The sequence below is a fragment of the Doryrhamphus excisus genome, linkage group LG12 (assembly GCF_037039965.1).
Source record: "Doryrhamphus excisus strain RoL-2023G ecotype Guam linkage group LG12, RoL_Dexc_Guam_v1.1, whole genome shotgun sequence".
NCBI classification, from domain to species: Eukaryota; Metazoa; Chordata; class Actinopteri; order Syngnathiformes; family Syngnathidae; genus Doryrhamphus; species Doryrhamphus excisus.
This window is the reverse complement of record NC_136368.1, coordinates 8,375,758-8,650,000: the sequence shown is the minus strand read 5'-3', so window position 1 is coordinate 8,650,000 and position 274,243 is coordinate 8,375,758. Positions and strand designations below refer to the sequence as shown.

Below are 274,243 nucleotides of genomic sequence, written 5' to 3'. Positions count from 1 at the left end.
CTTATTTCCTTTTATTCCTTCCAACCTTCTCTTTTACTGTCTGACATAAAAGTCCCCTGAATTTGTTTCCAAGAAAAGTGTCTCGCTCTTCGGTGACTCAGGTCTGTCTGTGATTATATTCTTGTGTTTCTCCATTTGTGTTGTGTCGCTCTCTCTCCTCCTGTGTTCCCTGCTCATACCCTGACGCCTCCTGAGCTGGGCGGAGCTACTGGGACCCTGCAGCTGTTTCCAATTAGTTCCCTTCTTATCCTCCTCACCTGCAGCCAGCCAGTGCTGGATTATTCTCTATGGTGGAGTCTTCATGCCATGTGCTTTATCGCTCATCTACCTTTTCTCTTCCACCAACCGCAGCTTGTTTCGCTACTCCTTGCCATCCGGCCGACCTGTACTCCCGCAGCCTGTCCACAGCTCATGTGGTATAACCCTCTATGTGTTTTCGTCCATGGTGCCACCTTTTGTTTGCACTGTCGCCCTGAGTTCCTGTTTCTGTCCACATTTTAGTGTTTTTATTAAATCATTTTGAACCGCTTGAACTGTCCCTGTGTCTACATCCTGGGATCCATTCACACTGCTCAACTGAGCATGACAAAAAGTTGCCAGCTTTCATGAATCAACGTCTATTTGTCACCTACAACTTTAGTACAGCTGAATTTCATCATATGTTTTATGGCCAATGATTGGACTAAAATGTAGTTACAGCTCAGTCGTTAGGAGAAGATGTGGGGCACTTTTTCACTATTCCCAGTTCTTTAGTTTGGGAAGAAGGGAGATTGACAGTATTTCTGCTAAGATACACATTAATGTCACGCTGACTTGCTGTTACAATCTGCTCAAGGCTAAAGCCCTTGTCCCCAAAACAAGTGCTCGAAATACTTCTCACCTGATTCACATAGCCTCGGGTGTCTGGGCATGTGACTCTTCCCTTCACTGTCTCTGTCCCTCACAGGAGGAGTGGCATTCACAGAGTAAGCCCTAACGTAACGGTAATGGTAGTGGTTTAATTTCATTTGAACATGCATCAGGTTACAATTGAGTGCATCACATAATCAGTTCACAGTTCCACATGTCCAAAAGGAGTAGGAAGAAGCAAAGCTTATTAAATCCTACCCCTCCATCTGGTACTTTTACAATCAGTAACTGTTACATTTGTTCACTTCCTGCCGTTCTGATATAATTTAAATGTTTTATTTTTTTATTTTGTACTTTTATTATTACCATTATTATTTTTTTCACATGCCGAAGTAGGAGGTGATATGACCATCCAATGACATAATGGGTACCATAGTAACTGTTAATATAGTGATATATATTATATTCACAGCCTTTGCTTAATACTTTGTTGATCCACCTTTGGCAGCAATTACAGCCTCAAGTCTTTTTGAATATGATCCCACAAGTTTAGCACACCTATCTTTAGGCAGTTTTGCCCATTCTTCTTTGCAATAAGTCTCAAGCTCCATCAGGTTGGATGGCAGACGTCTGTGCACAGCCATTTTCAGATCTCTCCAGAGATGTTCGATCAGATTCAAGTCTGGACTCTGGCTGGGCCACTCCAGGACATTCACGGAGTGGTTCTGAAGCCAATCTTTTGAGATCTTGGCTGTGTGCTAATGTCTACTGTCTATATGGTCAAGGTACATGACCAGTCTACTGAGGTCAAGAGCGCTCTGGAGCAGGTTTTCATCCAGGATATCTCTATATATTGCTGCATTCATTTTCCTTCTATCCTGACTAGTCTGCCAGTTCCTGCTGCTGAATAACATCCCCACAGCATGATGCTGCCACCACCATGCTTCACTGTAGGGATGGTATTGGCCTGGTGATGAGCAGTGCCTGGTTTCCTCCAAACATGGCGCCTGGCATTCACACCAAAGAGTTCAATCTTTGTCTCATCAGACCAGAGAATTTTGTTTCTCATGGTCTGAGAGTCATTCAGGTGCTTTTTGGCAAATTCCAGACGGGCTGCCATGTTCCTTTTACTAAGGAGTGGCTTTCGTCTGGCCACTCTACCATACAGGCCTGATTGGTGGATTGCTGCAGAGATGGTTGTCCTTCTGGAAGGCTCTCCTCTCTCCACAGAGGAACGCTGGAGCTCTGACAGAGTGACCATCAGGGCCTTGGTCACCTCCCTGACTAAGGCCCTTCTTCCCCGATCGCTCAGTTTAGAAGGCCGGCCAGCTCTAGGAAGAGTCCTGGTGGTTCCAAACGTCTTCCATTTACGAATAATGGAGGCCACTGTACTCATTGGGACCTTCAAAGCAGCAGAAATGTTTCTGTATCCTTCCCCAGATTTGTGCCTCAAGACAATCCTGTCTCGCAGGTCTACAGACAGTTCTTTTGACTTCATGCTTGGTGTTTGTGCTCTGACATGCACAGTCAACTGTGGGACCTTATATAGACAGTTATTATATTTCCAAATCATGTCATGTCATGTCATGTTGTTTTTTCACATTGTCATAATGGAGTATTTTGTGTAGAATTTTGAGGTAAGAAATTAATTTAATTCAGTTTGGAATGAGGCTGTAACATGACAAAATGTAGAAAAAGTGAAGCGCTGTGAATACTTTCCGGATGCACTGTATGTGTTTCAAATTTAGTTCCTCCCTGAGATCATATTTCTCCTCTCTTGTAGAGAAGTATTGGATGACATTTTTAGGTAATTGGTTATTTTTAGCCTTATGCATTATTTTAGCTGTCTGAAGCTTAACTATATCAGCAAGTTTAAGTATTTGTGATTTTAGAAATAAGGAGTATGTTCTCTGTAGGCGGCATTATGAATTATCCTTACTGACCTTTTTTGGTACATTTAGCCAGTGAAGATTGCTTTTATAGTTATTAGCCCATATTTCCACACAATAAGTTCATTTGCTCAGGTATCTACTCTGGCTTCCCGTTGCTCAGAGAATATACTTTAATACAGCTCTGCTTGTGTAAGTCTTTTCCTGATCTTCTGCCAAAGTACGTACATATCTGAAATGTTAGCGCCACATGATCCACCTCGGGCTCTGAGAAGCTCAGGGAGTGGTCTCCTGTGGGTTTCCAGAATCCAGCCCAAACACGGTGAGGCTGCGTATGACCAATTTTGTGCTGCCAAAATATGGAGAAGTCTTCCAGAAAATGTGACCAAAAATGGACCATTAGGTTTATCAGACATTCACCTGGAAGAAGTCACAGGAAGTTACCCTTCTACTTTATGGGTCATTGCTTGTGGCCAGAAATCATTTTACTTTAACGTCACACAATGCAATGCTCCTTACTTCCTTCTTACTGTAACTCATTGGCTCAAAATACAAGACGTTTCTGAAAATAATTCTTGCATATTTTTTCCTGTTTATGTCAGCAGAGAGAAGAAGGTAGAATAAATTGAGAGAAAAGGCAGTGAAAGAGCAGCACATCATAACAATCATGCAGAAACAAACCATCCCAGAGAGGTGTCCAGACCACCTGTGTCCGCCTGTACAATGACATGTCATCAAAACAGGAAATAGCCAATATCTTTTCAATATGCAACACTGTTATTATTTTCCCCTTTTTTCCAGTTAGTGTGCCAATATTATGACTGTTGTACTGGTGTGTGTGCATGTGTTGATGGGAAAGCAGTATGATTGATGTCATCTGTGGTTTTATTGATCCACAGTTGAGCTCATAGGCTTTGCGTTACCTTGAAAATTCATGATTGAAATCATGATTTGTTGGGCATATTTTCAAATCATCTCATGGTTTAGTGGTTGGATATCTGCCCTACACCACAAAGCAATAGGAAGTTCAAAATATATATAAAATACACGGAATAAGCATAAATTCAGAATTATTTTGGCTATATGGATGGATGAATTATCACAGACTGGTATAATATCTCCGGTCTTTGTGCAGGGGTGTAAAATGGCAATGGGCTATGAGTCACTGGGTTTTTCAATGCTGCAGGTTACAACGCCCTTCTGACAAAGGACTTCTTCCAGAGGAATAACCTCACTCTTTTGGAATTAAGAACATGTGGGACGTTTACAAAAATGGACATCAGTTCCAGACACTCAAAATATTTTGTGTCTCACTCCTGTTTCTTCTTGCACGTCTGCCACTGGTCTTAAAATTTTGATCAGGAGATTACAGCCATGGCCAAAAGCATGCTAATATTTTTGGCCATGACAGTACAGACCCCCTTAACGTCGATAGCTTATAAAAGTATTGGCAAGTCATTTGTTGTAGTTGGAAACAACTTTTTATGTCTCTGCTGAGCATGACTTTTTTTCCCAAATCCTCTGCTTCCAATGCGTTTTTTTGGCTGCCTCCCGTGAACTGCATGTTTGAGGTCTCTCCAAAGTGTCTTGATGTTGACGTCAGGAGACTAGGACTTGTGATGGTAGTTGTACCAGTATTATCTGGTAACATTCACATTTCCATCAATTTGACCAGGTTGCCTGTGCTGCTGTAGCTCACACATCTCCAAAACATTACAGATCCACCAAATGTAGCGTTTATGGTTGTGCTCATAAAGTTAAATAGCTTCCTGGTTGCTTTTTGTAAGCAGGCTTTGTGCCACTGGCCTTCTGGCAACTTGACCATGCAGTCCGTTTTTGTCCAAGTGCCTGCTTATTGTGCATATTTCCTCCAGAGAGTCCTGTATGTCAGTTATTTTATTTTATTTTTTTTGTTTAAAAAAAAACAAAGAAAAAGAAGGAGGCTGCATGGCGGTGAGGTGGTTAGCGCGCAGGCCTCACAGCTGGGAGAACCGAGTTCGATTCCACCCTCTGCAATCTCTGTGTGGAGTTTGCATGTTCTCCTCGTGCATGCGCGGGTTTTCTCCGGGTACTCCGGTTTCCTCTCCCATTCCAAAAACATGCTAGGTTAATTGGCCACTCCAAATTGTCCATAGGTATGAATGTGAGTGTGAATGGTTGTTTGTCTATATGTGCCCTGTGATTGGCTGGCCACCAGTCCAAGGTGCAACCCGCCTCTCGCCCCAAGACAGCTGGGATAGGCTCCAGCACCCCTGCAACCCTTGTGAGGATAAGCGTAAAAAATGAATGAATGAAAACAATAAAGAACTCTCCCAATGCTAATGTATGAGTGTATAATATGTCTTATCCTCTCTTATTTATACTATACTGAGTATTACTAGTGTAAAGGTGAATATGGGGATGTTATTTCAAGTCTAGAGGGCTCTAATAATGTTAAATACTGTATTTAGAAGGCGTACATGCTCTAATATTTAATTTATGAATTAGGAATCCCACTTTGTGGAAATTCATGTATCACTGTCCGGTCTGGAGTCAATTAACCGCAAAACATGAGGGATTACTACAATGGTGTCTGTGATGAACATATGGTGTCAGGATGTGGACCACTGGTTCACAATTAGGGTCCCAACAAGTGCTGAGGCTAAAATGAATGCATATTTTGTTGTTATCCTGACAGATGATCATACATCACGGTGGTATTTACTGTGTGAGCGACACAAATGCTTGGCTTTTGTGTGTGGCTGTAATTCATGCACGTACATCTACAGTATAGACAGATTACACTTGCCTATGATCCAGATGTTCACATGAACTATAAAATAGCACAGAGGAACTGGGAATCATGATGCAATACCTCAATAAATCTTTCATTTATGTAAAATAAAGGACGCTTTTAAGGTACATTTCTTATGCATGGTTGTCAATTCACTCCATAATGCACTTTTGTGTTCAATCTATGTATGCACTTACCATGATTCAGGCAAATATGAAGACGATCCAATATTTTCATGCATGCCGCTTCTCTATTATTTGTACTTGAAAGTAAGCTACATTACAGTGTATTGTATATTTACAGTGACTCATCTGAAAAGGCTCTTTCGTGTGCATTGAAAATGTTAAGGTGGTTGTACGGAGTAAATAATTGGTAGATTTAGTACTACTACTCAAATGATTCTAACACCAAGACTGAAGAGACCACTGGTATGCAACGGGACGACCCTACTGGGGCTGCATGGAACCTGTGTTGTGTTTGCGAACATGCTGTCTCTCTGAGGGTTTCATGGGACCCAGACAGCCTGATTGCTGATCTGCAGCACCTGGGAGGACTCCCAGGAAATATAAGGGCTCCACCTCTGGCAGCTCTCACTTCTCTCTTGGGCTCTTGGCTGCACTATACTGGTTTTGTTGGGCTGTTGGGTTAATTAATTCTGTTATGTTAAAAATAAATCATGTAAAGGCTAATTGAGTTAGTGTCCTCGACTGTCTTTACCACAACCCATGAGCCAGATTGTGACAGTAACAACTACAGATGAGCAGGTTCACCACTATCTGTATCTGTTCACCCATCTAAATTATCTGTACGCGAATTGGGTGGGCAATACCCGGAAATGGCCTTCATCAGTACATTATTTTAAGTCTAAAATCAACATGGATTGATCAGAAGTTGCTATTTATCATTCACTTATATGTTCAATGTGTATGTGTGTAAGTGATATGATACTTTTTAGTATCAACTCTTCTCCACCTTCTCCAGTTTTTTCGTAGTTACGTTATGCTTTTTTGGTTTATTTTTCCAGTTTTATTTTGTATTTTGTTTATACAATGTGCCGTTCACAGGCGCTTAATAAATGCGGTTCACAAATGGCCCATGGACCGCAATTTGGACATCCCTGGTTTACCTATTTCACAGGGAGGGGGAGTGTTAACAAATGTGTGTCCCTGTTGTGTTTTTGTAGCACTATCACTAAGCAACCCATGTGACAAGCAAAGGCCGTGGGCAGGCTTCCACAATGGTGCGCACACACTGGGCTGAGGTGCACTCCGGCGGGAAGCTTCTCGCGAGGATTACACAGTAAATGCACGTCGAAAGAAACACTTCATTGAAACACTTCACTTTTAATGCATGCCACATGGGAATTCGGAGCAGTGTTATGATGCGTGAAAATGAAGGTTCCTCCATCAAAGGGCAATGTCATGTCTGCGTGCTCCACCCAATCTCACGGAAGATATCATTGCAAGTGCAACCTCAACGAATCTCAGCTTAGGCCGCACAGATTAAAGCAACTTGTCTATCCATGTTCAATGGTTGCAACAGAGTTTTACCAGATGGAAGACAGATTGGGAATCAATCAAGACAAGCAAATCCTGACTAACAGGATAGACAAAAAGATAAGAAACGACCCAAGACTACCACCTTACAGCTCTGGTAGAGAGATATTCTGAGTTCTGGGAAACAGGACACAAGGTTCCTGAAGTGTCTTCATATCTCGACCCCTCCTAGCAACCAGGAAAAACTCAACAAAACCATTCTGATGGCCTCTCAAGAAGCAGTTGAAGAACACAAGGTTCTTGAGGCATCTGATAGCTTCACTCCCTCAACAGTCAAGAGGAACCGGAGCCAAGAGATTAAAAAGATTCCAGGGGATACTTGTTTTCTTAGGCCTTGGGACAAAGTGAGATGAAGTGGTACACCAAAGGTCTGACAGCTCTGACAGAAATGTTTCTTTTCCCAAACCAAGATGACAAAGCCCTGAGAGATATGTGCAGCTTCATGCAAGTTTCACAATACCAGACTGGCAAGGAAGACCGAATGAAATCACATTCTCCAACAGCAGTGACAAAACCCACGGAACTGTCCTGCACCTTAAATGGAACACAAACCAAGTGTAGGACAATTTCAAAAAGACAGTTTAACACCACTAGATCATTGGCTATTCAAACTGTTCAGGTTGACTTTTTCAAAATTTCCAACATATTTTCCAAGAATAATAAAAGAAGAATAACAGAATATGCCCTGATGAAACTCAAGGGCAAAATGGATTTACATTTTTCTCCTCTAGAAGAAATTGCCCAAATGGTCAAACCATCAGTGGAGGAACGATGTAAGACTCCGGAAAACTCTGTCCATTCCAAATGCAACCTTCAATGGTTTGCAGTCGACCAAGATTAAGATACTGACATGATAATGCGTGGGGTCAAAGCCTGTACATTTGACAAAGACCCAATTGCAGCACAAATGAATCGTTCAGCTGCCGAAAGATTCAAATCACTGAACAGTTCGTTAAAATTGTAGTCGAGCACAAGAACCAACATCGGAGAATCCAAATTTGCTCCTGTTTCCAAAAACGCTCAGCACATCCACCGTTGAGATGATAACGGATCTTACAGCATCAGCCATTCCTCTGGATTGCAGCAAACGAGGTGACCAGAGTACAAATACAAAAAAAAGCCCATACTAATTTGGAAATAAAGTTTTGATTTGGCAAGAAATACATTTCTACTTATGGTAACGGACTTGGCACATGAGAGACCTACTGATGCAAGGATGCCAAGCCAGGAAGCGCCAACAGTATGTGACTTCCCGAGGACATGATAAGCTCATGGGAATAGTTGAAGTGTGAATTTGCTAAAGCGTTCTCCACGATCTTCTCCTCCATTTCAAGTGCAGACAAAAGAACTTGCCACATGATAGTAAAGATTTTTTTTCTTGCCCTATTTAGTTTTATATAACCGGCGGACGAGTGGTTAGCGCAGGACACAGCTAGGAGTTCAATTCCACCCTCGGCCATCTCTGTGTGGAGTTTGCATGTTCTCCCCGTGCATGCGTGGGTTTTCTCCGGGTACTCCGGTTTCCTCCCACATTCCAAAAACATGCTAGGTTAATTGGCCACTCCAAATTGTCCATAGGTATGAATGTGAGTGTGAATGGTTGTTTGTCTATATGTGCCCTGTGATTGGCTGGCCACCAGTCCAGGGTGGACCCCGCCTCTCGCTCCAAGACAGCAAGAGCATTTTGTATCTTTGGACAAGCATGATTTTGATATTATTGTATCCAAACAAATGCAGTATTTCCCAACATTTATTGAGCCAAGGCACATATTTTCTCATGGTACCAAACAGTACATACTATTTAATGTCTTGTAGGTTAAATATGTAGCTATATATCAAATTGGGACCCTGAATTTGATTTGAGGATTTGCCAAAAATGCGCCCCTTGTGGATAATGGCCCCTGCGTAAAAGGGTATTTAATTGCCCTGCCTGTATATGTAGCTTAACAATGGTAATGGTTTAATTTACTTTAAACATGCATACAAGTTACATCGTAAAATAAGGCAGTATAACAATTTTTGAGTGCATTGTTTGAGTTCTTTACTCGATCTGTTCAATTCCATAACATGACACATTGTGTTAGACTAAGATGGCCATTTAAATATGTCTTGTATTGGACCCTTACCCCCCTATAATTTGAGATGCATTTTCTATTTGTGATACAGTATAAAGTAGATCACATTGGCTGGGTACGAAATTCCAGAGCAAAATATGTGAACTTCCTGCTCATGACCTCATGATATCTACAGTGTTTCTGTAGGACGCCACATGATGTCCCCATTAAACATAACAATGATTTAACCCTGAACAAGGCACCTAAGGTGGTCGTAGAACATACAAACACACACTTGAATAAGAATGCCTGGCCCCCACTCATCATCCTGGCACATGATAATGTGGTAAATATTACAGTGCAGCCTCACACCACATCCAGTATACGGGGCTGCAGAGGGTAGCTCCACACTGCAGTATAGTTTAGTGAGCCTCCATGCATACAGACGACCTGTTTAAAGTGATCATTGCATTGCCACTGGCTCTAATGCAACACCAGGGGAGGTGGGGAATGGATGTATGGAGGTGCAAGAGGAGGCGGGAGGAATGGGATCAAGAGAGAAATGAGATACGTAGACCCCAAGCACAGGTGAATAGATCATCTGGCTATGTTTATGGTCTAACCCCAAAATATAATGCCTCCTTCTCATATGAGAGCTCGAGCGGGATTAAGGCAAATGAGAGGGCATGAGGTAGAGAGACTAAACAAAGACCCTGCTTGGAGCGTCGAGAAAGACAGCCGGTTAAGTGTGAGAGCGTGTCACACAAGTGTTTGAATTTAAGAGGAGAATTAACAAATGGAGAGAATAATTCACCCAGAGGAATGCAGGACAGGGTGTGGCCATGTACAGCCCAGAAAGAGAGAGATGCTTGGGTGATAAAGACTAATGAAAAAGTGCACGAGTGGGAGGTATCTGACTGGATGGATTGCCGGTGTGAGTAATAATATGTCGTTGGGGGGGAGGGTTGGTGGGAGGGAATGAAAGTATGGCTGATGCAGGGTGATGTATGATAGTGGCTGTGGGTGGAAGGATGGTGCAGAAAGCCAGATGAGAGCCAGGAGAAGAAAGTCATGGCAACAAATGAGGAAAGGACTACTGAGGCAGGAGCACCCTCCCACCCGAATGATGACTTTATCAAATATCACATCATGAAATGTCAAATATCAACACTTAACATCAAAACAAACACAAACCAACAAGAGTATGTTGTACAGGATATTCCACTGGCAACTGCAGATCTCCATTGTCACCTGCATTACTGATACTTCATTCTTTCAGTACCACACACAAGATGAAAAATTCATTCATTCATTTTCTACCGCTTTTTTTTCCTCACGAGGGTCGCGGGGGGTGCTGGAGCCTATCCCAGCTGTCTTCGGGCGAGAGTCGGGGTACACCCTGGACTGATCGCCAGCCAATCACAGGGCACATATAGACAAACAACCATTCACACTCACATTCATACCTATGGGCAATTTGGAGTCGCCAATTAACCTAGCATGTTTTTGGAATGTGGGAGGAAACCGGAGTAACCGGAGAAAACCCACACGTGCACGGGGAGAACATGCAAACTCCACACAGAGATGCCCGAGGGTGGAATTGAACCCTGGTCTCCTAGCTGTGAGGTCTGCGCACTAACCACTAGACCGCCGTGCCGCCCACAAGATGAAAAATAACTTAATCAAAAAAATGACTGCCCATTATGTCTTAAATGGCTTATTTTCTTTTATGTCTGCTAAATTGGGTAATACGAGTGCAATGGTGACGTAAGGGGTGTTATTTCATAATAACTTCTAATAATGTTACAAACCATATGTCGAAGGTTGTAAACCTATGCTTTAACTACTAAAATATTAGATTTTTAAATAAGGAATCGAACTTTGTGGTTGGGTCAGTTCTGGAAACGATTAACCATGATAAATGAGGAATTACTGTACTGTGTACAAATATTTTTTTTTCTCATAAACACATTATAATGGGACTGTCAGTGCAGGTTGTTGTTACAACCTGATGGTATTGTAACTCTGCTTCTTAACACTTTTTATTTTGAAAAACGTAAATTTGTGTCCATTCACACAAAGGGAATTTTTAAAAATACATCTTCATCGGCTGTCGTGCACATTTTTGATAATCATAAGCCTGAATAGGCTACCACAAAAGCTACCAAAAAATCCCCCTGCCCCCCAAATTCCCCCCCATCCAAATTAGATGATGACGTCTACCCCCTCCCTCGCAACCTAACGCTACATATCGATTACAAGGACGGGCGACTGGAGAGCACAACAAACTAGAAGCGGTTCCCATAACCAGTTCAAAGTTTCTCAGGTGGATGTGGTGACAAAAATCGTCCAGGTCATCGAGCAATAACAAATAAAATCAAACGCAAAGACCTTCCATTAGTTTTTTAGTCACGCACTGCAGTTCTTTACCACCTGAATAATGGCAAATAAAGAAAAGGGAGAGTCTGGTGAGGCAGGGATTGATGCCGCCTGTCCAATGTTTCCCAGAGCTGTCATTCAGTTCTTCTTGCAGAATTTTAAATCAGTTTATCATCTCAATGGGCTTCATTAGCTGCGAAGGTCTCTTCAATCCCAGTGTGATCATCCATCCTAAATACGTGGCACAAGGATCATTTTGCTTCGGTATCTCTCTCCATCTGTGGACTTTATGGCTCAAGTGCTGTCCATGTATCCCATGTACCATCATCGTTAAAAGCACATCAAAGTACCAAGTATCTACATAGTTGCCACTTGCAGTCATAAACGGCATTACCTGCATATTCCTTCCAAAAAGCGATTTAATGATTAAATCAGTCCCTGAGACATATTACATCCCTGTGCTTTGCTTCTTTATTAACAGGAATTCTATGATATCCGATGGTAATAATCCACCCAGTCTTTATTATCACAGTACCCAGCCATGCGCTACAGAGCTTAGCCTGATTTGTAAACTATCCTATGGCATTGTTGGGCAATGGTCCAATATCCAGCTAATGAAGACTGGCTTGGATTTCACAAAATTCAATTGTGGTGATGAACTGTAAATGGCCTTTTATTACTTTGCTTTGCCTTCATAAAGCAGTGGCCCTTTCCTGTGGAGCATGTGGAGCATCCTGTGGACATTTGCTGACTTTCCCTAACTGCAGTACTAGATAGATATCAGGATAGAAGGGGAGAGGGAGGCTCTTCTCATCCGCCGCAGGAAGTGTGCTGTGCCTTCTTTGCCAGAGAGGAGGCGTGGAGTGACCAGCCCAGGTTGTCTGTGATGTGCACCCCCAAGTACTTGGTTGTGCTCACAACTTCTACGGCTGTGTGATGCAGAGTGGAGTGCGGCTGGGTCTGGATCTCCTGAAGTCGACGATGATCTCTTTTGTTTTGTAAACATTCAGGACCAGGTTGTTCGCCTTGCACCAATCCACGAGGTGTTTCACTCATCTGTCCCGGATTCTGCCATTAGCCTGGATGGGCTCACAATATTCACGTCCGACAGGAGCCATGCGCTCATGGGCAAAACCCGGTGGGGGGGTGTTTGCATCTACACTGATAACAGCTGGTGTAACAACACTGCTCTGGTCTCCAGTCACTGCTGTGTGGACGAGATTTCACCAGCGTCACCATTGTTGCTGTCTACATTCCACCTGATACCAACTGTAAGCAAGCCCTGAATGTACTCTACCTTGCCATCAGTGACATGCAAGCCACACACCCGGACAGCGTGTTTATTGTTGCTGGAGACTTTATCCAGGCCAACATGAAGACGGTGCTTCCAAATTTTTACCAGCATATGGATTTTGCTACCAGAGGGGAGAGTACATTGGACTTGGTTTACACAAACATCAAGAAAGCATTCAAAGCAGTCCCCCGCCCACACCTTGGCTTCTCAGACCATCTCTCTGTTATGCTCATTCCTGCATACCAATCCCTGCTCACCAGAAGAAAGCCTGCTGTGAAGAAGGTGAGGGTGTGGCAAGGGTGTGTGAGGGAGGGAGCTATGTCTGCACTGCAAGACTGCTTTGAGTGCACCGAATGGGACATGTTCAGAGAGGCTGCAACAGACAACTAGCAGACCAACGTGGGAGAGTATGCTGCATCTGTAACAGGCTACATACAATGGTGCATGGAGGAGGTTACAGTCACCAAGATGATCGTCACACGGGCCAACCAGAAACCTTGGATGACTAAGGAGGTGCGTGAAAGACTAAGGGAACGCAATGTTGCTTTTAAATCTGGTGATGTGATGGCACTCAGATCAGCAAGGGCAAACCTGAACCGTGCCAACAGAGTAGCAAAGCGTGCCCACAGTCAGACAATCCAAAGCCTCTTCCAGGACCCATGCAACACCAGACAACTGTGGCAGGGCATCCAGTCTGTCACTGGCTACAAAGCCACACCTGCACCCTGCCAGAATGACATCAGCTTCCTCAATAAGCTGAATAACTTCTTTGGAAAGTTCGAGCCTCTGAACAACAACCCTACGAGGAAGGCTACCCCCACCCTGATGAAGAGGCAGTCAAGTTGGATGCCACTGCAGTGTGGAGAGTCCTGAGGAAGGTCAACGTGCGGAAAGCTGCAGGCCCCGACGCCATTCCATCACGGGTGATCAAGGAATGTGCAGACCAGCTGGCCAACGTGCTCACAGACATCTTCAACACCTCACTGGCCCAGGCTGTTGTCCCCTTGTGTTTCTTGACTTTCGGCCTATTGCACTCACATCCACCATCATGAAATGCTTCAAGAGGGTGGTTAAGGACCATATCACCTCCATACTCCCCCCACTCGACCCATTCCAATTCGCATACCAGCCAAACCGCTCCACTGAGGACACCATCTCCACTGCTCTCCACCTGAGCCTAGAGCATCTGGAGAAGAGAAACACTCTAACCCTAACGTACAGAGGCTGTTCCCGGACTTCAGCTCAGCATTCAACACGATCGTCCCCCAGGACCTGTATGCAAATTGGAGCCGCTGGGCCTCAGGACCTCCCTGTGCAACTGGCTGCTTGACTTCCTCACAAATAGAACCCAGTATGTCAGAGTGGGCAACAACACATCCAGTGTCTCCCTGAACACCGGCTCACCCCAGGGATGTGTTCTCGGCCCCCTCTTGTTTACCCCGATGACCCATGACTGTCGCCCCAGATACAGCAGCAACCACATCCTGAAGTACGCGGACGACACAACAGTTGTGGGCCTCATTCAGGACAACAACGAACTGGCTTACAGGGAGGAAGTGAAACACCTCGTGGACTGGTGCAAGGCGAACAACCTGGTCCTGGTTGTGAGCGCAACCAAGTACTTGGGGGTGCACATCACAGACAACCTCGGCTGGTCACTCCACGCCTCCTCTCTGGCAAAGAAGGCACAGCAGCGGCTGCACTTCCTGCGGCGGATGAGAAGAGCCTCCCTCTCCCCTCCTATCCTTACCACTTTCTACAGAGGGACCATCGAGAGCCTGCTGACCAGCTGCATCTCCGTCTGGTCTGGGAATTGCAAGGCCTCGGACTGGATGTTACTGCAGAGAGTGGTGAGGACAGCAGAGAAGATCATTGGGACCCTGCTCCCCCCCATTAAGGACATCGAAAACAGCTGCTGCGTATCAAGAGCCCATCGGATCTACTCTGACCCCACACACCCCCAGCATGGACTGTTTTCTTGCCTGGCGTCGGGGAGAATGCTCTGCAGCATCCACTGTAGAACAACCAGGTTTAGAGACAGCTACTTCAGCCTTTCTATCTATGAGCACACGTTTTGATTGATCAGTCCATGGGATGGTTTCAAACGTTCGATGACAGCCTGTCCTCTCCGATGAACACACTTGTGCCATCCACTCATGTATTTTTGGTGCGGCGTTTAAAAGGCAGTGAGAGCGAGTGTGTGGGAGGATTCCCACGACAGTGTCGCTTGTGCCAACTGTCTGTCAGCAAACAGCTGCCTCACGCGCCGTCCGCGGTTTACCTGTAACTCAGGTGGTAACGCTGTCGTAGCCATTGAAAGGCAAAACCTTCTCACTGTGAGGCAACAATTCTAATAACCACTCAACCACTGTGCTACTCACATCCTCTTTAAAATGGTTTTACATCCTGATTTTTCACCCGCATTAAAAACATTTTTAAAATATCAATGTCATATTTCTTTCTCAGAAAATAGGCCTTTTTCAGAAAAAAACATATAATTCACCCTCTTCATGGGTAATGATAGATAGTAAAGCAAAAAAGTGTTATTTTTGAAAGGTGGAAATATGTGAATAAAACATGTTAGCATGCGGGTGTAAATGTGAGCAGTGGTACAGCCTTTACACTTCCACCCCAGTCCTGTAGGTGGAGCAACACAAAATTGGCTGGTTCTGAATTATCATCACTATGTTTGCAACAAAGTAAGTCAACAAGCTAAATAGTCAACAAGAATTGCTTTAAAAGCACGTGCCTGTGGCACATTGTAGGAATAAAATAAACAAAAAAGTAAAAATAAAATAGTTTAAAAGGCTTAACACAACAAGAAAGCTGAAATGTTGACACTAAAAATTAATAATAATACAAAACCCAATTTCTGAGCGTACAGCATCCCTTGTTTATCGTGGTTAATTGGTTCCACACCTGACCGTGATAAGCCAATATGTAAGGATTCAATGTTAATAAATAACAATATTTTAATAGTCAAAACATAGAAAACCTGTGTACATACACAGTTTTAGACATTACCAGAGCCCACTAGACATGAAATAACACCCCTATAGTCACCTTTAGGCTGATAATGTTCATTGTTGAAGACGGCTGTTACCCTCAAATCTTCCACAAAGGGAGGAGAACTTTTGGGATCGTCGCCACCATTCCTGTGACCCTGAAGGAGATAAGCGGTGTGGAAAATAACTGATGTTTAATTGGGTGTCCCATAAGGGATTCATTGTAGACAGGGGCCCATCTCATCTTCCCCTTTGTCGTTCTGTCAGGCTGTAAATGAAACAAACCTTTGTGGTCAAAGGATGCCTCCACATCTGCTCATTTGGTTTAGATCAAATAATGGAGCTAAAAAAAGTGTTGGTTTGCATTGTTGGTTTGCACGTTCCTTGTTTAGATTGTTGGAAGTGACCAAAACTCACTTCTTCCCAAAGTGGAAACGGAAGAAGCAGCAGAGAAGAAGCTGTAAACTCTGATTCCAGAAAAGAGCTGCAAGAAAACCTTGGTTGGAACCAGAGAACCATTGCTGTCAAATCATCACCAAAGAGGTGATGGTGTTGCAGCGCGTCAGCGTGTTGTGAGTTGGATGAAGACAAAGAAGAGGAGGAGGAGAAGAAGAGGATGTGGTGACGAAGGCGCTGTCGCTGCTCACCTAAGTAATGAGCACCAAGTACAAGTGAAAGCAAAAACCAAGGAGATGCAGGAAGCTGCTTTCACACTGCACACGACACGTCCATGTTACCATCTGAGCGCCATCTTCAAAGACTCTCCCTGTTTGGTGTGGCTTCTCTTAAAAACTCAACACCGTGCGAGTTTGCGTTGTGGCTTTCACGATGCAGACGTCAAGATGACGGCGGACCAAAATGCAGCATGATAGCATTGCACGTCACCTTGAACAGGAAGCAGTTCCATGTCTACATGGTGGTAAATTGAAAATGTACGAAGGCTGTGTTTCCCAGCCTGTATTGGAAGCGAGGTAGATATATTACATTCGAAAAATAGCACCACAAACAAAGTGTTTAGTGATACACAGCTTAATTAGGTCCCTGCCATCTAGTGGCAGTCAGGTTAGGTCACTGGAATAGAGAGATGGACACAGATACATTATTTGTGGGAAACAAATACTTTCCAATGAACTGAAATTGGATATGTTTCCATGATGCAATGGTTGGGAATCACTGAAACAAAACCAAGTATTTTCATTGGCTCTCATGAAAGTGAAAGTTAAGCTTGTGTACAAATGCGAACAATGCATCTATTATGTTTCCATCAGCCATGTAATCGGTCATAGCTGTTTCAATTCTGATTTTGCTCTGTGTGTGTCAAAAAGGTATGAGAAACTATAACACCAAAAGCTAATAGACTGAATCTAAAAGTAATAATAATATAATAATATCCTCCATAATTACAGCTTCCGGCTCAAGAAAATCAATGAACTCATTTATTTTTATCACGGATGCTGGTCACTGTCACAAGTGAGCACGAGCCTATCTCAACTGACCTTCAGAGTCTCCATTTAATGGAACATGCAGGTTATCCAGTAAACCAAACCTACATCCAAGCAGCTGGAGCCTGCTTGGTTTTTGAGATGCCGTGTTTTCTTTATCCATATCAATCATGCCTTTCCAGCTTCTTTCCCTCTGTGCCTCACTTGTTCTTCCATATCTCTTGCTTCGTTTCCCTCCTGTTTCATGTGTTGTTGTTGTATTTCGAGTTTAGCGCCAATGCAAAGCATCACGTTGGATGGCTCGTATGCGATTGGTCATCAACGTTCCAGGTCCACATTGGACGGTTTCTGAGTCCAGTTCTCAGGCAGTGGGCCACCAGTTTGTGATCCCTGAACTAAACCATCAGAAATTTCAATCTGTAATTTTCTTTGAATAAATTCAGAGTGGCTGCACGGCAGACGAGTGGTTAGCACACAGGCCTTACAGGTAGGAGACCTGAGTTCGATTCCACCCTCAGCCATCTCTGTGTGGAGTTTGCATGTTCTCCCCATGCATCTCAACTCTCCTGCCTTTGACTGCAGTTGTCTGCCTCAGCATGTTGAGGTCTACAGAGGTACATCAGACAGCATAAACAGGTGGCTCATCAGATTCTTAACAGTGCAGGGGGGTGAGGCAACTAAACACTGAAACCACAGCTGAAGATGTTTTGCGATGCTGAGCTGAGATACAAACCTCAGGCATGTGGTTTGGCGGGGGCGGGTTTCTGGAGTCTGTTTACTTTGCAGTACGCTTTAGTCCTCTTTGTCATTGTTTTAACCAAACAATCCTTTATCTTTATATTACTGAATTTTGGGAATTTTCAGGAAGACCAGAGTCTGATTCTCCACTCGGGGGTCTGTGTGTAGAGTTTGCATTTTCTCCCTGTGCATGCGTGAGTTTTCCCCGGGGACTCCGGCTTTCCAAAATTGGCCACTCCAAACTGTCCATAGGTATGAATGTGGGTGGGAATGGTTATTTGTCCAGGGTGGACCCCGCCTCTCACCCAAAGACAGCTGGGATAGACCCAGCATACCCCTGCTTGATAAGCGCCATAGAAAATAAATGGATGGGTTATGATGATCCCACCTGGAAGCCCCAAACTCTCAACCCTGTCCCATACCATACCAAAGTCTAGAACGTCTCCTGAAAACAAAACCTGGTGCAACTAAGTAGACCTTTGAGAGAAACACAATGCTGTTCAGACCTTTGCACGACGCAAATCATCCTCAAATAACACAATTTCCTGCTATTTATGATCATCTTGTGGTGGAAATGACACAATCAGACATTCTTGAATTTGTTTCACCTTCTGTTTTTATGTCCTTCTGATTTATTAACATGACATCTGTATAATTTTGTAAAAATAAAATATCATTTTACTTCCATAGTCTCTGTGGGGGGTTTATGTTTCCACGCAAACAACAACAGCAAAAGCTATTGGGCCAGCATTTATCAGCACTGTATGCGTCATAGAAGCCTGCAGTTGAGCAAAACTAAGCAAAATATTTAGTAGAGGAAACCGTGGTGACAAAGGTAATCAAGCTGAGGCCATCTTATGAGTTGCTACACATATTTATAAGAAATAACAACAATACAGTAACAATGGACCAGCATGTCCAAGAGCAACCAGATCATACCAAAATGTCCAAAACGGCCATTAGAAAGGCGTGTTGCTCTTTGCTTTTACCAACGAACAGTCACCCTAGTTCTTTACTGACAATGCCTCAAGTGCTTGCAGACTCTTGATAAAGACATTCCTTCAGGAAACGGCAAGTTTGATTTCCTACATTGTATCATGTCGTCTTAACTCGTCAACTTCTGTGCGCTGAGGTACAGTCGCGGTTGTTTTTTTCTTTTTGCTTTATGTCAAAATTTTATGTCAAAATTAAGTCTCGCTTTGCATACATACATTTACCAGTTACTGTACAATACGACACAAGCTGAAACTCAACTCTGAATCCCCAGTGTCACTTCCTGTCCACATGTCCGCAACACATTTATTGTCTTAGGTCTTAAATTGACTATTTTCTATTATTATGTATACTATGGGCAATATGTGTGTAAAGGTGACTATAGGGTTGCTATTTCCTGTCTAGAGGGCGCTAATATCATGGTCGAGTGTGGAACATTCAATCTGAAATGGCCAAATATATCAGACGATTTTAACTGATTTTTCAAGGCACACAGATTATTGTGTTCTATGACTACATAATCATGGCACTTACCTAAAGAAAGATCAGACATTCATCAGAAAAAAAGTGTGGCTCTCCTGTTTTCTGTTCTTAATCAGCAGTAGAACATAATGAAGTTTGTGGAAGGTATCAGTTGCCAACAAAAAAGAGAGAAAAATGTTTTACTTTGGTGACAGATATGTGTGGTGTCAAATATCTAAGCAACTGTACCACAAACAATATAAAAAAGGGTTGTTTTACATCAAAATAACACATTTAATTCACATTTAGAACTAAACTGCGTGTTGTCAATGTCCCTAATTTCCTCCTTGCTGTTGAATATGTTAATACATGCAAATGATCCATTACCAAATGTACCTCTGCTACCTTGTGGCCATTGTTATGGCTTAAAACGGCTTTAAAATCAGTTAACCACAATAAACGAGGGATGACTACATTTCTCTGCGTTTTGGTTGGAACGGATCAATGGCGCCATAACCAAAATTCCAGTAGTGCGATTAATGAACTACCCTTCACTTGAAAACAGTAATGCTGTTTGCTTCCCAACAGACTACTCTAGACTACTCCATCAAGCAATTCAAACAACTTGCTGTCTGTTGCTCTGCTCTGTAAGAGTTGCTCAACTCCTCCTTTTCCTCTCTGACAAGACGAGCAGTCAGACGCAGTGAAATCATCAAAGAAGAAGACAAATCCAGAAATGCTGTTTGGCTGCTGGATGGCTCAGCTGCTGCTGCTGCCAGCTAGTCTGGCTCAAAGCGGAGATGGCGACACTGACTCGGGTGAGACCAAGAACCTGAAAAACCAAACACCCTTATCTGTTTTTTTATTTTATTTTTACAAGATTCATGTTCATTATTCTTGCCATTGGCTGTAATGCTATCTATTGCAATCACTACCTGGTTTGCTTTTTTAAAAGTCTTATTTTAAGTGTTGTTTTGTTCATGTATTGCCTTGATGTGGTACTTTGTTTTTGGATAAGTTTCCGAGTCCAGAATCAGCTGCATCTCTCACATCAGCACAACAGCAAGCAGTTTAACCTGCAAACTAATTGGCAGCAGAAACGAGGATGACGAAGAAGACGATGACGGTGTGAAGTCGATGACTTTGTGGTGAATGTTTTTGTATTTTCTATTTTAGAGTTTAGTCCAGCACTCATTAAGCCAGGGGTTTCCAAAGGGCCATTTGCAGGTTGTTTTTTATTGGCTCACAGCACATTCTAAAAGTAGAATTTAACAAGAAAACCTTAACAATGAACCAACATTTTTATAAGAATAAAGTCAAAATTAAATAAAGTATAAAGTATAGCATGAATGTACCATAAATTTATGACAGTAACATTATATTATGAGGGAAAATTATGATGATGTAGCCTTTTATTCATCACTTATACAGAAGTACAAGCGAAATAGTGCAATCATCCGTCCATACATATACAACATACTATGCAGTGAGACAAGGGGTGACAGGACGGATGATTGGGCGATGAAGGGAGGGAGAAGGGAGACAACACTAGGAGAGGGGAGCGAAAAAAACAACAACAACTCCAAACTAGACTCTTAAATGAAGGAGTACAGTGTGGGACTGTTAAAGAAAAAACCTCGGCATACAAATTGGCATACAAGTAAAAACATTGTTCACACACATAGACACAAGACCAGCACCACAAAGGGACAATAGCCAATACGAGCAGCGGCCACTTAAGGCACAAGCCGTGGTCCCCGTCATGCCCGCACCGGGGGAGTGTAGTGGCAAAGGCGTTGGATGGGTTCCCCCGAACCTGAGCTTCTCGTCGAGAAGATCGTGTCAATTGCGTGGAGAGAACAGTTGATCAATTCCATGATTTAGGTTTTTGGAGAGCAGTACAGAGAGAAAGTTGAGAAAGTATAAGATGATACCAGACAAGACATAAGAAGCAAGCAAAGCAGGGAAGATAAGGGATAGGGAGGAGAGAAGAAAGATGCGACTGCCTTCATTGAGAGCCAAAGAGAAAGATTTTAGTGGCAAATAGGTGAACTGTTGAAGAAAAAAGAAAAACAATTTTAAAGTCATAATTTGAGAAACAAAAAAAACCATCACATTTTTGAAAAATGTTTATAATATGGCAATGAATTCCAAATATTATGAGAATAAAGTCATCATATTACAAGAAGAAAATTTACAAGAAATAGTTCAAAGCAAAACAAGGGAAATAAAATCACAATATTAGAGAAAAAAAGTTGTAATTTTGACGATAATATGAGTACCACTGACTTTAAATATTAAAGAAAAAAGGAACATTATGAGAAATTAAACAAAATACATTTTGGAAAATCAAGTTGGGGGAAAAAGCTATGATATTATCAGAATAAAGTCATAATATTACTACAAAGCTTTCACACCAAAATCCCAAAGCTGAGATGCTGTTTGGATGCCCCTAATTTAGTCGTAGTATTTGTGCCGACATTTGGTTCCTATCAACATGATGACATATTTTCCTTCTTCATGTCCTTGATTTCTTCTTCTTTACCAGTTTCAAAAACCTGCACACGAACAGATGTTCAACAGTACCCAGAGACTCCATCACCTTGACTGATTTGAATGCTCTGGCGAATCTCAACTTGACCATCCACCTGAGAAGCGGTGGCACCGTCACAAAAGCCATCCAGATGAAGAAAATCGGTAACTCTTTCACCATTTTTAGAAGGGTCAGCAGGATATCAGCACGGAAGAACTTAACACACAGAAAATTACAACATGACTTTTAGCTGTCCTAAAAACACACCACATTTGCATAGTCAGTAAATGTGAAAATAGGTCTGGCAACTGAACTCAAACATCTTGCAAACTTGGACGCACATCTCCTTGTTTCACTAAACCCCATAAATCAACACACAAGTACTGTAGTTTCACAGGTAACTACAGGGTCAGGAAAAATGATCTGACACATTTGTAGGTTAAATAAAAGGCAAATACAGTAAAGAAAGAAAAAAGTGTTTGTATTTTCGAAAGGTACATATAATGCCATTGTGTTTCATTATGTTTTAAAAATGAAATCAGTTCTGGCGGTGCGAGGTCGGCCGGTTGATTTTGGTTTTGGTTTAAAAACTTTTTGGTTTCTTGACTTTATTTGCCTTTTATTTAACCTACAAATGTGTCAGATCAGTTTGCCTGACCCTGTACTAGATTATTGTGCAATCCATGCATCAAAATAGACTTTCAGGTTGTCATGTGTTTGTTGTAATACATAACTACCAAACACTATGAACTAATACATCAATAACATGAGTGAAGGATTTCTATTTATAATCATGACTTTTCCTTAACCTGAAGTAGAACTATTTCAGAGTATTTTACACTTACCAGTCTGTTTTTGAAGGTGACCAATCTTCATCGCCACGTTGTCAGGCTTAAGCCCATGTTCTACAAGTTCTGCTCCAAAACTATTGATGCATCATTCAAACCTTTGCTCTAATCACTGTAAACATCCTCCATCTCCTACACCGCTATGTTTGACATCTCTTGTGGAAACGAGACCGAGCAACGAGAGCTAGCTCATCATGGGTTGTGACATGATGTATAAATTTTCATATTTTAACATTTTAATGTGTGTTTTCCAGATGAAGGTGCCTTACTGTGTAACTAAGTATCGCGAGATTGGTGTTGGGTGTGTGATCCAAGACATTTTTAATAAGATTCAACATACCAATGGGTAAAATACAACAATTTCTACTATAAACTGAGACATTGTACCAATTTTTGCAAACATTTTCAGGGAAAACTAAAGCCTACAAAAACTAGAACGTTGGAAAGCCGGGGTTTGACTGCCCTTCCCATCGTAAAAGACTCAATAAGCTGATAAAGACTTAGCACTTGTTCTTGTTCTAAGTTGATTTGCATGTCCTGATTCCATTCTGTCCCTGCAGTTAAACCTCGAAGTCCCGAGGTGTGGAAGGTGACTGTCAACCACGAGTCAAACCAGGCTGTGTTTCACATTCGGATTCCGTACCAGAAGGACTACCTGACAGTTCAAAATCAGCTCTTTCAGCTGGTCATCTGGACCTCCGACAAAACGACGGTAACAATCCATCAGAGTTGGAGTGTCCACGTTCACCCTGAGATGAAAGAATGCCAAACTCTTTTCCTGCAGATTGAAAATGTGTCATCATCAGAAATTATGGCTGTCAACATGGAGCATCTTCTTAAAAACTCCCAGTACCACGTCAAAGTGCGAGCAATACCACTTCGTTATCTGAAGGGTAGCTGGAGCGAGTGGAGCTACCCCTTTAATTTCTCCATTCCCGATGGTGAGAAAAGCTTGTTTTGGTTTTCATTTGCATACAAGACAGTAACTATCTTTTTCAATCCTCAACTTGACAAAAGTCCATCCAGAAAGAGATGATAGAGAAGAAATGATGAAAAGACTGATTGTGTGTCTCATCCCGTTGGCCGTGCTAACATTGGGTTTTGTTTTCTTCTGGAAAAAGTAGGTGAATTCTCTTTTCTGGCTTCTGGTGTGTAAAAGTGCAATTTAAAAATGAACAAATGTCATCTTTCCACAGAATCTTCCCATACTTATGGCCCAACATTCTACATCCTAAACCTACACTGGTGCAAAACTGTCAAACCAATAAAGTGAGTTCTATTTTGGAGCAAGATCATTTGGTTTATTTCACATGCAGCTCAAAAGTAAATACTTTTTTGTTTTCAGAGTTCTCTTCTACTCAACTTAAAACCTGACGAGTTCAGTGCTCTTAAAATCTACCCACCGGTGGAAAAAGACGAACAAGAACCAGTTATGCAAATCTGTCCTTCAGCCAATAATCCCTGTTCCAACCAAAGTTCTTACGACAGCGCCAACACTGAAGAACTGGAGCTTTCCATTCAGCTCAACAGCAGCTGCTCCGATGGAGCCTCCAGCTTGCAGAGCTCCAGATCGTTGCTGGTGGAGGATGCCGCGCCTGATCAAGAATGTAGCAGTGGAGGTTCAACGCATTACGTCGTTGGAGCGAATCAAAAAGAGGAGGATTACGTCACCATGTCCAATTTCTACCAAATAAAGTAGGATGCACATTCACATTCCACCATTGTTTTTAAGGTTTAGCTGTATTCATTTTGACTCAGGTATCCATCTTCCTCAGACAGGAAATCCCATATTATGGCAATTTTACACTTCATTTTCACTGCCCAAGTAAATTTTTTTGGCAATAATTCAGGACACCGGACATACTGAGCTAGAGTAGAGCCCAATGTCAACACTCGAACAAAGATGATCATTATAGGCAGAAAAAACGATACTGATATAACTCGAGCAATTTTATGTCGATGTCGGACAATAATATCGGACATCCCTAATGTTTATTGCCTATATAAATCCAGTGGTCCATATCCGATATCACTGTTGACTGTTCACATTGACTGAACAAGTAACTCAAACCACGAGCGCACACCAAAAGCACCGGCAGGCGACTACACCCTAGTGCATAAACAGGTTACAACACCAGATGTCCTCAGCATTACGCCAATGGATGCCCATTGTCCATGCAGCTTCGTGCCTTGGCTTTAGTGTTGTTGTTTGGTAGACACGTTGCTCAGTCATTGATTTCATTGGCCATACATTGGCCCGTTTGTCAGGTCTGCTTACACAGTCATCACATCGGGAGATACTGCCGCCATGTCCACACAAATACGGATAGTTTTGCCTCTTGTCCACAGGTTTCTTTTTCTTCTTATTTCAGGTTTTTGGCTTCGGTTTGTGTGTGTACAGGTAAAACTGAGCTTTGAACCTTGGAAAATCAGATGCAGGTCACATATGAGAAATGGTCCGAAGTGTGAAGATAACCTTATCGTGATATCGTAATATGGCAACGGACACGGAACACACTGAATGGACAGACTGCTAGACGGAGGAGAACTGTCCCAGACAACTTTATATGGAACTTGGATCATCATGTTACAGACATGGGACATGCAAGTATGCAATGTATGATGAAGATTCTGATTTGCAAACAGCACTGACAGTATGTACTTTAACCAAGATGTTAACCATATACGTACAGTGCATCCGGAAAGTATTCACAGCGCTTCACTTTTTCCACATTTTGTCATGTTACAGCCTCATTCCAAATTGTATTAATTTAATCTCTTACCTCAAAATTCTACACAAAATACTCCATTATGACAATGTGAAAAAAGGTTTTTTTTGACATGTTTTGAATTTATTAAAAATAGAAAACAAAAAAATCACATTTACATAAGTATTCACAGCCTTTGCCATGAAGCTCAAAATTGAGCTCAGGTGCATCTTTTTTCCACTGATCATCCTTGAGATCTTTCTACAGCTTAATTGGAGTCCACCTGCAGTAAATTCAGTTGATTGGACATGATTTGGAAATATAATAACTGTCTATATAAGGTCCCACAGTTGACTGTGCATGTCAACAAACACAAACACAAAGCACAAACACCAAGCATGAAGTCAAAAGAACTGTCTGTAGACCTGCGAGACAGGATTGTCTTGAGGCACAAATCTGGGGAAGGATACAGAAAAATTTCTGCTGCTTTGAAGGTCCCAATGAGCACAGTGGCCTCCATTATTCGTAAATGGAAGACGTTTGGAACCACCAGGACTCTTCCTAGAGCTGGCTGGCCTTCTAAACTGAGCGATCGGGGAAGAAGGGCCTTAGTCAGGGAGGTGACCAAGGCCCCGATGGTCACTCTGTCAGAGCTCCAGCGTTCCTCTGTGGAGAGAGGAGAGCCTTCCAGAAGGACAACCATCTCTGCAGCAATCCACCAATCAGGCCTGTATGGTAGAGTGGCCAGACAAAAGCCATCAGACCAGAGAATTTTGTTTCTCATGGTCTGAGAGTCATTCAGGTGCTTTTTGGCAAATTCCAGACGGGCTGCCATGTTCCTTTTACTACGGAGTGGCTTTCGTCTGGTCACTCTACCATACAGGCCTGATTTGGAATGAGGCTGTAACATGACAAAATGTGGAAAAAGTGAAGCGCTGTGAATACTTTCCGGATGCACTGTATATCAAGGCATGTCTATTCAACCTGAGTTTACCATCATCAGAGAGCATTCTGTGTCCCCGGTACAGAGAAGATATCAAATAGCTCAGTAAATAACCTTTAAAAGGGGCCTTCAAGACACACACACTCATGGTCCATGGACCATCTTGTGGGAAAAGCCGATCTTCAAAAATATGGGACGCTGCTTGCATGCTAAATGACAGCTCTGAATTTCACAACCGAGCGACCCCACAAAAAAAATTCCCACACAAAACATGGCCCCCTTCTTATAGAAGCATCCTGTCTTGGATGCTTGGATCCAAATTCCGCACATTTGTGCTATTATCCACATATCATGCTAACATGACCATAGTAGCATCTTTTGGCCATTCTCATTTCATATCATTTTCATTTCATTCTTTTTCTGAATGTTTATTTTTTTTATTCTTGGGGCATTCACACGCAATGTCCCGACGTAGCAATCTAATTCTTAAAATAGAATTTAAAATTGTGTGATCATTGACTACTTCTCTGATATCAAAAGAAGCAGGAAGAAAGACTAAAGAGAAACAACAAATTAATTAAAAAGACATTCATGATGTTTCCTGGGCGCCATGTCACTGAGTTAACATCCAATGTGTCACGATATTGACGAACAGAGGTGTTATAATGCCGGACCAAGCCAACTGTGGTTGATCTTTCAGGGCTTCTGATTGGCCCAAACATTTTACTGTCCAGTATGCTAGTATGGGCAGACTATGTCAGTTTTTGAAAAGATGTGTGTTGGTGTGGACATAGCCTGTATCATTCATTTCTAACCTGTTGTGTTCATGCAGGTTTAGTTGAAGGACCAATCCTGATGCAAAACCTTCCACAGGTACTCCATGTTTCATTTGTCAGTGTGGTTCAATGGGTTTGACCAAGTGGAATAGCTTAGTACCCCCGGCTGGTTCGTAGGATCATTTTCTTTGATTCTTTTTTCACGCACTTGCTACTTGAGCACTTTTTGTTTGATTGGAGTTTTTGTGGTTGGACAAATGATCTACGTATGACGTAAGGCAGCGGGAGGCCGTTTCACACGTGCCGAATGTTTCTGGTCCTCTTACTGTCATTTATGTAAGAGGATGTGGTCTTATGGGACAGGATGTTTGGCGTCAGAAAAAAGTGCAACTTAAATCATGTTTCATACAGCAATAAAACATGCCCAAGTTATGTTATCGTACATTTTTGCTGCTGATACCTTGAACTTGTGTTATTTAGTAAATGTGGAAAGTTGAAATAAAGATGCTTATACTAAAAATATCTCTGTATTTTTTGTTTCATGTGTAAATATGCATGTTCTTGAATTTGGGGAAATTGATTATTTGTTTATATTTCTGAAAAAAAGACCTTGTTAGAAGTTGGATTACATTTCTTTTGTATCACTTTGAGCAAGAAAAGAAAATTGAAGTTTATAACTAACGTGGCAGTTCAACGTGGCCAACTTAGTAAACTGTGTAATTACATCCAGAAAATATACTATAACTATATATATATCCATTTAAATGTGTGTGTCATCCATCCTTCCATCCACTTTCTATGCTTAAAAAAATGTATCCCCAAAAATAAAAAAAAGTATTATCTCATGGGTATTAAGAAAAAAACAAAGAATATGGTGGAGCACTTTGACATTTTTAAATATTTTTTTAATCTAGTAGATAGTTTATCTAGTATCTAGTAGTCTTAAAAACATTATATGTAGAAAAAAAGCATGATTCCAATTGGATTCATTCCAAAAACATGCTAGGTTAATTGGCCACTCCAAATTGTCCATAGGTATGAATGTGGGTGTGAATGGTTGTTTGTCTATATGTGCCCTGTGATTGGCTGGCCACCAGTCCAGGGTGCACCCCGCCTCTCGCCCCAAGACAGCTGGGATAGGCTCCAGCTCAGCCGTGACACAGGATAAATGGTAGAAAATGAATGAAGCATGCGTAGTCGAGCTCCAACAGTAAGATACTGTTTTCCTTTTTCTTTTGTGACACATGAGCTGTAAAGTGGAGGAATTGTTTGTGGTTCCTTTGAGTCTTGTAAAGCTGTGACTTCCTTGTTTGCTACACAGGATACACAGGGCAACACGACCTCCACCTAAAAGGTCACGTTTTTTTATATTAGCCTCACAAATCATTTGGATGGCAAGCAAGCAAGAGCAATAACTTGTTGGCACAGTAAATACGATTTATTTGAACAAAGCAAGGCCATGCTACAAGGGAAATGGAGGACGTGCTTGTCACACCTCCACTGTGTTTTTTTTTAGTATTGTCACCATACAACTTGTTCTCCTTTCATACACCGCCCTGTTTTCCATGACTCCTCAATCTTTACCCATCCATCTTCGGCCACTTCTTTCTTCCCCTTTCCTTCCTTCCTTCCTTCCATGTCCCCTCTCCCATCAGCCGACAGTGGCTATTATTAAAAGCTATGTCACTCATGGCTGTTATTGATGCCCTTTCATTACTCATTATGCTTGAGTGCTTGCATTAGTGCTGACTGGCCATAAACTGGCTGACACGACACACATGGATGACTTTGAGCAGCGCACACACATCACACATTCAAATGCAAATCAACCATTCCCGCTGTAGTGCAAGAGAGCAGAAAGGATTTTAAAGGGATTTATAGGATGGATACTAGGATGGATCCTAAACTGTCAGCCAGACCTTTGACTCATCGCAAGATGGATCGGTGGATTTGGGTTTGATTCTAACAATGCTTGCAACAATGACTTGTTGCACTGCACAGGAATACATGTCTGATATTGTTTGTGTTGTAATAATAACACAACACAATGCATTTTAATGCATTTTCTCATATTTACTCAACAGCATATTTTGGTCATTTTTTGGTCTCACTAACATGAATTCTCAATGGAGAATTTTCTGTACCGCTTATCCGGGGTGCACTCTGGACTGGTGGCCAGCCAATCACAGGGCACATATAGACAAACAACCATTCACACTCACATTCATACCTATGGACAATTTGGAGTGGCCAATTAACCTAACATGTTTTTGGAATGAATCCAATTGGAATTGAATCCAGCCACCAAGGAATTTCTTCATCAAGGCAAGGCTTCATTCATCCATCCACTTTTTACACTATATTACTTCCCCTCATGCGGGTAAGCTGGAGCCTATCCCAGCTGACTTTGGGTGAAACACCCTGGACCGGCCCAGTCTTTAATGATGGTGTGACTCTGTGAGTGCTAACTTAGTGCACTTGAAGTAACTTTTTACTCATGTTGACTCAAACCATGGCGTTACACTGATTTATAGGTCATATACTACGCTGTCAACTCTTGTACTGCTCTCTCACCGCCTGTGAGAAAACAGTAAAAGTGTGTAGAAAGTTATATGACAGATGCTTTTCATGAGCCTGGGGCTGATGTATCAAACCCCTCTCTCTCTCACACACACACACACACACACACACACACACAACCACTACCTGGCATATGGAACTATGGTAATGGTAATGGTAATAGTTTTATTTCTGTCACAAGCGGGCTTCACCCCCTCGTGACAGCTCTCTTAGTTTCCCTCTTTCCTTCTGTTCCAGTTTCCATGCCCTTATTTTGGTATCCACTTCCTTTGTTGTTCTCTTCCGTTTTCCTTACCCCTGCTCTTTTCACACACCTGCTTCTAATTTCATTATCCCTATTTAGTTCAGGTGCGTGCTCTTTCTGTTGTGGTTTCATTGTGCATAGTCTTTGCTTTGTAGCGGTTGTTGTGTTTTCCTGCTGCTGCCATTTTCTGCATTAAACTACCTTTTATTTGCACTTTTGGTCCGGCTCTCTGCATCCTGGGGTCGTATCGCAACACCGCCAAGCGCAACCGTGACAGAATGAAACCACCAAACGACGACCTCGCGGAGAGCGACTTTTGGACCTGACAGATCCTGAAGGCGATGGAAGCGGAGTGCACAAGATTCACTCCGGAGGAACTGGAGGACATGGTGTGGGGGCCGGATGGCACGCTCGTACCCATGGCGTGGGTTTATCCGGGCCCCGTGGACGACACACCGGCCTGGCCGCAACAACGACGTACGTCTCGGCCGCCTCCAGCCAGGGCTCCACGGCGTCGAAAGGTGAAGCCGCTCATTTCCTCCTCGCCATGCCAAGCCAGGGCGCAACCCTCAGCTTACGCCGACACTGAGTGCTGGCCCATCTCGCAGCTGCCGATGACTCCCACGTCACGACTGCCCGCCGAGCCCCAGCTGCCCACCTCTTCGGAATCCCTGTTGCCTCCCATGCAACACGAAGAGGACCGCGGCGCACGTTGCCCTCCTGTGCCCAAGCCACGCAGCCTCAAGGGTTCCTAAAAACCCCGGCTCCCGTGCCAAGCTGCGTGACGGCCCAAATTCCTCCTGTGCCCAAGCCACGCAGCCTCAAGGGTTCCCAAACCCCGGCTCCCGTGCCAAGCTGCGTGTCGGCCCAGATTCCTCCTGTGCCCAAACCGCGCAGCCTCAAGGGTTCCCAAACCCTGGCTCCCGTGCCCAGCTGCGTGACGGCCCAGATTCCTCCTGTGCCCAAACCGCGCAGCCTCAAGGGTTCCCAAACCCTGGCTCCCGTGCCCAGCTGTGTGACGGCCCAGATTCCTCCTGTGCCCAAACCGCGCAGCCCCAAGGGTTCCCAAACCCCGGCTCCTGTGCCAAGCAGCGTGACAGCCCGGATTCCTCCTGTGCCCAAACCCCGCCTGAGGTCCCTTGTAGACCTGGTCCAGGCAGCTGAACAGGCGGAACTAAAGACCCTCCTCCAGGTCCCCCTCCTCCCTTCCTCGGTTCCACGTCCAGCGGCATACGGCGTCTGGAATCCGCCTTCGGAAGGGAGGGCTAGTACGACCAGCAGTGCGTCGGAGGACGCACATCACTCCCTGTCCGAGGAGTGTGGGGATGATGCCCTCAGCTGGTCGCCTGAGGAGGAACAGCCCGCCGGACCGCCAGCGCAACCGGTTCTGCCAGCTGACCGGGATGTGCTGTCCGGTAGGTTCTCTCTCGTCCAAGACTCACTTTGCTGTACCTCTGCTCCACAGTCCAGCCAAGACCGTGGGTCAGTTCCTCGTGTTCTGGTGCCCGCTATTCCATGGCGGGACGCCACGCCGCCTCCTCCGGCGCCACCTCTTCCACGGTGGGACGCCACGCCGCCTCCGCCTCCTCCGGCGCCACCTCTTCCACGGCGGGACGCCCCGCCTCCGCCTCCTCCGGCGCCACCTCTTCCACGGCGGGACGCCCCGCCTCCGCCTCCTCCGGCGCCACCTCTTCCACGGCGGGACGCCCCGCCTCCGCCTCCTCCGGCGCCACCTCTTCCACGGCGGGATGACGCCCCGCCTCCGCCTCCTCTGGCGCCACCTCTTCCACGGCGGGCGGGCCTCCCCTGCCAGGCCCACCGTCCTGGCCGGCCCCCAGAGGGGTCCACCCATGGCTTCTGCTGGGCCTGCCGTCATGGCCGTCCTCCAGAGGAGCCCGGTTCCTTTCGGGCTGCTCACCCGGCAGGCCGCCCTCCTGCGTGGCCCTGCCACCCTGGCCGACCTCCGGAGAGGTCCGGCCAGCAACCCACCTCCGGTCCCCCCGCCTCCCATCCCTCTTTGCCTGTGGAACTTTTGGGACGTCTGGGATCTGTCCTTGAGGGGGGGGGGGTACTGTCACGAGCGGGCTTCACCCCCTCGTGACAGCTCTCTTAGTTTCCCTCTTTCCTTCTGTTTCAGTTTCCATGCCCTTATTTTGGTATCCACTTCCTTTGTTGTTCTCTTCCGTTTTCCTTACCCCTGCTCTTTTCACACACCTGCTTCTAATTTCATTATCTCTATTTAGTTCAGGTGCGTGCTCTTTCTGTTGTGGTTTCATTGTGCATAGTCTTTGCTTTGTAGCGGTCGTTGTGTTTTCCTGCTGCTGCCATTTTCTGCATTAAACTACCTTTTATTTGCACTTTTGGTCCGGCTCTCTGCATCCTGGGGTCGTATCGCAACACCGCCAAGCGCAACCGTGACAATTTCATTTGAACATACATCAGATTACAATTGAGTGCATCACATAATCCGTTCACAGTTCCACATGTCCAAAAGGAGTAGGAAGAAGCAAAGCTTATTAAATCCTACCCCTCCATCTGGTACTTTTACAATCAGTAACTGTTACATTTGTTCACTTCCTGCTTTCTTAATATAGTTTAAGTTTTTTTTTTTAATCACGTACAGAAGTAAGAGGTGATATGACCATACAATGACATAATGGGTACCATAGTAACATAGTCCTAGCATGTAAGTGTTTCAAATTTAGTTCTTCCCTGAGATCATATTTCTCTTCTCTTGTAGAGAAGTATTGGATGACATTTTTAGGTAATTGGTTGTTTTTAGCCTTATGCATTATTTTAGCTGTTTGAAGATGAACTATATCAGCAAGTTGAAGTATTTGTGATTTTAGAAATAAGGAGTTAGTATGTTCTCTGTAGGCGGCATTATGAATTATCCTTACTGACCTTTTTGCAGTACATTTAGCCAGTGAAGATTGCTTTTATAGTTATTACCCCATATTTCCACACAATAAGTAAGATATGGTAGAACCAGAGAACAATAAAGAGTGTGGAGTGATTTCTGATTGAGAACAAATTTTGCTTTGTTCAATACTGAAATATTTCTGGCCACCTTATGTTGTATATTTGTAATATGAGGTTTCCAGCTCATATTTTCATCTATTGTGATCCCCAGAAATGTATTTTTGTTCACCCTTTCAATGTCCACACCGTCTATTTGTATTTGCTGGTGCGTGTCCTTTCTGCTGTTACCAAACAGCATGATTTTAGTTTTACTTAGGTTCAAGGACAATCTATTATCATCAAACCATCTTTTTAGTGTGACCATTTCTTTGTCAAGTGTTGCGATTTGGCACTTTGTTGGGTGGTCTCTGAAAGCACCGTAGTTGCTGTGAGACGCCAAAATGAAACTTCCAAGTAGCTTCGATACCATTACTTGTCCAGTTCCATCTCATCATTGATCATCATCCATTATTATTCATTTGGAGAATATCAACGTCAGGCTAACAGTTTGTGGGGGAGGAGCGAGACGGGTGTCAAAAATGGACATTTTTATGGGCGTATCAATGACTTGCAATTTGTTGGCATTTCCTGGTGGTCCTGCAACATAAGTAGTATGGATCTACAATATCTACAAGTATGGATCTACAATATTGATTGTCTTTCTCAAGTGACAAAATGACTGCAAAGAGTCTGGTATGTTTGTTTGGTCCAAGCAGCCCCGTTTGGATGTTAAACTACTACTACTAGTGCCACCGCAGAGTTGTTGTACTGCAGACGAATTGCGTTGTGAAGAATTCGCTTTGGAACTCCAGCCGCATCCAAACGCTACCTTGTCTCCTTGAATGATTGCAGCGAACGCACTCTGGCTTCACCCATCATGCATCTTTACGGCCGCTTTGGGGAAGATGTAGACGTAGACAACCGATGCTCTGTTTGTTTGCAAGCACAATACGGTGCACAAGTGTACAACATGGCGTCAAAGAAATATGTATGTGCGTGTCAGGAGAGGCTTGGCCAGGTAATTAACCAGCTGTGCTAACGATCATGGTGTTTTACAGCACCATACTACGCTCTTACTGCCTTTGTTGTCACTGTAATTTAGTACTCTCCTCCATAAAGTACAGAGTGCTTTTTTGGACCATTGCGCTCGCCTTTCTCATAAACACCCACCTTCAACACGCAAAATGCAAATCTTTCTTTTACACGGACACGCATTACCGCTCTTTTATGGCGTGTGTGTGGTTTTATGGCGGGTGTCTGCTGGTCTGCCCTGGGAGTAATCAGAAGTCATAGATGTGGATGATCATCAAGTGTGGTGAGCAATGAGATTGCGGAGGCCATGATGGAGGGTCTCCATTGTGCACCCCCTCTGCTTATACGCTCCATCCATACATAGAAAATAATGTTCTTTATCTTTCATTCACAAATTCCAAGTCCAACCGGATTTCCAGCTGAACCACATAAAATCATAACAGATTTGGCATAACTCTTATGTGATGGTACAGCTTTTTATGGCTCGTAATCATCTCCCATGTTCTTATACTGTCTTCTGGATGTGATATTTATCAATCTTTTTATCTATACCCATGTTCACAGTTACAGTAGACGGTGCATCAAAACTTTTATATCATGTCCATATTGTGATATCATATGATTGCCCCTGACACTACAGTATTAATATTGCTGCTGTCCAATGTCACACACTTTAAAACAAAAAATTAGATTAAAAACAAAAATCAAATGGACAGGGTTTTTGTCTATTATAACTACATATAACCAACTATTGTAGAACGTGGACTTTGCAAAGTAGAATTAATTTTGTATGAATGGAACATTTTCATATCTAGTAGTGTGGCATCGATATATGTTTTCTAACTATATTAAAGTAATGTAGATATGAAATAACACCACTACAGTCACCTCTACATTTGTATTACCCAATATCCATCCATTTTCCAAACCGCTTATCCTCACGAGGTTTGCAGGCATGCTGGAGCCTATCTGGACGGCACTAAGCATTTGTCTGCTAAAACGCTTAGGGCAGTGTTTCTCAGAGGGTCAACTCATTGGACAACCATGCCACTTAACATGAGGACATTTAGCTTGTTAGCTTCCTTTGTTGTGAGTAAATAATAGTAATTAAAGAATGAGGAAGAGGGTTATTGGAGCTGGAAGTAATCAGCGTGTTAAGACCATCATTTTTATTACACATAGAGAATGTATTCTGAGTAATACCAATCCAAACCACAAGTTTTATCTTTTAAAGTAAGCCCTTTCTCAGCCTTCTCGGCCATGCTTTCTTGCACTCCTGAAAGGATTCTTTGGGATCCTCCGCAGTCCTGTCCTCAAAGCCAGGAACTGTCAGCCGCTCAGGGCCATGTGTGCAAGTGTGTTGTCATGGTGAAGCAGCCACGACTTGTCCTGCCACTGCGCAAACACAGCAAGATTTCTTGGTCTTGATCTTATTTGATCGTCCTGGCCCAGTGGTAAGAACTGGCAGTGGATGAGATACGATGCCCATTATATCGAATAATGAAACACAAAGCAAAGTTTGGGCTCACTTCCTGTTCTGTGCTCTTATTTTGGAGTTGCTTCCTGCTCAGTGTAATGTGCAGCTGATTGATGCTGTGTGTGGCAGCTGGCTCCAATGTACAATTAGTGGTGTTCTTAAGCTCCGTGTATTGGTGAGGGTGTCGCCGGTTCATTGTTGGGTATCGTTCATGGTTGCGGTCATGTAGACCTGACTTACCTGTTTTATGGCTTTTCCACAGTACCTTTTGTTGCCATTTGCCAACTCATATGCCCTAAGTACCGGCACCTGCCTGTGCTTCATGAAAGATTATTTACTGCGCGCTTCTTTCTTTGCATACTGGGTATGAAACCAACAACCATCTGTGACAACTTGTGACACTTTGTATTGAAAGCTGACTAATCACAGCATTTACTGTCTGTCTTTCGCAATGGCAGGTTCAAGCAGAAAGCCAGATGAAAATCGAAATGTAGAAAAACAAGCAGGAAATAATATAAATCCCAAGAATCCTTTCCAGACACCCATAAATATGAATACATTAATACATGCAGAAAACAATGCAAAAAAATGATGAATGACAATTCCATGACCAATGGAATTTATGGTCGGTGCAGACTTCCCATCCATCCTGGAGATATTGAATTCCACAGTGTTTCTTCTCTTCTTTGTCAAAGGGCTGGCATTCACAGCCTTCTTTGGCCCCGTGGCGTGTTATTTAGCAGTCAACCACAATAAGAAATGTGCAGCTGCTGAGTCAGCAATGCAAAGGCTGCTTTGTTTGGGCAGTCCATTTTGCAGTACAGAGCAAAAGGACTGCAGTATTGTACAAAAATTCATTCATTTGTTCCAAACCTTACAGCAATAAGTACATTTAAATAGGGTAAATAGGGTTTTAACCATTATTAGAGAACTGTAGACATGAAGTAACACCCCTATAGTCACATTGCGTAACTTACGCGCAGGTTACGGGACCTCTGAAAGAACAGAAACGATGGCCACCTCTCAGCATGACGAGCTACCGAGCTAACCAGTCATCCTCCAAATTATTTATTCTACGCTTGGGTTTGAAACACAGTGGGGAAGTAGTACGGAAGTAAGAAGCCAAAATGGTGCCGCAAGGAATGGGAGGGGCACTTTTTTTGGAGTACTATAAATTTGTGTATGTTGGCAGGTCTCATCAAGGTAACATCATTGACGCCTAGTGACCAGAATACTATATTTGACTTATCTTTCAATATTGTGTGACTAATGATAGCCCACGGTCAAATTCATTAAAGATTTTTTTTACGCGACGATAAAGGGACGACTGAATTAGAATTATTTCAAGTATTTTATATTGTTTGTTGCTTACTGAACAAACTATTGTGAGTAGCCTAATATTGACAATGGTATACATTAGCATAAGCATTAGCATTCAACAACAACCTGCACGAAGCATTAAGAACAGTGTGCTGACAAGGTCCTTAATATGTTGCGTCATATGGCGCTTGCTACACACATCCTGCTGTTGTCATGTATGTGACATCAACCTCAACCTGACATCCAATTCCACGTGTGCCAAAGATGACTAAAATTGGTATGTGCGGCTACTGTATGTGTACATACTCCACTCTCCGATGTGTATTTGTGCGTGGGGTCTTAATTAATCTCTGCCATTAATAATTTAATCATGGCTTTTTGTTTAATAAACAGTCTGGCAGTGATGTATTGCGGCTGGGTCAAGTAATTTGATTGGCGGTGGAAATGAGCTGGCTATGCATATAGCTTTCTCTCTCGCTCGCGCTCTCTCTCGCTCTCACTTACGGGCCCTGCCAAAGAAATTATGGCATTCAGGCCGCCAAGTGTGCACACACAACAGGGGGAGGGCAATTACGCTAAGATGCAATAATGATTAGTGATGGATGTAGAGAGTGGAGCTTCTTTCATAGCACATTTCAGCTAATGGAATAAATAGTGAAATAAAATAAAATAAAATAAAATAAATTATTTTATGAAGTACATTTCCATCACTGTCTCTTCAACTGTTATTCAGGGACCCAAAATGGAGTTGGGTGAGCTTTTTTCCTGATCTTTCTGAGTGCATTTAAGGAACCTGGGCACCGGGCCACCACACACAAGTTGAAGTGACTCATTCAGTCAACACTAGGTGGCAGTCTTGAATAGTCGCCATCACACAACACTTTATGATGCTTTTCTCCTCCCTGATCACACTTTTCCACCCTTCTACTCCTATTCAGCTGCCTTCATCTGATTCGCTCAGCATGATGAATGCAACATCTTTAGTATTATTAATGCGTTGCACTTTTCCAAGTGAATCATCCTAATTGCTCATGCCTCTAACACGTGTGTCCATGTTTTTTTTTTCCTACCGAAAGTCTGCATATTTACCAATCAAAGAATGCAATTAGATTTTAATAGATATTTTTAATAGATATTTTTTGTCATTGTGTAAAAAGGCTAGAAAAACATATTTAATGAGAAAAAGACCCTATATGTGTAGTGCAATTATACTAATAATACTAATAATACGGATTACGGCGTCGCCACAGTGGATCTTATACATGATAAGAATAAGAACATTACTTAAGGTCATAAGTCCAGTCCTGTGGTCTTTTCTTGCGCCCCCTCTGTGTTGAAAAGCTGCATGGCACGGAAGAGGAATGACATTCTTTAATTTTTTGGTTAAGCAGGACAGTGATAGTAATCACTAAAACTGCTCTTTTGTCATCAGATTAAAAAAAACCCCACCATAAATGGAACAATCGACAGTAAGTTTACAAGAATATAGTCAATATTAAAAGGAAATGTGGCCCTGAGAGGAAAAAGTTTGGACAAGTTTGGTAGTATTTTTATTTATTATTTTATTTCAACAATGTGCTTTAGACCACTAAAAATGCTGTCCTGGGTTATGTAACAAGTGGCCCGTGGTGGAGGTGGAATTATGGTATGGGCAAGGAACGCAGGTGTATTGACCATCACCTCATGTAGCAGCATGATATTATATTTTTGTTGTTTTCACTTTTGGTGTATTGCAGCTTGAGGCAAGATGGAAATAATGTTGGCATGACAACATGAACCTTAATGAGATACCTTTTAAAAATGTGTTTGTTTATTGAAGCTGGAATAATAAGAGAGAATTTGTTTACAATGATTTAATTTCATGAGATGGCAGTAGTGCATGGGAATATTTTCTGGAGCTTTGAAGGCCAAAGATAATCCATTCCAGTTCAGTGGTTGACCTCCGACTTGTTTGTATTTAGTATCATTGTTTCGAATAGGAAATAACTAAGAAGATATAAACCAAGGTTAAACTGTCAACATCAAAAATGTTACGGACTGTACAAGCAGCGCACCGGCAAAGTGACATTTTGACGTTTGAACTTCTGATTGGAGTTTGCATGTTCTGTGTGTGTTTCTATGGTTTTCCTTTCACAGTCCAAAAAGATGCATGTAACATTAATTGGACACCCAATTTCATTTAATTTTGTTTAAAAAGAAAATATATATTTATATAAAACATATCCCAAGTTTAATTATAAAATATTAGCAAGATTGAACTTTTGTTTGAAAGTCAAGACTGTTGTTGATAATGCCACAAAGTTTTAAGAAAATAGTTTTATCCAGTAAAGCAGATGTCCTTCTAGGTACTACGCTGCCCTACTGCACGGGGCAATTCCATTCTCGTCTTGATGTATGGTTTCTATAACAGTTTGCTTGAAAGATTACAGAAAGCCTTTTTAGTAATGATCTCATTCATCATCCAATAACAATGACAAACAGAAGCAAACACTATTTCTTTTTATATTCTTACAAACTGAATTCAAATAAGAGTTCCAGATTTGTGGAGCCACAATTCAAAGTACAATAGAAAACAATGTGGTTGAATAAAGCCTATCATTCATCCTTCCTATTGCTGCATAATATAAAAGACAATGCATACACTAAATTATATGCAGTATATGTTTTTGAATACAAAAAGGAACACATTGCTCTAAGTTGACATAGGAAAGCTTTGCAGGAATAGTTGGCCTGCTGTCATCATTGACACGCCCCTGCAGCTGCTTGGATGCCAACTATATGTACCAAAGTTAGTGTTTTTTTTACGCATGGAAAGTTCAAATTGGTGAAAAGCAGGTTTAAATGGTTCAAATGTTTCTGTCACCATTTGCATCTATATCGGAAATATACCATTTTCACTGTATTTATAATTTATAATAAACTAAGTAACAGGACAGGGGAGTTTGCATGTTCTCCCGTGCATGCGCGGCTTTTCTCCGGGTACTCCGGTTTCCTCCCCATTCCAAAAAAATGCTAGTTTAATTGGCCACTCTAAATTGTCCATAAGTCAGTGAGTGAGTGTGGTGTCTTTCGTATGTTTTGCAAGTGTCAGGTTCGTATGCATGTTGTGCAACACACGTGCACTCCACATACATCATTAGTGCGGCCAATACATGTTCAAATATTTCAGACATCCTCATGCATGCTGAGATCTTACTCCTTCTTGGTCATCACAATTGCATTCTCCATGGACAAAAACAGGAAAAAAGGGGAACGCCAAAAACCCAAAAAATAGTGCCTCCCGTTGTGACCTAGGATTAAATAGGAAGTGCACTTTGTTGGGAAATTTTGCCCATCATTCACAATCCTTATGAAACATATGACAAACGACAAACCCTGGTTCACAGCCAAACTCAAACAGTTAAGGTTGGCGAAGGAAGAGGCCTTCAGGAGTGGGGACAAAGACAAATACAAAGACTCGAAGTACAAGTTTAGCAAGGTGGTGATAGAGGCTAAACAACTGTACTCTGAGAACACCAATTCTCACCCACCTCAGTGACGACTCTTACCATCCATTAGAGAGACGTCAACAAACTCTTCAGGAGACAGAACTCCCGGAAAGCAGCTGGACCGGACTCTGTGTCTCCGTCCGCCTTGAAGCACAGTTGTCTCCAGTGTTCACAGATATCTTCAACACCTCACTGGAGACATGCCACGTGCCTGCCTGCTTCAAGACCTCAACCATCATCCCTGTTCCCAAAAAGCCAAGGACCACAGGACTTAATGACTTCAGACCCGTCGCCCTGACCTCCGTGGTCATGAAGTCCTTTGAGCGCCTTGTGCTCTCACACCTGAAAGTCATCACTGACCCTCTCCTAGACCCCCTGCAGTTTGCCTACAGAGCCAACAGGTCTGTAGACGATGCAGTCAACTTGGCCCTCCACTTCATCCTCCAGCACCTGGACTCCGCAGGAACCTATGCTAGGATCCTGTTTGTGGATTTCAGCTCTGCCTTGAACACCATCCTCCCAACTCTGCTCCAGGAGAAGCTCTCCCAGCTGAGAGTGCCTGACTCCACCTGCTGGTGGATTACAGACTTCCTGTCTGACAGGAAACAGTGCATGAAGCTGGGGAAACACGTCTCAGATACAAAAACCATCAGCACCGGATCCTTCCAGGGCTGCGTTCTTTCTCCTATGCTCTTCTCCCTGTACACAAACAGTTGTACCTCCAGTCACCAGTCTGTCAAGCTCCTGAAGTTTGCAGACGACACCACCCTCATCGCACTCATCTCTGACGAGTCTGCCTACAGGTGGGAGAGCAATCTAGCAAGTGGAAAACCAGTTGCATGGTCGCAACACACAGCTCCAAATACTGTGAGCCACACTGAAGCCAAAACAAAGCATTTCCAGGGACAATAGCTGTAATTGATTTCTTTGCAGTTGTCACAAATGAAGTGACACATTCCTCCCTTGAGAAAATCGACTGGCTTGATGAATTAGACACAGTGGTGCACGTAACGTGTACTGTAATAAACTCACTGATGTACCCCCCAAAAGTATATTTACTGAAACCATTAGTGATTGGACATGTATGCAATTACGTTGGCGCATGTGTCTCGGCGTGTGTGAAAGACGCGCTGCGGGTGCCCATCCTTACGTTTAACAAAGAATGTGTGTGTGTCAAACCGAACTGTCGACGGGCTCATTAGATGGTGGTATCACAGCAGCGGGTACTGAGCAGGTCCAATGGCCCACTGCACAAGACTGAGCAGATGTTTCCCATGAAGGAACATGACAGGACAATATACAGTACACACACACACACACAAACACACATTGTGGTGCTAATGACCAAACTTGCAAAGCAAAACATTCAGTCTTGAATAATCATAACATTATGACCAATGTAATGATATCCAATGCCTTCACAATACAGTTTTTTGGTTAACATTGAAAATGAATGCCAAAATTTTGCCTCGGTTTGCATACACTTTCCAGTAAGTGTACAGCATCATGCCTCTTCTTGATTTACTAATACACTTTGCAACACACTGTCGCCCATCTACGATGTCATAAGTCAGTGACCTGTAAGTCTTTGCTAACACAGTTACACAACAAGTCTTAACCGAATGTTAATACAAAACACACTTTTATCGTTTAGTTTAACAATGATAGTTTTACCGGCATAAAACAATTCTAAATGCTTACACATGAAGAATGAGCATTTAAGGTGACGTTTTACCTACAGTATATGAGACAAAGGCTCTAATTTTGTGGCCCAACTCAAGGTGGCGCAAGGTGGCACACCCCACGCAGTGGTAATTTGGTCCAGCGCACCACTGTGCATAGCCAATAGCCAATGATAATTTGGTAGACTGGCTGCACTGAGAGGGGCGTGTCGGCGCACCTGAGGAGGTGCTTGGTACAGTGACAATTTTCTGAAAAAAAAAACCCACGGCAAAGGTGCCCTGACAGATCGCCAGCTCCGACCTGGTCTATTCTTGTTGCAGGCAAAGCGCAATTTACCTGCGCAATGGTAAATTGGCTGACAGGTGCACCATGCACACACATCACCAAAACCTCACAGGCAGGTTTTTCAGAGTGTCAACCAGAAACCGACATTTAATGTAACCATCTGAGCCAGCATGTCGATTTTTGTATGAATTATCCCATCACATCTGATGTCAGATGAACGATAATGAGAACTCACACTGACGGCAGCTGAAAGTACGATCAACCAGGGCCAGCTCTACTTGGTGGCGTGCCGCCCAAATCAACATTTGTCAACAAATCAACAAGTGAAAACTCCGCCAGAAAGGCCCCTCCCCTCAGTAACCATCCAATCAGTGTAATATACTATATTGTGTTCTATGGCTATATAACCATAGAACCATGGAAGAAATATTACACCCGTCTTTCATCAGAAAAAAAATGTATTTACCTTTTCCCGTTCTTTAGTAATCAGCAATAGAGTAGGTAAGGAAAAATTAAGCTTTCACTTTGACACAAATATATTTTGCTTTTGTGACTACACGTGTGTGTGCATGCATTAAAATGTCCCTAAATGCGGAACCTTCTACATGCTACACTCCTCCACGCATTCCCTCTTCCTCTTCCTGTCATGTGTTTCTTCCGTCCTTTCATGATCTCTGCCAAGCACTTGTCAAATATGTACTTCTGCCACCTAGTGGCCGTTTTTATGACATTAAAATCCATCTGAAGCCTACTCCATTGGTGGGGAGTTGCATCATCGCCTCCTTCCGTCAACTATGTACACATTTTAACAAATCAGACTGGACAATGATAATCCCTAGTCAAAGACAGACAAAGTCTCATACCTCCGTGCCTTCAGAATGTGTCAAACATGAGTCAGCATATATTTTTCTGTTTCGGTGGTGCCTTTCTACAGTCGTACATTGGCTGGTCTGCAGTTGCATTGGGAAAAAACACTTCCTTCACACATTTGAGATTGGCCTTTCATTGTGGCCAGCCTTAGGCACACCTGTGCAGCCATCAGCATATTGGCAGGCCACACCTGTGAGGTGGATTGATTATCTCGGTACAGATATAAACAGAATGGTGAACAATATTTGAGAGGACGACACCTTTTGTGTACATGGAAACTGTTTTGGATCTGGAGTTCAACAAGCTAAAGTGTTGTGTTGATATTTTGGTGGAGTGTATTTTTAGATCCATATAAAAACATAAGAAAGTACAAATGTCAGAGAAGAAAATCATAACTTGATTAAAATGCATGCATGCTGGGTCATGGTAAGAGCCACTTTGATTGGCTTAATTAGCTGATGAAGTAGGAAATTACACCTTCAGTGAAATCGTGTGATTTCTGGCCTTGAGGAGAATGACTTAATTAAGTATAATCACAAAGGAATAATTAGGCCAGGGTACCCATCTTATAGCTCCGAAACTACATCAGAAATACACTACAGTATTGTCTAATATGTACTGTCCTTGGTTGTCTTTAGTCTATATTATGATCTCACGCAAGGCATGACAGACGTACTTTTGGACAGGAAGACAAAATAACCAAGCCCTTATTTCTAACAGACCCTGATGACACATACTCCATGAATCTGTCTGGATCGTGGAGTTGAGAATAAAAGAGGATGTAGAAAGTGTCACACATCCAGGAAGGTAGTGGTGACAGCAGTGGAAAGAAACGGGTTATTGAGTCCGCCTTTCAGCTTGCACACACACACGTACATGGACAAACAATCCCTCTGTTGTCATGGGTACCAGCTGACTAAAATAACTTGTGTTCTTTATTCACCTGTACTACCCTTATCCTGCTCCTCTTTTGCTTTCTCGCTGTATTCTTTCTTTGGAACCACTTCATCATAAGCAAGAGCACCAGGCATTATTTAAACATGTAAATCATATGTACAATGACATTCTGTGCAGTCTACTTCTGCTGTGTTATGAATGGAATTACACCCTGTCTTTTGTTTAGAATTAATCAAATGCTGTCTCTGAGTGGTAAATGTGGGATGTTTGTTTTATCCAAAGTGGTTGTAATAATGAACTCATGGTTGGTACTGAAGTTGTGGTTCAAATTCAATTAGTTGTAGTTCATTGGTTCAGTGCTAACTACTAGTATGTGTCAATGTTATTAACACTGATGGAGAGCCTCTATGCTCTCATAAACTATAGCTATATATCACTTATAGAGGGAGTTATTAACAAATCCATACAGTATTTCCCCACTCTCATATACTGTACCGTATAATAATATAATACCAATATATTGTTATCATGTTTACATATATACAATTATAATATAGTAATGCAATAATCATGATATAATTATACTTAACAATAACAATATATTATCAACTATCAATCTCTTTGGGCTTTTCCCTTCAGGGGTCGCCACAGCAAACTAATCTTCTCCATCCAACCCTGTCTTCTGCATCTGTCTCTCTCATGTCCTCCTTCACTACATCCATAAACCTCCTCTTTGGTCTTCCTCTACGCCTCCTACCTGGCAGCATCCTTCTACCAATATATTCACTATCTCTCCTCTGGACATGTCCCAACCATCTCAGTCTGGCCTCTCTGACTTCATATCCAAGGCCTCTAACACGTAATGTCCCTCTGATGTACTCCTTCCTGATCCTATCCATCCTGGTCACTCCCAGTGAGAACCTCAGCATGCTCATTATTTATAATATTGACAAAAGTTGGTGTGATTTCTATGGCAATTATGTTTACGATGTATATATTTATAACATTTATTGTTCATCTAAATGTGATACGGTAAGTTTAGAAGGTAAATAATATCCCTAAATCATCTTAAGGTGTGTATAGTGTCACAAGTAATTGGACTAAACCTTTTGTTTCACAGAGGTTTTTGAGCAACTGGGAATCATCTTCACTCTTACTTTGAACACATGCAAATGTGCCTCACCCTAAAAACTGGGTTGCCTTTCTCTGACCACACACACATAGTACATGCACAATGCACAGGGCACAAGTGCAAACCACACAAAGAGCTCCCACTCAAAAAAGATCCCACACAGAGCACACACTGTGCCAGTCCACTTAACAAAACCACTCTCTTTCTGAAAATGGCTGATTTGAGCCCCTGCAGCCTGTAATCATCCAATCAGAGACAGGCCAATCTCCTCCCCACTGGGTCTATCAGAACCCTTCGCTCAGGTTCTACTGCTCCTGTGGTGATGACAAACGAAGTTGTGTTCAGAGCGTCCTGCCACTCATTGTGTGCCACATTCAAAGGGTTGTACCCTTGCACTTCATTTTTGCAGCTACAGTATTTGTCAGAGTGCATGGAAGGTTACGTGTGCCACCACTGCTTTTACCAGTTCATATTACTTCCCAAATGTATTAGCATCGTTATTTGTGATCATTTAAAAAGAGCCGTTGGACAGATCATGGAAATACACAAAATGCTCATGGCCAACTGAGACAAATCAATGCAAAGTCTCTTACAGGCTGAACCTCTACTCTTTTGATTGTTTCAGTACTTTTTGTACAACTTGCTGTTCTCTAACATGGACCTGAATGGCAAAATTCACAAAGGTATCGGGAATTTGTGGCTGTGTTACACGAATGACACAACTTTTTTTTATAATATCTCGTTGAAGTCATTTTCCCCATAAACAAGTCACTTCTGCTCAGTCACAAACAGACTACAAGGTCTGGTAATACCTTCAATAAATAGTTTAAATAAACAACTCCATCCACAGATGGAAAATCATAGAATGAGCAGGTTTACTTGTCATCACTTCCTAACATTGCATTACTAATATTTTCCTGGCTGTGAAAGTACTGTGAAACCTGGTGGAGTGTCCATTATGTCTCTGTCCAGGGTACAATGACATCTCAAGACAATGTGAAGTGCTGCCATTTGTCAGAAAGTTCATGGATGCTCCAACAGGACAATGAAGCAAAACACACACACAGAAACTCAAGAATGGCGAAGGGAGAAACATTTGGTTATCTTAAAGTGGCATTCAATGAACACTGTTTAAATCTGAAACATGCACTCTGGAGAAACCTGAAAGAGCCAGTATACTAAAAGGCTAAAATACCTGTCAGCAGGTACAGGTAATGTACCAATTCTTGGTGTCAAGAGCTATCAGTGCCCCTTTTCTGTGCTAAATGAAAGCAAAATCACCTGCAACCGGTGCTTGAAGGTGATGTAGTGCAAGTAACGTCTTATGAGAAATGCAACATCCCCAAGGAGACACACAGTGTCTTAAACATTATAGCTGACCTTAACACGCCAACAGCAGTGTTAAGTTTTCCAACATGGAAAACTTGCACATGCACACACAATGCAACACTTCCTCAATATCCACCAACGGTAAGCAAGGTGTACCCATGAACACCGGTATCGCCCGGAAAAGGGTCTGTGTATTCATTTTTCAGATATCTTTCTGTGTTGCCTTCTTGTGTTTTTTTTTTTTTTTGGTTACCAACAATTTTCAATACGTCTGATTAGGTCTGCGTGTATCCATCGTAGCTCAGGGTGATGGGACCGAGATAAATGGCCAACACGGAGGCCTGGTTAACACAAATGGAAATGAAAGTTTGTCTTCAAAAGGAGCAAAGTGCACTACGGTGGTCGAGGGTTCTGTCTTTTGTTGGAGCTCTTTTCGGCATGGCTTCATTTGGCGCCATGAGAACAGACACATCATGTGAAAGGGGCTAAGAGAAAAACAAGCGTGTGCTTTTAGAACTAGTGGGAATGAGAAGAAGGACAGGTGGAATTAGCTTTCTGTCTGTCTATGTGGTGCTGAAAGGGGACATAATTAGAGAAAAGCAATCTCCCTCCCGTAGCCATCTCTGCCTTTCTTTCTACAGGTACTTCCACTCAGCCCTCATCTCCATCACTTTCTGGCTTCCATCTCTGACATGTTTTTTTTCCATTTGAGTTTCTCCTTTTGATGCTCCATAATGGATACATTCAGAATATCCATCCTCCCTCATCCCCATCCTCCTCTTCTCTTCCATTATCCTCCTTTTGTCATCTGCTCTTTACCTCCTCCCCCTACAGCTCCTTCCTCCCTGCCCACTTTCTCACTTCCCACCTCTCTTTATCTCATTGCTCCGAGTGGGCCACCATGCTGTGCTCCTGGCCATCGATAATGGATCACGGCCTCAGTGGATGGCAGACCAGGATCCTTGGCCGTCCCATGTATGTGCATCAGGGGTTTGGCCTGCTCTTGCTATTATCTTTGCCTCCATAGGTGATCCTCACTTTTGTGCTCTCTCGCTATCCTCCCAGTTCATCATCAAAACCCTTCTATTTTCTTCCTTGCTGAATTGATCAAAGAGAAAAAAATACAACCTCACCTTCTGTCAGGTGCCTCAATCAGGGTTTCTCCTGTACTGATGGGATTTGATAATGAGGGGCATGACTTGGTCTATTTTATACTCTCTTTTCTGTCTTCTGTCATCCTCCTCTTCGTCTTATCTGCCTATCTTTATGATAATGGGGATCAGAGTGTCTCTCTTCCATTAAGGTGCAGGTTCATAAACCAAATCACAAATCAAACAAAAGTGCAGCGCTTGGGCATGAAGGACTCCGTATTCCACCGAGCAAGCCTCAGAGAGCCACTAACTAATGCCCGCTTGAAATTAGTGAGGGAAACGTCAAAATGGCATTTAAGAACAACTACATGGGGATCGCAAATAGCTCTAATAGGGCTGTTGGAGTCATTTGCACACATTGTGCATTAGCGGGTATAATAACCATGACTGTAACCATAAGTGCCCAAATGAGATGAAGTGCATATTCTTGTTATATGCAGGATTTTAGCCTGGTGGTTCACAGTGGTTCATGTTGCTGTCAATCTTGGAAGACTGAGATGACTTTTGATTGGTTATTTTTTCTTGTAGTTTGTTCCTTTTTCCAGTGGTTCCACTCTGCATATCCGTCTGCCGATGTGTGTTATAGGAACACATTATGGACGCTTACAAATACATTGTGACAATCAAAGAAAATATGGCGCCAGTTTTAATATCTCGGAGTCTCTGAGTCTTGTTCGTGAGCGAGAGAAGGTTGGACGGTGAAATTGAAAGGCGAATCGGTGCAGCGTCTGCAGTGATGCAGTCACTAAGCCTAACAGATGGTCATGAGATTTGGATAGGGACCGAAACAGATACAAGTGCTGGAATGTGTTTAATCTGGAGGGTGGCTGGACTCACCCTGAGGAGAGAATGAGGAGTTCAGTCATCCAGGAGAACCTCAGAACAGAGCCACTGCTCCATCACACTGAGAGAAAATAGTTGAGGTGGCTCTCTAGTTCGATTCAATCGAGTTTGAAATCCACCCTTGAGGCAGCCCAGAGGCAGACCTAGGACACACCGGAAGGATTATGTTTATTATGTAAGGCCTGAGAACACCCCAGTGTCCTCCTGGTGGAACTGAGGAAGTCTGGGCTTCCCTGACCGGGACTGCTCTCCACACGACCCACACACCGATAAGCAGAAGAAAAATATACACTGCATTGCGTACTAAAAAACATCTTCATAAACTATGTGCTTGATTTTAACTTTATTGTTAGCTAGCCAAAATATGAGCAAGAGGTACCATGGTACCTTCAAAAGGTACCATTGAGAGCCTGCTGACCAGTTGCATCTCCGTCTGGTCTGGGAGCTGCAAGGCCTCGGATTGGATGTTACTGCAGAGAGTGGTGAGGACAGCGGAGAAGATCATTGGGACCCTGCTCCCCCCCATTAAGGACATAGCAAACAGCCGCTGTGTATCAAGAGCCCATCGGATCTACTCTGACCCCACACACCCCCAGCATGGACTGTTTTCTCGCCTGGTGTCCGCTGTAGAACAACCAGGTTTAGAGACAGCTACTTCCCCCTGGCCATCAGACTGCTGAATGCCAAATAAGCCCCTCTACCTGCCCACACGCAAAACTTTAAATTATTATTATTTATTCTAAATTATTTAAATTATTTGTGCTATTTACTGTTTACGCTGTACATTGTTGTTCATATTTGATGTCATCTGTTTATTCTCCACATTATTATTATTATTATTATTATTTATTATTATACGGGAGCCAGGCAACGACATTTCGTTGGCAAGTTCACTGCTGTGTTGTTGTGCAGTGACAATAAAGGAAGTCTGTCCATCCATCCAGTCATCCTGCTTGTTGAGTATGAAGTGTCCATCATTTGACTGGACCACTACCCCCTTAATAGTATCAGTAATATACAAGCATAATTTTTGGGTGAATCCCCTCCACTCACAGTGCCAGGTTTTCACGACTGAAATGATGAATGTCAAACATACTTATTTGTTAATATATACACAGAGATAGAGCAAGGAACAACTGTCCCTGTCTCCTTCTGGCTGCGGTCTCCTTGCACTGTGAGGCGTTAAGATGTTTTTTGATTTTGGCAATTGACATATGTACCCTTGGTGGTACGCATGCCCCACTTTGGGAACCACTGCTGTAGTTAATCCATTTATTTGTCAGCTGAAGTATTTTTTACTGTACACCAAGCTCATCCAAGCCTTGAGACATTGAGTCTCAAGTCCACAAAGGGCCTTCCAATAAACAAATAAATTCACCTACTTTTCACCTTCACAAACCACAGTTCACGTTGGCTGGCATTTGGTCGGTGAATTATGCAAAACTGTTATGCAGAATGTCCGTCAAACATCATAATGCTGGATGAATCTGTCAACTAGACGCTCCGGTTCACACCAGCCAAAGGTGTGAACTGGGTGATTAACAGTACAATAGGCCTAGTGTGAGTACACACTATAATACAATGGAACCTAACTTGTCTGCTATCTCTTCCAGGTTCCTGTTAGCTCAGCGTAACCTCCATCCTATCAGGTTCGCTTCAGCCCTTGATCATGTTACCTGCATAATCAAGCAACAGTCTGTCTGTCATTTAAAAAACTAGCAATTACCTCAGATGCCATTATCCATCAAGAGTTCAAGTTGATGATAAATGAGTACTTCATTAATATAGAAATCATGATAATTATAAATTATCCATCCCCTATAAAATGATGTGCCCATGGTTAATTAGCCAGTGGACTGTACTATGCATAGTACGGAAATAATAAAGCAATTTTCATTGCCACAGTTCCCATCTGCCTGATGCAGATTCCTAATGTTTGAAGCACAAAGTACCATACAGCCAAAGTTGTTGAATTTTCCCATTTAAAAAAAATCAGACCTCACAAATCGCTCTGCGTTATCGTCTCATGTCACGCTCCCACCTCACCAGCGTTACGCACATTTGCTTCCCCGGTTTCACAGTGTTTACTGCTGAGATAGTGAAAGTACACATGTCTGACTACGAAACAAGTCATGACCACATTCCTTTTAGTCCAAAGTCAAAGGGATCAACCGGAATACACGGATGCCGAAGTTCGGTGACAAAAACAAGGTGCTCATGGGCGGCTAGTTCTTACCTGTGGTACTGGAACAGCAGAACTCTTCAAAAGGTCTCATCCTGGGCATATAGGAATGCAATCCTTCTTGCTAAAGAAGCTGCTTCAATGTTGCCTCTATGGTTCCCACATCATAGTCAATGGCGAGCAGCCAGTGCAGCTCTTGTGTTGCAGTGATGGCGATCCACGCATTTAAACACTGTGAAACACTTACACAACAATGGACAGGTGGGAGCACGACGGCAGAGGAAATAACACCAAGCAATTTGTGAGTGGGATTTTTTCTATTAGGCATTTTTGGGATGCAAATGTATTATGCTTTTGAAAAATCCATATTGTTTTGAGAAGCCAAACTGTTTACAGAATTGTCCGCAGCAACGAGCTGGAACTACTTTCCTCAGCACCCAAATCCTACCAGAACTGGGCTCAGGACACCAAGTGGGGAGTGAGTCGCTGTTGGCGGACTTCACTGCTTATGGGAGTGTCATACAACTTCATGGCAACAAATCTGAACTACTGTTAAAGGTATCATCTGAAATCTTCCTGTTTTCCGGCCCAGTCCAACTATTGTATTATTTCACCATTTACAATTTAGCCATGAATATGTGTATGAATCATTTCAAGCTGCCTAAAATACAATTACTATGCAGATGAATGCAACAGTGTCTCATGTTTTGTCTTGGGATGCATCTTAACATAATTTATCATGGTTACAATGATCATCTTGACAGCTGGAACATTTTGTTTAGGAGATGCCACACGTGTGCCTTGGAGGGCAAAAATAGGATTTCCCACCCCACAGAGTTGCAATGAATGAATAAATACAACATACAAATATATAAAAAAGATTTCTGGCATTTTCTAGCAAGAGTATTTTGTCTCTGTGTTTCTTGTCATTCTCTTGCTTTCTCGTCTCTGTCCTCCCCCTACTTTCTGTCCCCAGTGTTCACTGCCACCCTGAGTTTTCACAGGAATTTAAGCATGAATCTTTAATTAGCAACAGCTGTTGTTCTGGTGTGTATGTGTGTGTGTGTGTGTGTGTGTGTGATGCTAACTGGTCTTGCGGGCCCACTGTCACCTCAATCCCAGCATCACAAAACGAACAGCTTGGCAAAGATGTGCACATACACACACACTCACACAAACACAAAGTTTACCACCCAATTACATTTACATTCACTTATTAGCAGACATGACATGGCGTATACATGCACGCCCACGTGTGAATGCACATGACATTTGCATGTGTCATTCATCACACACACAGAAATGTGACTTTTTCAACATCCTTTGGCTGCTTCAGTTGTGTCCTCTTCTCTCTTTTGTCCTCAATTGCTCAGCTGTTAGTTGTGAATTATGTATTATTTCCTTATGGAGTGAGAAGAGTTAGCTCAAGGCTATCACTCTCCAGTAAACGGCCATTAGTCGTGTCTTTGCAGCATTTACGTTTTGATGACTGATCACGACCTGTTTGCAGGCATATACTGTAACTTCCATTTGGAGAGAATGCAGTGTAAAAAGTGAATGAACACATTGATTAACAATATCATCAGTGAGCTAAATATAGCTGGCCTTTATCTATTCTTACTAGCAATGTCTTCATTTTATGGTGATGCATGTGTCACAATGGTGCGTGAGAGCTTTGAGGTTCGACCCCAGGATTAGAGTAGGACCAAATGCAGGCAAAAGTATTTATTGCGTGCAAACAGCAGCAGCAAAAGGATAAGCAACTCAGAAAGGCAGACTGACAAACAATAATGATCCCACACGGGGAGAAGCACACATCTGAACTAAACACCATCAGAAATAAGGGACAGGTGTGGATGACTGGGGCAACGAAAGAAGACAGGGCAAAGTACGAAGTTCTATACAAAATAAGGGTGTCAAAAACGGAAACTAAAGCCCAGACAGGGAACACGGACTAACTGTCACGTGGGAACCCACACACGGCGTGACAGTACACCCCCCTCAAGGACGGATCCCAGACGTCCAAGACAGTTCCAAGTCAAAGAGGAATGGGTGGTGGGGGGACCGGAGGTGGGTCGCCGATGGGACCCTTCTGGGGGGCGGCCGGGGCGGCAGGCCACGCCTGCTCCAATGCTTTGAAGAACTGCCGGGTCCACTCGTCGAACTCCGTGAGATCTCCGTCGGGTTCGTCGAAACCGGCAGGGCAGGGGTGCTTCTGCACCTTGACTTGGCGTGGAGGGGAGGACGAGCGTGGCTTCGCCTTGTGTGTGGATGATTGGGGCAACGAAGGAAGACAGACCGTAGTGAAGTTAGTTTCACGTTGGACGTTGGATATTCGCCTCTGTAGAAATGGCGGTCGTTCCCCTCACTGTGCCAGGCTTCTCTCTCCTGCTGCAGGGAGCTCACACCGAAGTCCGGCCCTCTATGCTGCTTGTTCGGACTAAGGACCGTCAATAAATTTCCATTCATTTCTATTCCGGTGTGTCTCTAGAGCCCATCGGATCTGCTCTGACCCCACACACCCCCAACATGGACTGTTCTCTCGCCTGGCATCGGGGAGAAGGCTCTGCAGCATCCGCTGTAGGACGACCAGGTTCAGAGACAGCTACTTCCCCCTGGCCATCAGACTGCTCAATGCCAAATAGGCCCCCTTACTTACATTATTATTATTTATTTAAATTATTTAAATTATTTGGGCAATTTACTGTTCACGCTGCACTTTACATTATGTTGTTCATATTTGGTGTCTATTCTATCTATTTATTCTCCACATTATTATTATTATTATTATTATTTATTATTACTTATCTTCTTTTGTGTCTGTTATTATATGGGAGCCAGGCAACGACATTTCGTTGGCAATTTCACTACTGTGTTTTTGTGCAATTACAATAAAGGGAGTCTATTCCATTGAAGAGTGTTTTCTAAAAAATTAAAAATCACACCGGAAATTGATCCATAACCGTGTCAAATAATTAGTCATACCCTAAAAACATTTGGCACGCCCATTTTTAGAAGTTTTATTTTTTTGGGCTTCATATGACTTTTTAACATGAAAAAAATGAAAGATTTTGTATTATAGCATGCAGGTCATGCGACCTCGGCACTTCAAATCATTTTATATTAATATTATGATGCATACCTTATACTGTTGGTGAGCTATAACCGTACCATTAGCGCAGTTATAACAGATGGATTATTTGAGTGGTGTTCTCGCTGCAGTAAGGCTGATTTTATATAAATGTTTTACACAAATCATTATCAATAGCTTTCAGGTCATATGACCTTTGACCTCCAAACCACTTTCAATCAGTAGGAATTGTCTGCTAGTACCATACAAGCCTTTTTGCTTTTCTACTTAACTTTGCTAGGATTTTATGTGAATTTTTACACAAATCATTATCAATAGCGTCCAGGTCATGTGACCTCTGACCTGCAAACCACTTTGTATCAGTAGGACTTGTCTGTGAGTACCATACACACCTTTTTGCTTTGCTACTCAACTTTCCTAAGATTTTATATGATTTTTTTATATGAACTATTATCAATAGCTTCCAGGTCATGTGACCTTTGACCTGCAAACCACCTTGTATCAGTCGGACTTGTCTGCTAGTACCATACTCATCTTTTTGCTTTTCTACTTAACTTTCCCAATATTTTATGTGATATTTTTTATATGAACTGTTTCAATAGCTCCAGGTCATATGACCCTTGACCTCCAATGATTCAATCAGTACATTTGTCAATGACTTTTTATGCAGCATAGGACAGGTATAATAGCCAAACTGTACAGATGGAGTTGATAAATACTGCTTTTTAATACTCCAGCAATAGTTTGTGCAGAAAGTAATAACACAGTAACCCAAAGTTCAGCAGCTGGACAGGGCAGCGCAGGACATGAGATGGGGACAATGAAAACAATCCCACAAATGGTGTCCCTTTAGCAGTTACAGTTGTTTTGAGGATACAGGCTGTCGACCAGTCTGGTGGCCCTGGAGCAAATAGACCAGTGTCTTTTCCCTGAAGTCAGCGAGAACACCACTCAATTAATAACTGTGCTAATGGTACGGTTATAGCTCACCAACAGTACAAGGTATGCATCGTAATATTAATATGAAGTGATGTGAAGTGCCAAGGTCGCATGGCCTGCATGCTATAATACAAAATCTTTTATTTTTTTTATGTTAAAAAGTCATATGTGTCACGATCTGACCGTGTGGCGGAGAGGGTGGATCCCAAGATGCAGGACACAGCAAACTCAGGTAAGGTGACGAAGCACAAAAGAGGGGGCTCCGTGGAAGGGTGCACGCAGGCACAACACAAAATACAAGTAAGAACAGAGAGCAGTCTTAGAGGCTAGCGGGCTACCGGACGGGTAGGAGGGTGCGTGGCCGAGGCGTGATTAACGCTGGAGGGGCACAGGAGCAGGGCCGGAGCTAGTCTGTCACGTCCACAAAAGAATCTTCCAGCACCCTCCTGCTGGTTGATTGGCAGCAGCTGCGCCCATCAGGTAGCTCCGCCCAACTCAAAGGAGGTCCACATCTGCAGATACACACAGAGAGCAGTAAGAGTCCAAATAACAACATGAACCGGGCGTACCCCCAAACCGACACACAAGGTAACAGCACATGTCACTGCGCAGCGTGACAATATGAAGTCCAATAAAATATAAAACTTCTAAAAATGGACGTACCAAATGTTTTTAGGGTATGACTAATTATTTGACATGGTTATGGATCAATTTCTGGTGTGATTTTTTTTTTTTTAGCAAACTCTCTTCAATGGAATAGAAATGAATGGAAATTTATTGACGGTCCCTAGTCCGAACAAGCAACATAGAGGGTGGGACATCTGTGTGAGCTCCCCGCAGCAGAAGAGAGCAGCCCGGCACAGTGAGGAGAACGACCGCCGTTTCTATGGAGGCGAATATCCAACGTCCAACGTGAAACTAACTTCACTACGGTGGTGTGGTACGAAGTTCCACACAAAATAAGGGTATCAAAAATGGAAACTAAGACAGGGAAGCTCAGACAGGGAACACGGACTAACTGTCACGTGGGAACCCACACAGGGCGTGATAGCATGTTCATATTTTATTGACTTAAAAGCTCCTTTCTGGGTGAAATGTCACTCTCTTCGTATGTTATGCTAAGACTGGGCTCCAACTGGCCAACATGCAGTGCACCCATCACACACACACACACACACACACACACAATGTTGTTTCAATCATTTCTCATGATATGCAGCATCATATGGTCTGATGCTAATCTATATTTCATTATTTCATCTATATATCAATTTAGATTTTAAACTTAGACTGCTTAAGACAAACTTAAACTGAGCTTTTAAAAGCTCAGCTTACTTTGTGGTTGCGATTGTCTCATGATGCATTCATGGTGCATTATGTAACAAAGTAATTATCACATCATTACATAATTACTGCATTTTGTAATCATTTTGTTGAAAATTTCTTGAACTGATTTTCCAATACGTACTAAGTTACAAAGTTATATTACAAAGTACAAAATATTACAAAGTTACAAAACGTTTTTTACAAAATGCATTCAAGAAATTTGCTACAAAATGGCAGATTATTACAAAATGTGGCATTATTGTATAATGAGGTGAAAATCTATTATGTCATTATTATGTAATGTGGTTCAACAAGCATGTTATTACATAACATTTTTGATTTACAATTGATTATTAATATAATGATGATTATATAATGAGAAATACATATATATCTTTTTATACAGTGTGTCTCCCTGTTGAAATAAACCCACCATCAAATTAGTGGACTGTTCATGTTTTGTAACTTGCAAAATCAGCAGGGGATAAAATAATTATTTCCCCTGCCGCATATGGAAAAATAGTGATGGGAAAGTGGAAATTGTAAAATGTAAAAGTTGTGGTGAAAACAATCCCAGTATGAAAAAGACAAAAGAAATCATAATCATTAGCAAACCAGTAGGGCTCTGCAAGCAGAGACACAGCAAGGAAATGAAACGTTTTTTTTCATTTTTTTCATCCCAGTAATACATAACAGTACAAACAAAATGAGAACAGGTTCAAAACAAAAAGCGGAAAAAATAACCAAACACAAACAGACAAAAATTAGTACATTATAGTGATTTTCTATTATTATGTATCGTATGAAGTTAAAACCTAAAAAACAACATCAAACTGATTAATATAGACCCACATCCACCAGCACAAGCATGGAATTTCTTTTTCCGAAAAAAGATGATACATCGCTGTTTAATGTTTATGGGAACAGGCGGTGAACTAAGTTGAGGTTGTGCACATTAGCAGTCAATAAGGTCATCATATCTTACCTTTATGCATTCCTACATAGTATCAGCATTTGGGACCAAATTGTTATGGCCTGTGTTGTCTCTCCGCTGCCCCCTGTTTGCCATGTCATTGCCAATGCACCACTGCCTTGCAGAAGGGAGTTTCCTGAACACACCTCTGGCGAATCACTCACCTGCCTTCTTTGTATGGCAGCAGGAGGCATTCTTCGCCAGATTGTCCCTCATGCTTCTGAAGCCCTCCACTCAGCTCGGCTTCGTGTTTGCTCATACCCTGTACCTGCTCGCTGGCTTTTATGTCTGAATCGCATCGTAAGTCCCAGACTTATTCAGCTGTGTTCTTGTTTTTCTGTTAAAGTTACTTTTTTGCTGCCAGACATGTTAAGCAGAGTTTTTTGTTCTTGTGACTCGTGCATGTTTTCCTGCCTTTTTCTAGTAGTGATTTCTGGTTCTTGTTTTGGGTGTGCTGCTTAGCGCTTTTTTCTCTTTGGACTCTTAGAGTATATTCCTTGGTTGTATTTTTTTACCTTCTTTGAAGCCACAATTTGTAATAATGTTATAATATATCTTTTTACACTGATTGTGTCTCTGCATTTTGGATTCCACACCCCTTGTGACACAAATATGAGGATTAAAAAACAAAAACAAAAACAAAATGGTATAGGAATAAACTGCCCGGTGGACGAGTGGTTAGCGCGCAGGCCAAACAGCTAGGAGAGCTGGTTTCAATTCCCCGCTCTGGCATCTCTGTGGAATTTGCATGTGTGGGTTTTCTCTTCCTCCCCCGTTTTAAAAACATGCTGGTTTCATTGGCCACTCCAAATTGTCCATAGGTATGAATGTGGGTGGGAATGGTTGTTTGTCTATATGTGCCCTGGGATTCGCTGGCCACCAGTCCAGGGTGGACCAAAGACAAGCATGCCCGCGACCCTAGTGAGGATAAGTGGTATAAAACATGGATGGATGTGTTAAGCTTCAAATTGTGCAATACTGGACTTATGTGCAATAAGACTCATTCATCCAAGTGAAACTCAGGTACAATATTTGCAATACTACATTTTGTTTACTGAAATTCCACATTTGGTTACTGTATAGTTTATTGTTTTTGACTGCAATTCTACATTTTACTATATAGGTTATTGTTTTTGATGTACATATTTTTACACTTATTTTGAACAGCACCTGCCACTTTTATATTTATATTGTTATTCCTTGATTTATTTTTTATCCTTTTCCTTATTCTTATTTTTACTTTCTACAAAATGCACCGTGGAGTTGCACTCAAATTTCGTTGTATGCAATACAATGACAATAAAGGCGATTCTGATTCAGATTTTTCTGATTCTGATTACAGTGTTCATTATGCAACATTTGTTTGGGGGAAGAGATCCTGCCAATAACGGTTGTGGACAATATGGAGACATTGGCTATTGGTAAGAAAGCCAATATCGAGCAACGTTGAACTCGTTTATACAGTATTCAGTAATAATAAGGAGTTTCTCCCATGCCTAACATACTGTACACATCAAATACTTATCCTTAAAGGTGAAGTGCGTATATAGTATCTGCTATTGTTCATTTCCTATGCAACTCCATGGAAACAGTATTGATTGTTCATCCTGATGTCTTTAAAATGCAGTCCATGTCAGTAAAGTGGATGCCTAAAGGCCACATTGGGAGCCAAGAATAACAACAAATAAAGAACATTTTCTTTGTAATTATGATTGTTTATACTCTGGACTATATATATTTATGCAATGTTTTTTCCCTCCTTTTTATCCATCTCCGCATGTGTACCTTCCATTGAAATAAAATGACCCTGGGCTAATGAAGGGAAAGGCGGTGGAGAAAATGTGGAAAGCTTTGAAAAGGTCAGTGAGTGTGCGTGTGTTTATGTTGGTGCCTTCGCCGAAACACAGCCAGCGTTCTTACTTGAATGCCAAACAAAATAGTCTTTCTGTTGTCTTTTTCTCTATATTCAATACAATTTCTCCTTCTTTTTCTCCTCTCCTTTCTTTTAGCCTCGTGGTGCCCTGTGACCCGTTCAAACCTCGACTTACTGAGAATTCAATCTGAGTGCTATGATGTATTCCTCCAATATCATACCCTCCATTACAGGCTCAAATGTACACCAAACCCTTATTCTACACACACGCGAAAGCACACAGAAAGCAAACAAGAAGAAAACAGGACAGAGGCGTTACTTGACAAAAGCCAGTGTGGAGAGGGATGTGATTCTGAGTGGATTCTGGGCCACTATAGTCTCAGGCCAATCATCTATAATTCATTTTTCCACGGCATACAGTAATATCTCAACCTGGCTTCTATTTCATCAAAGTGAACAAAGAAATGGAATTTTATATGAGGGGACTATGAAAATATTGTTCCTAATAAATAAATCTGTGGCTTTTTATCCCAGCATACTGAGCTTTTGTCGAAGAGATATGAAGTTGAATATCTTGATACAGAAAGTATCAGAAGAAAAGTGAATCACCTCATCTCCCAATCATGACTGAATATGAAAATGTAGGCCACTTTGATAGTTCTACTAAAAGTGTATTTCTTATTTCATAAAAAGGCCAACAAAAAAAGTCACCAGGCGCAAATATCCCCCTCCCTCTTCAAACACTCATACTGGCTTGGATAAACATTTGCCATAAAAGTGACTGATATTGTATTAAACTGCATAATCCCTCCTCTTCAACCACCATTGTTAAATAGCGACAAAAGCTAACAAAGGAAACATCACACAATCATTCATTCATTCATTCATTTTTTACCGCTTATCCTCATGAGGGTCGGGGGTGCTGGAGCCTATCCCAGCTGTCTTGGGGCGAGAGGGGGGGTACACCCTAGACTGGTGGCCAGCCAATCACAGGGCACATATAGACAAACAACCATTCCCACCCACATTCATACCTATGGACAATTTGGAGTGGCCAATTAACCTAGCATGTTTTTGGAATGTGGGAGGAAACCAGAGTACCTGGAGAAATACCACGCATGCACGGGGGAACATGCAAACATGCCCGGAATTGACCTTGCATCTTGCCGAGCAGCCCACCATTACATTTTTGCAGACCAAATACGGTGAAATTTGAAATGTTGAAAATGAGCTGAACATTTTGATGTTGGTTTGGTTTCAGTTGGTGTTTTGTTTAGGGCTGGCTCTGGGGGTTCATCATGAAGGAATGATCATGATGATTGATGTTGAATCTTTGCAACTTTCATTCTTGTAGGAAGACTTTCTACAAGGTTTGCAGCGTTTCGATCCAGCCAGAAGATCATTGGTGGTGTCCATCATCCCTGACATTGGATATCAGAGATACCTGTTCCACACTGTCGGTATTGAGGTCCGGGCTGCCATGTTTTCCCACATTACAGCATGTCTTTATGGGTCTTGCTTTCTCTTTGGGTAAGGTTTCTGTCTAAAAGGTGCTGGAACTGTCCTTTAGGTGGCTTTCAGCCCAAGTGGAGAACTGTTAAGTGTTTACTGCGGGCATTTATCTAATGAATACAGCAACTTACACTCAAACAGGCAAACACCAAGATAGTTTCGACTGTGACATCTGCTCACTTCCTCCTGGATGTAGAAATCTGGCAACAAACACCCCACACAGTGTCGGTTGGAGGTCACAGTCTGATGAGGCCAGCAAAACCTCATCATTTGTTTGTTTGATAGTTTGGAAGTACATATCTTTGTGTTGTGTTTCATTATGTTCATCATAATAATCAACACATTCAAGGCATCAGTATCATTATGCCTGTATGTACTTTGTGTGGGATATCTTTCATGTTTTGACAAATGCAAACAGAAGTGCATCCAGAAGTGCATGACTGACTTTTCAGCGTATTAGACTTGAGCAAATGTGTTATACTACAAACGCAATGGGTCATTTGCATACAGGATGCGTGCAATGAATAGTCTTTTGTAGCTGCTGACTTAACGTACACAGCTCATGAGTTTGCAGACTTACAGTAGGTCGATAGGCAGAAATCCATACACTGTACCATATCGCTGTTATATTATTAGCAGCTTAAGGGTACCAACACATTGCATTCACTCAGATTCTTTGAACTGCTCAGGGATTAATCCAAAGAAAGCGCCTGTGTCAATCTCAGCTATTCTTCACAATGATAATGTTAAGATGAATAAAGCAGGCCAAGAAAATGATATGTTTAACATAACAAAAGGGGGCTTTTCACAGCATCTCATGCTCTGAAAACCCTTCATTTCATTCAGACAGCAGTCAGTAGTAGTGTAGTAGTCAGTCTCCTATGAGCTTGGCTTTTCTTTGCCTCGTTGGTAAAGCAGCTCTGGGTTTCTTTTCTATTTCTGAACCATCAAAGCATATTTTGTTTTTCCATCTTAACTACTCTTTGCTGGTTGTATTTCCCGCTTGTCCCCTTTTCTCTCAATGTGGCATGGTTGCTCATTTTTCACTACTCAAATAAGACCATTTTCAGGATTTGAGGATGATTTGTGTTAATTCAGTGTTGGTGTTAATTTAGAATGAGGAAATGAAAAAAATTGATTGTTATTTGAGAAACTGGCATAGATTAACATCAAACAGTATTGCGGTGTACAATATTTGTTGTATTTGTTGCATTTGTTGTACCAATGCTACATTTACAGTTTGGGTAGAACATCACTCATACTTATGCCAAGGCGGTTAAAATGTTAATAAGAAATTGTTTGTTTGTCTGTAGTACCACAGCAGGTATTGGAAGGCACTCCAGGGGGTAAAACAATTCAAATGTGTAAGTGGGGAAAATCGTGGATCTGGGACTGGAGGAAGGTGGAACCTTAGTCTGCTTTGGAGCGGGAACAGTAGTAGTACTTTGTCTACTTTAGAATGGGAACTGGAGAAGACTGTACAGTGCTCTGCCATGGAGCTTGAACAGGAGGTGACTGGACCTTGGCCTGCCTTGGAGCCCGAACAGGAGGCAACTGGGCCTCCACCTGGCATCAAGAAGGAGCTGGAGGCGTCTGGACCTCGGCCTTCCAGCAGAAGGTGATTGACCTTCTGACGAGCGTCCAGCAGGAGCAGAAACCGATTGGATCTCAATCTGGTGTCAGGCGCAGGAGGTGACTGGACCTCCAGCAGCTGAGGAGCCTGAACCCTGGGCAGCTATGGAACCCATACAAGTACCTGGGCTACTTGGGCGTCAGGAATCCTCACCTTCTATTTCACCTTTGTCCTTATTCTATGCCGCTTATCCTCACTAGGGTCTCTGGAGCTGGAGCCTATCCCAGCTGTCTTCGGGGAGAAGCAGGGTACACCCTGGACTGGTGGCTAGCCAATCACAGGGCACATATAGACAAACAACCATTCACACTCACATTCATAACTATGGACAATTTGGAGTCGCCAATTAACCTAGCATGCTTGGTTTTGTAATGTGGAGGAAACCCACCCACCCACGCACGGGGAGAACATACAAGCTCCACCCAGAAATGCCCAAGCAGAGATTTGAACCCAAGTTCTCTGGATCTCCTGACTGTGTGGCCAACATGCTAACCGCTTGCCTGTGCAACCCCATTGTTAAAGTCAATACCACAAGTAACAAAACAAAACTATACTATGTAGTGGTAGGTTACCGGGACATAATTCACCCCGGAACTATCGATAGGGAAGGTGTTGCCACCCGGAGGGGTAGGCGCGAGGGACGGGGGTTTTCTGCTTCCTGTTGTGGCTTTGATGTCTTTAATGCCTTTACGTAGCAAAAGAGTGCAAGTTAATGTTGGCAAGAAAAATAAAGTTTTCTCCCAAATTCGGCACTCCGCCTCAGACTCCTGTTCTTCGGCGCTTCAACTATACTATACTATACTACACTATATACTATTCTATACTATACTGTACTAGCTTTCTGCTGCTGTGCCCTCCCTACTGTTCCCGCTGTCTTGTTCCACGACAATCCAACATCCCTATGTCCTGTCTCTCCCCGCCATGCTGTGGACCGTCCTGGCTGTCCCGGTTCTCCACCTCTGTGTTCACGCTAACGTTACTAGTCCACGGCCGGCGGCCCTCACCCCTCCATCCCTCTCAACAGTTGGTGATTCAGTGCATTTCTACAACACAACTCTGAGTGGTCTCCTGGATGTCCATGCCCCTGTGAAGGACAGTCGAACAGGACAGAGAATACCAAAAGGCCTACTCCAAAGCTCTTAAGGATGCACGGTCGAAGTTATATTCCAGAATCATCAGTAACAGCCCCAATTGCTAACAGCTCTTTTCCACTATACACAATCTCCTTAAAGCACTTTGAGATTTCTATAATGTAAAGTGCAATATAAATAAAATGTATTATTATTATTATTATTATCATGTGTTGGTTGGGTGTTGAGAGTATAATTATTTTGAGGATGTTGGTTTTCCATTAAATTTTCATTCATAGAAGTTTACCATGAATTTACATGAGGTAATAGGTCGCGCTGGGCAGACGGAATGTAATTCCCATTTTTAGAATGCAAATGGTAACGAGTCTGACCTCTGACAAATGGACTGATCAATGATGTACAGAGAAAAGCAGAGAGCGACTGACCTGAGGAAAAAAAATAATCTCCTACTAAATTTCAGAAATGTTCATTTAACGAGTTTTCATGGGAGAAAAAGGAGTGATGTGAAAAAGATGAGATTGTTTCATGCATTGATAATATCCCATATTTTGTATTAGAGGGAGAAAGGACAAGGGGGAGAGAGCAACAGATTGACTAAGGGCTGGTATATATTAATTTCACAGACTCTCATTTACAGGCATTTTCAAAGTAAAGCAGGCGATTAAATTGCTTCATTCATTGAAAATGTCATTTTTTGTAAAAGAGAGAGGAAAGAAATAGAGGGCCTGAACCTTCTGGTCTTTTGGTCTGCAATTGCACTTATTTCATTTCAGTGTAAGGCTGCCTCCCAATTCATTGCTCTGTTCATCAGTTCACATTTACAAGGAAATAAAAATAAAAAAAATAAAAATATGGTAATGGTAATGGTTTTATTTCATTTAAACATGCATCAGATTACAATTGAGTGCATCACATAATCAGTTCACAGTTCCACATGTCCAAAAGTCGTAGGAAGAAGCAAAGCTTATTAAATCCTACCCCTCCATCTGGTACTTTTACAATCAGACACCGTTACATTTGTTCACTTCATGCTTTCCATAATACCGTTTAAGGTTGTTATTTTTTTTATTTTTTAATTTCTCGTCCCGTACTGAAGTACGAGGTGATATGATCATACAATGACATTATGTGTACCATAGTAACTGTCAGTATAGTGATATATATAGCACATCATGACTGGTTCAAGACTCTCATCCTTGTATTTAGCAAACATCAACTGCTTGTATTGTTTCTTGAATTCACTCATCGTTGTGCATTGTTTGTGTTACGTGTTCTTGGTCACGGACCACAGAATGCAGATGCAGGTTGGAGGAGTTGAACGTTCTTTAATAACAAAAGAAAAGAGGAACAAACTAAGGGCGCTGGTGGAAGAGGCACATCAGGATGATGAGGAAACAGGCTAGAGTCCACTGGCAAGGGGGGCAGGGACAGCTGGAGCGAGAGAGCTGGCAGCAAGGTCGTGACATGCAGGAACGTCGGGTAGAGTGCCAAAGAACCAGCAACTCCCAGCTGCCTCCAATCAGCCTAAGTAGCGGAGCGGTCTGATGGGGAACAGGTGCGTCCAGCTGTCCCGGCTCCAGGCGGGCGATAGACTGGAGAGAGAGAGAGAGAGAGAGAGCACCACAAGAGGCAACAGGTCATTGTCACAGTACCACCCCTCCCCCCCTTAACGAGCACCTCCTGGCCGCTTACCTGGCTCCTCAGGAAACCGGCGTTAAAAGTCGGTGAGGAGGCGTGGGTCGAGAATAAGGGACCTCGCGACCCACGAGCACTCCTCTGGGCCGTAACCCTCCCAGTCGACCAGATACTGGAAGCCCCTGCCCCTTCTTCTCAAGTCCAAAACTGCCTTGACTGTAAATGCAGGGTGACCGTCGACTAGCCTGGGTGGAGGGGAAGGCACCTCGGGGGAGCTGAGAGGGCTGAGGGTGACATTTAATGCAAGAAATGTGGAATACTGGGTTGCACTTGAGGGATTGTGGAAGGCGCAGCTTGACGGAGACCCAGCTGATGACCCTTGTGATGGGGTAAGGGCAATTTTCTTGAGTCCACGGCGAGAGGCAGGTCACGGGAGGACAGCCACACCTCTTGTCCCACCTGGTAGTGGGGGGCAGGTGTACGGTGGTGGTTGGCTACCTGTTGGTTCCGCTCAGATGTCCTTGCGGAGGCCCAGCGGAGGTGGGCAGCCACCGACGGGACTGTGGAATCTGGTTCCAAGGAGGGGAATGCTGGTGGCTGGAAGCCATAGGCAGCGTGGAATGGGGACAGGCCTGTGGCGGAACTGATCAGGGAGCATACTCAATCCAAGGAAGATTGGTGGCCCATGTGGTTGGCTGTTGATGGCAGACGCACCGGATGGCAGCCTCCAGGTCCTGGTTGGTCCGTTCCATCTGACCGTTACTCTGTGGGTGGTAGCCGGAAGTGAGGCAGGGGGTTTCCCCCAGGGACCTGCAAAAAGCCCTCAAAACTGCGGATGAGAACTGGGGACCTCTATCAGAAACCACCTCCAACGGAATGCCGTGAAGGCGGAAAACGTGGCGGACCAGGAGCTGAGCGGTCTCCAGGGCAGAGGGGAGCTTGGGGAGGGCAACGAAGTGGGCCATCCTTGTAAATCTGTTCACGATGGTGAGGAAGGTGGTCTTGCCACTTGAAGGGGGGAGACCAGTAACAAAATCCACATCTATGTGGATGGGATGGGATGGGCAGGGGGTGGAGGAGTCCAGCGGGGGCCTGGTGGGAGGCCTTGTTCCGGACGCAGACTGCACGCGGCCACAAACCTCTTGGCGTCTTCTCCGAGGGTGGGTCACCAAAAACATTGGCAAAGGAGGAAGATGGTGCGGTTGATACCGGGGTGGCATGCCATCTTGGAACTGTGGGCCCAGCATAACACGTCGGAGCGGCGTCTGTGAGTGACGAACAGGCGTTGATGTGGGCAAGCCTTGGGGGGTTGGATTGACTGGAGGCCTCCGTTAGGGATGATAGGTTCCGGGGTGGTCTGTTTGGTGGGGGCGGCATAAATGCGGGATAAGGCGTCCGACTTAGTGTTCTGGGATCCTGGGCGGAAGGTAATAATGAAGTTAAAACGGATGAAGAACAGGGCCCACCTGGTTTGGCAGGGGTTGAGTCTCTGAGCGGAGTGGAGATAGGCCAGGTTCTTTTGATCCGTGAGGACTGTAAATGGGAGTTCCGCCCTCTCCAACCAGTGCGTCCACTCCTGGAGGGCCAGGACGATGGCCAGGAGTTCCCTGTTGCCAATGTCCTAATTCCGTTCAGCTGGAGTCAGGCGTCAGGAAAAGAAGGCGCAGGGGTGCAGTCTCTGGTCGGTGGTGGACTGCTGGGAGAGGACGGCCCCCACACCTGTGTCAGAGGCATCAACCTCGACAAAGAAGGGGAGAGATGGGTTAGCGTGAACCAGGACGGGTGCCGAAGTGAAAAGAGCCTTAAGCGTTTTGAAAGCGGAGTCTGCTTCCGGGGTCCAAACGAATGGGATCTTGGAGGAGGTGAGTCTGTTAAGGGGCTCTGCGACTGAAGTTGCGGATGAAACGGCGGTAAAAATTGGAGAACCCTAGAAACCTTTGTAGGTGCTTGCGAGAGATTGGGACCGCCCAGTTAGTTATGGCCTTAGTCTTGGCAGGGTCAGCTTTTCCAGCTTTTTTTCAGTGGCCCTTATCCACGACAAACCCCAGGAACAGAGTGGGTGATGCATGAAAACAGCATTTGTCAGCCTTAACAAATAATTTGCTCTCCAGGAGACGTTGGAGAACCAGGCATACATGTTGGATGTGTCTTTCGAGGGAAGGGGAAAAGATGAAGATATCATCGAGGTATACAAAAAGGAAGCGGCCGAGCATATCGGGAAGGATGTCATTGACAGAGTATTGGAAGACGCCGGGGGCATTTGTGAGACCGAAGGGCATTACCAGGTACTCAAAGTGGCCGATATGTGTGTTAAACGCCGTCTTCCATTCATCACCGTCCCGGATGCGCACAAGGTGATAGGCATTGCGGAGGTCAAGCTTGGTGAAGAATTTAGCAGTGTGAAGGTGTGTAAAGGCGGAGTCCAGTAGGGGTAGGGGGTATTTATTTTTTATGGTAATTTGATTGAGGGCGCGATAGTCGATGCAGGGACGTAGCGATTTGTCTTTCCTTTCGACAAAAAAGAACCCCGCAGCAAGAGGTGAGGAGGAGGGTCGGTTAATGCCAGCGGAGAGAGAGGAGGAGATGTAGTCCTCAAGGGCTTTCATCTCGGGCTTAGAGAGGTTATATAGGCGGGATGAGGGTAAAGCAGCCCCCGGGAGGAGGTCAATGCTACAGTCATAAGACAGGGCTTTGTCCTTGCTAAAGGCGGCTCTAAGGTCGTGGTAAACGGAAGGTACTCCCGACAGATCGATAATCTCCGGTTGGGTAGGCAAAGAGGGTGAGGAGTGGCTGGCAGCGGAGCAGAACGAACTCCAATTGAGGACCATGGACCGTGGCCAATCAATGCAAGGGTTGTGTTTGAGGAGCCAGGTAAGACTGAGAACAACGGGTGCGGAGCCAGGGGGGATAATAAAGAAACTCAATGTTTTGCGGTGGTTGCCAGATAGTAGGAGGCTGAGCGGTTTGGACTAGTAATAAAAGCAGGCCAGGAGACGGCCATCAAGGGAGTGAACCTTCTTGGGCTCAGAGGGAGCCTAATCACGGGTGTAGCATAGCGTTTTACAAAGACCTCGTCCAAAAAATTGTCATCTGCGCCGGAGTCGTTGAGTGCATGAATGTCAACGTGATCACGGCATTGCTTCCCTTTTTTGAGGTGCCGGACGGTTTGGCAAAACCTCTTCGAGGCCGACCGAAAGTTGTGCTCCATGGCCTCACCGAATTCCGCCCACACCCGAGTTTTTGCCTTGACAACCGCCGAAGCCGCGAACCGTTTGGCCTGATGGTACCTGTCAGCTGCTTCTGGAGTCCCACAAGCCATCAATGCTCGATAGGACTCCTTCTTCAGCTTGACAGCGGCCCTGTCCACCATCGGGTTCGGGGCCTGCCGCCACGCCTCCGGTCGGCCACCTCACCAATGGAGGCACGGAATATAGCCCATTCGGACTCAATATCCCAGTCCTCCCCCGGGATGCAGGTGAAGCTCTGCCGGAGGTGAGAGTTGAAGACTTGACGAACGACGTTCCCAGCACACCCTCACTACTCGTTTGGGTCTACCAGGTCTGTCCAGCACATGCGGACGCAGGTTTGATGATACGACTACAAAGTCGATCATAGACCTGCGGCCTAGGGTGTCCTGGTGCACTTATGGACATCCCTATGTTTGAACATGGTGTTCGTTATGGACAAACTGTGGTTCGCACAGAAGTCCAGTAACATCACACCACACGGGTTCAGATCAGGGAGGCCGTTCCTCCCAATCACGCTCCTCCAGGTCACACTGTCATTGCCCACATGGGCGTTGAAGTCTCCCAGTAGAACGACAGACTCACCAGCTGGGGTGCTCTCCAGCACCCCCCTGATGGACTCCAAGAAGGCCGGGTACTCCGAACTGCCATTTGGTGCGTATGACGGGTGACGGCCCGACCACCAGGCGCTCGCCTGCGAGCCCCTCCCCCGGGCCTGGCTCCAGGGAGAGGCCCTGGTATCCCACATCCGGGCGAGGTACGGTTCCTCCTCTTGGTTTTATTCATATGGATCTTCTGAATCACTCTTGGTTTGTCCTGTCACCTCGGACCTGTTTGCCTTGGGAGACCCTACCAGGGGCATATAGCCCCAAACAACATAGCTCCTCTGATCACTTGGGCGCTCAAACCCCTCCACCACGATAAGGTAGTGATTCACGGATGGGGGAACTGAAACAACAACACAAATTTCATCTAATGAATGGAATGATGTTGATAATCCACACACCTTCTTCTGCTAATGGCCTGGTTGCAACCACGTGACCTAGAGGCCGTCCACGTCACTTCCGGTGTTTGGTTCATTTACTTCAATTGTGAAATTCAGTTTCAAATTCAAATTTCATGTTTAGTACAGGCACTGTTCAGGGCAGACGTCAGGCAACTTCGGGGCAGCTAAGGGGTCCTCATGTTAACTGTCAGTATTTTCAGCCCCAAACCGTGGTAAGGGGTGGCCTAATTTCGGCAGAGAAAGAAACATGGTTGCCTGCAACAAGAGCAAAGCACACACATGAGATCTTCGCACTTCCTGGTTCACAGGTCACGCTCAACCCGCCCCACATAGCGGGCCAAACACATGCCTGCAACACTACCCCCACTCTGGATGATGATTAGGCCCTTAACATCGCTCCAGGATACTTTAACAATTTCCCGCATGTATACATTTCCCACAGATATACGCAACAAGGTCCATAAGCTAGAATATCCATAGCTTATCAATAATAGGAGTGAAAATACATCTCTTTAACATACATGGTAGAGCATCTTCAAAGGAAGAAACCAACAATTCCAATACACTTTAAATGTCGTCACTTTACCACGCGCTTTTTTTTTTAACACAAGTGTGAACATCACTCTTTTGAACTCTTTTCCTCTGGGGGGGGCAGCCAGCCGCCTACACCCCTCCCCAGGCTACATCCTTCAGGTGGACCAGCGAACCCAGTCCCCAAGCGACCTGCGAGCCCGCTGGCCCCTTCGTGGTGGTGTGGGGGTCGTATAAGGCTGTTCGACTTGATGATCAAGGGGAGGGTGGGTCTCCATCTCTTCCGTACCAACTGAGGATCGGCTGCCATCCACCCCCGCCGGTGACGATGTTTCCGGGTCGGAGCTTAGGGCAGCCCCTCCTGCTGACGGCTCCCCACAGTCCCCGATGACGTGTCCCACAGGTTGAGGGGACCGTGCTCAGGAGCAGTGGCATTGGAGTCCGACAAGGCGGGCGACACCTCCACCAGCGACTAGGTGTCGGCGTCCTTATGAGTCCAGGTGTTGTCTAACAGTGTCCGTGAATAATAGGGCTTCAACTTGTCGTGATACACTACTTTGGCTTCTGACCTTGGACATTTCTTGATCCGGTAGACCATGTCGTCTAGCATGCCCACCACGAAGTATGGGCCCTCATACGAGGGTAAGAATTTGCGCACTTTATTCCTCACTCTCTTGGTCCCCTTTACCAGATGCCAAATCGCATCAGCGATTCTGTATTGGTTTTGGCAGATGTTCTTGTCGTACTGTCGTTTAGCTCGTTCGACAGATCTCCCAAGCGCTTCCCGAGCCAGCAAGTGGGCAAGTTCCAAGTGTCCCTGAGTTGCTCCACATACTCTGGAGGGGTGTTAATATCCTCGCTATCTGGGGGTAATCAGACAACCAAATCAATTGGTTCGGTTATTTCTCTTCCAAGGAGCATCATGTTTGGGGTGAGGCCTGTGGAACTGTGGCGGGTGCCCGCTGGCAGTCATTGTTCCAATGAAACCGTGCATACTTTTTGTGACCTAAGTGACCTAAGTAAGCCACCTCCCGCCGGAGAAGACAACATTTGGAGGGCTTCAGCTTAAGGTTAGCCTGGCTCAACCTGCTAAACAGCTAATGCAACCGTTCCAACATTTCAGGGCAGTCCATTGCCAGCACAATGATATCATCTAAGTAGACCAAACAGGAAATGTTGGAGGCGCATTACAGAGGCCGAATGGCATCACATTCCATTCAAAAAGCCCACTCCTAGTGCAAAAAGCCTCTGCTTTGCAGGCCCTCGGAGTCATCTCCACCTGCCAGTACCAAGATGTTAAATCACGGGTACTAAAGTACTTGGCCGTGGACAGGGTGTCTAGGGTGTCCTGAATGCGGGGTAAAGGATAGGCGTCTTTAATAGTGCATTCGTTCAAAGATCGATAGTCTATGCACATTCGCGCAGACCCATCTTTCTTTCTTACCATGACAATTTGTGTGGCGCAGCTGCTGTTACTGGGGTATGTGAGGTCAGCTGTCAGATTCTGGTACAATTGTTGGCCTGTTTTTCGTTGGACATTCTACGTGGGGGTTGTTTGACAGGGGGCCCTGGGATCAGTAGTATATCGTGTCGCACCAAATTAGTACAGCCTACGTCACCTGGCCCTACAGAAAACACGTCCCCATGTGTCTGCAACAAACGGGCTAACTCGACCCGGTCAGGCTCACACATGGTTGTGTAACGGAGTTAAAAATGCACTTTATTATTTATTTTCTAAATGCGTGAATTTATTATTATTTAGTAATTGTGTGAATTTTATCTCAATGAGTTATTTATTTTTCTTATCTTGTTTACTCTATTTTCATTGCTTTCTTTGTATATGTGTTTATTTTATCTTTTCACTTCTGCTCCTCCCGGGCTTCCGTAGTTGGCCCCAGCTCTGGTAGCACTTCCTCTCTTTGCCACACAACGTGGTTGGCATTGACGAGGGTAAGTTCAGTCAAAGAGCTGCAGACAAAATGTGTTGTTTAGTTTAAGATTTGGTTATCTGTGTTGTGTATATTGTTTTTATGTCGATGTATTTGTCATTTCAAGTGGTTTTATGTTATTTCGATCGTTGGTTTTAGTTAAAAGGGCTTCTTTTCATTTACATTTCTGGCGGGATTTGTGTTACATTAGGCCCGTCGTGGTTTTTGTTAAAATGTGTAATTTATGTCCCGTCTGTGTAGGGTGCAGAAGTGGAGGAAAAGGAAGTTTATTTTCATTCTTTCATCAGGTATGTGTTTTTCGTTTTTGTAATTATAATACTTTTTCGCGTGTCATTAATTGCTCCTTCCCCTTCTCTCCCCCGCTCCGTTACTGTGTTGGCCACTAGTCGGCAGTGTTATGAAACTGTAAATATAAAATCTGTGTTTTGTTTACAAATAAAACAAGTACTTCCCCTCTTTGCCACACAACGTGGTTGGCATTGACGAGGGGTGCAGAAGTGGAGGAAAAGGAAGTTTTTTTTTCATTCTTTCATCAGAAACCTGACAAAGGCCGTTACACTGGTGCCATGACCCTTTGGATTGCCAGATCAGCTTGATGCTCATCGCCGTGGATGCTGTGTTGCCGTCCTGAGCCTCATTACAAGTTTTCTGGTCAGGTTTTTGAAGGACTGATACAGAACCTGGTCCGCACACGCACTCAAGAAGTGGGATTCCTCTTCGATATATTGATATTGTACATGTTGCAAGCCACCTTACTTCTTTAATCACTTTGCTATTACGTGAATCCACAACGCAGGTACATTTGAGGGCTTGTGGCCACCAGTAATCTAACTATGGATAGGTTTGCTACTCCCACTTTACCTAAAGGTAGGGGTGTTTGGTTCCACAATAATGTTGACGGTGGGATTGTGGGACATTCGATGTTAATGTCTGACGGTTGTACAGACTCTGGGTTGGGTCAAGGGTCGAGCTGTACTCCTGTGGGTGGGATGTTTGCAGGGGGTCCCCAAACTTCCACTCCCCGCAGTGATGTTGGTACCATACATAAACTCACAGACATGGTGGGTCAGTTAGGTGCCCAGATAGGTGAGTCCATTGTTTCAAAGCTGATGTCAGCTGGTAAACTTGAATGGCGACTCAATGTGATGCTACCCGACATGAACCCCCTCATGTGACAGTACATGTTAAGTCTGACAAAGTGCTACCGACATTTAGGGGTGACAACAGTGACAAATACTCAGTCCAGGACTGGATTGACTTGACTAAGACTCACCTCAGAAAAGAAGAAATCCCTGTGTGTGAACATACAGAAGAAATCATGGGCCATTTAGTTGGCAAGGCCAGAGATGTTGTGAAGATTGCCTTGCGTAGTGATCCTACACTTGACGATTCACGAAAGTCTGCTCTGATATTTGATGTTCTTCTCCATTATTTCAGTGATGCTCCCTCATGTCTCCCCCTGGCTGACTTTTATGCCACTCTGCCTAAGCCAAAGGAGAACCCAGTCGACTACTGGATAAGGCTGAGCAAGGCAGCAGACCTTGCGCTTGACGGCTTGTGTAGGCAAGGGAAGCGGACTGAGAACATGGCTGATGAGGTGGCGCTCATGTTCGTCAAACACTGCCCGGACCCAGAGTTGTCCAGCACCTTGAAGTGTAGGCCAATTAATGAGTGGACCTCTCATGATGTCCAGGTGAGGGTGGATGATTATCAGAGAGAGTTGAGAGCAGGTGGCAGGACTGCCGATGCCTCACAGCTGAAGAGCCACCTCGCCATCATTAAACTGTGCTGAGTCTGAGCAGTTTCACACTCAGGGTCCCTTGTCCACCCCTCCTCGCAAGCCGTGCCACTCTCTGAATTCCCCACCTTTACCTTCCCATAACCAACTTGTGTGCCAGCCTCCTTACCCTCCTGCAACATCTGTCTCTGCTCAGAGTATTCCACAGCATGCTCAGTGTCAGGCCTCTGTACCAGCTGTGGCACAGAACCTTCAACAGTCAGAAGAGGACCTTCTCACTCGTATGGTCGACATGTTTCAAGTGATGATGGAGAAAATGCAAAAGCGTAACACGTTTAGTCAATTCCGAGGTGGGAGGTTCCAACGCACACCTCGTGACCGCCGTAGCAGGGAGGCTGCTTGTAAAGTGTGTAATGACTCAAGCCACACCACCATATCACATTGTATGTCTGAAAGACTGTGTTTTGCCTGCTACAGACCTGGCCACACCAAACTGACATGCCCTGCTAATGCTTCCTTGCAGTCTCAGGGAAACTAGCTGACCTGTATTTGGAGGGAGGTAGTACAGGTCACACCTCAGACTCCCAAATTGACAACATGTATGATGCTGAGACTGTTTACGCTTCAGTGAAAGACTCTGATAGTGATTCTGTTGTTGTTTACCAGAACATTCACAAAGTTGGCAGCAGCAGCAGTCTGTTTTACACTACTGCTGACATAGGTGGAAAGGTCAAAATGGGCGGGTTGCTGGACAGTGGTTCCATGGCCTGCAGCATCAGTGAGGCTGCCGAGATGAAGCTGAGAGAGGCTGGTGTGCTGTCTGATCTCAAACTCATTAATGTGAATGTGGTCCTCATTGGATGTGGCGGACTCCGAGTGAAACCAAAATGTGCTTTTGATGTCGAGATGGAGGTGTATGGTTGTAGGATGCTGGTCCCCACACTTGTTGTTCCAGGTCAACACGATGAGTTGATATTGGGGACCAATGTTATAAAGCACATCCTTCATGAGTCCAAACTTTGTCGGTCCTACTGGACAACAGTGTCAAGCCCCTGTCCATCTGGAGACCCAGAATCCGAACAATTCCTGTCCATGCTCTCTGGCTTGAGTCCTTGGAAGGGTGGAGGCATGCCTGATAGGGTTGGTACAGTTAGGTGTAACTCAGCCACCTGTCTTGAGCCGGGCCGTGAATACCTTATCTGGGGTAAACTTCCCAGAGACACTGCTCTCTCCCCAGGTAGCGCAGTCATGACGGAGCCCACGTCATGCCGGTCCTCCCAGAGGTGTTCTAGTGGCAAAGATTGTAACTACACTGTGGGGAGACAGATGGGTTCCGATTAAGCTCATCAATACATCAGAGAGGCCTGTCCTGTTGAGACGCAATGCAAAGTTGGCTGATGTTTACCCTGTTGTGGCACTGGAGGATATGGATGTTGCTGAACGCTCGGGGGTCTCCCTGAAAAGCTGCAGTCAGTTAGCCGCACCGTCTACTATAGGTGCAGCCTCTGCTAAAGACAAGCTTGGCTCGGTTGGGCTTAGTGGTCTTGACATAGAGTCGTGTGAAGTGTCTGAGAACTGTAAGAGGAAATTGTCTGACCTTGTTTTGCAGTATGAGGATGTCTTCTCACGCCACCATCTTGACTGTGGAGAAGCAAAGGGGTTTGTGCACCGTATACACCTATCAGACAACAGACCGTTCAGACTCCCATACAGACGGGTTCCCCCTGGCCAGTTCCAGAAACTACGGCAAGTGTTGAGTGAGATGGAGGAGAAGGAGATCATTAGAAAATCAACCAGTGAATATGCATCGCCTTTGGTGCTCGTATGGAAGAAGAATGGTGATTTAGGCATCGGTACAGACTTTCGCTGGCTGAACAAAAGAACTCTGAAGGATGCTCATCCCCTCCCTCACCAAGTGGATTGTTTGGCAGCACTGGGTGGGAACTGCCTGTTTAGCACTATGGATTTAACCTCGGGGTTCTACAACATGCCGCTTCATGAGGATGACAAGAAGTATTCGGCCTTCACGACTCCCATGGGCTTGTATGAATACAACCGCCTGCCACAGGGTCTCTGCAACAGTCCGGGAAGCTTCATGCGCATGATGACCAGCATTTTTGGAGACCAAAACTATCTAAGTCTTCTGTGCTACCTGGATGATCTGTTGGTGTTCGCGCCTGACGAAGAGACTGCTTTGCAGCGGCTAGAGATGGTCTTTGTGAGGCTTCGTGGCCATAACCTGAAGCTGGCTCCCAAAAAGTGCTTCTTCCTTAGGAAGTCTGTTAAATTTCTTGGCCACATTATTGATGAGAATGGTGTTTCAACAGACCCTGCTAAGATTGAGAATATCACGAACATGACAACTTTTGACCTCATGGAGCTTGATGCTGTTACCCCATCTCTGAAGTGGATAAGGTCCTTTTTGGGAATGGTGAATTACTATCAACACTTTGTGCCGAAGTACTCTGCCATTGCTAAGCCACTCTTTGCTCTCCTAAAGGTGAAAGGAAGAAAGGCAAGCTCGGAAATAACCGGTCGAGTAGAAAGTTGTGTAGATCCGATTGGGGTCCAGAGCAGAATCAAGCCTTTTGTGACTTGAAGGCCTCGCTGATTGGCAGTGTTGTTTTGGCTCATCCTGATTTCAACCGCCCCTTCATGCTGTCAACCGATGCATCCCTTGATGGCATCGGTGCTATGTTGTCTCAGGTACAGGAGGGCGAAGCACGTGCCAGGCCCATTGCTTTTGCCAGCAAGTCGTTGTCTCGGTCCCAAAAGAACTACCCTGCCCACCGCTTGGAGTTTCTGGCCCTGAAATGGTCAGTATGTGATAAGTTCAGCCACTGGCTGAAAGGCCATAAATTCACTGTCTGGACTGATAACAATCCGTTGACGCATATCCTGACGAAGCCAAAACTTGACTGTTGTGAACAACGCTGGGTGGCGAAGTTGGCAAGTTATGATTTTGACATCAAGTATGTCCCTGGCCAGCTTAACACCGTGGCCGATGCCTTGAGCCGTGTGCCTTTTGTCAGGGAGACTGTTGGTCATAGGCTGCTATCTGAACCTTATGCCAACCTCCTTACTGAAGTCAAAGACGTATCACATTCCAATGTCCAAAATGCCTTCCGGATGTCAAGTGGTCATGGGAGACCTTCTCCAGCGAGTGTCACTGCCCAATCTGTGCCCAGTCCACTGCATATGCATGTGCAATCTGTTGGATCGGCTGTGTTGCACTCGATCATGGAATGGGACGCAGGTCCAAGATCCCGTGCTGTTGAAGCGTTGCAGTATCTACCATAGCTAGTTCCACCTGGTCAAGACACCTTACCTACCTACACAGAAAAAGATCTCCGTGATAAGCAGTTGCAAGACAGAACTCTATCCCGTGTTCTGCACTATGTTGAGAGGCATAGGAGACCTTCTAGAAGGGAGAGATTTAAGGAACCTGCATCTGTTATCAAGTATGTGAAGCATTGGGACAAGCTGACTGTGAGCAATGGCGTGCTATATAGGATTTCAAGGGACCAGAAGACCAAGGCAAAAAGCGCTTCCAATATGTTGTCCCTGAATCTCTCAAGGATGAGGTCTTACAAGGAGTCCATGATGGAGCAGGACATCAAGCTCAGTTCAGGAGCCTCAGCTTGACAAGACAGAGATTTTTCTGGCTGAACCTCGACCGAGATGTGAGAGACTATGTTCGTCGTTGTCAGCGATGCATTGTCAGCAAGACTGTTGAACCTGAGGGAAGGGCCCCTCTGGAGTCCATAACATCAACAAGACCGCTTGAGCTGGTCTGCATTGACTTCTGATCAGCTGAAGACTCCAAGAACAGGTCTGTTGATGTCTTGGTGATAACGGACCATTTTACAAGGATGGCTCAAGCATTCCCATGTAAAGGCCAGACAGCTAAACAAGTAGCAAGAGTTCTCTGGGACAGGTATTTTTGCGTCTTTGGATTTCCTGAACGACTCCACAGTGACCAAGGTGCTAACTTTGAGAGTCAGCTGATAAGTGAGCTCCTCAGAGTCTCGGAAGTCAGAAAGACACATACCACTCCCTATCACCCGATGGGAAATGGTGTGGAAGTGTGAAACGATTCAATCGTACCTTGGGTGGTATGATTCGTGCTTTGTCCCCCGCCGAGAAAGTTGAATGGCCGCGCCGTTTGCAGACGTTGACATTCATGTACAACTGTACAGCCCACGAGACAACGGGCTACCCCCCCCTTCTACCTCATGTTTGGCCGTGTTCCTCGCTTACCTGTTGATGTGCTCTTCCGTTACGTCCTTCATGACTGTGCTGTGACCAGCTATGACAGATATGTGGCACAACTTGCCACCGATCTTAAGGAAGCAATGTTGATTGCTCAGGACCATGCTGTCAAAGAACAGAGGAGACATGCAGTGTTGTACAACAGGAATGTAAAGGGAGTCCACATTGATGTTGGTGACAGGGTGCTCCTGGCCAACAGGAAAGAAAGGGGCAAGAAGAAACTTGCTGATCGGTGGGAGTCAGTTGTATACACGGTGGTGGACAGGAACCCAGTTACGCACGTGTACAAGATCCAGAACACAATCTCTGGCCAAGACAGGGTGGTCCATAGGAACTTGCTGATGCTGGCAAACTTCCTTCCTGTGGAAGATGCGTGTGCACCGTCTGACGTTACCACATCCACTCCTGCTACAGTGGCCCCAAGCTCTGAGGCTCCATTTGACGTGTCCGTCTATGACTTGTGACTCTGCCCCGGTGACTGTTGACATTCCTGCTGACGTGAGGCAGCGTGACTTTGCTGTCAGTACCATGACTAGGACTGACCAGTCCCCCATTGCACCATGTACTAGTACGCGTTCTCAGGTCAGGTCTAAGTTTGGTTGCATCATTAGACCAGTTAACAGACTCATACAGACCATGTCTAGGCAGGACGTTGTCCAGGACAGGTTTAATGTAAAGGCCATCTGTAAGTCTGCGTTGCAGGCCTTAACGGATTGAGTTTTGTTTTCGTGATATCATCGTATGTATGGTTTTGGTATCCTGCCAAGTCATGGGCCTTCCTCGCACTACGTTTTTGGGGTTTTGTGGGGCGTGGATGGCACCCTATTGCCAGAAGCTGGATGGAGAGATGAGTGCTGCTCTCCTTCCACTTCATCCCTATGGGATACAGACTGTTGGCTTTCACGTTTGTGACCCCTGTGTAATTTGTTGAGTTGTTGAGTCGTGTCTCTGTGGTTGTATGCTGTGTAGCGGTGCTCATGTTTGGTAAAATTCAGTGGGGGTGGGTGTAACGGAGTTAAAAATGCACTTTATTATTTATTTTCTAAATGCGTGAATTTATTATTATTTAGTAATTGTGTGAATTTTATCTCAATGAGTTATTTCTTTTTCTTATCTTGTTTACTCTATTTTCATTGCTTTCTTTGTATATGTGTTTATTTTATCTTTTCACTTCTGCTCCTCCCGGGCTTTCGTAGTTGGCCCCAGCTCTGGTAGCACTTCCTCTCTTTGCCACACAACTTGGTTGGCATTGACGAGGGTAAGTTCAGTCAAAGAGCTGCAGACAAAATGTGTTGTTTAGTTTAAGATTTGGTTATCTGTGTTGTGTATATTGTTTTCATGTCGATGTATTTGTCATTTCAAGTGGTTTTATGTTATTTCGATCGTTGGTTTTAGTTAAAAGGGCTTCTTTTCATTTACATTTCTGGCGGGATTTGTGTTACATTAGGCCCGTCGTGGTTTTTGTTAAAATGTGTAATTTATGTCCCGTCTGTGTAGGGTGCAGAAGTGGAGGAAAAGGAAGTTTATTTTCATTCTTTCATCAGGTATGTGTTTTTCATTTTTGTAATCATAATTAGTCACATTAGTTGCTCCTTCCCCTTCTCTCCCCCGCTCCGTTACTGTGTTGGCCACTAGTCGGCAGTGTTATGAAACTGTAAATATAAAATCTGTGTTTTGTTTACAAATAAAACAAGTACTTCCTCTCTTTGCCACACAATGTGGTTGGCATTGACGAGGGGTGCAGAAGTGGAGGAAAAGGAAGTTTATTTTCATTTCATTTTCATCAGAAACCTGACAAAGGTCGTTACAGTTGCGCAACTCTCAGAGTACAAAGTTTGTAGATGACTCGGTACTCTGGGAGTGCTGGTGTTACCAGACTCGGTACGGGTTCTTGACTCCTCGGCCCTTGCCTCCTCTAATACCTCGGCCGGCTGAATGATTCCTGCCACCTTCCCTCTTCTTAAGGTGAGTGGCACATTACCTGGGTTAAAAACCCTCATAAGTACAGTAGCAGAGTGCTGCGACCGGATAACAACATGAGCTACCAAGACCCGGTGCTTCTCAACAAAACTTTTAGTCGGATTTAACATCACTTCTTCCTTGATGTCACGTCGGCAGCCCACTGCCACTGGCACCACATATTCGCAGCCGGGCTCTAATAGCGATGTGAGGGCTACTCTGGCAATATAGGTTTCGGTTGCGTGGCTTGGGTCGAAATGCGGCACCCTTTCACCGAAAACAACTGCCTCTCTATGACCATAGTCTAAATGGGCCTGCGCTTGTTGGAGGAAAGGATGGCCGAGTATAGCTTCGGTGCCATTGGAGGTGTCTGCCACGATAAAGTTTACATTTACCATTCTGCTTCCCACACCCACAGGCAAATCAGTCTCCCCTAAGAGACTACTCTGTGCGGTCAGCGTAAACAATGGACACCTTCTCGTAGATGTCGTCTCGGAGGCTGTGAAGCATTTCACCGGGCCCTCTGCGCCTCCGTCGATGCCCACAGCAGCTGCGTGTTGCGATCGCGGCCCTTAGGTGGCTGGTTGTAGCTCCACCTGGCTGACCGGGGATTCTTGTGGACAATAGCACCAGCCAGTTCAGTCAGGCTGAATCTCAGCTGAACCGCTTTGGTGTTAGTGGACCAGTGGTTGGCCTGGGCACAGCTCTCAAACTTGTGCAGGAAGTCTCTCCAAGATCCGGCGCCGTCAAAGTGGCCTGGTCGCCGAGAGGGTATTCTCTCCCGCGACTCATAAAGCTCGTCATCGCAACTGTCCTTGTAGCTACTGGCGTACAAGTGGGTCGGGACGTGGGTAGCAACTCTAGCCCCCCTGATATTTGGCTGGTTGGGCTCCCAATGGTAAGGCAGCTCACAGGAAGACGGGCCGGTGTGGCAATGTGGGGTAGAACGGCAGCGTCCTGCTCCAGCAATTTTAATGTAGTCACTTGGCTGGGGTGTAAGTGCTGCTTTGGGCAAGACTGGCGGGAAAAAAACGTCGGCGGAGGCAACACAGACTGGTTCATCTTCACAGCATTTTACAGTTCATGGGAGAGAAGGGGTTAACGCGAGCATCGGCGTTATTTATCATCCCAATTGTTGCAGGTGTAGACGCCCTGGCATTCCTACAGCGGCCAAAACTATTTCTACGAGTCTCCGCTTCACCTGTGATTGTACACGGTTGCTTTGCTGGCGTCAGGAAAGGGTTAACGGACGGTGGCGGGGTGAGCAATGTCGCCTCATACGCACGCACCACCGCGGCGGGCCACACCATCTTCGAAACCCACACATGTCGAGGCGCCGGCCAGTCCTCTCTCGTTCCCGAAGGTACCGACACATCCTTCGTCGGCGATATCCATGGCGTGCACGTCTGCACAAACATTCCCAATTAGGTCTGCCAGGAACGGGTTCGTGCTGGAGAAATCCTTGCGCCGATCACGTCCCTCGCCATTAGCGTTAGAGCTTTCGCCTTGTGTTGCCATCTCTGCTCCTCCGTGAACAATTCGTTCTTTGCTTGTTTGTTTTTTTTTTATATCCCGGACAAGCCCCAAGTGTTAACTGCCAGTATTTCCAGCCCCAAACCGTGGTAAGGGGTGACCTGACTTCGGCAGAGAAAGAAACACGGTTGCCTGCTGCTTCCAGTCAACTTTATTCTCTGACTACTTCGGCAACGAGAGCACAGCACACACACGAGATCCCTGCACTTCCTGGTTCACAGGTCATGCTCAACCCGCCCCACATAGCTGGCCAAACACATGCCTGCAACACTCAGGTAGGACCACAGCCTTGCCATTCAGCATTCGAAAGCTTGTCCTTGTAGTGTATATGTCTGTCTGCGTTAGTGATGAAGGTGAGTCAATGTGCTGTTAACTGTTTGCGATCGTATTTATATGCAAATGATGCGGAAAATGTCGCCCGTTGTTTTGTGTGCGTCTGTGTATTATGCTGACATTTGAAGTGCTAGCTAACCTGTTGGCGCCCTTTTCGTCATGAAGCCAAATAAAGTATGTGTGTTTATATTAGCACGTGCTCCTCTAAGCTTGTGACTTACTACATTTATGTTAATGTACATTAATTACAGAAACCAGACTCATTAAGACATTATATTCCTCACAAATTAACCTGTTGGATGGAAATCCGACTGTAAAGAAAGTCCATACAGTTCTGTTACTGCGTCTGCACTCACTCTCTGACCGGAGTTCTTGTCACGGTCGGTCTCGAGAGCTTTACGGTGCGACCCCAGGATGCAGAGAGTAGGACCAATAGCAGGTAAATAATGTTTATTGTGTGCAGAAATTGCAGCAGCAGAATAAAGCAACTCAGGTTGCAACTCAAATGATAATGATCCCACAAAGGGAGAAGCGCACACCTGAACTAAATAGAGAGGACAAATTAGGGACAGGTGTGGGTGGCAATGGCAACGAAGGTAGACGAGGCAAAACAGGAAGTCCAAAACAGAAACCAAAAGCCCAGACAGGGAACATAGACAAACTGTCACACAGGAACCCACACAGGGCGTGACAGTTCTGTTGTGGTAGAAGTGCTCCAGCGAACCCACCTAAAACACATCCAGTCAGCTCTCCCCCACATATGATGTTTTGCATAAAGACATAAAATAGTCAAACACAAGGCGATCAGATGGCAGTGTAAACTTTTCTGTGTTCTATATTATATTAAATCCGTCTGCATGAATACATTCTCGTATGGGTCCTTCTTTTGGCAGAGCTATTATTCCGTGGGGATGTCACATAGGAACATTCATTTGTTGTAAACAACATGATTTTGTCCCAGGTTCAAATATGACCGGTGCAGACTTTTTCCATCATACTACAAGTTATCATCATGTAATCTTGATGGTGTATTTATGATGTTTATTGAATAATTGGGCACTGAGACACTGAAGTGATTGGAGGAAATGACAAAGCTATACTTTTTTGTTATGAGTTAATTTCTAATTTTCATGATCATTTTAGTTCCAACAATATTGTGACGGTGGTTTTAATATGAATGTGTTTTCTTGGCGACTGCAAACTGGACCGTCTTCACACTCTGCTACACTCGATGAACACAACAGGTTCAGCAGACATCTTTCTTTGTGTTTTTTGGTTGTTTCCTGAACATTGTTTCCTTTATGATGGACTATCTTTTGACAAAATCCCTATTCAAAAGAAGAACATTGTATGTATGCCACATTTTCCCATACCTTTGGTTTTCGGTGAACATTTTGGAACAAATGAATAATGAAAACCCAGGTACCACTGTATACCTGAGTGGTTAAATGGTTGTCACACCATGAACTTGCCTGTTTGAATGTCATTCATTAATTTTCTACCGCTTATCCTCACAAGGGTCGCGGGGGTGCTGGAGCCTATCCCAGCCTATCCCAGCAGGGGAACACCCTGGACTGGTGGCCAGCCAATCACAGGGCAGATATAGACAAACAACCATTCACATTCACATTCATACCTGTGGACAATATGGAGTGGCCAATTAACCTAGCATGTTTTTGGAATGTGGGAGGAAACCGGAGTACCTGGAGAAAACGAATGTCAGGGCTGTTTTGAATAAATAAATACCAAACAATCTAAGTCGACAATGTGAATTGTGAAACATACAAATCATAACAAGATATTGAAATACCAATGGAATATTCATTGGTATTGCCCAATGAATTCTGTGTTTCACATTGAGTGATTGAGTGTAGGTTCAGTTATATTGTTAGAAAGTTAGAAATATTGGTAATAGTCACACTGGTGTACACCAACATATAAGAGGATTTAGTATTTCTTATTATATGTGCAGGAGTCAGAGGTGAATGCAAAGATCATAGTTTTAAAGCATGAAATGATTGACTACACACTTGCAAACACACATGAGGTCCTAAATCCATCAGGTTTCAGTAGCTGCTAAATAACTTCCCAGCTCGTTATACACACATAATTAGTTTTCAAAGTACCACTCTGTGAATAGTATCAATTATTTCCTTTCACTTCTGCATCCTCCTTGGAGTCAGGTGAATTTATTCACCTTTTCTCATATGACAGCGTGTTAATTGAGCCATTAGCTAGAGGTGTGAAAGAAAGACACAAAAAACCTCTTTGCTTGGGTTCACGTTATTGTACTGTAACTGTGCGCATCTGCTCCTTTTGCTACATTGTTGTTATTTCATCTGCATAACATGTGTTAATTAATGACAGACTCCTAATTAAATGTGCTCTTCTTTTTTAGAAAACAGCTGAATTGTGTGAGTAACAAAGCAAAGTGTTTTAAGCTTCCTGGTTTGAGGTAATGGTAAAAGGTAAAAAGGTACAGCAGAACCTTAGTTAGTGTCATGAATTTGTTCTTGTAGGTCCGATGATAACTAATAACCAAATGCATCAATCCCATAAGAAATTATGTAAATCGAATTAAACCATTCTGGAAAGCTGAAATTGTTAATACAAAACACTCCCCAAAATGACCCTGACCCAGCTGACCCTCGACTGGTCACCAGCAACCAAACACAGGCAAGCCCAGACATACTACCACGGAGAGAGCCACGGTTCTTTCCTGAATATTAACTGATTAATAGTCTGAAAGGGAAATCTCAAAAACGGTCATAAGCATGTGCTCAGGTGTAGACTGATTCGGATTGATGGTGCAGCCAACTTCATTTGTAAAACGTATCGCTATCAATGTTGTTGATACTGGCCCTGTATTTACCTGGTATCAGATCAATACCAAATCTAGCCGTATCGCACACCACTAAGGTTCATATTATTCATTTATCCATTAATTTTATATCTCTTATCCTCATGAGGGTCGCGGGCATGCTGGAGCCTATCCCAGCTGTCTTCGGGCGAGAGGCGGGGTCCACCCTGGACTGGTGGCCAGCCAATCACAGGGCACATATACGTAGACAAAAAAACCATTCCCACCCACATTCATACCGACAATTTGGAGTGGCCAATTAACCTTGCATGTTTTTGGAAAGGGGGAGGAAACCGGAGTACCCGGAGAAAACCCACGCATGCACGGTGAGAACATGCAAACTCCACACAGAGATGGCCGAGGGTGGAATTGAACACGGGTCTCCGAGCTGTGAGGCCTGTGTGCTAACCACTCGGCTCAGGGTCAGGCCCAGGTTCATATCAATATTTTCAAAAGATTTGATTAAACTGAAATTTGCTCTGTTCTGTTCCATTCACAGACCTCAATGGTTCATAGAAACTGTAAAAGAACACCACTCACATTCAGAATTACGTCAGTGTTTTAACTGACTTTACATTGAATTGTATTTAAGATGAAATATAATACACAGGATGTGACACTGGACGGTCATGGCGTAAAAAGCGCTTTAGTGTGCCTTAAAAGTGTTGCATGGGACTGGTGACAGGCTACTAATCTTTACACTGTGCTGTGGGACAGATGATCAGACTGTTAGTGTGTACGTGGCACTGGGGGTTCAGGAGTGTGATCAAATCTCCCTGCTGAGATGGTATCGATCTGTCTATTTCTGTAACTGACACATTTCCCCACACAGCACCAGGCCAGTCTGCAGGCTTTTGGAAAAATCTTTCAGGGACTTTTTGAAAGTGTGCTCTGGCATATTTTTCAATCTCGGTTGGGTTATTTTTAATTTGAAGTATGGAGCCATACCAAAAATGGGATCCTTGTCCAGGCACACTGTTTTTTCATTTTCAAACTTTGAGGTATTATAGCGTGAACCCCAAAGATTGTACATGTTGTACAACTACCTTGTTGCTGCTCATGCTCATTACCTGTTGTAAGTATGTATAAATGTTTGGGGTTTTTTTTTTATAAAGTGTCACCAAAATAAGTCACCAACCCCTTTTTGCATTTCACAGTTGAACTAAAGAACCCAGATGGTCTCTGCCGTGGTAAAAGGGCTTGACAAGACAACACAACTCATAACAACTCATCAAGTCCTGGCCCACCGTATTATTATCATTGCTCAAAAGTCGACATAGTTACAAAGCAATATATCAAATCCGCATCTGTTTTTTTTTGTTCATTAATCACTAAGTAGGCATCCAGCAGATTGTGTCTTTGTCTTCTTGTACAAATGTTTTTGTCAATGACAGCTGACTTTAAGCATCTATTGTAAGAGCAGTGCACTTACATAGTACACTTACCCATTCCATAGCACACTGCGGGAAATCTATCCATATATTTCCCATTTTGTGGTGGATTAACCATCCACAGCCTTGTCTTTAGAGTTACCCTCCATGTGTTCAAGCTCCATTGGTCAATCTTCTCCAGTCTCCCACTGCGCATAACATGCTCGTACTGATTTATTGCTCAAGGTCTTGATAGATCAGGCCCACAAAGCAGGGGAGCATTCTCATCCAATACACTTGCTAGATAACAGCTGACATTTGGGCTGTATCATGTGGAGAGGGAATGGCAAAGAGGGTATAAAGGATTGATCCTATACTGTAGTTTCACTGGGATTAGGGTTTGAAAGCGTAAGACAATACATTGTTTGTCTGGCCATTACCAAACATTTTTTTTTACATTTTATTCATAGATATCATCCCTTTTCACTGAAATCACTGTTTATGAACAATTATGTTTTTCTATACTGCAGAAAATGCAGCTTAGATCATGATGGTGCTCCCTCCGTGTGTAAAACATCTCCGGTGGATCTCCTTGTCTTGCCAGTAACTTTGAAAGCCATCATGACCGTCAAGGTTAAGTTTTCTCTCATCAGAAATAAAACTTACACCTTTCAATGTCCCATGGTTGGTGCTCTCCTGCAAATTCAAAGACTGCAATTTTGTGGCATTGAAAGTAATTAGGCCTTTGATTACGTTTATTCTTCCTCAAACCCTTCTGTCCCAGTGTGGTGTGATGGTGACTGGACTGCAAGCTTCATTTAGGCCATGTATGGACGGACAATGGGATCTCAGTGTTAAATGAATAACCTGTTCCTCACATAAAATAGAAGAAAAACACGAATATAGGAATATTTATAGGAATATAGGAATATTTTTCATATTTCTTTTCTTTCTCTCTATTTTCTGTGTGAGTGTCTTCCATTGAAACTTTCTTCAGTTCATTTAGAAACATGAAAATATTCATATCTTAAATATTATTCACATGCACTTCTCAATTTCTAATTTTAACAGAAGAAAGAGGGAAATTATGCATGTATGCATTCCTTGCCTCCTCCTCTGGGGTTCATTAGAAGCAATGGAATTCAATGACCCAGAAACTAAAGCTAGTCCAAATCAATTAATAGACGTACACTTGCATACATTTGAGCTGCTAATTACAAAGCCAATCTCCACCTCACAAGGAGGGGTACCTTTGATGAGTCAAATTGTGTATGATGTTATGCAAAAGATAACATTTTGGTTGGCTTCAATAGCATAATGTGCATTGCAAGTGGCTTGCACTGTCTATGATGAGGGGATTTTTAACGTTTGCATGACACACATTTTAACCTCATTACTTCGGTGGCCTCAATTTTAACTTTTACTTGCACATTAGAACTTGTTGACTGACGATGAACACGGGGCAGTGGACAATGGTGGTATTTTGTTTCAATATGTGGCTGATTTTTTATTAGCCCATGGTAAATATTAACTATGAGCTGCATGTCTCACAACATGAACTGGAAGGGCCACAATGAAAAATGCTCGGGGGACACTTTTTTTTTTGGACATTTAATAATTGCTGGCTCTTTTAGTAGTATGCCCAGTTTCCCCTGCATCCAGACGGTCTATAGTATTTGAATAGGCACCAGCCACCTCCTCCAGGTTCACCGGGAGGACACCAAGGCCTTCCCAGGCCAGCTGTGAGACATAATCCCTCCAGCATGTCCTGGACATGCCCGGAACACCTCAACATGGAGGAGTCCGGGAGGCATCTGGACGAGATGCCAAAGCCACCTCAACTGGCTCCTCTCGATGTGAAGGAGAAGCGTGTCTATCCTAAGCCCCTCCTGGATGACTGAACTCCTCACCCTATCTCTCAGAAAGCAACTCATTTCAGCCGCATGTCTCGTTTTTTTGGTCACTACACCAAGCTCATGTCCATAGGTGAGGGTTGGAACATAGATCGACCGGTAAATTTAGAGCTTTGCCTTCTGGCTCAGCTCTCTTTTCACTACGACGGACCGGTACAACGACTGCATTACTGCAGACTCTGCGCCGATCCACCTATCGACAGCACGCTCCCACCTTCCCTCACTCGTTGAACTCCTCCAGCTGGGGAAGGACTTCATTCCCAACCTGGAGGGAGCCCTCCACCCTTTTCCGACTGAGAACCATGGCCTCTGATAGGAGGTGCTGAATCTCATTCCACAAATTTCACACTCCAAACTGTCCCAGGATACGCTGAAGGTCACATTAATTGTGATATCTTTCTGATGGACCAAATCTTGTGTATCGGCTCTTGTGAATTGATCAATTCGGAGTGTCTCATGAAACCCGAGTGTTTTTCTTGTGTGGTACTATTGACTCTTGATTTAACCTTCCTCTCTTGTGTTAGCTTTCTGGAATCATCTCTTAGGTTAACGGGTCGGTTTTGATCCATGTATTAAATCAGCTATAAAATACAGTACAAACAATAAGTTACCATCTAATTTGCTTCTCATGTCTTGGTTACCCTCTTAAGCGTCCTCATCCATTAAAATGTTGGTTTTAATACTTTTGGTGTGGGCATGTAGGCCTTTTTTTGCCACTGTACCCCTCGATTTCAATTTCTAAAAATGGTAAAATGAACCTCAAAAGAATCATATTAATAAATTGAAGGTTCTTTTGTTACTTGGTTATTACTGAGAGCTATAGAACATATCTCTTAAATCAATTAGTTTTATTTATTTTCTCATTTTAGTATTAATCACTAAAGAAACATCTATGGTGTTTGGGTCAATTTTGATCCATATATATTAATGTCAAGAAAAGGTAGAAAAAGTTTTCAGCAACAGAACTTTAGTATAAACTGAAATCAAAAAGCAGAACAGGTCCAGATCTTGGTTCACTGTACTTCTGGCCATTCTTGCCATGATGCAAATTGTAAATGTGAAATCAGCCACTCAAATGAGTTAATTCACCTCACATGTCTGGACCATGTTTTTCTGCTGGTACACTGGAAAAGCGGTCAAAATGAGAATCCACTGAAGCTTACATGATGAGAAGAGGAGCTGGTTGTCATTGTGTTGGCTAATTGTACACTTATGCTTTCAGTTGTGGCTCAAACTATTGCTTTATAGTCATATTATTATAGCCGGGTCAAAACCGACCCTCAGAATACAGTGGTCATAATTTCAACCAAACCATTTTAAAATGTAGTAAAAATTATTTTTTTGGTTTTATTTTGTTGAAATAGAGTTTCCTTACAAAGTCAAAAAGCCTTGATGCAATAAACAAATGTGATTCTTTTTATGCATTAAAATGTAAAATGGGTTGGTGCCGACCTTAACACAAAAGGAGGGTTAATCAAATGAATGAGGGAGTAATTGTATTGTTTCGTTGATATTGTTGCACTGACCTACATGGTTGAAGTCATATGTTACTAAATTATCATTCATTGCATTACATATATGTTAAGCCATAGATGTGTTTCGCCATGACTGTATATCTGTGTACCGAAGATTTGCGGCATTTCATTAGCAATTGCACATGTTAACATTGTGCATTTACATTTATACTCTGTTTGCACTTATTGATGCACAAGTATAAATCATACATAATGTTCATAGGAGGGTGTGTTTTAAAAAATATATTTTTATTGCTTTTTGTTCATTTTATTCACGATTTTTCCCATTTCTTTATTACTTGGCTGCTGTAAGTGCAAAGTCATTCCCTACAAATGATCAATAAAGTATCACAAACAGGTTTGTTGATAAAATCCCTCTCTTATGTATATATTTCTTAAGTATCTGCCCAGTGTTTTATTCCAATTCTAATCACCAGCAAATTAAAGGCAAAATTGGAAAATCATTGCGTGAATCATTGCGGCAATACTGCCGCAGCATTTACTTAGTTTCGGGTCGATCCTCAAAAAATTGCAATATCGCCCAGCCTTAATTCCAGTCAACTATAGTGTGTCAAAATGGCGCTTGTGGCAATAGGTGTACTATCTCTTTAAGAAAGTAGCAGTACCCTGCTGTGGGAGCTTTGGTCAGGAACTGCCCAGGAGCGAACGTCTGAAGGAATCTCCAAACTTTTGCACTTATGTCTACATGGCTTTCCCTTTAGTTTTGCCACGTTTATAGTTCGACCAGCGTGAAAATAGCAACTCGGTTCAGTCGGCGATGATGTGGATGTTACCGGGGGCCTGGAGAAAGGAAACATGAGAGGGGTAAAAGTTGTGGAATGATGCCTGAGCGACTGCATCCCTCCCTCCAAACTTCAGCTAAGGTGGCTAAAGTACGCTAGCTAGGGAGTTTGGCTGCTAACTATGATGAGAGCACTGGAACAAGGCAAAATAAAACATTTCGTAACATGCCACCTGAACTGGTGAGCAGGGGAGCATTACAGTTATGTTTACGTGTTATTCCTATGAACGGAATGCTTGTCTTGTTAGCGCAGCTAGTTTTCAGTAACATTGCGAAGCTACTTTAGCTAAGTGACAACAGACGATTCTATCATAAAATGTTACAAATCAAACCTTGTCACAAGTACAACTTTATTTGTGTTGTCATTTGTGCTTCAGTTACAACTTCCTCCCACCAACTGTGTACATTTGGGTCCTTCTTTGTAGGCGATCACATTGGAGGCTATCACAAGTTGGAGGACCTCTACATATCTACATCCACTGCGACGCGGAGTTTTTGCCATCACCCAAAGCCAGGGGGGCTGTATCTCGGATGAAGAGCCCTACAATGAAAGTGACGGTGACTTTTGGGCAGACTGGTGTGGTTGTACCCTGCAAGGAGGGATGGACAGTGAGGGACCTCATCCAACAAGCCACACAGAGATACAGGAAACTGTTGGAACAGGTACCTTAACTACATTGTCCCTTCAAGTCATTTTGTACTGTAAAATGTAAAGCAGGCACACACTACTGATTGTTTTTATGTAGAACTTTCACATCAAAACCAACACTGTACAAACTACGCTTTGACAAAAACAAATCAAATATCATCAACTAACACACACCTTTTTAAAGTGATCAACCTGTGATACAGAGTTAGAATACAAGCACAGTTCTGTACCCCTAATGAAGTCTGTTTATTTTTTCAGCGTAATAAATTTTACTGCACATACTGTATGCTAGTTGTGCATTCACTCAAAAACATCACAACAGCCCTCTACAAATAACCACCAATTACACTATGTACAATGTCAATTTATGGAATAAAACGCTTGATTATCTATAAAATAAAACAAATTGAGCGTTTATTATATACTGAAATGTTTTATTTTTTCGGGGCTGCATGGCGAACGAGTGGTTAGCGCACAGCCCACACAGCTAGGAGACCCGAGTTCAATTCCATCCTCGGGCATCTCTGTGCAGAGTATGCATGTTCTCCCCCATTTCAAAAACATGCTAGGTTAATTGGCCACTCCAAATTGTCCATAGCTATGAATGTTGGTGGGAATGGTTGTTTGTCTATATGAGCCCTGTGATTGGCTGGCCACCAGTCCAGGGTGTACCCCGCCTCTCGCCTGAAGACAGCTGGGTTAGGCTCCAGCAGCCCGCGACCCTCGTGAGGGTAAGCGGTAGAAAATTAATTAATGAATGTTTTATTTTTTCTTGTGATTTCATTATTGTTCTTTAACCAAACAAAATAATGTATTCAATGTATTCAATCAACATTTTCATGAGAATACTTGATTACTAATATATTTGAGCCCTACTCTTAATGCATAACATAACCCTCCATTGCCTCCCACAGAATCCTACCATTCTGTGTTCATATAACACAAAGAACAATGAACAACTTTGTGTCTGTCTGTCTTGTGCACTTTACTCCCTGCGCTGTGTAAGCACTGTTCAGATGACGAGGTGTTCAAGCGCACCTTCATGTACCCCGAAGACAATTTGTGTTTCCCGGAGGTTACACTTACTCCAGATGCTATATTATTATTTCATATATTTGTATTTTTTTTAGCCTTTGTCAGTGTTAACAGACACAAATTACTTGTACTGCAGCAAGCCACAAAAGTCCAGAGTTGTGCATGGCACCAATTTTACAAATCCATCATGGCCCCACACATCAATAACCAGGGTCTAATTTATAATCCGGCAAAACCTCAAGACTTCAGAATTTGTACAATTATTGATACTTTGTCCTTATGAATATCTTAAATGGAGCCAAAGATTCCCACGTTCGAAAGACTGCCAAAGCTGCAGAGGTCCAGCTCTCTGTAATTGCTGTATGAAAAATGCAAAGCATATCTGATATGAGTTTTGCGATGGTCCAGACAGGTGATTGCATGACTTAAATTGTGTGTCTATGTAAAATGCAAATCTGCCCCTCTTGTCCTTTGACTGCTGTTGATTGGCTTAGCTTTTGGTAGGACAGCAATCCTGTTCTCCCCAGCAGACTGCCAAATCTTCTCAGTGACCTCTTAAATATTGGTTCTGGTATTTAAAGAGCACACCGGGATGATGGCTTTATCCCCCCTCACTTGAGAAGGAGATGCCCAAATTAGTAGTTTATTTTTTTTTGCTTTCCCCTTTGCGCCTCTTTTCATGTATTCATCAGTCCCTGCCTACTGCCCCCATGTGTTCTTCCATCCTTTTCTCTTTCCATATTGGATATTCTCTTCATTCTCTACATCAGACGTTCCCAAAGTGGGGTCCGGGGACCACCAGGGGTCCATGACTCATCAGGAGTTAAAAATATATATATTTTATTTTTATTTTGAAGAAGGGTATGACATATTGTTAAAAAGTACAAAACCATTAATAAGAAGCACAATGCCAGTAAAACAAACAGCCTGAGCCATTACTATTCCAATATCGGCTTATTGGCATGACACATTAAAAAACCTTTCAACCATATAGCATCACTCATATGTGCTTTATTATTTTAGTATGTTTATAATACTTTCAGTAAAATAAGCACCCCAGCAGCAGTAAAACAACATGAGTTATCCCGTATTGTCAACCACTAAAATACTGTATCTGATCCAGCGTCGCCTTGGCGAGGACAGAGCCACAATGAAAGTGTGGTCGTCGGTTGAACCTGACCCGCTAGTCTTCTAAATTACATGTGATGAAACTTAAAGCAGAATGTTTTTTCTCTTGTACCAAAGTCTTTCCACAGTAGCAGTCCCATTTTAGGTAGAGCATAACAGTTGTCAGAGCCAGGAGTGCTCCAGGTGTGTTTTCCTGCAGCTGTTATTCATGATGTGCCTGTCTGCTGGATTGATTAGATTTTTGAGTGTTGAAATAGATTTCATCCCGTCTGTGTGAATGATATGCCTTGTTATGTTTGCGGCAGTTCACACTCACTCCATTTGAACCTTATCCTGTGATTTTGGATAGTTCACAGTCTTACAGTTTTACAGTTTTACAGTCAGTGTTTCCTTCAGTCATATTCTGGGTATCTTTATTTTGGTCTCTCTGTTCATGTTGATTTGTGTTGCTGTGTGTGTGTGCGTGCTTTAGAATGTTTTTGTTTGTAAGCACTGCCCAGTCCTTTAATCCCTCCTGGTGCGATGCAAATCATATTTTTAAATAGTCGCAGAGACAGCTCGCTTGTTGTTTTTTTTCCCCCACGACGTGTGCTTCTGAGATTCATCTGACATCAGAGAATATTTTTTGCTTGATCGAAAATGTTTTTCCACACATTCTTCCTCTGGCAACATTTACTGTCTTATTAATCAGCTATGTTGGGAGTCAAATCAAACTGAACTAAAGATATGCAGTATACATTACAGCCATACTTCAGTTCTCCTTATTAATCCGTTGCAGACACCCACATTTAACATCACTTTTACCCTGATTGAAGACGTGATTTTTGCCAAAGGAGCATGTGGCAGCGAGATACACACAGACACCACCTTCAAGTTTTGCTATTTCTTGAATTCAGTAGTGTTGCTCACCTTTCTTCCATACTCACGTTCATACCTATGGACAATTTAGAGTCACCAATGAACCCAACATGTTTTTGGAATGGGGGAGGAAACTCGAGTACCCGGAGAAAACCCATGCATGCACAGGAGAACATGCAAAGTCCAACTGAGTGGACTGAGTGGGCAATATGGACCTTATGTACATCACGGTTTTTTTGGGATGTATCGCAATATACAATACAATATAATTGAAATTCAGAGTCTTGTATAAAAAGCCACAAAGCTTAAGCCATATAGTGAAATACACTTGTCTCATATTGTAAAGCACATTTATTTATTGGTAACAAACTGGCGAACTGTAATGCCTGTGCTCGTCATTAAGGAAGACGGAGTCACCCGTGCAATTCCAAGTCCATATGGAAGATATTTTTATGACTCTTATTTACACTTATTTAGACGGAAAACAGCACTTTTATTTTGAAGGCCGGCAGTATGTCCTCTGTGTGTTAAGAATGTCTGTCCGTGGAGTTGAGTACAACAATAAACCCGTCTTGACACATAACTTGCACATCGTCATTGGGCATTATAAAACTCTCTTTACATTAAAGCAGTGACGATTTGTTGGGAAAAACGCTAGCATGCTAAATGAAGCTAACCCCGCTAGCTTCAATTCATGCTCCGAGGTTCTGCCAGCCTTCAACAGTGTTTTAACCTTTTTTCACATAGAACCTCCTCCAAATCCAACAGTGTAAAATGTCAATTCTTGCAAATTTTAATCATTTTAACCTGTTTAGTTTGGGAGGAGGTGGTTTAGTGTTTAGAGTGAGTAAATACTTCCCCACACAAACATCTTATCTCCCAACGATGGGAGTACTTGATTCACCTTTTGTAGCAAAGTCCGGAGCATTTTCTTAGAATTGGAAGACTCCATACCGGTGTACATAAAAACATATAAACTGTATGTATAGATAACATAAATGTAGGACTAATATTTAAGCTGTAAGTGACAATGTACTGTAGATAGCAATATGGTGCTTAGCAGAGGTCTACACCTCTCAAAGTGCTTTTCAAGTTTTTCATATTTTAAGAAGCTTTTCATTGACTTAATTTTTTTTTAGGGACATCAACCAATCGTTAGTTATAGCTGATAAATGGACAGCAGTGGTCTGTAATATTTTACACAGTGCGGTGTCCTCTTCAGGATAGACGTGTCTTACTTCATTCAGAACGCTAACAGGACTGTGTGGGAGTTTGCCCTGGTCAACCATGTCTCTAGATTTGATGTGAGCACTCTTCAAGATGCATTTTTCTCAAAGTTTTAGCAGTGATTTAGCAAGAGCGCTATCACTTTCAAAGGTACCTAACTCAAGATACGTCAAATGGCTGAGGGACCAGTCATACTGGTACATCATGTTTTTGTTAGCACTGTTCATATGATAAAAAGCTCTTCTTCTCCAATAACTGTTTTGTGCCAATGTTTTCGTATTGAAATACATTTGAATGCTGAATCAATATGGATGAACTCAGTTTACCCTGATACTGTGGTTGTATAATGACAGTAAATGTGGTACCATCCAATCAGGTGTATACATATGTAAAGGATAAAATAATACATAAAATAAATAATAAAATAATATTTATATCCATATCCATTTCCATGTATTTATACAATGTGCTTGTTTAGTAAACACATACATGTGTTCCACTGTAATGAACTGGCATTAGCACAGTTGAAGTTGTGGTCGTACTGGCGTTGGTGATACATTCCTTGAGATGATTTATGCCTTGTATCTTCACCTGATACACCATGGCCTTCACGTGAGGGGAGATATGTGGGGATCTGATCTGCAACAGAAAAAATATTCATTCATTAATTTTCTACCACTTATCCTGACGAGGGTCACTGGGTTGCTGGAGCCTATCCCAGCTGTCTTCGGGCGAGAGGCGGAGTACACCCTGGACTGGTGGCCAGCCAATCGCAGGGCACATATAGACAAACAAACATTCCCACACCTATGGACAATTTGGAGTGGCCAATTAACCGAGCATGAATGAATGAATGTTTTGAGAAAACACACGCATGCACGGGAAGAACATGCAAACTCCACACAGAGATGGGATTGAACTCGGGTCTCCTGGTTGTGAGGTCTGCGTTGCGTGCTAACCACTTGACCGGCATGCAGCCTCAGAAAAAATATACATTTTCATTTGTATGGAAGCTTATGACCCACCATACCGGAAGTGGTACAGGGAAAGACTAGAGGAGGGAGGAGGACAGTTTGTTTTTTTGGACAGTTGGCAGGAAGTTATTTGCTTCTTGGCAATCTTCTTAATTAACTTCATTCGACAGATAACCTTGTGGTTGTATGCTATTGGAGGCTATTACATACACTCCTGATCAAAATGTTAAGACCAGTTGAAAATTTGCAAGAATTGACATTTTACACTGTTGGATTTGGAGGAGGTTCTATGTGAAAAAAGAAGAAATGGGAGTAGGACACCAAATTTTCGAGTGAGCAATGTATTGCAAATAATCTGAACTGTTCATCAGCTGATCAAAAGTTTAAGACCATAGCTTAAAAAAACAAATCGTAAGTAACGATCGACCGATACATCGGCTGTCCGATATATCGGGCCGATATTTGTGTTCTTTACTTGAATCGGTATTGGCCGATACGCGCACGGGGGTTCGCAGATGTATTTTTCCGCTGCATGATTCACAGACAGGCATCCGCCCGGCACCTTTGTGTTGCCGGAGGCCCCTGCAACACACGCAGTTGCGGTACCCTGCCCCCACTGGTGAATCATAACAAGGGCGCGTTTTCAACTTTCAATTAGCCTCTAACAGTTAAACTTAATTGAAATATTGCCACCTGCTTTGAAATAGGTAACATGAACGCCAAGTGCATGCGATATACATGCTTGAGGATATTGTGGCGCTCGAGGGTCTTTTACAGCAGATAACAATTTTTATTTCACAAGTAAAAGAATATTCTTGCTTTTTACACCCTACACAGCCCATCACATTTCACTGGGTGACCACTCGGCATAACAGTTTAAGTCATGGTGTGACAACAAGAAAACATCCCAAAAACATCACATACCAACGCAACAGATGAATAAACTCTCACAAGTTGAGCAGACCAACAATGAACAACTATGCAACTTTAACTACAAACTGCCGAACTATTTACATTGACGATGCCGCAAAACACGCTGGGAACCAGGAAGTGCTCCCAGTGACGCTACAATATTTTGTGGGTCTGAAAACCAGGAATGTTGCTGAATGCTTCATCTTTAAAAGTGCCTACCGTTGGAATTAGGGAGCTGTTGATGTAGTTGGAGGCTAATATGTACAGCTGTTACCAACACCGCTTTAATGTCAAACTTGGCAATTCAGTCCCATGGTGTTTGTAGGAGTTTCATTCAGCCAACGCCGGGCTGAGGTTAAATGCGTGTCGTGTTATGTTTGTGCACTCTCTCCGAGCAAGCACGCACACACTCACACACAGAAGGAATTGGAGCAGCCGTGTCTGCTTATGAGAGGTCTTTAGCGTGCACAACACAAACTTTAATGATGAGAGAAATGTTTTATATATCGTACTAAATTGTGTCAGTGTGATGTGTTGGTGTGTGTGTTGGGTGTCTCACTGCTGCGGAGCAGTCATCACATTGATGCCAGATAAACTTAAACTACGACAGAAATGTTTTGCCATCGGCTAAGGGTGATGGAAAAAAATCGGTATCGGCATCGGCCCCAAAAAAAAACATATTGGTCGATCCCTAATCATAAGTGTTCACAAAGAACCCAGTAATGAGTAACTGTGCCACTTTTGTTAATCACCTCAAATATTGTTCACCGCTGTTTGCCATTGTCTGTTGGCAATCTACCTGCCACTCGGTATCCTACTTGGCATTTTGTTGGATGGGCGGGGATGAGGTGGTGACGGGTCTGCGGGGGTGAGCTTTTTGCGTCAGGTGGGGTATCGCTTTACTTGTTGGCCCTGCTGTGTGGTGCTTGTCTCTCTGTCCTTCCTTGTCCCTCTGCTGTTGGCTCGCTATTTGTTTGACTTTCATTTCAGTAATATCACTGTGGCTGTTTAGTCCTCTCTGTTATGTTTTTTATAACCATCATAGACATTTGCTGATGTAGTCCTGTTTGTTGTTGTTCTATTGTTGTCATTGAAATTGTTGTTGTTCTTGTCCTTCTTTGTGTTGCACCCCCCCCAACCTTTTTATTTTTTCTTCTCCTCTATCCCTCTTGCTCCGGTACAGCAGTTCATAATTTGCATAACAACAAAACATCAAATAAAGCCAAATAATACTCCATATAACAGGGAAGTGTAGGTTACACTTTTCCCTGGCAGAGCAAATCTGTTTATCAGGGGCATTTATATGATTTATATCTACCCCAATGCTGGAGAGGACAAAAAATGGTTTGGGCATGTCTGATGCCAGTGTTTCCAGGAGGCTAGTGGGAATGTTGTGGTGAAGAGGGACAGAGAGGAGGAGGAGGAGGAAGTGTGAAAATGAAGGTGCATGTGAGAGTTGCCAGTCCAGTGAATGGGAATTTTACATTTCAGAAATACCCTGGCAGTACCATTGAGAAAAGTAGAGTCAAGTTTAGCCTACCGCAACGCAAAACACCCAGTTGCAATCTATTGATTTGCCACAATAATTTAATTATTTCATTTTACACAAAACCAAAGCAGTTTTATGTTTTGCATTTTGTACATTTTTGCACCTGACCTTAAAAGAGGGAATTACCAGTGCACAACCTTATAACATTCAGATCCATACCTGCTTTTAGGTTATATATGATTTTTATGTGTACTGGTGTATGTTTCTGTTAGTGTGCTGTCTCACTATGTTGTTAAACAAGAAGCTCTGTGCAGTCGACTGTCCAGTGTAGCCTCCATGTCATTAATCACAGACCTAACACAGCAGATGAAAGGAGTGAGGACGAGGACATCCAGGATGTACAGCAGCAGATATTCCAACTTCTGATGCTCCAAATTAGGGAGTGTAGTGTTTGTTTTTTTTAAACCCCCAACGGGGCCATTTATGTGTTTCCACTTGGGTCGGGGTGTCACAAAACACTCAAATAATGAGATGAGACGATACACAAGATTGGGTCTACAAGAACAAGGTGAGATTAGATTTTAAGATTTTTTTTTTTTTTTTTTTTAGATTACTGCTAAGAAAAATGCAAAAAATATATTACACTTCACTGCTTATTACTGTCGCTTTCAGTGGATCAGTGACCTGGCATTTACATATGTGTTCCATAGTGTGAAAGGCTTTTGTGATTTCCGACCATTTGAGTGAGTTGTGAGTCCTGACTCACTGTGAGTTTGCTGATGTTTTGCCATGGTTCACGCGACAGTAGCCTGTGTTCTTTTTGCAGTAAAGCAATAGTTGACAGCCTTCCCGTTGTCCCGACCACATCTGTGTTGTAAGGATGACAAGGAGGTGTTTATCTTTATGCATGGTCACGAGTCCTGATTCGCTTTTGCTCCCCTACAGCGTTTGAAACCTTTTCAGTATTTTTACTTGACTTAGACTGCATTATCCTTCTCGTTTGATAGCAAATGCTAACTGGTTGTAATGCAGCAACTGTGTGGCCAATGAAGGCTACAAAGCTATTTTGACGGCCATATTACCATTACTCAGGTTACGTACTATGTACACAACGTAACCTGAGTACCGGCAAAATTGAGAAATGTTTTCATTTTTTAGTGTATGTTCCATGATATATGCGAATTAAATCTATGTTCTTTTATTTTATATACTGTATATGTTATGCTTTATAGTAAGAGAGAGATCATGTTGACTTATAGATTGCATTCTAAAAAAAAGAGTACAATGTAAAAGTCCATAAATACTGATACGAGCACGCAGGCCACACAGCTAGGAGACCTGGGTACCATTCCCCGCTTGGGCATCTCTGTGTGGTGTTTGCATGTTCTCCGGGTATAGAAAATGGATGGATAATAGGAGGTAGATCTTTGTAAAAGTACTGTGTGAGTGCCCCCGTTTTATACTATTGTCCTTTAATAAGTCACACTACCTTATACTACTATACTATACTGTAATAGTTGTTGAAATGTGAGGGATGTACTTTAATTACTCCCTTAAAATGAAATATTTTGCCAGTTCAACACCAGCATTGTTTATTATATATATAAATAAATAAATAAATAAATAAATAAATATATATATATATAGTTTCTACTTGTTTCTCACACGAGTCCACAAACATAGTATTTCACAGATAAAGTTCTGTTCAAGTACTATATTGTTGACATTTCACTTTTGTTCAATAGGAAGGGGAATTCCTTGTACGGACACACCATGTTGAATACTGTGATGGGGGGATTCTGGACCCTGATGACATACTGAGTGATCTGGTAGAGGACAAGGACAAGGTAAGAATGTCTTTAAATTCCAGTCCAAAAATGAAGCCAACAACTTTAAGTCCTTCATGCTGTACTGAAAATCACTCCTGAAGGGAAATGTTACGGTCAGAGAGCAAAAGGTTTGTCCACCAGAACCAGTGACAACTGGTAAGCATGCTGGTGGTAGCCTTGGGCTTGTACTAATTTATTTTTTTAAATATCCTTCCCATACCTCAGTTGTATCGTAATTTATGTGTTGTGTAATGGAAAAGTATGCACCCTGGATTATTCCAAAACTCAGCTGTTTTGTACTCTCCCAAAGCAAATATTTTAGGTGATATTTAGTTAAATATTAAGTATGCTGTTTTGTATACATAGAAATGTACATTTTGACCTTGGCTAATAGCCACAGTCTTTATATTTGTATTATGTTGAGTAATATGGGTACTTCGAAAAAACACTTTTCCATTCTACTACACTACACCAAACATACAAGTTCATGCGATTCAAGATTTTTGTGAAAAGTTTCTGTGTGTTTGGACCAGTGGTTCTCAACTGGCTTGGCTGCGGGACACACCATCCCCCCTCAATGACAAATGGTGACCCAAATTGTGAATATTTTTGAACAAAAACTTCTAAAATATCATATTTGAGCCTGTTTGTAATGGTTATTTTCTGAAATGTTGCAAATAGGGATCATCCGATATGTTTTTTTTCGGGCCGATACTGATTTTTTTCCATCACCCTTAGCCATTGGCCAATTTTGCTTGGGCCGATATTTGTGGCCTCAATTTACATGAAAAAATGACAATGATAACAAATACTACAGGTCTCACGTTTAAACAAATATTTATTGAAATGTAAACACTGAACACAGTAGGATTCAGCTTTCTTAAACACACATTTAAACGGCATTATCAACTTTAAAAGGAATAAATATTCAACCATGAGCAAAACATTTCTGTCGTAGTTTAGGTTTTATCTAACATCGATGTGATGACTGCTCCGCAGCAGTGAGACACCCAACACACACACCAACACATCACACTGACACAATTTAGTACAATGTATAAAACATTTCTCTCATCATTAAAGTTTGTGTTGTGCACGCTAAAGACCTCTCATAAGCAGACACGGCTGCTCCAATTCCTTCTGTGTGTGAGTGTGTGCGTGCTTGCTCGGAGAGAGTGCACAAACATAACACGACACGCATTTAACCTCAGCCCGGCGTTGGCTGAATGAAACTCCTACAAACACCATGGGACTGAATTGCCAAGGTTGACATTAAAGCGGTGTTGGTAACAGCTGTACATATTAGCCTCCAACTACATCAACAGCTCCCTAATTCCAACGGTAGGCACTTTTAAAGATGAAGCATTCAGCAGCATTCCTGGTTTTCCGACCCACAAAATATTGTAGCGTCGCTGGGAGCACTTCCTGGTTCCCAGCATGCTTTGCGGCACCGTCAATGTAAATAGTTCGGCAGTTTGTAGTTAAAGTTTCATAGTTGTTCATTGTTGGTCTGCTCAACTAGTGAGAGTGCTTTTATTCGTCTGTTGCGTTGGTATGTGATGTTTTTGGGATGTTTTCTTGTTGTCACACCATGAGTGCAGAGCATGTCTGTCACGCGCTTTTCCTGGCAAGAGTACGCTGTTTCTGGCTTCAGCAACAGTTTGGTGGATATGTCACGTTCATGTTCAGAAAAAACAGTCCCGCGTGAAATGCTGTTGACTTCTGCCTGAGCTTGCCTCGTGAACAGAGAAACAGAGCTCGGGGGAAGGACAAGAAAAGCAGAGCTTGGGTGAGGGCAGAGAGCTTTTGTCGCCTCCAGTATATGCTGAAGCCCGTCCATCTGTGACATCACAGACCTCAATTTTTTTCCTCTGAAACCAGGGTTTTGAGCCATCCCAAAGGTCTTTCAGGGCTCACTTCCAAATATGCAAACCTCATTATCTGAAACTTTGGTGTCATTAAACACAAGAATACAACATTTGAACTACATTTAGTATAGGTCAGAAAAGTGGAAAAAAACATAATAGGTCCTCTTTAATAATAAGACGAGGTCCATTTCTTCTGTAAACCACCCCTCTGCCAGTAATAGATCTGTAGGCATGAATAGGCCGTCAAACCGGGCATGAAACTTTACCTGCGAGTCTTCATTGTGGGTAGAATTCCCCATTCAATACAGTGTGAGCTGTAGCGACACACTTCACCTGAAGTTCATACTCAATGTCTTTCTGCTCTTGCTCAGGATTGTCCAAATCTTCCATAAACATGGCCCGCACCGCGTGGTGGCACAGCAAACAAATGGCCCAGATGCCAGGTGCATTCAGGGAAATTGGGTCATTACACATTTTTTTGGCAAGCGTGGTGACAGTGTTGCCACTCACCAGTTAAGAAACCCTGGTTTAGCACATACAATTAAGATAAATTATATAAAAAAATAATTGTGCCACACTTGACAATGAAACCACCTGCTCGTGACAGTGCTCGTGTCTTGCAATGATTGTGACAGTACTTCATTGTAGTAGAAAACTGACCACTTTAAACAAAGGCTGTTGGAGGCTTAAATGACAGTCACTCGAATGCTGGCATTTTCTCATATTAGAACTTTTTAGTTTTTCTGTGTTGATACACACAGAAAACTCACAAGGAGCAAGTTCATGTTCTTCATGTAAAACCATGAAATACATTTTCACAAATCTTTGATTTGCTTTTGCCAGTTAGAATTTTGTGTATGTATATATATGTGTATGTATATGGTGCCATGTAAGCTTTTTTTCTGAGCTGCAATACGGCCTCACCAGCAAAATGCAAATGTAACGGGTCTGACTTGCCTTTTGCTTTAAGCCTTGCTATTAACAATTCACTTCTGGGCACTAACCCAATCTACAGTATATCCTGCCAAATCTTTCCCTCAGGCGTGTGTACTTTAATTCTTTTTTTTTCCCCTCAACATATTTTATCATATCATCATTATAATTTTGTAAATGAGCCTGTGAAGTGCTTTTTGACCCAACTGCTGTATATGCTTGAGATTTTCAGAGCATTTAGCTTTTCGTAGGATTCTGTTTTCAATGAAAGTTATTGCTTCTACAGTGTCTCGCTGTGGGATGGCCAAGTGTGGCTAACAAAGTGCCCAAAACAAGAACAAAGCGCCCAAACAAAACATCCACATGTTGTCACTCAGTCTAAGCAATCACACTCGGTCTCTGAAGAATGAACAGTGGTTTGTTTAGAGTTTGGACTAGGGCTGCAACAACAATTCGATAAAATTCGACAAAATTGTCATGAATTTCATTCTTGATTACTTATTATCAAACAAATACTGACTTGCATTTCCTTATTTACAGCTCAGGTCCTTGTCTATTTTTGCACTTTTATATATAAAAAAGTAGACTACATATTTCGTAGGTGTATAGCATCCCAGTATTTTTATGTACATTTATTGTTTTACTAAAACTATTTGACAAACCTTATTATTTAATGTTAATTTAACATAATTTTCAAGTGGCAATGTGGTGTTTGTGCACTTATTTTCTCTGTCAAATCAAATATCTATTTTTGAATAAATAATAATAATTTAAATGTGATTTATTGAAAAAATAATTATGTCATTAATCAAGTATTGAAATGATCTCAAGTTGGGACACTACAGACAGACAGTTTTGAAGCTGTTATTTTACTAAATAGCTAAATATTTCATGTGGGTCATGGAAAATGTTGCTTGTATAATTACATACATATCACGTAATGAGTGTATTGTTACTGCAGCTTGCCGCATATATTTATACCATATGAGTGAGAGGAGGATTCCAGAACCCATTATCATGTTCTGTGTATCTCTCATTACCATTGATTTTAATGAGTAGTGAAAAGTGTTCCGTCCTCTCACTCTGAGTGAAGTTGTGAGAGTTATAAGAGAGACATTGACTACCCTTCAGCTGGAAGTAGTAACTGGAAAAATAGCAGTGTTGTGGTGGGAGGGCGGGGGCATACAAGCTAAGAACAATCTAGCTGCTAGTTCAGGCTATACTTAACATGATTATTCTCCCCTGCTAGTACTGCCATCGCTGTTAAAAGTAAACCCTTTTCCTCTTCAGCCTCTCTTGCTCTGCTGCATCCAGAAGAAATATTGTGTTCTTGGTACCGTTTTACTGACTGTCGGTCCTTCTCCATCACCACTTTATTTTTAAAAGATGACATTGCAAAAGGGATCAACTGTTTTACATTCCAGCATGATTTAGTTTAATCTTGCGCACAGCTTGGACCACTCCACCCTAAGGTTACTCCCAAAGCAAAGCTCTTTGTCACTTGTTTTCCTTTTGTGGAGTTGTATCATCACCTATTTGTGCCTTGCGCGCAGAAAAAAACGTAAAAGGTGTATATATATGATGTCTTTGATGTATAAATAAATAATAATAATAAAAAATAAATACGTCTTTGGTAGTGAAAAAAACAGAATATACAAATTTATTTGGCTTTGACATTTGTGTAAACTCACTGTGGGAAAAAGATATATATCGTATAAGTTCGGGCATCCCTGATTAATTTTCAAGATTTTCCTTTATAAATCACTGGTTTTGGGATCAGCCATTTCAGTTAAATATATCATGTAGCAGACAAATAGTGATAGAAGTGAAATGAAGTTAAGAGGAATTACTTCAACACAGAGGCATTGAACAGCAAAAGATGGCACAGTGTGGACAGTCAGGCGTCTGAGTTGTCTTCACAGAAGCTGCAGGACCCACAGTGGAGGCTCTGCTCAAGAAATGCACCAATGAGATGACGGATGAAGCTGCAGGAAGATGTCATGGAGGAACATCCTAATGTAAATCAAAAATGAACTGGATACATGACCGCAAAAGCCAGACACATGATAGTGCAAGAGCCCCGGTTGGAGCAGCAGAAGATTGGGAGGACAGTGTTTATTACCTATTCCAACAATTTATTCTTAGATCATTTTAATGATAATCCAAATTGTATACAAATATTGACCGACAAGGACCATTCATGCCAAATGATTGCTATGCAATTCTCGTAGTTTCAGAACTCTGGAAGACCGAGCGTTAATCTATTCCATAATTTGATTCCACATTAATATACAAGTTGAACAGTTTTGGTCCCAGCATTGACCCCTGCGATACCCCACATGTGATATTTGAACTTGCAGACGTATTTTCTCCTCGCTTTACACAATTGCTTCCTGTTAGAAAGGTAGCTTTTAACCCAATTCAACCCAAATTCTCTGATTCCATGCCTTCCAAATTTTGTAATTAGGATTTTGTAATTAATTATATTGAAGGCTTTTGTCAGATCTATAAATATTGCAGCTACACACTTTCTGTGGTCGAAACCTTGGAGGTTGAAATATTAGCTGTGTATGCGTATTAACTTTCTGCAAGTAATTCATTCTTATGAATACATTTGTCCAACCTGTTATTGAATAACGTCTCGATAATTTTAGAACATTGTAGGAATAAGGAAACTGGACGGTAGTTTGTAAATTGATGTTTGTGTCCATTAAAAAAAACAAAACAAAAAAAAATGTTAACTGCTACACACAGACACACACACACACAGACACACACACAAGCACAAGTGTGTGGCTATGTAAACACTTTCTTGGCGACCTCAGCTCTTCACATGAAGTGTCCAGCCCTTGAGAATAATATTGACCTTCCACCAAAGAAAGCAGTGCTCCTTGTTGCTTATTGCTTTCAGACATTGGGATTTACTGAGAATCACAGTGCGCTTTAATGCATGTTTTTGTCTTGGTCTGTGTTTTTTTTTCTGTGTTTTACACCGTAATGGTTTGTGGGGAACACAACTCTATTGTTTGAAGCTGGGCTTCATTAAATTGGTCTATTTGTAGTCAAATACAACAAAGCGAAGTTTCTGTCAGTGCTGAATGACTTCTGTTTTCTTGAGACACCCGTCACAGAGGCAACATGTATGCATTTTTTCTACTGTACATGGCATTAGTGTTGCAGCTAATGATTTATGTTAGCTGATGATTTATCGGTTGATTTATTTTTTTAGCTTAATTGATGAATGGGTTTAAAAACACCACAGCAGCGGCTGCACTTCCTGCGGCGGATGAGAAGAGCCTCCCTCTCCCCTCCTATCCTTACCACCATCGAGAGCTTGCTGACCAGCTGCATCTCCGTCTGGTCTGGGAGCTGCAAGGCCTTGGACTGGATGTTACTGCAGAGAGTGGTGAGGACAGCGGAGAATATCATTGGTACCCTGCTCCCCCCCCGTTAAGGACATAGCAAACACCCGCTGCGTATCAAGAGCCCGTCGGTTCTACTCTGACTCCACACACCCCCAGCATGGAATGTTTTCTCGCCTGGCGTCAGTGAGAATGCTCTGCAGCATCCACTGTAGAACAACCAGGATTAGAGCCCCTCTATAAGCCCCTCTACCTGCCCACACGCAAAACTTTATTATTATTTATCCAAAATTATTTAAATTATTTGTGCAATTTACTGTTCACGCTGTGCATTGTTGTTCACATTTGATGTCATCTATTTATTCTCCACATTATTATTATTATTTATTATTATACGGGAGCCAGGCAACGATATTTCAATTTCACTGCTGTGTTATTGTGCAATAACAATAAAGGAAGTCTATCTAACTACCTACCTACCCACCCACCATGTTTCCATCTTATCTAGTCATAGCCCTATTACTCAGATACACTTTTTGTCATATAATGGCACTTGGCAGTATTACATTCATGGAATAGGGCATTGATGTAATGAGTGATGCACTGACTCATATGTCACTGAACTGACAGTACATTTATTAACAGAAATTCATTTTTTTTTGTTCTGTACATATGTAAATGTAGAGCGGAACTATCAACTCTTGGTGACATACGATTTGTGGAGTAGCATTTATTGCTGTGCTTTATCATGTTAGTGTGTGCTTTGTACAGTCAGGGAGGGCATCATTTTTATTTTTTCTTTGAAACATTTTGACTCACAGCACTGTACAATATAATGGATGCAGATGACATTGAAGTATATATGTGTGTGTATATACATACATATACGTATATATATATATATATATATATATATATATATATATATATATATATATATATATATATATATATATATATATATATGAGATAGAACCTTTAAGATGTGTCAAAACAGGGTCACTGCACAAGACTTCAAAACATGATAATAGCATCCACTTCAGTCGTCCAATTCACTACATCCTGAAGCTGCAGTCTAACCATCAAGGGGAACTACAGTATAGTTCTATTAGCCACATCACTGTACAAGAGAAAAAAAAGTAACGGTAATCCATTCCAGAATGTCTCAAAATTGAACTCAAAATTTACTCAAAATTGAAATGTACCGTATTCTCCGCACTGTAAGGCACATTTAAAGGCCTTTAATTTTATCTATGCTCGGGCGATAGTTTTTATATACCGGTATAGTCTTCCAATGATCCAAAAATGACTTATCCCGATATTCATGATAAATGGAAGCAAATGGAAGTTTGCTGCATAAGATGAATAAAATGTTGTCATTGTGAGGAGAAGCATTGTGTGTGTGGGGAAGTATTTACTCGGCGGACCGAGTATACTCTGTATATTCAGACACATTGTTAGGATAATTAAAAGTGGGCTTCATCATAGTAACAATATCTAGGAAATATACACTCCCTCTCACACACCTATTTACTGTAGCTATTTTATGCATCCATCTATTGCGGGTGGACCTCAGGTGCAGCTATGTTACCTTAATTAACAGTTAAGGTCCATGAGGACCAGAGACTTCATTGGTTATTATAGTCATAATTAACCGTTTCCTTTTCACCCCTATTAGACTCACATTGGGTTCCATTTCAATCACCCTCTTAATGCCTTCTCCAATTGACATCAATCCTCCATGTCTTTGTGATTGGCTTATTCTTGCTGTCACCTTGTACTCATTGCACACCCTGTCCATATCAAGCTCACATTTGACTTGATTTCACCATCCCTTCCACAATTCCGGAATTACCTGCCTCTCAGTAGGTTTTATTCCATTCACATCATCCATTAACCCCTTTTTCTCTTGCCCCCTCTTGCTTCGCCTTCCCTTATGCCCTTACAAATTGCATCTATTACCGTTGTCTCTCAATCTCTCTGGCTTTCGGGCTCATCCTCCTAAAGAGTAAACGTCTTGACTTAATTACCTCTCTGGGTTCCGAGCTAAAGGTCAACATATGTATCAGGACTAGTTCGTGTGGATCCACAGCAAGATGTGACTGAAAAATGATTGAATTCATTAGATGATAGGGTGAAGGAGACAGAAGGGGGTTGCAGTGGCGCGGGGGCCATAGCATGACTAAATGTGAGTAGATGATTCAGGACATGAGGAGTGAAATTACATCTTAAGTCTAATGACACAAAATGAAGCGGACAAAGACGGTGTGGTTGAGGCACATTGGCAGGGTACGGACAAACTGTGATGAAAACAAGGAATTATTAAACCTCTGATGCCAGTCTGTTGTTCATAAAATATGCAATAGTTTGATTTTACCTTCATGGGCGACGTGACTGTTGACAATAACAGTGCGGCAGAGAGATCAACACGGACATCACTTTCACTTTTTCACACCTTGAGACACCATCAAAATTGTACATTCAACTTTCTTTGGCTCCATTTTGGGTTATTTTGTAGCCTTGATCAAAAGAAAAGCAGACCACACTAAAGGTGACAAACGCTATTGAATTCAAGAATTCATGGCGAAAAAAGGAAAATGCTCTTGGTGTTGATCTGACTGCCATGTTTTTTGTAGCAATCACATAGCCCTTACGTGATTGCTCCTTGTGAAAAGTCATCGGCTCAGTCCAGTCGGTGAGGTCCTTATATGGGCGTGCAAGGGTGCAAGCTGTAGCCGGCGGGCCGTGAATGGAATGAATTAAAATAGACCGTTTTGGAAAGCAGGCTTTACTCTTCTATGTCCTTCCACTTCCTCCTGCTGTCATGTATGGTTTTTCACTCGAATTCACATGACAAGTTTTTATCATATACACTTCTTCCACCTTGTGGCCATTTTTATGCATTAAAACTGTTGTGAAAATGACACTCATGCGTGTGCACTTGTGTCATCACAAGCCTCTTGTGCAAAAAAATGTCAAAAACGTATAAATTTGTGTTTTGGATTGTGCCATCGGGATTATGAAACTATATGAATTTGGTATTGATAAAATTGTTACTGGAAGAGTTATGATACCAGCTACCTGATGGAGTCATAATGACAAGCCATTCACAATATCACTGTGAGACAGCACCAAAAAAAAAAAAGAAAGCACCAAATCCTTTTGTGGCCGTCCAAAATTAACCGTGGCAGGCCACCACAAATAAATTATTTCTATACATTTTTACACAATGCACACCATATTTTTCCCAGTTGTACAACTGGACACTGAGATTGCTACTATTGGATCATTATGATAACCTCCTTTAGTTGTGTGCACAGAACATGTCCATCCATACGGCTGTTCCATATGGCCATTTTTGGTCTACACACTACAATGTAGTCCTTTTGTACACAGCCAGAAATACCATTATTCTTTTTGTGAATGCCTACAGTGTTTAGTATGCATACACATAGAAATACAAACATTTGCACATACCTAAAGGTAAGACCTATAAAGGTAAGAGTTCACATTACATGCAAGGTTTCTTCTAGCCGTGACGTTTTCATGCCATTTTTGATTATATCAGAGATCAATAATGGGACAGCCCAAATCAACCTTAAGCACATATACAGTCATGGAACAAAATCACCACTTTCATTCAGTCATTCTTGTAAGAATATGTGATTTTGGTCCATCTCTTAAATTCAATCCATCTTCTATGCCGCTTATCCTAACTAGGGTCACAGGTATGCCGGTGCCTATCCCAGCTGTCTGTCTATATGTACCCAGACGGGATACATATAAGCAGACAACCATTCACACTCACATTCATTTGAATGGTAATAAACAAACAAAGAAGGAATTATCACAATGAAAAGTTCTACAAACTACCAAGTAAAAAAAAAAAAGCCAATGACACAGATTGAATGAATGTGTTTATAACAGTGGCTGTCGGGATTGCATTATTATATTTATTGATTGTTTAAGTATACGGTGCAGTGGCTGTATGTAGATTGTGGTCCGTTGTAGTAGTACATTATATACTATGTACTGTCAGCATTTATTTGCATTTCATACAAAAAGCAAATCCGAGTGCAGTGACCCTCCGCTGTGTCTAAACTATGACACGGGGTGGCAGGAAGCCTCTGGCTGTACTGGCAAGCTCCTCTTTCTTTATTCTTGCCCGCTATATCTATGGCACAAACACACATATGTTCACAAACACAGGTCTATTCAGTATTTGTGTGGAGGCCCCTCGAATACAGTGTTGACAAGCTATAGCCTATGTTAAGCTAAACGCAGACTCAGTGCAATGCTCTCAATAGACAGGGATTCCACTATATAACACTGAGTGGGAGCTGGGTGTCACACACATTAAGAGGAGAGACACAAATGGAGGCAGTCGTTAAGTAACAGACACACACTCTCTCACTGGAATGCTGGGCTCCTTGGATGTCCTTTACAGTGTCCTCATCCACAAGGTAATATAGCCAATATGTGCTGAAACAATAATGATTTTCTTTCTTGAGTTCCAAGAAATACCTGTACATCTTGCGTTGTGTTGTTGTTGTTGTTATGTTGAACTTAAGACAAAACAAAAACTATAGTGTGATTACTGTCATTTCTATTTATTAACTGTTGACTAAAGACAGACATTGCTGTTTTTGGCCTTTTACATTAACTAGTAATCCCTCATTTAGTGTGGTTCATTGGTTCCCGACTGTGATAAGTGAATGTCCGGGAAGTAAGACGCTTTATTTGTAAATCACAAATTTTTGGTTTTGGTAGGTAGAGCATGGGAAACGACCATCAAAATAAGATTTTTTACAACATTATTAGAGCCCTCTAGACATAAAGCAACACCCCATAGTCACCTTTACATATTACCCAATATTTTAGACATCACAAGAGAAAATAAGACATAATATATTTTTTTTTAACTTCCTGTTCTGAACAGTACTTCCTGAGATGAATATTGTCAATAAAACATGACTGACACGTAGCTAGTATTTTACTATACTACATAGCATGAAAGTATTGTGTCTTCTGAATGCCTTATATTTTTGTTAATTTAGTCATTTTTACGCTTAAAAATGCTTAATTTGGGTACATCAATATGCATACAACTCATAGTATGCCGCATTCAACCACAAAAGAGCGATGGTTTATTAACATGAAGCTGCAAGTTTTACACCACACAGCAGCGATGGATTACTGCATTCATATTAAGTTTTTCTCATGTACAATTTTATTGAATATGTAATTTTCTCTCCTTCTTCTCAGTTGGGTCATGAAACTTGAAATAATATTGCTCCATCATGTCGCAACCTGAGTTGAAATTAGTGAAGTACAATGAAGGTCTAACAAATGAGTTGACGAACTGTGCTTGTTTTCACTGTGGAAATTGGCCATCAAAGCTCAGAAATTATCTGATCGTTTTATATTTTCCTTATCTTCAGCTGATGGCTGTGTACGAGGCACAGGAAGCCCAGGAGAGGGATGCGGCAAACACAAGCCCCGCCCCCAGCCCTGACCGCTACCAGTCTGAGCTTTCTGTCTTCCAGCCAGTCACAGGAGGGGAGATTGAAGTCACTTCATCAGCTCTCAAATCAAGTGAGTATTATTGTTTTGCAAATGTACTGCAAACAAAACACACCTGCCATCTTACTGAATATTATTGTAATATTACTGATACCTAGTAACCAGTGTAGAATACTGAATATCATCATGTCTTTCGATGCAGCTTCTGAATGCCCTATACAGTATTTGTATTTGAGTTTTTTCTGGTTGAAAATGTTTAATTTTGACAAAATATAGGTAAAATTAGCTTTAATATGCATATCTTTTGACTCATTTTGCCGTATTGAACCATGAAAGAGTGATTTTACCATTAAAATATGTTTTGTTTCTTTAACATTAACACATTGACATTATTGGCCAACATTCATGAGAGATTGTGCTATATGAAATTGTTCCAATCTTGTAAGTTGTGGAGAATCGCGAGGATGCCCTCGCTGTATGACGCAGACACTGTTAAGACAGGAAGTTTAGTCTGTTTCACTATGGTTGCCTGGCAGGAGAGATTAGAGGTAATGTGTGGTTGTCATGGCAGATTAGAGGTAACAGCGCTCTGGAGACTATTACTGTCAGTGTGAGAAGGTCAGAGTAAGGCCTCTATTGTTTGCCTCATACTATATAACAACTCCGCTCTCCTGCACACTATCTCCACAAGTCACCGCTGTTGCTCTTGGTTTGTCTTTTCAAATCTTGTCATCCTTTTTTTTTGCTGATCTTTTTTCTCAGATTACTCACTTTTTAATTGACCTTTCTATCTAATGCTGCAACTGACTTTTTATATTTGCTTTGTTTGTCGTCTTACTTGATCCCTCTGTTACCATTCGGTTTGTGGGAATCGTTTAGGGTATTGATGTAATCCATACCAACAGACAGTCTTAAGAGCACCAAGGGTCCATTTTGTCACAATCAATATATGACCTACAAATATCGTTTGTTATTTCTTTATAGCAGTCCACTGCCTCATCATAACCCCCTTGTCATTCAATTCCCACTGGAACTGTGGAGGCTCACATGACCAAGGTCTTAATGCATAAATGAGATTCTTAAAAACGCCTTTTAAAGACTTGTCTTTCCACTCCTATTTTCCTGGGTTCTCCCAATAAAAGCCAACACAGGCGTGTTTCATCCATCAACTTCTGATTAATGGTAATTTTATGCAGTGTGTTGATGAAATGGGAAATGGGGGAAACACAATGAGAAGTTACTCTAAACGCACACAATGATCTACAAATCAAGTACTTGTTGGCTATTTGGACCAATAAGCACCAGTGTGTTACAGATACAGATACAGGTGTATGTGTGAAGCAACTGGACCATGCATGTATGTTCGCTTTTGTGCCTCTTCTTCACACACTTTCACTTTGACATGGGTGACCGGGTGACCACTTTCACGTTGTGATGACACAATACACAGATGGGGTGCAGCGGTACAAGTAAGCCATGGTAAGGGCTGGTTTTGACCCGTTTTTTGAGGCGTAAGAAACCTTTTTCCAATCTACTGGCAGGTATTTCACCAATAAATACAATTCTTAAATGAAAAAATTTACATATTATTGTAGCATACAGAAAAACTGAAGGATGTGTGTACCACTTTGTTAAAATCAAATTCAATGTAGGTCATAATATTGTACAATAAGCTATATAAGCTTTGTGTTGACAACATTTTTTCAGGATGGTGCATGTGCAACAGTAAGTGTTTGACCTGGGTGTTGATTATTTTATTTATTGTAAAAATTCCTTACCTGAAGGGCTGCGTTAATTGCTGCAGCGTTCAAAGCCGTTCTCATCTCTGCCGAACAATGGCACCGTGCTGCTTTAATCTTATACACTCATCTTTGTCTGCTTATGGAAGTAAAGTGTTCAAAAACAGGTGCACTGCACCTTTACGTCAGAGCCAGGAATCAAGGGTCCTGGCGGCACGTAGCTGAAGAGCTCACTGGGTGCCAGTCACCTTGCCACATTGCCAACACAGATTGATGGGGCCATGTGGCCGTGGCTGCCTATACTCTACTATTTCTACTACTAAAAATAGTCACTTTTGGATGCATTGTTGTCACGTTTTACACTAAACCTTGCAGTTTAGCCTAGAGTATGGTATCAGCCAAATCCTTATGACAGTATAGTACTCATCTGAAGAGCAGTGATAAAGACAAATTTCAGACACACGTACCCTTGTATTTTTACAGACAACCCCCTGCTGGTGAGAAGCAGCAGTGACTCAGCACTTGGACCTCCGTCAGCAAACCTGGATCCCTCCTGCCGTGAAGATACCTTTGTGATTGTAAGACACTGATGCTGCACACACTCACACTCAGCTGTAGATTATCACCGCGGTCCAAGGCTAATTCAGCAGACATAGTTTGCTCCCACACACTTGCTCTCATTGCTACTCATACCACCATAATAATCATTAAAATTGTCATTACTTGTTGCTACAGTTATCCCCATTACACAGTTGGACAAAGCAAATCCCACAAGATCTCTCTGAAAGCCCTCCATACCTGATTGGGCTCCTGAGTGGTGAACCGTCTACCCTTGAGAATTCTGTCCGGACAAATATTTTTACTGCATTGCAGTCCCTGAGGGACAACCTGTTTGTATGGTTCAGTTCTTGTGGGGGATATGACTTGTTCGCAGAGGTTACTTTTCTTGACATTGTAGAGCTGTTGGCTACCTAACATTTTTTTTGACACGGTTTAACAAAAAAAGTTGTATACTCTAGATCTTATTCGTCATTAATGGTGCAAATAGTGAATAGTTAAATAGTTAATAGTTAAAAGTTTAAGCTTGTCTTTGTTAGAGCTACCCACTATGCCAGAGGTAGGGAACCGATGGCTCGGGAGCCAGGTAGGGCTCTTTTGATGACTGTATCTGGCTCTCAAGCATTTCTTACCACAATAAAAATGTATTTTTGCTAACATTTTAAAGTAAACATCACAGAAATGACTGTTAAAAATATTAATAATATATATTAAAAATATTAAATTTTTTATGCATTTTAATTCATCCATCTATTTTCTACTGCAATACGGCCGACCATATCCATCTTTCCTGATATTTTCCAGGTCAAACACCAAAACTCGATTATTACTGGGTAATGCGGTAGTCTACCTCGGTCATTGAGATGTCAACATGTAAATATAAACTTTTCTCCTTTAGTCAAATAGTCACCTAGCTAAAGCTGCAGAATCAAGCCTTTTGGCAAAGATGGCCAAAAGAATGAAATATACTGAGTATGGTGCAAAATTATGCAGTAGCAGAAGTTGTATTAATGGCAACAAGTATTTGATTTATAATCAGACACTGCGCTGCTCACGAAAGTGTGCTGGCCACACCCCATTGGCGTGCGGTAGTGTGCCTGGTCTACGTAATTAGAGCCCATTATATCTAAAACTGTTACATAAAAATGCACACATTTTATTGCATTCAATGTTTAAAAAAATTTATATGGCTCTCACAGATACACATTTTAAAATATCTGGCCTTCATGGCTCTCTTAGCCAAAAAGGTTCCCGACCCCTGCACTATGCCATAACTTAGACCTAATCAACTACAGTATCTTCTATCTCCCAAGGGACGATACTCTCTCTAGGGTAATTTGCATAACTGTCAATGACGGAAAACTCTGTTTTTGCATCTAAGTAATACAGAGCCTTTTGGTTTGAGTCATACGAAATGTGCAGCATTGTCTCATGTTTGAGAACTTTATTTAACAACAGTACATGCAGTTATTGACTTATGGGTGTTAGTTTCATTTTGACAATCGCTTGTAGGCATGGGCCGTTTACCGCTTTAAAAGTATACCACAGTATGAAAATGTCATGGTTTCAAAGCCGATAACTCGTCCATCATACTGTCTTAAAGTGCAGTCCAGCACCACCATTATATGGCATGTCTTGTGTTATTATTAGCAGTTGAAACTGGGCTTCCATGTGCCAAAACTAGGGGCATGAGAAGTCAGGCAACTTAACTGAGATAGCACTGACGTTAGCGGCCTTGTTAGCATTGAGCGGTGCCGGTGTGACACAGCGTGTGCCCTCGTACAGCTATCGAACTAATGTGTAAGTACATATAACTATTTAAGTTCATTTTCAACATGTTAACGTGAATATCATACCCTAATATGTCGTAATGTCACTGTTTAATCACTTGTGGTGTAAACAAACATGTGGCAGAATATTTTTTTCATGGGACCCAAAATTCTTCGCCGCATCCCAGCTATTGGCTGTATGATCTTGAAAAAAGAATTGTAAAATCCCATGAATTCAGACAAAAATATTGAACTTACGTACAGTATATCGCTCATCAAACAGAGGATGAGTTGCCTTCTTTAATTAGACTTTTGATGTCAGAGTAAATTGTCTGGTGGAGCCTTCATGGCAGGGTTTCCAGGTCGACATAGCATGCCGTCGGTGGAACCCAGTGTCTTCCACCACTGAGAGAGGCTCGTCATCAAATCTGATGAATTCAATTATTTTTGTGGTTATTTGCTTAGCCGTCTGACTATCACGCACATACAGGCGAGAGTGTAAGCTGCCTTTTGCCCTTTGTCTGACGACTGCTGCACTGTTCGCCTTAAAGTCACCATACTTTGTTGTTTTTTTCTCTTCAAATGACATATTAAACTAAAGCTATTTACCATATGTACTACCCCTGCAAGATATTTTGTTCATTGCAGTGTGAAAGAAAGGGCAAGGGGGACACTACCCAAGACATTAACACAGTTACTGCAATAGTGATCACAGGTGACCGTTTTTGTGATGGGCACTGAAAGGTGCACTTTTCCGTGGACATTGGCCGATGCTCATTGGTGGCTGATCGATCAGAGCATCCCGAGTACTGTACATGAAGCATCACATTGTGCTTGCAATTCTCTTCTTGTACAATGCACTGTATTACTTCATGCCGAGTTTTGTGCATACAGTTAGTGCAGATAAATAGATTTCTCTATTGTAGAGGGTCAATCAGTGTCTGGGAAGCAGAACAACTTTGATGACTGTGAAAGAGAACGCTAAAAGAGGGTAGGATGCTTGGCTTGCACATTGACTTGGATGGATTTGAGCTTATCCTTTCTTACAGAAACAGCTTCAGCTCAGGGATGTTGGTGGACTGCCTGCATCAATTCCTGCTTTGCTGCCAAAATCTCCCTGAGAAGACATAAAAACATGTGTCTCCCAGTTCTTTTGACTTGCCAATCAAATGATGACATTATTTACAGATGTCACATCTTTACTCGTGCTACAGGGTTTATTGTTCCAAAAATACCACTGTGACAGTCATGAGTCAGGAGGAGCAAAATTAGCTTGTAACTCTTTGGGTACTGATTTTTAATGCAATGAATATGACAATGAATATGTATGTATCAAGTCTTTGTGTCCTGTATGTGTCACTTAGACACATACAGTCACTTGTCCAACTGATGGAGGAAATGTGTCATTGTTGAAAATGTCACTTGATCTTTTGGTGAGAGCAACAGGAGAAAGACAGTACTGTTCTTGCAGTAAAGCTGAGTATTGTCACTTTAAAAATGTTTTTCTCTCGTCTTATTTAGTTTGTACCCAGAAACATTGTGTAAAATGGCATGAAGAACTCTCAGGTGCCGAAAAAAACGCTGCTCATGCACCCATGCACATGCGGGCCTGGTTAGTTAAGATAGCAAAAAAAAGGGCAATTTGCTACTCTTTTGGTATTGTTCCCCCCCCCCAAAAATCACTAATTAAAAACTCATATTGTGGCATTACAAATGCACGCCGTGTATCTCAAATTCACATGGATACAGGCTATGTCATTTTATATTAACAAAAGATGCAATGGACAACTATTTGACACCTTTTAGACACCAGGATTGGTTGAAATATGTCAATAGTGGTTTGGTACATACCTCGGTTTTAAGATCAGTTTCCATTCAGTAAAAGGAACAATAAGACAGCTGGGATAGGCTCCACCACCCCCGCGACCCTCGTGAGGAAAAGCGGTACAAAATGAATGAATGAATGGATGAATCTATAAAGAAATTCAATATAAATGTAAAACTGCTTAGCTTTGTCAGTGGCAGTGTCGAAAAACGGGAGGCTTTAACGACTGAAGAGGGTTTTCAAGCTCTGGCTTCTCCTTCGCACTATTGGTAACCATGACTGCAGTCTTTCATCCACCTGAATCAAGGGTGTCCAATGTACAGAAAGTAGACCGTTTGCAGCCCACAACTTATTTTTTGTTGACCCGCGACACATTGGAGGAATAGAATTAAATAAATATATAACCTATTTTTTAGCCTTTTTACAAAATGGAAAAAACCCATAAAAAGTAGCACAGTAGCTGTCCGTATCCTTTCATTTTCAGTATGTAGCCCTTGGTGGAAAAAGTTTAGGCCCCCCTGTCCTTGAGCTCTGCATCCACACTGAATGGGTTGCCTTTTTGTCCACTTTAAGGTGCGCTATCCAGGCGTGTGATGCATCACAATGCTGAGTGTACACTTTCTGTCACGTCATGTGTACCACACGGTACAAATGAATTGATACACAGCTGGACTGATTGGTTACCTTCCATTGTTAAGCTTGTTTTCAAGTTACCAAATGCCTGGGCATATGCATTGTATCTGTAATCTGTCAAGTCACTGCCCATCTAGTCACCTTGCTCCAATATTTTTGAACCTCTGAAGTGTTCCCTCATACAATCAGTTTCTGTCTTTGTTACTCGTCTGCCTTGCAGTCTCTTTTTAGTTAGCATTTGTCTGACACTGACAGGTGGTGGAGATCATCTTGCTACAGCTTTTGAGGTCAAAGGTGAAAAGGTCATCTAAAGAGTTCCTTTTGGTGCACGAGTGGTATTGAGCCTTATTGATTCATGTGGTTGTCTGCATATGTTCACTAATATATACACATGCACACACATACTATATACACAGATACACTCTTCACCGGTTGTCTATGATAGCCACCACCTTTAATAATAGAAAACAATCAAATAAATCATCCAGTAAGTCAAAACCTACGGCATACTCAACACACACAAATGACTTACAGTTGTGTAAATAACGAGTAATAATATTGCCACCAGGCGCTATATATATATGTGTGTGTGTGTGTGTGTGTATATATATATATATATAATTCACATGGATACAGGCTATGTCATTTTATATTAACAAAGGATGCAATGGACATATATATATATTTATATATAATGCAATGGATATATATACGTTTTTGTGGAGTGGGGTGCCAAATTTCACGTGTCGTTTTTCCACATAGAATCGTTAGAACCACATAGAACAGAAACATTAAGAGCGGCGAACAGTAGAGGTTGCTATATTCCCTTCTCAAAGCCTTGAAGTGGGTTCAAGTGCTTTTATCCCCTCTCCTCCAACCCCCTCCTCTACATGCCAAAACACTGCCATAAAAAACCCTAAACTGCAAATAATATCAACACATCTCTTGGTATCTGCTCTTTTAATTACACGTCATCGATTTTCAATTTAAACAAAACAATGGAAAACTTGTTAATGTTTTATTTGTTCTTTTCCTTTCACCTGATCTTTCTATTGAAGTGCCTGCTCATTTGACACCTGGTCACTAACTGGCTGTGTTTTTTGTGGGCTTTCTTGACAGGCACCAAGTCCTACTGCTGAGCGGACTGACGTTAAACATACCTTCAACGACAGGTCAGTTTGTGCATGTTTGTGTCTCTTTGAGTGTGAAATCCATAACTAAAAATATTGGCTCAGTTTTTAGTGCTCGGAGAACACGTAACATTTCACAAGTTGTCTTTTCAAGTGTAATAGCACTATCGATGTCACAAGATCTCACAAGATTAGAACATGACAAGATTTCTTGTTTAGAAATAACTGTCACTTGAGCACTAAGCCTGGGACGATAGTACTGTGTGATGAATTACACAGTCTCTTTGTCTCGGTTGGGCCAGTAGCATACATACAGAGTGCAGACGGGCTTTTTTGATGAATCTACATATGTTAATCTGACTTCTTAAAAAGCCAAACACGATCTAAATGTGCATGTAAACATACCGACTATGAAACCATTTCATGAATCCAATTGAAGTGAAAAAATATGTTTTGAAATAAGGTAGAATTGCTCTCGAAAAATACAGCTTTTGTTTTCAAGACATAAATGTGTGTGGGTGTGTGTGTGTGATGGGGGGAGGAAAGTGCGTGTTTCTGAAGGGCACATATACTCTAAGATGAGAGGTCAAATCCTCTTGTTTGTGCGACATGGCCTAATTCTCTGTGTGTTTGTATCCTCCTTAGTCGACTTCATTCATCTTCTAATTTAGATCAAGGCCTTTAAAGCAACAGTTAGTGTAAAGACTCCCCATCATTAGCTCACTACAAAAGAGCAAAACAAGGTCTCACACACTCACACAGGCATGGAAATTGCCCATGGGAGACGGTGGGTATTCTCTACCCCAAACGCTAATTTAGACAGCGCTCATTAATGCAAGAGTGTTTGAGTTTCCCGTGCAAGTATTAGTAGTTTTCTTGCCACAAATGTGAAGTGTATGGATAGTGTGTTGTTCCTACAATGTTCCTATGCACCAGATTCAGCTCCAGAACCCTCCCCTATCTCTCTTAAGTTACCTTTGGTCACTTGTGATAGATTTTAAGCTTAAGCCTGGTCATCAAGCTAGCACTAGAGGCTAGCAGCCTTGAGAAGCTGTTTTTCCAAACAGAACATATATAATCTAGACTACTTGCATTTTGTAATTCCAGTAACAATTCCGATTATTTATGAACTTGCGTTCATCTCTCTGCAAGTTTCACGCATCAATGGTACATTCAAGGAAAGACGAAAAAAGTCTGAAATTTCAATGCCTGAGTCTTGCACACAAGCTCTGGCAAACTGCCCCAAATTAATGATTTGATTGGCTAAGATGTTGCTTATTCAATTCATTCATTCATTCATTCATTCATTCATTCATTCATTCATTCATTCATTCATTCATTCATTCATACAATCCATTCATTCATTTTCTACCACTTATTCTCGCAAGGGTCACGGGGGAGCTGGAGTCTAACCCAGCTGTCTTGGGGCAAGAGGCGGTGTACACCCTGGACTGGTGGCCAGCCAATCACAGGGCACATATAGACAAACAACCATTCCCACCCACATTCATACCTATGGACAATTTGGAGTGGCCAATTAACCTAGCATGTTTTTGGAATGGGGGAGGAAACTGGAGTACCCGGAGAAAACCCACGCATGCACGGGGAGAACATGAAAACTGTGGAATCAAACTCGGGTCTCCGAGCTGTGTGGCCTGAGCACTAACCACTGGGCCTGTTAAATTCTTATGAGATTAACATTTTTAACATGAAAGTAGGGCTGTCAAAAATGTTCAATCAGATTAATCACAGTTTTTAAATGAATCAATCATGATTAATCACCGTTTGCAACTATGTAAATAATATTTGCACTAGTCAGCAAGCATGGATGGATTCCACTTTTGCTGATACCATTTTTCCATAGCTCTATCCTGGTGGAATGGTTCCCTGTGCTCATCATATACTTCTCCACAGTTCCATGGAAAGACATCTAGATGGGAATGCAAAAATGACATGCATTTTGAATGGGTAATTAACTGTAATAAATGAATTACAGCCGTTAACACATTATTTTTGACAGCCCTACATACAAGTAAGTTAGTTTGACAAGCAGGTAGCCAGGAGAGGAATCCCAGCGGAAAAGTGTCATGAAATCGGATGAGAAAAATGTAATATTGTTTGTGCAGTGTCTTAGCAAGTTACCAGACCCTAGATTCTGTCACTTTAATTAACGAGGAATTGTAATTTTTAATTGAAACAAGTAAAGTCAAGTGAGGATGCCATTTTTATTCGGAAGTGAACGTAAACTTCACTGCACTGCTCATATTAATTTCACTCACTGAGAAATTGCTGTTCTTATTTTGTCTGTTGCACACACTCACATGAAAACCACCTCAGCATTACGTAATGTAAAAGTGATTTAATGGTTTCTTTGGATGTCGGTGAAACGATCCTTGAAATTGCAAAAAAAACCTGAAATGAGTACAGGACTATGGCTATAAATATAAAAAGAGTAAAGTGTTCTTTAAATCATTGTCCTGCCTGGATGTGGGTTTGCATGTCTGTGCTTTTGATTGCAAGGCAACACCGACTATACCTGTAAGTACACTAATGGGTCATCATAGCTTACTCTACATCACATTTGAATGAAAATTTTGTTTTTATCTAGAGAAAGACACTGACTGTAAATTGTTTTTTGGAATGCGTCTGCTAGTACCACACACTTCTGCCTGGGAGAAAAACAGTATAGGTCTGATACTTGTTCTCTTTGTCGATTGGATTTGTTTGTTTTTGTTCCCCACCAACTTTATTGTGAGCATGCTGCCAACATTGCAAAAGCCAAGTGTCCTTTTTAAGTTTTGATGTTTCTGACAGTCACTCAAACATGGGTTATTATGACAACTAGGGATGTTCCGATCAGAGTTTTATGCTACAGATATCGATACCGATAATACATGAGTGAAATCAGCCGATACCAATACCGATTTTTTTTCCTGGGAGAGCTACTTTTACAAAATGAAAATGTCCAACAGCGACTCATTTTGGTAATATTTATTTTCAAGAGCAAGTTTATCCACCTCTGCTGGGTCCCTTCAACTGCATCTGCTGTCTGTTGAACAGGGGTGTGAATCGCAGCACTGAGAACGATTCGATACACACTTTGATATACGATTCACCCTCTTAACGATGCGATATGAAAATCATTTAGTTCAAATCAATGCAATCCGATATGATGCAATTTCTTGCGATATAATGCAATTCAACATGATGCAGATAAGCAAAGGGAAAAAAATGGAATTCAGTATGGCCCTACAAAAAGGATTTGGCTTTATTCCTTATAGGCACTTGGCAGTAAATTCAACCAATGTGCTGTTTGTCTTTTTTACTATGCACCATTTCTTGTTCATTCTTTTTGCCATCTTAAAACAGCAGAGGAAGATCCACTGACCTGATTTGCTTGGTTTTGCCCGGTGTCCAATGAGGAACTAGATGGGGAGGTGGCGGTAGACTTATCCGTGTTGTGGTGTCCCCTTTTTAATGGGGTCTGCATGTTTGTCGTGCTGCCGTTGTACGGCTTCCTGATGCCGCATTCTTTGCAAATGATGGACGTTTTGTCGAGCTTTGCGTCGTTCTTTGAGAATCCGTCGTGTTTCCAAACATACCATTTAAACGTTGCGGGGGGAGGGGTTAAATATAGAAACTTCCTCGGTGATGCGTCCATGCTGTTTTACTCGTCGTTGTATGTGCCTCCCGGCTTCCGTCTGTATTCAATACAAAACGGCAAATAATGATGGTGCATTTATTGCGCCTGGGGAACAGCATATGGGGTGAAGTTGAACGTTGATAAAACGGCGCTTGCATTTTACCAATACCTCGGTTGGGACCGGGCTTTAGCGGCTGCCTGATGGATGCTCACATCACAAGCCTCGAAAACTCACCACACCCTTCCAAGTGTCGGCCCCTCAAATGCCGCACCAATCTAAAGCTTTTTAAAGCGCCACCCCAGTGAGATAATTTTTGTGGCAAATTTTGCAGGGTATCACTCCCACAAAGACAGGAAGTGCCACACTCGGCAGACATCCTTGTTCTGAATGCTGCAGCGGGTGTGGAGCTGATCGGCTTTATGAAGCAAGTCATTACACTTGCTGCACGGCCCAAAATCCCTGTGTGCGCTCCACATAACAGTCACACATATAAAGTTTAGCGCTGCTGTTGGTGTGTTAAGGTTGGCAGTGAAGTTTAACAAGCATCAAAGTCTGTTTGTGTCTTTGAGGAGACATAACTTGCACAATATTGTCTTCAAGCACTTGTTGCAGGTAGCTGAGTCGTATTCATTTAGCACCCAAATGAGGCACCGATAGCTACAGGACACACACTGTTTTTTTTGGTTTTGTTACTGCTGGTGCCATAACGATACCAAGTTTTGTTACACATGCTTGTGGAAGGGTTGAGGTCAGATGTCTCACAACGGATTCATTCAAGAATGTCTTTTTCGCCTTGCTTTGTGCATTTGGTTCGACTCCTTGCAGTAGAAATTGTGGTTTCACATTGCCGTTTCAGAACTCTCACTAAAATTGCACGTTTTGGTTTTATTTTTTTAGGGTATTTCTGTATTTGCATACATTAACATTTGGCATAACATTAACATTTGTCCAGGTTTGCATTCACATCACGCTCTGCACTTTGAAGATCGGCTTGAAATGTGGGAGAGGAGATGCCTCCATTACAAAACAGATGAAATGCTTGTAAAAATGCTTTTGTAATGCACATCCTGTCTGGGTAATTTCTTCCCAGCGTTTCAGGCTTTCATATCAAGCATCAGTGAAGTGGCAGGTGGTGAACACCTGCTCTCTTCATCTATATACTATATATGTGTGTGTGTGTGTGTGCGTGTGTTTGTGTGACCTATGGAGTCTATTGTCTTTCTTTTTTGCATTGGTCTGCCACGCTCTTTTCTCTATCAATTGACACCACTTCAGTTTTTTATTTGATGCAGCCTGACAGACGTTCCCAAAATCAAAAAGGAAATGTAAATGAATCCCAAGTACTTGATTCTGTGTTCTGGTGAGCGTGTAGGAAATCAGAGCAGAGAGCTGCAGGAATGAATAGGGGACTTTTCCCTTCATGGTATTAATACCATTCATTAGCTTTGTCTAATTAATTCACTTTTGCTTTCTCCCTTCATTTCACTTTATCTGTCTTTCAACGCTTGCTTACTTCCTACCTTCTTCTTGCTTTTTCACTACTTATTCTTCTAATTTTCTCCATATCCTATCCCCTCCACCCTTTTCATCCAGTTTAATTTTAAGCTAAAATGATATTTCTTGGAGTAGGAAACTTAGCCACACAATCAGCCCACCATGGTGATAGAAAGTTAAATGTTTCTGTTAAATGTTGACTTGAAAGTTAAATTAAATGATATGAAAGTTGGATGTTGACATACTTTAACAAGATGCAAAGAACGCTGTCGTAGACATGAGTGTTTAAAGTAACGAGAGTCAGTTCTTGGCCTTCAGTATATAATATACAACAATATAAAATATACAATAACAATATACATCTTCAATGATTTAAAAAAAAAAACAACATTTAGGTGCACAGTGTTTCCCTTTGGGAGCATGAAATCATTAATTTGACAGTCACTGGTGGATTTAAATTAACATTTCTGAACAACTATATATGTGTATATAATATATATTTCCTTATGTATATTAATCATAATCAACAAAGGAAATAAATTACCTTATATCTGCTCCCTCTTACGTTAAATTTTGTAAACGACATATCAACGACAGTGATTGTTGTTCTTTGACTTCACCTGTAGCCTGACCAGAACAGTGGAGATCCTTGGGGGGGACTGTCCTTTGGGCATCCATGTGGTTCCTTACTGCTCATCTCTCAGTGGACGGTGAGTATGTACACACATCTAAATACAGCAACAAATGTGTTTGAGGAAGTATACTATGACATAGAGCAGAAATTCTGAGATTATGGGCCAGGACCCACGACCCAGGACCCAGGAAGCATTTTGTGAGGGTTGCAGACAGATACTACAGTCAAATACTACATTAGTATACAACCAATTTTTTGGTTGGATTTTTTAAAGTACCGACTGCTTCACAGAAATATTTTGTATTTTATACTCATTTTGTATAAACTTATGCTAAATAAATAATGGTTCGATGGTGGAATAGAATTTTTCACACAACCTATCCTCTTCTTACATAACTGTATAACATATACATAAGATAAGCTAAGATAAGATATGCTTTTATTCGTCCCTCAATGGGGAAATTTGCATTGCACAGCAGCAAGAGTACAGAAACAGTTAAGCAGTACAAAATACACAATATAAAAAAATAAACCATATAAACAACCCAACACATCTGTCCATAACACACTTTCACTGGCCACTGTGCTTGCAGGTCTCTTGGTTTGTACATCCGTGGGGTGGAGGAGGAAAGCCGTTCAAGTAAGGAGGGTTTGTTTCGGGAAGATGAGTGCATCGTGAAGATCAACAGCAACGACCTCATGGACAAGACCTTTAGCCAGTGAGGTTTTTTTTAAGGCTTTTGTGTTTTGACAAAAACTGTCAAAGTAAAACAACTAAGGGATATCCACACGGAAACGTTTTCAGGAGTGGGAATGATTTTTACCATTATTAGAGTCCATGAACGAACATGGTCACATGATTAGTGCATAATCTTAGTGCTTCACAACAACACTCTTATAGACATACACGTTTTGCCTTTGTATATTTAACATACAACAAACTCAGTGAAGCCAGCTCAACTGTAAAATTCTAGACTAGCTAATTGATGGTATGCAGATAGGGATCAATTAGCCAGAATGAAAATTATGAATTATTTTAGTTGTATAATGTATATATTTAATCATTTTATGTTTGTTGTAGTAGATGGCAGGCAGGATAATACTAAATATAGATGTGATTCATGGCATTATAAAAATAGTTAATGATGCGGTATGCATTCACAACACAGTACTGAACTGATCTAATTTCTTTCCTGTGTCTACCTTCTTTGTTTGTCACCATTCCCCATCACAATCTTTCTTTTTTTTTATTGTCAGAGCTCAAGAAATCTTCAGGCAGGCGATGCACTCCCCAGTTGTTTCTGTGGAAGTACTTCCTCCATCCAACAGAGAAAACTTTGAGAAGAGCCTCATAGGTCAGCTGTTGAGCAACAGTGCCGGTCCTGACAGCAGTCCCCGTATTCCCCAGACCAAAGAACCTCCTCCGCCTGTCAAAGCCAAACCTGTGTTCAAGAATCTTGAGAGGCCTGTCGTGAGAGTGGCTGAAGATGCCCCCACTTTGGAAACTGTGAGTACTATGCCCCAAACTAACCTAATGGTGATACTTTGGCAGAGAGAACAAACAATAACAAAAAACACATGCACACCAAAAAATAACCTTATGTATGCTGTGATGGGAGATACACCAAAAAATGTTTATGATGGGGTTTTTTGCTGTTTTAATTGCTTATGGTAGTGATTCTCAACTGGTTTGTCTGCGGAAGCCATCATCACCCCAGCGGCGACTTAAATTGAGGATGTTTTTCAAATGTCTCAAATATCATTTAAAGAGACTGTTTGCAAAGGTTGCTTAGCCATGCACCTCATGGTCTTGTGGTGTTGTAGCCAATGAGTGGGACAGACAAGAATGTGAGGTGCATTCCCGGACATCTACATTTTATTAATTCATTCATTTTCTACCGCTTAATCTCACGAGGGTTGCGGGGGTGCTGGAGCCTATCCCAGCTGTCTTGGGGCGAGAGGCGGTGTACACCCTGGACTGGTGGCCAGCCAATGCCAGGGCACATATAGACAAACAACCATTCCCAACCACATTCATACCTATGGACAATTTGGAGTGGCCAATTAACCTAGCATGCTTTTGGAATGGGGGAGGAAACCGGAGAAAAGCCACACATGCACGAGGAGAACATGCAAACTCCACACAGAGATGGCCGAGGGATGAACTCGGGTTTCCTAGCTGTGAGGCCTGCGCGCTAACCACTCTCCACCGTGCAGCCACATCTAAATTTTAATTACATTTTTTTTTAAAGGTATTGACCTGCAGTGCACAAGTTGAGAACCACTAGCCTATGCTACATGACCAATGTGATACTTCCTTTACATTCCTTTTAAATATGCTTGAACGTTTCATATGTCACCAACTGTATTTGAATATACAGTACAGGTGGTCCTTGGTTTAAGGACCATCCAAGTTAGAATAACAAGGAGTTGGTCGATCAACAATTTATTTATTGCAAAAACAAAACTGTACACAGCCAGGCCAAAACAACATCAGAAAGCATCCTCCTGCACACAGACACACGTTACATTCAAAAACACCCACGACCTTTGCACTCGCCCGCTATTGGTAGCTTTTAGATCGTGATTGCGGTGTGCAGCTCGTGCGTGTCATACATTTCACTCACTGGGGACGTACAGTATGTATATGTGGGCGTCGCACGAGGCTTGTTCAGCCCACTCACTTTGATTGCAAGACGGGCGTATTGGCTTCCTACGGCAGCTACTGCTATCGTGATCGGGGAACCAAAGTGTACAGCGGGAAGAACCACCCACCTTGGCCAGGTAAGGTGCATTCATGTTGGATACACTATGTATCTATGTCGCCGACATGTGTCCACGGAGGTCAGGAAAACCAGAGTGTACAGGAGGAGGAGTAGTCGGCCGTAAATGTACACAATGTACTTTATAACTTGCGACACACGCAATGATCACACACTCCTTCTCTGCCTTGCCCCTGCGATCTGACTGAAGGAAGGTTTCGTAATTTAGGTATGAAAAAAACGACTTACACCACAGTTTAAGAATGACGCTCGTATGTAGCCTGAGGATCACCCATGTTGGTTATATCCCTTTGAACAAGTGTTGGTCTTTTTCCTTTGTCGCTGTAGTATTATGCTTGCCCTCTGTTCTCTGTTGTAGACTTCTCAAGGGAGAAGTGAAACCTCACTTTCTGAAAAAAGTCCCACCTTGTCCAGCCTGATGGCCAGTAAGACAGGAGGACGCAGAATGAGAATTGACCTTAAAAAAGGTGAGTTCTGCTGTACGACACAGCAGTTTGTAAAGATAAATAAATGCATATTTGAGTTTGCTATCGAAGCAGGAGGAATAAACATGAGTCATTTCAAAATGTAATGCTAGTGTGAAGGTAAATATGAAGACTCAGGTACAATTCACGTGTGGTTAATATCACTGTAATGCTGCAATCTGCTGCCTCCCAATACCGCCATCTGTCCTTAGAAATCCAACCAAAGATTTGGAAGATTCAAATGAAGTTTGGGGTATAGAAATCATTGCAAATATCTGGTTGCCAAGCTAACTACTTGAGTATGTTTCAGATCATCTGGAGCAGGTTAGTGACGCTAACCAAAGTTCCACTGTACACGCCTGGTTAACACACATTACATAATAGCAATTCAAAGTCAACCTAACATTTGATGCACCATAGTAACCAGTATCAACTCTGGTGCTCAAAGGGTTAATTCGCAAGTTGATACTTTATTTCTCAGAAGGGGCACATTTGATACTATTTGTTATTAATTACAATATATATTATTATCATGTTAATTTTGGCCTTATATGTATTTCTTATGGTTCTCTGAATGTATACAATTCAGCTATTTTTTTTTTTTTGTTCTTGCTTTTTCTCTGGCCGGCCCCCTTTTCTTCCTCCATCTTCTTGACTTGTTCTCTTCAAGGTCTATTAAGTCTTTATTGATCTGTTCATTTCTGCTGATATGAATTCATCGCAGACCAAACTGCTGACTTGGCTGTGCTAAAGAGACCAGACTAAATGAGGTCTATAAAACACGAGCGGTCTCTGTGTATTGGCCACTGACATTCATGTTTGAGTGCTTTCTTGCACATTGTGTGCGCGCCTGTTTTTCACTGATTAGTATTTTAATCTTCCTTACTTCTCTTTCCAGAACATTCACTCTTCGACTGCACTAGACTTATACCTCATTTACTCGTTACTGTTTTGCCCTACACCTGAACTCTTTTGTAGATACTAACATTGTTTTAAAGCAATACACACATAGGCTCCTATCTGTTATCCACAGCACAATGCAAAGCATGCAAAACATTACTTTGTTTCTTACCAATGCTTAGGTGTTGCCAATAAAACAAGGTGGGTCAGTATTTACTGTGAGATTAGATTCCTGAAAGTGAGTGTGAATATGACAGCAATGGAATCTATTTTTTTAGCACTTATTGTAATACCTAAAATACCGCACACCACAGATACTCAAGTCATTTTTGTGTACTAACAAATTTAAAGGGAAACTGCACATTTTGGGGAATTTTGTGCATCATTTACAATCCTTATGTGAAACGTGACCATATGTTTCTTTCTTTTTTCTGTGCACTCTAGCACAAGGAAACAAGTTAAAATGAGCTAGCTAACAATGTATGGGTAATACCTGTTTTGACATTAAAACCCTAAAAAAAATACGCCAACTGTGTGCCATTTACATAACTGAATTGTATATTAACCAAGCTACTGCGATATTATTATTGTCGTGGCTAACATGAAAAACGACACATCACTAATTGCTCGTCTCGGCGTCATTCACAGACGTGAATACCGAGCTCTCAATTTCGCTACAACGACTGAACAGAAGGACTCAAACGTAGGAGCCTGACTGCGTGTGACCTTGTCTTCCATCCATCCATTTTCTACTGCTTATCCTCATGCTGGAGCCTATCCCAGCTGTCCTCGGGCGAGAGGCGGGGTCCACCCTGGACTGGTGGCCAGCCAATCACAGGGCACATATAGACAAACAACCATTCCCACTCACATTCATACCTATGGACAATTTGGAGTGGCCAATTAACCTAGCATGTTTTTGGAATGGGGGAGGAAACTGGAGTACCCGGAGAAAACCCACGCATGCATGGGGAGAACATGCAAACTTCACACAGAGATGGCCGCCCGGGGTATCAAACCCAGGTCTCCTAGGTGTGAGGCATATGCGCTAACCACGTGCGTACCATGCAGCTATGACCTCGGCTTTATTCCGATATTGGATTGATTGTTTTTGTTCTAATAGTAGTTCATCATTTATTTTTGTGATGTTTATTTTCGGCCACACCAACGTGAATTTGACCCTGCATCGTATCAGAAAGGAAATCAGTGATATGATATGTATGACGAGTTGCAGCCTGTTGCAGCTTGTTGCTCTCAGTTTTGCAGGACGCTGTGCCTCACTATGCATTATTGTGATAGGGCGATCTCACGTCGGCCATGTTTGTATTGTTTATTGTGCAAAATGTTTGTCAGTGAGAAAAGAAACATCAGGTTCTGAAGATGTTAATATGCCCTACCATCACCTATAGAAGCCACTAATAGGTCTGCTAGTATGACTTTATGTTGTCTCTTTTGCTCATTTGTATACCCCTAAATATGTTTCTAGGATCGGAGGGTCTTGGCTTTACGGTGGTAACAAGAGATTCTTCAATCCATGGTCCTGGGCCAATTCTCGTCAAAAACATTCTCCCACGTGGGGCCGCTGTTAAAGATGGACGTTTGAGATCGGGAGACCGCATATTAGAGGTGCTGGTAAACATTGACCAGAACACATTTGCTGCAGCATTAATGGTGCTGGTATGTTTCATGGTTTCTGTGTTTGTTCAGGTAAACGGCGTGGATATAACAGGTGTCGGCCAGGAGGAGTTGGTGTGTATGCTGCGTAGCACACGGCACGGAGAGAGTGTGTGTCTTGTGGTTCTCCGCCAAGAAGATATATTTATGCCCCGTGAGATGGTAAGCTCCAGATCATGTTCCTTTAGACCACATTTTTTTCTTCCACCAATCACATAATATCATCAGTTTCTAACTGGGTTGTTGATCAGTCAACAGGCGATTCTGGATGATGCCGAACTCAGCAGCTTATATCAGTGATTATTTTTTACTTTTATTGGGATAAACTTGCAAGTGAATAGGGACGTTCCATTTCCTATATGGTTTTGTGGCGCATATTGAGCACACTGGAAAACCTCCAATTTTGTTACTCAACAACTGCTGGTTTCCAATATGTCTTATATTTAATAAATACATATTTAATTTATTCTGATTGTGAATGTTATGCCTTTCTCTTCCTTTATTTTTCTTTGAAAACATTGAAAATATTCCACTTCACCTGACCTGATCACAAATAAAGCATTTTTAGATTTAGCATTTAGCACACATTACCTACTATGTTACACTAAAATACTGTACAACTTCTGTTTTTGTCATTATTTCTTTCCAAAAGGGAAATGTATTAAAAATCATTTTTCCCATTAAAAATAATATTTTACAGTAATTACAGTAATATTTTACAGTAAAAATCCTTTGCCCTTCGAATTCCATAGCTTCACTCTGTCACATTTTTCCAAAATATATTCATGAATAAGTCAACACTGCTTTGTGGTTTACTACAGCCTATTATTCGTCAAAAAATATGTACATTATAGCAATTTTTTCATGCATTTCTGGCCTAAATTATGCATTTTCAATCATCCAAATGGCTACATAAAGTAAAGCACAACACACTGTGTATTGACCGTATACTTGCTCACATGAACTCCACACCTGACTCCCTCGCTGTAATGTGTCTCTTCAACCATTCCCCCTGCAACCTGTGTTCACTAGGAACCTTTAAATTATCTATTGTAACAGTACTGTTGTACTTTTCTACAACTTCTGTCTTGAATTCAATACTTTTTCTCACCTTCTTTATCAAAGTTCTGGCAGTTGCAACTCTATCACCGACAAATCCGCTTGAAGGCCTCATCCGCAGTGCTCCTCATTCTATGAACGCATAAACCTCCCACACACACATAATAAAGATGATTAAATGATTGCTGGAATCTGCCAATGATGTATATTCGCTACAGTATAGACTTATTCATGTCCATCTATCCATTTTTTACAAAGTCAAGAAGGCTTGGATGCCACGCAACATCTTCATGTAACTAACCATCCCCGACTCACATTCATCTTTTTAACACAACCACACTGATGCTTTTACAATATTCAGACTTACTTTTGACGATGATGCCTACACTCCACGGGGCATATGCATTATAGATTTATTGATAAGTATCATTTGTTTTTATATAAAATCACGCCTTCTCCCATCGCTACGAAACGTGCATTCATGCTGATATTTTAATGGCGATTTAGTCACATCAACTGAAACAAAATACAGACTAAAATCACAATGAATGAGTTAGAAACATTTTCAAAATATCATTTGAGAACACAAAAAAACATTATTTAAGAAATGAGTTCCCTAAACTTTGTGGACTTTTGTTAGTACAAGAGTAGTGTTTCTTTGAAGGAGTTGTTTTGACATTGGGGACACTTATAACGTCATCTAGAAATTGTCTTCCTACAAATGAGAATGAAGATGCTTTTTTTGGTTATTGTTGCAAAAATTGGATGTTGATAATTTGTGATAATTTGTATCAGAGAAAAAGGCAGATCGATGAGTCTCCAGCTTGACTGCTTGGAATTTAAGAATGAATGTGAAAAATGGTTGGATTGACTCTCCATCACAGTTAATCGTGAGAACTGATTAATTTTATGGCTGAATACTGGAATTTCTCATAGAGTAGCTGAGCTCAGCTTGAATATGTCAATAAAGTAGCGCATGTTTTAGAGATGCTCATTTAGTGAGTGTGTACAATAATGATGCATACCAAAAGGGTAGAATAAGAAATGTAATCATTATGTTGTTTTGACAAAGAGTGACAAGGTCTACTCGAAATTGTTTTTTTGTTGGTGGGATTGTGTTTCCAGACACCCCAAAATATGAAGAAAAATACTTTTATAAGAGGGATGAAGGGAAGGGTTGCTATTTTCCCAATTCATTGTGGGTTCTTTCTTGAATTCAATAGTGTTTCTCTCTCTTTATCAAATTGCTGGCATTTGCAACTTTCTGTGGCCCCATGGCAGGTTATTCAGCAGTTGCACCCATAAAACCCCCCCAAAAAGATTAATAAATAGTGAGTCACAAACGTGCAAGGTGCTTATTACTAAATATTGTATCTGTATCTGAACAGGCAGCCAAAAAATTCTTATTTTGTTGGCGAACTGATTAGCACTCATGAAACGGGGGCGAAGTTGATCGGCACCGGGGATGGGCATTTCAAAGCAGGTATCGGCTGATGTCGATACTGTCCTTTTTCATTGATACCTGCCGATACCGATTGATCAGAGCACCCCTAATAATAATACAATAAATAAATCATATAAATGAAATACAATGAAAGTAAACGCAATTTATATAACGCAACACAAGTAAAGACAAAGTATAAACTGTTGCGTGTAGTGTGTGTGTGTGTGTTTTGTAGCCTGAAACATTTGATCTGCGGAACAATCAACAAACCATTTTTGAACAGTGCTTAGTACTTAAGTGCTAAAAGGCTTTTGAAATCCAAATCATCCCAATTAAATTTACCACTAATTTTCCTTATTACATTAAACAGTTATTTTTTTTACATGATTTGTATGATATGGGGTGGAGAATGTGTTATCGCAAACTAATGACATCGCCATTGTGACATCACACTGTGTTTTGTTTCTGGTATTTCCCCGTCTTTTGCAACCTCAGAGACCTTTGTGCACACAGACACACACACACGTACACACACTCCATGGAACTCCAAGGCAGCTTTGTGTCTCTGTCGTTATCTCATGGGGTATCAGCTGAGTGCATCATTTCTTGAGCACACTTTATTACAAATATAAATAATGTAAATACACCGTATCAAATAGCAACATAAGAAACATCATGCAGTCAAACCATCTGTATTTAATGTCATGCTTTCAATTCCTCTTGCGGAATAAATGCAGTATTACTAAATTCAAATGAAAACTGTTTTAGTTGCCTTTCTCTAACTGCAATTCCTGTCAATATTTCACATTGCTCATGCTTGGTTGAATAATTCACCGGCACACCAACAGCCACTGAGGCCTCTTGTTAATGGTACATAATCCAGTTGATCCATCTTTGCAGTAAGTCATTAATATGTTAAATGATCAGCATGGGGTGTTCATTTGCAAACATCTCTGAATATAATGAGATGCATTTGATTAAGTGCATTTAACAGCCTTTCATTAAAGGCAACAGAATAACATACACACATTAAATATTTGTTTACTATTTTTATATTACACAATGATTTAACCTCTATCATATACACTCCTGATCACATTTTCAAGACCAGTTGAAAAATTGAAATAATTTACATTTTACACAAAATAAGTCAAATACGTTGTTCATCAGTGGATGAAATGTTTAAGACCATATCTAAAAATACAAAATAAAACTCAGAAACACGCTTAAAATACAAATAAAATGTTCAAAAATGTAATGCGTTGCTGTGCCATTTGTGTTAATCACCTCAATCATTTGTTTTGGCATGCTTGATGCCAGTGTTTCGAGGAAGCTAGTGGGAATGGTGCTCCAGGTGGTGAAGACTTCACGGAGGGCATCCATTATCGGGAGCTGCCATCCATCCCCAAATATTCTCAATTGGATTTAAATCAGGGGAACACATAAAGTGGTCGAAAAGAGTGAGGTTATTCCTTTGTCTTCTTGCGAAACCCAGTCATTACCACAAAAAGAGGGCCTGCAACATCTCCACATAGCCAGCTACTCTTTTGACGCCCCTGCACAACCTGAAGCTCCATTGTTCCATTGAAGGAAAAAAAAAACACCCCAGATCATGATGGCTCACCCTCTCTGTGACGGCGAGACAACATCTCAGGTGGGACGTTGTTGAAAGAAATCAGGACCATCAGGTGACATTTTTTAACAATCCGACTGTGTTCAAAGAGAGAAAGCATTTTTGCCTTCGCCATCAATACATCATGGCAGGTTGAACACCAGAAAATCACATTTTATCCACATTCTTATGAAGGTTATGGCTTTTAAAGCTGCTGACTTAAAGGGGGCCATTATGCTCGTTTGTCAACCCTTTGTATTACGTTGTGGTCTCCTATAGAGCAGCTACACACAATAAATTGCACAGAAAACATTTTAGATCCTCCAGAATCTGCACCTATTCCAGCTATCAGTTTTAATTTATTACACCCGCGGCCCACCTCCGGGCATGCCGACTCCGCCGCAATTGGTCACTCGCCCAAAGTGCTTCCTAGCTATGAACCATATAAGGAAGTCTGCCCCTCTGTGACATCACGAAGGAGCAGTTTTACCACGCCTTTTGAAAACGAGCATTTAGGGCCATTCTTCCAGGGCTCACTTCCAAATGCGCAAACCTCAATTTCTGAAACTTTGGCCTGGTTTAACACCAGAATACAATATTGTAAATACATTTAGGTCAGAAAAGTGGAAAAAGCATCATAGGTCCCCTTTCATGGTTGCTTGCAATAAATTGCTTACTCAAACACTTTTTGTCCCACTCCCATTTGTTGTTTTTGTATTTTAAAGTTCACACAGTGCAAAATGTACATTTTTTCAATGTTCCAGGCGGCCATACTGAAGACATAATCAAATTTAAGAGTGTTAAAATAAGCTCTATTTACAGTATATGGCTGGACGCATCACGTAGCCCTGGAAACAGGTCCTCTAGCATCTTGTTGACCCTTTTAGCTGCCATCATGCATACCATTTGCAGTTGCCACTTGGATCATGATGGATGCTTATTATGTCTGTTTCCCCCTGAGGCTGGGACTGACGGATTATCCCTGTACTGGTTGCAAATGGGACTGGTTTTCATTTCTGTGGAACATGTGCTTACTGTACTTTGATGATGGTGATGGATGTGCTCTGCTTTGCCCAGCTTACCATTTACAGCATGATTAGCATACATGCTCCATCGTAGCTTTGGGGACCTATTTTGATGAAAAGCAAACAGGAGAAAGATGGCTTGTTCATTTTTCTTTTTTAAAGATCCGCTGTGGTGACTCCATAATCAGGAAAAAGTCGAAAAAAACAAAGAAAGTCAATATTTTAAAAAAAGGAAATGGGCAATGATTTATTATACCCACCTAAATATTCTGTTGTCAGTGTAATTTTTGCTTCTTTCACATCAGCTTCTTTTTATATTATACTAAAAAGAGGTAATAATAATAATAAGGTAATAATAAGATAAGATAATAATATACTATATATATGTATATATACCATATACTATAAAATAATACTTTCACATACAGTCTATTGCATGTACAAATGCTTCCCAGGAATTGAAATTGTACATCATACTGTATAAACAAAACACTGTTCAAATAAGAAGTTCTTTACTTTTATTCTTAAAAATATTAAGTATTTACTAGGGAATTTCCGATCAGGATTTCATGCCGCTGACATTCCAATCCATGAGTGAAATTGGCCAATGCCAATACCGATCACATACGTGCAGTGTAAATGTATAAATGCACTACTGGCTTATATTATATTAGGGAGTCGCCAAGTTCTTCTTTTTCGAGTCTTCTCACATTATTACCGGAAAACCTGAATGAAAAGCTGGCTTATCAAACCTCTGCTGCATCCGCTGCCTTCTGAAGAGCAGATGCAGCTAACTGCCCGGGAAGGAGATACGTACAATATCAGTGTGCGCTACATCTGTTTCAAGCGCAAACGCTCACTCGTCACATCACACATCATCCGGAGTCTGACGCATCTTCCTACACTAAAAGTGCTTCATAGTGTCTGCGTGCTCCCAAATCCGTGCTGAGGTAGTACTCATCCCCAAATTCTGCCCACACTTGCAAGTACAGCAGGTTGGGGCCGCTGCCTGATGGATGATCACATGGCGAGCCTCAAACTCACCGCAACCTGCCTCGTGTTCGGCCCCAAATGCTGCATCCATCTAAAGCTTTTCAAATCGCCACTCCAGAATCTACCTGTTCGAGCTGTATTTCTTTGGATTTCCAAAATGATCCGGTTTAATTTATTCCACCCATGACCAGTGTCTAGGCACCCCCATGCCGCTGTGAATGGTCACACTCCCTAGCATTCCAGAGGACTTCTGGACTTTTGCCGAAGCCCACTTTCTCATTTTGTTGCTATAGGAGATAATAAATAAATGAACCCTTTGGAGAGCTACTGGAAAAGTGGTTGGGTGCTAGTGGTAGCTCAAAAGAGTGGTAACATGTAGCAACATTTACTGCGTGCAGACAATCTTGGCACAACATCGGCAATAGAAATGTGGTCATTACCCGCTTTTTGCTGGACTACCTGTGATTAAAAAAAGGCCAGGCGCGCAGCTAGTCCATTCAGCCGGTGACTTCTCATAAGGTTCTGTGAGTCTGAAATGGAGCGTTCAGAGCCATCCCGAACTTATCCAGGGCTGACTTCCAAATGCACAAACCTCATTGTCTGAAACTTTTGGCATTGTTTAACACAACTCCAACTACAACTTCAAAGGAAGACTCCTTACGCCCCCTTTGCATAACCAACACTTTGTCATGTTCTGCATGGCAGCTTGGACTTCAGTATTCCTTAGTTTTCACATTGTTTTCTGTTTTGTGCTCTTTAATTTGTTTTCTGTTTGGTGCAATGTGGAGCTCCTTAGCGATTGCTGCAGAGCACATGCAGTACTATGTGTTTGTCATTAGTAATCAGAAATACTGTTTAGGTGAAGCTTCATTATGAGAGCAAAACATAGCACTTGGCACTCATTGCAGACTGCATATTTACAGCCCGATGGCAAAACCTGGAAATAATTCCTCCCTACTGACACACTGGACTTGTTGCTCTGTGGCACACAGGGTGCACTCAAGTATTATTCATTCATTCATTTTCTACCGAGGGTCGCGGGGGGTGCTGGAGCCTATCCCAGCTGTCTTCGGGCGAGAGGCGGGGTACACCCTGGACTGGTCGCCAGCCAATCACAGGGCACATATAGACAAACAACCATTCACACTCACATTCATACCTATGGACAATTTGGCCAATTAACCTAGCATGTTTTTGGAATGTGGGAGGAAACCGGAGTACCCGGAGAAAACCCACGCATGCACAGGGAGAACATGCAAACTCCACACAGATACAAGGGTGGGAATTGAACCCTGGTCTCCTAGCTGTGAGGTCTGCGCGCTAACCACTAGACCGCCGTGCCGCCCCACTCAAGTGTTATCGAGAGAAAAACCAATACCGATATGGTTCCATATTTCATTCCAATATCATTGTATCGGACATCCCTGGTTGTAACTGCAATGTAAGGGCCAAACCTAATATTTTGTTCTATGCCAATACTTGTTTTGTTTTTGAATTTGCTGGAATAAGAAAACTGGCCTTGGCCTTTTCATCCATTTTTGAGTCTGTGAATCTGTGTGGCAGTGAAAAGCTTTGAAAAGAATAAAGTCAAGGTAATACTAGTAGATGTGCTTTGGGTGGCTGACAACTTTTCCTTCCAATGGTGAACCTTAAATGGGACATTTTAAAACGATTCAAGTCATTAACATTCTGTTTTTGTCTTTTTTTTTTCTTAGAAAGACGATAGGTCCCGTGACCAGGGCTTCATTTTGGAGAATGGAAAAGAACAGCTCATGTTCGAGGTGCCCCTCAATGACACTGGCTCAGCGGGGCTGGGTGTCAGCCTCAAAGGAAACAAGTCAAGGGAAACCGGGGAAGACCTGGGAATTTTCATCAAATCCATTATTCACGGAGGAGCGGCTTACAAGGTGACTGTCCCACAACTTTTCCAAAAATGCACTAATTATAGTGTGACTAAAAATAGTTTGCCAAAACCAGTAGATGATGCAATGCCAGTAGACATTCTGGAAATGCTTTGAAAGGGTAGGAAAATCAAAATGTAGATTTTAGCTCTGAACATAGGAGCTGTTGGGAAGCTGAAACTGGACTCAAACGCTGTGGAAATATGCTACAACTTTGAATGAATGTCACAATAGTGTGGAAGCTGAGCTGAAGCTGGCCGGGAACGTTGAAATGCATAATGTATGTAAGGTCTTTTAGAAGAAAAAATGAACAGAATGAACACTTAGACAGGGCTTGAACCCCCAACCTTGAGAGTGGGAGCCAGGCCCTGTACCAATTGAGCAATGTTAACCTGTTTGTACCATATTAAAATGTGTATTTGAATACGTTTTAATTTTAAAGTTTTAAAGTTAATGATCGAATCTAAATCTGCGCATGCTGCTTCCCATCATGCTTTGCTGCACTGTTCACGTGTTTAATGTTAAGTAATAAGTCTATTGTCATTCCATGTGGTATTTACACAGGAAATGTGTGCATTTACCTATCTGTTATCTCATCCTTCTATTCATGACACCATGACTGTGGTTAGTGTTGTGTCCCCTTCCCTTCTGATTGATTAGTTCTACGTAACATATTACTTTGTTTTGTTTGTTTCTCCTAATATTGCAAAAAAATACAGTACAGAGTTAGACTGGGATGTCCAAACTTTTTCCACCGAGGGCAGCATACTGACAAATCTAAGAATGCGATGGAAACTTTTACATTTGTTTTTTTATAACCAACCCATGTAGATATGTTGAGATGCTTTTTAAAGGCGAAAATAGCATCTCATAGCATTTCAAGTTTGTGTTATCAGTGACAAAATGTATTACTAGCATGACCTTTTTCTTCTAGTTTTTTTTTTTTACGGCTATTTCACTTTTCTTCTTGTACATTTCGTCTTGTAATATTTCTTGTTTGTGTGTTTACAATGTGCTGAGGACCAATATTAAAATAAAAGGGAGTTGCGGGTCAAAAATAGTGTGTGAATGGCCCCGGGCCACAACTTGGCCACACCTGACTTCATCATTCACCTGACCCAAGACAATTCTGGTTCTTTCTAGTTCATGGGGTCCAGCACATGTAGTGAACATATGTACATGTGTTTGTGGTATAGGATGGACGTCTGCGCATCAATGACCAGTTGGTCGCCGTGAACGGGGAACCTCTGCTTGGGCACTCTAATCATGTTGCCATGGAGACACTCCGCCGTTCGATGTCACATGAGGGAAATGTCAGAGGGACCATCCAACTTGTGGTGATGAGAGTTTGTGAGGTACTCATACAAATAGACACATCACAGTACATGTAGTATTTCAAATCAGGTTGGTGTCCACTGCAATCCTGATGATACAAACATGGCACTAAATCATTGCTATTTGGTACAATAGAACACACATTTTTGCAGAATATTGAGATTTATATTGGAATAATAGCTTCAATGATCAATAGGAAATATTGTCATTTCTTCAATACGAGTAGAGTAAAGTATATTTTTCCCATACTCTATTGACTTGAGTGGCCTTTTTCCTGGCTCTGATTTGTAAGTTCTTTTAGCTCAATTTATACTTGACACTTGTCTCCCTGCTCCCTTTCCTGCTCTTACCAGCCAGCTGCAAAAGAGCAGTTGCACGTGTTTTGTCCTTGTGCTTTCTTTTGTGCTTGCATGTGTGTGACGTAGTGTTCATCTCTTAGCTGAATCTCTTTTCTGTATGTGTAAAAAGATTCTTTTTGTCCTGGCTGCTATTCAGGGGATTCATTTTGCATTGCTCAGTATAATCTGTCAAAGGCCTTGCACACACTGAGCGCGTTATATGGCTCAAATGGAAATGTCTTTTTTTGCACTGGCTGCTGGTAGTGGAAGAAAAGTATATGCGGTGGATCGCATTCGCCATGCAGTGTTCAACCCTGCAAATATGCACAATTTTAGTACGTATTTATTTTGTCAAAATAACAAAATATATGTTTTTGTCTGCAGAAAACAGACCTGTCTGTAACATACAGTGAAGAAAATAAGTATTTGAACACCCTGCTATTTTGCTATTTCTCCCACTTAGAAATCATGGAGGGGTCTGAAATTTTCATCGTAGGTGCATGTCCACTGTGAGAGAGATAAACTAAAAAGAAAAATCCAGAAATCACAATGCATGATTTTTTAACAATTTATTTGTGTGATACAGCTGCTAATAAGTATTTGAACACCTGAGAAAATGAATGTTAATATTTGGTACAGTAGCCTTTGTTTGCTATTACAGAGGTCAAACGTTTCCTGTAGTTTTTCACCAGGTTTGCACACACTGCAGGAGGGATCTTGGCCCACTCCTCCACACAGATCTTCTCTAGATCAGTCAGGTTTCTGGGCTGTCGCTGAGAAACACGGAGTTTGAGCTCCCTCCAAAGATTTTCGATTGGGTTCAGGTCTGGAGACTGGCTGGGCCATGCTAGAACCTTGATATGCTTCTTACGGAGCCACTCCTTGGTTTTCCTGGCTGTGTGCTTCGGGTCGTTGTCGTGTTGGAAGACCCAGCCACGACCCATCTTCAATGCTCTGACAGAGGGAAGGAGGTTGTTCCCCAAAATCTCACAATACACGGCCCCAGTCATCCTCTCTTTAATGCAGTGCACTCGTCCTGTCCCATGTGCAGAAAAACACCCCCAAAGCATGATGCTACCACCCCCATGCTTCACAGTAGGGATGGTGTTCTTCGGATTGTACTCTTCATTCTTCTTCCTCCAAACACGCTTATTGGAATTATGACCAAAAAGTTCTATTTTGGTCTCATCTGACCATAAAACTTTCTCCCATGACTCCTCTGTATCATCCAAATGGTCATATGCAAACTTAAGACGGGCCTTGACATGTGATGGTTTAAGCAGGGGAACCTTTCGTGCCATGCATGATTTCACATCATGACGTCTTAGTGTATTACCTACAGTAACCTTGGAAACGGTGGTCCCAGCTCTTTTCAGGTCATTGACCAAGTCCTGTCGTGTAGTTCTGGGCTGATTCCTCACCTTTCTTAGAATCATTGAGACCCCACGAGGTGATATCTTGCATGGGGCTCCACTCCGATTGAGATTGACCGTCATGTTTAGCTTCTTCCATTTTCTAATGATAGCTCCAACAGTGGACCTTTTTTCACCAAGCTGCTTGGTAATTGCTCCGTAGCCCTTTCCAGCCTTGTGGAGGTGTACAATTTTGTCTCTGGTGTCTTTGGACAGCTCTTTGGTCTTCGCCATGTTACAAGTTAAAGTCTTACTGATTGTATGGGGTGGACAGGTGTCTTTATGCAGCTAACGACCTCAAACAGGTGCATCTGATTCAGGATGATACATGGAGTGCAGGTGGACTTCTAATGGGCAGACTAACAGGTCTTTCAGGGTCAGAATTCTAGATGATACACAGGTGTTCAAATACTTATTTGCAGCTGTATCACACAAATAAATTGTTAAAAAATCATGCATTGTGATTTCTGGATTTTTCTTTTTAGTTTATCTCTCTCACAGTGGACATGCACCTACGATGAAAATTTCAGACCCCTCCATGATTTCTAAGTGGGAGAAATAGCAAAATAGCAGGGTGTTCAAATACTTATTTTCTTCACTGTACAAGTATGTTAATACAAAAATCTCTCATTTATCGCAGTCAAGCGGTGATAAGTGAATTTCTGCAAAGTAGTATTATTTAAAATTGGAATACTTTTTGTAGTTACAGCATAGAAAACATGTTTACAACCTTCTAAAGACTTTTTGTTTTAATATAGAGCCCTCTATACGAGAAATAACACCCCTATTGTCACCTTTACACTTGTATTACCTTATAATAGACATTTAAGACACACATAAGACTCGTGCGCATCTGTGTTGTTGTAAATTTTTCCCGGCTCTTGGGGAGCTGAGTGGGGGGTGGACAGGATGTGACATCAGGGTATGGGAGTTGAAATTTAGCTTGCCGTGTGTTACGGCTGCAACAGGCTCCATTTTGTCTTTATTGTGTCTGCAATAAAAGCCTGCTTTCTGGTGCTTGTGTGTCTCAGCTTAGATTACAGTAGCGTTACTGACACCTAGTGGCCAGCGTTGAATACACATAGCATTGTCCTTGAATGTATCTTTTGAATCCCTGATATTTGTATTTGAGTTCATTTAGACATTTTTAGGATTGAAACTGCTTAGTTCAGGCAAAACAATACTTAACATTGTATATGTTTTGATGAATAGGCTGTATTCAGTGGTCCATGAATGCACCGCAATTGCTGTTCTTATTTATAACCTCTACACTCTGATTCCATCAGTTCATCAATCATCTTACATTGCCATTCATTAGTGGTGAGTGCTATTGTGTATCGAGGAACCTTGGTTAGTGTAGGCCCTGGTTAGCAAACGTCTTATTAGGAGCCTAGTAGCCGGAACAGGAACCGGAAGTCAGCTATGTTGCCCATCTATGATGTCATCAGTGGTTGACTCTGTATTCCTTTGCTAACCAACAAAGTTCCACCAAAAATGTTAACACAAAACACGTTTTATCACTCTACAATTTTAGCTTTAAATGATGAATGAAAGCGATAAATGAACATTTAAGGTGAACTTTACCTCATTTGAACAGACACAAATTGAAAGACAGGATCTGGCAGTGAGATCCACTAGGGCAGCACCTTTGGGAATATAATAATAATTACAGTCACTCTTATTGTAAATAGTAATCCAAAATCAGAGGAGTACGTCATGTTTGGAGGAGGACAAAACAAACATTTTTAGCAATATTTTTTATTCAATATTATAGCCTCATTTTCCGGGGAATCCCCACGCACATATATTGACAGGTTTTTATTGTGTGAGGATTGGCACACCCATATAAAATAAATCTGCCAGATGAAACACTCTTATATTATACATAATCATCAAACGTACTTGTTAGTTGTTCTGATATGTATCCGATGCTAATACATCTGAGCGTTCAGGTCGCATAAAAAGTGGAAAGGCGTGGTTTATCATGCAATACTTGTATAGAGGTACTCACCAATGTAGGCAAAATAATTCTAAAGAGATATTTGTGATCGAGCTCTCCTAAACGTCTCACCACTCCGGCCGCCGACATCCACTAACACACACCTTGGAACAGACGTGGCAGCAAGTTGTCTATGAACTAGCATTGGACAAAATTCTTGCCCTCTTTCTTCTTCCACAGAATCATTTGGTTGAGAAAATATTGACTCCCGTTGCACGAAGTCCTTGAAATTGCCACAAACGTGTTAAGGAGAGTGTGCTTGTTATGTGCGGGTCGATACTGAAATATCGATACTTCCTTTACCAGCTCAAATCAATTCTCAAATCTTTTGATACTTCAGGGGCCTATTGTGCAAAAGTGGGATTCAAACATCCAGGATAAATGGCTAACCTGACCTCAGCCAACCCAAAGCAAGAGTGTACAGGCTTAATTGGTTGCACGCAGCCCAAACCAGGATGAGCAGGCACTGATTAATCAAGCCAGGTGAAATTAATCCCGGATCATTGCACGAATGTGGCTTCCTTAAATAGTCCCCACCGTTTGATCACATAGTCACCAATTCACCATGGCAACGGAAGCGGCATACTTTCCCCCGACAGAAGCTGCAATCTTCTGGTTTAGGAGCAAATATACGTAACACCACCACAGTCGTAAAACATTGTAGTGCGCAGACACACACTCACTGCTCCACTGAAACCATCATAATTCCAATCCAAATAGATGAGATTAGGGATTAAATGAAATAGATCCTAGACCGGCTAACCTCACTCAATCCCCATGGTAACTTATGTCAGAACATACTGTATTCCACTTTCCACTATCCCACTTTTGTGCAACCGGGTGATGGATAAATTGAGCCAGGACAACCAAGATCCATCCATTTTCTACCGCTTATCCTAACAAGGGCTGCGAATATGCTGAAGCCTATCCCAGCTGTCTTGGGGCGAGAGGCGGGGTACACCCTGGACTGGTGGCCAGCCAATCACAGGGCACATATAGTACATAGATATGGTTTTGTGCAATAGGCTCCCGATGATTTTTTCTGATGTTGTAAATTAGCTTGGCTATACTGTAAATCACCTCGCTACCTCAGTATACAGTAAACCTCGGATATATCGGATTCAATTGTTCCCACTGGTTTTGTCCGATATAAGCGAAATCCGTTATATGCGTATACCGTAAAATGTCCGTTTTACGCATATATCGGATTTATATCCGGTATATGCGTAAATCGGATTTTATCCGTTATAAAAAGGCACTTCCTTGACTATGTTTCCAATGTACCTGGCAGGCAACGCTGCAAACGCTGCAAATGACGTCGTATAGCGGCCTCTCACGATTCGGTGAATCGGAGCGCCACGATGCGGCCATCCGATATATGCGAGGGAAATTTAATGGGAATGCATTGGAACGGAACTGGAGATTTTGTCCGAAATAGGCGAAATCCGTTATAAAAAATCTGATATATGCAATGAATTTTTATTGGAAATGCATTACAGAAAAATTGGTTCTTTTTTATCTGTCCGTTGTGAGCGAATTTCCGATATATCCGAGTCCGATATATCCGAGGTTTACTGTACTTCAGGCTTTAAAAAATAAATCAATAAATTGCGATGATGTCTTGATTCTTTATGCTCGGATTTTAATTACTATATGTACTATATGTATGTTTTTAAAAAATTACACAAAGACACATTAGGTGACCAAAGTGTCAGATCAGTATCGCCGATACTCACCTGAATTTGACCAGGTATTGCATTCATGTCACTTTCCGAATGTCTTCCATTCACATGAATAAGTCATTTTTTTGGTAATGTGAACAACCTCATGATCAAATTTGAATTGGGCATCCTACCCTACCGTGTGAGTGGAGCTCGAGTCTAAAAGCCCAAAGCATTTTAGTTTGAGATTATGTTAAGAAATGGCTTGTACATAGACAGGCTATCGCAAATTAACATAACAATGTTAAAATCTGTATCGTGTGTGTGGATCAGAAACTGGAGATGTGTGCAAACATTATCCACAAAAAACAAATGCTGCTCATCCCACCAGTCTGTGTTGTCTCATAAAACTTCATTGCCATTAAATGTAACAGTGAGATGCATGCTGCCAGACAGTATTGCTTCATGGGAATGGAAATGGAAAATTATAACAATCTTTTTCTTAGTTTGAGTTCTCATCCTAAAGAGGAACAGAAAAGCCCATGCATATGCATTATGTTAATTATTACAAATTTTCTGCTTACATAGACATACTAGAATATATATGCTAATTTCATTCCCAAAGAAGACTCATGAAAAGATATCACAACACTGAAATGCCTGTTTTGTTTTCATCAGCATCTTAAGAGGGTCAACTGTTTGTACTGCAGACTAATTTTTAGTTTGAGTTTGTCATTGACTTGACTTTACAAACTTCCAGCAGTCTTCCATGTTCAAGACTGTTTTCTCTTTTAATAATAAATCTATTTACAAATGACACTTAAATTCACTTTAATTTAGAGTCGTTGAATTTTGGGGCTTCACTCAATCAAAAATATATGAATGAATAAGTTATGCTGCTTTGTAGTTAGTCAGAAATTGCATATTTAAGTAAGACTGTGATTGCTTGAAAAACAGCCTTTTATTGCAGATTAGAATTATCTCATAACAGGCGTAACAATAATAATAATGAGAACATAATAATCATCATCATCATTGTAAATAATAATAATAACATGGGCTACTGTTCCAGCCATTATCTAAACATTTGGGCCCACATTCACAAAGCATCCTAAGGCTAAAAAGTAGCTCTTAGTGTCATTCTTAGCGTCATTCATAGAAAAATCTGAGAATTCTTCGAATTTTATGATTTTTCTAATAATTTTTACAAGCTAAGATGAAACTTTTTTACAACGCATCTACTAGGGCCTTTAAGATGACTTTCAAGAAGCCTAAGAATGGCGTAAATAGACAAGATGGTGGTAAGGTTGGGTCTGGAACCAGTTAACTGTAATAAACCGACTTTACTCTAATTCTATTATTCAGTCTATTTTAAATTTGTTACATTTTCCTTCATTTGACCCAATGAAACATCCAATGATGCCTTTTGTCAGACATTGCCGTTGACTGCATGTGGCTGGTTTTGCTTTCAGACACCACATGGAATCTCCCCAAGTTGCACATTGGATAACTCCGCTATCCTGGCTGACCTTATGAATGCTACAGGAATGGTTTGTCAGACCACCGACCACACCCCCTCTCCGATGGCGAACAGCACACTCCATGCACTTGAGGGTGAGCAGCTCATTTAAAGTTGAGAGGGTAACTCGCTCTGAAGGTTTATTCATTTAACAATAATTTGGCAAGGCGGGTCCTAACTCTCTCTTAAGCCTTGAAACAATGTAATTTGTGTGCATCATGTAGCAGCACTTTTATCAGAACAATTGAAGCACATCTAACGAAGAAAACAAAAGGCTATGACCTTGCTTTTGGGGGGACAGCATGGCTAAGGGCTAGAGGTCGTCTCCCAATCGGAAGGTTGGCTGGTTTGATCCTTCGTCCTCCCTTGACCATGTCGTTTGAGTTTTTGCATGCTAGTGTTATATATTTACAAATTCTCTATGGTCTGTCATATGCTCTCTGGTTATGTAATAGGCCAAAACTTTACTCGTTATTAACTCAAAAACAAAATCAGCACAAACATTAATTTCTCCTGCACAAAACAAGCACAACAAATGACACCACTTTGGTTGAATTCGGAGCATGTTGGGGGGGGTTAGCTGACCTTGGGTTGACCTATGGTATGATAACTCAAAAACAAAAGCAGCACAGACGTTCATTTTACCTGCACAAAACAGCACAAACAAATGAGACTATTTGACCAGAGTTTAGAGTGAGTTAAGGGACCAACTTCACTCGGGTTCACATTTTTCCCCGTGAGAAAATTCTATGTCGCCCCCTATTGGTGGAAATGTATTTGACATTTAACGTTGCATATAACGTTCTGCTTATGGTGTTCATGGTGTCATGGCTTATCTCAACCTGATGGTCGCCGTCTCGATCCTCAGTCTGTGAATACATTTCAAGACATTCATTCATTCATTCATTTTCTACCGCTTATCCTCACAAGGGTTGCGGGGGATGCTGGAGCCTACCCCAGCTGTCTCGGGGCGAGAGGCGGGGTACACCCTGGACTGGTGGCCAGCCAATCACCGGGCATATATAGACAAACAACCATTCACACCCACATTCATACCTATGGACAATTTGGAGTGGCCAATTAACCTAGCATGTTTTTGGAATGGGGGAAGAACCTAGCATGTTTTTGGAATGGGGGAAGAACCTAGCATGTTTTTGGAATGGGGGAAGAAACTGGAGTACCCAGAGAAAACCCAGAGATAGCCGAGGGTGGGATTGAACTCGGGCCTCCTAACAGTGAGCCCCATTTCAAGGCATTTGCAAAATATTTGTAAGATATTTCAACGTTCGCTCTACAGCTCAGTTCAGCATTTTTTTTGTTATTGCAGGGGGATTCATTCGATTCCATTTGAGCAGCTGCAATAAAACATACACACCAAGTTAACCAAATGAATCAGGGTCACAGAGGTGGAAGACACTAAAAATAACCAGGAACGATAGTCACCTGGCCTACTCTTCCTCCTCTGGAGTTGTCAAGGCTGTGCTCTCACTTATTTCACTGTACTGTGTGAAATTCTTTCATCTACTGTTTTTGTGTCCGAGCATGCATGAATGTGCACATAAGCTGTAATCATTGTATCTGTATACATAGCTCTTTGTTGAAAAGTGTGTATTCTGCCTCTGTGTTTGCAAATGTGGGAGTGGTTGAACAAGCATGCATGCACTGGTGTTGGCAGTGTTGACCAGAATCAAACTATGTTATCTGTGTGGGTGAGTGTGTGTTCCGCGCGCGTGTGGTTGTTTACTCTGAATCTGGTAAACACTTCTGACCTCACTCTTCAAATTCACCTCATCTACAGTGTCATTTACATGCACACAATAGCAAGGACATTTGTCAGGCTCTTCTCTTGCTAAGTGTGTGTGCTTCATGAGCTCAGTGTCAGTCCCTTAGCGAAGCATGCTGTAGAGGAGGAAAAAATGTTCCAAAATACAAGAGCTTGGAAAAAAAATGTGCATAAGAAGGGGGCATCTGCTATTGGAGCAAGCTCGGAATAATTTTTTACAGAACAAATGCCTTTTTCATATCAAAGAGTGGGAGGCAATGTGAACAGATTTGTGTGTGTGTGTGTGTGTGCGTGTGTGCACGTGCGTGCGAGGTGAAAAAAGAATGTGTTTTTGACAGTTGAGCTGATTAAGGTGCTGGCAGTGATGAGGATGACGACTTCTATGGAAAAAAGGAACGCTGAGTGGAAGATAAAATGATTCACGGAAGATCTGACAGGAGAAATAACAAGAAAATATCAGATTGTAAGACTACAACCAGAGACAGTAGGGTGGAGAGAGTAATGCAGATAAGACACTGCTGTTTCACTGCTCCAGTGTGTGCCGTCATTTGTGATGCATGCATTTGTGCACGTGCTCAGATAGGACACAATATGAGTACAGTGGAACCCGTTTATGTTGACAATCTGTATATGTGGACCAACTCATCAACTCATCCCGGTCCACATCACTGCACAGAACACATGAAGTGCATATACAATCCAATAATAAAACACTAAATACAATATTGAATTCAAACAGTCATAAAAAAAGAGAACATTTTCATACTTTTACCCCTGCAGTTGTCTTGCACATTGTGGGACATTGCACTACAGGTTTATTGGGGAGGAGGAAATCTCACTAATGGTAAAACTATGTTGGTTATCACCGTCCATTTAATAGGAGCAGATGGGTTTACATGTTCAAAGATACATATTTATCCTTCATAACGGTTGCCGTGTTTCAGCAGCTAAGACCGGGCATGCAGCCAATGTTGATTTCTCCACTGAGCCTCTTACCATGTCTAATTTCACTTTTTCTTTTTTTGTGTTCTGCATCAATGCTTTGGGCAACGTTAAGGATGATCTAAAGTCAATCTTTGACAAGACAAAAACTTACAAACTTGTGCTCTTTTGGAGTGGGCGTGGTCTATACGCCCCCTTTCCAGGCATGATCAATCAATACAATATACAATAGTGATGCTTGCCGGTTCGAGCAGTCCGAACAGAAGCTGTAGTAATTCTACACTTGATCCAACTTCCTTAAGACGTGTCACATCAAAATACATCCACTTCACTTCCTGGTGGAATGGATGAGATTACTACACATGCTCTGTGTAAAATATTAAATACTTGGGCACTGAAGAACAAAAATACAAATATGCACAGATTGAATAAAACATCAACAAAACTGCTGTAGGGTCAAACCTTTTATTATCACACATTGTTTGTATGTCAACATTTGCTTACCTGTGCATATTTTTGACTGTTTTTGATTTATTAATATATTTTTCAAAAGCTCTTATAGAATGATTCCTCCATATTCACTCCACAAAGTGACAAGTGATTAGCGTACCTTTTGAATGTGCTGCTTTCTTTCCAGGAACATCTTCTCACATGGATGACGAGGCAGAACAGAGTGGACATGACACAGAATCAAGAAGCTCTGCAAATTTCTCCTACCTACAGGACAGGTATCCTCATTTTAGGGGATACATTTTGCAGTCACAATTAACTTTGTTCCATTGAAATATGTTGTGATTTATGGCAATATTTGTATACCAGGGAAAGCCCAGCACATCAGTTTCCATCCCAATATGACAACCAGCAGCTGTTCCAGCATGTAAAAGCCTCCAAGAGTATGGACTTGGGCACGACTCCGAAACAGATGCACACTGGTGAGGATCGTTTATAGTTCACATTCTCTCCGTCTTTGCTGCATGCATCTTATGTTCAATATATGTAAATGTACATCATCTCACTTATGCATGACAGGTGTGTTTCTTTATAACGAACCCTCACACATATCACACTTATACAAAGATGGATACAGTTGTTGGAACCATTCACTGAAATGACTTGACTGATTTGAAAAAGTATTGTAAATGAACTAGTGACAAGCAATGTATAACTTTTACTATTATTATACTACTATTATTATTGAAAAAAATAATTAAATGAAACAGCCAGTTTCATTAAATAATTTAATGAAACTGGCTTGGACCTCTGTGTGGAGTTTGAAATGTGACTCTCAAGTGCGTATGTGTGTGTGCGCGCGTGCATGTTCGCGCACACACACAGTATCTGTGCGAGACCCGAAAGGATTTTCCAAAAAAGCAGTCTGCTGAAGTCATAAAAATTTGCCACAAGCTGATGTGGTGAAACACACACACGTACCAAAACACACACTTATAGGATTACATTTCAAGCTTGCTTTTGATTAGGAAAATATTTGCAGCGCACGGCCATTTACTGCTTGGTTTCTGTGGTTTCAGTTCCTATTTGGCGTTGTGCTACTTGCCAGTGTCAGCATTAGGCTTAAAAAAAATTTTCTAACAAAGTGGCCAGAATAATCTTCAAAAAAATGTTCATATAGGTGGAATGTAAACAAAGATAGACAAGGGGAAATTATGGAGGGAGAATAAAGTGAATGGTGAAAGGTTCAAAGAGAACGCTGACTGGAGTGAATAAAAGCATTAAATGACTTCAGTATAAGATGATTGGGTACAAAGGGGACTTTTGACTTTGGAAAATTGGATAAAGCCACTTAGTTTCAACTTTGTGTACTATGTACTGCATGTGTGAGGATTTTTAATGGAAGCATATGTGTTCTTTGTTGCAATTGCAGATGAGCGCACTGGCGGATCTATGGTTGGAAACACATCAGGTGAGGCAACCCTCCCTCCTGACTTTCACATAGACACACAAAACAACACAAAACCTCCAAACAAACTCTTTATTGCTATACAGGGTCAGGCAAAACGATCTGACACATTTGTAGGTTAAATAAAAGGCAAATAAAGCAAAGAAACAAAAAAGTGTTTTTATTTTGCAAAAGTACATATAATGCCATTCTGTTTCATGATGTTTTAAAAATGAAATCAGTTCTGGCGGTGCGAGGTCGGCCGGTTGATTTTGGTTTCTGTGAAGTTGGTAACCATAATAAGATGGTTTCCAGCTGCTACGGGATCACGTCTACCAAGATTGAAGTGCAAACAGAACGCTCGTTGTGTTGCCGTTACAGATTAGTTTGTTTTGATAAATGTTTCCACAATGAAAGCGCCATGCTCACCAGTCCAACTCATGGCAGCAACTGAAAAAGAAACCAAAAACAATGGCATTATAAAGAAACAAAGCAAAATGGCATTATATGTACTTTTCCAAAAGTACAAACTTTTTTGTTTCTTTACTTTATTTGCCTTTTATTTAACCTACAAATGTGTCAGATTATTTTGCCTGACCCTGAATATATTTATGGTGTCCCAACTCCTTTCAATCCCAAATACCACCGATCCATTTTGTTGCTTTGTTGCTGTACAAGGGATTTATTACCAAAAAAGGAGAAATTCCGCATTTGATCAAACTTATTTAAGATTTGTCTTATCAAAACATGATCCCTGCATACCATACGACTTTGAAATGTGATGTGAGCGTCCATTTCACTCAGCATAATGGGAACTTTAGTGATTTTAGCCATAAATTAGCTCATCATGGTTTCAGACAAAGGGTGAAAGCATGTGTAAAAAAGTAGCGGCTTATATTCAAGAATTTACTGTAATTATAGTTGCAAATCACTTACAGCAAACTCCAGTCAATTAATTATTAATTATGGCCATATAATACAAGTGCTTTGTATCCCTTACCGTACTTATTTTTTATCTCAAACTTTGGCGCTAAAGTGCCAAAAGCATGAAAAGATTCCAAGGGTTTCTCACACTAGTGGAATATCCACATTTTTTTTCAACAGTTCAATATGTGGAAAATGTTTGTCCTTGTAATCTCCCACATCTAATTTAAGCTACTTCAGTGTAAGAACACTCAACCTCACTCTGGTGTTGCGTATCATTCTTTCTGGAAACAACTCCAGCGATTTTCTGCATTCTGCCGTGTCTTCAGTTTTAAACATGTTGTTATTACTTTTTATTTAAAACTTGCATTACCATTAAAATAGGCCCGCCCGCACTCAGCGTTATGTGTATTCAGGAAACATGATGGAAAGAATGCTGACATATAATGTGCTTATAATACTAATAAAATAGGAATGGCTCTCTTCTAACTGCTGAGAATATGGGGTGGGGGGGTTGTTTCCTTTCTAGTCCGTTTCCCGGCATCGATTTGGAGCTGTCGTGGTACTTTGATTCAGAAGCATATTTTATGTTCAAAAAGTGGTCAAATGTGTTGTGGATACAGTATCGGTGTAGACGAGGCAGGGGACTAGATATATTGTTAATGTTCCCACCTAGAAAATGAGAAAAAAGTTCAAATGTCCTAGAAATGGTGACGTTATCCTGGAAAAAGCATTTATCCTCTCCCTGTCCTGAGAATGCAAACACGTGACGCTTCCAGCCAATCAAATTTGCATATTCAGTGCTTCCAATTGACTTTGTTGCTAGAATTAGCAAGTCACCAGTCCCCGCCCTCCCGTTAAGTTCTTATGTAGATCCATCCATCCATTTTCTATGCAGCTTATCCTCACGAGGGTCGCGGGGGTGCTGGAGCCTATCCCAGCTGTCTTTGGGCGAGAGGCAGGGGCCACCCTGGACTGGTCGCCAACCAATCACAGGGCACATATAAACAATGTGGGGGGAGAACCCACGCATGCACGGGAGAACATCCAAACTCATTCTCAAGTGGAGAATAGAACCCGAGTCTTCCTGATGTCCTGACTGTGTGGCCAACATGCTTCCTACTTCTTATTGATGTCGTATGACATCATAATTTGCTCTATGGCAGCTGAAAATGTCTTGGAGTCCTGGAAAATGATTCTGGGGAACCCTGCTTGTAGAAAATAAGGAATAAGGAATGAAACCTTGAAAATTCATAGATGTGACTAAGTGGGGGTAAGAATAAAAAACTCAACTCCTGTTAGAAGTTTACATCCGCTCATCATGGGAATGAATGCCATCAATTTTAATGGGCTATTGATTTATTGGAAGCAGTTATTTTAAAGGATGGCATGATTATCCAAGGTTAATGATTTCCAAACAAGACTCGGATGCACAATTTGAATGGATTTTTCCCGAAACGCTCTTGAAAGTCTTCTGCTGCGTTTTTGTGATTCGAGTGAATCAAGTACCTGATTCACTTCAGTATGTCACTCATAAGAATTGGAGTCAGCGAAGGGAATCAAATTTCCATTCATGGGAATGTTTTATTTCCCACAATGTTTTTTTCCCCTGCACAAACCTAAAAGAACATTTAGTCACACCTCTGAAATGTAACCTTTCCATATTGTGTTGTGATGATGGAAAGTCTTCATCATGCTGTGGAAAATGACCCACTGCCCATTATGTTGTAATTTAGTAGAATTTGAGATGGGGAGTGGCAGAAATGTCGGTCCTTATTCCATGTGACCATTTCTCTTTTATTATATTATAATGTAATATATTAGTAGTAGTAGTAGTAGCAGTAATGTGACATATGTATAGTTCACAAATATGGTACATCTCCCATCAACTTGGAGGTAAAATAATGCAATAGAAGAATCATTTATCAACCAAAACCTGTTCAACTGCAGATTGCCTCTTTTCTGAAGACGCCTTAAATAGGACAGAAGGCTCAACTGTGCCAAATTCAAATTGTATATTGCTGATGGAATAAAAAACAAGTGGTTACAGTTGTTTCTTTTTTCACCATCTTAATAAGAACAGCCCACAGCTGTGTGTGTGTGGGTAATGAGCATATGAATATGTGTACAAAGGTATTCATTTATGCATAAAAGGGGATTTTAAATATGTGTCAGAATGTTTTACCAGACATTCAAATAAAAAGTGGAACAGATTGGTTTTTTATGACCTTTTTACCCAACCGTTGTTATAAATAAATACTTGCAGCTTTAACATTCCATTTTTAATGTCTTCTTCACCAATTATTTCTCCGGCACCCACCACTCATGTCCTCACTCCTGCTCCTACTTGCCCCCACACAGTCGTTTTCTTGCCAACATCATCCAGGCTTCGAGGCTGACAATCAGGCAGAGGGGCTTAGACCCAACGAAATGTGTTTGTGTGCGATGCTGAGGGGGACTGGTACAGTCCATTGTCTGAATCTCTCCCCAGTGCAACTTTGACTTTGATGACAGTCGCATCCTGCCGAGACGCTGCCAAAGCCGTGTCTTCAGAGCGCCATGTCTCTGTATATCCCCCTGTCTCTGTCATTGTGTACCGCTCTCTTTTTCTGATTTGTCTTAGGTTACTTTGTCTTGCTGATTCTTTCTGACTTTGCTGTGGATTTAACCTGAAAGCCTCCTAGTTAAGCTAACATGCATTGATGTATTGATTTGTCACACAGAGAGAAAGCCAGACGTCCCTTTGGGTGTGTGCATGCGTACATCACTTGCAACCGCTGCACATTAGCTCTTCTCCACAGTCCTGAGTCGACAACTGTCTTATTACTGCTCTGCTCACTTTCCTGTGTGTTTACATTTGCGTCCGTTTCCCGACTGCGAGGTGTCTTCCTCAATCTGGCAAACACCATGACGTGTTTGTGTGGTTTCATGGCTTCTGCTTTGTATATGGAATGCCCCTTGACCCCACTCCATCTCCTCCTGTAAGCCAATAAAAGTGAGCTGTAATCAGTAGATGGTCAGTGCTGTCGTTTTCTGCTGGTACAGCCATTTATCTCCATCAGGCGCTACACACTTATCAATGACGTTGTGGTGTATCGTACATGCTATGATACTTGGGAGAGGCAGGCAATTTGTTTCTGTCCTGATTTTTCAGTAACTTCCCATATGATGGATTCATTTCCAAGAGCTTTGTTTGTTTGAGGATGCGTGGTTAGAGGAATTAGACATACTGCGGAAGACCGTAGTGGACATGTTGTACCACATATGTCTGTAATGAAAGGTTCTGTGTTAAACCCAAACATGTGTACTCAAGCTTAGAGTGACACTCCAAGAACCCAAGAATCCAAAGTAGGCTTACTGTTATTTTCTAATGACGAGTATTTCCCATAGTTCCCGTAGTTCCATTAGTTGCCATCGTCTCATAGTGAATCATAGCTGAATTTATGTTTTTGACCAAAATTTTAGCCCACATTTTGCTCTGGTTTATCTCTGTCTCGGTTATCCGACAATATTGCACATAACAAATATTGCGATATTAATAAAGATGTGGGCGGACAATATTCGCTTGTTTATTCAGGCATCGTTGTGTGTTTATGGCTCGCCTGAAATAAGGCTATTTATTACTTACGTCCTCTGGTTCTCTGAAAGCTTATGCCTCACACTCAAAGTTAACAATGAACTTGATTATGCTAAAAATAATGATTACGTAACATAATTAATTAAATAAATTACCACCATTAACTCATTTTTGGCAGCGTTAATAATAAGTCTCATTTCACAAGATGCTGCACAGGTGGTTAGCACGCATGCCACACAGCTAGGAGATCCGGGTTCGATTCCCCACTCGGGCATCTCTATGTTGAGTTTACTCCGGTTTCCTCCCCCATTCCAAAAACATGCTAGGTTAATTGGCGAATTGTCCATAGGTATGAATGTAGGTGGGAATGGTTGTGTGTCTATATGTGCCCTGTGATTGGCTGGCCACCATTCCATGGTGTACCCCGCCTGTCGCCCCAAGACAGCTGGGATAGGCTCAAGCACCCCCGCGACCCTCGTGAAGATAAGCAGCATCGAAAATGTATGGATTTCACAAGATGAGACAATTCACCAGATAAGACAAAATTTTAATGTTAAAAAGTATATTTCAAAGTATACAAAAATATGACACAATATTGCAATCTACTCATTTCATTTCTACTTGTTACACACTGGTACACACTGGTACACACTGGTATTGCGGTCCTGCCTCCACCCACCGAGACAAAAAGACTCTATGACTGACAAAAAGTCTCACTCCATTCATGCCCTTGTTCTATGGAAGAAAGCTGCCAAGGTGCTGAAACCAATGCAGAGTGATTGTTTGGAGGCGAGTGATGAGGAAAACATATTGCATATTGTCTATGACGATAAGTGCACTAGTCATTCGATGTAGCATTGTACATATTGGACTTTGCATCAGCGTGTGGAATGTGGCTGTTACTACATGCTCACAGCACGTACGTATATAAAACGATAAAACTTTGTTGTTTTTTTGAGGTGGAATAGGTGAATCCCTAGTGTGTGCATTGTGCTAGCAGGTCTTCACAATTGCGAATCCACAGAAAAGGGAAAGATGTGTGTTCATGTCTCACTAGGATTGCGGATGATGGGCAAATGTCCAGGTATCAAATGCACAACTTGTAACTGAGTGTAAGAGGTGTCTACTGAGAATGAATATGATGTGTGTGAAGAATTAGTGAAGCTTGTTCCACTGAATAACACTGAAGGTTGCATCAAAGAGCATCTTATGATCTTATGAAGCAGTGCTTTCCACCAGCAGAAAGAACAATTAACTCGTTTGTTGTCAAACCGGCTCCTGCAGATACAGAAATATGTCAGAAGGAAGAGGGTGCAGTCGGGTGGAGACCATTTTGAATTATAAAAAAAACAAATAATAATAAAGCCGGTTGCATACGCTGCAGTTCTGTATACCTACAAGACAGACTGGTGGTAAGTGAATGGACTGAGCTTCCCTGCCCTTTTATCAATCTTGTATTTCTCACCTGATCACTAATGGCTAGTTTGGTTTGGATGTGAAGAGGCTTAGTAGGGAGTCCCAGGCTTTGCAGCCACGTTGCTTCTTTCCAATGCAGTTAATGTGTAATTGTTGAGTCATTTTATTATGTCACAATATATTTTCTATTGTATATTCTGCCATTCATAATGAACACAACATATTTACCCATAATGAATACCATCAAACATTAAATGTGAAAATATGCAGTATTTTTCTTGTTTTTTTCAGTCTTTCATTGAGGCAGAGTCCGTCCTGAGTCGGTAGTGTATCACACAGGCCTCGGATATTTTTATATTCTTTCTGTGAGGGCTCTATCACCGATGGATGCAGTTGAGTTGTAGAAATCATTGAAGAAGATGAACAGAACTGTATCTCGTCATGTCATGCCCTCTTCATGTGTACAAATGGTCCTCAGGTTATGGAAGAGTTGTGTTCCTACAGCGTGTTGTAAGTTGAATTTTAGTTGACAGTCACTGCGCTGCACTGCATAGTTATTATTATTGTCACTTTTGTTTTTGCAATTTGAGAGAAATGACTACAATATCCGGGTTGACATTACAGTGTAATCTTTATCCTTAGTGATGATCAGGACAGTCGAGCGGTTGGACTGGAAACACAATTTTGTTTTATTTTGAAGTCTTCGATTTATTATTTATTTCCTCCATTTTCCTTTAATGTAGCCATGCCCATCTTCTCTTCTGTGTTTCTAACGCTCTGATTCTCTTTCTCTTTTTTTACCATCATCATAGTGTCTGTTTTTATTCCACCAATGGCCTCCCTTTCTAGAAAACCACTTGTTCTGCCTGTCTGCCTGCCTGCCTGCCTGTCTGGCTGTCTGTCTGCCAGCCAGCCAGCCAGCAAAAGCAGCTCAATTGTATTAGCTTACATTGGCACTGTTTTCGTTGATGACACAAATCCTGCATTGGACTTGAGACTGGGTACGTTTGTGTGGCTGTAAAATAGATTGGTTTGGGGTTTTCTGTGTTAATATCTTAAACCAGGGGTGTCCACAGTGCGGGAAAAACACAGCAAAAATGAAAAAAAAACAATCATCTGTAATTTTTTCCATCTGAAATATGGGGTAATAGCTATAAAAGCAATCTTCACTCGCTAAATGTACTGCAAAAAAGGTCAGTAAGGATAATTCATAATGCCGCCTACAGATTTTAATTGGCGACTCCAAATTTTATTTCTAAAATCACAAATACTTCAACTTGCTGATATAGTTAATCTTCAAACAGAGGAGAAATATGATCTCAGGGAAGAACTAAATTTGAAACACATATATGCTAGGACTACGTTAAAAAGCCATAGCATTTCAGTATGTGGAATCAAACTATGGAATGGATTGAGTAAGGACCTCAAACAATGCACAACAATGAGCCAATTCAAGAAATAATACAAGCAGTTGATGTTTGCTAAATACAAGGATGAAGAGTCTTGAACCAGTTATGATGTGCTATATATATCACTATATTGACACTTACTATGGTACCCATTATGTCATTGGATGGTCATATCACCTTGTACTTTGGTACGTGACAAAAATATATAAATAAATAAACTTAAACTATATTAGGAAAGCAGGAAGTGAACAAATGTAACAGTTACTGATTGTAAAAGTACCAGATGGAGGGGTAGGATTTAATAAGTTTTGCTTCTTCCTACTCCTTTTGGACATGTGGAACTGTGAACTGATTATGTGATGCACTCAATTGTAATCTGATGCATGTTCAAATGAAATAAAACCATTACCATCATTTTTATAAGCATAAAACACTTTTTAAGTGGGTTCCAGAACAAGTTAAGAATAAAGTCAAAACATTATGAAATAAAAGTCATAATTACAAGGAGATTTACAAGAAAACAGCTGTAATTAAATAAATAAAAGGGGTGGGGGGTACGAGAACAAACTGAATGTTTAAGTCCTATATGAGAAACAAGGTCAACAAAGTAAAGTTGTATTTTCCGGGAAAATTAGCCTCGTTGAATATTTACATGTGTTGGTTTACCAGATATCAAACCGGCCTTGCATCCTTTATTTTTCCATATGTGGTCCTCAGTGGAAAAAGCTTGGACACATAATATGTTAAACCTCAGTTATAATATCTCCCCAGTGGAGGCCTTCAACTTGGAACTGTACAGTTCATATAACAAGTCAAGTCAAATTTATTTATATAGCCCAAAGAAGCGCCCATACTTCTTTATGGCTCTCGGGATTGTCAGAAGGCCGGCGTGTTGGGAGCGTGTAGGTGTAGGTGCTGTCATTATATAAAACTGCCTTTCTAGTAGTAGTCCTGCACAAGATGTGAATGCGTGGAATTTACGTTTGCTGCAATTACTGTACTGTACACCTGCTTGTGGATTATTACTCCATTGAAAGGAGTTTCATAAAAGCATACGTAATCTTGGTTATAGTCAAATTATTATTTTCTCCAGGGTTCATTGTATGAAGTTGTCGGTTAGGTTTGTCATCTCAATGATGGTCTTTACTACTGCCGATTAACATTGCCAGTTGATACAGGCTTGGCACACAGGGAGAGAACCGGGTTTGGATAAAGATGTTGTCATTGGAAGGTTCAAACAGAGAGCAAGAACATTGCTAAACAAAGGCCTCAGAGCTGAAGGGCTCTAAATAACGTTAGACCATAGATTCCTGTGTTGGATTGGAGCCATTTACTCTAAATCTGCTTGGGATTTACGAGGGACTGAATTAGGTGACCTTTTATTGTGGCCATCCTAAAGCACACCCATGTACAGTAATGATGATGCTATTGCCGCAATAGATTGATTGTACATCCACATTAGTGTATATAAAATGGAGATTTTAACTCAAGCCAACTTAAAATGAGTATTTTCCACAGGAAGGCGGCTAATGGTTATATTGTCGTAGATGAACTTGATGGTTATTTTCCACATGAAATTCTAATTGTAGAATGAAGGTTGACATGATGTGTGCTGTGTTTATAGATGTGAGTGTCGGCAGGCACGGCCCTTGTCCATCTCTCATCTGAGCAGCCAGTGTACATTATGCATGCATACACTCTGTGTGCGTTCGTGGCAGTGTGGGTGGCCCAAAATTAATGCACCAGTCATGGTAGTCATCAGCGCTCTCATCTGAGGACAAAATACACACACATACGAACACAGCAAGACCAGTCATGTGTATAGGGAATCATTATCTTAAGTGATTCTGGTTTAGCGATCATGAATCAAAGTGGCATCGTATCGACAGTCCAGAGCCAGCAAAGAATTCAAAATGGGGGTGTGAGTGTGTGTGCATAATGTTAACCTGTACAAATGTATTTTGAGCTGGCAGCAAGCCGAGCCTGGCTCACCAATTTCCATTTTATTTCCTGTCCTCTGTGTCACCACATTCCCAAGGAATAAGTGAGGGTTTTTTTCCCCTTTGGGGTGTTACCCCTCCTTTTCTTTTTGTCCCGATGTGGTTATTATGTGCATGTTGAACCACAACAAAAAGCCCACGTTTTTTTCCAAAAAGCTGAAAATGACCATTTGATTCTGAAAAAAACTTTTTTATAGTGAATATTTGTACCTTTACCTCACAGTTTTATTCATCTTGATCACCTGTGCATCCCCCAAATGGTCCGCCTTCCCCAACCGCCCATCTCAGTGGCTTTGACATTTCTTCTCCTGCACCGCTTCCACTGTGTGCAGGAATGATGGATAGAGAACCCCTTAGAATAAAGCAAACACATTCATCACAAACTCAACAATGCCGTAGTAGACTAGATCACAGCTTTTGTTCCTGACTCTTGACTATGCTCTTTGAGGCGAAGAGCCAGCATCTACTGCTACCCCCCCCCCCCCCCAAAAAAAAATGACTGTAATCAACTCGATACAGAACACTTAGTGTTTGATATTTTGATATTTGACAACAGCAGTCATCTACTCAGCAAATCATAGATACTCTATAAAATGTTGGGATTTAAAAATGACTCATTTGTTAAAAAAACAAATAAAACACATACTAATACATAATATTTTTGGACATATGTGTGTGTCTGTGAATTGTACAATATGATGTATCCTAATGTAACTTGTTTGCATGTTGAAAATGATTTCAATAACCCACGTGTCTCATGTAAGTATTGTGTTTTATCACTGCCTATTAGTTCCATCGATCGCCATTGGACCCGGCCCTACTCTTGGCTTGAAAAAGTCCTGTTCGTTGGAGAGTCTGCAAACGGCCATGTCGGACAGAAAAAATGAACACCTACCTTTCCACCGTCCTCGCCCCAATATCGTCAGAGGAAGAGGTTGCAATGAGAGCTTCAGGGCAGCTATTGATAAATCCTATGATGGGCCACCTGAAGACGATGATGGTAGGTCTAATTTTCAGCTATGTTTGCTCATGCAGTCATTCATTGTTGATTGAGGTTTATTGCTTCCAGACCCAACCACGATAGGTGAATTTCTGGCAGAAGTAGGATTCAGTATTAATAATTTGATCATTTTTTAAGTTAGAGCATAGAAAACATGTTCTTCACTGACTAAATACAGCCTTTATCATTATTAGAGCCCTGTAGACATGAAATAACACCCCTATAGTCACCTTTACACTCCTATTATTTGTGTCCAGCACGTTGCTCAACTGTACTGTGCAGGCCACGGGATCACTGCAGGGATTAAATGTTTTCAAGCTAGCGAGCTGACTAGTTCGCCTTCAATTTATTTATTGTATCCTAAACTTAAATAAGGATTTAAAAAAGAGCAGTAAGGACAAATAAACCAAAAACATACCACTTCCACAAGGAATGGGAGGACTTCTTTACACTCTATCATGTTCGACATACCACGGCTGACTCCATGCAGCGTGATGGTTTACTGGCGTCTAGCGGCCACAATACGACATACTGTCTACCTTTGTCTTTCAGTATTCTTTGACTAATTATTCGCCATAGTCAATTACATCATCATGTTTAAGTCAATTAATTTTCTGGAAAAAAAAATGTGATAAGGAAGGACTTCTGCATACAGTTGCACTCATCTACTGAACATTTTTGAAGTGGATTCATGATTACCTGATTTATGGATGCGTAGAGCACAAAGATGCTTTCAGTGTGTCAAGGGACCTGACTGGTCACTGACGGCTAGTGACTGCTTTGGAGGAGGTGGACCTCACTCCTCACTCTGGTGGAGGTGGACCTCACTCCATGAGGACGGTTTTGCATTGACAACTGCAGAACAGACTTTTAAGTGCAAATACTAGAAATACCAGAAGACTTCCCTATGACGTTAAAAACAGTCGCTCGATTTGTCACTGGTCGGTTTGGAGAAAATATGTTGCCAAGAGGGTTTTGAATTTTGCCAGCTTTAGGGACAAAGTCCCCACAAAGTCGCCAAGTTGGCCACATTGGACGTAAGCGCAGAAATGTAATGAATGAATATATGTGAGGCATATTCAACCTTCTTCCTGTTGCGGACCAAACGCAATTGAAGAAAGAGAGTACAGGTGCTGAATCTAATAAGTCCAACAGTCACTTTTATTGCAAAGGTTGAACCCAAAATTGGAGAAGAATGTGAAGTTGGCGATAAACATTTTTAGCTATCAGTTACTGATGGATCGAGGACAGAACCGTTTTTCAAAGCATTCTAAATGTTCATTACAACATTATAGAAGCTTTACACTTACTTTCTGCCATTATGCTTTAAAACAAATACTTTTCTTGGGTTTTGACGAGCATGTTACGTGTCCAACACAATTACAACTTGCCAGACATTTCTTCCTGCCTCTCCTTTCCTCTCCAGTTCCATGCTGACTGGTCCATTCTGCTTTCATCCATGTGCAAATGGCCTACAAAAACAGGATTTTTACCAGAACCCCACCACAGTATGAAGCAATGCAGTGCATTGCCCTTCAACATTTGATTTAATATTTAGTCAGGCTTTGGCATTAAATATTTATTCAGCAGCTAAATACTCTCTGCTTGGTTTGCTTCACTGAGAGGTGTGGCCCAATTCCCAGTAGTGTTATTAGCAGCAAACTCTTATCAGTCACCACCAGAGTAATGAGATTGCCTTTTTCAGATCACTACACTACACACAGGATGGGACTAATAGGGCATGTCAACACCACGCACACGCACTGGCCATGTCTGTCACCATCGTTCTAATTGTTCAAACCTTTTTGGAAGCTGCTGTTAATTGACAAAGAACAGTTCTCCCAAGTGCCCTAACAGTGACATTGTTGGAAAGTTTGGTAAATACTGTACCTATGACGGACGATTAGAAATCCAAACACCGCTCATTTCTTACAACTGATTACTGATTATATTTAATAATGCGTATTGATTCATGTTCCATTTTTCCATGTTGGATGGCTGAACACACATACTATATGCAAGATATACATAGCAATGAAGAACAGATATGAAAGGACTTCCTTCATCATAGTCACCCCTCATTTATGTTTACTTCTGTAAACACAAGGAAATGCGAGTGATGTGCGATTGCGCATGCACGTCACTTCCCAGACGCTCTGCGTTTATATTTACGTCACATTTGTTTGGTCATGTGAACGACAACATAAAAAAAAATCTGATTTCCAAAATTAGAATTGTGCATCAATGTAGCCTAAGAGCGCTGTAGACAGGATATAACACCCCTATAGTCACACAATATAGAAGACATAGGAAGCGAAAATAAGATAAAATAGACATAAATAAGAAAAGACAAACTTCCTGGTGGCTGTTTCATAATAAATGTAACGTTACTGACACCCAGACCAATGTAGACTCCTACTCTACTGCCACTGTTTGTGGTTGAGGGGACACTCACGATGCACTTCCCAGGCCCCGTTTCTTAAAGGGGCACATGAGGCATAGATACTGCATTACACTTCCTGATACGTTTTTTGAATGGCCTTATATTTGCATTTTTGTTAATTTTGCCATTTGTATGCTTAATTTATGCCATGATTATGTACAATTTGCTTAAATATGCATTTTTTTTACCAGACAAATTGAACCTGTAATCATTTGTTAATTAATATTTGTATTAAAAGTAGCCATGTTCGAACCACAATGTAACGAGGGACTATATATTGATTTATATGATTCTATTGCATATTCATTACACACTTGGATGTCTGTATGCTCTGACTTAAACCGGCTTAATGTCATGTATTTTACAGGTTCCAAATGACCCATTATATTATTAGAAACATGCCAATGCAGCTTGGCTTATTTACTATCTTTGCTTTTTAGATGCATCAGAGCAAAGTTCAGGACGGGAAACGCCAGCAAGCAGCTCCTCGCGCCAAGGAGCTGTGGATCCGGTGGAGGAAAAACCAAAAGCAGACAAGAAAAAGAAAGTGAAAATAAAGAAGAAGGATAAGAACAAAGGCAAGGCAAAAGAAAAGGAAAAAGAGAAGAAAAAATCAGAGGAGTCAGAGGAGACAGAAAAGAAGTCTAAGAAAATAGGCTTCGGCCTGCTGAGGTAATTCTATTTTTGCCTTTTTCCTCGTCTTTGGTAATGGTCGCAATAATGTTTTTCACTGGGGGCGGGCTTAGAAAGATAGCAGTATCAAACTTTTAAAAGTCCTGCCCACTGTAATTCCCATTCTGTGTCAGCATTTCTACACCTACACCACGTTTTTTTATGTATTTTCCAATCTTTAGAAATCAGAATGCTCCGAGTGAAACCAGGAGAGCTTGCACTGTTACTTCCATTGCGCAAGCTTCTGTGTGAAAAGTCCTTTAATAGGTTCTACCCTCAAAATAGTCCAAACATAAATACTTGAGTTTATCCATCCACCCATTTTTTTCTACCACTAATCCTCACCAGGGTCGCGGGCATGCTGGAGCCTATCCCAGCTGTGTTAGGGTGAGAGGCGGGGTCCACCCTGGACTGGTCGTACTTGAGTTGAACAATCCTTAAATGGCAGTATGGGATAGAGCATTAGCGCCCTGTAGGCATTGTTATTAACATGCACATGTTCTATAAACCAGGGGTGCATTTGCTATCAAACATTATCGATATTCATTATAGAATTGCGGTACCAAGAGCGAATCAGGAGGGGAGTGTGATCTACAAAGTGACCTTTACGAGATCAACCCAAGTTACTTTGGTGATCTACTGGTAGCTTGGAAAGGATGTAATGGGCACCCCTGCAAAGAATGTTGTTTTATTAATTTAATATACCCTGTCATAAGCTTGCAACTACCATATGCTCCTCATCTACAATGTCACAAAGCACATGTGCTCATTATCTAAGGTGCCACAATCACATAATATTAGATTGTCTGGTAAAATGATATGTTACTACTTCCCTTTCAGTCAGTACGCATAAACAAGCACACTGTGCTCACCCTATGCACATCTCTTTTTCGTCTTCTTGGAGAAACACTATCACATGTTCACAGGCACACAAAAGACCCCTCTTAGTGCTGCCCCAATTTCTTTAAGAGGTGCTTAAAATGATCTGTCAGAGCTATTTGGTGTGATTAACCCAAACACTATGGTATGTCAGTGTGAGAGGGAGCATACAGTAGGCACACACAGCGTAATCTTTCTATGAACAATGTGGACCTTATACTTGAATTAGAACCTGATATCAGCTCCTAGTTGTTTTTACAACTGACTTGAGATTTCACATGACCATTACGTTGATACACATCTGTAGAAAAGCATGCTCCTGAGAATTGAAGTCTAAATTACTGTTACTTTGAAAACCATACTTAAAAGGACGTCCTTGTGATTTCAAGGTTGCATTGTACCACACTGATTATATCTTAGAATTGCTGTTTTTATTGAAATATTTGCCACTATTATGCTCTAATAACATCAACTTGATACTGCCAGTGCTGTAGAAACTTTTTTGTGGGTCATTGCGATTTTTTCCTTTGATCCTTGGTTTCAGCTTGACGTCATGAAAAGATAGCCGGGAATTCTCTTGAAGGATTTTTTGGTAGACAAAGAATCCATGGTTCTTTTTACCACAGCAAGTCTTCCAAGTCCTGAAGCAGCAAAACAGCCCCAGACCATCACACTACCACCACCATATTTTACTGTTCATAGCATTGTTTTTTTTTTTTTATGTGGCATTATTCTTACGGCAGATGTCATGGGTACGCACATAATTAATGATTCGAGTCATCACAGCAAGTCTTCTGCGTCCTGAAGCAACAAAACAGCCCTAGTGAGTAAAGTACAAAAGAGTACAAAAGGTCTCTGGGACCATCAAGATGCATTCTGGCAAAATTGAGACAATTTAATGAATGTTCTTTTTGTTCAGCGGTAGTGTTTGTCTTGGAAACCTGTCATGCAAATTGTTTTTGCCCAATCCTAACTGAGGCAAGTGAGGCCTGTAGTTGTTTGGAAGCTTTAGAATCTTTAGAAATGGCTCCATAACCTTTTCCAGACTAATAATCTCAATTATTCGAGTTAAGTTATATATTTAATGTGGAATAGTTTAATCACTTTTTCTAACAGGGCCCAGTAGGTTTGGATTTTTTTTCCATTTAAACATGCATTTTGTTCAGTTGTAATGTTCTTGACTAATATTTGATCATCTGAACTGTGGCCAAAAAAACCTAAAATTATATCAGGAAGGGGGCAAACACTTTCAATTTCACTCAAAATCCCAAATTTGGAACTTTGTTTGCACACTGCTGAGCTACTGTCGATGATGATGTCGTTGCATCTGATTGTAAAAGATGCAAAAATGATAGCAAGCCTGTATAGTTAAAAAACTGAGGTGAATTTTGGTTTGTTGCACATTTACTGATATTTTTAGCCTCTTAGATTAAATCACATTTGTTGTCATGGTGCATTTTCATGGCGTCTTAATTGCAGCACACTGATAATATCAGCCTTCATCTTCCTTTCATTTTTACAGCCATATTTCTACAACCTTTTGCTCTCCACTCCTGCAGCCCAATAATCTTTGTATCATTCAAAATGTTCCTCTCTTTCTTTTCCCTTGTGCCTCAGCCCCCATCTGCATTTGATTGCATTTAATGGCGAGAGACTAAGAGGGCAAATTGGTGCTACTCAGAGTTCCAGCTAGGCTCTGATTTGTCTCATTCGTCTGAGGACAAAATGTATACACCAATAATAGTGTGGATTCAGTATGGGTATAGTATATTCCTAATGCATCTGGGTATTAATATTAAGGGGCAGCACGGTTCAGGTGGGAGACTGGTTGTCTCCCCAAACTGACAGTTTGATCATGTTAAGGCATTATTGGTCACTGAACCCCCTATTGCTGCTGACGCTGGTAAAGCTGGTGACCTAACGCAATACAGAAAGGAAAGTCTAGCCATTTACCATTTAATCAGTGTGAACACTTTTTCCTGCATTTCCCCTTTCTCCCAATGCACCATCTGAAAAGACAAATAATTCTCTGTGGAGTTTGAAAAGGGTCTTCCCAAATAATTCCCAAATTGCCCGAAAGAATGAATGCAATTCCGTTTTAATTCCCATGAAGTCATGTAGATGAAAGTGGACAGCTGGCTCTGTCAACTAGATGGCTGCCATCTGCCAATCATTTATGTGTGAGCAAGAAAGGGAGAGTGGAGACACTCAAACCAAACAAAAAAGAACATGCAGAGTTAAAATGATAAAAATACATTTGAGAAAATATGCAAGGATCATGAATATTGATGCCGTGATTGGTCACAGAGTCAGATGGTCGTCACATCGTTGGCACTTGGTCAGCGTGAATCGTTTGAGTGCGTATGTGCTGTGTGTGTATATGCGTACCCTAATGTTCTGCAGCTGTGTGTGCACTTCCTTCTTTCTCTCTTTCTCCACACTTCACTCTCGCCAGCTGGTCCAAATGTGACACCTCTGGTAGACTTAAAATGTTCCATCGCTGAGGCTGTTATCCAGTCGGAACAGTGGGCCCATTAAGACTGACTAGCTCCTTTGTGGGGCGGAGGAGCTTGTTTTCTTGCATGTGTGATACTCCACAAGTATTTAGACAGTGATGGTTGAAATGATGTGATTTTCAGGCCCTGAACATGTACGTATTCACATGAAATGACTGCAAATACTGAACCTATCCACCGGTCAGAGGCAGGGTGAACCCTGGACTGGTCACTCAACTGTATAGACAACAATCCATTCACAATTTAGAGAGTCCTATTACGTATACTGTACACAGAGATATTCCAACAGAGATCCAAACCTGGATCCCGTGCTTCCCACCGCTCTGCCCCTTAAAAGTCAGGATACACATGAATCACATGCTGATTGTTGTGATGTATAAAAAAAAACCTCATCCACTGCCCAAATACTTCTGGACCTAATTGTATCTGAGTAAGAAGGAACTAGTAATAAAATCAATTAACCAAAAAAGATACAGTGGAACCTTGGTTAGTGTACAGCCCTGGTTAGCATGTTTTTTTGGGTTGACGTATCGTTTTGCCTCGGTTTTTGTTCATTTCCAGTTATCATACATTAGTCCATGTCTTGTCACATTATTAAACAATGTGTGAGCCAAACTGTGTTCTTCATGTATTTTTATCACAAAACACCCTTGTTACTAACCTATTTGCTTGTTCGAGGTACATATTTATGTCGCTGGTTTGTGATGTCATCAGCGGTTGAGTCAGTGCCTCATTGCTAACTAACAAAGTTATGCCACAAGCCTGTGGTTTTATTTTGATGAAGAAAGTGACAAAAAATCGTTAAATAAAACCAAACAACTCCTAGCAAAACAAAAAAGGTGGTGTCTTCACGTCTTCAATCCAAGTAAAAGTGACGTTAAATGTTCATTTACCCCCTTCATGCTTTGAAGTATTGTCAGCATCTAAAACTATTAAAAAAATGTGTTTTGCGTTAATCTTTTTAGCTTTCTGGAACAGAATAATTGGATTTACATAATTTCTAAGGGGAAAAATGTATTTGGTTAGAATACATTTCAATTAGAGCCGGACCTTCTGGAATGGAGTAATGATGCTAACCAAGGTTCCACCGTTAATTGATTCCAGACCTGACCGTGATAAACCTGATACCGTGATACCTTCTGTATAGAATATATATATTTTTTTCTGTATAAAATATTTTTGAAGTTATGGCATAGAAATCCTGTTATTGATCTTGTAAATACGATGGCATGACATATTTTTAGAAATGCTTCATTTGGCCAAAGAATAGGTTGAATTTACTTAAATATGCGGATTTGTAGACCAAAGATAGGTCATATTCAACCACAGAACAACAAGATTTAGTATTAAAATATATCAAACATATTAATATGTTTGAAGAACCTAGATAGAGTTAAGCCGCAGAATTAGACCCTGCATGTAGTAATGTACGACTGTATATAGTATTTATACGATACCACAATATGAAATAACAAACCTATTCAATCCAGGCCCAAGTACTGAACTGGTTTATTATGCATTCTTCTGACCAGACTTTTAGTTTTATAATTAGAGAGAACATGCTCGAAATGGGCGGAAGGACACCCCAGCTGCCAATCAAACAATGTGACAGGAAGTCATTGGCGTGTCACTGACTGCTGTCATGCCTGCCAATCAGCAGTGTCCTTATGCGTGTGTGTATTTTGCGGGCCGCATTCGTTTGTCACAGTTGCACAATGTCAGTCAGTGATTTCCACAAGGGGTTGCATGCAGGGAGGTGGCAAAGGGAAAGGTGACAGAAGAGCAGCAGAATAGAAATATGATGCACTTTATTTTCTACTTGCGTGTGTACCTTCCCTTCTTGGCTATGCTACTTCCACCAAGCAGTACAATGTGCTTCAATTTGCCATGAATAGCCACACCAGCAGACGCTAAAATTGTTACTCTAATACATGTTAATGTCGAAAACATGTCGCTGCCTTTGGCACAAGGAGCGAAAGCAAAAATATAGCAGTTTGTGGCTATGTGCTTTGATGACATATAGAGTAAATTCCCCAAGATATTTGGAATTATGACAGTTTACACACTGTAAAGCAGTTCAATTATAGAAGTAACCCTTGGGGGAGCTGGTTTGGAGTGATGGAGTAATGCTTTTTACTGCATTTTGTGTTACAATCAATAAGGAATTGAAGACTGCAGCACACATACTGGTTCATATTGTGTACTTTACAGCTTGTGAACAAATCAACCATTAAAAACCCCCACTTTTTCTGCTACCGGTCAAGCCCACTAAATGACTTTCCACACCAAACCTTCTCTTACACCGATGGTATCTTTCACAACCTGTGTACATAATTATGATGAAGTCATTCACACATGCAAATGAGTGATGATAAAGAATGTAGTGTGAGGTCATGAATATTCACAAGTCATCCTTCTGTTCCCACTAATGATAGCAGGAGCTGTTGCATCCATCCGACTGGCTGCATGTCAGCTGGTCTTTGCAAAGGCACTATTCCTGTAAACAATGGCTATGGTGGTGTTAATCCACATGTGTCACTGCAGCCACACAAGGCCACATACCTTATTTACCCTGTCTAATATTATTTTCCAAGTGGTTGGGTTTTACAGTTATTGAGTTTACTACACACATTTAAAAAGGTTGAGACAACTGAACATTTCGGGAAACGCATTAACTAAAGGCAGAAATGAACATGGATTGTTAATAAGTTGCTATATTTATTGTTTTTTAACCAGCTACATGTGTACAGTGTATGTGTATAAGTGATTAGTTCGTTATTAGTTTTTACTATCAACTCTTCCAGTTTTTTCTTACTTACTTATTTTTTACAATGTGTCATTCACAGGCCCATTAAAAATACGGTCCAGGAATGGGCCGCGGGCCACACTTTGGACATCCCTGGTTTACAAGGGTTGAGGTGTGTTTGGCAGCAAGCCTGTCATGGGGATTACACAGTCTGTAGCTTCTGGTGTGCATTGCGTGGTAATTCTGAGCTGCATTTACGTCACAGAGTCTTTCCTGTAGAATCTTTCCTGCAACGATCCTCGATGGTGTATCCATTTGATGACAAAGCCTCCAGAAGTGACTGCTTGCCTGCGGAAGTTCCTCTTACACTAAAAGTGCGACATTGTGTCTGCGTGCTCCCAAATCCGCCACATACGTTTCCCCAAATTTCCCTACTATGTACAGTGGCTGTGATGTGCAAAACACTTATGTACATGAACAAAGGGCAAACAAATTAGCATTTAAGAAAAGTAACACAAGCCCAAATTAAATTAACATTTCAGAAAACAGTGTCACGATCCTCAAGTTAGCCTGTGTGACAGTTTAATTGTTTTCCGCTTCTATGCCTTAGTTCCTGTTTTATGCTCTTATTGTGGTAATGTTTCCTGTTTGCCCTGGGTTTTGTCCGCCTGCTTTGCTTTTCCCTTTTCACACGCATTTAGTGTTTAGTTCAGGTGCGTGCACCTTAGTTTGTTGTTGTATTGTTTGTTGTAGCTCCCCATGCTGCTCCAACTGTCTTCGCTCGTGTCCTGCTGCTGTATATCAGCCATAATCATAAAAGTAAACTTTTTATCTGCACTTGGGTCTCCTGCTTTCTGCATACTGGGGTTGTGTCACAATGCCAAAGCCAAGACGTAACAAACAGATTAGCAAAAGGCAAAACAAATATACATTTCAGAAAATACATCAAATAAGATTTGAGTAAAAAAAACACAACAAAAGACTAAACAAATTATCATCACCCAAACCATAATAACCATTGTATCGCCAGACAATTCTGTGTATCGTTAAAGTATGTGAAAGAGATGTGTAACAAGTCACACCGCCAGCAAGAACACCCCTAGACATGTCAAAAGCATTATTTTTATCGTCTCTATTCATGACGTCTGAAACAGATAAGCTTCCACCGCTGTTTGAGCGCCTCATGTTTAACTATTTCATGTCTTTATTCAACACTCCATGCACACTCACACGTTTTAAGTAAATCATTTCAAAGACACGCACCGTTATTGGCCTCCATTTCTGTCAATCTTGTCTTTCATAAATTCCCTTTCTGATATGTGTGATTGTAACTTATTTTGTCTTTGACTTTTGGGTATTTTAAGGCCCTTAAGGCGTCATGCTTGGTTTAAGAGTTCAAGAACTGGATAAGTGTATGTCATTGTGCATTGGAGAAGTTCTGGTGATCACAGTGTTAGTTTTTACCTGGAATCTATCTCATGATTTAGGTTCACAGATATCTTATGATATATCAGATGTCCCATTCACTTCATCAATTACTGTGATCTGCACAGATTTGGAAAGAAAAAAGAGGACAGGAAGGAGGCCAAGGCAGATTTGCAGAAGTCTGACATCCTGAGTCATGTGGAATTGGAACGGATGAAAGAAGAGCGAGAGAGGTGAGAAAGCGTTCTTTTCCATCATCTTTTGTCTTGAATGCAAATAATTAAGCTCGGGTCATTGACGCCATAGCTAATTTTTCATTGCTTCTGGCCTCCTCATACCTGTCACATACACCACAAACTCTCTTTACAACTTTCCAAATGTTGTGAAACTGAAGCTGTTCTGTCTACCTATCAGAAACGAAGCTGTCCATCCCGAGCTGTGTGAGCAAGACTACCAAGGCCAGCAAGTTGAAGGTGGCAGATCTACATATCCAGATGTTGAAGATGATGACGCAGACCCCAATTATGCCCGAATACAGTCCTTTAAGGATCGTGATATGGTTTCACCACCACAGCTTCAGTCCTTTTCACATAGTATAGCTCAGCATGGCCATGTCAGGACCCCTTCTCCCCAAATCGCACCAAGCTTTCAGGGGCCGACCAATCGTGGTAATGACCCCGGAGTCATACCTGATGAAGACCACTTTGACGGACTTTATGCAAAGGTCAACAAACCAAAAGGAGCTGGGACTGCATCAGCGACTGTGTCTACAACTTCTAATGATAGGTAAGGACCATACTTAATGTACCTTACTGTAGGTCATTGACTTGTTAACCAAATTGCAGCACAACAAACCATGTGAGATAGATCTCTTTCGTCATCGGTTGGCAGTAACCACATGAATGTAACTTATTTTGTCATCACATCATTTTGGGAATGGTTGTTTGTCTATATGTGCCTTGTGATTGGCTGGCCACCAGTCCAGGGTGTACCCCGCCTTTCGCCCCAAGACATACCCCCTCGACCCAAGTGAGGATAAGTGGCATAGAAAATGGATGGATGGATGGGTAATGTTTATGTTCAGAACTCCGGTGTTCGTTCAGCATACGTAGGTGCATTATAATGGATATTGAGCACTGCTGTTGACGGGTTATGGATGGCAATTGCATTTAAAAAGTGTCAGATTCTGTGTCCATGTCCGGACATAACAACATGCTATTTGCACAATATAATCCTTTAACAACTTGTTGCAGGTGTCTGAGTCTGGATACCGAAATGGATACCTGGATACTTACATACGGTGCCGATAGCCACTTAGTTTGTCGTTCTGTTACTCCCATTTATGTTGAAATAACAATACCCAGTTTCGGTTAAAACATCCCAACATAAAATTGCCCTCTTTTTGACAACTATCATAGCCTTTGTGGAATACACTACAGGCTACATGACTGGGTAACTGCAAAGGTAATTTGGGAGCACATTATTCTCCTGACAATGAAGAATATGTGCTGCTATCAGAAAACATAGCAAATATCTAAACCAGGAGTCCTCACACTTTTAAAACGACCCCAAAATCTACCTCCTACTATGAATGTAGAACATATACTATATTGACTGACAATTTGTCCATAGATATGAATGTGGGTGCAAATGGTTGTTTGTCTATATGTGCCCTGTGATTGGCTGGCCACCAGTCCAGGGTGTACCCCGCCTCTTGCCCCAAGACAGCTGGGATAGGCTCCAGCACCCCCACGACCCTTGTGAGGATAAGCGGTAGAAAATGGATGAATAAATGAATAAATATGAGTATTTATGTATATCAGGGATTCTAGTTACTAGTCGACATGATCTCTCCCTTACATATACAAACATATACAGACAATATAATCAGTAAACTTTGAAATTACTATACTAAATAGTAATTGTTAGTATTTTACATTCACACAATTCATTAGACACACAGTTCATGTATTATGTCCAGTTAGTTTTTACGATCAAACATCACCGATACATAATCATTGAAAATGATTATGCAAGACTGCATCAAAGTCAAAGTCAAGGCAGCATACTAAAATGGTTTCAGCAATGGCCACATTTTCCAAATTATCACAATAATAATAGTTTAAGAAACGAAAGTGCACAGCAGTGTGAAAGAGAATGCTACACAAGCAAAGCATGTTGCTCTTGTGAAGATTTTGAACAGCAATGTGATTTTTTTGGCCCTGTTTCTACAGGACACGCACACACACACACACACACTGGTGGAGCTATGTCAAACAGTCAATTTTGTAAAGTGACAACCTAAGCCTTGGTTTAGTGCTCCCTTCAGTCTTGAGTGGGTTCCTCCCTCCTATCCTCCGAACCAACCACTACCATTATTATCACCGAACCATCCCAAGTGCTCTCAGGTTACCATAACAACACCGACAAACTCTGGCACTTGACCAATTACAACACAATTACTCTGGAGAGACCAGAGTGGAGTGAGGGTGAAAGGGACCGTTATTGTTGCACATCAGCGACAGATGAATCGGAATCGATAGCAAATAATGTGAAGAAAGACAAAAATAAAATAAAAAGTGCTCATTGGCAATGTTTGAGTATGAGAAATCTATCGATTTGGGTGCTCACTGGGCGAACTTATACCTTGATATCTGTTAAAGGAGATCTATTATGCTCTTTTTTGGCCCTTTGTATTGAGTTGTGGACTCCTATAGAGCAGCTACACACAATAACCCGAAAAGAAAGCATTATTCCAGAATCTGCACCTATTCAGCTGTAGTTGTTCGTGGTTCCAGCAAAAACGGTCTGCTTTAATGTATTCCACCCACGGCCCGCCTCCGGCACGCCCACTCTGCTCTGGTTGGTCAAACTTCTGGTTTGTTCCGCTAACTATTTAGGAGTTAATAAACTGTATGAGAGCTGATAATAAACAGTTTTGCCCACTGCCAGTGCATATAAAGACTTCCGGTTTGTGCTGATCTAGTATATTTTTAATATGTTGGCTTTTAACATATTGGATCCCGAATCTGATCCTGAAGTGGAGACTGTGCAGTCTGATGTTTCTCAAGTAAAGAGGTTACTTCAAGATGTCTCTCGATGGTAAGTAGCTTTAGCATTTTAGCGTTAGGTTTTCTACAGCATCGGTAACGTGTAATGTGTTTTGCGGGACTACCAGTGTGTAAAACAACTTGGGTAGAGCTATTAGCAACCCCCCGCTTTTGCTCAATGACTTATACAAAATAACTACAGTTAAGACGCTGATAACAGTCCAGTGTGAAATGGCGTTGACAGATTTGCTGGTCGGGAATCAGGAACTCCAACCACCTGTGCCTGATGGTGGTGTCTTTAGGAATTGGAAACAAATGTGGCGTTCCCTTTTGAAGCATTGCTAGCAAGTAAACAGCGGCGCAGCGCTTGGGGGAGTGAGGGGGAAGCAGAGCTGGGGGGAGGGCACAGAGTTTATATATGAGGAAGTCCGCCCCTCTGTGATGTCACAAAGGAACGGTTTTACCACGCTTTGTCAAACCGAGCGTTTTGGGCATTCCCAAACTTCTTTCAGGACTCACTTCCAAATGCACAAACCTCATGATCTGAAACGTTGGCAGGGTTTAACAGGAGAATACAACATTCTAACTATATGTATGGGTCATAAAAGTGGAATAAGCATAATAGCTCCCATTTAACAGTTTTATCGACTAGATAATTCAACATGGCCACGAGAGGACAGAGGATCAAATCAATAACCTTTGGGTTGAGAGAGACGACACTACCATCACAGCTACGTTGAGTAATAAAATGCAATAGAAATGTCACTACATAATGTAAGTAGACTAGAACATAAAAAGAAATGAGGAACATTCGTTGATTGTAGCCCACTGGAACACAGTGGATTTATTGCACATTGGAATGCATGAGAAAACCCAGATGCTTTTTATTTCAAAAATGAGCGCTAAGGAGGTTCAAGGACCATGGTGAGTAAGAGCAAGAAGAGGGATTTGGAGTATCTTGAAACTAGAAGGAGGTCAAATGGAAGGTCAAGTAGGATTAGGGATAAAGAGGTGGGGAAGTTAAAGAAAAGAAAACGGAAAATATAAAACTGAAACTAGTTGTGAAGAAGAAAGAGGAGAATGTGTGTTTGGAGCTCAAGGAACAAATTAGCAAGATGAATCGATGAAGAAAAGGAGAATTTAGCTCAAAGTATGAAAAGCCACTGAATATAAAGAGTCGATAAGAGTTAGAGACTAAGAAGGGAAAATTTGAGCAGTGAGTCAGAGATTTTGAGGAAATGGAAGTGACATAGAGCGTTTAGATTGTAAAAATGAAAACAAATATATTCTTAGAAGAAAGTGGGATACAACGTGTGTTGGCTTTAAAGAGACAGGAGTGGAGTGAAATAACCCATAGCGAGGGACAGCATGGGTATGAGGAGCTATATGTGAATGTTTTGGGATTATTTAGCAGCGAGAGTCGGGAGTGAGGATATTGGGGTCAGTGAGTGTTCAGGGCTGAAAGGGCACAGTAGAGATGTGGAAGCAAAGGAAAAGTAAGGGATAAACTAAATTGAGATGCTGGGAGCAGAGAATGTGAAGAGGAATAAAGGAGTGGAATGAGAAGAGGTAGGGGGGCAAGCGATGGGGAGTCGCTGTAAAAAGGGCCTGCCTGTGTGTTTTCCTGGACTCAAAGCGACGGATTCAGTCTGGCTAATAAGGAAACCTCTCAAGAGGCTCTTGTCTGCCATCTTTTCCTCCCATTGCTCTCCATCCTTCAATAGAGGCTTTCTAGGCCTCTCGTCACCCTCTTGCACCCTCTTCCTCCCATTTATGATTTCCATCTCTATCTGCACAAGTCGTTTGCAATGCACAGGACATCCACCTACAATCGAACGTTTTTATGTTGTAAAAGCAAAAGCCCACACACACACACACACACACACACACATGAAGGGACTGTATACTCTGGTTTGGAGACTAAATCCTTCACTTTTTAAGAGCCAGGCACTTCCTGAGAACACTATCCTCAGGGCGCTCTCTTCACAGAAAATAATCTTGTGATGAATAATGTTTGGATTAATACATATTTTGCTCAAAAACGTATTGAGAAGGTCATAAACAATGAAGATTGTGAAAAGGAAGTGAAGAAGCGTGTGCAGGCAGGATGGAATGAGAAAAGTGTCAGGTGTGATGTGTGATAGAAGAGTTTCAGCTAGAATGAAAGGAAAGGTATACAAAACTGTGGTGAGCCCAGTCATGTTGTTTGGTCTAGAGACAGGAAGCAGAACTGGAGGTAGCAGAGATGAGGATGCTGAGGTTCTCATTGGCAGTGACCAGGATGGATAGGATCAGGAACAAGGGACCTTACATGTTAGAGGCCTTGGAGATAAAGTCAGAGAAGCCAGACTGAGATGGTTGGGACATGTCCAGAGGAGAGATGGTGAATATGGAGGCGCTTGATTTGCTGTGGTGACCCCTGAAGGGAAAAGCCGAAAGAGAGAGAAGATGGATTTTCTTCACTCTAACTACGGAAATATTCAATTTATAAATGAGGAATCCTATTCCCATATCACACAGTCAGGTCTGGGACCAAGTAACCGCGATAAAGGAGGGATGACTGTAGTTCTGAATGTCCAGAGGGCAGTAGAACTCGAGAGTCCAGTCTAGCACCTGCAGCTCTTTGTCTTTCACATTGTCATGCACAAGCAGAGGATCTGTCTAAATACTTTCATGCCAGATAATACATTTTAATCTGTTGACTAGACATCCAGACTGCCACAAAGAAAGGATGTCGGCTGTTTCTTCCAAACAGTGTAGCGGGCATTAAGACAGCTAGTCTGATTGATGTCATGGCAGTCGACAGAACAGTAATTAGTGTCCGTGCTTAGACGTTGCCACAAAAGGAACAGTGTCATATCCCATCACTTCGTGTTAGCCTGAAGAGCAAAGGGAACGACTTGAGTATGAACCCCCTCCCTCATGCACCATCACTTTGTATGAATGTGTCTTTCCTGTTTGTCCTTTCCGACCCACCTGCTCCATATCTTTGGTGGTCTGCTCTTGTCAAACTTTATTAGCAAAGATGCCATTAAATTAATGCAAAGTACAAGCTTGAGAGATTAGGAAGACAAAGATGATGAAGAAGGAAGAGGAGGAGCTGCAGAGCAGATTGAGATGAGCAGATGATGAAGACATTAAGGAGGAGTGGGAGGGGAGAGGGGCTGGATTGTATCTAACTTGAGATTACAATGACAGAACATGTTATTACCTGCGAGAGATGTCCAACTTCCAGAAAAATGGCAGTGTAGGAAATGTTGCTGCAAACGTTGCTGGAGTGCATATGCATGTTGGGTGAGTTCACTGTCTGCCAGAAACAATCGGCTAACACAGGAACACATTCAGCTGTTTGTTGTTCTGGTCTAACTCATCATTTTACGACACAGACCCAAATGATCTTTTACTAGACACCTGGGAGAAGGCTCTCAGACATGGCTGCACTTTTATCGCAGGCTGTATTATGTAGTGTTTGGGAATCCGTGCAAGTGTCCACCTTCCCCTGTAGCCATACCTTGTAAAAATGCGACTTCCAACTAAAATTAACAAAATTACATTTAAATGAATTCAACACAGAATTTTGGTACGCTCGAAAACACACAACATTCGACTGTCATGACCATCATGAAGCTTAAAAATTGTATTGTACCTTGTACCACAAGAGCTTAGAAATTGTAGACGGGTGACTCCCCTAGTTAGGATACCGTCACTTCCAGGGGCATGACACACAGACTACAGGGATTTGAAGCTTTAACCATATAAAAAGATACATGAAATGAACAGTGCTGAATACTTTCCTCGTGCAAATGGCTGCAATTGAGAGGGCACATCAGCATTTTATGACATGCAAAGGTTTGGCTAACAAGGATTTGCTGGAGCCTATCCTAGCTGACTTCGATACACCCTGGACTGGTCGCCAGCCATTTGCATGGTACATAATGTAGGATACGTTTAGTAAGGCCTACTTGAAAATACGTAAATAATTTATAACCAGAGTCTAAGTACAAATAACTACACAATTTTTAAGTTGTATTTGGTAAAACAATATGCTAATAAATGTTACTTCAGTTGTTTTTATTTTTTTTATCATTCTTAAAAGTGCAAGTCGAGCTTATTTGAGAATGAGGGGTAGTTTACATGACAATTACTCTCGTCATATTACTTCGATTATATACATGGAAAAGTTTACTCAGTTTTTTTTTGTATGGTTGTTGTTTTTTTTTAGGAAGTTCAGCTTTTTTTCAGTGCAGGAGGATTGAGAGAATGGAGCCCAGCGATTATCCAATTAACTCAATCAATCCCAGCCATTTTTCAAAAGACAACACCTTCTGTGTTCGGCCTAGTATTTCAACAATTTTGACTGATCTCCCATGGCACACAAAATATGTTTTCTATGGCTGAATAAACATGGAACCTACCCCAAAAAAGTTAGAACTCTGGTTTTTCATCAGGAAGAAAAAAAAAATATTTTCTACCTTTTTCCATACTGTAGGTAAGTTTTTTTGTGGAAAGCTACATTTCAAGCATAACTTTCAAAATTTTTGCTTTTGTGACAGCGCAAATATTTAAACTGTACAAAATAAACATAAACAAAAAGGGATAACAATTGATTTACAATTTCCCTACGATGTGTAACCATAAACATGCTACACTCCTCCATGCCCTTCTACTTACTTCTCGCTGTGGAATGTGTCTTTCCATGCAAAAGATCTTTACCGATACTGTCCATGTGCCAGACATTAGTGTGTAACATGTTTCATGTGTAGAAACGTATGAATGATTGATTTTACTTCAGGATTTGGCAGATCTTATAGCCCAATATTATTGAGTGTATTCAATATTTATGACTTGCACTTGATCCCAGATAATTTAAAACTTATTGCTTTTTTAAATATCCCCAAAAGGGGGGGGGGGGGGGGGGGGGTGAACCTGTAATTATTCTTTATTGTCAATCCTGGAAATATTATTAATAATATATATATATAATATATTATTTACAAGGAATATATCAATTACCTGTAAGGTTATGGATCAGCCGTTTTGTTACCATTAGTAATGGAACAGATTAACTATTCATTAACTATTCATAATTCAGATTTATTTTGACTGTAATGCACACAAATAAAAGCAAGAATTTGAATAAAAATATAACATGTTTCATGTTTCTGTTTGTTTCTTGTGTGTTTGCAGCAATATGGACAGAATCCAGCAGCTAAGAAAAGAATATCAACAGGCCAAGAGAGAGGGAATAGTGCCCCCATATGAGGAACTGGACCCGCGTCGTAGAAGGCATGACAAGGACAGGGTAAGAAGCTCCTCTGTGCAGGGAGACATCGACACGGATGCAAGTAAATGTCCTACATTTTCACCCTCTCTTTCTGAGACCACGCTGTACATGGGTGTCTACAAAAAGCCAAAACGGGAGTGTTAATTCAGATATTTGATTCCCTGCCCTCCGGTGCATTTTAGCCTCCATCTCAGTCAGTTGCAAAGTTGATATGTTACACTTCTGCACATTCTGTACATACTGTATGCACTACTTGTGCATCCAGCTGGCTTTTTATGGGAAGACAGCCAGGGCTGCCCCCTCCCTACACGTGCTGTGAGGATGCACATTGCTGCTGTGAGGCATTCAGAAAAAGAGACTGGTAATCTGACACCTCACTTGTTGTCATGTGTGCACCTGTCGGCACTTGGTGGTGTAATGGTACAGCTGCTGCATTTTAAGACAATTATAATTCTAAATATGTTATTATATTTTTTAATAACCTATTGAACAATTTGTTTTTGCAGGTGATCTTAAATATAATTCTTTATTACATTTACGCAATTAATTAGATGTACTGTCCAGCTATTGGTCAAATAGCATCCTCACAGTTCTCATGTCTGTGGAGCCACGAATTGTGGGTGGATGGTCTTTTGTGGGGTGGGATAACAGACTTTGTCCTTATGTAGAAGAAAGCATTTCTTCTGTCATTTGACACGATGGTTCACAGTGCTACTTAGCACAAAGTACAGTCAGCAATTGTTTCCGTGGGAGGTGTGATGCAGCCTCATTTTCTAGCTTTATCCACAAGGTCTTCCAGTTTAAATATCTGTGTGTGTGTGTGTGTGTGTTGTTAATTTAGAATTACACAGTGAATAGTGCACTTGCAATTAGAATTGAAAATGGTCACGGTCATGTTCTGTGTGAAGCTTTGTTTGCTACACCTGTTTCCTTCTCGGCTTTTTATCCAACAAAAGTGCACAATCTGAGCTTTTTGGTGCAGCTGCAGTTTAAGTAGGTTCTTATTGCCATCACTGGAGCAGCTGGGGGCTAAGTGCTTTTTTGGTGCTTCGGGGGTGATGTGCTTATTCACCTTTCCTTCCTGAGTTTGGAGACATATTGTAGTAATTGTATTGAGTTCTCTTTTGTCTCTGTCCTTCAGTCATTTCAAGTTTCGTGTGAGTATTGTGTATTTATTCATTTCTTAATCAGACAGGGATGTAAATCTGTGATGCCTAATTTGTCAAGGATAGGTGATATCGGAAATCGGTCTGATTATATTGGTCTATCTGATGCAAGACCATTCCGGTCTCCACTCCAGCACTTATATTCGAAATCACAGTAATGTCTGCAAAGTAGGAGTTTAATGTTTTTCATTAAAGTCCGAAAAATAGCAGCTGAGAGCAAAGCAAGTTTCCCGTGGTGACACTTGGAACCGGGTAAGATTAAATACAACCAGCCACATTGCGCATTTGAAGCAGCATCACAAACAAACGGCATCAAAATTTTCGCAAGATCACGAAAGTGAAGAAGCAAATCTCTGGCTCCCTACAAAACCAACGCTGCCTGAAACAAAATTGGTATCGTATTGGAAGTGACGACGTTGTATCGGATACATATATTGGTGAATAATGACATAAAAACGGGATTTGCTTCATATCGGTAATGTTTTTCTGCTGCTAATGATATCGACAGATGATACGCTCCACAGAGCAGCACGCTTACGAGCCCATCCGGCCTGGAATTATTTCCAACTTTCTCTTGTTTGATTGTTCATTCATTCATTTTCATTTCTGCCGCTTATCCGTTGTCACGGGGTGCTGGAGCCTATCTCTGTTTTGGGGCGAGAGGCGGGGTCCACCCTGGACTGGTGGCCATCCAATCCCAGGGCACATATAGACAAACAACCATTCCCACCCACATTCATACCTATGGACAATTTGGAGTGGCCAATTAACCTACTAACCCTAACCCTAACCATGTTTTTGGAATGTGGGAGGAAACCGGAGTACCCGGAGAAAAGCCACGCATGCATGGGGAGAACATGCAGACTCCTCATCAAACTCGGGTCTCCTCGCTGCGTGGCCTGTGTGCTAACCATTCAACTGCCTCTTTGGATTGTAAATATGCATAATATGATAATAATCATATTGCATAATCATAATTAGAGAACCCATTATGCAAATTTGTTGTCTTTTTATATTGCGTTGTGGACTTCTATAGAGCAGCAACACACGGTAACCAGGAAGCGTTCTAGATCTTCCAGTATCTACACCTCTTCCAGCTGTATTGTGTTTTAATTGATTCCACCCATGGCCCACCTCTAGGCACGCTTTGGACTTTGGGATCCAACACTATAGGAGTTGATAATAAAATGGGGTTTATCTTGTCCGCTTTTAACAGCCATATCCGTATGTAATATGTCATGTCGTCTGCAAGGTGCCTATTAGCACCTCCACTGTCACGCCCTGTGTAGGTTGACTTCTTGGGCTTTAGTTTCTGTTTGGGCACCCTTATTTTGCATTCACTTCCTGCTTTGCCCCATTTTACCCTGTGTTGCTATTATCACCCACACCTGTTCCTAATTTCTGTTGCCTATTTAGTTGAGGTGCGTGCTTCTCCCCTTCGTGGGATCTTTATCGTTTGTAGGTCCGCTTTTGTCAGTCGCTGTAACCTGCTGCCGCAATTATTAAAATAAACGTTCTACCTGCATCTGGTCCTGCTCTCTGCATCCTGGGGTCGCACCACGAAGCCTACAAGCACTGACCGTGACATCCACGCTCAGTGAGCTTGTACTTTGCACCCCGCTTCCTGAATGCACACACTATAATGCTACACGGACAACTGATTTTGTTCCATTACTTCCAGAAAATGAACACAGTTAGGACACTGATAAATTGTTACTTATTGTTTGCTCTTCTGACTCTTGGACACAAATTATTATTGTAAAGACAACAGGCTTCAGCAAGTTTGTTGGCTAGTCCAGCTGCATAACACAAAACCGTCCAGTGTGAAATGCTGTTGCCAGATTAAAATATTTGTATTTTGCTGTTAGGAAATGAGGAACAGCAAACACTTTTGCCTCGTACGGAATTGTAAATAAATTTAGCTCTCTTTTACACCCGAAAAAACAGTTCCTAGGAGACATTGTTAACACTGTAAACGGAGAAGCAGAGTATCTGCCAATAAGGAAGCACGGCACTCGGTGATGTCACAGAGAGGAAGTGTTCGAAAAATCTTTCTGAAATGAAGCGTTCAGAGCCATCCCAAACTTTGTTAAGAGCTGACTTCTAAATGTGCAATCCTCTGAAACTTTGGCCTAGTTTAACATGATAACACAACATTCCAACTACATTTATAGGTCGGCAAAGTGGAAAAAGTATAATAGGTCCCCTCTGATGCATAATCTAACATGATAAGAGGACGTGAGCTCGGATGCTCTGGAAGCTCCTTATTGGTCAATTACTTTATTCTATGTTGTGCTAATTTGCTATTTAATAGTGCCAAACCGTAATAAAAATGAGTTGAAACATGTATTTTTTACCCTTTGGTCTGCTACTCTAAAAACTGTTTTATGGCACAATGGTAAACTAACCTGTGTCTGTGGGCGCCAAGTGTTACTTGTGTGTTATTATAAGACAACCTTGTCTCATATCCTGTTGAGTAATTCCCACTACTGAATATAGTTGGTAGGACATGTTTGTGTTGGCTTCCAGATTTTATACTTGATTTCCTTTTGGGATGTGTGTCTTTCTGTAATTGTTTCTCTACCCGTTCAAGGTTTCAGTTCTCAGAACTGCGTCCAATGTTCCTCCTGGTCTCGTCACCTTTAGTGACAGTCACCATTGTGTTATTCATAATGGAATTGGGAAACTCCCGGCACACTATTCCCAGAACGTTTTTATTTTTAAGATTGGTAAAATCCCTTTTCTTTTGACATTTTTAACCTTCAAATGTGAACATTTTTAACTCAAGGTGGACTTTTACCCAAAGTATATTTAATTGTTCATAACTTCCATGCATGTTTGCCTTGAAATGAGACAGAGCACCTTCTGACAAAGATAATACAATGAAATACAGGGAGCTGCATGCATGAGGTTAATTTACCCATGAGTCACCAATGGCTTACAATCAACAGAGAGCACAATCAACCAGGGTCTCCATAGAGCGTAAGGGTGAGCTCAGGCACGGTTTCTGGATCTCAGCATTATTTCCAGTTTATATGCAAATACAATGGTACCCTGGTTTCCACTTTTAATTTGCCCCAAAAGATTAAATGAAAACTGAAATGGAAGAAAACTGAGTTTTTCCCATAACAAATACAGTAATCCCTCACCAATTTGCGCTTTGAATTTACTGGCTTCATTCTATTATGTTTTTTATTTCCAATAAATTAATAAATTGTCTATGTTTTGTAGTTGAATGCATCCTATTATTAGTTAAAAATATGTATATTTAAGTGCATTTTATGTAGTTTTTGCCTAAAATAAGTATTTTCAAGCGTAAAAATGTCTAAATTAGGAAGTCTCCCAATGTTATGTCTTATTTTAGCTTATCATATCTACTATATTGCATTTGAATTTGACCTCTTTCTTTATCATCCACTGCAAAACATACAACCAATAAGATTTTGTTGCAGCCTTTACTTATATGTATATACTGTATACTCCCACCCCAGCTTGGTTATAGGTAATAATTCTTTTTACTGGTCCTGCTTGCTGTGATCCTGTAAATGTAAACTTTATGAATATACCACAAACCTTCAAAATTATATATATCTCAGACCTTTTAAGGCCATTGTGAAGCAGACAAAGCCTCTTTTCCTTCCCTGCCTCCCCTCCTTCCTATACAAGAGCACATACATAGCCCCTTTCTCTGTGTCCTCCAGTCTACCCATGTGATCTCAGCCATTATAAAATAAAATGGCTGTGCTATCTCGGGTGTTTAATAGGTGTGCATGCAAGGGATGGAAGTCCTATACCTTTCATGGAAATAGACTGCGGTAAACCTTGTGGCTGAGTGTATGTCTTTGTTACACGCAGGGTTAAGACATTTTTACCACAGTGGCTCAAAAGTAAATTGTACTTGAGGGAAAAGAACATTTGAGGCACTGGAGATTTCCTTTTTGTTTATCATTATTTTGTTGACAAGTGTCAATTCAGCCATTGTAAAAAAAGTACAGCAAAATTTGAATCACCCCCACAAAAAGCATACCTGTTATTGCTGAACTGTGAAATTATATGATGTATACTGAACAGTGAAATCCTATTCTCCCAATACCATACGACAGGTATGTCCAAACTGTGGCCTGGGTGCCATTTATGTCCCACGGATGTATTTTTGTTGGCCTTTGGCACATTGTACAGATGTGAATGAACAAGAGAATCCAAAAATTGCAACAAAAATGGAAGAATAAGTGGTAGAGTATGAGTAAAGAGTATATTTAAATAAAGCCATAATATTAAGAGGAAAAAAATACCATAACTTTGAAATATTAAAGACTGCATGTATTAAAAAAAGTCAACAAAAAGTAAACTTTCAGAAAATTAGGTTGGGTAAAACTTCTGTTACAATAATAAAATAAAAATATTACCAGAATGAAAACCTAATTTCAACAAAATAAGTACCAACATTTAATATTTTTAAAAATGGAAACCCAAACTATTATATGATGATAAAAAGGTCATATTAATAATATGATATTTTTTAACAGTAACAGAAAACTGAGATGCTACTTTCATTTTGCATTTTACATTTTTTCATTTTTTCATTTTTTACACAAGTAATTAGCATTATTGAAGACAAAAACCAGCATGTTTAAAAAAGTTACTTATCATGCCCTCACTGGTTGAACCAGGAAAGTCATGAGCTCCGTCAGCTACTTTGGAATATAACCACTGATTGACGGTATTAAGGTTTAATCTGATGTACTGCCCTATAGATGACTATCAGGGTTTTAAATTAGATGGCAACAGGATTGGGAGTCAGTGAAGGGACCATAAAGGGGGTGTGTTCTGAATAAATGTAGATTAATTGAACGCCAGATGAGTAACAGCACTCTGAATGACCTGCAAAAGTCTGATGGCAGAAGCAGGTAGTCCAGCCAGGAAAGGAAAGCATTAGTCAAGGTGGCAGCTGGCATTAGGGAAGCCTTTGTAGATAATGTACAGAAGAAAACCAAAAGAGCACTGTTACTTGTTAAGAGTCATTCCAAGGTTCTTGGTGCTCAGTGAAGGTAGCACTCTGATGTCAATGGAGAGAAATCATGAAGGAAACTCCACATTCTCACAAACCTTGAAAGTTATGTCCCATAAGGAGAGGTGGAAAGTGAAGTAGTGAGCGTTATCGGTATAGTTGCATCATAGAGAGATTTTAGGAAGCCAAATGGTCCCGGGAGTCCGGCCAAAGGGTCCTCAGTGTACTGCCAGGGAATGGAGAATGATTCCATTGGCCAGACCAGGTCTGAACTGTTTTTGGCATGTTGTCCAGTATATACATAATGTGTTCTAACACAAAAGAAGGGAGACAAACACGGTGTTGTTCATCGTTCTTGTGCGTAATATGAACAAATAAGTGCCATACTGACCCCTTAAGCAACTGTGCAGCAATGGATGTTTATCTTGTTGTGTGTGTAGCTTGCCACTAATAGTGCCACTGAGGGAAAGACAGGAAGCAGAACTGGAGGTAGCAGAGATGAGGATGCTGAGGTTCTCATTGGGAGTGACCAGGATGGATAGGATCAGGAAGGAGTACATCAGAGGGACATTACATGTTAGAGGCCTTGGAGATAAAGTCAGAGAGGCCAGACTGAGATGGTTGGGACATGTCCAGAGGAGAGATAGTGAATATATTGGTAGAAAGATGCTGCCAGGTAGGAGGCGTAGAAGAAGACCAAAGAGGAGGTTCATGGACGTAGTGAACGAGGACATGAGAGAGACAGATGCAGAAGACCCCTGAAGGGAAAAAGACAAAGAAGAAGAAGATGTTTGTAGCTTGCCACTTGTTCCATCGTTTTCCATCGTTTTCCATCGTTTACACTCGTTAGCAGCTGTTAGCTTTGAGCACCCCTTTGCTACACTGAGCAACCAGAGACTGCATAGCGGGTGTGAACAGCGAAAAAAATGGTCTGAAGGTTGCTGCATAGACTGTATCAACCATGTTTACCGTCACCATCATAATGGGGAACGTGAGATGGAAGCACGAACCAGGCTGCAGAAAGACCAAATTGCACCAAAGATTGAATATTTTTTCTTGAAACTCTTTTCTATATACGTATATGTAAAAGACTATATACTGCTATTTTTCTATAAGATTGTTTATAATGTAATAAAACTATCGGGATATATATTGTATATCGATATTCAACCAAAATATATCGGGATATAGTTTTGGTCCATATCACCCAGCCATAATAGATAAATTAATCTTTTTTTTTTTTTAACCGTGATGGAGTCAAACCACAACATTTTTTTGCAGGATAAACAGAAAACCACATTGGTTTTTTTGAAGGACCGAACCCTCCGTTATTTGTTAATTTTATTGCTCCCTTTAATCGTTTCATAATGAAACAAAAACAGATCCAGCACATTTTCCCCCCTATTTTACTTGCATGCTTGTGTGTGTGTCTTCATGTGTATATTTTAGTCCTATCTGCAGGTCATGGGGTTATAATCCCCAAGTCAGACAAGATAGGATCAGTGGCGACTCGGTAGACCCAGACACATTCACATGTCTGTGAGACTCCCATAGACACACACACACATTCACACACACACACTCACACACGCGTACCCACCACTAAGACATACATCCTCTCCTTGTCACAGTCAATATTAGAGATACACTTGTGTCTGGACATTAATTGTTCATTTGTCTCCCCCACATTTCTTTCTGTGTCTTTTTAGTCCCCATAGACCACCGTAACAAGCAGTCACACTCACACACACACACACACACACAACACATTCAGAGTCATGAGGTAATCTTCACCAAGGTTCCACGGTTGTGACTGACTGAAGCAATTAATGGATGACTCATTGTTAGAGAGTTGGAACCATTAGCACTTAAATCATTTACACCAACTGACCGTGTAATATGGAGTGTGTTCATGTCTGTGTGTGTGTGTGTGTGTGTGTGTGTGAAGCTGCCACAGTGGTTTCCAGTAGGAGGAGATAAAAAAGTCAGTTAAAGCCAAATGCAGGCCCTATATAATTTGGCTGGAAAACAGTAAAAGTTGCAAAACCGCTTGCTTGATGGAAATCCCCTCAGAGCCACACACGCATTAACGAAGAGGGAAAAAATGCAAGAATGACATTAATTTGACCTACTGCAGGCACACATCTGCCATCTATCTGCTGGAGTTGCCAAAGCAGGTGGCTCAGCATATCATTCCATAGGCATCTGCAAACGCAATTTCACCAGCCTCAATTTCTACGTTACTACAGTGCAACCCACCCGGTTGTTTTTATCAATTTAACTTAATATATCGCTTTTAAAATAGCTTTTGTTGCCGAGACATGGTGCTATAAGTAACAACATTAAATTCAAAAGACAGAGAGGGCAGTGTGTACACCGCCAACGAGACCAACAGAAGCTACACAAGCCGATGTGCATAACAAATGTCAGAATGTTCTCCAAGAAGATGCTTTTAATACATTAATACATGACATGATGCCTGGATGCATCCTGGTGTGTAGAAATGTATCAAACAATCATGTTTAAACACTACAACTTCATCATCTCACGAGGGTCACGGGGGTGCTGGAGCCGATCCCAGCTGTCTTGGGGCGAGAGGCGGGGTACACCCTGGACTGGTGGTCAGCCAATCACAGGGCACATATAGACAAACAACCATTCCCACCCACATTCATACCTATGGACAATTTGGTGTGGCTATTTAACCTAGGAATGTTTTTGGAATGGGGGAGGAAACCGGAGTACCCGGAGAAAACCCACGCATGCACGGGGAGAACATGCAAACTCCACACAGAGATGGCCGCGGGTGGGGTTGCACTCGGGTCTTCTAGCTGTGAGGCCTGCGTGGTAACCACTCTTCTGCTGTGCAGCCTTTGTTAGTCCAGTCGCTGTTAAAAGTCCAAAAGTTAATAAGAGTTCTTCTTCTGTTGCTTCATTGTGTCGCGTGCATCTCACTGGTGCCCCCTGCAGAACGCATGGAGAAGCACTTCTCTACTTGGACTTACATTATTTGGTTGATGTTTAGCAGGCTAAATGAAAAGCTTGGCTGGAGCGACATGGCCCACAGGCTGCCAGTTGAAGACCACTGTGCGTACTGGTGTATGTAAAAGGGACTTTTACATTTTTGGCAAGATTGTGACGTCACAACAACAGCTAATTTAGCTAAGATCCCCCCTCCTGAACTGTCAAGTTTCCCCGCCCATGGACTTGGCAGCGTAGCCAAACGCTAAGCAGAGCTGGAGTGGTGTTGGATGGAGCTCAAAGATTGAAGTCTGTAATGTGTTGACTTCAGGGCTAATCCCATTTCTTTCCCTCCAATGCAGAAATAAAAGTGCACACAAGGGCTGTAATTTTCAGGGTGAAACTTTTATTGTAATGTGCAAAATGCGCCAAGCTGCTGCCACAATTCTTGGCGTCTCTCTACCACTCCCTTACTCACTTTCTCGCTTGTCCCTTAAAGAGCCCACACACATGCTTTTGCAATTTTGGTCAATATAATGAGCCTGTTTGTAAAAGATGGATCAATACCAACAGTCTGTGGCAGTTGGGAAGTCTCTTCTTGGTCTCCGGCCAAAGGTATACGACTGGACTGCTGGACTGTAGTTGTCATGGTAACCCAAAGCCTCCTCATGTTGGCATTCCCTGCCATTGAGGGTGACGAGTTGTTCATTTGCGTGGGAGCAGGACAGCTCCCCAAAACTGGCTGCTCCGAAAAGGGCGAGGGGGTTCTGTGTTTTTGTGACGACACCTGGGAAGTGCTTTAATGGAATCGAGTGTGGCTTTGGCAATCATTTTAAAAGGTGTAGCACAGAAACAACATTGCCCTTATTGTATCCTATTCTGTGCTATTCTTTGCAAAATGTCAATAATGAGATAATGAGAATCTAATGAGAATTGGTGTTTAAACCACATGATGAAGAATGTTGTGGGTGATAAGGAAGTCAGGGGTTAAAGTTGGAAAGGAAAGGCCTGAAAAGAGTGTGTTGGATTGTGTCATTATGGAGGAATGTTAATATGATTAGTGAATGACTCTGACCTCTCTGTCTGGGACTTGTGCCTGGCTGGTCTGATGACTGCTGAGCATTCACAAACTAGAATGGAAGGTTGAAAACATGCAGCTGCCATATCCGAATACACATACACACACATATGCATGGATAAATACATATTTGAAAGCATGTCAGTAGGGCAGAATGAGTCAACATGTCATCAATTATCAATTTTAAACATGTATGATCCCCTCTAATTAGCTTCCATTAAGTTTGCGTCAAAGCTGTTCAGTGGTTGGGTCACCCAATAAGACATTATTGATTGTTGGGCCTTGTTCCCATCTAACATACTGAAGAGGGATTCATTCCGGGGTTACATTTTTGGATGGGATTTTTAGAAATGTGACTCAGGCCTCATGTAGATGTAAATCCGATATGTATCCAAGGTACTGCAGTCTATACGGCCAGGTCACATGCTATATATCTGACCTATATGTCATCAAAAGGCCAGTTTTGCCGTACAAGACTTGGATAAAGTGCATCAGCTATGTAAGGCAAAGTTATTCTTGTTGTCCAAAATGTATATCCAAAAAGTCAGCTCATGTGTCAATGTCTCACCACTGCTGGCTTCAACATCTACCCACACACTCCTCAGAGCAGACATAACACAGCAAGAGGCTTCCACAGCCAAAAATCCTAATCATCTTGTTAAGAAAATGTTGACTCCTGACTTCCTGTCTAATTTCCAATGCAAATACACAAAAATGAAACAATAAGGTAAACAATTTCCTTTTATTTATAGTATAACTTTGGAGTTAGCATCATTGCTTTGTTCCACAAGGTCAGACTCTAACTGAAATGGAAGCAAACCAAATCAATTTTCCCCATGCAAATCAAATTCATCCATTGAACACAAAACACGTTCTTATAGTGGAGAATCGAACCCAGATCTTCCCGATGTCCTGACTGTGGCCTACATGCTAACCACTCCACCACTGTGGAGTATATATATATATTAAAGACAGGGATTTGTTTTACTGTAGGTTATTTGTATCAGTATTTCAGCTTTGTCTCTTTACATTTTGCTTTTTTGCTCTACATGTCCCATTTGTGGTTTTTGTTGTTGTTGTTTTATGGCATTTCTACAATGTGCCACAGGCCAATAAAAAACCCCTGATCTACAAGACCTGATCTAAAGTATACTGTTGCCAAGGTAAGTCGTCTACTTGCCAAAGTATTTTCCAAAAGTATTTCAAAAACTGGCTGCTTAAAAGCCAGCTTCCTTGCATATTCCAGACATCACAAGTTGACTTCCAATGAGAACATTTGTCTCTGACTGTGGACTGAAATGAAGATGTCACAATCGTGATTGAGAATTGAAGCCGGGCCTCTCACCTTCTCCTCACACTCATGCAGTCTATGTCCTCCCATCTGTGAGTTCAGATGAATCGAAGTCTCGCAAGGATTTCCATTGGCTGAGCTCCACGCTAAGAGGGGAGCTAATTGGCCAGCTGGGGCCCAGTTGGTGGCGCAAACGGGGCATCGGCCAAGAGAGTGGTCAAGTGGCATGTCCCGGTCAGGCTAGCGGCTTCATTGAGCATTTGGCAGCAGCTCGTCTGAACAAAAGTTAAAATATTTTCTATAAGTAAAACGCTTTCTTTGTATAAATGAGCTACTCTGCCCTGTGGCCCAGGCTTTCAAGTGGAAGTTTAGCAGTGTGGCTGCTGTAGAAAAGTCATCACCCCCAATCTGTACATGTGTCGTCTTGTGCATTAATCTTATCAACAAAAGATAACCAGGATCCCCCTCGTAAGCTTGCATCATTTGAGCCCGCTAGATATTTCTCCATCATCTCCTATTTCGCTTTTCCTATCATCTGCTATTTCCTTCAAGACTTGGCAATCCTTGCATTGACTCATTTTCTCAATTATAGCGGAGTCTTGACACAAGTCCATCCATCGAGCTAGCCATTATCCATACCACTTATTTTTATTACGCAAGGAGCTTGGACCTTTCCCAGCTGACCCTGCTCACACCATCACTCTGTTGCTTGGCATGCATATGGAGGAACCTGGAGAACCTGCCAAAAAACACGCAGAACATGTAAAGTCCAAAGCGAATGTCCTGACTGAGTGACCACTCTACCTCTGCCAAGCAACAATGGCACAAGGCAAGGTTTGAATTTTTGGAGGTTGGATTGGATGGGGGGGAGGCTACACTGTGGACGAGTGGTTTGCACGTAGGCCACACAGCGAGGAGACCCGAGTTCGATTGCACCCTCGACCATCTGTGTGGGGAGTGTGCATGTTCTCCCCGTGCATGCGTGGGTACTCCGGTTTCCTCCCCCATTCCAAAAACATGCTATGTTAATTGGCCACTCAAAATTGTCCATAGGTATGAATGTGGGTGCCCCAAGACAGCTGGGATAGGCTCCAGCAACCTTTGTGAGGATAAGCGGTAGAAAATGAATGAATGCATTGGATGAGTACTTTCTTATTGTGTTTGAAAATCGGGCCATCTGTCCTTCGTGGTGCCTTATTGTCCTTTTGTGATCTAAGATGGATGGTTATATCGAAATGCAGGAATCAACCTTCCAAATGTTGTTAAAATTAAGTTCTATTTCAGTTTTGAAAAGTATTTGTCTTTTCCTTGGGCGGGTAGCCCTTTTTTTTCTACTGTAGGTTAATCTATCCACCTTTACCATTTCATTAAGTAGCAGAGTGAGTTAATCTCGAGGAAATGAGAGGTGGAGGTTAGTCACCATGGATTAGTCGGGTCCCAGACTTCAAGTATGCCTTTCCCACCCGGGAGATAATCATAGCCAGGTTAGCCAGGAAATTAAGTGACTGACTTTCAGAGACCCTAAATCCCCGCCATGCTCTCCTCTTACCTTTCTGCCCCATTCCCACAACACTCCTTTTTTCACTTTTTCCCAACATCTGGAAACCCGAGCCCGAGCCAAATATAATGCTGCAAGACTACACTATATGATAGATGCTTATTTCCATACTACCGTATTTTACGCATCATAAGGAGCACTTATGTAAAAGCTTCATTTCCTCTTCCTTCGCCTTATAATCCGGTGTGCTTTATGTGTGCACTGAGTTTGATTTCTAAAAATGTTTTTCTCAAGTGCTGGCAATATTGAGGACTTCAAATATTATAATGGCTGGTTACATTTTATGCTTTTTTTCTATGCGCTGTAACTGTGCCCGGCCTGGGTTTAGCCAGCCCCTTGTTGCGCCCTGGGCACGAACCAGGGTCTGCAGAATGTCCCCTGTTGTTTCCTGGTCTGACAGCATAGCGGATAAAAAAAAACATTAAGCAAAGAGGTCAATACTATGCAGGAAACAGAAAGTATTAAAAAATGTGAGCGAAAGAAACGGACACCATTACTTTACCCGGCCGAAGGCAATCATCTAAAAAGCAAGAGAGGGATGAAGTGTCGCTTCCATCATATTACTTGGCTGTCTTTGTGATAAGGTAGACACCTGCTCCCTTTTCTATATGTAAAAAAATAAAAACTCCACTACTGTGGTGGTTTTATGTTTGGGTTTGGGTTCTGTCCTTGGTCTTGTGTTCTCTTGCGTTTCTTTGTGTGGCTGCTGGCTATAGGGCATATTCTTCCAAAACCAAATTACTCAATTCAATAATTATTTGATATCTAAAAATGATTTGCTTAATTGACCATGTTTTTTACGTGTTTTTAATGATGTGGCGGTTGTTGAACACTAAAAAAACATAAGTTTTGAACGTCTCAACTTTGAATTTTGATTTCAGTTTTTAATCAGCAGGCGTCATATTCTTGTGTATACTGACTGCACACGTTACTGCACATCTTGTGAAATAAAAGGAGTCTCAGAACACACATAAAAATCCAACAATGAGTTTACTAGCTGACAGTATTTTTCTACCTAAGATGCTCATTCTTGCTGCCTCAGCCCTCTCTTCCATCATTCCTATATCTTTTAATTGTCTGCCCTTAAACTTCTACCTCTCCCGTACTTCCCGCTTTACTCCAACTCTCCCAATTTTCCTTGGAATTCACCTCTCTTTGTTCCCCTAATCCTCAAAGGGGGACTTTTTGAATTTGAGAAGTTTGGGGTGAGAAGGAGAGACAGACAGCGACAGCCACAATCATGGGTGCCCATTGCTCAGTGGGGGGTAGACGAACAGGGATATACTATCTGGGTGGCAGGGAGGAAGCTTAGAGAAAAGTAAATTATCTTTCTTCGCTTTAACTGCACCTCTTTCCTGATCCTCCTCTCTATACGGCTATATATTCCAGCATCACCTCTGACTTGCTTTCTTTCTCTCCCCTTATCAACTTCCCACCTTGTGCTTTCAAGGACACCCTCAGCTGTTAAGAACACTACGGGTTGGAAACATCTGTGTGTATGTTTGAGCCCTAAACGTATGTTTAGTTTATAGAGATGCATCCTTCATATCATGGCATGTGTATTAGGTAGGGTGTGTTGTGCTCATTTTTCAACAGGATTTGCAGCAGAGACTAATCCTATCTGCTGTGCTATCGCCTTACCTAGCTATCATTTACCCCCCCCCCTTTTCCCCTCCATCTGCTGTCTCCACACTTTACTTTCATTGGTTTCTTTCTAAATATTTATTTTTGTGTATACAGTGGTTCCCTAACTTTTTACACCCACGTACCGCTTCAGACATTTGACCTGAAGCCATGTACCCCCTACTCCTGCACGCTTCAAAAACATCAAATTCATAAAAATGTATAAATATCACATACTTTGGTGTGCATGTGTGGGTGTGATTGCTGTGATTTGCAAGAATCACTGACAGCAGTTTGCTAATTTTGATCCTGCTTGTTGAGTATGAAGTGTCCATGATCTGACTGGAATCTTTCCATGGTGTCCCAACTCTGAAAGAACCAACCCCCTTTTTAATGGTATCTGAAATAAAAATAAAACCAACCAACAGTAAAGCCTCATTTTGCGGGAATCTCCACTCACAGTGCCAGGTTTTCAGCGCTAGGTCCGTGCAGGGATGAATTGGAACGCCAATATAAATGAAATCTTCAAGATGAAACCCTCCCAATGCACAAAGTAATCATTCAGACTTACTTATTGGTTGATATGATGCACACAGAGCAAGGAACAACATGATCTCTCTCCTTCCTGCTGTGTCTCCTTGCACTGTGAGGAGACTTGTAATTTTTGAGTGTTAGGTGCTAATTGGATATTTTTTTTTCTCCATGGCAATTGAAGAACCCCACTTTGGGAACCACTGCAGTAGACTAAACATGTCCCACCTTTTGCCACATTTTTTGAAATGCATGAAAATGTTTTTCTTTGGAAAACAAAGAAATTTGCAAGTGATCCCAAACTTTTGAGCGGTATTGTGTACATATATATATATATATCCTGGTATGGCTGCTAATCCAAGTTCATCCTTTTATAAGGCTAATAGATTATTAGAAAACCCATCTAAAAAATCTCTTACCATGCTGTTAACTACTCCCTTCAGAGAGCAGCACAAACTGGGTCTAACAAGGACAGAAAAACGATGCACAACTGTGGTGTGTACACCCTTCCTTCATGCTGTCACCAAATAATCAGAGCTCTATTTATCCCATACGTTTAGACCGCTACATTTGAAAGACAGGATACATTTTTTGAGCGTCAACTTACATAACAGTCATTCTTCCATCTTCCTTTCTGAGGACGTCGCGTTCACTAAACTATGTTGTTGTATTACACTGTGTTTTTTTGCACCAAGTGTCCTTTGATTGGGCTCTCATTGAAAATGTTTCACAAGATTTTGCCTCGGTTTTGGTCAAATATTTTGCAACGAATTCATGAAAAAAAACAAGGTACTGCTGGATGTGAAAATGGAACCTGGAACTATTCTATGTGCAACATCAGTCACTGCTGTTATTTATGTCACTCATATTTATGCATTGCATATTCCTTGATGCTCCTCCATTTGTACCATTGTTTCTTTTGTTTTGGTCGACTTGTTGGCGCTTCCGAGAGGGGGAAAAATTGGAAACAATGTACTAAAAACAGGCTGACCAATCACAGCTCTGCGGTCCACATCAGCATTGACGTGGGAACATATTTTAGCCTTTAGTCTCATCATGGGTTCCTCTCTCCTACAGACCTGCTCTTCGTAAACACTGATATGCTTTGCATTAAGTAGTATTAATTGTATTCACCAGAGACTCTCCAAGCTGCGTGCATTAGGAGAAATTGACCTTCTCTTGCCTTAATTGTACCACAAGCTGAACTGCTGTGACATTTAACTGTGCTCAAGTCTCAACTCTTAGCCAGCCATCTATTTGAGAGCTTCGCTGACATTTCGGTCAGAGGACATTTGTGAATAAACATGTCTACCGTGTCTCCAACATTGTAAACAATCAAAAGAAAAATCTAGATTTTCTGTTCAAATTAGTTATTCTCCATCTTTTTTTGCCTCTTTCTTGTTTATCCGAGAGACAGATTTTTGTTACACTCCATCCTCTCTCTCTTTGGCCTGCCAGTCCCACATTGTCTCTCTAAGTGAGATTTTACAGTCCAATAGTGCAAAGTGATCTTAATGGTGTAGTCTGCCCAGATTTCACAAACTTGGTGATCAATAGCACTGACTCAGCAATCACTTTGCCAGGTGCTGAGACTTCTGGTTTGAAAAGCCCACTCACAGCTCATAGCCTTCACTTTGCTGGGTAACCATGCACAAAAGCTCCACCCACATCAAGACATTTCACGGGTGCCCTCACATACTGGACTCGACATTACGCTACAAGCAATGCTACAACTTTTTGTCTATTTCGAACACAAGACTCGCTCCCCCTCCCAGCCACGTTCAGGCCTTTAGCCTGGTCATCAGGCCAGTGCAACAACCACATCTGTTTTCACCTCCGCCTCCTTCGGAAGCAGCTAGTAGTACGCGGCTCCCCTGTTGTGCAGGCCGCTGGGTCATCTCGACTCGACACTGGAGAAGGTGTTTCTCCAAGCCATCTCTACACAAGCCACACTGCTTCCCTATTGTAACGCCAGTCACAACTTATGAACATACTGTATATTAACTTGTGTTCACCAAACTGCATGTTTTGAGGAGTTCTACAAAAGTTTATGATCTTGCACGGATGCCATGTTGTTACGTCAGCATATCTGTGAGGTATAAAATGTGCATGTACAATGGTGGGGAAAAGTGATTGCCCCCTAAACCTAATAACTGGTTGGGCCACTCACAGCAGCAACAACTACAATCAAGCGTTTGCGATAACTTTTAATGAGTCTCTTACAGTGCTGTGGAGGAATTTTGGCCGACTCATCTTGGCAGAATTGTTTTCATTTAGCTAAATTTGAGGGCTTTCCAGCATGAAGCACCTTTTTAAGGTCATGCTACAACATGGATGACACCATTTACTTGTTATGAGTATCTGGCTCATCCCCATTGTCCATAGGTATGAATGTGGGTGGGAATGGTTGTTTGTCTAAATGTGCCCTGGGATTGGCTGGCCACCAGTCCAGGGTGTACCCCACCTCTCACCTGAAGACAGCTGGGGTAGGCTCCAGCATACCCGCGACCTCATGAGGATAAGCGACATAGAAAATGGATGGATGGATTTTGTGTTCAGTTGTGCAAGTCATTGAGGAATGCCTATTTTGGGACAAGAAAATAAAACAAATATTTAAATTTTCGCAGCCATGAATGCTAAATTATGAAAGTGCAGCAATATAGTATTTATGCTTGAATTTTGGATTGTAACGGATTGTGTCCAAGTGGTGCAATGCCAGCATTGTAAATAAATTAAACATTGCTCATTAAATGCAGACACTTTCACATACTGAGTCCGGCATTTGGTATAGTTGAATGTCCACCATACTACCAATAGGGACGTTTATTTTTTATTTGTTTTTTTTTTGCAGTCTAGCGGGATTTAGGGATTGGCATTTTGGAGTTACTTGTGGATTCAGCCAGAAAAGTAGATTATGAAATCGCACGCTTAATGCCAAGGATTATTACATGGATATTTTTTGCCAGGATTCAATATTTTTGTCAGTAGGAGTGAAATCATCTGGCTTTAGCGTGTAGGCTGGAGTAAGTTCAAGTCAGCCTAAACTGCTAGCTAACAGAACAACATGATTAATGCAGATTGCCGGGAGAACCTGTCTTCTTATCTTTGCATCAATGGGAAGGAAGGATTCAAATTCAAGTTCAGAAGGAGGGAAGGACACTAAAAACAGGAAAGTGCCTGAGCGGGTGGGGTTAAAATATGGTTACTTCTTTATATTTACACAGACCGACAAACAACTGTGTGTCTAAGGAAGGTTGCACAGTCGAGGGGTGGGGAGGGGGCTGTGTTTCTTTATCATTTGTCGTCAGAAGAACAGAGACATAAATGAAAGGAGAGACAAATAAATGTTGAACCATACATCCTGGGATAAGGGCAGATGAATGGAGAGAAGCTGTAAGTGGTGTGCCTCAGGGCTACATTATGGTGCGCATGAGAATCATACAGATCCCAATTAAGAATGTCTGTAGAGGATGGGTGTTTGCAGTACTCAAAGGATGCTAGTATTTCACTTAAGTAGACCAGGAGGAGAGTCCAGTGGGGTGTTGAAAAAGGGAGGAGGAAGATGAAGGACTGCTGAAGAGGACCAAAAGAGCTGAAAGGCAGCCATGCCTTACATTTTTGCTAAGTGCTCTAAGTGAGGCGGTGTGCATCTGCAGCTACTTCATGTCTGAAGACTGTGTGGCCAGAAATGTGAAGATTTTGTTAAAAGAGAATTGAAGCTTTCTTCATGTGCGTGTCTGTGTCCACACTCGTCTGCTCACTATGCTGTAAATGTTGTCACCGGACCATTTACTCTAGCAGTGCTACGCTCCAGCCTCAGCCTCCTGTGACAGGAAAGAGACAGAGTAAGCGTGAGGTTGGGAAAAACAGTAAGCTTGTGTATAGGTTGTCCCACACTAGCTCGGCTGTCATATTGTTTGCCCTGCACGGCTCTCCTGTCAGCTTGGTGAATGCTAAGTCTGTGATCAACTAACATCCTGGTTTTCCTCTGACACACAGACACACAGACACACTTTTTTCCCCACACCACCACCATACACTATGTGGACAAAAGTAGTGGGACTCCTACAGTGCAGGAAGATGAATGAAAATATAGAGTTGGTTGGAGCCACGAAAAAATGTGAACGCAACCCTTTTGCTTTTGCTCCCATCGTTCATAAGGTGGACTAAAAGAAAGAAGACAAAAGGCCTATTTCTGCAGGTGTCGAGCTGTGTTAGTCTACTCCTCCTTTGCCGAGATAATTTATCCACCTCACGGCTGTGGCATATCACGATGCTGATAGACAGCATGATGACTGCACAGCTGCGTCTTCGGCTGGCCACAATAAAAGGACACTCCAAAATATGCAGCAGTTATGGAATTTGCTCGTCTGAGTGACTGGTCTCCGACAATCTTTGAGGTAGAGATGCCAGATGCGGGGATCCTGTACACGTGGTCTGCGGTTGTGAGGCAGCTAAAATGAAAGGAAAGGTATACAAAACTGTGGTGAGACCAGCCATGTTGTTTGGTCTAAAGACAGTGGAACTGCGGAAAAGACAGGAAGCAGAACTGGAGGTAGCGGAGGATGCTAAGGTTCTCATTGGGAGTGACCAGGATGGATAGGATCAGGAAGGAGTACATCAGAGGGACATTACATGTTAGAGGTTTGGAGATAAAGTCAGTTATCGGCCAGACTGAGATGGTTGGGACATGTCCAGAGGAGAGATAGTGAATATATTGGTAGAAGGATGCTGCCAGGTAGGAGGCATAGAGGAAGACCAAAGAGGAGGTTTATGGATGTAGTGAAGGAGGACATGAGGTTAGTTGGTGTGACAAAAACGGATGCAGAAGACGCGGTTGGATGGAGGAGATTGGTTTGCTGTGGCGACCCCTGAAGGGAAAAGCCCAAAGACAAAGAAGAAGTTAAATCACAAAGCTGAAATGCTTTTTTTCTTGAAGTATATACTACGTATAACTCCTCAGCATATCTACATGTATTGGTTTACAAATGATCAAAGTGTCCCTTCCATCACTTAATTTTTCATGATGTGCTCTCCGTGGAAAATGTTTGGCCACGCCTAAGTTAGGGTTACGTATGTGGTTGTGGACCCAGACAAATTCACAAACATATTAAAACGTAATCACTTCAGTAATAACCCTGTCGCCTTTAGCAATATGCGTGGTTCCATTCAGATAGCGCTAGCCAGTCAGGCATTTCAATTAACAATGTGATTGATTCAGTGAGCAATCGAAAAGAACCTCCTCTTCTCCTCCAGTGTTCCTGTGGGATGTCTTGACATTAGAAGTAAAGCGTATTAGCCACTTTATCTTTTTTAAGAACACAGGATCAAGCCTTTGCTCGCCCCCGTCTGTAACACCTGACTGTCGTTTAACTTCTCTTCGCTTTTCTCCCTGATCCTGTGCATTCATTATCTATCACCCTTAATCACCCCCTCGCCTTTGTTGGATGTAGTCACCCAACCTTTTCCATTTTCTCACCCCTTGAGCTATCTTGTTTAAATCATATTGTTAACGTTCCCAATCACCCCCCTCCCACCCCCCACTCTGTGAGAACCTTCTTTACCCCATTCTCTACCTCCTTTTGTAATCCACCTCTCCCGTCTTCCTCGCTATTTCCTTCTCGCTCAGCAGCTGCAATTATATCCCTTCTATGTATTTCACCTGATCTCGCTCATTTAGCTCATTCATGCTATCGCTCCCTCTTACCTTTCTTCTCCAACTAATACCCTTTCATTCATTCACGCCACATCTCTATTCTCGCCTAATATCCCACATGTCTGTCTACCTGAGATATTAGAGCTATAAAGGCAGGTGGTCCAAGGAAAGCAGGCCCAGCAAATGTATTTTATATCCTTCCTGGCATCATTCCCTTGAATACAGAGTGAGGGGAGAGAACGTGTGTGATATCTCCTGCTTGAACCGTTTATGATGACAGTATTACCTTTCATTGAAGAGAGAAGATCCTAGTTTTCTGTAACACTTTGACGTCCATGTTTGGTGTTCTGGAGTGGATTTAAGTTATTATTACTATTTATATCAGTGTGTGTAAACATGGGAGAGTATATATTTATTTGCACTTGGTGTGCTTTGTCCTTTGGTGAAAGGTAACTTCACAACCAACCCCTCAAACACGATTGACCAGTCAATTTTTGGGACTAGATTTTGCCTACGTTCAGTTCATGGCTGAGACCAGGGAGTATGCTAAGTGTGTACAGTCAGCATTGGGTTTTTTTGGATTCCATGATGTCTGGGGTTCAGTTGTGATCTTTTAGGAGTACTGCAAAAGCTGGAATATCCCTAATAAATGGGCTGGGATAATCCCAGAGAAATGTTGTGTATTGTAAAAGTTGGAGATGAGACATGACTTCAAACATGTTATTTTTCTATGGTTTCTCTCAGGACTTAAACACTAAATCCCTAAAAACTAGCATTTGTCAATCCTAAGTTGCCGCCTTATCACCCCCACACACGTACATATCGGCTAGTGTTGAGTGTGTTGTGCCCCTTTATACTCACAGTATTGCCACTGCACTAAATGCTGGAGATTTACAACTTTTTTGCAATTTGACAGAAGTATTTTGCCTTTGAATTTGACGGGAGGTTTTGTGTGCTGGTGCCGCAGGCTGACTGAGAGGCAAGCCAAGAACAACACAATGGCAGGCATAAACTGTACAATACTTTTTATTTAACCAGAAGACAGAGCTGGCAAGCAGGCAAGAATTACATTCACAACAGGAAGGAACAGCCGGATCTGTCGTACCGTGGAACCAAACACACTCTAAACCAATCCCAAAGACAAGCACTGAGTAGGAAGAACACAAGGCCAGGCATAGGAAACCCAAAAAGTCATGTTTTTTGGGGGCTTGCTTTTTTTTTGGAAAGGCTAAAATTGAACAGACAACAACAGTTCACAGAGACCCACAGACACACAATAAGTCAAACTTATGTGTTTTTTTTCTGTGTTGCAGATTCCAGGCAGAGGGAAAGATCAGCGAATGGTGCCACAATATGAAGAAGCAGAGCGTCAGTATGCCTCCCTACCAAGGTACTCATCTTTTTACTTTCTCTTCCATGTTATAATCCTTTTCCATTAGATGCTACAGGTTCTCTCTGTTTTGTATTGGTTTCTCTTGAAAAGCCTCTGATTAAATTGCATAATGTGTCTTTGTTGCTAAATGTCACTGGAGACCTCAGTGACCTCCTTCTCCAAAATCCTCTCTTGGACACACCCAGGGGTCTGACTGAGGTGAAAAACTTACCCGTGACCCCATATGCTCTACCCCCACTCAGTCAATATAGTCTTTGATGATACATTAATTGATTTATTATTTTTTACCGCAGCTTTCAACTTTGATTAGGTTAAGGTAAATTATGTTGACCCTCCATTTCACAGGCATTCCAAAGGGGATTCTGTTTAATTAGTCTGCTAGCCCCGATGGTTACCCCTTTGCTTAATACTTTGGCCTTACAAGGACATGCTTCAGTATTCTATTCCAACTTTTGGGAATAGTTTCGGAAGACCCCCAGGTCTGAAATCCATCAAACATTTTTAGGATTAACTTAAAATTGACACTGTCCTGTCAAGAACATCTGACCTCACAGATGAATAAATAAACGGGCTTATAGAAATAATTGTCATCCACTCCAGACGTCATGGAATATGGCCAGAGCTGGCCTTTACCCAACGTGGCAAACCCCTCCATCAACAGTGTACATATACTGACAGAAGAAATTGAAAGGCATTGTTTTTCCCGTTTTCTCTGTAGGGTGGGCTTTCCCTTAAAGGGGACCTGTTGTGTTGAATTGTGTTCTCCTATGGAGCAGCTACACACAAAAACCTGCACAGAAAACGTTTTAGATTTTGCAGAATCTATTAGAAATGACCAAAGAGCCAATTGAAAGTGTTTAGGAGGACTGGCAGCTCAGAATCTACTGGCTGGAGCCTCTTTTGTAAGCAGAGTAGCAGAGCTTGGGGGCGGGCAGAGAGCTTATCTGGGTTACAGCCATGCCCATATAAGGAAGTCCACCCCTCTGTGACATCAAGGGGCAGTTTTACCACACCTTTTGAAACCAAACGTTATGAGCCATCCCAAACTTCTTCCAGGGTTCACTTCTGCGTAACCAAAACCTCACAGGCAGATTTCAGTGGAAAAAACAATGACAGCAACCACTATTTAATGTTTTAAAAACAATGATTAATATAAAGTTTTTCTCAAGGAGGATGAGGAGGAGATACCAGGAATATACCATTAAAGGTTCTTCTATTTGGCCATGGAGAGCAGGAATGCTGGTGGGAAAACAAGCAAGATGCTTGGCTTAGCCTGTTGCTGCAATAAATGTAACTGTCAGGAACAGACGAGGCGGCGTACAGTACGTGGAGCATGACGCGCATGGTGGCCGCTGATGCACAGTCCAGTCCAGTCACAGCCCCGTGGTCTGTGTTAAACCCTCTCACACCTTCTCTCCTCCCTCTTTGTCACTTGCGCTGGTGGGAGGGATGGAGGCATGTGTGCACGGCGCTGCGCCAGACTGCGCAGCTCAGGAAATTTGTGAACCCTGCACTGTGCTGCGCTTGCGCCTGATCTACGAAATTAGAGCCCAATGTGTCACTCAATGTTTTTACAAATTACAGCTAAATACATTAAAAACCACAATAATATCAAAACAATTTAAATTACCACACAGTTTGCACACAATAACTCTATATACAGTAAAAGCTACATTTGCACATGTAATGACTATGTACAAAAATTGTATTAAATAAGTTTATGACAAGGCTGCACAGCAGTCGAGTGGTTAGCACGTAGGCCACACAGCTAGGAGACCAGAGTTCGATTCCACCCTCGGCCATCTCTGCGTGGAGTTTGCATGTTCTCCCCGTGCATGCGTGGGTTTTCTTCGGGTACTCCGGTTTCCTCCCCCATTCCAAAAACATGCTAGGTTAATTGGCCACTCCAAATTGTCCATAGGTATGAATGTGGATGGGAATGGTTGTTTGTCTAGATGTGCCCTGTGATTGGCTGGCCACCAGTCCAGGATGTGCCCCGCCTCTCGCCCCAAGACAGCTGGGATAGGCTCCAGCAGACCCACGAGGATGAGCGGCATAGAAAATGGATGGATGGAAATTGGAAAATGGAAATTAGTGTAAAGATGACTGTAGGGGTGTTATTTCATTTCTACAGGGTTCTAATAATGGCAAAAATCATATTTAGAACATCATACACAGGTTTTCTATGCTCTAACTACTACTTGGTCGAAATGCAATGAATGGGTCCGGTCTCGAACCAATTAACCGTGATAAAGGAGGGGCAACTGAATTGTCTCATGGCCCAACCGGCACTGATTGTGCCTATTACATTAGCCCAAACTCGAACAACTTGATACACCAAAAAGTTCAGCGAATGGAATGCCTAAAGGTTAAAGTTGTAGTGAAAAGTTGTAACACTTGCTAGAGACGAATGATTACCCACAGCCGCTCACCCACCATTTGGAGGTTACTCTTAATCGGAAACACAGTTACCGTATTCTCCAAGCATCATCAGTCACTTGCTGCCTTTTAGTATCTCATTTCTCATGGCCCACCCTTGCTTCTTTAAGGTCTCACGTTTTAATATTCACTATCTGTGCATCTGCAGCCTTTTCAGCTATTTTTTTTACTCTTAATTCATTTCCTTCTTTCGTCCCCACTGTGATGTCTTAACTATTACTTACCCTGTTTTCTTTCCTCCCTTTTCCAGGATTGTCATGTAAAAGAGTCCGGAATAGTAGAGTCATGGCTAAAGATAGAAGTTGTCATTTCAACAGGAAAGCACAGGTAGTGGTTAGGGATGGGCAATATGGCCTTAAAGCCATATTGTGATACACATTGCAGCCTTTCACGATAACAATATATGGGTGGGACGTGGTTGGATGCTTCCCCTTGAATAATCTGTGTTTTGTCAGGTGTCTGGTGTCACATTTGCAGTTTTGACCAGCGCTACAGTTTCAAAGCATATGAGACACAGCAGTTTGGCACTGCATTCTGGAAGAATGAACATATATATTGAATGAACATACTGTATATTAACTTGGAAATCTTTGGTTTTCTCTATTAACTTTTATTATAAGCCATATTTCTTTCATTTCTAGATGAGTTATGATTATATTCATATTTCCCATTCCCGTTAAATAGTCATGGGTGTCCGTAAAGGGCCATCACTGGGTCCGTATCCAGTCTTAGGTCTTCTTCTTTTCCTTTCGGCTTTGTCCTGATTACGGAGTTGTCACAGTGGATGTTTTTTTTGATCCGCATACTTGATTTTTGGCTTGAGTACTTATATTCCGGATGCCTTCCTGACAAATACCAATGGCGCATACTAGTGGAGATTAGAAACCGGGGCGTTTGCCCCAAAGTCCAGAACATTAACCACTGCACCACATTTGGTGTTGGCTTATAAACAGTATAGTACAGTATATCACAATATTCTTTGGCATATAAATTAAAATAGAACCATTTAAGGGAAGGTTACAGATTGCAAATGCTGCTCCTGACTCCTTCGTTTTGTGAAACATATTGCATCATTTCCAGTTTTTGGATGCGTAGTCTGTTGTAATGTGGTTCCAGTTTACTTTTGTTGATGTGTACTTAGCACCTATTCTGTTTTCACTATTTTACATTCAAGGTAGCTTGGCAGTTAGCATTGCTAATCTGCCGTATTTTAGCCATTCCCTGTCCTCTTTTTGTGATGATATTTTCAAGAAATGTACACCCACACAGGCAAGGATTAGTAACTTATTGGAGAAGTTCCATATACGTATGTATTATGGTGCTACATTACATTGACGACTTGTTGCAGGTTGTCTCTGTCAAATATTTGGGACATTGTATATCGTCTATATCGCCCATTTCCACATGAAAAAAACTCAACAGATTTGACAATTTCCAAAAAGTAAACGGTACACACCAAAACACTTAAAATGACTCAAAACGGTGTTCCTGCGGTACACTTGACAGTCTGTACTGGGATTTATCCACATACTGGCTCCCAACATGCTGGCTTCGTGTGGACCGCATCAAATGTTGAGAAAGATAAAGTCAAAGAGTGGAATGACATACAGACAGAAGGTCTGAACATCAGAAATGTTATAGTCTGGTTCCCATCTCTGTTAAAATGCTGAAGGATGGCTTTTTCACACCTCTTCTGTGTGTGTGTGTGTGTATGTGTTTTGGGGTGGGGTGGAGGGGGGTGCCTGAGCAGGAGGGAGGCGGTGTCTGTGCTGGTGATGACTTTAGCAGATGGGGCTGAGAGCTGTGATGATAGTTAGAGGTCTTGCTGTCATCTCTGAAAAGTCTTGAGAAATGGAACACACTCAGACACGGGACACTGGCCCAGTCTCATGTGTTGGCAATTACAACTGCACGCATGTTAGGAAAGTACCATATCAGAATATTTATACAGTTTTTGTATGATTGTAGAAGAGATTTGGGGGACTATGCCGTTATCCGTCATCTATCGCGGTTCATTGGTTCATAAGTGAATTTTCACTAATTCTTATTTTTTTATGTATAAATAGATACTATTTTACACCTAAAGGACAAAAGAAGTAGATAAACATCAGATATTGTTCATTTTCTGTCGTTTTCTTCCCGCTTACATCTCCGCTGTCTCCCTTCCCCCACCTCACACCTTCTATCTGTATTCCACCACTTTCTCGCACTTCTCCGCTTTGATCTCACAAAGCTGCAGTTATGCTGGAACAATAGTCTCCCTGTTGAGAGTGCGTATTCCTTTGTGAAAAGCAGTTTCAAATCGAAACAACGGCTGTTAGTTAACAACTGAAGAATCATTTTGTATGCATTCTACCTTAACTCATTTTTCAAAAGTCATCCCTCTCGGTACCAGCCATTTTTGATGATTTGGACTGATTTTTCAAGGCACATAGAATATTGTGTTCTATATAGATGGGGTGTGTACCAAAAGAAAGATTAGACGCTAATATTTTATCCGAAAAAAGGTTTGTTTCCACCTCTTCTTTATCAGCAGTAGAACATGTGTACGTTTCAGCAAAATGTCAGTTCTGGAGTGGTTTACATGTAGGCCACACGGTCAGAAGATCGGGAAGACCCGGGTTCCAGTCTTTGCTTGGCCGTCTCAATGTGGAGTTTGCATGTTCTCCCAGTGCATGTGGGTTTTCTCCAGGTACTCCGGTTTCCTCCCCCATTCCAAAATCATGCTAGGTTAATTGGCCACTCCAAATTGTCCATAGGTATGAATGTTGGTGGAAATGGTTGTTTGTCTGTATGTGCCCTGTGATTGGCTGGCCATCAGTCCAGGGTGTACCCCGCCTCTCGCCGGAAGTCAGCTGGGATAGGCTCCAGCAGACCCACAAGGATGAGCGGCATAGAAAATGGATGGATGGACAACTGAATTGAACTTCAATGTGGAACCTCCTTCGCGCAATACCACAAGATGCCGGAGAGATGCAGGCACATCTGTCACCTTGTGGCCATTTTTCAGACTGCACCAAATATGCTCTCTTCTATTGTGGAGTTGCATCATCACCACTTTGTGCCTCAAATGTAAAAAACATATAACTATGTCTTTGGGATGAAAATGACATATAAATGTGTCTTTGGTAGCGAATGAGTTAAACTTCTCTATAATCACAGTATGAAGTGTATGCTACACTGGGCTTGCAAGAAGGAGAATAGAATACCACCAGATACTATGTAGTACTCTTTCTCCTCCTGGATCATTGTAGACCTAAGCCACTTCTTGATCCTCATTGGTTCAGCAGATGCATAGTCATCAAGGAATGACACAAATAAGCGTATGGGCTGTTAGTCTAGTCCACCTGTTCAAGGACAGTACATGAGTGCTGTTTGCAAGTCAGAATCTTTGTCATACAATGCTTATGTCATGTCTCTAGCAATTCTCAGTGACATTGGCTGGAGTCGCTTCACTGGCACTTTTAAAAAGCCGAGATCGATGAGTACCTTTATCCAAGGCCCGGTAAGCACAGCAAAACATGCCTTTCGATGAGTTGAGTTTGAACCCCAGTGTTAGGGTTTAAACTGGTGCTTGTCTCCCATGCTCTGGAAAATGTTGCCCCCACTAAGATGACGGGTCGGTGCCTTATTGTTACAAGAGATCACGTTCCAAACAGATGACTTCTGCAGAGGGAGTAAATCATCGACATGTTTTTGTATTGTTTGGTGGTGCTTTCTTTCCATGAGTTGTGTTTGTCTTTCAAAGTACATAAGAGTCAACTTTCATTAAAGTTATGATTCATATCTACGAGGATGTTTGCCGCTGATAGCAATCTGTTTTTTGAAACGCAGGTTTGACCCAATTAGATTAGCCCAACACCCTATCCCATTTTTCCTTGTTATCACTCTTATTGGATTTAAGCATTCAGAGATGTTCCTCAGGTTTCTGGGAAGGTTGTCATTTCCTCATTCGAATGATAATTTGATTATTTCTAATTAGGAAGCACATGCAGTTTTGTGTCTGTTGCGACGTGTCTCTTTTAGTTGTGTTTTCTCATTAGTTACTTGGGATTTCCTGCCTCTCTTCAACCTCCTCTTCCTCATGCTCTCTTCCATTTTCCATAGAAAGGGGCATTCTTTCTATCTTTTTAGGACAGAAAAGAAATGGAATGTGTAATGTGGAATGCCTCTTTCTGCTTCTCTCCATCTCTCTTGACAAGACCCCCCAACCAGGCCCTGAGATTTTCCCAGACCACTTTACAACCACTGCATAGGCTAACCCATTGTCCACTGTTGTTTTGCTCTGTCTTAGGATTCAGCAGTCCCTTGTTTTTTGTGAGCGATATCGGAATGCAAAAGAACAGCCATTCTACAAACATCCCACATCTTTCTTTTTTTATCCTTACCTCGATCACAATCGGTTCCTTGCTAACGTCTTTATTCCGGTTCAAAAACGTCAGCGCTGTGATCGAAGTTGATCATTTGATGTAAAAATGTTGGCTCACCTCCATTAATGGAAGTTGGACAGACATTTTCATTTAACTAAGTGTTGGGTAAGCACATCTTTCTTGACCAGACCTTTTCCTTTCAATGTTCGCCCCTCTGTGCTTTCTTTCCAGGTGCCAGGTGCCAGGTACAGTCGTCCCTCATTTATTGTGGTTAATTGGTGCCAGACTCGATGAAACAGAACATTTTCAGATATTTTTAACACAGGTTTTAACATTATTAGAGCCCTCTAGACATGAAATAACACCCAAATAGTAGCCTTTACACTCATCATAAACGCTCATCTTTGTTTACGTTAAATTGCGCAGGCTAAGGGATCTCTGTAGGGACATAACAGACGGCCATCACTAGCATAGCAAGCTACTGAGCAAGGTCGTTCATTCATTCCTTTTATACCCCTTATCCTCACGAGGGTCGCAGGGGTGCTGGAGCCTATCCCAGCTGTCTTGGGGCGAGAGGCGGGGTACACCCTGGACTGGTGGCCAGCCAATCACAGGGCACATATAGACCGGAAAACCGGAGTAACCGGAGAAAACCCACACATGCATGGGGACAGCATGCAAACTCCGCTAACTACTCGTCCACCGTGCAGCCAGCAAACTAGTTAACCTCTCCAAATGACTTATTGTAAACTCAAAGTATTTCAAACTGAGTGGGGAAGTCAGACAAAGAAGCCAAAAGTTTACCACTTCCACACAACATATAGCTTGTCTTGTCAATATTTTTTTACTAATAATGTGCCATCATGTGCCACAGGAAACAGTGATCAATTTGTAATACATTTTTGAAAAACCGTGCTCGAGTGAGGGAGCAATGTTAGAATTGTGGTGGAGTCAGACACGAATGTAACAGAAAATCTGACCAAAATGTCAAAGAATATATAATAAGAAAAGACTGTATACCATAATGTTAAAAAATGTAAATATGTCAACATCTAACAAAGGACGTACATATGACTTTTAGTATTATTTTGCATGGCAAAAATAACAAAATTAACAGAGTTTTGATGTCACGAGCACATTAATCACTGGTTATGTGAGGTGTCTTCTTTGAATGCTTCTAATCAAATATCACACCTCTGCACCTATTCCAGCTGTATTTCCTTGGATTTGAGCTTCCTGCCAAAATGGTCTGTTTTAATTTATTCCACCCATGGCCCCCCTCCAGGCATTCCCACTTCGCTGTGATTGGTCACACGCCCAAAGTGCTTCCCAACTATGAACCATACAATGAAGTCCACCCGTGTGTGACATCACGAAAGAACAGTTTTACCACACCTTTTTAAACCAAGCTTTTTGAGCCTTCCCAAACTTCTTTCAGGGATGACTTCTAAATGTGCAAACCTCATTATCTGAAACTTTAGCATCGTTTAACTCGAGAATACAACATTCTGACTACATTTATAGGTCAGAAAAGTGGAAAAAGCATAATAGGTCCCCTTTAAGGACTATTTTTTTTTACTACTAGTAAAGTACACAGCTCATGCACAATGTATAACAGTGCAATGTAGTCCCAAGTCAACATGGCCCCAGTGTGCCATGTGCTGTTGGTACAATAGTATTAAGTGTGCATATAAGTGTAATGTCTGTGGCTGCAAACGCGGCAACATAACATTTCAGTTTGAGATGTTGTTCATGCACCACCAAACAAATAAACAACTCCGTAGTCTTTCCCCATGCTCACCCTTCACCTCTGCATGTGCCGCTTTTACACGCCTTTTCATACACCAAATTAGTGTTTGTCGTTTGTGGTTTTGTAATTTCACTTCCAATTTTTATCAAGTTGCTCTGAGCAAAATGTCCCAGCTTGAAACGATTACATGCACCTGAGATGAACCTTATTGGCTCAAGATGTGAAGTAATTGAGGTACTTTCACTAGAACATGGTGCCAGTAATGGATCCCATGATGTTTCAGGAAGTGACCAACTAAACTGCCTAAGTGGTTCGGTATGACACTTTCAAGCTGAAATACACCGCATTACACTCATTGTATGTACTGGCCCTTACTGGTACTTGCCAAGCTAATCAAATATTTGATAGGAGATTGTTTACAGATTCTAATTATAATACAAAACGGAATTGTAAAGACTTTAGTTTCTGCAACATGAACTTGTGTCGCCTTCTATATATATGAATTTCATGTTCAGGTCATGGTTATTTCTATTGAATTACATCTGAGAACCTGCAAAATATTTATTTATCTGTTCAAACCACTGTATGAGTTTGATAATGATCAAAATAGATGAATAAAAATAGATGTGATAACATCTTAAAACAGTATGCAAGTTGGGTTTGTCTTCACAGGGGGATTTGAGAACCACTGGTTTCACTCCAATAGCCTCCCACATGCCAAAGTTCTTTACGGTAATTGGCTGAGCATTAGTGTCTATGCTATGTTGCATTGCTCACAGTTAAGGTCCATGTCCTTGTTGTCTTTATGTTTTTACCTAGTAGCGCATTGAGTAGTAAGGTGCATTGTAGCACAGCGGTTTAGGATGGTTGAATTTATTTCAAGCATGCATACAATGGGATAATCAATGTCTTGTTTGCTAAATGAAATGAACAATTAACATAATGTGATTGTCATTTGGAATTTTCCCAAGAGAGTTCTAGAGAAGATGAAATGATGCCGTTCAGACTCATCACTCATCACAGCAATAGACGTTGCTTTTATTCCTTGAGATACTGAAACCTTATTGTCTGTGTAATTAAGCTATTTTATGTTCTCTCCAAATGCTGACCCACCCTCCTTCCCTCGTTTCTTTTCATATAAACCTTAATGGCAGACACAGAAGTAAAACTACGCTGTGTCGCGTTACAAAAACAGTAGAGAACTTAAAATGGCCCAAATGTAATATAAATCTGAATCAACTCAATACAGGGGGGAAATATTCTTCGAAAATCACTCAAAACCTTGCAGTCAGCTTGCTAATTCTGCAGAGCGATAGTGCGTAGGCCACATAGCAACGACACACGTGTTTGATTCCACACTCGGGCATGTGTGGACATCTGTGTGGAGTTTGCATGTTCACTGGGTATTCCGGTTTCCTCCCCCATTCCAAAAACATGCTAGGTTAATTTGCCACTCCAAATTGTCCATAGGTATGAATGTGGGTGGGAATGGTTGTTTGTCTATATGTGCCCTGTTATTGGCTGGCCACCAGTCTAGGGTGTATTGGCCCGAAGACAGCTGGGATAGGCTCCAGCATGCCCGCGACTCTCGTGAGGATAAGCGGTATAGAAGATTAATGAGGAGGAAGAAGATGAGGAACAGAATTCACTGTAATGGTATATTTATTATTGGTTAGCTTCAGTATAGAAATATTATTAGGAAGAATACATTTACAGAATTTACAGGTTGTGCTTAAAAATGCACACATTTAGTTGTATTTGGTGTTAAAAGGTATGATATGGCTCTCAGGGAAATACATGTAATACAAATAATATGTGGTTTCCATGGCTCTCTTAGCTTCCCAACCACTGGTATAGAGAGTCAGCAACTTGTGAGAGTAGTTTTATCTCCAAAGTGTGCAGCGTTAACTTCCATGATTGACCTAATTCAATGCAGGACAGTCTGGGAGTGCCATAACTTCATCATGGGATTTCCAACTGGCATTGCTGGATGATGAAGTTTAGCGAACAGCACTCCAAATCTCCATTGTTCTGCCCTCTTCTGTGTTTCCGAGGCAACGGCCCTCTACCATCTGGAAGGCCCTCATCCTCGTTTCTTCTCTAATTGGTTTGTCCCCTGTCCGTCCCTTTTTTCTTGCTTTTATCCAATGTTGTATTCATGTTTTGTGGACTACTGTATGTTCTTTGTATATGATTGTGTCCTTCCATACGCCCTCACACACGTAAACCTGATACTAACGTGTGCGCCCGTATACGTGCACGCACTTCCATTCACTGGGGAATGTAATCATGTTAGTTTCCTGGACCGGCCACTTTGTCATTTATAATTTCTTGGTGAATTAATCATATTTGACAGGCCTTTATTGACAAAGACAGATAGAAGTGCCTTTCAAGTGTTTTGCTTCATTCCAACATGAATTGAGCGCATGCACAAATGTTCCTTGAGCACGGTGACCTTCAGTGTACCTTTAATCCTTTTTTTACAGTATTTTTTACAATTTGTTTTCTCCAAATGCATTTTCTCCATTTTTATTTAGTTCTTTTGCCTTCTCATATCAACTTTCTTTTCCATACAGGGAGCCCTTTTATTCAGTTTTTTCCATGTTTCCTTTTTATTTACTTCCTTGTTAACTTAATTTCATTTCCGGTTCAGCCGGCAAACCGTATTTTCCTCACTCTACATCAACTTTCCAGCTTCCTCCTCTGACCTGTGTTGATAAACCCCATTTTGTCCTGTTAGACTGGCCTGTTGTCCCGGGTTAACACATTATTCACGCCACAAAAGGTATTTGCATACAGTGGAATTAGTTTTTAGCTATGGATATTGGGTAAAACGTCATTGGTATGAGAAACTCAGAAAACATAAGCGCCGATGATGTACCTATTTAACCGTATAAAAAAATGTAAATTAATAATATAAAGCATGTTAAAAATATTGCAAAAATGCTTACTAAGTCATTTGGAAAATGAGTAGTAAAAATTAAAGGAAGAAAAATATCAGAAAAATATACTGAAACTGAAGAATTTTTTTGCAGGCCCAAGCCAGGAGCATGAAAATCCATCCGTTTGAATCAGACAGCTTCATTTTTATTATTTTCACCACAATATTGAATGTGACAATAATTGTTATTGTTATTTATTGGCAGAAATATGTCTCGCTTTAGGGTGCACGGTGTGCGAGTGGTTAGTGTGCAGGCCATACAGCTAGAAGGGGTTTGAACCCAGTAGCTGGGTTTGATTCCCCCCTCGGGCTTCTCTTTTGTACCCATGTGTGCACGGGTACTCCGGTTTTCTCCCCCATTCCAAAAACATGCTAGGTTAATTGGCCACTCCAAATTGTCCATAGGTATGAATGTGGGTGGGAATGGTTGTTTGTCTATATGTGCCCTGGGATTGGCTGGCAACCGAAAGCCAGCTGGGATAGGCTACAGCAGGCCCGCGACCCTCGTGAGCATGGCATTATATTGATTTATATTTATCTGCTTCTGATTGTTTTCAGCGTCTTCAATAAACATCATGTTAAGATCAAAACATTTTACAGTTACATTCACATTTTACTTTTTACAGTACCAGTTAAGAAAGTTGTAAGTCGAGCTTCAACGTGAACAATGGAGCTTCCGGTTGTGCATGGGCGTCAAACGGCAGCTGACTGGAGATGTTGCATGGGGCAGCCTTCATTACTGAAGGACCTCATCTGTGTGGTAATGGACAACTTTGTATTTCACAATGCCCACTTGACAGAGGAATAAGCTCTCTTTTGGACTATCCAGCGTGTTCCCCTGATCTAAGTGACACAACTGACATTTGGGGTTGGCTGGCAGAATGGACATCAGTTTAAGATAGTGTACGTGCACTGTGACACCATTATCTCTACCCTCCTGGAAACACTGGCATCAAATTTTGATGAGGAATGAAAGCGGCACCGATGTCATTCAGTTTTCCTTATGTCGCCCCTGGTGGAACGGTTTGGACCCCCTATTTTAAACCAAATGGTTGTTATCTTTAGCTAACTGTATCCAAGCTGTGAATGTTATGTCTATGCGTTTGGTATGCTCCCAATTTCTTCTTGATCATATCTTCTAGACTTTGACCCATCCAAGTGTTTGTTAGGCGCTAATGGAGTATCGTGTGTCTTGGTAGGGTCAAGGATCAAGGAAGGTTTAAGGGCCTCGAGCACCAAAGCACCAACACAAATCTCGCTGACAGCTGAACTAACAAGAAACCATCCCTGACACACACTCACACAAACACACAAACACACCGTGTGCAGTCAGTCACTTAGCCGTAAGTAGCAAAACAGCTTAATGCCTTATTCGGATTCTGCCTATCTTTGCTGCTTCAGGTGTCATCCGTAATGTCTTTCACTCACTAAGATTCGGTTTTGTCACAACTCACAAATACAGTCCAAGATCCCTAATTCCATACCTGGGCAGTGTGTTCACGCAGAAGCTTAGTGCGGTTTAGTTTAGACAAACAAAGGCAACTGCCAGTCACACTGGAGACTTCTTCTCTCTGTGGTGTTGTTTGCCCAGCACATCTGAAAAATGTTATTTCAGTTTAAAATGCATTCTTATGCGCATACTCATTTTCTACTTCCATCACAGCACACAGTATGTGGGATTTATGTTGTCTACCGACGAGCAATGGATCAACCAAAGTAGACTTTATTGCCACATTGTTTGGGCTGTGCTGCTGCTGTGATTAAAACCTCACACTAACGTGTCACATTAGGATGTTGAACTGCGGTGGCGTGATATCACAGGGGCTACTTTTAGAAGAAATAACATTAGCACAAAAGAAACTACGATATTTCTACCGCTTATCCTCACGATGGCCGCTGGGGTGCTGGAGGCTATCCCAGCTGTCTTGGGATGAGAGGCGGGGTACACCCTGGACTGGTGGCCAGCCAATCACAGGGCACATATAGACAAACAACCATTCCCACCCACATTCATACCTATGGGCAATTTGGAGTGGCCAATTAACCTAGCATGTTTTTGGAATGTGGGAGGAAACCGGAGTACCTGGAGAAACCCACGCATGCACAGGGAGAACATGCAAACTCCACACAGAGATGGCCGAGGGTGCAATCGAACTCGGTTCTCCGAGCTGTGTGGCCTACGTGCTAACCACTCGTCCGTCATGCAGCCAGGTAGCAAGCAAGTTAACCCCTCCAACTGAATTATTGTAAACAAACAAAGCGTCCATGATGGTGGTTATCTTAAAGTTGGGGCACCATAGACAGACTCTGTGGATGTGTGTTATATTGTTCGGAAGCACTTGACAATAAGGTACAGAAAATTACAGTCGTTATAACATTGTGATGTCATAGATCGCATAACAATGAATAACCCAATGTGTCCCAAAGGCTGACGAGGTGTTCAAGTGAACTGTGCATTTTTGAGTATGTGTGTTTTTTTAATTATGGCTGCAAAATAATCCACCGTGTCAGCAAAGAAAGTTGCAAATGCCAGAACTTTGATGAAGTTGAAAAAGATAGAACATTTTGCGAATTACGAAAGTAGCATCTGTTACAGTAGGATTGTAATCTAAAAGTTGGAACCTTTAATGCATACATTTATTAGGGGTGCCGCATCGGAGCAACAGCGATTCAGGAGACGACTTACATTTGTGACTTGGATTACATACATTCGTTTGACTAATAATGGTATCGAACGGTTCGATACCGCTACACACTGTGTATTGTTGCACCCCTAGTATTTGCTTAATTTTCTGCATGTAAACTGCATTCTTTATACATTTGATTTACGTCGACATTTTCGGAGGTCTAGAACGGATGAATTGATTTTACATAATTTGCTATGGAAAAGGATTTGTGAAAAGCTGAGGTCCCACTTTCTGAAACAGATCTGTTTGGTGGAAGACAAGCTTGAGAAGACTGATTTTTGTTGTTGTCAAATGTGTGAGTGCAATCCATGTGTTTACACGGGGGTAACAGCTGTATCCAGCATTTTTACAAGTGTAAGTGAAAGTGTGTGAAAGAAAGGGGGGTGCAGAGCTTATATAACAACTCTGTTTACTCTGAAATCCATCTCAAACCTGAAATCCCTGAGAAGTCGAAAGTCTCACGTTACTGCAAAACACCGTCTGAGTCCACGGCTTAGAGAGCTGTATTACCAATTATCCCTTCAAGTATTTAACCAATGTTTTCTAAGAGGGCTGCCTCCATATGTAGTAATATGTAAGAGAAATCCTTCAGACACAAATACTGTATGTTTTAAACAAGATGTAAAAGTGTTCATTTTCCCTGCTTCATTTTTCTGTGCAAGTACCAACTTAATTGAGTAACACAATCATTTGAGGAGGTGTGTGAGGTGAACTAAAAGTCATTATTGGCTGGATTCAGGAAATGTATTTCTATTCTATTTCTCCTTCTAAGCATGCAGAAACATACACGTGCAAAACAGTTCTGCTTCTCATGCTGTAACAATTGTGCGTGTTTGTGTGTATGTGCTTGAATGCATGCCTGTGTGTGTAAATACCATCCAGTAATGGCTTCCATTCTCATTATTACCCCATAATCCCCAGCTGCTGTGCAGTCCTGACTAGGTTCCTGGGGGGAGAATTCCAAACTTGCCACTGGATTTACATTGGATTCCCCACAGATTCTAACTGGATTTCCACTCCATTACCAATATGGCCACTCTCATAAGACTGTAGGGCCGTGAAAAGTACTTAGGTTTTATTATTACCCCGTTTATTTTGGTCCGATTCCTGGAATTATTTAGGAAATACGACAAATTGTGACTGGTTTCTCATATTCTGGAAACTTATATTATTTGTACAAATAACACATTATTTTAAAAAAATTTGTAGTATTATTATTTTTAATAAGAGCAATCAAAAATGGATATCAATTCTGCAAAACCTGTCACAGAATACACTGAAATAGGATTAGCTGACATCTAGTTTCTTGTTTTATTATCACATGATTTTTGAAATGTTTATAAAATAGCATTTTTATTCATTATATTTATTAAATAATACTACCCATAATATAATCACATAATAACAAATAATAAATGAATAACAAATCATAATAACAGCTGCAATTTTTATTTCTAAGAGATTATTCTTAATATTCTTATTGTTCTTGTTGGGATTCCATACTTCTAAAATCCTCCTTCTTTTAAGAATTTACCATACAAAAAGTAGAAAACTGTTTTGAGAGTACTTGAAATGGCCCGTTTAAAAAAGAAAAAACAGAATGAAGTTTGAATCTTAAATATCATATGCTCATATGGCCACTTCCAAGCCAATTTCTGATACATAAATATAGTTTTAATACAGCAAGTAGGTTGCAATCTCACAATGCCTAAGCCATTTGTTTATACTGTATTCATGGAGCTCCCACAGGGCCGCTTTTGCTAAATAATACTAATGTCGTTATGTAAGCCGTAACTGATACATTCATGTGAAACAACAATAAAATCGCCCATGTCCATTTTGCCCTCTACACTGCTCTTATCGCTGTCTTGGTGACATTATCATTGTCAGACCAAATAGTCAATGATGACTGATATGGGCTGAGGATTTTCGGAGGGGAGATATGGAAGTGCAGGCCAACTGGCAGGCTGACATGCTGTTTGAGGGGGTTAGTGAAGAAAGTGAGAATGTTACCTACAAACTGAAGGTATATGAGGGGGGAAAGTGTCCCAAGCATGAAGGCCATGTTGCTGACCACCCAAATTGTCTCAGACAGGCGTAAGCATAGAGAACACCAGCACTCTGATGTTCCACCTGTGAATTCTTATTAACACATTTTACATTTCATTTACTGCCGTTTGTACGCGTGATCAAATCAAGTCTACAATCGGTCTGAGGTCTTTAAGCCTCGCTAAATTCTGCGTAACAATACTGTTGAGTGTCGCCATGGCACTCATTTCAAAGCACATTAATTAGCCGGCATGTGTGAAGTATTAATTAATAGTTACAGTCGACTCAAGGAACACACACTAGCACACAATTTCATCAAAGTTAAAAGCAACTAGAGACACAGGAGGTGAGAAGCACATGTAGACTGATAAGGTGATGGTGAAATAAAATGTAATACCTCATAATGTTAGCTATGTGGTGGACATGTCGGTGTACTTGACATCGATATCTATTAACAGGACCAGGCCAGATTCCAACAAGTGTATGTGTTATGTGTATGTGCGGGAGTAGTAACTGAATCTGGGGTGACTTCAACCTGTCATGCGTTACTTGTATTGGTATGCATCTGCCCCCTATCACTTCTTGACCCAGTTCAAAATCAATGCAGCAAAAGTTTAAAAGCGGACACAGTCGGACCTATGACAAAAGTACAGAGATGAGCCTAAAGAATTCATCAGTCCGTCACATTTTGTCTCGGAAAGCCAATTCCAGCCTCACCTTCTTATTCCTCTTGCTAATGGATCGTTTGCATCTTCTGGTGTCGCCTTCTGTGAGCAGCAGATGGTGATACCTTCACTCCTGCTCTCTGCAGTTGTTTTAGTCTTTCTTCACAGTAGTCACGATATTTCTGTCCTGACCTGTTCCATGTTTATGACCTGTTACGCCAGTGGGTTATTTCTTCAGGACATCCAAATGGTTGTACTGGCTTCTGATTGATTGTCCATCTTTGCTCAGTGTTCGTCAAATTTGGGTTATTGGGGGGCCAAAACAAACGAAAAACAAATATGCAGTCAACCAAAATGAGAGGCAATTTCTCCAAAACAAATGGCCCACAAGGTAAAACCATCAGTGGAAGAATGAGATTCTGGAAAACCCCTTCCGTTCTTCCCAGGACAAAACAAGTATTCAGGCAACTGGCAACCTTTCATACGTTGGCAGTCTACAAAGATGAAGATACCAAGTTGTTAATGCGTGGGGTCAAAGCTTCAAATCACCTACTGGTTCATCCAAACTGTGGGCAGGAGTGCAGGGACAAACATTGGAGATGCCAAACCTTACAAGTTTGGCAGTTGTTTTTCACCCATGGACAGTATTCTGGTTTTCATGTGGTTTTTACCTAGAAGTAAAAAATGACAGGGAGGCACGGTGGACGAGTGGTTAGCATGCAGACCTCACAGCTAGGAGACCAGGGTTCAATTCCACCCTCGGCCATCTCTGTGTGGACTTTGCATGTTCTCCCCGTGCATGTGTGGGTTTTCTCCGGGTACTCCGGTTTCCTCCCACATTCCAAAAATATGCTAGGTTAATTGGCCACTCCAAATTGTCCATAGGTATGAATGTGAGTGTGAATGGTTGTTTGTCTATATGTGCCCTGTGATTGACTGGTGACCAGTCCAGGGTGTACCTCGCCTCTCGCCCAAAGACAGCTGGGATAGGCTCCAGACCCCCCGTGATCCTCGTGGGGAAAAAGCGGTAGAAAATGAATGAATGAATGAATAAAAAAAATTACAGTTTGCTCTCTGGTCTCATACAGTGCATCCGGAAAGTATTCACAGCGCTTCACTTTTTCTACATTTTGTCATGTTACAGCCTCATTCCAAACTGTATTAAATTAATCTCTTACCTCAAAATTCTACACAAAATACTCCATTATGACAATGTGAAAAAAGGTTTTTTGACATGTTTTGAATTTATTAAAAATAGAAAACAAAAAAATCACATTTACATAAGTATTCACAGCCTTTGCCATGAAGCTCAAAATTGAGCTCAGGTGCATCTTTTTTCCACTGATCATCCTTGAGATCTTTCTACAGCTTAATTGGAGTCCACCTGCAGTAAATTCAGTTGATTGGACATGATTTGGAAATATAATAACTGTCTATATAAGGTCCCACAGTTGACTGTGCATGTCAGAGCACAAACACCAAGCATGAAGTCAAAAGAACTGTCTGTAGACCTGCGAGACAGGATTGTCTTGAGGCACAAATCTGGGGAAGGATACAGAAAAATTTCTGCTGCTTTGAAGGTCCCAATGAGCACAGTGGCCTCCATTATTCGTAAATGGAAGACGTTGGTAGAGTGGCCAGACGAAAGCCACTCCTTAGTAAAAGGAACATGGCCGCCCGTCTGGAATTTGCCAAAAAGCACCTGAATGACTCTCAGACCATGAGAAACAAAATTCTCTGGTCTGATGGCTTTCGTCTGGCCACTCTACCATACAGGCCTGATTGGTGGATTGCTGCAGAGATGGTTGTCCTTCTGGAAGGCTCTCCTCTCTCCACAGAGGAACGCTGGAGCTCTGACAGAGTGACCATCGGGGCCTTGGTCACCTCCCTGACTAAGGCCCTTCTTCCCCGATCGCTCAGTTTAGAAGGCCGGCCAGCTCTAGGAAGAGTCCTGGTGGTTCCAAACGTCTTCCATTTACGAATAATGGAGGCCACTGTGCTCATTGGGACCTTCAAAGCAGCAGAAATTTTTCTGTATCCTTCCCCAGATTTGTGCCTCAAGACAATCCTGTCTCGCAGGTCTACAGACAGTTCTTTTGACTTCATGCTTGGTGTTTGTGCTCTGACATGCACAGTCAACTGTGGGACCTTATATAGACAGTTATTATTAACATGTCAAAAAAACCTTTTTTCACATTGTCATAATGGAGTATTTTGTGTAGAATTTTGAGGTAAGAGATTAATTTAATACAGTTTGGAATGAGGCTGTAACATGACAAAATGTAGAAAAAGTGAAGCGCTGTGAATACTTTCCGGATGCACTGTATCTTTTGATGTCAAACCCAAATGTTTTCAGAATGGACCTCACTGTTGCAATTATGTCTCACGAGTCACTGGACACCTTGCGCAACAATTTTTGGGATATATCTTGGAAAAAATGCCAGAACAGGCCAAAGACAAGCCAAGCAGTGTCATTCCTTTTAATCCTCACGTCAAATGAACTTGGTGGAAAATTGTACAACGTTAGTGAGATGTTCAGCTGCCGTTCGTAAGGTTTTTGTCTTTTGTGAAACGTTAGAACTTTTTTCCTGCCGTTGTTTGAGGTGCACATATCCTGGTTACCCACTTGTTAAAGGATAAGTTGCTGTTGTCCTCATCTATCATTTATCACGTTACCCTTTCCAGACGAGGTCCATTGGATCCAGCTGAGTACACCATGCATCCCTGGTCAGGTCATTACATCGGCGCTCCCCAGGCTCCACAAGGTTACCACAAGGCCCCGTCCTACCCTCACCCCAACTCTCAGCCCCCTCCATCATTCTCCAGCTTCCCCCCCAGCCAGCCATATTCACGGCCAGCGGACCCTCGGGGAGTTGACTCGGGGAGTTTTTACCCCCACCCAAGGTAATCAGATGCAACAGTTTCTTTTTAGCTCATGGTTCTTTCTCCTCAATTCAGCTGTTTTATATCTACCCGAGCACTAACTGCTACTTGTCAAAAACATGTTAGCACTGTCCTTGAAGGTCTCTTTGCATTGCCTGCAGACTGCTTTTGTGTGTCTTTAGCTCCCAGCAGAGAGGACCCTTGCGACAGGATGTGCCCCCATCACCTACCCCTCCACATCGGGGACTACGGTACGACACGATAACCCGTGGCACTGCTGGGGGAGGAGGTTACAGGTACGTTCAGTATGTATGACTGGGGTGTCCAAACTTATTTCACCGAAGGCCAATTACTGAAAAAATGAAACAAAATGGACCACTTTGATATTTTGCAAAGCAACACATGCAAAGAAGTTATATATATTTCAAGAAAAAATGCATCTCAGATATACCTTATACTATTTCCAAATATTTCAACTTTCTTCTCAAACTTATGACTTTATTCACAAATATTTCAACATCATTCCTGTAATATCTGTTTGTTGTTTCTTACGGCTTTTTCCTGATTACGGAGTCGACAAAGCGGACCCTTTTGAGACGCATACTGTTTTTGCCCCTGGGCCAACTTTGGACAATGTGGCACTTGAAAAAAATCTAAGCTTTGAAACCCTAGCTGGTAAAACTTACTGAGGCGGCTATTTTCAAAGCTTCAATATTTGCTACTAGAATATTGCAGAAAACACCTACCAGATGCCTACAAAGACTGGAAAATGACTCAAAGACACACAGTTACACTTTGAAAGCCCCTGAATATTTTGGGGACTTCTTTTTTGAAGAATTTCAAACTATTTTGTTGAAAATTGTTATGATAGATGGATAGCATTCTACCATAGTACACTGAATGTGTTGGGAGATCAAAATTTGGAATCTCCATCGGGGCATCTCTGTGTGGAATTTGCACGTGCTGTCCATGTGTGTTTTCTTTGGACACATTAGTATACATTGTCTATATGTATTGTATTTTACTATACTACTCATCTCTATGAACTTTGTGCAAATAACTGCATGGTAACTTCATTCTGTATTGCACTGGACTACTCTTTGTCCAGGCACCTTGTGGACCCCGGCCCTGACCAGTATGTCTACAGTGGCGAGACTGGCAGACGGCAACATCAACACCAAACCGACCCCAGACAGAAGAATGCCATGACTGCAGCCGTCTAGATTGACATCAGTTACAAGTAGTACTTTTGTATACAATACTACATCCACTGCTCCGAAGAGAAAGAGAAGTCGACATTGACCGTCATAGCGGTGGAATTCAAATCACAGCCATTATCAAACATAGCCCGCTGTTTGAAGTAAGGTAACAAAGGTTAATTGTAGACTGTGGTGCACAATATCATGTCGTTTGAAGGCATTTCATTGCCTCCCTTGTCGTTAGTGAACCACATGTTTAACCACCACTTTCCAGACACAGTGGAAATATCAGTCAGTCTGCTGGTTAGAACTCCTGCTCGGTTACAAAGGTACAGTCTTCATGCGGCAGAAATCCAGTCCACTTTTTGAGGGAATACTAAACACACACTCATACTTTCATTTTGAAAGACATCAGCTACTATTTTGAAAAATATCATTGAAATGTATTTCTTTATATAACTTCTTAAAAAAACATTTCACAAGTTTTTACCACTTTTTTACATTAGAGGATGAATTAATGAGCTAATTTTGATTAAGTATACTTGAATAATCTACATGACAGTATGATAACTTCAGTTCTATTTTAGCCTTTCCACTTAATCCATGATGTTAAACCTGTGTTGGTCATCACTGACTGATTGTCTAAATGTATTATTGACAGAAACAATGCAATGTAAAAACAGGCCAAAACCACTTGGAAAAGCTCTGCTTTCAACATCCAACATGAGTTTAAGCAATCAAATTGTTGACCAATTCAATGAACATTTTATTCATTTTATTCTCTACTGTAGTGGAGTGTTTTCCACTCAATATCATCTTTTAAACATTTACCTTAACGTGTAATAATAGTGTCTAACTAAACAAGACAGAGAGAAAAAGAATGTATGTCAATGGAAAACGTTCTTTGTCATATTAATCAGGATCCTACTTGAACATCTCTTTGGCCCGGTGATGTGTTCAAGTGCACACATGGGCGGAAACAGGAACTGCGCTGGAAAGTCCACTTATTGCACCATTTAACCACTTACTGAACCATCACTTCAGTGTACCAAAGCCACGTCCACACCAACACTGGTATTTTCAAAAACGCACATTTGCCCCTCTCTGATAAAAAAAAAAATCAGCGGCGATGTAAAACTGCTTCTGTCCACGTCCACTTTCTATACCGTTTATCCTCACGAGGGTCGCGGGCATGCTGGAGCCTATCCCAGCTGTCTGTGGGCGAGAGGCGGGGTACACCCTGGACTGGTGGCCAGCCAATCACAGGGCACATATAGACAAACAACCATTCCCACTCACATTCATACCTATGGACAATTTGGAGTGGCCAATTAACCTAGCATGTTTTTGGAATGGGGGAGGAAAGCGGAGTACCCGGAGAAAACCCACGCATGCACAGGGAGAACATGCAAACTCCACACAGAGATGTCAGAGCAGGGAATCGAACCCAGGTCTCTGATCTGCCGTGCTAACCACTTGACGGCGAAATTGAGCTTTTTCCAAAGGCTCTGTTTTAAGGACAAAACCTACATTTGTGTATGGACGGAAAGCCAAAATAGAAAAATATGCTTTTTTTAAATCCATATTTGTGTGGACATAACCTACAAGTTCTAACCTGTTTCTGATTTTAGTTGTATTCATTTCATGGGGATTGAATACATTTCATTCAATGAAATGCACACCTTGGGACTTTGTCTCAAAGCAGCTGCATCGGCTGATGTAAAATAATCCAAATAAGATGGTACAGCTGATGGATACGGCGACATCAAAGATAATAATAATAGTTTGAGTGCAGTGAGGATGAAAAAGGGAGTCGGGAAGAACAGATGTGCAAAGAAAGCTAGAAGTGAGAAGATGCAGTCCACGAATAATGAATGTCACTCGGAGGTTTGGTCCAGAGTTGAGCGTAAAACACGGAGGTGCACCTCTGCAGTGGGAGGAATACACTTTTAGTGCCAAGGTGAATAACGTCACTACCACTGGAAAATGTGTTGCAGTATGACTGTGAAAGTGGAGTGTGTGAGAGAGGAAATGATCTGATGTGTTAAAAAGAGAATGTGGAGAGGATAGAAGAGGAGCTCACTTAACCGAGATGTGAACGTTACAAAGAGTCGCATTACTTTTCATATATGGAAGTGAATTTATTTTTTACACATTTATTTTTATGAAAGTTTCTGGTTGTTTGGGGCTTCAGCGTTTTAACAGACGTCGCCGTGCAGCTGTAACTACATGTCGTTTGCACCATTCTCCGAAGAATCACAGCATATTTTTACACACTGACTAATAGTTGTGGGACACGTGATTCCTTTTATAGACCCAAGTTCATAGGAGTCACTCACAGAAGTGAATCGGATACTCAATTCACCCAAGTCACTCGTCCCGAAGCACATGCACAGAAACACACTTGTGTGCAAGGAATTGAACCCATGAGTCAGTGACTCGAGTCTTTGACGAGCACAGGTGTCAGTGAAACACCAGTCTTCATCAACCCACTAGTCAATGAAACTCGAGTTTGCCGTGGGCACCTGTGAGTCACTGAAACTTGAGTCTGTGTTGAGCACCTGTGAGTCAATGAAACCCGAGTGTTCGTCAAGTGACCCAGTGAAACTCGAGTTTTCATCAAGCACCTATGAGGCAGTGAAACTCAAGTCTGTCAAGCACCCGTGAGTCAGTGAAACTCTGGTCTTTTTCAAATACCTGTGAGTCAGTGAAAACTGGTCTGTCAAGGACCCGTGAGTCAGTGAAACTGGTATTTTTCAAGTACCCGTGAGTCAGTGAAACACAAGTCTTAGTCAAAGCGTGAGGCGGTGAAACTCGAGTCTTGGTCGAGCACACGTGCATTCATGAAACTCCAGTCCAATCTCAAGTTTGCATGAATCCATGAGTCAATGAAACACAGGATTTTGTCAACATGGAGGTCAGTGAAACTCTAGTCTCAATGATCACCTGTGAATCGCTGAAATTCACGTCTTTGCCAAGTACCCGTGAGTTAGTGAGCCTGAGTCTTCCCAGTTAAAAAAACAGTTGTCCAATTATTCACCTGTTAACTTTTTTTAATTTAGCTAGCAGTAGCATGGGTGAGTAAGTTTACAGAAATGAGTACCCTGGAGACCCAATTTAGTAAAACACCAACGAGTATTTAACCACTTAATCCTGACTTGCACATCTCAAAGCTTTTCCAAAAAGATTGCATTACAGTGTAAGTACGAGTGTATTACAGCATGGCTACGTTTGTTACGGTGGTGTAAGCGTGGTCTTTGGTTTGCTTGATATAAGCTGACGGTACATACCAGAGTCTTCCATTGGAAGACTTCTGGTGTTCAACTTATGAAGGAACAAATGAATATTGTCTCTTTTGTACAAGTTCAACATTTTTATGAACTATATTGTATTCCAAATCAATTATCATAGCCACAATTTTTATTAGTGTTGAGCATTTTATATCTATGTACATATATAACATGTTTTGCTATTAAAAACCTTCAACAACGCTTTGGCGAGAATGTCTTCATTTAGAATGTTCTGCCCTTCCTTCCGCAGCTCCATCCTCTGCTCTACTCATCTGTTAAGGTTAATTAAGCGTGAGTCAGGAGAGATGATTTCCTTGCATATTCTACGAGGTGAGTCCAATTTAGTCTTTGAGTCGCAGCTGATAAGTTGTCTCTTTTGTGATGAGCAATAGATGTTGCTAAATGAAAGTATAGATAATTATCACTTGGGAAAAAAGTACATCCAGCAGCCCAAACTTTGTGGAGTTTTTCTGGCATATTACCTGAATGGGTCACAAGCCTCCAGCTTCACGTGTTATCAGACGCTCAAGGAGCAGGACTTGGACGACAATCAGTGAAGTTTGGAGTAACGAGACACAGAGGCCAAGGGAATATTTTATCAGTCAAGGCTTAATTAGCATATCTCAGACCTTTTGACCAATGGGGACAGGAAGAAAAAGTAATTAAAGTCACTTCAACATAATGTGTGTCCAACTAATGGATAATTCTGTCTTAAATATGTCAGAACTTATTAGTTTAGTACTATAATCATGTACATATTTTGGTCTTGTCATGCATTTTGGCCCTTGAATATGCTTGTACGCCTTGCTGCTCTCCAGGTACGCATTTTTGTTGCATTTTGTTGGTGTGAGTTTGTAGTTAAGTCTCAGGAACGTGTCGAGGCACCAACCAACGTTGACTACACTGGCTCGCAGAATCCTCACCCTCTTATGGATATCTCTAAAAATAGAACCTTCCTCTTTCTTTACAACTTTATTCTTGGAATATCAAAATTGCAAAAAAATAAAATAAAATACTTACAAATGTGTACTGTAATCCCTCATCACTTGGCACTTTTGAATACAGCCTATTGTTAAACAAAATGTTTAAGATGAAATGGCTAAATAATATTCAATAGTCATCGTTAGGAGTTACTAATGTCACTGCACCAGTCTTTAATTTCCCAGAAATGAGAGAAAGAAAGAAATGAATGTAGTTTTGACATTACCTGCTAACTTTCACTGGCAATTCTGATAAAGACTATAGGATGCATTATATCAACAGTTTCTATAACAACAATATATCAACAAGGTACTCATTTCTGAAGTCCAGCTTACGTCAAGCTTTGCTCTGCAGGACGCTTCTTTCGTTTCACTTTATTCTTCTTCGGTCAGCTCGCTTTTTGTTTTCGTTCCATGAGACAATCACGGTGTCCAAGGCATGGGTGGCCTCACAAGTGGCAGGATCATCTGAACATTTAATAACCTGGACCTTTGTTCGGTCGGTCCAAACCGATGATTCAATCTGACTTTCTTCATGTGGATCAGGCGAAAGGTCTGATGTCCAAGCGGTCTTTCCTGAAACTGCATCTTTGACACACTGTTTGACTGTATGAATACTCACCGACCGACTTGCTATGTAATCGCTCTATACTAAGGCCATGTCTCAATTATTCCTAATTTGTTTTAATAAGCATTCAGTGGCATTAGTGTTGCCTTTAATGAGGGTCTTCCAATTTAAAGATGAATGTTTGTCAACTTAGTTGGTTGACAACCTGCTTTTTGTCTCCGTCAGCTGATTGTTTAGCAGGTTTGAAGGCTGCCAGGCCAGCCCAAATCTTCAATTAATGTCATCTTATGGTTTCCTTTCCTCTTTGGCTGCCAACATTCTTCCATGTATCACATTGGCAGGTTTTTCTACTGTAGGAGTTCTACTGTATACAAACGCTCATCTGCAAGCCTCTAAATGTATGTAAATTAGAATCAGACAGGATACACAGAAATTACACACAACACATACAAATATTTTTGACAAAATATTCAAGAAACTGGAAACAGTTGTTGTCTTCATGTCCAGTTTTGGGTGTTAAATATTGTTGTCCATTAATGGTTCATCTAATTAGTAACTATTCTATGTCCTTCTTCTATGCTGCTTATCCCGCTAGGGTCACAGGTTTATGCTGGAGCCTATCCCAGCTGTCTTTGGGCGAGAGGCGGGGTACACCCTTGAGTGGCCAATGAACCTAGCATGCATATATAACCCACATACTCAGGGGGAGAACATCAAACTTCTACATGGAGATGCCCATCACTATTTCTATGTAATATAGTTCATTACTATTTCAAACGTTTCCATACAGCGAAATGCGTCATGTCTTTATATAGTATGTAGTATGTCCAGTATATAGCAACAATCTGGATAACGTTTCAGTCGCCATTGTTCACTACCAGTACACAGGAGGCTAAATATGTAGTCAACACCGTCCCCCTAGCAGTTGGTAGACAATTGCAAATCACAAGTTCAGCCCGAGTCCCATGAAACGCCAAAGCCACTACTAAGATACAGTAAATCTCAATTCTTTTACATACAGGGGGGCATTCAAAGAACTGAAACAGATGAAAACCTCATGTCAACCTAACCTTCTCCTATAATAAATCGTGAAAATGCAAATAATCCAATCCAGATACCCAGAAATATGGACAAAAATTGCATTTTGTTAGGAATAATTCTAGTTTCACATGCAGAAAACAATGCAAAAGTAATAATAAATGATCAATGGATAGAACTTATTTAGCTTAGGGTGCTTTGTTTGGACACTTGATTTTGCAGACTGGTGCAGTCCAGGGCTAACAGACAAAACTGAGACAGTGTATGATAGCCAAAGCAAAATTTTAGCAAAAAAACAAATCATACAAAATGTAGAGCACACTAAAACAAAGTTTTGACTGTACTTGAAGGTTTATTGAAAAAAAAAACAACTTTACCTGGTAACTAATTACATTTATTACCCCGCTTCTCCCCCGAAGACAGCTGGGATAGGCTCCAGCACCCCCATGACCCTGGTGAGGATAAGCGGTAGAAAATGAATGAATGGTTACGTCATGCTTTAGTAGTTAGAGACAATTGAGAGAACACACTTCTACTGGTTTAACCTAAGTAGGCAGTCTCGTGATTTCCTGAAATACTTCCTGGAATCATTAGGAAGAGTAGGGTGGACCCCGTGCCAAGTGTGACGGCAATGGAAGGGAAGTAGTCCGGTGTCATAGGTGAAGAGTGTGTTCTAGAAGAACCGTAATCAAGCCACAACAGCTGTTCGTCCCGGGAGCAGGTTAAGGGGTTCAACGTTGTCGTCTCCAACTTCTGCTCCTTCTGTTATAGCTGTTGGTCTGAGGATGAAACCCAGAAGACAGACGAGCAGAAGACCTCAACAATTAAATTATTTCCAAAAGAGGAGATAAAGTGGGGCTGTTTTTTTAGAGACGGCCCGTAGGGAGACCACGTGAAGGAAAAACATTGGAAAACAGTTTCTACTTTCAGCACGAGGTTTTGGTACAGACTGACATGACTGTGTATACCTTTAAGGGTGACACACCATTGAAAAAGTCCAGACACGTATGGGACATCAGTCAATGAGTTATTGGCGTCGCAGAGAAAGCTGCTCTGAGAAAATGTTTCCAAAATTGGTGCCCTGCCTGATGATGGTGTCATGTTCCATTCGTGTTATTGGAAGATTGTGAAAAATGATGTACTCCAACAGTCTTTTCCGTTCAAAGTTTCAAGCCATTCATCAGCCTTGTGGACAGCACTGAGGCACTGTGGTTAGCAAGTCTGCACCACATTAAGGTGCTTCTAGGTTCCAATTTCTGAGTTTCCTTCCACATTCCAAAACACGCATGTAGTTGGAAAGTCAGAATTGTCCATTGTGAGCGTGGTGGCTGTTTGTCAATATGTTCCCTGTGATTGACAAGCGAGCCATCGAGAGTGGACCCCATCTCAACAGGATCATTGAGAGTAAATAAATGTCAGCTTATTCATAGCTTTCTCTTGTAGGTGCGTTGTGTTGTGATGAGGGTGGTGGACCTACATGAAACAATTCTAATGGTATTGTGAGAGCGAAACATCCGGAAAAATTTTGTCATTATTGCAACCATGCGTCAGCACGGGATAAGTTTTTCACACCGCACACCTCGGAAATGTTCTAACTCTGTAGACAGTCCCATGCAGAAAGAGCACATGTATCCTTCAGGAGACACCCAACACTGCCGCCGATTGTTTGGGAAATATGGGCCAAACGTGAGGACATGATGCACTGACTATAACTGCTGCAAAAGTGTTTTTCTGGCTGATTCGGCACGTCTCATTTCCACGCGGCATGTTCATATGTAAAGCATAACCCAAGCTTAAAACATGACTACATTTATTGTTCCCGAAAACAAATGTCTTGTGGACACGAGGCCTGGGAATCTGTTTTTCCTCTTCTCCTGTCTCCAAACAGGAAGGAAGAGAGTTCACTCTGCGTATTGGTTTTAGAACCTTGGCGTGTTTGTTCCATAGAACCAACAGTCTCTTTGTCAGGGTGGGTGGAGGCGGGCCTGGTAGCATACACACAGAGTGCAGAAGAGTGAAACATAGTAGAAATTAATTTAGTAGATAGCAATATATGGTCACATATTATTTCATTGTACTTTTCTTAAAAGTATTGTTAAAACCCCGTCTTGTCTCTACTCCAATCATAATACAATACATAATAGTAATGAGTCGGTTGCAGACAAAATTGATGTCAATTTTGTCGTAATTTTTAAACAATTTTGTTAAAGGTGCACGTGATTGGTCGAATGAGTTTCAGGCTTGATATACGGATATTTTAAGAGCTGGTACTTTGGGCTCAGCTGTGAAATTTCCCTCACGACTTTACATTTACATTACACTACTTGAGTGGTACAGTTAAGTTCGTTTCACCACGGCATGGTTCACATTGTATGGGATCTGTGTAGATCATAATACCAAAATGATGTGTAACTGACCAATAAATCAAACAACTAGTGCTAAGATTTGAATAAACAAGCAAGGTATTACGTCGGACGCCGTGTCAATTGGACTGAGACCGGCGTTTCTTTGTGGCTTTAGGGCAGCGTCTTTGTGTTTTTTTGTGGTACTGTTGTGATGGCAATGCTAGCATTTCAGGTTGCCGGTGGTACGACATCATAATTATCGGTACTACATCGTATTTCCTTTTATGAGTCCAATGATTATCACATTCTGCTCTATTTTTCCTCAATGGGCACCATATTTGTTACTTTATTAAACCTCAAATACTCCTGTCAAGCTGTGCGGGTGTCAAGCTGCACCTTACACAACACACACAACTTGTATCCCACCGAGGCTGCTGAAAAGGAGGATGGTAAACTTCTGATATTTTGGGAGCTTTTACAAGGGAAATGCCAAGGCTATTATCCTGGACTTGGTGCCTCAGTTTAAAGGTGCTAAAAAGAGGTTGGGCACTCTTTTGCTCCAAAAACACTTCCCTTCCATACCAAACAGAATGGTGTACAGTTTTCTACAGAGACATTTATGACTGTAGCATTATGATGCGTTTACTGCGATGCAAACATTAGACGGGTGGGTTGCAGACGAGGGCCGGTCGGGAAATTGGTCAGACACCAAAGGACTGCTGCTTTTTTCATCTTTAACCTTCAGTTTTCAGTGACAAGGTGTTCAATTAACTCGAAACTTTAACAGAAGGTTTGACTTTATGCTTTTGTGGCAGAAATGGAAGTGATAAAAGTCACCTCTCCTGGCAAGCCGGGCTGCTGTGCACCCGTATAACCGCGGACGTGTTGATTACAGGAAATTCCTATGCCTTTATGTGTATGCACTGTGTGTGTGTGTGTGTGTGTGTGTGTGTGTGTGTGTGTGTGTGCGCGCGTGTGCTCGTGTGTGTGTTTGTAGGTCTGACAGCATAATGAGAGCACATACTGTAATGGTGTGTAAAAATCGCATTTCCTTTGCCCTCTGTGTACTGTATCAGCTTGTCTAAAGTCCTGTGGCAGCTGCTTCCCCTTTTCCTATCTGACACACACACACACACACACACACGCACACACACACACAGTCCAAGCCAGGTCAGGTCAGCTGCAACTTTTAGGCATCTCACCAGTAAAAAAATAAATATCTCACTCACCAGATTCTTGAGCCAACTTGAGAAGCAAGTCTGACAGAGGTCTTGGTTTTGTTTATCGGCAGTTTTTCAAATACGGAACAACATTATGTGACGACTTAGCATTCAGACCTGAACAAATACACAACAGCCAATATATTGTCTATACGGTGGACAAACACAAACAAGCAGCCCTGTTAGAGTGATCATGCAAACGGCCAATTGCTCTTCCTTTCCAGAAATCGAAAATGTAACATTCTGAGTCTTTTAGCAGTTCACCCTGTGTAGTTTAGCCATGGTGCTTATTGTAGTTTAGTCCAGGTTCATTAGAGCCTGTCTCATTGTCACTTAAATACTAGTGTGCAAACTAGGCCATAAAACCAGATAAGAAAGGAACTGAACGCATACACGTGTCAAAGGAAGGATTCATTTTCATTTTTAATGAATCTCATCTGACTTTGGTACAGAGATGGACCAGAGCACACCCTGGACTGGTCACCACTTAATCGCAGTGGACAAATGCAGTGGATCGCCGAGCAGTCATTATTCTGTATTTGCGGTTTTATGGTTAAAAAAAAAAAAAAAAAAAATATATATATATATATATATATATATCATTAATATTATAAAAAAAATGCCCACTCATTTAATCTTAATTCATTCATTTTCTACCAGGGAGGGGTACACCCTGGACTGGTCGCCAGCCAATCACAGGGCACATATAGACAAACAACCATTCACACTCACATTCATACCTATGGACAATTTGGAGTGGCCAATTAACCTAGCATGTTTTTGGAATGTGGGAGGAAATCGGAGTCCCCGGAGAAAACCCACGCATGCACGGGGAGAACATGCAAACTCCACACAGAGATGGCCGAGGGTGGAATTGAACCCTGGTCTCCTAGCTGTGTGGTCTGCGCGCTAACCACTAGACCGCCGTGCCGCCCATTTCATCTTAATAACCTATAATAATGTCTTAATATGTTCTAAAACAGATGCCATGTACAGCGTACATGTCCCATTCATTTTTACAATCTTCAATGACTTCTGTCCTTGAACGCACCATAGTTGCGTGAGACAAAGCAAAAGTTGCTCCCGTCTGGCATCCATCTGTCTGTTCATCAACCATCTTACATTCATTCGTGGTGATAATGACAAACAATAACAAATGTTTACATTTGAAATATGTTTTCATGTGTTTAATAAGTATGTGAGGCATACAGTATATGGGGCTTAAATCTGGATCGTGTTGTGAGTGGCAGGACAGTTTGCAGGGGGGAGAAGTTGTCCCTCCGCTTAATTGGTTGCAGACCCGGCAGTGTTAAATTAATTTCTGCATTATATGATTCAATGTTGTTAAATTGAATATTTTCCCAGTCAGAGTAGTAGAAAACATGTTTATGTTATATGGCTGTAGTATGTTTTTTTAACATTGTTAGAGCCCTGTAGAGATGAAATAACACCCCTATAGTCACCTTTACACTACTATTACAACTCTTTCTATTACAGACTCAAGACAGCCACTAGCTAGAGAGCTAACCAGTTAGCGTCGAATTTCTTGCTTCTAAAGTTAAGAAGCCAAAAACCACTTCCACACGGAATGGGAGGGGACCTTATTTTTTCCATGAGTGACTTCATGATGTTAAGGTAATATGATATACTACATATGACTAGTATTTTGGCTAATAATAAACCTACCACAAATACCACTATACTTAATTTAGTAGTTAACCTCTGGAGAAACGCAATATAGCAATACTTTATTATTATTATTACATTATATTATGATTATTAATTGCAATACTGAGAGAGACAACTGATATTTTTCCCCAATTAACATCTGTGTCTGTAGACTGTGGAAGTACAAGAACAAGGTGATTGTGAATTGTATTTTATTTTTATACACGCTGCTTTATTCATGCAGATGGCGCAGGTTCGATTTCCGGCCAGAGTTCCAACACCCAGTCAATGGAGATGTACAGTGCGGCTGCCAAACCCGGGCAAATGGGAGGGTTGTGTCAGGAAGGGCATCCGGCGTAAAAAAAACTAATTCCAAAAATGTGTCTCGTAAAAATGTGTCACTCAGTTGTGTCCAAAGTCGTTTCTTGGAGTGAACCTCAGGGTAGTCACTCCAAAACCGTCAGACCTACAGATGGAAAGTCCAGCATCCTTAATGATGAATGTTGATCTTCTGATGACAAGTGCCACGAGCTGGCATGAAGAAGTGGAGGACAGACTCTTTGTTCAAATCCACTTCATCTCCTGCAATCCTGAAATAGCGCAAGAGGAGCAGAGCTTGGAGATTGAGGGTGTTGATCAGGTCATCACCTACCAACTGTCCCCCATGTTCTTCCAAGTTGGAATTACCATTTTTTTTCTCTACATATTCTCTGTGTTCATTCATACCCAATTCTAAATATATTTATTGAAGCAGATCTGTTTTAATGAGCATTAAAACCTGTAGATTTTAAGACGTTTGAATGTTGCATCATGTATGTTTTTTGACCATGTGACAGTGGTCGGACTGCTGTCCAAGAAACAGGAAGCAGGGGATGAAAGGAAGCCTTAAATATGGATAAAGCAGTTTAAAAGGATGAAGAGTGCGACTGGATGAGGATTAGTTGTTGTTTTGGACGCAGCCAACTGGGCTCTTGTCCAAGACGTGCGCGAGTGGCTTGTTGTTTGTCGATGGAGATTTGGAGCTCTTACTCTCTAAAACATTCATTATTCATCAATGACTGGGTAACAATTGCATCATGTCTTTATTCCTCAAATGTCATATTCTAATGAAGATTTGATATTTAGATCCACATTGCTGAGAAAGTAGGTCATTTTTTTCGCAGTGCCGACTTCATTTGCATTCTTTGCATTCAAACACATACATATGTATATCCATAAAATCACATGGTGTCTTTTTGGTAGCCCCAATGTCTTCAATAGTTCTATCAGAGTTTTCATCATTTCAAGAACCCAAATTTTACACCTATATATGTTATGTTTTTAATCGGTGATGGGCCAGCAAAGCCTTCTCTGCCGGCCTAAACGCCGACCCACATTTTAAGACTGAAATTCTATGAAATTGTATGAATTTATTTCCAGTCTATTCTCGTCAACTTGTAGCAAGTATCTTGGCTGCACTGCTTCCCGTGCACATACGCATGTTTGATGTTTTTTATGACCAATTAGAAATCAGCTTATATGTGTACAATGTGAAATTAATCTGGCCAGGGCCTTCAGAATCAGTCGTGCTGGCCCATGTCAGTAAACACTCTCAGCAATAGTGCTGATTATTTTTTAATCAATCAGATTTCAGATTCGTCTCACAGGGCCAGCTAGCAGGAACAAAGCAAAACTTGTTCTCAATCAGAAATCACGCCACACTCTTTATTGCTCTCTGGTTCTACCATATCTTACTTATTGTGTGGAAATATGGGCTAATAACTATAAAAGCAATCTTCACTCGCTAAATGTACTGCAAAAAAGGTCAGTAAGGATAATTCATAATGCCGCCTACAGAGAACATACTAACTCCTTTCTAAAATCCCAAATACTTAAACTTGCTGATATAGTTCATCTTCAAACAGCTAAAATAATGCATAAGGCTAAAAACAACCAATTACCTAAAAATGTCATCCAATACTTCTCTACAAGAGAGGAGAAATATGATCTCAGGGAAGAACTCAATTTGAAACACTTATATGCTAGGACTACGTTAAAAAGCCATAGCATTTCAGTATGTGGAATCAAACTATGGAATGGATTGAGTAAGGAAATCAAACAATGCACAACGATGAGCCAATTCAAGAAACAATACAAGCAGTTGATGTTTGCTAAATACAAGGATGTCATTGTGTGTCATATGTCATTGTATGTATATGTATGATATGTATGGTCATATCACCTCGTACTATTATTCATTATTATTATTATTATTATTATCACAACTGGTTAATTTGCTCTCAAAAATTGACAATTATGAGACAAACATTTGGATATGGATCCAATCTCCTGCATCATTTCATCTTGGGTTTTCGTGACACCCCGAGTTTCTTGTTTTGGTAGTGATGGCATTCAACCCCAATTGTGTTACAGCACTCGCTGTTATATTTTGTTTTTGGATATTTGTGATGGTTTGTATAATTGTGACGTGATACTAGGGATATTCAAAGGTGGATTGGATGGTTGCAATGCAATAAGGTGCATCCAAATGAGCTTAATTACTTCTCTCCGAGACAGAGGAGCCTTGATATAACCGTGTTCCTTCTTCAATTACATTAAGTCTATCGCCGTGAGTCTAGCGAAAAGGTGGTCCGATCATTGCAGGAAAGGTCAATTAAGGAAAAAATGAGAGCATGCTTTTTATCGTTCTAGGAACACGCTAAAGAGCACAGTCTTCCAGGAATTAGCCTGACCTGACAAGCGGTCATTCTTTCTTCACCTCCCGTCACTTTCTGTAATCTGCATGTCGATGACAGATTTAAACCTTAATGCGAAGATTACTATTTGGTCACTATTCTACGTATGTGCTCAATATAAGATGATCCTGTCACTTGCTGTTTTATTTTGTAGCTCTGTTTTGTGTTCATTGTTTCTTGTGGTTGTGGTTTATTGAGGTGGGCGACACATCAAAGCACACCGGGTTCTGACGAGCTGGATTTCTAAGTTAGTTGCTGCCAGGCTTTCTTTTTGCATGGATGTCCTTCCATGGTTTATGTGGGCCTGAAGACTTTTCACTTCATGTAATTGTAATACATAGATAGAAGCCTATGACTGTACAGAAGGAGGTCTATTCTGGGGAATGCAGAACCCCCGAACTGTTAACCAAAGGTCTATGCTTATATTGGAACATGTGCCGCCCCTGCACAAAGTTAGATCACTTAGATCAGTCTGCGTAGTTTTGTTGTCATCGTGCCAACTCAACCAACAAACAAAGCAGCAATCAGAGAGCAGCAGTATCAGTTGTCGATGAGGATCTTTTTGTTGACGTACATCTAACTGTCATCTCTGACTGTGTGCTCAAGTATTAAACGATTTTACAGAAAATTGGGGCAAAAACTTCGACTAAGTCTTGTCACTTCAGCCAGACCACGTTTGAGCAAAGTCTTGGGTTGAGGGCACAAGTTTTTACACTCACAAAACCCAGAAAGCCTGTTCAGAATAATCATCAGTACACAGACGCACCAAATATGACTGTCAACACAAATTTAGTGTAATTGAGCCACTGGAGATTTCTGAATGTCTGTGGGTCTGTTGGTACAGCTGCTAAGTGTTATTCGCTGGTAAGTCACTGGATTAAGACACAAAGTGGTAAACATGCAAGCACAGGTTAGTTTAATTGGGCCTTTGGCAGAATTCAATCCAAAAGTTTGAAAGCACAATTCCATACTTTCATACATACACATACTCAAGGCTTATTCGACTAAATGAACTGGTCAGATGTAAAGATGTCCTCGGTGGGGGATTTGAATCCAGATACAAATTGCCTCATTACTAACAGTGCTTAAGTGACAAGGGCCCGCACCCCTGATTCTGAAGGCCCTGGGCAGATTAGATTGACATGGCAACACATGAAAACTGAAATCGTATCGGACAAAAACATACATGCAGCCAGACATACTATGGAATGACGATTATAGACTTTTGGGAATAAATTCATATCACGTCATGGAATAAATATTCCAAGTTACTTTCGAAGACAGACATTTTTACGTCATGTTGCCAACATGACAGCTGGTCCACCAGTATCATACATAACTAATGTATTGTAGGTAATCCATTGTTCGCCATGGCAACAACACATAGTATTCTTACTAGCAGCCAGTGTGGCATCAAAATTACTTTTAATGTATGACGTTAAGATATATTTAACTACAGAAAAAGCATCAGCAGTGACAGCCTCTGTGTCGTTTCACTTTAAGCTGTGTTAGTGTTTCTTCCCTGTTGAGCTAAATGATGTATATCGTGAATATTCAGACACGTACGCACACAGTCATGTAGCAGCACTAAGACGTAGTCCAGAGAACCAGAGACAAGGGAACGTAAACACGACTGACAGGTACGCTAACAATAGCTTGCACTGTTCAATCTAAATGTATTTTTCCGACATTCTTCACTCTACTGTTTTCAAATGATTTTACACACAATTTGTTGATGAAAGTGGGTTGGTTATCTCCATTTTTAATTTTATTTTAAATATAAAACTTTTATTACCTGTCAATAGGCTTAATTTCATAGATCAGATCATTTTAAACTTAAGGCACCTCAGTCATTTTTAATATCCATGCCATTATCCTCCGTGTCTCTGTTGGATGAGAGAAACTGTTCCATGTGTCCAATTATAGAAGCTTATTTTTCATAGACGCTTACATTTCAGTGGGAAAGTGCGGAGATGTGTATTTAATGGATCTTTTCAACAGGAGATCTGCTCCGTGTTACACCATGAAACCTGGACGCACACATATACAGTATACATATACGTCCCTGGAGAGGTGGGCTTTTACCCAGACACCTCCACCCGTACACAAAATAGCCTACAAAGACACATAAACAGTCATGTGCACTTATATTTCTAGAAACACACACACATAGGCGCGGAATCAAAACACAAGTGTGAGAAATGATTTTCACCTGCTGTGGATTGAGTTTCATCCTCTCGGGCGTGAGAGTTTATTACTGCTTAAAATGTATACACACCGGGAATTCCCTGCTTGGACAGTGGCGAGCTGCATTCCATGCACGCTAGCGATAATGGCGGCGGTAACCACACCAAAAAGCTTGGTAGCCATCGGTGTCTGATGTTCTTTTTTGCCAACCTATATAAATGACTTTAGTATTTTTTCCAGTTGTAAGTACGGTTACGTTTACTGTTTGAAAAGTACCGATTCGCCACCGATGTTGGCTCATATATGAACGATAGCCAACCCTAACACACACATATGGTGGCAAATCCAACCTCCACGTTCCATCCTGGAGCCCATCAGGCTAATCACTTTCCACCCGTCTTTTCCTCTCCCCTCTTCTTCATGTCTGCTACTTGTGCCGCTGCTCTCCCTCCATCCCAGCGACACCCACACACCTCTGCAAGCGTTGTGTCATGCCGCAGCCTGTTAACATCCACAGACTGGATGAAGCCTTCCAGATTGTTGTGTTTGGACAAAGCGCGGTGCAGAGGAGCGCACAGAGATGAGATGACAAACTGAAAGCAAGTGAGCAAACACACGTGTGTCTCGTGTAAGCGTCTTCTCAAACTGACATTTGAAGAAGCGTCATCGGCTGCATTGGCACACGTACACGTGATTGTGCGTGTGTATGGCAAGTGTGTTTTCACCTACAGTTAGCACACACATCCTGGAGGCCACTTACTGGAGCTTTTCAGCATCTAATTGTACTGCTTAAATGTCAAGCCCATTAAAGCGGCCTATTTGACTTAATAGGAATGCATAGTGTAAATAAATGCCTCAGTCCAGTTTGTTTTTACTGGACTCCCAGCACGCTCCTTTCTTTCAAAGGCAATTCGTCACTGATTTACTCTACTCTTTGGCTGTCTTTCTTATTCATCCAGCTTTCTTTCTTTCTATTTTTGCTTTATTTCCTTCCCTCTCCACTTGCCACGTCTCAATTTGCTATGCCCCCTTTCTTCTTAGAGTCTTAATGTTTCAGCTTGTGCATTCTCTTCGCTTTCCATCTTAATTCAGTGACCAGTCAGTGACTCACTTGAAGGTTTGCCTGCATTGGTTTGATCCCGCCTACGCGCTTTGCATATCAAGTCCAAAGTGCAAAGTTACATGACTTGAAATAGCAAATAAAAGCACCCACTAACAACTCCATATAGCACATTTAGCATATCTGGCTCCTGTACAATAATTGCTGCATGAAAATAGTCTTAATATGCTTTTTATCTAATGCTTGGATGGGTGGATTGTGCTTCTATGATCCACCATGCTGAACTTACACTCATACGAAGAAAGAAATGTTGAAAAAGGTTGTAGATTTGGAAACTTTGTATGAAAAACTTTGAGTCAAGACTTCAGCTCAGTTAACAGCTAAATCATTTACATGGACTTTCTATGTTTCATTGTTTTAGTACCATCCTTATGGAGCAGCTCTTTTAAATACATGTTGCACTGTGTATGTGTGTGTCATTCTTCAACAGAATATTTATCGTAGAGTAGAGGCGACAACGACCGTGCGGTCTCGCCTGTCTGTTTCTCAGACTTGACGGATCTCCTCAGCGAAGTGCCCGCCAGGCTCCGTGCTCCCTGGCCCAGACGTTGAGGTGCGGTGCTCCTGTTTTTGAACACCTCAAGATGAGTGCATAAGATGAAAGTAAGGTGCTGCCATTTTTCAGTAGAAATGAGCGGTGCTACACTATACTTCACTAAAAAAAAAAGAAATCACCCTATTCAAAAGTCTTACTGTTGCGTCTGAGCCTTCCTAAAAAGAAATACTGTAAAGCAGGGGTGTTCAAAGTGCAGCCAGGGGCCATTTTTTCAAATGAGAAATATTATTATATATTACATTAACTTGCTTTGTCACCTATAACGCAAGGCTTATATGGCTTTTAGTACAATATACAGACCTACATGGCATTGGTTTTTTTATCATTAATGTACACATTAAAATGCTCCCTCACATCCTTTAACTTTTCTGTATACTAGTGTACATCAATATTTTACATCTACTGGCTACCTACGAGTAGATTACATTCCATTGTTATGCTTCATTTTAAGGTAATTTCATAAGAGAGAATGGGGGGGGGGGCATATTTACACACAAAAAAAGTAAAAACTGTCCATAGCCCAGAAACCAAGATGCACCATTGCACCCCCAGCAACCAATGTGGTCAGCAATTTCTGCTGGAATTGTGCTGGATGTATATATATGTATATACGTACTAAATGTGTATATGTATGTACCTACAGGCGCTGACCCACTGTCCTGTTTAGCGATTCTGCCTCAAAAACAAAGCTGGATGTTGAATAATTTTCCAGCTGGTTTACAGACATATCTAGACATTGACATACAACGCTAGCCGTTCCAGACTTTGGACATGTTCAGCCTTGGGTGGCAAATGAAACATGTTGTCATATGTTACTCTTCTCTTTTTACCGCTGATTAAACTTTTATGGCTGTGGGGCATGCAGATAGCTTGTCTAAATACATGAAAAATAGCTCGTAAAAAATTGTTTCACAGTTTTTTCTGAAATTTGGCAAACCCTGACTTTTAAGTTGTTTATGGGTAAAATCAACATTTATTAACAACTCCCATACCGTCTATCAACTCCGGCACAAACCAAAACTCTTTCTATGCACTTGAAGGTTTGACCAACCACAGCAGAGTAGCAGAGTGGGCGTGCCGTGGGTGGAATACATTAAAACCATTTTCGCAGGAACTACAAAATCCAAAGACATACAGCTGAATAGGTGCAGATTCTGGAAGAACTAGAAAGCTTTCTGTGCTGGTTATTGTGTGTAGCTGCTCGATAGGAGTCCACAACTCAACACAAAGGGGGCGTAAATGAGCATAATAGGTCCCCATCCAATCCCTCTGATCAACACAGAACCTCCAGCAGCAAACAGATGAGGATAAGGAGGTAGAAGCTCCACTTCCTGCTCATGTAGTACACAGTCCAACTTCACAGACAGACAGGGAAATACGGCCTGCGATCACACACAAACCCGACCATTTACTCGTTTAAATGCTGTCTTCACTGTCACACTCAAAGTCCTCTCATTTCCTCTTTCCTGTAGCTGCTCAGTCAGCCGTGTGCAGCGTGCTGAGAGAATCAATAGCAGGGCTACATCCACTTGTAAATATATGCACACGAACAATCCTGGAGATGTGGGTCAAGTATTGCTCGGTCACCCTTGAACTAACTAGTGCTTGAGCCAGGTGTGTATGTGTGTGTGTCTTCCTGGATGGTCAATGGTGCATGTGCAGCCAGGTGATAATGAGCTTGCTGCAATGTCATGTTTCTGTTTGTCCAGACAGTTCATGGATGGTCGCTCCTCAGTGTTCCTCCAGATGTGATCACCTGTGGAGGCTCTGTCTCTCAGGTTGTTCTGTTCTCAGCATTCTGTTCTCACAGTGAGTGTGTGTTTGAGCTCATCACTGCTCTTGAGGATGTTTTGTAAATATGATTGCAATTTGCACTGGAGTAATAATATTCAGCATAATTGGACAGTATTTGGTCACTCAAGTTGCATGCGATTACTGGCATTGCAACATTGTATTGCAGAATAACACTGAGGTACTACAATGTGTATTTAATGAAACATTTGCTGATCCTTTCAGTGTGCATCTCAGTTTGCACAAGCTCTGCACACAGCTCTCAACAGTAACACAAGTATTGACACTAATGCTAACACACCATGAGTGGTATCCTGGCTGGTCCTCTGATATTGAGTCTACAAATAGGAATAAAATATTTAGTAGACTACTAATTATTTTAGTTTAAGTAACAGCCAGGCCAATATACACTGGGTGTGGAGTCCAGTAAATTCCCCACTTATCTACACTTACATATAATCTTCATTCACTGCTAAGGAGAGAATGTACGACTTGTTTTCTCTTAAACAGAATGAACAAGATGAGCCCATGAACAGCAACAAGCTGATATGTCACGTTTATTGGACAGGAGTGCAAACGAAGAAGGGAGATAAGCTTACATACACACCTCCATCCATCCATCCATTCATTCCCATCCATTTTCCTCTGCTTATCTGGGTCCTGGTCACGGGGGCAGCAATCTCAGTAGGGAAGCCGAGACTTCCCGGTCCCCGGCCACCTCCTCCAGCTCCAGCGGGAGGACACCAAGGCATTCCCAGGCCAGCTGTGAGACATAATCCCTCCAGCGTGTTCTAGGTCTTCCCCGGGGCCTTCTCCCAGCTGAGCATGGGAGAGGCGTCCGGGAGGCATCCGCACTAGGTGCCCGAGCCACCTCAAATGACTCCTATCGATATGAAGGGGAAGAGGCTCTACTCTGAGCTTCTCCCGGATGACTGAGCTCCTCACCCTATCTCTTACGGTGAGTTCTCCTTTCAGCCGCCTGTATCCGCAATCTCATTCTTTCAGGAATGACCCAAAGCTCATGACCATAGCTGAGGGTGGGAACATAGATCGACCGGTAAATTGAGAGCTTAGCATTCCGGCTCATCTCTTTTTTCACCATGACTGTCCGGTACAGTGACAGCATTACTGCCAAGGCTGCGCCGATCCGTCTGTCAACCTCATGCTCCCACCTTCCCTAAAACAGGACCTCATTCCCAACCCAGAGGGATCACTCCACCCTTTTCCGACTGAGAACCATGGCCTCTGATATGGAGGTGCTCAGTCTCATCCCAGAAACACACACTCAGATGCAAACCGTCTGTCACGTTCTGGCTTAGGAGCTTTACGGTTCGACCCCAGGATGCAGAGATGATGACCCAATTGCAGGTAAAAAACGTATTTATTGGTGCTATGCAGCAGAGCAACGCACTGGCATGACCAACTCAAAAATGACAATGACCCGACAAAGAAGGGAGTGTGCACCTGAACTAAATAGGCAACACAATAAGAAACAGGTGCGGGAGATAATTGAAAGCAACAAACAACAGAGCGACACAGGAAGTAAATACAAAATAAGGGTATGAACTAGGAACAGAGGCAAAGAAGGAACTAAACGAGCTGTCACGGGGGGGTGAAGCCCGATTGTGACAGTCCCCCCCTCAAGGAGGGATCCTAGATGTCCAAAAATTCCAAAGACAAAGAGGGATGGGAGGCAGGGGGACCGGAGGTGGGTTGCTAGCCGGACCACTCCGGAGGTCAGCCCGGGTGGCAGGGCCATGCAGGAGGGCGGCCTGAAGGGTGAGCGGCCTGAAGGGGACCGGGCTCCTCTGGAGGGCGCCCAGGACGGCTGGCCCAGTGGAAGCCATGGATGGACCCCTCTAGGGGGCAGCCAGGGCGGTGGGCCTGACCGGGGAGGCCGGGCCGCCGTGGAGGAGGTGACGGTGGAGGCGTGGCATCCCGCCATGGGAGAGCAGACACCAGAGGAGGTGTGGCATCCCGCCGTGGGAGAGCAGACACCGGAACAGGAAGAGCGAGTCCTGGGTCTTGGCTGGACTGTGGAGCAGAGGAAGAGGAATGTGAGTCTTGGGCAGCGGGTAACGTACCGGGTAGCACATCCCAGTTAGCCGGAAGAACCGGTTGTGCTGGAGGTCCGACGGGCTGTTCCTCCTCGGGCGACCAGCAGAGGGCATCATCCCTGCACTCAACGGACGAGGTGTGTGTCCTCCGACGCACGGCTGGTCATACTCGCCCCCCCTTCCAAAGGCGGATTCCAGACGTAGTATGCCGCTGGACGTGGGACCAGGGAAGGGAGGAGGGAGTCCTGGAGGAAGGTCTTGAGTTCCGCCTGCTCTGCTGCCCTGACGGACCGGGGATACAAGGGTCCTCAGGTGGGGTTCTGGAGCATCAAGCCGCTGGGCATGAGAGCCAGGGGTTGCTGGGGCTCGAAGCTGCGCTTCAATCCTGCACTTCAATCCTTCTGTGCGTAGGCACAGGAGGAATCCGGGATGCCACGCAGCTTGGCACGGGAGCCGCGGTTTGTGGAACCTTGAAGCTGTGCGGCTTAGGGTCTTAGGAACCCCTGGGGCTGTGGGGCTTGGGCACTGGAGGAATACAGGGCGTCACGCAGCTTGGCACGGGAGCCGGGGTTTGGGAAACCTCGAAGCTGCGTGGTTTGGGGACTGGAGGAATCTGTGGCATCACGCAGCTTGGCATGGGAGCAGGGTTTTGGGAACCCTTGGGGCTGCGTGGTTTGGGCACAGGAGGGGAACGTGTGCCGTGCTCCTCTTTGTGTTGCACGGGAGGCAACAGGGATCCGGAAGAGGACGGCGGGAAATCGGCATGCTTACATGGAGTGGGAGCCCTTTTGCGCTTGATCGTAGGCCGGAACTCTGAAGCACGTGAGCGGGGGGTGAAATTCTGTCCATGAAAATTGTGAACAGAATCGGTGACAAAGGACAGCATTGGTGGAGGCCAACGTTCACCAGAAACAGGCTCGTCTTACTACTGGCAATGCGAACCAAGCTCCTGCCCCATCCCCCAAGGACTGGACAGCACGAAGGAGTGCGCCACCAAACCCGCACTCCAGGAGCACTCCCCAAAGGACGCCATGAGGGACATGGTGGAATGTCTTTTCCAAGTCTACAAGTCACATGTAGACTGGTTGGGCAAACTCCCATGCACCCTCAAGCACCCTCGTAAGGGTGTAGAGCTGGTCCAGTGTTCCGTGACCAGGACGAAAACCGCATTGGACCTCTTGTAACAAAGGTTCGACCAAGGGTCGTACCCTTCTCTCCAGCACCCTGGAATAGACTTTCCCAAGGAGGCTGAGGAGTGTGATCCCCCTATGTGACCCCTCGGGTCACCCTTCTTAAAGACGGGGGCCACCACCTTGGTCTGCCAATCCAAAGATACTGTTCCCAACTTCCACGCAATGTTGAAGAGACGTGCCAGCCAAGACAGAACCTCAACATCCAGCACTCACACCTTAAACACCTCAAATAAAGGTGACTATAGGGGTGCTACTTCACGTCTACAGGCTTGTAATAATGTTCATTCATTCATTTTCTACTGCTTATCCTCACGAGGGTCACGGGTGTGCTGGAGCCAGCTGTCTTCGGGAGGCGTACACCTTGGATAGGTGGACAGCCAATCACAGGGCACATATAGACAAAAAAACCATTCCCACCCACATTCACGATCCGCCCCTCCCCATGAAGATCAGAGCTTCGCGTTCTCTTTTTGTTTCCCATTCATCTCTAATTCACAAAAGACATGAAAACATCATGACTCGTTTGATGACCATATGCATGGTTCATGGTTTATGGTCAGTTGATATCCTGCCACACAATGGAGCCAGCGTGTGTTTGTGTGCTTTTTGCTGTGGTTTAAAGTGTTAGTTGCAAACTATCACAGAACACACATGACTGTGTGTGTGTGTGTGCTGCGCTATGGGATGAACGATCATTATGAGGCTTTATGGTGAGATCTAACATACTGGAGGCTTGCAGCGATCTATGTGTGGGAGGAGAGGAAGCCAATGGCTGAGGCTGCAACAAACGCATGTTAACATAAGCCGTGGTGTGGGGTCATGTGCTTGTGTTGTTTTTGCATGTCTAGATCCAAATTGTGTATGTTATTGCCCATGCTTTTTCCACGTGTGTTTAATAAATGAAAGCGGGCAAGAAAGGTTGAGTGCCGCGCTTGCTCCTCAGCTGGCGTTGTCGTATCCTAGCAACCCCACATGGATAATAAGCGTAAACACAAACACACACACATATTAATGAACCATTCTTCTACAGATACTCCATTTAATCTCTCTCAGCTGTTTCAGCTCTACACCCAGATCCATTTCACGGCAAGCATCCATTTGTTCGCACAATCCAAACGATGAAACTATCTTATTCCTAATAGTCATATTCATAATAACGGGAAGGAGCTTATATCTTGTATCTTCTATTTAAATGTCATTTTCTCTTTAGGTTTTAATTCATTTTGGTTGCGACACTGGATTTAAATCATTTTTCTCACTTCACTTCAGTATTGTACGCACACTCAGGGAGTGGCAATACTACTAAAACAATGTATTCAAGTTAAAGTACAGGAGCCCTTAGTACCCGGAGAAAATCCACACGGCCACCGTGCAGCCACCCACAATGCAGTCACCACTAATTAGGGTCTTTTCTCCATCGGCCAAACATTACCAACCACAGTAGTACAGTACCTGAAGGGTGGGGCAGTGACATTTATGAAAAGGACATTACCATAACTGTACTGTATTTATCAAGCAGACACAGGTAACTCTACATTTGTGATAAAACACAATTGAAGCAGCCCTCACAATGTTTACAGGCTGAATGGTATAAAGCAGTTTACCTTTTAACAGGGTGTCTGCTGGAGGGAAATAAACATTTATTTTACAGGCCACACAAAAGTTTGTCCTTCACCTAAAACACAGACAAATCATTAAAAAAAAGTTTGGTTTGGGCAAAGTACGTCTTTGAATTTAGGCTCGCAAAGTACAAATGTACTTTGTCTTTGTTACACTTTATGTGCAGTAATTTCATTAACAAAAACAGTATTCAATATCCGATGATGTTTAATGTGAAATAATTGAAACACAGTGGTAAAACTGAGAAATTCATTTCTTACTGGTGGCCAGGCAATTTATATAAGAATAAGACAAAAGGCAATTTAAAAGTACCCCCAACAAACGTATGAAACCATAGTCATTTTTTCATTGAATTTTATGTAGGTACCATCCTCCCTGTGCAATTGCATTTCAAATTTTGCCGCCGCTTGATGCTATCACGTTTTTCAAAATAAATGAATAAATCATTGCTGTTTTTGTGGCTGAACATTGCCTATTATTAGTTTTCAAAATGCTTATTTAAGCCGGTTGTACGTGTTATTATCCTAAAATGAGCATTTCCAAGCATATACATGGATAAAATTAACAAAAATATGCAACATGCATTGAAAAACGTAATATTTAGCATCTTTCGCTGGTCAGTAGGTGTCAGTAATGTTACCGTAGGACGGGTGAATTGTGTAATTCCGAGTCGCTGTTTAGACTGTGGGCGGTAGAAGGCAGTGACGTTCTGGTTATGTATAAGCAGTTTTTAGGAAAAGGTGTGTATAAAAGTGAGTGTTGAAGCTTTCATGCTGTGTTTTCAGCTATTCTGCCTAGAAGACGTTCTCTAGTGCCCTGTGTCTAATAAAAAGGCTGATGAGGTGTCATTCATCTGCCTTGACATTACATTACAATACAATAGCCACCACAGGAAGTACACTGCCAAGATAAAACAACAAGGCACTCTTTTATATTACGCTCACAAACGGCCACACTGCAGAAATGTTTATTGTGGGCCCCTCCTCTCACCCAATGTCAGCTGGGATAGGCTCCAGCAGTCGGGTATTTATCTACATTAGCCAATCGTGTGCTTTTTCACGGCAACTGTCCAATACTGATAGGTGTGGATGGATCGGAGCATCCCTAATTAAAAGAATACAGAAAGAGTCGTGTGTGTGTTTGGTTTTGTCATTTTTATAGTCAAATAAAATGTCAGAGTAGAAGCCGATGACTGCAGTCAACAGGAAACCAAGAAGAGAGCCTTTTTGTCCTGACACTTTCTTCTTCTTTGCACTACTTGACCTTTGCTCATCTCGCTTTCTGCAGTCTCTTCTCCGTCCTTCACCCAGGTGGACAGCACAACACACACTAAATCGGACCATGCTTACAAAACAGGCGCAGTGTGTGTGTTATTGATGTCGGCTGACTGGTCAGTTAATGTAATCACTTAGCGTGGAAGTGCTTGAAGGCCACAGACAAGCCAAGACATATGATTGCTCAATATATTTTATTGCATGGGCAGCTTGATTTTTATCCTCTTTTTCAGAAAAATGTCCCCTCTGAGTGAGCTTTTCACTTTCTTATGACTTCATTTCTTTTCCATCATCACATTGATTAGGCCTCTATCATCTTTTTTTCCTTTCCAATGGAGAATAAGCAACAGCACGGGACGAAGTCCACATTGTTCCTTTCTTATTTGGATTTGTTGCTATAAACCTCTCATGGAGTTCAGTGGTTTCTTTCCAGATGTTTGCATTGCTGAGAGGTTCTGATTCATTCTACTATCGCTTGCCATTGAGCATGGCACTGTACCCCCAAATGCCCAGGGTGCTTGTTTGTGTGCAGCCTCTCACACTGATGCATATCCTGGAGCTCCTGTTGTGTTTCTATTCTGACCTATGCAAATGTTGCATGAATAAGTAATACCATAATATATCACATCTAAATTGCATTTCCCTAAGCACCCATCTGCACATTTACTGTGTATGCATACTCTATATATATTATATGTATGCATGCGTGTGTCTATGTATATATAGATTTTAAATAGACATTATTTTGTTGAAATTATATAGTCCAGAGGGCTGCACAGCAGATGGGTGGTTAGCACGCAGGTCTCACAGCTAGGAGACCCTAGTTCAATTGCACCCTCGGCCATCTCTGTGTGGAATGTTCTCCCTGTGCATGCATGGGTTTTCTCCGGGTACTCCGGTTTCCTCCCCCATTCTTATAATAACGTCTTTTTCATAAAGGTCACTACCCCACCCAGGTACTGTACTACTGTGGTTGGTAATGTTTGGCCGATGGAGAAAAGACCCTCATTAGTAGTGACTGCATTGGAGGCGGCTGCACGGTGGATGTGTGGGTTTTCTCCGGGTACTCCGGTTTCCTCCCCCATTCCAAAAACATGCTAGGTTAATTGGCCACTCCAAATTATGTATAGGTATGAATGTGGGTGGGCATGGTTGTTTGTCTATATGTGCCCTGTGATTGGCTGGCCACCAGTCCAGGGGTTACCCCCCCTCTCGCCCCAAGACAGCTGGGATAGGCTCCAGCACCCCCTGCGACCCTCGTGAGGATAAGCGGTAGAAAATTAATGAAAGAATATATATTTCAGATTGGCCATTTTCTCTTCACCTGGAACCGACAAGTCTGTAAATGAAAGTACTTAAAAATAGGGAAATATTTTTAGTGCCCCTGTATATATAAATGTAAAATATAAACATGTGCGGTATATGTGCATACGTACAATGAAATCTCAGTTAGCATCCCCCCATTTAGCGTAGTTTTAAGGTTAATGTTGAAAATGCATGCCAACATTTTGCCTTGGTTTGCATCAATTTTCCAGTTAGTGTACAACAGAGTGCACATATTGTCGTGTTTTTTCTAGTTATTTATCGAAAATGATGTGATTCAAATCCAATGAATAGCTACGAAATAGGATAAAGGTATGTGGTAAAGTAGCAGAGGTTTTTAAAAAAAAGGTAAAGTTACTCAAAACTAAAAAATGATGTGTATCTCAGAATTATACAAAATGACCTGTTTCGGGGACCACAAAATGGGTCAACAATTTAAAGCTATTCTGCAGAAATGGAGGTTGGTCAAACCTTGGCAGCTGGTGCAACTAATTCCTACAGGTGTTCCAGGTTCTGGAGTACGTACTGCCTCCCCTGCCTATACAAACAGTGTTTGGAACAAATTGTGGCACTATGCCCTCGTGAACATCAATTGAACGCCACTGTACTAGATAGTACTAGATAAGTAATGTGCTTCTATATGGCAAGAAAAAAGGGAATGACAGACCATCTTAACAATAAAATGTTGGATTTTCCTCCAGATAAATTGGAGTGTTTCAAACCTTTATGGCACTTTTTGAAGTATTAAGTCCAACCGTATTCTTAATGTATTTTTATCACAAATGTCCTTGTTAGCATTCTTAGCATGCTAACAAAATGGCAGGTTGCCTGGCTGTGTAACTCTGTGTTAAGATGAACACAAAACATATTTTTACATTCTTAGCTTTGCTACAAAACAATTCTAAACTCTGAAATGTAGGAATTTCCCCCAGTTCCAAACCTTTATGACACTTGGTATTAAGTCCAACCGTCTTCTTTATGTATTTTTATCACAAATGTCCTTGTTGGCATACTTAGCATGCTAACAAAATGGCAACTGGCAAGTCATCTATGTTGCCTGGCTGTGTTGAACTCTGTGTTAAGATAAACTCAAAACATATTTTTGTAGTTTTACATTCTTAGCTTTGCTATAAAATAATTATAAATACATTTGTATGACGAATGAAGGAGATAAATGAACATTTAAAATTAATTTGACCTTCACGGGAGACAGGGCTCAAAGACACGATGTGGCACCCGCTTCCCTGGTGTATTTGGATACAGTCACATCTTCAATGAAGGTAAAAGGAAGTTTATTCATTATCTACATGTATTTAATGCATTTCAAATAGTTTTCTGCATGTCAAACTACAATAGTAAAACTGTAAAACCAGTTTTTGTGGTAACATTTTTGCTTTCTGGAACAGCACTGGAACTTTCCACGCTCTAAAAGTAATTTGCCAGTCAAGTTAAATTACCGTTGTTTGGGCTACTGGCCTAGCTTCCATGTTAAAATGTTTTCAGTTGTTTTGATAATGCTCTTTGTGTGGAAAAAACCCAAACAATATTCCTGCTTGTACTTGACTCCTGAATGAAAGACCCTGAACAGAACATTGAGTACTCCAAATATTTTGTACTTTTACTTTTACCTGTGTCTTGTTAGTTTTATGATTTGTCTGCTTTCAGACAAATCAATCCTTTTGTGTGCCCCCCCCCCCCCTCCCCAATATGTGTCATATTCTGTCATTATTAGTTAGCACGTTGGGTTTTCAGGTTGTTTGGCTTTTTGTCTTTGTCAGTTTTTGTGCATCCTTGAAATAATTCCTCCATCAATCAGCCTGCACGTCCGCAAGTGGCCTCTTAAAATTTGATTTATTTTAGTTGAATTTCCATGTGTGCATTTTGAGGGAATTTATGGGAGTGCAATGTAACCACAAAGCGTAAATCAATGACTTGCTGTAGCCTTCTATATTTTGCTTTACTGACACAAAACTGAACTGTATTTTTCTAAAAACACAATACGTAGCAAGCGTTACAAAACGTGATTGAGTGACTCGTGTCACTTTTATTTTTAACTTGATCAGTTTTAGTCTACAGTGCACATACACACGCACGTGGGGATGTGTGTGTGTTTTGTGACAATAAGAAGAGACAGGTGACATATGTATTTCTGCACTAGCGGGATAGAAAATAGAGTGGGATGAATGGCATATTGTGACTATTATAATTGTTGCTCCTATACATCAATCTTTGCTGAATCTTTCTATATTTCAGCTCCTAAATTTCCAAAATACAGAAAATGTTTGTAAGTGTTTGTCACTGAGGCATTCTTTGTCTGTTGCAGGAAAAAGCACTTCTCATTAACCAGTCACTCACAAATCTGCATGCATGTGCAAAAAGACGAGACAAAAAGATGGGAGCAGGTCATTAGAATACAGTGTGAAAGGAGAAGTGACAGAGCGCAGAGAAAGAGAGAGAGAGAGAGAGAGAGAGAGAGAGAGAGAGGCAGAGAGGCAGAGAGGCAGAGAGGGATGCATTGGAAGAGACCATTATAACAATTAGCCTGCTATTTAAAAAGCTTTTCTTCACAGCCGTTTGATATTGAAATTAAACAATGTGTGTCTACAGGAGTCTTTTTGGTGAAATTATCCTTACAATGCCTGAACTGGCACACACACACTTTTCATCACCTGTGGGTGGCTTATCTCCCCCCTTACCCATTTTATTCACAGCTATTTGAATTTAAATTAAATATACTCACTACAATTGTGCTCTAGCTATCTATTTATCTATCTGTATATCAATCTATGTATTTATGATTTAGTAAGACACTGATTTGTCTGTGTGACCTAAACGCCCCCGTTTTCATAGGATTCGTTTTTCTGTGAAAATATTAGCATACATTTTTCTTGGTTGTACATATGTTCTGGTACGTTATACTATAGCATTGTTTGTTTAGTCGGCCATCTTGGCTCACAGACTCGACTCCAAAGCTTGATATATTAAGTTTACACACTACTACAGCATCCTAAGGCTACATGATAATTCCTTTCATGAAATGATGCCATTTATGACTGGAAAGAAAAAAGTATAGAGAAAGCAGATTTTTTTATTATTAGTTAAAAAAGAAGGTAGACATGTATGTACAATACATGACAAGCCAGAGATGATGAGGATTTAAATTTGTGGTTGGTCAAGTGCTTGGAAGGACTTCTGGTGTTGTGCCGCTAGTTGCAAAACCAAGTTGATAACAAACTGTGATTTATCTTTTTTTCTTCATATGTGTTCCATCAGAATCTAATCCACAAGTAGAAACTGGACAGTCCAACGTTTCTCAAGAAAAGAGGTTACTTCAAGACGTCTCTCAATGGTAAGTAGCTTTAGCATTTTACCATTTTTTCTACAGCATATGCAGTGTATGCACACTCTATAATGCTACACAGACAAGCGCTTCTGCTCGAAGACTTACATACAATATACACAGTTAGGACAGTTTGGATTTATTTAGGATGGGGAAGGGGTGCCCTTCAAGAGGCTTTGGTGTATGCCCCAGCCTTGAAGCACCATGTGCAGATCACCTGTTTCTAGTGGAAAAGAAAACATACACCACATATCTGGTAATAATAATGTATTTAATACAGGTAACATATGTTGACAAAGAGAATATAACTGGTGGAGATCACCTCTGTGGTGGCAGTTTGTAAATAAAGTTATTTATCAGAGCAATTATTTTACTCATACATATTATACATATTACTTTTTGGGACGACAACTGGATGTTCAACTCAATGCATTTCTGCACAGGCTTCACTAATGACTTCTAGGGCCGTTCAGCATGCTGAGGGGGAAATTGAGATCCCGATGGGAGCAGGTGGTGAAGAAGTTGTCAGGATGTTTTGCTACTCCAAACATGACTCAGGCAAATGGCATTATGGATGGACAGAGTTGCTATTTATTTGAATGGCCTTGTTCCAGTGCTGCTTCTGGGATAGTGCTCAGCCAAATAAAAGGGTAATAGGGGTCGCAGAGATTGTCGAGACAGATAGATAAAGCCATTATTTCTCTCCGTGTAGTGGTGTATGTGTGCACACACACTTAAGAGTCACAACCCATTAGTCTTGATGGAGTGGGGCAGCAGTAGGGGGTCACCCCGAGAAAAGCCAACGGTGTTTGGGAGGAGTGAGGTCCAGCCAGTTGTGTTTGCAGAGCAAAGAGAGAACACATGGCTCCAACTCCTGTGTGCATAGCTTGTTGAAAGAATAGTAACTGCATGGAGACAAGACAGCGTAGCATATTGTCAGAAACACAGAGACTGTAGGTGTCTGTTCTAGTCCTTCAAGGTACAATCTAATGGACCTCAGAAGGATGGTTATTGGACACGAAGGCGATTGTCTGAGCCTTTAACATGGCTTCCCAAGCTGTAATGTTAGTTGGCTCTAAGACCTACAGTAAATTATACCTAAATCAACTTTTTAACTTCTTCATCAAACTGCACACAGAACACACAAAGAGCAGAAAATTCAGTAATAAAAAATTAATACAAAATGCTTGCATCAGAGTTTTTTGGAAACTTCAAGACAAATAATTATAAGCAGCTGGTGGCAAACCTTGTGAAGTCCTACAAAGCCATTGGCTGCAATATGTAACTGAAGATAGACTTTTTGCATTTCCATCTAGATTTCTTTTTACTGTGGAGAAGTGATGAGCACAGGCAATGATTCCACCAAGACATTGCAGCTATGGAGAAAAGATGGACTCCATCTAGCGTCACATACTGAATAAAAGGGACTTTGTTGTTTTAAGTGATACTTTAGCTTGTTTTTCATAGTATATGTCTTAAGATAGCTCTTGCTTATTTCTTGACAGATGTGTCAAGAAAAAGTGGACCTATTATGCTCATTCTTCCTCCCTTTGTATCAAGTAGTGGATTTCTAGATCTTCCAGAATGTGCACCTCTAAAGCGGTCAGTTTCAATTAGCAGTAGCAGAACGGGGAGGGTAGGTCTACAGCTTGTATTTGGAACGCCCATATAAGGAAGTCCGGCTCACTGTGATGTCACAGGGAGCCTTCAGAGCCATCCCGAACTTCTTTCAGGGCTCACTTTCAAATGTACAAACCTCATTATCTTTGGCATCATTTAACTCGATAATACTACATTCTACCTACTGTATAGGTCAGAAAAGTGGAAAAAGCACAATAGGGCCCTTTAAATATTCTCTCTCTCTCTCTCTCTCTCTCTCTCTCTCTCTCTCTCTCTCTCTCTCTCTCTCTCCTATATATATATATATATATATATATATATATATATATATATATAGAATTTTTAAGCTTGTCAAAATCAATTGTATAGACAGATGCGATTTTGAAATAAAACAATATCATTAAATATCTTGAATACATTAGCTAACCAGCACAGTTATCAATTGATTTTCATTTCATCTTATCAAAATAAAAGCGATTTAGCCACTTTTATCTTGCAAGCAGATTGAATACAACAATGTGTAGCCCAGTGTAATAAGACCACTACACTGCTTAGTTATTACTCTAGTCTCTTTCATAGGAACAGATCTTTAACATCCACAAGGAGAGTGTAGCAACCTGGTAGCTCTGTAAACAGTTTTGTGATTTCCAACAGTCTGTGAACTTACATGTATAACTGAATGTGTGCAGACAGGACAGTTGACTTTGCTGATGTTGTTTTGCTGCTTTTGCTGCTGACAGCCTGCTTTGTTTTTGCAAGAAAGAGACTGTTGGTCGACAAGGAGGCTTCGTGTGAGCCACATGTGTATATTAGTGTATATTCTTCCCAACTAACTAGTTCTCCAGCAAGACCAAAATTAAGTTTTTAATTCATTGTAACTACGGATGGATGGATGCGGTTGGGTAGACAGTTGTGTGTATTGATCATCAAATTGCGTATTTTGACCACAGTAGGCTCACATTTTGTCTGTTCATACTGCAGTTGCATCGGTGACATCCAATTCTTTTTCACATTTGAAAAAGGACATCAATGAAGACTTTTTCATTCTTTTTTCTTCACGATGACCCATATAGTGTTGAAACAAGTTTCAAAGGAAGTAACAGCCTTGTGTCATTTTGTAAAAACTAGAGTCAGTTTAGTTAGTCTACACTATGTACGTAGCAACTCAGTATATATTTATTTGTTTTTTACAGATTCACACAACATGTAGCTGATGTTAGGCTCACTTTTATGGCAGAATGGTGCAGTCTGAGAGGAAAAGGGGCTGCTGTGACCATAATGTAAGCTTATTGACTGACTTAATGACTGACTGCCACTATTTAACGCTCACGGCAGAGGCTGTTCTTCACTGACCATTTGTCTATTGTCTGTTTTATTGCAGCGTCATTCAGCACTGAAGTGAGAGAAGGGCCCTAAAATAGGTAAACTGCACGCCTGCGTGATCGGAGAGGGTACATGAAACCCTTTGTGTTTCATTGTGCTCCTTGTTTTAAGGTTCAGTTCTAAAGAGGAAAGCCGAGGAAGGCAGATGGGACAGAGTAAACAAGTTGAGTTAGTGTAGAAGTGGTTCCTTGGTTTTGTTTTTGGTACAGAGGGCTCATTAATTATTTGACAGTGCAAACTAATGGCAAGTATACATGCTAATTACTGCGCTTTTTGCTGACCTGGTTTATTGTTGTGGTCACAGTGAGTGGCTTTCTGCAGTATGCTTCTAATGGAGGCTCATTTGTCTAAAAGATGGTCATCAAAATATTCATAAACACCTCTCAGAGTCCAAGAGAAATTATGACCTAAATAGTAAAACCTGCAGTAAGACTTAATGCTAAGCTCTTGTACTGGATCACATTCTAAAGTAGTCATGATAAATACTTTATTGTGTTTGTTTATCAGTGCTTGACTGAAGTAGCAGTGGGAAGATGTTCCCGATGTGTTTGCTGGATGTTTACAACAAAGCATTGATGCTTTTGCTTGTCTTCGACATGTTTGTCCTACTTTGTAATGTCATTTTACTACTTATGGTGGCCAAATGTACTATTTTCTAGGCTCTGGCCATGATGCTTTTCATTGTTTTTCATCTGGCCATTAAATTGAGCAGCATTATCTTGGGCCCTTTTTATTGTCAGTTTTCATTTTTTTGAATTCTTTGTTTTGCATTTTACACTTGAAAATGCGAGAAAATGAGATTGATGCAATACATGAATGGAGAATTTTGTCCAATAATTGAGAAATTAATGCAGCCTGGCTAACTTTTCTAATGGGATGTCAGCCTCTGCATACATTGCATAAAAACCTTCAACAAACTGTAATGCCTGGGCCTGTGATAAAGGGAGACGTAATCACAGATGTAATTGCGGACGTCACACACAACGGCTTCATATTCCCAAGGTCTCGCGTCTTGCAATTTTCTATCCATACAGGGGTGCCATACTTTAAATCAGGGGTGTCCAAACCTTTTCAACAGAGGACCACACGTTGAAAAATGAAAGGAAACAAGGGCATCAATACTGTCCTACTGAAAGGACATGATTTGCCATTATAATATTTCACATTTATCCTGGTAAATTATTATTAACATGTCTTCTTTTTTGTAATATTTTGACAAACATTCTCTTACAACTACACTGTTATTATTTCAACGTTCTTCTTGTAATTTTCTTCTTGTAATTATGACTTTATTCCAACAATATTTTGCGTTTATTCTTGCAACATTGTAATTTTTTCTGCAACCTAATTTCCAAAAATGACAACTTAATTTGTTGCTTTCTTTATCATAATATTATGACTTGTTTTCTTAATATTACAACTATATGCTACTAAAATTACATTACGTTGGGGGAGGAGGAGTCGCCCTGTATGTGGACAACTAACTACATTACAAAGTGGTAAAAAATATGTTAGTTGCTATTGACAATATCCTAGAATGCATAACAAATGAAATCTGTAAAGAACAAAGCAAAAACGTGTACATAAGTTGTGTATACAGAACGCCACACTCAAGTATAGAAATGTTTGAAGATTTCCTTTTCAGATAACAATCAAAAACAATTTTCATATGTGGAGACTTCAATATCGATTTGCTGAATCCACACAAGAACAAGGTAATTGACGATTTTATAGATACAATGAACATTTTGTTTCCCAAAATCACCAGACCAAGTAGAATAACAGACCATTGTGCCACTCTAATCGACAATATATTCACCAATAACTTTGATAACAAAACCACTAGTGGCCTACTAATCAAAGACATCAGTGATCATCTTCCAGTGTTCACAATTTATAACCATCATTACAACAACAGACCAATGGAAACTACAAAGAGTGTCCAAAGACTACGTTCTGAGGACAGAGTCAACGCGTTCAAGAAGGATCTCGAAGAACAAAAATGGGAGTGTGTACAGTGCCAAAGACGTGGATGAAGCATACAAACACTTTCTACATACTTATATGAAGCTGTACGATAAGAATTGTCCCTGGAGAGAAAAGTCTTTATCTTTTCATGCCAGAAGATTTCCCCAAGAAACAAAAACAGCAAAGGTTGTTCCAATTTTTAAAAATGGTGATAAACAGGAATTTACAAACTATCGACCAGTCTCCTTACTACCACAATTCTCCAACATTATTGACAAGCTATTCAGCAATAGGCTGGATAAATTTATTAATGCGAACGAATTACTATCAGAAAGTCAGTATGGATACAGAGCTAATATTTCTACCTCCATGCCACTGATCAAAATTACGGAGGAAATCACCAACGCTATAGATCAGAGGAAGTGTGCAGCCGCAGTATTCATGGATATGACAAAAGCCTTTGATACAATCAATCATGACATCCTAATAACTAAATTAGAAAGGTACGGAATAAGAGGATTAGTTCTGAACTGGGTCAAAAGCTACTTAGCTGACAGGAAGCAATACGTACAGCTAGGAGAATACACATCTGCAAGTTTATATATTACATGCGGAGTTCCCCAGGGGTCAATACTGGGACCAAAATTGTTCAACTTGTACATCAATGATATCTCCAAAGTCACAAAAGACTTAAAGCTGGTATTATTTGTGGATGATACAACTGCTTTTTGTTCTGGAGGGAGTACAGACAAAATCATTAGAAAGGTCAGAGAAGAAATGGTCACACTAAAAAGATGGTTTGATGATAATAGATTGTCCTTGAACCTAAGTAAAACTAAAATCATGCTGTTTGGTAACAGCAGAAAGGACACGCACCAGCAAATACAAATAGACGATGTGGACATTGAAAGGGTGAACGAAAATAAATATCTGAGGATCACAATAGATGAAAATATGAGCTGGAAACCTCATATTACAAATATACAACATAAGGTGGCCAGAAATATTTAAATATTGAACAAAGCAAAATTTGTCCTCAATCAGAAATCACTCCACACTCTTTATTGCTCTCTGGTTCAACCATATCTTGCATGTTAAAATGAAATAAAACCATTACCATTACCATTACCATTATTTTTCCTCACAATGTTATAATTGTTAGATTAAAAGTTTTTTCTTTGAATATTTTTACTTTATTCTTGCAAAACTACTTCTGATTTTTATAGTTGCTTTTTTTTTACAGTTTTCTTGTTAAATTATATTTTTAGAATGTGCTGTGAGCAAAAAAAAAAAAAAACACATGCAAAATGGCCCCCAGTCGTACTTTGAATAGCCTTGCTTTAAATGTGTTGAATGTATTAAATGTATTGTAATGTATTGAAATTATTGGGTAAACCTCGAGTATCATTTGAGTCGTATATTTTGAAAATATGGTAACCCCATTACTATTTCCTTTTATTTTTTATTTTTTTGCCTTTCATCCTTTTGCCAGACTGATATTGACAATGATGTAATTTAGCTCAAGGCTATGACTTCTGTTCATTAAACATAGAATGAATACAATACGAAGCAGAGCAATGATGTTGATCCTTTCTTTGTTATTGTGCATGGGATCAGTGACACATGTTTGGTGATTTTTGTGTGTCCGACCTAGATTTCATTTTGATACATTCATGATGAGACATAATCATTCATGTCCTAAAGGTGACCTGACACTCCCGGAGTGTGTGTCTCATCAAATCGCATGCAATTACATCTTTGGATACGGTCGATAACATGTTTTTTTATTGCGATGCACTCTGACGAGTTGTATGATCGCCTGTCTGCATGCCATCAAGCCCGCCTGTGTGTGTGTGTGTGTGTGTGTGTGCGTGCATGTGTGTGTGTTTGTCTGTTTAAGAATTTAAGTAGGTCTGGGAAATAAAGCAGATGTAGCCCCGCTCTTCTCTCCTCTCAGACAATGTCCATATGACAATGCTTCTCAATCAATTAGCATCCACAAGGGTGTGTGTGTGTGTGTGTGTGTTTGCATTGGGGAGGGTGGAGGTGGATGCGGTCAACCATCTCATTGAAGAAGCAGCTCCAAATCAAATTGTTTATCCAGTGCGGTCAACCCTCATTTCACTTCCTCATCATTCTTACTATACACACACACACAAACACATACACACACACCCACACAGATACTCACATCATGGTTTATCCAATCACAAGTGCAGCTTTAAGTACATGGTCACATCAGGTTTCGTTATGCATTTCCACAAGAGCCTCAAGTGACCACTTGAGATTGTGCCTCACCTCTAAGGTTTGTGGCTGTCAAGCAGCAACATAGTATTTATATGTATGCTTCGGTATACAGTAATCCCTTGTTTATCACAGTTAATTGGTTGTAGACCTGACTGTGATAAGTGAATTTGTGCAAAGTACAATTTTCGCCTACGGCATCAGTGACCACCACCAAACATTCATTACAATTCATACATCAGTGTGGGTAATGCATAAAAACTGTGGATACAAACTATATCATATTGAAAGGAGAGGAATATATGTAGTATACATATGTGTGTGAATGAGAGGGACCCAAGTGGAAGAGTGAGGTTACAGGGAGAAGACATACAGAAGGTGGAGAATTTGAAGTACTTGGGGTCAACAGTCCAGAACAATGGAGATTGTGAAAAGGAGGTGAAGAAGCGGGTGCAGGCAGGATGGAACGGTTGGAGGAAAGTGTCATACGTGATGTGTGATGGAAGGTATAATAAAATGAAAGAAAAGGTATACAAAACTGTGGTGAGACCAGCCATGTTGTTTGGTCTAGAGACAGTGGAACTGAGGAAAAGACAGGAAGCAGAACTGGAGGTAGCAGAGATTCTCATTGGGAGTGACCAGGATGGATAGGATCAGGAAGGAGTACATCAGAGGGACATTACATGTTTGTGGCCAGACTGAGATGGTTGGGACATGTCCAGAGGAGAGATAGAGTGAGTGAATATATTGGTAGAAGGATGCTGCCAGGTAGGAGGCGTAGAGGAACACCAGGGTTGGATGTAGGAGATTTGCTGTGGCGATCAACCCCTGAAGGGAAAAGCCGAAAGAGAAAGAAGATCACATTCTTTTATATTTCAATGAATATTCTCGAGTCATAAATAAAACGGTGGGCTCAAGGGAGGCCCTCAGGTTCCTAGTCTGTTTAAAGTTGAGTTTAGGTGTAATTAGGATTTATATGTAAATTAATTCCTAAGTCACTCACATACAGAACACATGAAGGACATCAATGCAAGATCAAATTACAAGACATGGGGGAGGTGTTCAGGGCTGGTTCAAGGCTGGGCTTCCTGAATTAGGCTGCTTCACCCGCGACCCAACCTTGGAAAGTGGTAGAAGATGGATGGATGGAGTGCATATGGAAACACTGCAAACAGCACCGCCTGCAATAATATTTGTTATATCTCAAACAACTTGGCTCGCAAAAAGTAAGTAAAGTAAAAATCAATGAAAAGCATATTCTGTGCGTAATAATAATACAATACAAGGTCCTGCCTAGCAAAATGTTGTGTGCCAAACGGTTCAGTATAAATATCTGTATCATCACAATCCTACCATCCACCCATTCTTACTTGCTTCATTCCATCTGTTCAGACATCACCAATCCATCCTTCTTCCAATCTGTCCATTCACCTCTTCAGTCATCTGTACATCCATTCATCCATCAATACTCCTTCCCTCCATCTGTCAAGTCACTGATCATGTCAATATCCATCCATTCATTCATCCACCCTTTCCTTCTATCAGTCCAGACATCCATCTTTCCATCAAGTCACAATCCTTCTATCCAACTGTATCTCATCCAACCACCTTCCCATGAGTTCATCCATCCAGTGGTCCATTTATTCCGCATCCTTCTTTACTCCATCCATCTATGCATTCATGAATCAATCAATAATCATTCCTTATGTTGGCTCTATCAAGGCAAAACGGTAACAAACAAAACAAAAGCAATCATGAAGGAATGTGACGTAATGTGTTTTTTGTCTAAAAGGGTCACGCTCAAACAGCTCATGAGGATGGTCTACGATTCCTCACGTACAGTGTTTGTGTGTGTGTGTGTGTGTGTGTGTGTGTGTGTGTCACATACTAATGACCAGTGACCCGTGTGTGTCTGTGCTACCACAGTTTACAGTTGAGCAACTTGCTCATAAACAGGTCTTTCTTTTGTTATTATTTAACAATACCTCAATACATATGATTGTACTCATTGCAACTTGAAGATAATAAATTCTGAAAACCGTGCGTGTGTGTGTGTCTGTATTCCATTCTTAAAACAAAGTAGTGAGTGAACTTCCCTTGGTTGTGTCATAAATGGAGAAGAATGGGATGTTCCGCGACAAGCACTTTGAATACGAAAAGACTGAAGAGAGCAACAGAAGGCAGAGCAGGGTGGGTGCAAAGGGAGCAGATGAGTTTAAAGTGGGTTCGACTCTCACTCAAAGCTGTTGTGTCAATTCACACAGTCACTGATGGCGCTATACACAGTTGCCCAGCTGTCACACCCGAACCATGCTCCTGTACATAATCAATTTAAAAAGAACACAAGAAACCGTGTAATCAGATACTCTAGCTTGTCACTGTGTTGTTTTAATATTGCAGTTTTGGCCAAGATGTTATGTGTGGTGCTGTTGTGGTTCCAGGATGTTTCACTGATACCATAGTATATCAAATAGTGTCAATACATTTGTTTATTTGATTCCCAAAATGGGGCCAGCGTACTCATAGGGGTACACAAATTATAAAATAAAAATTCAAAACGGCTTAACTACATTTAGCGCCAAACACTGAGATTTGCGTCATACGATTGAACGCCTCAACTTGGCCACAGTCAGTAACATATTGCACATGGGTGTGTGTGCGTTTGATGATGATGTTGTGCGTTAAAAGTGTCCAGATGACGGGTCCTCAACATTTTTGAGGTTTTTCAAGGGTCGGTATTAGGCCCCATTTTGTTTTAAATCTATATCAATGATCTATGCCAAGGGTCGGCAACCTTTACTATCAAAAGAGTAATTTTACCCCCACGCTCACTAAAGGAAAATAGACTGAAAATAGACTGAAGCAGTGGTTCAGTGGTGGAGTAAAGCAATTAAACAATAATTACTGCTGTAAAAATATTAAAACGCCAAAAGTGATTACTATATTGATAGAGTACTCTTGTTTTGTTGTAAATTATATATGAAGAAATATTTATGCTGTCATATAATGCTGTTTCATTACAAAATGATGATTGATTGCTTGGTCCTGTTAATGTAGGCCAGGTGGCCCAGCTCATGCACGTCCCGGGTTAAGTCCCGATCAAGTTGGAAGTCCTGTTGAAGTGCTGCTTGGCCACAAGCCACGCCGAGGTGGAAAGGAGGGATCTGGTGGTGAGTAGGAGCAACCACCCACACGTTCAATGCCTTCTCGCATACAAAATTCCACCTGAACAGTTAGACTCCCTTGAACTCTGTTGCTTCATGTGGACTATGGGACAGCTACCAAGTGTCTAACTTCCTAGATTTTGTGCACATTTGTATATATTGTATATATTGTATGTTTTTGTGGATCATGTAATACATTCACTGTTTTGCTTTAAGATCCAATCTTCTGAGTCTTCATGAAGCACACCACTTCTCTTTGCCCAACCTACACTTCTGATATCAGCCCATCTTGTTACCATCATATCTTCATTATCTAAAAATGTTGCATTCAATCTAAATAGCATTCATGCTACACAAGCTTTCATTAATTTAAAGTCAGCCTTTGACTGCAATGGTTGAAGCTGGTTTTGAAAACCAAGAAGATGAAAGTTATGCTTATGTTTTCCAGGGCTACTGTCCAGTCCAAAAATCTTAACTTGTCAAGGTACAGCCATTGAGGTGGTCTTATCCTAGATGAATGCATCGCCTTCACCCCAGTGGAGCTGTGTGTGTGCAGCTGTGTCCCATCAGCAATCATTTGGGTTCATAAGCCTAGCGTTGTCAATGTGATGCTGCAGGTTCAATGTCATTGCTGTCACCTAGATGGTCTGTGTCTTTGCTGACTACTTCTTATTTACCAGTTTTATGTTTCACAGAGCCGTATGTCTCCACTTTAGTTTACCTTTTGTCAACATTACTTTGAGTATTTCCACCTGCTCTTGCTTATTAAAAGACTTTGTTTTCCTGCACATTGCACCTGTTTCTGCATACCGGGGGTCTAACATTCAATAGCACCACACTCAATTCCTAAAACAACTGTAGAATATGTCAACATGAATTCTGCATTTCAATTCAGCTTAAAGCATTTGAGCAAAAAAAATTCTCTCTTGAATTTCTCCTAAATTAATCTTGCAAAAACGGCGGTCGAGTGGTTAGCTTGCAGACCTCACAGCTAGGAGACCCGAGTTCAATCCCACCCTCGGCCATCTGTGTGTGGAGTTTGCATGTTCTCCCCGTGCATGCGTGGGTTTTCTCCGGGTACTCCGGTTTCCTCCCCCATTCCAAAAACATGCTAGGTTAATTGGCCACTCCAAATTGTCCATAGGTATGAATGTGGGTGGGAATGGTTGTTTGTCTATATGTGCCCTGTGATTGGCTGGCCACCAGTCCAGGGTGTACCCCACCTCTCACCCCAAGACAGCTGGGATAGACTCCAGCACCCCCCACTACCCTCGTGAGGATATGCGGTAGAAAATGATTGAATGAATAAAAAGCCAAAAAGCCAAAGAAAATCCAAATATCTGCACAATATTTTGCCCATTATCCACAATCGTTATGTGAGACATGACCACATGTCTTTATCTTTTATGTGCCATCTTAAAAGACGCAGCTGAGAATGCATGTAACGAGAAACACTTATTCCACCTATAGAGCCTTCTAGAAAAAACCCCAAGCGCCAAAATTTACATATAATGTGACGTGTACATCAACCAAGCTACAGCAGCATTGTTATTATTACTAACTACGTTGCCAGACCACACCAGATAGATACTATGCTTTTTGACTTTGGAAAAGTCACTAGGTGTAGTGTTTGTTTCTATGTTGCTTTGTGAACTCCATGCACCCAGGAAGGAAGTTTGGGTAATGCTTAAAAAAAAACAAAATATGGCAAAATGGCTGTAGCAGTTATTACATTACCATTACATTGTTTTTACAGAATGCATATAGCCATGAAACCTTGTTGGAGGTCTTTGGGTCTTTGTAGGTGGCATTTTCTTTTTAAGCCTTTTACTCCTTCTGAGTTGAAGTCTTGTATAATTGGGGGTGTTTAGAGACTTTAAAGAAAATGTTGGTTCCAAAACTTAACAAGTGTTTGACCCCAGTTTCCTATGAGGTTTTGCTTTTTACATTATTTTTGTGCTGGTTTTTGAATGTTTTTACTTGGGGTTGTTACTGGAATTAGCGTTTTTTGTTGTTATCACATTTTTGTATCCATACAGAGGAAGCATGCATCAAAACTACTGAAATTATAAGGCATCTTTGGCATTCATTTGAGTCTCATTTCCGGGTTGAGTGTCCTAGTTTTCGGTTATCAAAATATGGTCACCGAAGTATATATGGCCCCACATCATGCAGTTAGAATTGCATGCTATTCAAAAAAACAATTTGAGCATGGATTCGATACCTCCTCCACAAGTATGCGAACATTTCAGTTTGACATCTTTGCAGTTCCCCCACTGAGGACCACTAAGCTGCTGATTGCAGCCGCTGTGCTTCCAGCTGAGTCAAACATCCACAGTGCACATCCTTATCTCCAACCACACAGAGTGGATGTGAGAGGGCGGTAGTGGTTTCATGGGGACGCGGGGTTGGGGTTCTGGGGTAGGAAGGACAGGGTCGTAACGGAGAGAGTTGCTGCAAAAAGACAGAGTGGAAGCAGACATGGAAAAAACAGACAGCTGCACAATCCGTTGTTAGAAAGAGAGCAGACTTTTCTCCACACAGACCTGTTTGTGTCTTTGTATTTGCCTCTGTGCTTGTGTGTGTGTGTGTGTGTGTATAGATATTTGTCTCTATCACCTCTGTGTCCTTGCTAATAGCTGAGTGGACTCCCTGCAGGCTCCACAGGCTGTACTGTGATTATCAACGCTTTAGTTGTGCAACTAAACACTTACACTCACATACACACAAAACACTGTAAAACAATAAGGACAGCACACATGCTGGGCGCTCCTTGGGAAATGTGTAAATATATTGTAATTTATAGTATAGCGAGTGGATTTTCTTAAATCGAAACACATTGGGGCTTATTTTTATACATCATTTGTTAAGTGTGTTTGTGTGTCTTTACACGTTCAGTTAAGTGGGAGTGTCTGAACAAGTGTGTCTGCTTGAGAGACTATATCTGTACTCAACAATGTGTTTGTGTGTGTACGTGTGTGTGTGTGTGTGTGTGCACACGTGTGTCGCCCAGCATGTCTTAGCTTCCTGCAGTAAATGAGGACGTCAGCGTAGACCATGCTGGCTGTTGACAAACTCATTTGCTGTGGCTTCCCGTAAGGTCTGCTCAGTAATACAGCTTATTGATGAGACCGCAGGGAGTGTGTGTTTACATTACTGTGTGTCTTCACCGCTTGTGTTGCTACTGATAAATAGGAGCTGGCCACTGGTGGTCATCCACTTCTTTTTTTTTCTCCTTATGCACTTGATAGATAGCTGCTGGTTAAAGTGGGATAGAAGCGAATGAGAAATTGTGATGAATTATTTAACAAAAAAAAATATATATCACAGGAAATCCCGAGTCTACGTACAAGTTCTGTTCCTACAATGGAGTTGTAAGTGGAGTTTTTTCAACATGTAAATGAACCCCCATAATAAATACTTTTATCGCCGTGGTTGGCTTCCACACTGGAAGGGCCCTTTGCAAGGAAGCGAGACACTGCTGCTTACATATCACTGACGTCTTTTTCACTTTAGCAAACTTTGGTATTGGTGCTGGATTCAGTAAGGGTAGAACCTGAACTGACTCGGACACCAATTTCATTTTCCATTGTCCTGGGAGCCATGTCATTACATCACAAGGGTTAGCCTCTGATCATAAACATCATAGACCAGCTATCAGCATGACCAGCGTATGTTTTGTTTTCATGCTGGTATGCTGGTCTGTAGACTAGCTACCAGCATGACCAGCATATGTTGTGTTTTATGTTTCACATAAGGATTGTGAGTGATTGTGCAGTTCCCCTTTAAAACCAAGGCAGTGCACGAAACCCGTGGCTACATTTTGGTGAAACTTTTGATGAAAAGCAAATCATATTAAAATTGGGGCGTATGAAAACCAATGTTTTACTTGGTAACCTGATGTACCATCTCAATAACACATATCCCTTAATGGTCATTTTTCAGGCTTAAAATGTAAACAATACTTGCTACGTATGATTACGTTTCATGAGTCTGAGTTTGCTTGTACCGACAAGACTACATATTGAAAAACAGCCCTGGTCAACATAAAACCCCCGCAAAGTCCCTGCAGCGTCAAGGTGTCAACAGTGCGCACACACTCGCACAAAGAGCCTGAGACACCCAAGGGAGGTTCCAACTTGTGGCAGAGTTCTTTTAACTCCACTGCATCCACACACATACACCAACATTTAGTGTGAGGCACAGATGCACACAAGTGTGGAAAACATGACAGACACGGCGCTGCCGGCCCCTCTGAGATCACACCATTCTCCATGTATTATTAACCTCAAAGATGGATGGAGGAAAGGAAGCAGTGGCAGAGTGGTGATCACGAGGATCCGGAGAAACCTCACTGGGCCCGCTTACGTTTCAGGCTGATTAGTTTGGACGTACTAACATTACTCAGACTGAAGAGAAAGAATGTCTGTGCGCACACACATGCACTCTGTAAACATCAGAACACTGTGTGCATGGTGGTAAACGACCTGCGGAATAGTAAGGAAGTAAGTCATCGTTTTTATAGCAGATTTTTAAACCTTTAAACCTTAATCTGTGTTTTACAAACTCTGATTATTTAGAAAGAAATGGAAAGATCTATATAGATGATTCTGTGTTCTGTCCACTACAATTGATAAGAGTACTTCAAGAGAGGGATTTTATTGGTGAGAAAAATATATTTTGATTTCAGATATGCGCTGCAAAAAAGAGCAGAAAATTAGTGTCTGCACAGACATTAGCTACAGTTATCTCACGTTCATCACAGTTAATTGGTTCCAGACCCGACCACGATAAGTAAAAAAGTTTAACGTTAGCTACCTATGTTAGCGCCTTTCCCCCATAGAGACAAAGCGAGTGTATGACTGACAAGAGGGTTTACTCTGTGCTGTGGTTTTATAGAATGTTGTTGTCTTATGAAGCGTTGAAGTGCCAAACTAATGCATTCACATATGTAGAGGCGCTATGTACTGCTGTTAAAGCAAAATGCTTCACTTATGTTTTTTGGCAAGCATTAGCATTTAGTTTGGCGATCCTTTACCGCACTGTACTGTAGTTGCTGTGAGATGCAAAAGTCAAACTTCTACACTGGGACTCCGATTACATCTGTTCACCAATCATCGTGATGAACATTTAATTATTTTAAGATATGTAGCAAAGCCTTTTTTCTTCAAAGCTGTCCTCCATGATGTAGTGGGTGTATGTTACTATCGACAGGTCATAGCTGGTATCATGCCAATGACGAAAGGAGAGTTTTCATTTATGACGTCATAAAAATACAGAACTAAAAAAACGTGGGGAGTGCGAGTAAGGTAGATGACAAATTTTCTATGGGGACTTACTGATTAACATGCTTCAAACAAACCACATGACTATCGGCGAATACTATCTTGATACAACCGGGTAAGTTCTGATATGAATATTTGCAAATGTCAGAAAATACCACAACCTACATTGTCATGACAATGTTTATATAATTAGAAGTAGTCATTTCGACCAACTCATAGTTCCCCCTCATAGTTAAATTCTTATTAAGGAATAGGATTATGACATATTGTGGTCATGAAAGCGAAACAAAATTATGAATTGGCACATGAGCACTTAACTAATTTGCTCACCTGACCTTATCATTCCTCTCCTCAGGACCAAGGACATTTGTACCTCCTTCAACCTACGAACGATACGTCCCAATTCCACACTAGTAAATTCCTGAGATTGATTTTAAATGAGTGTGTGCAATAGATGATTGCATATGTAATATATCTACAACCAATTTTACATCGGAGATGATGTACTGCACACCAGACTGCATACTTACACACTTAAGGGTACTTGATTATTTGTCACAGTCGGGCTCGGGAGCTTTTCGGTTTGACCCCAGGATGCAGAGAACAGGACCAAATGCAGGTAAAACATTGAATTTAATAAAAATAATGGCAGCAGCAGGATACAACAACAGAGGACAGAGCGACCCACGTCGGGAGAAGCACACACCTGAACTAAATGGACAGGACAAATTTGGGACAGGTGTGGGTGATAAGCACAACCAAAGCAGACAAGGCAAACCAGGAAGTCAAATACAAAACATGAGCATCCAAAACGGAAACTAAAGCCCAGAGAGGGAACATAGACAAACTGTCAAATGGGACCCTACACAGGGCGTGACACTATGAATGATTTCATGGATTGATTGGCATTTTCTTCCTGTTTAAAATAACCATTCTCCCAAATTGTCTGGAGTGTATGATGATTGATGGGAAATGTTTTATGGCGAGATGGTCACGCGCTGAAAGCTTACCAAATGTGAGCACAACAACATTTGTGTGGTTTCACAGTGACGTCATTGGTGAATCTTGGCAAGCAGAAAGGGAAAAGGTGTCAGGGACTAACATTACAGTTTTACTATGTTTCCGTGGTTTTATGGTGGGGCACCAACCATTTAGGTAGGCAGTGGAACCACAGACATCGACCCTTAGATCTCTATTGAGCTTCTATAAGTTGTTATGACAACAAGTGTGTATAAATATTGTATATAAAACTTCACAACTGAAATCCACTCTTCATTATCTGATAGTCAGTTGATCTTTCTGTGCAAGCTGATGTAGAAAAAGAAATATATCCAAGTTGTGGGTGCCTACAGAAAAGGTCCAAAGAGATATTGGTGGAGCAAACCTTTACTCAGCCGTGCTGTCTCAAGTGTCATAATTGCATCAGCATGTGATTAAGTGGTGCGTTCATCATGTTCAAGCAGTGGGTCAGGTGAATGGATTTAGTTGCCTGACCAGCAGAGCAGAGAGGGAGAGCTGGGACATGTTACAAAGGTCATACAACCAGAGGGACCCAAGAAACATGCGCACAACAAGACCTGTCATGGAAAAGTAATTATTACCTTCATACCTCCAACGATGTTGAGGAACATCAACATTGCCGGACGGGTTCATGATATGTGTGTGTATAAAAATGTCTATTTTATACACTGTGTCTAGCTTGACATTGACATTCTCCCCCGGATCAACATAAAAGTGACTGTTGTATTTTGGAAATTAGATCCAGCTCCAGAACTCCCTCCCAGTCTCTCTTCAATTGCCATTGTTCATTCACCATACTAGCCAGGTTTAATATATTTTCATATCGCAAGACAATAGATGAACAGATGGAATCAGAGTCACGGTCTGGTCTTTAGCCTGGTTGTCGGGCGAGGCCCTTCTCCGAGCCCTGTCTACATAATCCACACTGCTCGCCCGTAACGGCATTCGTTATATTGTGGTACAATTATACATATTTTCCCTTGCTGGGAACTTTGAGGCCGGTGTGTAACAAAGGTCAATACTGCTGTCGCCACAAAATAGAATGCCGCCATTTTGCACCAGCATCACATCATGATATTGTTACATGTGCATTTGTGTGTTTCTTTCGGCTTTTTCCTGATTACGGAGTCACCACGACATCACATCATGTCATTGCATGTATGCTGTATGTATGTACCTGCATAGCTCAAGATGGCTTGTGTTTACAGTGGATACAATGCCCATTTTATATAAAATTAGAAACATAAAATCAATCATTTTTGGCCAAAATTCTTCAAAAGTATGCAGTATCCACTGTATGTACTGTAATCCCTTGTTGTTGCAGTTCATTGGTTCCAGAGCTGAACTTTTAAGTGAATTTCTGCAAAGTGGGATTTGATAGACCATAAAAACCTGTTTGCGACCTTCTAAATACACTTTTCAACATTATTACAGCCCTCTGCAGTGGCTATTGTCTCATCAATGTAATGTAACGGCGTTTGAATGACATTCTGTCAGGATAGCTGTAAATTACTCAGCCTTTTTATTTTAAATAAACACAGAGCACTACAGATGCTCAAAACACAGAACGGGCAGTTCAACGCTTCTTAGTTCTCTTCTTCTATGGATTTATTTCCTAAAATCTAACTATAATCCAGCCTGCAAACATCACTGCCCTCTAGAGCCCACAGTCTAAACTGAAACCCAGAACCACACAATACACTCTTTGCTGGAGTAACATTACAGGCACCTATTGACCAGCTTGGAATACTACATAGCCTGTCTTTAAATGTGTCCTTTGTATGCCCATCCATCTGTGTGTGTGTGTGTGTGTCACTTGTTGCCGTCTCGCATTGTCTAGTTTTTTTGTATTCAATTCCGACCATAATGTGACAATATCACTGAACCACATTATGAACTGCAGCGGCTAGAAATCTGAAATAGAGCAGTCATTGTTGCTTTTTACCAGTCCTGGTTCCCAGGAGTTGTAAAGACATTTGCAGGGGTTATAAATAAACGTCTCATGATGTTAATATGCAGCAGCGCTTACAGGGTTTACCCCCAGGAAGACGTCATAAGATATAATAATGTAGTTTAGCTTTCATTGGTGGTGAAAACAAACAACATTGATGTAACACTTGTCGTACATAACCCAAACCAGTTTCGAGGGAGAAACACATCAAGTATTTGATATTGCTACTGTCTTTGCTATTTAACCTCACATTTTGTTCCACAGATTGTAAAATGTCCTTTAATGGTCTCCAGAGCGTTATATTCTGAATCATGGAGTTTGACATTTTGGCAATTGCCAGCTTGAGTGGACGTGGGAAAGAAGCTTTGGCTGAGCATCTTTATGCTGATTGGCTGTGCCACATACTCTCACAGGAAATTATTAGAGGATGAGATCAAAAACACCAAGCACTGTGATACGTTTAAATGTAATGGTCAGAAAATGTACCATTCAAAAGTGTTGGGTCACCACTAGCACCACAACCACATTGTTGTGATGAGCCTTAACTAAGCTATTTTGCTTTAGCACTACAAAGGGCCATAAGCAGAATTTTATCATGATCTTATCTCGTTAAGCCCCTTTGCGCAAAATGGGTGATGGTACTACAAAACACAGATACCCATGACACTTAGCTGACTAGCTGGTTTTAATTTTTGTGAGAATCTGGATAAAGATACAGGTGAACAGATGGACTCATATGGAAGGTCTATGCTCTTGAGAATGACTTTCTCATTTCATACAGTCAATACTGCATCACTAAAGCAATAAATCAAACGTTTCATCCTAAATTAGACTGTTTTTAACAGCCATTGCAGCTTAAACATTTTTTGGGAGATGTTTACAATGGTCATTATTCAAAATCCAATTTTGTTTTCTAATCTAATTCAATTTTCTGTTCCCAGACAGG

General features: G+C 41.6%; 2 protein-coding genes and 1 long non-coding RNA gene across 5 annotated transcripts; all 3 read left to right on the top strand.

The window, feature by feature from the left end:
- Positions 1-20,122: 20,122 nt before the first annotated feature.
- il7r (interleukin 7 receptor) lies at positions 20,123-24,627 on the top strand. Its single transcript, XM_078795183.1, is given in 8 exon segments — positions 20,123-20,252; positions 20,453-20,582; positions 21,983-22,131; positions 23,376-23,527; positions 23,600-23,833; positions 23,835-23,935; positions 24,012-24,084; positions 24,161-24,627. Coding segments are annotated over 8 exon segments (1,275 nt in total). The 5' UTR covers positions 20,123-20,170; the 3' UTR covers positions 24,515-24,627.
- A 32,599-nt stretch (positions 24,628-57,226) lies between these two features.
- Positions 57,227-59,382, top strand: LOC144901512 (uncharacterized). The gene is made up of 4 exons (XR_013629543.1): positions 57,227-57,345; positions 58,388-58,466; positions 58,867-58,904; positions 59,055-59,382. It is a non-coding gene; the product is annotated as an uncharacterized LOC144901512 (long non-coding RNA).
- A 30,258-nt stretch (positions 59,383-89,640) lies between these two features.
- Positions 89,641-227,842, top strand: LOC131135613 (partitioning defective 3 homolog B). Of its 3 annotated transcripts, none has more exons than XM_078794993.1 (27): positions 89,641-89,896; positions 90,240-90,477; positions 99,832-99,933; positions 111,520-111,673; positions 113,824-113,918; positions 119,245-119,297; positions 125,020-125,103; positions 125,621-125,746; positions 126,285-126,534; positions 128,169-128,277; positions 130,661-130,800; positions 130,882-131,010; positions 138,697-138,888; positions 140,079-140,237; positions 147,100-147,241; positions 150,509-150,599; positions 150,691-150,803; positions 151,754-151,792; positions 161,885-162,094; positions 164,978-165,209; positions 172,904-173,008; positions 173,190-173,561; positions 181,013-181,127; positions 203,295-203,371; positions 222,961-223,179; positions 223,341-223,454; positions 224,267-227,842. In XM_078794993.1, the coding sequence occupies exons 2-27, from the start codon at positions 90,346-90,348 to the stop codon at positions 224,379-224,381; spliced, it is 3,669 nt and encodes a 1,222-aa protein (XP_078651119.1). In that variant the 5' UTR covers positions 89,641-89,896; positions 90,240-90,345; the 3' UTR covers positions 224,382-227,842. The 3 variants fall into 3 exon arrangements, with proteins under 3 accessions (XP_078651119.1, XP_078651120.1, XP_078651121.1); XM_078794994.1 differs by having other exon boundaries at positions 89,641-89,905; XM_078794995.1 differs by lacking the exons at positions 89,641-89,896; positions 90,240-90,477; positions 99,832-99,933 and adding an exon at positions 110,384-110,541.
- Positions 227,843-274,243: the final 46,401 nt, after the last annotated feature.

Coding starts and splice junctions, on each gene's coding strand:
- LOC131135613 (XM_078794993.1), top strand. CDS start 90,346: ATGAAGAGCCCTACAATGAAAGTGACGGTGACTTTTGGGCAGACTGGT. Junction 125,104..125,620: donor TGCTCATCTCTCAGTGGACG/GTGAGTATGTAC, acceptor CTGTGCTTGCAG/GTCTCTTGGTTTGTACATCC. Junction 125,747..126,284: donor ATGGACAAGACCTTTAGCCA/GTGAGGTTTTTT, acceptor TTTTATTGTCAG/AGCTCAAGAAATCTTCAGGC.